Source organism: Carcharodon carcharias, chromosome 13 (assembly GCF_017639515.1).
Source record: "Carcharodon carcharias isolate sCarCar2 chromosome 13, sCarCar2.pri, whole genome shotgun sequence".
Classification (NCBI taxonomy): domain Eukaryota; kingdom Metazoa; phylum Chordata; class Chondrichthyes; order Lamniformes; family Lamnidae; genus Carcharodon; species Carcharodon carcharias.
Genome location: NC_054479.1, coordinates 102,459,145 through 102,747,502, shown reverse-complemented (window position 1 = coordinate 102,747,502; position 288,358 = coordinate 102,459,145). Strand labels below are relative to the sequence as shown.

General features: G+C 43.5%; 1 protein-coding gene across 1 annotated transcript; it reads left to right on the top strand.

Moving 5' to 3' along the window:
* The first annotated feature begins 55,393 nt into the window (after window positions 1-55,393).
* LOC121286123 (mucin-5AC-like) lies at window positions 55,394-236,546 on the top strand. Its single transcript, XM_041203111.1, has 67 exons — window positions 55,394-55,544; window positions 59,086-59,154; window positions 60,151-60,379; window positions 62,169-62,286; window positions 63,632-63,710; window positions 64,294-64,385; window positions 73,966-74,164; window positions 74,305-74,430; window positions 77,972-78,092; window positions 78,194-78,332; window positions 78,470-78,562; window positions 78,652-78,724; window positions 78,807-78,944; window positions 79,925-80,080; window positions 83,500-83,594; window positions 84,767-84,893; window positions 86,351-86,597; window positions 86,684-86,739; window positions 86,849-86,943; window positions 87,654-87,805; window positions 97,752-97,890; window positions 100,145-100,249; window positions 102,593-102,781; window positions 104,663-104,902; window positions 104,998-105,154; window positions 107,798-107,923; window positions 108,213-108,354; window positions 113,351-113,382; window positions 114,391-114,465; window positions 116,989-117,030; window positions 129,372-129,428; window positions 132,046-132,105; window positions 135,305-135,364; window positions 140,945-141,004; window positions 142,069-142,428; window positions 146,585-146,644; window positions 147,709-148,068; window positions 152,249-152,308; window positions 153,373-153,732; window positions 157,913-157,972; window positions 159,037-159,396; window positions 163,553-163,612; window positions 164,677-165,036; window positions 169,219-169,278; window positions 170,339-170,698; window positions 174,888-174,947; window positions 176,011-176,370; window positions 178,582-178,941; window positions 183,369-183,428; window positions 188,648-188,707; window positions 190,459-190,518; window positions 195,894-195,953; window positions 199,597-199,650; window positions 201,453-201,509; window positions 202,469-202,896; window positions 206,489-206,660; window positions 206,904-207,136; window positions 215,510-215,693; window positions 215,806-216,016; window positions 217,716-217,891; window positions 223,582-223,651; window positions 223,836-223,942; window positions 226,672-226,703; window positions 229,607-229,717; window positions 230,672-230,723; window positions 233,282-233,384; window positions 236,126-236,546. The coding sequence occupies exons 1-67, from the start codon at window positions 55,394-55,396 to the stop codon at window positions 236,289-236,291; spliced, it is 9,675 nt and encodes a 3,224-aa protein (XP_041059045.1). The 3' UTR covers window positions 236,292-236,546.
* Window positions 236,547-288,358: the final 51,812 nt, after the last annotated feature.

Sequence of the window (288,358 nt, the reverse complement as noted above, 5' to 3'; positions counted from 1 at the left end):
TATTGCACAATATTAGTACTACTATTAGTAGTACATTGACTTGGGACTCAGAGTACTGGGATAGGGTTTGAAGTGGAGGTCACAGGATTCCAGGAACACTAATGAGACAGGTTCTTGGAAGGTGCTCTGAAGCTCCTCAGTGATATCCCTGACCCTGGAGCTACAATTAAGTCCGGGATGGGAAGGCCCATGGATGGCCATCCTGCCCCACACTCAATGGGGCTTAAGTGGGCAATTAACATTCAGTTAAAGATGCCATTCCACCATCATTGGTATTAACCCAGCAGTGGGCGGAGGGCTCATTATGCAGGGACCACGACAAATAAATCCTGGCATGTTTGCTTGGGAATTTCAAGGTGGGGGCGGTCCCTCATTCAATGGCATCCAGTGCTTCATCTGGCACTGAGTGACCCAGCATTGGGAAGGGGGTTTCGCTGAGAGCTCCCCTTGCTGCCGACTCCTCTGTAGCCCCTTTCTGCTGTGACCCCACCCCATGAACTCCTTCCCGCCATCACTCACCTCTGGCCTGGGTCCTGGGTCTCAGGTGGTTGAGGTTCTTGCAGCAGCTGCTGCCTCTCTGATGGCGCTGCTGTTCAAAACTGCTGCCAACTTCCGATTGGCCAGCAACTCCTTTGACACCAACTTCCAAACTTGCAACCTCACCAAGCTAGAAGGATAAAGGCAGCAGATGCATGGGAACACCACCACCTGCAAGTTCCCCTCCAAGACACACATCATCCTGACTTGGAAATAGATCACTGTCGCTGGGTCAAAATCCTGGAACTCCCAAACAGCACTGTGGGTCTACCTATACCACATGGGCTGCAGCGGTTCAAGAAGGCAGCTCACTGTCACCTTCTTAAGGGAAATTAGGGATGGGCAATAAATGCTGGCCAAGCCAGCAATGCCCACATCACATGAAAGGGAAAAAAAATCAGATGCCACACTTCTGCCCTTGGTGTCCTGATCTCGGGAAAGGCCCCTTGCTGGCCTGCCAACTGCCTGATTGGCACATACTCCAGACGGGGTGGTTCTCCAGCCAGTGGCCGAAGCTCCTGTTGCCAATTCAAGATTCTTCCTGTGGTGTGCCTCTTGTTATTGAAGGGAGAGAATTGTTGAGTGGTGGGATGGGGTGTGGGTCAAAACCATGTTGAGTGGTTAAGAAATTAAAATGTGTACTTGCTCTTGTGAGGTCACGGAACCTTTACCTAAACTTAAGCCAGGTCCTGTGAGTGATGCTGGATACATTGACCCCTTCAGTTAGCTCTGCCCATGACCTGCTTCATCTTTGCTTTGGAGACATCCATGTGAATAATGGAAAGAGTTTCTCTTTCCTTCCACCAACTTTCTTAATTAAAGCCTCCAGGGAGGCTTCAGAAAATTTCTATTCTAGCCATGGGAGTGAAGCATGGGTCTTGATTTTTAGAGGCCACTGGGGCTGGGATCAGAGGTGCTTGGACACCTCCAGCTTGTGTGCCAGTTCCCTAGCTCCATCCTGTCCCTGGCCATTTTTGTGGATAAGGGTTGGGATGGTGGCAGGGCTACCTAATTGCCTGGCATTTGTGTGGCATAAATGTTATTTGCCACTTATTTTCCCAAAACTGAATGTTGTCCAGGTCTTGCTGCATTTGGGTACGGACTTCTTTAGTGTCTGAGGAGTTGCGCATGCTGCTGAACATTGTGCAATCATTAGCAAACGTCCCCGCATCTGACCTTATGGCAGAGAAGCATTGATGAAGCAGCTGAGGATGGAGGACCTAGGACACTACCCTGAGGAACTCTTGCAGTGATGTCCTGATTCCATAATCTCCCTCACCGCCATCATCTGACCCCCATTCCTTAGTTTCTCCCCCCATCCTCTGACTCCCATTCCCCAGCTTCCCATACCCATTCTCGGATCACTATTCCCCTATCTCTCTCTCCCTCCATTGCCCGACCCCCAGATTGTTCCTAACAAAGCAGTGGGTGTTGGCTGCCTGTGGCAGTGTGGGGGACACGTTATAGAGCTGAGGGTAGCTGCTATTGTCACGGAGCAGAGGATACTACAGCTGTTCCTGCTGTGGAGTGAAAATGAAAGCTAGGTTGTGATGCGCACAGCCCTTGGCAAATGTATGTATGGTAAGGCCATCCATTGTAAGTTGTGTATGCCAAGGTATCGGCATGGATGATATGCAATGAAAGAAGCGTAAGGTTGGCTGAGGGCTTTTATATCCATTTGCAGTAATGTACTCTGTATCAAAGTAATACTTACATGTCAAAAACAATCCTTCTAATTTTTCACTTTAAATTATACATTTATGCTCCTTAATTTCATTAGCTGATGGAAATAATCTTTCATTATTTATTCTCTTGAAATCTTATTGAACAATTCGTTTATAAACTTTTCATTCTCCACTCAAGCAAATATAATCACCTGAATGTTGCAGCAAGTGGCAAAGCACCAGCACTCGCCTCTGATCTCTAAGAAAGCTGTGCTGAAAGATCTGGTGATTTCTGTGGTGAGAACTTTACCTCTCTCAATGTGCATTTGATTGAACTGTAGTTTAATGGGGATCCCAAGTGTTGAGCTGCAGTGATGTCATCAAGCTGTCCAAGCAGCCAATCACATTAGAGAATTCTCACAGACATCCAACCAGGAAATGAAAATCACTAAAATCAAATCAAATTTTAAAAAATTTATAGAATATGAAATAAAGATTTGGCCATACACATGAGGTGAATGTAGAAGCTGAAATATCATAAACACACTTTAAAAAGAAATATAATTATCTAAAAAAAATCTAGCTAAAAAATTTAGAATTAATCATAATGGAAACATTTAACGACATTCCTTAACAAAGAGAAAGTTATGTTTTTAGGGCTAGATTAGTTGTTCAGCAGCTTTTATTATTCAGATTGCTTTAAAAAACCCAGTTACACCTGATTGAACAAGACAGGGGAGAATTTTTCCTATGATGGGTGGGCTGGGCGGGAGTGGGCGGGGGGTAGGTGCAGAGCCGATTGGGCAGGCCAATTAAGGCCTGCCCAGTGTAAAGCATGTCCAGTAGTGCTCAGTGCTACCTGTGCGGGTGGGGGGAGGTGGGAGAGTCGAGGCCTGCGCTCTTGTGCGTACGCGTGCAAAAGAGTGCAGCAATCTCCCAGAGGCATGGAGCTGCCTCGGGGAGATTGAATGGTTGTGAAAACTTTTTAATAAATAAGGTGAAAATTTATTTAAACATGTCCCCTCATGTGACAGTTTCAAATGAGCTGTGACATGTTTGTGAAGTAAAATTTATTTATTTTAAAATACCTTCAGGAAACTTTAGCCTGCCCATGGATGAGGTTTCCTGAAAAACGCGAAGGCCGCTTGGGCACTTCGCTAGCCCGCCAACCTTAAGGTTGGACGGGCAGCATTGTTAACAAGTTAAATTACTTTTTTAATGGCCTTAATAGGCTGTTGACAGTTAGGCGGGTGCGCAGCCGCCGAACAAAATATCGAAATGACGCGCAATGATGTCGGGTTGCACGCCCGACGTTATCATGTGTCATTTTACATGTCGGCGTGTCGGGCCTGCCCCCGCATGTCGACTAGAAGATTCAGCCCTAAATTTTTGATGGGGTTTCTAACAGTGATATGAGAACAGAAAATGGAAAATTTTTGCCAGATCAGTTAATTTTGCTTATTGCTGGCTTGGGACTAGGGTTTAGGTGGGATTCGGGTGTCCACAGCACAGCACTGAATGACAGACCTCAATTTAAGGATTCCCATGTTAATCTGCCCGTGTGCTAAAGCCTGAGTTTGTGGTCAGTTTCGGAGGGGTAATGACACTAAAGGCTGACAGTTCACTGCAAGTTCTTGCCAATGCTATAGCCTGATTTTGAAATAGGATGTAAAATCAGACTTGAGTTTGTATTGGGATGTACTTGAGATGTCAGAAGAGAGGAAAATTATACTGTGGAAATCAGAAAATAAAATAGAAATAGTTGGTGTGCACATTGGACTCGTAAACATTTGAAAGAGATGGGTGTCTTCATTTGAATTGAGACTTCATTGAAATACATTCCAACATATAGGAGTGCCAAGGTATTTTTCTTTACAATGCCTTTTGTAACAGAAATCTATATTTACACCAAGCCTTTCACAGATTGTACTTCACAATGTTTAAAAACTTTTGAATAAAAAGAAAAGGAATCTTATGGAGCTGGAAAGACCAGTCAGCCCCTCCCTCTAACATGGTTCAATGACATTTGTAAAGTAGTCAGTACAGAAAATGCGCTTCTGTTCTGAAGAGTTGACTTTGAAGAAACTTTGGGACCGATGTTAGGAGTAAGGTGAAATAAGGATTTGCATTTATGTAGCACCTTACAATCGCAACACATTTCAAAATGCTGAACGCAACAAATTACTTGTGAAATGCTCTGTTTTTTACACAGGCAAACCTGGCGTGTATTCTTCACTAGAAATATCCAACATGCAACAGGATGAACAACCAGTTAATATTTATCCACCCTTCTTTTTAAAGCTACATTGGCCTAGATTTTGCATTTGAATTGACAGGGAGGCTATCAGCACTCTCTGTTACTGTGCAGTTAAATGCAGGAGTTGCTGTATAAGTTGCACTGCTCCTGCAGAAGCTGTGTTTTGCTGGTATCTCAGCATTCACATACATGGAACAACATTTAATTGTACTTGCCAACTAGATACCCTTTAAATTCACCAGATGATGTTGGGCCTTGTCCTTTCAAGTTGAAGTGAATTTTACTGGTGTGATAAGTCATGATTACAATCAATCAACTCCTCTGCCATTTAAGATTTACATTTAAAAGTGTGGAGTTCATTCCATTAGATTTTAATTATTGTTGAAGATTTTTAAAAGATTATATGTTTTTTACACTTTCATTGTATTTTTTATCTTGCTTTCTCTTAATCCCGTCTTTCATTCCCCCTCTTTATTTTACTTTATGTACATTATTTGCCATTTAATTAAACATTTTAACTTATACTTTGTGGTTTTGACTCTATTAATGGCACAGTTGTCTGCAATTTTTCGTGGCCCGTCCAACCTCATGGTTGGCGGATGGGCGAATCGGCCAGGCGGCCTTTGCATTTTTCATCAAACCTCATCCAAGGGCGGGATGAAATCTTCATTAGGAAATAAAATAAAAATAAATACCTGGGGATAGCATTTTTATGAGGTATGCTTTTTATGAGGAGGATTGTGATGCATGGACATTTTATTTCAGCTTTTTACACCTTTATTTCATTACTTACAAGTCTCCCTGAGGCAACTCTCTGCCTTCAGGAAGCTCTCTCGAAGCACTCACCCGCGTCTGTGGTGATGTCATCGCCCGCCCTCTTCCAGTCTTCACCTTGGCAACTGAACTTTTCAGCACACGTTTCACGCTGGCTGACCGTTAATTGGCCAGCCAACGTGAAATCATGGCCGGGGGCTGACTGCGGTCAGTGATCCGTTTCCTGGCTGCTCCTGGACCCACCAATCACGCATGCCCACCAAGGTTAAAATTCAGGCCTATGTATCTCAGTAAGGATTTTTAAATCTGATTGGTTACAGAGGCACATTGTTACTTGCCTTTCACACTGGTCCAGATTCCCTGCAGAGGGTGTTGCACTGTTGTAGCTCTCTGCTTATGCAAGTTGCTGTGCATGCCCATAGAAAGTCTCTGGGCAAGTGAAAGTTTAATGAACAGGTACCACTGTTCGTTCACTGTTGATGTAAAATGCAGGCTATTATGAATTCACAATACAATTTCTGGTATGGCTTTCTTTATCATAGTTCCCTCTGTATAAAACAATTCTTTCATGCATCTCCATCAATTTGGTGATGGTCTTCAATTCATGCCCTCTTGTTGATGATTCACCAACTAGTGCAAATAGCTTTTTTCCATTTACCTCATCAAAACATAGGAGTCAGTTGAGACTATTCAGCCCCTTGAGCCTGTTCCACTGTTCAATTAGATCATGGCTGATTTGTACCTAAACTCCTTTTACCTGCCTTTGATCCATATGTTTTGAGATCCTTACTTGATGAAAAAACATCTGTCAATTTTAGTCTTAAAACTATCAGTTGACTCAGTGTCAACAGCCTTTTGGGGGAGAGAGTTCCACAGCTCCACCACCCTATGTGTGAAAAAGTAATTCCTGGTTTCACCCCTGGAGAGCCGAGCTTTAATTTTAAGACTTTTCTGCCCACTCAAGAAACGCAAAAGCTTGAAAGTGTCACCAAATGCTCCAGAACCATTCACCTCTCGGGCGCAGACTGCAAATTAATGTATGTTTTAGGAGGCTGCAGAACAATTGGGTGACTGGGCAAGTTGCAGAATCCTCTTGTGAAAGGTGGCCATGGGGCAGTCACTGTTGGAGATGCTCACAGCCCCTTGCAATGTCTTAATTAAGGTTTGGATTTGTACCTGTCATGGTCCAAGCTAACAGTGCAGCCCTGCAGTGTGAGTTAGGATAAAGCCTGCGCTTGAGCTGAGAGCACAACATGCAGGTGGGTGGCCGCATCTGCTGCCAATCGGCCAAGTGGAGTGGAGTAGAGATGGGTGGGGTTTTGGGCAGGCAATAAGCGCACTATACACTGGCCATCCAAGCGGTGACCAGTACTCTCTAGCATGTGCAAAGGGCCTTTGGGGTGCAACTGCAGCTGAGGACTTAACCAAGAGAGGTCCTTAGGACACATATTCTAATCCATGCATCTCTCTCTTTGATCCTGCATAGAGAACATCAGGATCATGGAGTCTGGTGATCTAGCAGTATGCCTCATAGCTTGCATGGAGTAGAGAAGAAGGAGAAGAATATGAAGGAAGTGCCTGGCCCGGCAAATGGAGGAGCACCACCCTCAAGATGAAGGTGCAGCAGGGCCTCCTGCACAGCAGCTGAAGATCCACAGTGAGGGGTCGCTATGGGGGTCTTGCTATGCCCAGGGGCTGTAGATGGCACCTGTCATTCCTGCAGATGACCGAGAACCAGTGTCGTTGAAGATTGCACGTCTAGGGAACTGATCAGTCACATGTGCCACCATCTGCAGGATTTGGTGCTACAGAGGCATGGAGGGCATCCACTGTTAGCGGCCGTGAAAGTGACCATGGATCCTTCCATGACTCCACAGGTGACCTGTGCAGGATCTTGCAAACCTCCACCCACAAGAGCATCCAGGAGGTCATGGATGCCATTTTCACGAAGGTACAGAGCTTTGTGCATTTCGACCAGGATCAGGCAAGCCAGGAAACGAGAGTTTCCTCCAAAAGGGCCATCTGTTACTTGTTCCATGTTGTTCTTTCACACAGTGATACTCTTGTTCTGCTATTATCACATTCTGCTTTCTTACCTTTACGCCAAAATCAGCAATATTTTTAGCCCTTACAATGACCATTAACACTCCCTTTGTTCTTTAGTTCATGACATCTTTGCCATTCTCTCCTTTGCCCTGACCTATCGCTGGCCTTCTATCCAGCTTCACCTGTTCCACCCCCCCTTTAAACAGTATAAATTTCATCACATTTCTACTTCTGTTTAGCTCTGATGAAGGGTCATACGGACTTGAAACATTAACTCTGTTTCTCTCTCCAGAGATGCTGCTAGACCTGCTGAGTTTTTCCAACGGCTTCTGTTTTTGTTTCAGGAAATAATAGCGCTGGGATTGCAGTGATCTCTGGTGTTCCACAGGTGCAAGATGCCATCGACTGCACTTATGTTCCACGTAGAACTCCATGGCAACAAGCAGTCACCTACATCAACAGAAAGGGCTTCCACTTACTGAATGTTCAGCTGGTCTGTGACCACCACAAATGCATCCTACAGGTCTGCGCATGATTCTCAGGGAGCATCTGCAAGTCCTACATCGTCAGCAGATCTCAGATCCCCGACATCTTCCAGTATCCACAGAGTCTGCGGGCTTGGCTTCTTGGGAACAAGGGCTACAAGCATAGCAATACAGCCCCCAGAGGCTATTACGCATCATCATAACTTGTTGCACGCCACACAATCTCATGCTGCAATGAGCGGGGGACCTGGCTAAGGAGGAGATGCATGTCTCCTCCAATGAGGAGGACGTTGAAGGGGAAGATGGTGATGAGATCCTCGATGGAGCGGATGCTGGCAATAAGGTCATTGCAGTGGCCAAGTGATGCAGATGCGCTCTTAAGGCCCTAATAACTGCAAGATTCATGGAGGATGATGATGACATGCAGTGAGGACATCCTATAGATCTTCACATTGCCTCTGTAAACATCTGACTCCTGTGTGGCTGATGGCAGCTTGCTTGCTCTCTGTGATTAGGATCATAACTTGGAGACATGGCTGTGAAACTTAAAGTGCACCTGAGGAGCACACAGAGGGAATGATGGAACTCTGTGATGCCTGCCCACGACATTCTGGCAGCAATGATAAGCACCACTGAGGTGCAGGCATCACTGATACATCCAGTGAGTGTGAAGCCAGAACATCACTTTTCTCTGAAGGTTACACATGGCACAGGGAAGAAGCCTGGACTGAGACACCTTTTTCTTGTGCAGGAACCAAGGCTTCACATCTGAATGACATGGATACTGCTTATCATAACAAAGAGACATTCTTGGGAGTTTATTTACCATAGTAAACATTATGTACAAGTGATTAACACTTGTGCCCATGCAGTGCAGCTTCATCTTCTTAACATTCCTAACCCTGCTGCTACGTCTTGGTGCTCCCCCGATATCCACAGTGGAGGTGGAGACAGCCTGCTGATTGCCATGCCCCATCTGTGATGACCTTAGCGGGCTTTGGGTATACTGCTGTGGGCCAGCAATCTGTGAAGTGCACCAGACATCCCTTCCTGATGTTCCTGTGATTGTCTTTGCAGCTCCAACAACTGATTGAGGACCAAGTCTGGAGTCTTATCATCTGACTCGGACTCAGCAGATTTCTTGCCTCCAGCAGTCCTCAGTACTAGCGACCTCAGAGGCCCCTGCCTGCACCTGCTGCGGGACAGACTATGTGCTGTGCTCACCAGATTGTGATCCTGAGGCTACTCCACACCTAAATCCCTCCAAGGTGTGTGTCACTGCTCTGATGGAGGGTGTGGTTGAGTGCAGTGACAGGTCTTGTATGGTGCTGCCCAAGGGTCCTCATCCGAGATACTCGTCGCTGGAATTGGGGTCAAGGTCACCTGAGGGCGACATGGCAGATGTGCCTAGGAGAGAAGATTATCAGTGCTTTGCAGTCGCATTACATACAGAACAATGGACTCAGAGTGGCATTGACAGAGGGATGATAGGGTGCAGGATCTTCACGTGGATGTTTTCTGCCAACTTCACCATCACCACAGGAACATTCCACGTCCTCTCTGGCCAGCTCCAACATGCAACTCTCGAATGGAATGAGGACCTTGAAGCGCGGCACTCCACCCTCTGGTCTAGGGCTTCTCCTGTGTGCCATCTTGTCCTGCGTAAAGATGGATGGAGAGATTGTGAGCAAGGCACATGCCAGGCTAAATGAGAAGAATACTAGATGTGCATGTTGTTATGACACAATGAGTTGTTTAAATCCCAGAGGGAAACTTTGCCAACTGTCATAACCTAAATTTTCAATTGGTATGTTTGAGATACAGCTCTGAATTTAGGAATAAAACCACCAAACTTCAAGGTTTTTTTATATAAAACTAAATTAAACATTTATTAATTTAACAACAATTAACGTATACACATGTCTACAAATTACTACCATAATAACTTTTAAACAAATCCCCAAACTAATCACTCCCAGGTAAATCTTCACCAAGGCAACAATAACCCATAGACTTTAAACAGGCACCAGGCAAAGCACATTTGACCATGCAAATTCAAAATGAGGTTCCTTTCAATTTGTTTCATTTGCAGATGCAGTTGTAGGCTTACAGGTTGGTTATATCTTAAAAGCCTCTGACTTACACACACAAACTCCTTTCTGTTTATATCTAGCTTCCCCTTTGAATGTAAATTTTCCATTGTATCCTAAGCTTTTAACGTCACATCTTCTAACAATAACATTTTTATCTCATTAGTTTTTAATATAGAAAATAAATAAACACATTGCTTGGCATCTCCCAGCTAGGTGAAAGATTTTACCCATTCTTTTGAATGGTTTATTCAAGAAATGCAAATTGCACTTTACCTTTTAACTTCCTTATGTTTATTTAATTAACATCTCAAACTAATATACATCAAAGCACCTAGCACAGTTGGATGATCAGCCATGATCATGATGAATGGCGGAGCAGGTTTGAAGGGCTGAATGGCCTACTCCTGTTCCTATTTTCTATGTTTCTATGTTTAGGCTAGCTGGCTTTAATTCAATCAAGCCAGACACATGAATACACATATAGACACAGACCCTACTACAATTCCAATTTAAAAATAATTTCCAATAACATTATAGATATTAATATCTCTTCATGACAGTGTGTACTGAGTGGAGCCATGGACAGGATGAGGAGATGATCTCCGGAGCAGATGAGGCCAGATGGACATGTGAGGGTGTGTGTGAGAGTGAGTGGTGATGTCCCTTGAGCTGGCAGTGAGTGAGATGCCAGTGAATGTGTGACGGACTTGTGAGTGTATGAGTTTAGAGTGATGAGATGGTTGACTTACCTTGACTTGGCAGCATGGATGAGATAATTTATCCGTTTCCTGCACTGGATGGCTAACCTCTTGTGTGCAGTATTGGCACTGACCAACTCTGCCACCGCCTTCCAAGTCGGAGTGGTGAGACTGATGGCCCTCCTGTGGTCAGAGTGGGGGTACAGGACATTGCGGCCGGCCTCCACGGCGTCCAAAACACATCCCAGGAATGCATAATTGAATCAGGGGGTTGCACTCTTCTTGACTTTTGGGGCTATCTCTTCACTGGAGCAGTCCTGGGCTGCAAGCATTGAGAAGTGTGCGCGCGGCTGCAGTTTAAATATGGCATCTGGAGTGAGGAAGCAGCGAGGGAAGGTGTGGCGGGCAAATTAGAGACGGCCTGCTAGCGAGACGGTGTGTCTCCTATGACTGCATAATTTATGAGGCGGGATTGGGATGATTCGGTGGGAAAATCTGCCATTTGGGCTGGGGGGTAAAACATTGTTTTTCACGCCCGCTACTGCACTTAGTGCAAATCTGGGACAATTCTGCCAAGAGTTAATGTTTCAATTCCATATCACTCTTCTTCAGAGTCATACAGACTCGAAATGTTACCTCTGTTAGACCTGCTGATTTTTTCCAGCATTTTCTGTTTCTATTACTCTCTGATCAAGGCTCTCTCCTTTGGATTCCAAACCCCTTAAGGTAAAGGATGACATTTCAATAGCTATTTTTATGATTACATTTTGTGTCAATGAACTAGTCTTTAATTATTCCTGTACCTATGTACTGAAATTGTTTGATCCTCTACAGTTTCTAGCTGTTCACCAATAAGGAAACATACCTACTTTAGTCTGACCTAGTTTAGTCAGACATTGCCCTTCACAAATCCACTTTAACTTTTTTGGATCAGCTCATGCTTGTTCAGTAATATTCAGTCACTCTGTCCATAATAACAGATTCCAGTAACTAGCCACACCTGACGTAAACTGACAGGCAGCACTTTTTTTTTGTTTTGGTTTCTCCCTTCCACCTATGTCAAACAATGGAGTGACATTCACGATTTTCCAATCTAAAGGCACAATTCCTGAATTTATAGAGGCTTTGGAAAATTGCAGCTAACACACCTGTATTTCCTTGAGCTGTTTATTTTAAAAGCCTTGAGTGGAAACCATCAATCCTTGGACATTTGTCGATTGTAAGCCCCAGTATTTTCTCCACTTCTATTTTGTAACATATTAAATCCAATGAGTTTCTCCCATGACTTATCTTTAATTTCCTTTGTCCGCTGGTACAGGCAACTCCTGTCATTCGTCGCAAATTCGTTTACCCGCGCCAATGTGTTTGTACACCCAATTGCGGTTCATGGCCCCAAAAATTTGCTTATCTGAGATTTAGAATATTAACCTCCCACCTTTCCCATGTGGAAAGCGTGCACTGTACACATGCCATCTCCGCTCATGCACAAGTTCACCATTTGCGATTTCACCCTTTGCGAGATTTTGAGGGCACAGAAGGACTTTACTATACTTTATCTTCTTCCTGAACTGTGAAATTAGTTTCAAAGTATTCATTAGCAAGTTTGCCATTTCTTTATTTTCCATTAAAGTCACACCTGCATCTGTCTTTAATGGGCCCACTTTTCCCTTTGACTTCATGTTTTAATAAAAACTTCTACAAAGCTTTAATATCTCCTGTCAGCTTTTGTTCATTTTCCCTCTTTACACCTCTCATTATTTTCTTTGTATCCCTTTGTTGTTTCTTATAGCTCATCCAGTCTGCCTGATTTCCACTTTTTCTTACATTTGTGTAACCCTTTTTCTTTCAGTGTATTACTGTCCCTTACCTTGTTTGTTGATCATGACTGCTATATCATATGCTTTATGTCCCACTATGAGGATTCCTATTGCTCTAAAAATGGATTAATAATCCTTAGCAAAATTTAGTTAAAAAGGACAAATCCATTTGCTGATGTTTGCCAAGATTATTAATAATAAATTTATGCAGCATTCTGGATGTTACAGTCCAAAAAGAAAAAGTGTCAGATCAGACCTACTGTAAATGGATTAACAAAAGGGAAGATTATAAAGATTGTCACTTGGTAGCACAGAACTTGAGTGTTGCTGAAAAAAGTGACATGTTGTCGATGCTTTTGTTTTGCACTCATTAGGACATATTCTCAAGAGTACCAAATTTCAACAGGAATAATAATTCATACTGCATGAGAAGAGGGTGCTGATTTGTTGGCAAGTGGACACTGGTTGGTTGCAGAGAATGGAAGCACGGGTTGGTTGAGTTCAGTCAGTATTTTGCCTGTTGCGAACAGCCGAAGAGATGTGCTGTTTGATGCTATCCACCTGTCATTAGGACATACAACCTACATATCTGGCATTACATTGGCACTGAAATTCACATACCATATTACTCATTTGTGTGGTAGTCAGAACGTCTTTTTGGCTTGATGGCAGCATTTTGTTATTGGAGAATACCAGTCTTGTTGCTATGTCTATTGCATTCGCTGCTCCCAATGTGGTCTCCTCTACATTGGAGAGACCATACGCAGACTGGGTGATGGCTTTGAGCAGCACCTTCGAACTGTCCGCAAGCATGACCCAGACCTTCCTGTCGCTTGCCTTTTCAACACACCACTCTGCTCTCATGCTCACATGTCCATCCTTGGCCTGCTGCAATGTTCCAGTGAAGGTCAACGCAAACTGGAGGAACAGCACCTCATCTTCTAACTAGGCACTTTACAGCCTTCCGGACTTCAGACCATGAACTCTGTCCTCCATCTTCACCCCTTTTTCAACCCTTTTTTCAAAATTCATTTTTATTTTTTATTTTTTATTCTCTTATTTTTACTTTTATTTATTTTCATTTTTATTCATTGTTATTTTATCCCCTTTTAATCTCCCTCTTTATCCCATTTTCGATCCTTTTCTCCCCACCACTGCCCCCTTTCCCCATCCCAACCCCACCAGGGCTACCTGTTACTTGTTCATGGGCAGAATTTTCAGTTTGACGTGCGGGGGTCAGACATGTAAAATGACGCGTGGTGATGTCGGGCGAGCGTCCCGATGTATTGCACGCTATCGTGATATTTCGCTGGGCAGCCACGCAATGAAGTCCGACGCACAGCCACCATTAATTAATGGGCCAGTTAAGGCCCTTTAGTCTTCAATCAACGGCGATTTTTAGGCGCCTGTGCGATCTTCGGGTCGGTGCAAGTGAGCAACGGGCAGGCGGGTAAGAGACTATTCTATGAACCTCATCCATGGTCAGGATAAGAGGGCTTATTGGGGTTGTCAATCTGCTTTGTGGAGTATTTATTGGAGAAAATATTTTAAACTTGCCTGTGTGATCTGCAGTAGTTCAGAACGCATTCCAGCAGCTTTCTGTGTGCTTTTAACCTTCAGCTCAGCACTCTGCAATCAGGAATATTTTGCAGGCCTGTAGCTTTCAAGAAGCCTGCACTTTGCCTGGGGATGGGATCTGACATGTCCATTGGAGGCAGCTCCTCTAAGGAGGAAGGGAGGGCTAGAAGGAGGAGGAGGCCAGGAGTCCTCAATCAGCCTCCAGGGAGCCACCTTTGGGAGGCTAGGCACAGGCACAAGGGGTGCTGGGCCAAGAGGTTGGAAAGGAGGAAGGGGCCGCAGAAGATGCCACTATCCTGCTGCCATGGTGTACAGGCGGCGAAGCAGTTACCTCAATATGTCTGAGGTGCAGTGCCGAAGGAGGCTCCAACTGTCAAGAAGACAGTGAACTATATCTGTCAGATGATTGGCCATAAGATCTCCCCTAACTGTGTGGGTGCACACCCCATGCCAGTGGCTCTGAAAGTCACAGCTGCCCTCAACTCCTAAGCCTCTGGCTCCTTCGAGGGCTCGGTGGATGATCTTTGCAGTGTCTCCCAATCAGCTGTCCACACTTGTATCAAGCAGGTCACAGACGCTCTGTTCAGAAGTGCATTGACCTTCATCCACTTTCACTGGGACCAGGCCAGCCAGACACAGCGAGCCAGAGGCTTCGCAGCCATTGCTGGCTTCCTCCACGTCCAGGGTGCAATAGACTGCACACACGTGGCCATCAAGGTGCCAGCAGGTGAGCCCGGTGCCTTTGTTAACAGGAAGGGCTTCCACTCCATGAACATGCAGATAGTGTGTGATCACTGGATGCAGATTCTGCAAGTCTGTGCAAAGTACCCAGGCAGCTCCCACAACACCTACATCCTCAGACACTCCCAGGTGCCAGGGCTCTTCACTGCTCCAGCACGGCTTGATGGCTGGCTGCTGGGTGACAAGGGCTATCCCCTCAGAAGGTGGCTCATGACGCCTCTCCCCCATCCAAGAACAGAAACTGAGCAGCGCTACAATAGGAGCCACAGCACCACAAGGGCTGTGATGGAGAAAGCCATCGGTCTTCTCAAGATGCGCTTCCGATGCCTGGACCGCCCAGGGGGCGCACTCCAGTACCCCCCAGATTGTGTCTCGGTGATAGTGGTTGTATGATGCGCTCTTCACAATCTTGCGCTGGAAAGGGGGGATGCAGTGGATGATGAAGACGTCAATGCAGTGTCTGCGGCTGCACACGATGTGTCCAGCACTAATTCTGAGGATGAGGAAGCACAGGGGAATGCTGAGGGGGTAAACGCTGACCCAGAACTACACCAAGGAGGCAGGCACACCTGGGAGGCTTTAATCCAATGGACCTTCAGCTAGCACAACACAAATCAGCAGGATCAGCCTTGCCTGGCACATCCATACTCAACACCGATGAGCAAAATCTGCCAGGTCATCAGCAGGAATTAAGGGCCTTGTACATAATTTTGAATGTCCAAACAAGCACTCATGACAGTTTTCTTAAACATACACATGCAGAGCAAATGAGCCACCCTCAGCCATTTTCAAATCACATATTCTCTCAATTGTAAAACAATACTGCAAGCAAGCAAAAAGAAATTATAAGGACCTAATCTCAGGCCAAAACAAAAGCACCAGTGAGAAACCCGTGGTGTGCCTAAGGTGCCTTATGCTTTCATTTACTGGTGCTACATCTTGGTGCTGCCCCATCGCTTGGAGTGGCATCTGAGACAGCCTGCTGACTCTGCTGTCCTGTTGGCCTCAATGATCTTGGCGGTCGTCTTCTGGCCTGTGCAGCCTGTACTGGCCCTGCCTGGGAAGGAGCTGCCAGTTCCACAGCTGGCATCTCCCCAGTCGTCGAAGCCTCACTGGATGATAAGGTCACTGGGAGAGGGGCGGAGGAGCTGGTGCCCTCAACCGGAGCGCCCTGAGAGGAGCCCGCAGAGACAACAGGCAGCTGCTGTGCCTCGGAACTCCCTGCTCACCGTGGATGGATGGATGGGCAATGAGCTGGGAAGCTTGATGCCCAGACCATCTCCCACACTGGCACTGAGCAGCTGTGGCGAATGCCACTGTGAGGGTTTGCAGGTCCGAGCGCAACTCCAGGAGGACCTGATTGTTCACCTGAAGCCTCTCCATGAGAGTCGTCACTCTCTCCATGGAGGAAGCAAGATACTCAGCCATGAGGCTCATTGCATCAGTGGTGCTCCATGTGGACTCCTCCAGCACGGACACCAAGCCAAGCATAGTCTCATGTATCACTCCCAGATGCTCCTGCACACCCGGCCGCATTTCCTGCAGCTGCTGCGTCGCGGACGGCTCCAGAGGCACAACATCACGCATTGACTGAGCAGGTGGCTGGTCCCCTGCATTCCTCCAACTGCTGGCGTCATGGGCACTCTCTGTCTCTGCCAGCTCCTCCAGCGAATATGAAGGGCCCTCTCCACTGTGCTCCGGGACACTAGCTGATGTTGTAATACCCACTAAGGTGCTAGTATCTGCACTGGTGTCTGCCTCACAGAGATGGTGTGACGCTGGTGAGACTTGATGGTCCTCAGGTGTGACAGGAGGCATCTGCTGCTCCTTCTCCCGACCATGCTCTGATGATGCTGAAGGGAACCATAAGGACAGTGGATCAGTTAGCATGCACACAGAGACATGTTTTATCCCTATCCCCCGGCTCATTATGCGCTCAACCTTCCGGAACCAATAGACACGAACATTGGTGGGGTGGCAAATAGTGAGGAGGATAGCCTTACATTACAGGTGGATATCGACGGGCTGGTCAGATGGGCTGATGAATGCCAAAAGAAATGTAATGTGGATAAGTGTGAGGTAATGCTCTTGGGCAGGACAAACAAGGCACGGGAATACATGATGAATGGTAGGACCATGGGAAGTAACGAGGATCAGAGGGACCTTGGTGTGCACGTCGACTGGTCCCTTAAGGTAGCGGGACAGGTGCATAAGGTGTTTAAAGTGGCACATACCATACTTGCCTTTATTAGCCAAGGCATAGATTATAGAAGCAGGGAAGTAATGTTCAAACTGTATAAAATGCTGCTTAGGCCACAGCTACCGTACTGCATGCAGTTCTGAAATGCGCATTATGGGAGGGATGTGATTGCAGTGGAGAGAGTGCAGAGGACGTTTTCAAGGATGTTGGCTGGCCTGGAGAGTTTTAGTTATGAGGAGAGAAAGTATAGACTGGGGTTATTTCCCCCAGAGCACAGGAGAATGAAGGGGGACATGACTGAGGTGTATAAACTTATGAAGGGCATAGATAGGGTAGACATAAAGGAACTTTTCCCCTTGGAGAAGGGATGAATAACCAGGGGGCATAGATTTAAGGTAAGGGGCAAGAGGTTTACAGGGGATGTGATGAGCAACTTTTGCACACAGAGGGTGTTGGGAATCTGGAATGCACTGCCTGAGAGGGTGGTAGACTCAGGAACCCTCATAACATGTAACAAGTATTTGGATGTGCACATGCGATGCCATGGCATTCAAGGGCTATGGGCCTAGTGCTGGGAAATGGGATTAGAATAGTTAGGTACATGTTTGACCAGTGCATCCTCACTGGGCCGACAGGCCTTTTTCTGTGCTGCACACCTCTGACTCTATCAGTCTATGACCGAACCATGCGGATCTCACTGTTGACCTCAAATACCTGGCCCTGCTACCCCAGCCTCAATGACACCAGTTGACGTGGGTGCATGCCGCCTCTCCAGCTCAAGGGCCTCCTGCTCGAATATGTTTTAGATGAGGAAGTACACTTGGCCGCCTCCAGTCCTCACATGCTCCAAGGCATTATGAGCATTTTTCTCCTGAGAAAGAGAGAACACCATTCATTACGGCAAAATGCGCATGGACTCTGCACGTGCACACTGCATCCCAACCACAGTGGACCAAATCAGGCCTCCAGTGCCTCCTTTCCCCACTACTGCTAATCACTCACTCAAAGATAGTATGCCTGTCCCCAACACCCCAAACACAATCTGCGTACATCACTTTAGGAACCACACAGTATTTGCTCCCATAACAAGAATGCGCAACTACTTGCAGCTTTGAGGGCAGCAGATGGTTCTTGGCCACCCTTGAGGCTCCCCTTCCACCATCTCATCATCCTGAATAGGACATGTGCTGGAGTTCTGAGTATGCGCCTAGCTGCATCTCCTGCAGGTTGCCCCCAAACTATTGATGTGCTACTAAGAGCAACACATGGTGCGGGGGAGAACTCATCTCCTCATGAACCATTCAGGCTGACCTAAGCATGGACACTATCTGCTTGCCCACCAAAGGAAAAATGCCCTATATGATTCAACGCAGTCACGATAGTAAGACCTGGGGTTGGGGGGGGGTGGGGGGTGCTCAAAGGCTAAGGCTACCTTTTGGGTTTAATGTCCAATGCCAACATGGTACTCACCCTGCCAGAGGGCAGCAAAACATTGAAGCGCTAATGGCATTGGGTCCAGGTGGGCTGCACCATGTTGTGGGAGCTCACCACTCCACCACCTCCTCCCAAGGACATTTGGGGGATCTCCTCCTCCCATCCTGGAAGACCAACACCTCCCACCGTGCTGCCACCTCCTCAAGGAGGGCAGCAAGGCATTCATCTGAAAAACGAGAAACGCATTGGCTCCCCCTTGGCCTACCCTGCAGCCTGACCTGCTCCTCTGCCCTTCCCTCCAGCTTGGCCTGCTCAGCCGACCCCTTGTGGTGCACCCTCGAACTGGCCATTGTCAGCAGCCTACAGGCCTTCCTTTAAACAGACTGCTGGTTCACCATTGGACCCAGTGGTCTGTGCACACCCGCCGCCACCTGCACACTCCCGCTATCACGGGAGTCGGCAAATACACTGGGTGGGCCTTTATTGGCTCACCCGCGTAAAATGGTGGTGCGGACCCGATCACAGGTGGCGATTGGGTCCGTGCCCACCCGCGCCAACACCTGCTCTCCACCCCTCACAACGGAAAATTCTGCCCCATGTTGTTCCTTTCAGAGTGCTTACCCTTGATCTGATATTATCACATTCTGCTTTCTTACCTTTATGCCACTATCAGCACATCCTTTAGCCCTTACCACTACCATTAACACTCCCTCTCTCCTCTTGTTCATGGCATATCTGTCAATCTCTCCTTTGCCCCCATATGTTGCCACCCTTCCATCAACCTTCATCTGCTCCACCACCCTTAAACTTCATCACATAAATTCCCTTAACATTCATAACTTTGCGTGATATACAATGACCAATGATCTGACTGGAGTAGCCATTATCCTGCAGGATATCTTAGATGTACCATATTTCAGCATCAAGCTTGCACAGTGAGCAATACTTCATGATACCCTATTTATGAGACGGCCGGTAAGGCCAATCTTATAGTATGTGGAACTGCAGGAATCCCAACACGTATATTGACCAGTGAAGGAGGACTTGCAGTAGACAGTAGTAGAGAACATATTGGCAGGTTTTTCAATTAGCACATCAAAGAAAGGGAGCTTGCTTGACTGCTCAGGGGACCCAGGTTTATGTGAGCCTACTATTACTTAAAGTCAGCCTGCCTCTCTTAAAAGGGAGGTGCGTTCTGGTAAAACATGTGCTGAAACTGTTTGTAGAAGAGAGTATGAGCAGGAAGAAAGGTGAATTATGCCACAACAAGGTAGATTACAGGCTCCAAGGTTTTCTGGCAATGCACTGGATGCCTTGGTGGGGGAGGTGGAGAGGAGAGATGTTATCTCCACAGAGGGCCGTCAGCCAAACGTTGTAGAGGCAGTGGGCGCAGTGGTGATCTATGCCAGAAGTCAAGCCTCAAGGACCCGGATGAATTGCCACAAAGTGTTCAATGACTTCACATGAGTGGTCAAGGTCAGTGAATGTACTTTCAAATGCCATATTCTAACATATGCACCACCAGCCTCACACATTGCTCGATGCCCCAAATCCCATCATGCTCCTATCAACAAAGCAATTATGGCCCATATTTAACATTCATGATTTCACCTCATCTTCACAATGAACACTGATGCAACTTACACATGCTGCTAGCCACATCACCCAAACATTTGGCACCACAGTCACTGACTCATTTTCCTTTCTCTTGCAGGACAAGGGGGCCGTAATGGAAGGTAGCAGGACTGAACTGGCAAGGGACAGGCAAGGTTGTATATCCTTATTCCAATGGAGGAGGTAGTGCTGGCTATCATCCTTTTAAGGATGACAGCATTCGTACTCCCTGCCAGTTCACCAGTCAGTCAGCCAACCCAGACTGCTGCTCGGTCACGACAAAATTGTGCCTTCTAGGACCAGGGCTGCTCAAAGTTAATCTGTAAGGCCTTCTGTAGTCTCCCCACCGAAAGTCCGCAACTTTCTACCAGCCATGTTGCAGCCACTGGGGTAGTTGCACTTTACTAGGACATGTAAAGGCACATGAAGGCACTAAAGGAATGCACAAGGGTGATTAGTTTTTCTTTGTAGGCAATATGGCATGACATGATCTAAAAATTTGGTCTGGATTGTTTAATTTATGTTGGCTTTTATTTTAACATTCTGGTCAACTGGAGGCTTCTGAAAGGCAATTAAGGATTGGCAATGAATGCTGGCCTAGCCAGCGATGCTTACATCCAATGAAAGAATTAAAAAAAGGCTGTGATGGTCAGTAACAGAGGGAAGGGAAGGTGTGGGATGGTTGAGCTATGGGGAATTGGGTGGTTGTGATTGCTGGTATCACACTCAGATGAATCATTCACGGAGATCCTGGCCAGAAAGGGGCTGAGTTCGTTGCCTCCTCCATTGCTCTTCCTTCTCCTCCCTTTGCTCCTTATCTGCTCACTGTGTAGCTGGTGGCAAGGATTCTTCCTTCATGAGGGCAAGGTCTTATAGCCTACAGCAGATCACCATGAATATTGACATCTACTTGGCCAAGTACTACAGGGCTCCTCCAGAATTGTCCAGGCAGCAGAAGCATTGTAGCAGCATGCCAATGGTCTGTTTTATCATATTTGGTGTGGGGACATGGCTCTCATTGTGGTAATGGTGCCCATAATCTGTGTAGGTTTTGCATGAGCCTTGTTGTTAGCAGATCGCCCTTGTTACCTAGTGAGCACTGTTTGGTTTTGTTGTGGTGGCTCAGATGCAGGTGGCAGAGCGGACTGCTATCAATGAAGGCATCATAACTGTTTCCTGCATAATTCTTTGTGTATGGTCACACTCCAGCTGAATGTTGAGAGAGAGGAATTCCTTTTGATTGGATATATCGCAGAGTTGACATGTGGCATCTGCAACACAATGTGTGTGCAGTCAATGGCACCCTGTGCAGTGGGCAATCCTTATGAAGTTGTGTGCTCACTTCACGAGAGAATGAAATGTGTTCACTCTCTTGGAGTGCAGAGAGTCAGTGCCCTTCTTATGTAACAGTGGAAGGCAAACTGTGAGCTATTGCAAATATCACCTGTTCCAGCCTGGAAGGAACAGAAGCATAAAGGCTCATGGCCACAGTCAACTTCAGAACCACTGGAGAATGGGCAGAGGTCACATAGAGCAGGATGAGCTGCTGAAAGAGGGAGAAATTCTCACCCTGCTCTGCGGCTACAGTTGTGGCTGCAGTAGGTGTAGATTTCAGGGATGATGTCCATGGTGAAACACAGGCATCTGACACATTGTTCCTTGCTCAGGGACAGGTGGGAACAACCTGGGTGGGTATGGCCTCCAGCTGGGAGCCCTCCATCCCCTCCTCTTCCTCCTCCTCCCTCTTTCAGCAGCTCATCCTGCTCTATGTGACCTCTGCCCATTCTCCTTGTCATGCCTAATTCAAAGGGAATGCCTGCTACTACACCCTTGTCTGGGAGTAAGCGATTTGTACAGAATCATTGAACCTACCTCTACCCCCTGTCGACTTTAGCAACTTTAAAGAGCTGTAGAAACCACCAAACACTTCTACAATTGCAGCAGGAGCCAATAGAATTCAATTAACAACTAACCTGAAAGTAATTGATGGTCCCTTTAAATAGCTCTGGTGGAGTGGTTCCTTCCTATTGCTGAATGTGTATTCAGCGATGCATGTTTAAGTGATGGTGTTTCCTGGAGCAATGAGCTCCAAAGTGACGGTGTGGCATCAAATCATTATTGTTCAATCTGCTGACTCTGCATATTTCTGGTGGACACCCCTGCACACATGCTAAAGCAGATACCAATATGGCTCTGATGTGGCTCACACCAGAATTGCTCCCATGTGCCGCCTCCCATTTTGGAGGCAAAACGACACTCATGGTGCCAAAAATATGGGCACTAAGGGGCAGCATTTTGCACTCTATTTCTCCCATTTTCTAAAAAAGAACATATGGCTCCAATTGCTTCAGAGCTTTGATCTAACAACAATCACATGGAAATTACAGCATTGCAGTTGAGAAGGATTTGCTAGGCTATGAGTATGGTCAAAATTATGTGCAGGTTAAATTTATGCACAGCAAAACTCTGCAGAATGTTTGAGTTTCTGAATTGTACATAGTTTATCTATGACAGGCAATGATAAGTGAACAAAGTAAAGAAAAATTCTTCTGCAAGTAGCTGTGCCCAAAAATATTTTGTGTTTTAGCCAAGATTGAAGGATGATTTGTGAACACAAAGGATATTTTAACCACACCTTTCATAGGCTATGCTAACATCTCATCAATGTTAGAAAACGTCAATAGTCTGCTTGTTTTGCAGAATTTAAATGCAAATAATTATGTTTTGCTGGAAGAACCAGTCAGATACATACCTACGACATGGCTCAATGTTATTTTTCAAATTTAATTGAAAAGCGCTGAGCGTAGAAAATAGGGCCCTACCCAAAGTAATTCATTTTTATAACCAAATTTCCCACTAGCCACTAACACAAACAAAATTTGAAAATAAGCTGGTGAGTAAAACAAGTAGTGAGGAGAAACAACTTCACAGTCACCCAGTCCATAGATTTGAGCGTAAAACTTAGGCTCATGCTTTAGTGTGGTACTGAGGGAGTGCTGCACTGTTGGAGGTGCTGACTTTTGGCTGAGACATTAAAATGAAAGCCCTTGATTAAACCTGTCTGCTTTCTCAGACGGAGGTAAAAAATCTCATGACACTATTATAAGTTGTTCTTGTTGTTGAGAAACAGGAGCTCCCTGGTGTCCTGGCCAATACATATCCCTCAACCAACTTCACTAAAACAGCTTATTTGTGGGATCTGTGTGCTAATTAACTGCTACATTTCCTAAATTATAACAATGACCACACTTCATTTGCTGTAAAGCACATTGCAACGTGGTTGATGTTGTGAAAGGCGCTATATAATACAAGCATTTCTTTCTTTACATGGTTACTTTGGTCCGAATTATCATAAAGCTGGAAGGGTTTTGTGCCCTGGCCTGTACCCAGCGCCCACCATTTTCGCTAGGGGATTGCGGAATGGGGGGAGAATGTATTTCACACAACTGTGATTCACAGAGGCGGTGGAACATTTAAGAATGCAGCTGGCTTCAAACAGAAGCAATTTTTGTCACCTAGGTTTCTGAAATGTGACTTGTGCACTATTGCAAATTTGATTGAAAGGTCTAATCCCACTGGAGTTATCTGGAGAGGTAATATAGCCTTTTGGAGATATCAGGTACCCCTTTCAGAGAGGTCAGGTATCATTTGGGAGAGGTCAGGATTGGAATGTTATGAATAGATAAGAATGTGCCTAAAACGTAGATAAAGGTCTATGGAACAGACAAACGGTCAAATATTTAAATCCCCTACTCTTTAAATTTACAAAAAAAGCAACTTTCAGTTGAAAAAAAAAATCGGTGATTGCAATTTCAATAGATGTTTGTTGACGTAAGCCTGAGGGCTATTATTATGGTATTATTTCTGCTTGACTGCTTCTACAACCTATCATTAGTACAGTGGGGTGGGGGGGGTTGTTGGGGAAGGGTCTGTAAGTTTTTTATTCTTTCACAGGATATGGGCATAGCTGGCTAGGTCAGCATTTATTGCCCATTCCTAATTGCACTTGAGAAGGTGGTGGTGAGCTGCTTCTTGAACCGCTGCAGTCCATGTGGTGTAGATATACCCAGAGTGCTGTTAGGAATGGAGTTCCAGGATTTAGACCCAGCATCAGGGAAGGAGTGACAATATGGTTTTAAGTCAGGATGGAGGGAAACATGCAGCTGGTGGTGATCCCATACATCTGCTGCCCTTGTCCTTCCAGTTGGGAGAGGTCGTGGATTTGGAGCCTTGGTACTTGCTGCAGTGCATCTTGTAGATTGTATACACTGTTACCAATGTGCATCAGCGGTGGATGGAGTGATTATTGAAGGTGGGGATGGGATGCTAATCAAGTGAACTGCATTGTCCTAGATGGTGTTGAGCTTCTTGAGTGTTGTTGGAGTTGTACTCTTCTAGGCAAGTGGAGAGTATTCCATCACACTCCTGACTTGTGCCTTGTAGATGGTGGACAGGCTTTGGGGAATCAGGAAATGAGTTAATCTCTGCCTAATTCCCAATCTCTGACCTGCTCTGGTAGCCACTGTATTTATATGGCTGGTCCAGTTCAGTTTCTGGTCATTGGTAACCTCCAGGATGTTTATAGTAGGGGATTCAGTGATGGTAATGCCATTGAATGTCAAGGGGAGATGGTTGGATTCTCTCTTGTTGGAGATGATCAATGCCTGGCACCTTTGTGGCATGAAAGTTACTTGCCACTTGTAAGCCCAAGCCTGGATATTGTCCAGGTCTTGCTGAATATGGGCACGGACTACTTCAGTAACAGAGTAGTCGCGAATATGCAATCATCAGTGAACTTCCCCAGTTCTGACCTTATGATGGAGGGAAGGCCATTGATGAAGCTGCTGAAGATGGTTGGGCCTAGGACACTACGCTATGGAACTCCTGCTGTGATGTCCTGGGACTGAAATGATTGACCTCCAACAACCACAACCATCTTCCTTTGTGCTAGGCATGACTCCAACCAACAGAAAGGTTTCCCCCTGATTCCCATTGTCTCCAGTTTTGCTAGAGCTCCTTGGGTGCCATATTCAGCCAAATGCTGTCTTGATGTCAAGGGCAGTCATTCTCACCTCACTTCTGGAGTTCAGCTCTTTTGTCCATGTTTGGACTAAGGCTATAGTGAGGCCAGGAGCTGAGTGGCCCAGACGGAACCCAAACTGAGTGTCAGTGAGCAGGTTATTGCTGAGTAAGTGCCACTTGGTAGCACTCTTGATGACACCTTCAATCACTTTGCTGATGTTTGAGAGTAGACTGATGAGGCGATAATTGGCCAGGTTGGATTTGTCCTGCATTTTGTGGACAGGACATACTTGGGCAGTTTTCCACATTGCTGAGTAGATGCCAGTGTTGTAGCTGTGATGGAACAGCTTGGCTAAGGGTGCAACTAGTTCTGGAGCTCCAGCCTTCAGAACAATTGCTGGAATGTTGCCAGGGCCCATAGTCTTTGCAGTACCCAGTGCCTTAAGCCATTTCTTGATAACAAATTGGCTGAAGACTGGCATCTGTGATGTTGGGGACCTCAAGAGAAGGTCCAGATGGATCATCCGCTCAGCACTTCTGGCTGAAGGTTGTTACAAATGTTTCAGCCTTACTTTTTGTACTGATGTGCTAGGCACCGCCATCATTGAGGATGGGGATATTTGTTGAGTCTCCTCCTCCAATGAGTTGGTTAATTTCCCATCACCATTCACGACTGGATGTGGCGGGACTGCTTAGGTCTGATCTGTTAGTTGTGGGATTGCTTAGCTCTGTCTGTCTCATGCTGTTTTTGCTGTTTTGCATGTAGAAGTCCTGTGTTGTAGCTTCATCAGTTCAACACCGCATTTTTAAATATGCCTGGTGCTGCTCCTGGCATGCCCTCATTGTATCAAGGTTGATCCCTGGCCTGATGGTAATGGTAGAGCGGGGGATATGTCGGGCCATGAGGTTACACATTGTGGTTGTATACAATTCTGCTGCTGCTGATGGCCCACAGAGCCTCATGGATGCACAGTTTTGAGTTGCTAGATCTGTCCAAAATTTATCCCATTTAGCATGATGGTTGTGCCATACAACACGATGGAGGGCATCCTTAATGTGAAGATGAGACTTTGTCTCCACAAGGACTGTGCGGCAGTCACTCCTATCAATACTAAAATGGCTAGATGCATCTGTGGCAGGTAGATTGGTGAGGATGAGGTCATGTAGGATTTTCCCTCTTGTTGGATCCCTCACCACCTGCCGCAGAGCCAGTCTAGCAGTTATGTCCTTTAGGACTTCGCCAACTCAGTCCATAGTGGTGCTATTGAGCTACTCTTGGTGATAGACATTGAAGTCCTCCACCCAGAGTACATTCTGCACCCTTTCTGCACTCAGTGCTTTGTCCAAGTGGTGTTCAACATGGAGGAGTACTGATTCATCAGCCGAGGGGGGGAGGGGGTTTGGTAGGTAGTATTCAGCAGGAGGTTTCTTTGCCCATGTTTGACCTGATGTCATAAGACTTCATGGGGTACAGAGTCAATGTTGAGGACCTCCAGGACAACTCCCTCCTGACTGTACACCACTGTGCTGCCACTTTTGGTGGGTCTGTCCTGTTGGCGGGACAGGACATACCCAGGGACGGTGATGGTGGCATTCGGGACATTGTCTACAAGGTATGATTCCATGTCAGGAAGTGCTGAAGAAGAGTCATATGGACTCAAAACATTAGCTCTGTTTCTCGGACCACAGATGATGGCAGACCTGCTGAGATTTTCCAGTAATTTTTGTTTTTATTTCAGATTTCAGCATCTGCAGTATTTTGCTTTCATCTTATGTCAGGCTGTTGCTTGACTGGTCTGTTGGACAGCTCTCCCAATTTTGGCACAAGCCCACAGATGTAAGTAAGGAGGATCTTGCAGGGTCAACAGGGCTGGATTTGCCATTGTCGATTCCGGTGCCTAGGTCAATGCCAGGTGATCCGTTCGGTTTCATAGCTTTTTGCAGATTTTGTAGTGGTTTTGATGCAACTGAGTGGCTTGCTAGGTCATTTCAGAGGGCATTTAGGAGTAAGCCACATTGCTGTGGTCTGGAGTCACAGACCAGGTAAGGAGGGCAGATTTCCTTCCCTAAAGAATATTAGTGAACCAGATGGGTTTTTATGACAATTGACAATGGTTTCATGGTCACTAATACCAAGACTAGCCTTTTAATTCTGGATTTATTAACTGAATTTAAATTCCACCAGCTGCCATGGTGAGATTCAAACACATTGTCCCCAGAGCATTAACCTGGGCCTCTGGATTACTGGTCCATTGACATTACCACTGTGCAACCGCCTCCCCTAAATGGACTGAATGTGCTTTTATCAATGTGAGTGTTTTTTCCCTACAGTGAAGTCTGCAATAGATACTTAGAACTTTATTTTATTTAATCTCAGCATGGCTCATGAGGTCTCCCCATGGTGGATACTGGGTGAGATGGCATGAAGGGTGTAAGGGTAAAAGTTGATGGGTGGGGGTTATCGGTTGGCATGAGTTGACACGAAATTGGCATGGGACTATAAAGTGCCATTGGAGGAGCCGAGGTTGGCCCTGAGTGAATGAGGGACCATGTCGAGTGGATGGTATGAGGTGGCATGGATGGGGCATGGGGAGTGTTGGATGGGGAGGTGAGAGGGTATAAGGGACGAGGGATAGGTACTGTTTTTTTGTTTTAATGTTTGTATTATGACCGGGATGAAGTCCCAGAGCACCAGGGCAGGCCTTTTCAACAGCCCACCTCTGCACTCGGCAGCCCATGTGGCTGCCTCTGCACTGTGTTATGAACCGATGCAGTTGGTAAAGCAGAGTTATTTAAAAACTCTCAGAGGGAAACTTTAAACTACTGCCAATACCAATAATTTTAAGTGTTATGTTTGAGATGCAACACTAAACTCAGGAATCAGACCACTAACTCTCAAGGTTTTACCTTAAACTAAATGAAACATTTTATTAATTTACATAGGTTAAAATATATTTACACATATCTACAAACTACTACTATCATAACTTTTAACAAATTCCCAAACTAATCTCCATTAAGGCAACAACAACCCATAGATTTAACCAAAACACCAGGCAAAGCATTTTCACCTTATGAATTCAAAATGTGGTTCCTTTCACTGTGGAGCCAGTTGGAGGCTTACAGCTGCCTTTTGATCGTACACTGCCTGCACACCTGAAAACTACTGAAGTTATACCTACCACCACTGATTGAATCAAATTCTCATTGTCTCACCTGCCTCTTTGAACTTCATCTTTTAACAATGAAACCCCTTACATTGTACCAATTTTATTAGTAATATAAACATATTGCTTGGTAGCTGCTAGAATGGCGTCAAGTTTTCACCCCACTTATTCTCTAGTCAGAAAATGCAAATGCACGCTATCTCTCTAACATATCAAAACTAGTACGTATCAAAGCAGCCAGACTATCTGGCTTTAATCCAATTAAGACATACCAATTAAGAATAAACTTTTATTTCAAAAGAAAAATATTTACAAAAATATTATATACATTAATAGCTTCATGACAACTGTTTCCCGTGGATCCAACTCCAGTTAGCACCCATGCCCCCCAACCATTCCCCCCACCCCCAAACCCACCTCCCCAACCGAAAACCTGGTTTGAGGAGACCGACTCAAACACGAAAATCCGGGCCTTTATATTTTGCTTCCATTATAAAATGATATAGTTCAAATCCTACTCCAGGACTTGCTGGCCACGGAAGGTGCATTCATAATTAGCCAAAAAGGTTAATTATCAACCGGCAAATTCTTTCCAATGTGTCAGAGCTGGGAGTCTCCTGGTCAGGTAGAACCATGTGGTTGCTGCGGTGCAATTGACTCCCCATATTAAAAGACACTGGCCACAATTTTCTGCTCTGTTGGCGGTGGGCGTCATGGCGGGCGTGAGGAGGCAATATAGTAAGAAGGACAAAAATCAGTTTCTTATTGTCATGAAACCAGTTTGCGATCATCTGCTCCACCTGTCAATGGCGGGCCATGTTTCCCACCACCACACGTCAGGAACCTAATTTCAATACTTCGGCTTCTCACTTTAAGCCCCGCTCGCCAGAATCATCCCCCCACACAGATCATCCAGATCACATTGACATGTTTCACAACTGTACATAAGCGACGTGCCTGGTGGGCTGCACTTCGCTCAGGACTTTGAGGGTTTGTTTGCCCACCTTGCTTCGGGCAGCACTCATGGTCATCAGCACCAGGCTTCACAGGCAGCACCACATCACATTTAGAGGGGCTCATAGGCAGGTCTCTACCTACAAGACCAGCCATAAAGCGGGGGTAGCTTTTCAACGGTTGCAGGGCTAGGGTTTGCATGGGGAAGGGGCAGAAGTGGCCTCAGGCAAGGGAATAGGCCATAGGGCGAGGGCTTAACTGAGGAAGGAGGATATCCCAGGGTGTGTGTGGGGGCAAATATTGATCTGTGCAAGTGGCCTCAAGATGATGAAAGCTGAGGAGATGATCTCCAGAGGAGATGAAACCAGATGGTGATGTGAGGGTGTGTATGGGAGAGTGAATGGTGATGTCCCTTGAACTGGCAGTGAGTGAGATGCCAGTGATTGTGTGATGGGCTTGTGAGTATGTGAGTTTAGAGTGATGAGATGGTTGCTTTACCCTAGTGGGACGGATGAGATAATTCTTCTTCTTTCTGCACTGGATGTCCAACGTCTTCTGTGCAGTGGTGGCACTGACCACCACGGCCACTGCCTCCCAAGTGATGAGATTTCTGGACCTCCTGTGGCCAAAGCAGGGGTAGAGGACATCATGGCGGGCCTCCAGAAGGCATTCCAGTGAAGTGTCACTGAACTCTTCTTGGCTTTCTGGGCAATGTCTTCATTGCAGCAGTCCTGGTCTGCAAGCATTAAGAACTGTGTGTGTTACTGCAGTTTAGATGTGGCAACTGGGGTGAGGAAATAGTGAGGTAATAGCATGGGGGCAGTTTAGAGGCCACTTGCCAGTGAGACAATGTGTTTCTTGTGGCTGCATAATTAATGAGGTGGAAAGTGGACAATACGACGTGAAATCCTTCCATTGCGGCTGACGGGTAAAATGTCTTTTTTCATGCCTGCTACCACACTTAGTGCAATTTTGGGATGATTTCACCTTCCATGCGCACAGGGTCTTGAATGGACTTTACTCCATGGCCAGCATCCTCCTTGCTTCGAGGGATTGAGAGGAAATGACATAGTGTTCTTCTGAGATTGGTTGTTCCAAGTTTAGAATCTACCTTGAATATTCTGTCAGGCACTATGGTGCTGGTAACCCCCCAGAAGTGTTTTGAGCATTTTGAGAGTCTTGCAAAGCCGTTGAATGATACATAATTATAAACATAAATCTCAGATCACCAGAAAAAAAACATCCTTTGGGTACAAATTGTACAAATAATACTGACAGCTGGCAACTACAGTGTTCTTTGAGGCCTAGTTTGAAGGATGAAGTGTGCGGGCAAGAAACAGTGAAGACTGGAGTGTCTGGTGTAATCAATCTGCCTCCAAATCAGGTCAATTTTTGACCAACAAAATAATCTAAATTTGTTGACTTCCATCTATTCCTCCCTACCCAGGGCTCAGTGAACACCAACAATGAGAGCCTTGCACACAATGTGAAATGATCAATAGAACTATCAACACAGCACTCAGCTGTATTAAAAATGATGAATAATATGTTAGGTTGTGTTGCTAAAAGGAAGGGCTATAAATGAAAAGGTGCAATTAAGAGAGATTTTCTTGGGTTTGCAACCAAATGCACTAGGGTTGTCTAGGTGTATCAAATATTGAAAAATTGAGGGGGTTGGAGAGCATGCCTGTAAACCTTTCCAATTATCCTTCTATTAATTTGTTTGGTTCTGTTCCTTTACAGGCATATGCCTCGACTTGCCAAATTATTCAGTATTTTCTGTGCACCCAGACACAGGTCCAGGGAAACCTCCAATGGTTTGAGCCTACTTAGATCTCAGAATGCAGTTCTGGTTATCTGGTCATAAACAGAATGTCATTATCAGGAGGAAAGAGAGGCAATGAAGATGATCCAAGCATGAAACATTTCAGTTATGGAGGATGTTGGTTTTTTTATTTATGAGAAAGAAACTTTGGCAGGAGACGTAATGATTCTGATGGGAACTGACAACACAAGGCTAATTGCAGAAGATTGTTCACTGAGATGAAAATTTCAAAGCAATGTAGCTTTGTTTCCATTGAAAAATTTTCAAGAAGATTGACAGATTTTTATTGTTTAGGGGTTTAAGGATATATATTAATGGTATATAAGTAGAGTTGAGCTACAAATCAGCCATGGTCAATTTGAATGGCAGAACAGGCTCGGGGGACCGAATGGCCTATACATGTTCCAATGTTCCTGAGCATTATGATGTTCTGCAATGTTGTGTAAAACCTCATGTATTCCTTATATGGGTGAAATCCAGACCATTTTTTTCAGACTTTTGGCTTCATGCTTCATGTTGCCATCATGAAGAATGTACGAAAGCTGTGGGGTAACTGACCCAATCTTGAATTTAACTGGGGTGTGTATTTGAACTCCAAGATCTATGTAATCACTCACTGATCCTATTTATCTTGAAAAATGAGTGGAGCAGAATTGTCCCCTATCATCTATATTATTCAATAGCTTCATCAATGGCATGTTGGATAGTACCATTATTGATGTCATTATTTATACCATGTTAGATGGCTAAGGAGAAGATCTTAAAGAAATTGGGCTAAAAATTGGTTTCAACCATTTTTGGGTATGGGGGTTGCAATTCACAGGGTGGAATCGTCCACGCCTGCTGGTGTTGGGTGTGTTCGGCGGCGTGAGTGGATAATATGGTGAGAAGGCCAAAATCGATTTCACTACATTGTGAAACCAATTTGCTATTGTCCACTCAGCCTGCCGATGGCGGGCCGGGTTCCCCGCCATTTGATGTCGGGAACCTCATTGTAATATTCAGCATATCATTATAAGGCCAACCCACCATACTCATTCACCCCCACTGGATCGTCTGCTCACATCAGCAGGAAAACACGCCGGTGCAGAACACGTCTTGACAACTCTGACGCGCAGAAGTCGGGACTTACTGCCAGGTCCTTGCTCACAGTACGGGCATCCGAGGAGCAGATGACGCTGAAGCCCGACAGCAATGGCACACTGGAGGAATGTTCATGGCATGCTGGGTGGATTCTCATGGACATGGCTCTGCTGCAAAGCAGCTCACGGAAGTTGGAAAATCACCGATGATCCTGACATCAGTTGATGGTCGGGGGATTGGGAGAGGAAGAGGTGTTGGGTGGCTGAGGTTGGGAGGGGTGAATGAAGGTGTTGGTGGGGTGAAGTTAGGAGGGGGGGAATGAAGATACTGGGGGTGAGGTCGGGAGGGGGGAATGAAGGTATTGGGGGTGAGGTGGGGGGGGATTGAAAGTGTCAGGTGTGAGTCTGTGAGGGGGGAATGAAGGTGTCAAGGAGTTGGGTTGGGAGGGTGAGAGAGTATGCAGGGAGGAGGGGGTAACGGGGAGAAGATAGCAACTCTGGAAGTAGGTGTAAGGAGGGGTGGAAGGTGTAAGGGAAGGAGTTCGGAGGGGAGAAGGATTGCAGGGGGAGGAAGGAGTGCGGAGAGATGAAAGAGTATGGGGGCGGAAGGAGTCTGGAGAGGGGAGGGATTAAAGGTGGAGGAAAGAGTCAGGAACGGGGGAGGAGTAATGCTGGAAGAAGAAGTGAGGGTGCCTGAGGGGGTCAGGAAGGGGGAATGAGTAAGTCTGGAGGAAGAAGTGAGGCTGGAGGAAGAGTTAAGGCTGGAGGAAGGAGTCAGGGGGAGAAGGACTAAAGGTGGTGGAAGAAGTAAGGGTGTCTGAGGGAGTCAGGGCTGGGGAGAGGTACAGCAGGGGGAGTCCAGTGGGGTGGGAGGACTAAAGTGGGGGGTTCCAGGGGGAAGGGGTTCCGGGAGTGTCGGGGGGGTTGGGGGTGGAAGGGATCCAGAGGGGGATGGGTTTCTGGGGGGAAGGGATCCAGAAAGGGGATGTCCAGGTGAACATGCAAGGGAGGGGTCTGCTGGGTCTATGACTGCCTCCTGGGGAGCAAACTGAGGGTGGGTGTGGTATGAGGGAATGGTGAGAATGACTGAGAGCAGAGTGAGGCTATAGGGTGAGAGGGTGAGGATTTGATGGTGGTGTTAGAAGGGATGGCGAGGGTGCTTGGTGGGGACTCGGAGGCAGGCACGGACCCTCGGGGTGTGAAGAAGGAGCTTGGGGAGGTTAATGTGGATGGGGGTGGGATTTTTGGGAAGGAAGAGAATGTGTATGTTCACCAGGACATCTCCGAAAGAAAAGAGTTGTGGCTGGTAGGTCATGGAGAGTGGCAAAAGGTGATGCTGGGGGACAATTGTGATGGCGGAAAGGAAATGGGTGACTAGGAGAGGGTAAAGGGACGGGGAGCGGAAGTAAAACCAAATTAGCACCATGCTGTCCAAATTGAGGTTGAAATGAGAGTCGTGGTGGGCGAGATTAGGTGCTGCATGGGAGTGTGATCAGTGGGTGGGTGTCGATGCAGGTCAGCTCAAATGGACAACTGAAAGAGAACCCCAACAGGCAGCATTGAAAATGTGCAGGACATTGAGATAACTGTGATACAGGAAGGATCCGTGTGTGTGGGATAATGCTTGCTTGAGGCTCCGAAAGGCCCTGCCACACATAGACTTCTCCCACTAGAATCACTCATGGGCTAGCTGCTCCCTCTGTGATAACAGAGGACGAGGTTGAGGGGATCACAGGCAAAGGAGACTCAGGGGGAGGGTCAGCCTCTGAGATTCCTGAGTGGATGATCCAGGGGTGTCCAGTTGCCGCTTCTCCTCCCTTTGGGTGCCTGCGGGCCCTGGCCTAACTTGTTGAGGGGAAGGAGCGCCTGGAAGAAGTTGAGATGTCCCTTTTCCCTCTCGTGTTGCCATTGCATGAACTCACCCATGGCTCCCATGATGGAGTGCGGGTCTGCATGCATCTTCACATTCTGCTGGCCCAGGGTCTCCAAGGCATTTGCCATCCTCCCCATGAATCCTTCATATGTGCACATGTGGGCACCACTTCATCAGAGGTCAGGTGGATACACTCCTCTGACTCGTGAGTCTCTCTGTGTGATGTTCCCCTGCCTTCTGCTGACTCTCCAGGATGAGTTGCAAGACCTAACCCAGAGATTCATCATCTGACTTGGACCTCACAGATGCCTCTTCCCTAGCAGTCCTCTGAATGCCAGGGAGCTTGGCTGAACCTGCCTCCTCCTGCTGCGGATATGTGTCTGTGTGGTAACAACCAGATTGTAAACCTGAACCTGCTCTGGATCTAGGTCCCACTGAAGTGTGTGTCTCTGCGCTTGTGGAGAGTGTGGGTAAGTGCAGTGACGTGTTTCCCAAGCTGCTTATTTCTAACTCTTCAATGGAGGAGGTGACCCCTTGGCTGGAGGTGAGGACCTGGATGCAGAGGGGTTGGCTAGCTGAGGATTTTGGTCGCTTGGCAGAGCTCCCTGTGAACCGAAGGAGAGATAGTTAGTGCATGGCAGCAGAGTCAAATGCAGGAGAGAGAGCACTCACAGTTGTGTTGAGAGAGGGACGATGTGGTGCAGGATCCTCATGTGGGTGTTCACCACCAACCTCACTGTCACCGCAGGCAGGGTTCATATCCTTGCCAGTCAGCATGATGGCACACTCTTCAAAGTGAGTGAGAGGACTAATGTGGGCCACCTCACCCACATGCTCCTTCTGTGATGACAGAGGACGCGGTTGAGGGGATCACTGACATGCCGATGTGAGCAGGCTTCTCCTGCATAGGAACAGATGGATGCGTGGCATTGTGTGGAATGTTTGTGTGGTGAGTAGAGCCCTGGATGGAATAAGGACACGAGATCGAGAGAGTATGAGCCTGACAGAGATGTGAGGGTGTGTGTGAGAGTTAGTGGTGTAGTCCCTTAAGGTGTGAGATCCCTGTGGAAGTGTGATGGGTTTGTGAGTGTGTGAGTTGAGAGTGATGAGAAGAGTGAGTTACCCTGGTGGAATGGATGAGACCATTCATCCTTTGGCGGCACTCGGTGGCAGTTCTCTTTTGCTAGGCCTTGGCCTTGACCATTGCTGCCACTGCTTCCCATGCTGGAGTGATGATGCCAATGCCCCTCCTGTAGCCAGAGTGGGGGCGGAGGACATCACAGGTGGCCTCCACGGTGTCCAAAGGCACTCAAGGGATGCATCACTAAACCTGGGGGCTGCAATCTTTTTTGCCTTTCGGGGCCATCTTGTCTTCAGTTCAGCAGTCATGGGCTGGAAGCACTGTGATGTGGTGTGCGTGGCTGGACTTTAAATATGGCGCCCAGTGTGATGAAACAAAGAGGTGATGGCATGGCAGGCGAATGAGAGACTGCCTGCCATGGAAATGGTGTGTTTCTCAGGACTGCATAACTGACGCGGTGGGTTTGGGATGATACGACATGAAATGCCGTCATTGCAGCTGGCGGGTAAAACATCGTTTTACCCACCCGCTACCACACTTAGTGTAAATCTGGAACAACTCCGTCCATAGTCTGCTTGTGCCTGGTTCAGTGACATTGGCAGCTTGCAAACTTGGTGCTATCTCCTCATTTCAATGATTTCTTAGTGCATCTGAGCTGGCTGGCTGGATGTACAACAGGGGGCCTAACAGTGTGTGAGGCTTCTGTGTTTTGCAGCTAGCCTCCAACTCTTCAAGACAGTCTATTCCTCTTAAAGTGAAGCTAACTGAGTCAAAGGAGGCTGCAGCTGGCTGTCAATATTGCAATTGGAGACTAGTCAAATGCAGCACCAGGGCAGAGAGAGAGCTCCACGGTTCATGACAAGGAGGTTGAATGGAGGGGAGATGTTATGTTTCCACAGAACACTAGGAATGCCCTTCCAACACAATGGGAGCAGATGTTAGCGGGTCAATGCAAGGAGTCTGGCACTGAGGATAGGGCAGTGTTATCTAGTTGAAGTTTAATAACCTCACCTGGGTGGTCAATGCATTTGCAATGCAATGAATGCATCTTCCATGGCATCTCAAGCCCACTTTAGTACCAACCTCTCATGCTGCTCAATGCACCGTACCCTTATCACTTGTCTCGAAATGGTCGCAGGTACTTGGGGCTGATGCCTAACCTTCAGGTATTCTACTTCACCCTCATGCTAAGAGTCTTGCACTTACCTATCAAGGCTTCTACATACTTCCAGCTATTCAGGCATGGCAAGCACATCATTCAAATACAATGCAACACAATCACTGACATTCTGCCTCTTGTTTTGTAGGACAAGATGCCCTATAATTGCAGAGAGCAGCTGACCACTGGGGGCTAGGCCCACCTTTATCCCCTGAGCCTGACAGAGGCGGTGGTACTCCTTAACATGGGGCCAGCTGTGAGTCAGAACACACTTGGTGCTGTAACTAGACAAGGGCCAAAGGAAAGTTTATGCTCTAGCTCACCAAAGGTCAGCCAGCCAGCCTAGACATCTGCCACCCATGCCAAGGTGCAGCCTGAAGTCAGACCTCAAAGCCCAGAGCTGCTGGCTGGCATCCTCCAAGACCATCTGTATCTGGCTCCCATTAACAGTCAGCAGCCTTCCACCAGCCAAACTGCAGCCACTGGGGTGGCACTTCATAGGTACACTAGAACAGGCAAAGGCACATGGAAGACAGGCACTGAGGGAATGCACAAGGGTGGATGGTTCTGTTTTGTTTGTTTAATTGGATCCCAGGAATAAAAATCAATTGCAACATGTCCAGTTTTCAATGGAAATTGGTACTGTTTCAAGTTGGCCAGTTCGAATGCCAGTCTCAGTTGACCAATTTGAACTGGTTCCAGTTGACCAGTTGAACTGTCTCTGTATTGTTGGATAAAGATGTTAAGGAAAAGATTTTTGTTGGTGGCTTTTATTGTCGGGTGTTGGCCAAGGGGATCCTGTGAATAGGTGTCTTTGATGGAAGTTATGATGGATCCATGATGACAATGGAATGTTCCCCTTAAGGGAAATGGAATTTGGCTAACCATCCAGAGTGACGGAGCCCAGGATGCAAGCTTGTTGCCTTCTCCTCCTAAAATGGCTTCTGGATTCTTGGTGGCAATGGTTGCACCCTCATGATGGTGATGCTGTGAAGGACGCAGCAGGCCACTGCAAGCTTGGACACGTGTGCCGGTGTGTACTGAAGAGCTCCCCGTTAGCAATTCAGGCATCAGAAGCATTGTTTCAACATGCTGATGATCTGCTCTGATATTCCTGGTGGCTCCGTGGCTCTCATTATACACACATTGTCCTCATGTGGCTGGGTGGTGGAGGGGAGTCATGAACCATATATGCAGGGGTAGCCTTTGTCCCTGAGCATCCACTCTCTGGATGTTCTTGGGGGCATAAAGAGGTCGGGAACTGCAGACTATCTCAGAATGAATTCATTGAGGCTGCAGCCAGGATAGTGGGCTATCACTGATATGATGTACTACACAAGGTGCTCCATCCACTGAACACTATTTGAGTGGTAGCTCTTACGTTTCCTATACCTCTCTCCACTGACCTGGGATGCCCACAGAACCACATGCGTGTAGCTTATGGTGCCCAGTACTATTGGGAATCCATCCTGGCAAAGCCACATACCTTAATTCTCATCCTGCTTCTCTCTTCTGAGGGGAAAATGTTGCTTTCATCTCAGCTGGCATGGATGGCCTTGTTACCTCCTGGATACATTGTTGAATGATGAACTGGAAAATGTTGCATATGTCATCCACTCCTGTCTGGAAAGATCTGGGCACAAAGAAGTTCAATGTGACTGTGACTTTTATGGCCACTGGCAGCACTGCCTTGAGGGCACTTATGGTTGGGTGTGACCTCTCAATCATTACAATTATAAGTGTAGTTGACTGAAATGTTCTTCCTTCTCTTCTCTTCCACCACTTATCATGATTTTTCCTTCTTTTCTGCTATCCCCCTGTTGCTGGGATGTAACGGGTAAGGAAGACATAAACTGTTCATACAATACTTGCGATTAAGAAAACAAAAACAGAATTACCTGGAAAAACTCAGCAGGTCTGGCAGCATCGGCGGAGAAGAAAAGAGTTGACGTTTCGAGTCCTCATGACCCTTCGACAGAACTGATTAAGAAGACAGAGAAGTGTTGGGAGATGGTCGCCAGATTATCTGGTGATTATCACATTTCTGTTTGTGGGAGCTTGCTGTGTGCAAATTTGTTGCTGTGTTTCCTACATGGCCAATGTGTAGATGTGCACCTACTAACTTGGCACCTGCATTCCCTTAGCAACTTCGCCATCTGCTGTGAGAAGAACAGTGCTCAGTAGTGTGAACAGTATTGTGTCAGCTGTGGCTCAGTTGGTAGTACCTTGTCTCTGAGTTAGAAGGTTGTGGGTTTGTCCCAATCCAGGACTTGAACACAAAATTTAGGTTAACATTCTAGTACAATACTGGAGGATTGCTCACTGTTGAATGTGCTGCCCTTTGAATGAGCCATTAAATTGAGGCCCCATTTGCTTTCTAGTAGCACACAGAACAGAGAATAGTCAACAGAAACACATAATCAAACACCAAACAGTTAAACAATTGAGTACTACGGAGGACACCAGAGGTAACAGTGCAGGAGTGGGAATAGAAGCCATTGCTGCTGTTTCTTAGGCTATGAATAAGAATGGAACGGAAGTAGGCAAATGCAGTCCTGACCAACTGGATGAAGCATTGGAGGGGGATTGTGTGGTCATCTCTGTGGAAGTCTGTAAACAGGTCAAGAAGCATGAGGGGTTGATAGTTTACCTTTGTCACAATCACATAAGCACAAAAAGTATGAAATTAATTCTGATGTTATTTAATGGATATAGTCTCCCGCCTGTTCCCGCCACCTCTATTTAAGGCTGGGAATTCTGTTTGGGGTCAGGACCCCGATATTGTGATCAAACGCAGGTGTCGACCCTGCACTGTGTTGGGAATAGTCACCCAATAATGATATTTGCAGGATTGACCAATTAATGGCCAAAGGGCATACTCACCATCCAATTAAGCATGGCAGGTGGGTCGTAAGACAATGACACATCTACAGCTCTGAGATGGGAGCAGTCAATTCCAAAATAGATAGAGAGGGCACCTCAGGATGGAGGCTGATCAAGTAATAAAATTTAAATTGAAAGAGGCCACAAAAAAAAGGCTTGGCTGTGATGGTGGAGGGGCACCGCTGGATGGCCAGCAGCCTCAGTTGTGTCCTCATTGACATGATGAGTACAAGGGATGTCTCTATTGGGTTGAAGCATGGTCTCCCACCACACCACTTCACTATTTCTGCCAGGATGCCACCTCATTTAACTGGCTGAGTTTTGGCTGCAGTGTAGAATTTGCTTGCTGACTGGAAAATTCAGCATGGTAAAGAGGCCTTATTGGTCCCTGAACTGGCCTAATTGTTTAACAGCAACTTGCAGGTGAATTGCCATCTTGCCTCTTACCTGGTTTTTTTAAAAAATGGCTCCAGGTCAGAACCATGCTGGCAAATTGCCACGACGGCTGGGGTACAGAAATTCCGTGCCCAACTCCCTCCAGTCTCGCCCCCGACGAACCTCAGAAATTCAGCCCTTAATATCAGTATGATAGTTAATAAAATTTGAGCCGTGGATGCAGTTTGGGGAAGGTTAATTCAGAAACCTCATATGAGTAACTACAGGTAATGCTGTGAATTGGACAATTGATAGAAAATAGTTCTGTGCCAATGTGTGGAAAGCAAATTGGAGTTGTGTAACTAAGATGCCATATTTTTAAACAAAACTTGGCAAGACATTATATTGCTCTTACTTCACCTTATAAAAAAGAACTGTGCAGAATTAAGTTGCTAAAAGGGTGTTTCAGAATCCAAAGGGTTAAATTCACCATCAAAGGGAAAATGCTCAGCAAATAACTGCTTAACTGCTTTCAACTTCCTTATTCTATTCAAATGAGCCTGAGGAGCAGAGCTATATAAATGGACTAGAGAAGAAGACTCTGTATTGGCGAGAATAATTCATGAGGATGACCATAGTGCCTACTCAAGTCCCAAGCTAATACAATGGAAAAGCTTGTATTAGTTGCCCTCTGGGCTGTGTCTTTGTGCAAAGGTAAGTACATCTCACACACTATAAAGTATCTATGATTTAGCAGTGATATAGCTTCTCTATGTTTTTTGATTTATGTCAACAGTTATTATGTGATATGAAATAAAATAATATTATCATAAAGATGTTATTCTTTAACAAGTTTGACAATTAATTTGAATAAAAAATTTGGGTCACTAGTGGAGAGTAGGAATTCCAGTGGGTGATTCCCATTGCACCAGCCCCAGTCCTTTCGTTTGGCAAACTACAAGGAGCTGACACAATAACTAACTGCCCTGACCCTCACAGGAGATACCAGCTTAAATCACAATGGACAGTATCATTGGGTCCTATGCCAATTCCTCCCACTGAAAGTTTTCACGCATCCCAAATCCTCCGGAAAGTTTATGGATTTTCTGGATCCACATCTGCAGTTGGGTCTCAGCACTCCTGGAGGCAGGAATGACCCAATTTACTTAAAGCGCTGGTACCAAAGTCAGGACTTTAGAATTTAAAACCCTCCTAAATAATTCATTTTCTTCAAGGTGAGTCCTTGCAATGAACTGTTGCACAATGAACTGTAGAAATTCTATGATGTTTAAGATGAATGATTCTTTAACTTGGGACTTTTGTTGAAAATGTGTAAAATCCCAGTGGCTTTCATTGTGCAGGTAAAGGGGGCTGAAAGCAAAAGCAGTATAATCTGTGGAAAAAAAATGACAGATTCTTCTTACTTTTGATTGCATGAGAGAAACTGTGTATGTTTCCTCCATTAAGGTAATGAATCCAATACCAGTGCGTTTTTAAGAATGCATAAATTGGGTGGAATCATCCCGGATTTGCACTAAGTGTGGTAGTGGGAGGGAAGAAAGTTGTTTTACCTGTTGGACGCAATGGCGAGTTTTCGCACCCTATCGTCTCCTTCCTGGTGTGTCCTCCCTCATTAATAACGCATTCACAGGAAATGTGCTGGATCGCTGGCGGGTGGGCTCGGATTTGCTCACCATGCTGTGACATCAGTGCTTCCTTGCTTTGGACGTCATATTTAAAGCGCACCAGAGTGCAGCCAACATCATGGGCTGAATTTTACATCCTGTGGGGTGGTCCACCCGATTGGGCGTAAAATTGTGCGAGAAAATGTCAGGCGAATATCCCCACGTCATCGTGCACTCGCACGATATTTCGCTTGGCGGGCGCGCACAAAAGTTGAAAGAAATTGTCTCTGACTTTTACATGGCCTATTCAACCTTATGGTTAGTGGATGGGAGACCCGGCCTGGCGGCCTATGCATTTTTCATCAAATCTCATTCAAGGGCGGGATGAAATTTCTGTTATGAAATAAAATTAAAATAAATATCTAAGTACAGAATTTTTATCAGCTATATTTTCAGGTGATTGAATGTGATGCATGGACATTTTTTTGCAGCTTTTAAAACCTTTATTTTAGCATTTTGAGGTCTGCAGCTCCCTGAGGCAGCTGTCTGCCTTCAGGGAGCTTTCTTGTAGCGCTCAACTGGGCCTGTGGAAACATCATCGCCCACCCTCTTCCCGCCCCCCCATGCCAGCAGCACCAAGCTCTTCAGCACACGTTTCATGCTGGTTAGCTGTTGAGTAGCCAGCTAGTGTGAAATCACGGTCGGGGACCGATTGTGGTCGAGGGCTCGTTGCCCACCAAAGGTAAAATTCAGGCCCATGTCTACTGACCAGGACAGCTCCAGGTGACAGATGGCCCCAAAAGCAAAGAAGACAGCAGCCCCCGTATTTAGTGACGCCTCTCTGCGGTGCCTGCCGGATGCAGGGAAGGCCACCACGATGTCCTCTACCCCTGCTCTGGCCGCTGGAGGTCTACCAGATTCAATAATCGAGCCTGGGAGGCGGTGGTAGTGGTGGTCAGCGCCACTGGAGCACAGAGGAGGTCAGCCATCCAGTGCAGGAAGAGGATGAACGATCTCATCTGTTCCACCAGGGTAAGTCAACCACTTCATCACACTCAACTCACACACTTCCAAACTCATCACACATCCACAGGGATCTCACACCTCAAGGGATAGCACTACTAACTCTCACACACACTCGCACATCTCCATTAGGATCTTTTGTCCTCTGGAGCTCCTGCCCTCATCTTGTCCATGGCTCCGCTCACCACACAAACATTCATGCAGTGCCATGCATCCTGCTCACACTCTCTCCATCTCTTTTCATGCAGGAGAAGCTGGCTCACAACAGCAGGGAGAGGTCCCAACAAGGGGTGGAGTGGCCCACATTAGGCCCCTCACTTACTTTGAGCGTGCCATCACGCTGACTGGTGAGGACGTGGACCCTGCCTGTGGCAATGGTGAGATCGGCAGTGAACATTCTCGTGAGGATCCTGCACCACATCATCCCCCTCTCAATGCAATTGTGAGTGCTCTCCCTCCTGTTTTTGATTCTGCTGCCATGCACTAATTATCTCTACTTTGGTTCACAGGGAGCTCAGCTGAGTTTCTGATGCCCTTAGCCAGCCAGTCCCTCGGCTCCATCTAGGTCCTCACTTCCAGCCAAGACGACACCTCCACCATTGAAGAGCTGGAAATAAGCAGCCTGGAACTCCCATCACAGTGCTTACCCACACCATCCACCAGCACAGAGATGCAGACTTGCCTAGATCTAGAGCAGGCTCGGGTTCACAATCTGGTGGTTACCGCACGAACACATGTCCACAGCAGGAGGAGGCAGGTTCAGCCGAGTTCCCCAGCACTCAGAGGACTGCTGGGCAAGAGGCATCTGTGAGATCTGAGTCAGATGACAAGCATCTGGATTTGTCCTTCCAACTCATCCTGGAGAATCAGCAAAAGTTGGGGTGATCATCATGCAGAGATGTTGGAAGCCCTCAACAGAGTGTGTTTGCCTGCTCTCTAATGAAGTGGTGCCCACATGTGCACGTATGGAGATCTCCATGTGAAGGGTGGCGGATGTCATGGAAACCCTGGTCCAGCAGAACGCAGAGATGCACGCAGATCTGCACTCCATCATGGAAGCAATGGATGAGTTCCTGCAGTGGCAATGTGAGAGGGAAATGGGGCACCTCAACACACCTCCAGGTGCTCCTTCCTCTCAAGGAGTCATGCTGAGGCCCTTGGGCACCCGAAGGGAGGACAACCTGCAGCTGGACACTCTTGTCATCCGCTCAGGAATCTCAGAGGCTGTTTGCTCCCTCCGAGTCCCCTTTGCCTGTGACTCCCTCAACCTCATCCAGTGTCACCAGAGGGAGCAGCTGGCCCATAGGAGGACAGCTAAAGCAAGCTGGGACTCTCAAGGCTTTGGTTCTCAAGAGGACACACGCCAAAGTTATTAAAGGCAAAAAGGCCAATCATTGCACAGGCTGTCTCCATCCCTGCTGTGGATGTGAGGGCAGCACCTACAAGAACTGGTAGGCTAGAAAAGTTAAGAAATGCTGATCACAAGTGGTCGCATGGGTGAACACTTTTTGTCACTTTACAATCTGAAAATATGTTCAGTTTCACTGCATGATGTGTAATGTTGTCTTTCAGCTTCATTGACAGGCTTCGTGAATCCTTCCACTGCATCCCTCCCCGCTAGCAGTTCAGCTGCACACAGCTGGACCATGAGTGATTCTGGAGGGAGAAGTGTGTTTGTAGCAGGGCCTCTTGGAGCCTCATGCAAGCACTCTCCCATGCATGCGAAGCCTTCATCCATCACACTCATCTCAATGTCCTGAGCATTTTCAATGCTGCCTGTTGGAGTTCCTTTTCAGTTGTCTATCTGAACTGACCTGCATCTTCGCCCACCCACTGACTGCACCTCCATGCAGCACCTGTGCCCAATCAACACAAGGCTCCACTCACTTTCAATTTTGACAACCAAGGTCATAGTGAAGTTTTGGATCAGATCCCCCTTCCTTTCCCCTCACCCAGTCACCCATGTCCTTTCCCCATCACTGTCACCCTCCGGCATTACTTTTCACCTCCTCACTGTTACCTACTAACCTGAAACCTTGTCCTTCCTGGAAGTCCAGGTGAACGTGTACATTCCCTACCTTCCTGAGAATTCCACCCCCATCCACATTGACCTCCCCAACTTTCTCCTTCCACCCTCAGGATCCGTGTCTGCCTCTGAGTTCCCACCAACCACTCTCGCCATCCCTTCTACTGTTGCCTTTGCACCCTCACCATCCCACCCTACTGGCTCCCTCTGCCCCTTCTCATACTCATCATCCTCTCCTACCATGCCCACCCTCAGTTCACTCCCAGGAGGCTGTCATTGATTCCACAGACCCCTCCCTGCACATTCACCTGGACATTTCACCTGTTCCTTACTCTCTCCTCCACCTTACTCCCTCCTGCACCCTTACTCCTTCCTCCCGCTAGACACAATCCCCCCTCTGAACCCTCTCCTATCTCTGGATACCTTCCCCCCTCCGAACCCTCTCTGAACGCCCTCCTATCCCAGGACACCTTCCCCCCTCTGAACTCCCTTTTCCCCCCGCATACATTCCTCCCTCCGAACTCCTTCCTTCTCCCATACTCCCTCTTCCCCTCACCAACGTCTCCAACCCCAACACCTTTGTTTCCCTCCCTCAACCTCACCAATTCCCTGACACCTTCATTCCCCCTGCCAAATTCACCCAACCCCGGTACACATTCCCCTCTCAGTCACATATAGGCCTTCTTCTCCCACAGTTACCTGCCCCCCCCCACCACCCCCACCTCCTCCCCAGTACACCTTCCTCTCCCACCACCCCTACCCTCGCCGATCATCTGTAGAAGCCTATGGCCAAGACCAAGATGTTCCAAAGCAGACCTGAAGCATCAATGGAGACCTCCCACCTTCCGAGAGCTGCTTCACGGCAGAGCCATGTCTATGAGAATCTACCTATCATGCGATACATATGTTCCTCCAGGGTCCGGTAGCTGTAGGGTTCCAGCATCACCTGCTTCTGAGATGTCTGCAATCTGAGCAAGACCCTATTTCTGCAAGTCTCTCTTGTCCAGGCACATTCTGGGCTGGTGTGTTTTCCCACCGACGTAGTGATGAATCAGGGATGCGTGGATGATTCAGGTCAGACCTTACTTCGCATCACATTGCCGGATGCAAATTGGGTTCACGTCGGCCTCCAGTGGGATTTGCTTTCCGCCATGGCAAACAGCATCGGATGATTCGGCTGTCTTTTCATGCTGGCGTGAAACCGATTTATGCCCTTTATGCCAAATTGTCCCCTCTGCCCACCATGGCACCTGCCACCAATGGGACTGGACGATTCCCCTTGTTGTCTTCAATGCCACCCAAGGATATACATTCCTTCAGTATAATGTACTTTTCATCTTAAGGTAAATTTGAGAATTAAACTCATACCTCAGTATGTTAGTACCATAGACCATAAGGCATTGACAGCACAGTTGGAACAATTCAACCTATTGTGAATGTGCTGGCACTTTGATAGAAGAACCCAAAGCTGCTCTCTGATGTTCTACCAATAATCCTGTAATCTCTGCTTCAAATATTTATCCAGTTTTTCTTTAAAGCATTGAATGGCATCTGCCTCAACCACTCCCTGTGGTAAAACATACCAGGATCCAAGAATACTGAAATTTCTCCTAATTTTTTTCTTCACTCTTTTATCATCTAATTAAATACAGTATCAAAAAATGACTTGAAAAATTAAAGCTTGTCTGTGAGCTATTTATGATGAAGCTATTCAAAGAAGCCTTTTTTGATAGGAGAGAGTGCCCAGAAGCATTATAGTTAAACTTTCTCGATTGGCATCTCAGACTAAAAATAGCCTACCATTTGTTAGTACACTGTCCAATTCTCATTTCATACATAGTTCATATAAGAGCAAAGTTATTTTGGATTGTATCAATCAGCTTATAAGCTGAACCTGAGGAGCCATGTGTTACTATTGCTATTGAAAGATGAAAATACATTCATCACAATCCAGTGCTGGTTTCCTCTGATAAAGCAGCATCTCTAAATCAATAGTTCACTTGGCACATTGAGGAAAGTTCATATGTTGGAATGGAATTTTGACTTAACAAATTTTGGCTGTAATTCAATTTTTTTTAACACTAGTGTGTGGTGGAATGTAATCTTCATCAATTACAGTAAGGCTTAGCTATCAAAATAACTACCTTTCCTAATTCCTTAATTGAGTATGAAATTTTACAGTTCAATAAAAGGAGCAACAGTCTGGAACAATACCTTGTTGAGCCTAATTGACAATTTATTTCAATTTACTATCAATCCCCTTGAAGCCTAACACCTGAGGCACTGGCTCCCATTTTCTCCGTTCTGACCCACCCTTTGATTTGTGTCCTGATAACAGATCCAGTAATGCTATGCAATTCTTGTAGTCATAGCTAAATATGTGATCATTACTTAAATGCCTGGATAGAATAGTAAGAATAGCAGTTTCTTTAACACATTTGTTTTCAATTTTTTTATCTTCTCTAAAAACATTCGATACTTGCTTTGCATCAAAGCGTTCTTCACTTCCTGATATCTGCAAGAGCAACTTGCATTTATATAGTGTCTTTAATATAGTAAAACACCCCAAAGCACTTCACAGGAGTGTTATCAAACAGAATTTGACACTGAGCCACATAAGGAGATTTTAGAACAGGTTGTCAAAGGTTTCACCAATGAGGTAGGTTTTAAGGAGTAAACTAAAGGAGCAGAAAGACGTAGAGACACTCCAGGATGGAATTCCAGAGCTTTGGGCCTTGGCAGCTGAAGGCAACTAATGGTGGACCAACGGAAATCAGGAATGAGCAAGAGGCCCAAATTGGAGGGCACAGGGTTCTTAGAGGGTTGTTGCACTGGAGGAACTTTCAGAGATAAGATATTGATATCATCCCTCTAAGTTTTAAGAAAAATATCTTCTTTTCATTTGCATATGCTGCAGAAAGTGCAGAAAGCCTATGCTTTTTCTAAAAAATTTGGAAGGCAGCCAAGCTGGCCAAAGATAATAAGCCAGCTTTTGGATTACGTTAAACAGCATGAATGATTACATAATATTTGTTAAATGTACATGAATGCATGAAACACAAAGGGGCACTCAGCCCATCAAGATTGTGCAATTCCCCCATGTGGGATGCTATTACTTACTTTGAAAAGGGATAGTTCTGTGTCAATTAATTAAGCAAGTTGCAAAATATCTATCCATTCCTCAATCCCACTCCCTTCTTGTTTCTGTTACAGCATCACTAGAGCATTTGTTAAAATTTGAGATTAATAGAATCAATGAAGTGGTAACCCAATGATAGTTCCTTAGAATTTGTTCGCCTGTAAAAAGGGACAACGCTCCACATTTATCTAGTAAAATGCATAAATAACTGCTGACTTTGCAAATCCCAGATTGTGTGGGCGGCGGTCCAGGGGGCCAGCATGCCATGCAGGCCTAGAGGCCCTCCCTGCCTGTGTAGGTGTAGTGGCAGGGGTTCTACTTTGCCCCCCACCAACCTCCACTCACACACCCCCCTGCCCCCACCAGTGGGGCCCAGATGCAAAGATCTTTTTAAAGTTAAACTTTGAAATCATTGGAAAGAGGGCACTACCATTGCTCCTGCTTTTGCTTCTGCTTTGGTTTTGTTGGCATCACAGATTAACATGCATTTTCCACCAATATTATATGGTTAGTGCTAGTTAACCAGACGTGACCTGTTGCTATGGTAGTCCCAATAATGAAAAAATAATAGATGGAAATAATCTAGAGAATTTCAAGTGACGGGGCTGTGACTATTTCCTTTGGCAGCTTGTTCCATTGTGGTATTGTCCTTGGGAAGAAAGATTGTTGATGGTTTTCAAATGAAAACAAATGGTTTTCAGCCTGTGTTTTGTCTTTGCTGGGGAACTTAATCTGGAGGGGAAATTTAACTCTGGAAAGCTGGCCTTTTAATGAGCATGCAAGACATGTTAATGCATGCAAAAGGCTACCTGACATTGTTTATCCTCCTGTTGGGAAACTGATTTTTGGACTCATGCCAAACTAAGTTTTCCCCACCCATTAAGCTTCATGCTGCAGGTGGGACCGGAAGTTTTCTTTTATTCATTCAGGGGATGTGGGCGTTGATGTCTAGGCCAGCATTTATTGCCCATCCCTAATTGCCCTTGAGAAGGTGGTGATGAGCTGGTGGTGAGGGAACAGCGATATATTTCCAAGTCAGGATGGGTTGTGGCTTGGAGGGGAACTTCCAGGTGGTGGTGTTCCTATCTATCTGCTGCCCTTGTCCTTTTAGATGGTAGTGGTCGTGGGTTTGGAAAGTGCTGTCTAAGGAGTTTTGGTGAGTTGCTGCAGTGCATCTTGTAGATGGTACACACTGCTGCCACTGTGCATCAACAGTGGAGGGAGTGAGCGTTTTTGGATGGGGTGCCAATCCAGTGGGCTGCATTCTCCTGGATGGTGTCGAGCTTCTTGAGTGTTGTTGGAGCTGCACTCATCCAGGCAAGTGGAGATTATTCCATTGTGCTCCTGACTTGTGCCTTGTAGGTGGTGGACAGGATTTGAGGAGTCAGGAAATGAGTTATTTGCTGCAGGATTCCTAGCCTCTGACCTGCTCTTGTAGCTACAGTATTTATATGGTTAGTCCAGTTCAGTTTCTGGTTAATAGTAACCCCCAGGATGTTGATAGTGGGGGATTCAGAAATGGTTATGCAATTGAATGTCAAGGGGCAATGGTTAGATTCTCTCTTATTGGAGATAGTCACTGCCTGGCACTTGTGTGGCATGTATGTTACTTGCCACTTGTCAGCCCAAGCCTGGATATGATTTAGGCCTTGTTGCATTTGGACCTGGACTGCTTCAGTGTCTGAGGAGTTGCAAATAGTGCTGAACATTGTGCAATCATCAGCCAACATCCCTACTTCTGACCTTCACGTAACCCAAACTGAGTGTCATTGAGCAGGTTATTGCTAAGCACCTGCATTTGATAGCACTGTTAATAACCCCTTCCATCAACAGTGGAAAGAATCCACATAATCTTTTGTTGCTTTGTTGAGAAATTTCTTTACTTTCATCTGGCAGGTTTTGAATTCCTTCCAGTCCTTCTTGTTCCCAGACATCTTAGCCTTGTTGTAAAGTTGCTGTTCCTTTCTGCATAGCTTATGGTGTTCTCTCTGGAACCATGGGAGGTTTCTTCTGTTGGATGAAAATTTGGAAGGTACATATTTATCCTTGGCTTCTGTCAAGGCATTTTGCAGTTGATCCCATTTTCCTTGCACTGACAATGAGGTTTAAAAAAAGGTAACAATTACTAAAATTCTGAAGATGAATTTTAATTTTTTCCTTGTCAGCTTTTTTTCTAATAAAGATTTTCCTCTCGGCCATTTCCTTATATTAATATGAGTGATGCAGCTCAGATACGATTACTGAGTGATCACTAATTCCTGGCTCCAAAGGCGTTTGTGAATAATCTTGTATTGTTCGTGAGCATGAGGCCCAGGAGATAATTCCCTCTTGTTGGTTCTTCAACCAGCTGTTTCACACCACTATCAACAATCATATCTAAAAGATCTTCATCAGTCTTTCCACAAGTGTAGTGATTTAGGATAGTGTCTCCTGCAATCCAGTTAACATTGGGTTGATTAAAGTCTTCTCTTATTATGATGTCAGCATTTGGAGTCTGACTTTGGTTCCTTTTCAATGTTTTGTTGAGCTCCTCAATTATACCTTTCTCATCATCTTTGAGTTTATAGATTGTTCCTATAATGACTGTACATCTCCCTTGGATTTCTAGTTGATTCCATAATATTCCACTACTCTCATTACTACTAAGATCCTTCTGCTCTGTTATGACAAGTAGATTTTGAAGTACCCTCTCACTTACCTGCCATGGCATACTGCTGCTGCTTTCAAACTGGAGGGCTACTGATTGGCCCTCCAGCTTTGGTAGCTTGCTTGCTGGCCATTAATTGACTGGTCTGTTTTCCAAACCATGTGAGCTTCTGATCCAAATTTGAACCTGATGACAAGGTTCAGGAGCCCACAGGGAAATCCTGCCCAACATTTTAGTTTGAAGATGTTTCATCAGAAATTGGGAACTGATGAAAGGTTATTGACCTGAAACATTGGGCTGGATTTTGTACTCACTGGCATATGAATGGCAGTACCTGTTCATTTCACTTAGACTTTCCCACAGAGTTTCTATAAGGTTTTGCATACTTAAAAGTAATTAGAGAGCCATTGCAGCATTGTGCCCTCTCCAGGGAATTTGGGATCTGTGTGAATAGGGCACAAAACTGGGTATCTCCCTAAGCAATTAGGTTGAAACATCCTTAATAAACAATGCAGAGTCCGATCTAGCATGTATCATGTAGAATTCAATGTCAAATCATGTACAGAATGTGAAATAATGAGCAGGAAAGAAAGATGGGATTAATAGAGGTAGATAAAACAGACAAAAAGAAAGGTTAAAAATCAAATAAATTTCAAACAATGATTAAAAGCAGAAGGAATAAAACTCCACATTGTAAAAATTATTGGTGCTAGAAACGTTGTTTGGCAATAAATAAGACATTTTGCATTATACTATGTTTAATCATACTGGAATGTTGGTCTTTATTGCAAAGGGAATTGAGTACATAAGTCAAGACATTTTGTTACACTTCTACAGGGCATTGGTGAGACCACATCCAGAATACAGTGTACGGTTTGTTATCTATGAAAGGATATAATTGCATTAGAAGCTTCACTCAGCTGATTCCTGAGATGAAAGAGTCATCTTATGTAGGGGCTCCCCTTATCCCTCAGGGACCTGCCCCACACTCAAGTTTGTGACACCAGATTCACAAGTGTATGGCTTGAACAGAATGACCAGCGAGACAAATTTCTTCTGATAATTCATAATTGCTTTACTGAATCACCCACAACCCCACAGTACAAAACCACAAAATTTAAAACAACCCATTCCCAGTACCTGACACAAAGTCACCATGACTTGGGCTTGAACTTACAAAAATGCTAACTCCGCACAAAGTCCCCACAACTCGCTTTAAACTTACAAAAACACAGGTAAAACACCACGTCTTGCCCTGAAACCATAAGAAAAAACCGTCAGACCAATATCACCAAGAAATGGCTGAAACACGTTACAAGTGTAAGGAACATATAATTTTATTTTTCTTTATTTTTGTGGGACTGTGGGTTTAAAAATTGGACTGTGGCTTTAAAACCTACCATGGCAACAGTTGAAAGGCATGTTCACTGGAACAGGATGAAGAATATATAATGTTGCTACCTCCTGGAACAGGGTGTGCCAGGTTGGACAAAATGGTGCCAGCAAGGGGTCCTGAACTAAGGGGTACTGCCTAGCAACAACATTTTAATTGGGTCCTGATCAGGTGACCAAGGTTTTGTGTATTAGCAATGAGCAGAGAGAACCTAGCCTACAAAGTGAGCACACCTAAAACCTCTCTCTTCTATGTGTGTAAGATTCTAGTAAATCTACAAGGCTAGCTAGCTGGCATTTTCTTCATGACCAGGATGTTTCTCTTGTCGGGTGGGCTTGGCGAGGGCGAATGGGGACAAAATAAGGCCCGCCCAGCATGAAAAGCGCGCTGCAGCACTCAGTACTGCCTGAGTGGGAGGGAGGAGGGCGAGTGTGTAAGTTTGTGTATGCATGCAGTTGTGTACAGCAAAAGCTGAAATGATGAAAATTTTAAAAAATAAAGAATTTTAAATTGTTACAAACACATCCCTTCATGTGACTCTATCACATGAGGGGGGACATGTTAGAAATTAGTTTGAAATTTTAAAAAAATTTTTCATGATAGAGGAAAACCTTATCCTACCCATGGATGAGGTTTCGTGAAAAATCCAAAGGCCAGTTGGCCTTTTTGCCTGCCGCCAACCATAAGGTTGGGTGGGCAGCGGAAAATTTAATTCAATTATATTTTTAATGGCCTTAATAGGACACTTGCCCAATGTCATCATGCATCCTTTTATGCTCGTTCGGGTCGGGTGCATGCCCAGTTGACGAGCAGAAATTTCTGCCCCATATCTCTGTAACTGCTCTCTATAAAAAAACCCCTGTAAAGAGGAAACGGAGAAAATCACCAGTACAGTCATTGAAAAGCAAGTTTTCAACCAGTGAACCACAGACTGAAAGTGCTGGAAGACCATCTCATGTCATTAACAACGAACTGCAAGGGATTTGGAAGACATCAATCAAAATCAACACATTTAATCTTGTACTCCGGATTGGTGCTTTGAAGTGTTTTATCTGACCTTAAAAATCAATGTTTTGTATGTCTTATGTGTGTGTGTGTGTGTGTTTGTGTATAGGGGTTAAGAGGGGTAGAGTTTAAGTTATAGAGTTAAAAGTTAGCAGTTTATATTTCTTTCTTTTGCCAGTTATTTACTTGTTAAGTTTACAAACCTGGTGCTCGTATTCTGCTAACCTAAATTAAACAATTAGGTAGAATTAGGCAATTTGGTGGTCTAATCAAACTTTTTACATTTGTCTCGGCTTGGGGAGCAGTGGGGCTTGATATTACAGTGCATTATCCCCAATGAATCATGACAAAGTTTGGGGGCTCGAGCCTGGGATATTTTGGAACAAAAGACAACGATAATTTGAGAGTAGATTTAATAAGTAATAAAAGCTAAAAGGAAGCACTAGGTTTGTACTATCAAAAATAAAATGGCACTGGAAACTGCTAAAACTTTCCTGCAAGTGGAAAAGATATCCCTGACAATTTTACAAGGGATCCCAAAAACCAGGCTAATTGAATTGGCAAGTAAATTAAGAGCAGGATTGTCTGCCAAAACTAGGAAGACAGAGATAATCCCAGAGAGAGCACAGCATTTAAAACCGGAAGGAATACCTGAGAGACCGAGTTCTCCATGGGTTGGTTCATTGGAATGAGCTCAAGTTCAGTTGCAAAGAAAAAAAATGGAATTAGAGGCAGCAGAAAAGGGAAGAGAAAAGGTATTCCAAAGGGGTGAGCCAGAAATGCAAGAGAGAGAAAGAAAACGAGAAATGGCAATGTGAAACTTGATCTCCAGAGGGAATTAGAAATGGCAAGGTTAGAAAAGGAGGAAAGAGATAAAGAGAGAGACAGTGAATTTCAGCTTAAAATGCTGGCAATTAAAAAAGAGACACCAGTAGATGAGGCAGGATTTATCTCCAGATTGTAATCGGTGTTTTGTATGTCTCATGTGTGGAGATGTTTAAATTTGTACAAGCTCTTCCAAAATTTGAAGAAAGAGATGTTGAAGCATTCTTTATTTCATTGAGAAGATAGCTAAATAGATGAATTGCCCATGCAGAGCAAATTGACAGTTAGAGCATAGGATATTTATGATTCACTGTCAAAGGAGGTTTCTAGGGATTATGATATAGTGAAAATGGACATTTTGTGTGCATATGAATTGGTCCCTAAAGCATACAGACAAAATTTCAAAATTTAAGGAAACAGCCTGGGCAAATTTACATTGAATTTGAAAGATTTAAAAAAAGTAGTTTTGACAGGGGGATATGAGAATTAAGAGTTCAACTACCTTTGAAGCTTACAGAGAGATCATTCTCTTAGAAGAGTTTAAAAACTCTCTACCTTCTGGAATAAGAATGCATGTGGAAGACCAAAGATTTGCAATTGCCAGACAGACAGCAGTAATGGCTGACAATTATGAGCTGATCCACAAAACCAAACCTTTTTTCTATCAACCCCATAAATTTGAATAGGATAGAAAGTGGGAGAGTGAAAGGAAGGCAAGTAGCCAGGGTAAAGAGTGGATAGCTGGGAATACTTTGAAGTTTCCTTCCCAGATCAGGAAGGAAGGTACTGTGAGTGGAGGTGAAACTGGAAGGCTGAAGTGTTACCACTAATAAAGTGGGACACATTCATTAAGAATGCTGGAAGTTGCGAGGGAAGCCAATGGGACTTATTGGAGCTCATAAGAGTGAGTCCAAAAAGGGAACTCAAAAAGAAAATGCTGTGGATCAAATTGTAGCTTTAACTACAAATAAGGGACTGGAGGTAACCACTGCTGTGAATGCAGGTGAAGTGAATAAGCTAGAGGAGAGATATAAAGGGTTTTTGTCTAAAGGGAAGATAACCCCTTTTTCATCAAATGATGCAGCTAAATCCATAACTATATTAAGGGAAACAGGAGCTACTCAAACTCATTTGTTGGAGATTTCCCTCCAGAGAATTCAATGAAAGCTAAAGTATTGGTCAATGGGATAAGTGGAGAGTATATCCCAGTTCCATTGTACAAAGTGCAATTGGAGTGTGATTTGTTGTCTGGATCGGTTGTAGGAGTGGTTAAGAAATTACCCGTGGATGAAGTGGATCTACTCCTGGGGAATGATTTGACAGGTGTGAAGGTTATAGCTTCTCTCATAATCAAGAAAGTCCAAAAGAGGGTAAAGAGACAGAGCAGTTACAAGAACAGGTTTCTGCTATTTTTCCATCGTGTGTGATGAACAGAGTAATTGCTAAACAAAGTCCATCACCAGAGGGCAACATAATATCACGAGCAGATGTTAGAGTAGCTGAAACTTTACTTAACGTGAGGATAATTAAAAGTAAATGTTTGGTATGTCTTGCTGCTCAGAAAGCAGATGCAGAATTAAACAAGTTAGCACAGTCAGCTTACACTGAAGTTGAGGCCGAAGGAGTTCCAGAGTGTTATTATCTTAAAAAGGGAGTTCTGATGAAGAACTAGAGACACCCTCACAGACCTGCAGATGAGAAATGGACTGTTGTTCATCAGATAGCGGTACCGCCCAAAGATCGTAAGTGAGTAGCACACGAGATTCCCATGGCAGGACATGTAGAAATACGGAAAACTCAAGCATTGATAAACAGGCACTTTACCTGGCCAAGACTTCATAAGGACGTAGACTTTTGTAAGACATATTGCCATGAATACCCAAAGGATTGGGACAAAGGATTAGATTTCTCACTATTTGCTACCAGAGATTCTCCAAATGAATCTATTGGATTTAGTCTGCCTGAACTGATCTATGGTCATGAAATAAGAGGCCCATTAAAATTGATTAAAGAAAAGTTCCTGAAGCCAAAAGATGAATCCTCTATGTTGGATGTTTCTAGAAAGACGCACAGGAGCATGAAAAGTAGCACAAAAGCAAACTAACGGAAAAGAGTCGGAGAAACAAGTCAAGTCAAAGTCCAGCACACATGATCCAGAGCAGAGTAATGGTAAAGAGGCAAAATCCATAAGTAGAGATCATAAACAGAGTAAAAGCAGAGAGCGGGGAAAAAGGGCCAAATCAAAATCTAGAAATCGAGATAGAGAACAGAGTAAAGACAAAGAAAGAGGGAAAAGGGACAAATCTAGAAGCAAAGGTAGGGCAAAAGGCAAAGTAAAGAAAGAAAAAAACATGCAACCTCAAGAAGCAGAGGCAGGGAACAAAAAACACAATGAAAACTGGAATAAATCCAGTAGTAATGATGCAGAACAGGGAAAGAATAAAGATCAAGAGAAAAAGAGTAAAATCCAGAAGCAAGGAAAGGGATGGAGAAGCCGGTGGGGTACTTTTCCAAGAAACTAAATCAGTATCAAAGGAAGTACTCTACAATAGAAAAAGAAACTTTCGCATTGTTGTTGTCTCTTCGACACTATAAAATTTAGGTCCAACACGATAACAAAGACGCACTAATCTATACTGACCATAATCCGCTGGCGTTCATTGAGAAGTTTAAAACTCAAAATGCAAGTTTGTTTAGATGGAGTCTATTGTTTCAACCATTTAATGTAAAGATTGTCCACATTACTGGTAAACAGAATGTGATTGCGGATGCATTGTCCTGGGTGTAAAATACTGAAGTAAGTTAAAGGGTTAGGAAATGCTTAAAATTGTATAAAGGGGAAGAAGAATGAATGAATGTAAGTCTCACATTTTGCTATCCATCTGTCGTAAAACTGGTGATGAAATATGTTTTTGAAATGGCGTTTCATCCCTTTTAAGGTGGAGGCATGTAAAGAACATATTTTATCATTTTTCTTTATTTCTGTGGGACTGTGGGCTTTAAAAACTACCATGGCTGCTGTTGAAAGACCTGTTTACTGGAACAGGATGAGCAATACACAATGTTGCTATCTCCTGGAACAGAGTGTGTCATATTGGAACAAATGGTGCTAGAAAGGGGCCCTAAACTAAGGGTCTCTGCCTAGCAACAATATTTTAATTGGGCCCTGATCAGGTAACCAAGGTTTTGTGTGATAGCAGTGAGCAGAGCGATCCTAGCCTGCAAAAAGAACACACCTAAAATCTTTCTCTCCTGTGTGTATAAGATTCCAGTGAATCTACAAGGCTAGCTAGCTGGCTTTTTCTTCATATCTCTGTAACCTACTCTCTTTGAAAATAACCCCTGTCAAGAGGAAAAGGGGAAAATCACCAGTAGAGACATTGAAAAGCAAGTTTTCAACCAGTGGTCTACAGACTGAAAGTGCTGGAAGACCATCTCATGTCATTAACAATGAACTGCAAGGGATTTGGAAGACATCAATCAAAATCAACCCATCTAATCTTATACGCCAGATTGGTGCTATTGAAGTGTTTTATCTCACCTTTAAAATCCATGTTCTGTATATGTGTGCGTGCGTGTTTGTGTATAGGGGTTAAGAAGGGGTAGAGTTTAAGTTATATGGTTATAAGTTAGCAGTTTATATTTCTTTATTTTGCCACTGGTTACAGACAACTTGTTAAGTTTACAAACCTGGTGCTCGTATTCTGTTAACCTAAATTAGACAGTTAGTTAGAATTGGGCAATTTGGTGGTCTAATCAAACTTTTTGCATTTGTTCTTGGCTCAGGGAGCAATGGGGCTTGATATTGCAGTGCACTAGCCCCATTGAGTTGTGAGACAAAATACTGGCAAAAAACACCATGTTTTTGCCCCAAACCTTCACAAAACCCTCAGACCAATATCAGTATGATTTGGCTGAAACTTACAATCCCCAACACAGCTGGTCTGTCCAGTGTTGACTGTAGGCCTGAGTCAAGGTGACCAAACTCGGCCTTTCTTCTGACTGCAGCCCAAAGCCTTCAGGCCACTATCACCACGATTTGGCTGAAAACACTTACAATCCCGAACTCGGCTGCTCTGTCCAACGTGGAATGTAGGCCTGAGTCAATGTGACCAACCTTGACCTCCTTCCAACTGTAGCCCAGATACTCAGATTTGCTCTTCTTTTATAATAATATAACTCATGCATGTCAAAACATGTTTCCTGTTGTTCCAATGTCCATTTTGTTGATTCTACATAAAATCCAGACAAATGTCATCAGCTTCTGCTGGTTGAAACTATACAGGGTTTTCCATGGAAGATATAGCCAGATGGATATTATTACTTCTCATTGTAAGAGCAAACCTCCTGCTGTTTGAGGTGGCACAGTAACAGCACAGCAACAGCACCTAGCTCCAAAGTTAAAGAGGGCTTGAATGACCCTATTCCAGTACTATTGTCTGTGGTGCAGACCTTAATTGCATAATTCCTTGAGTGTATTGTATTGATAATATGTTCTTTGTGCCATTGTATTGGGTAATCAGACTTCTTGATTGCATTAGTTGATGGCAGGTAATGGCATTTCCCTGGTACCATTGTTCCCTGATAGCAGCCAGTCAATGTCCAAACCCTTTGGATGAGTCACTGTTTTTTTAACCATATGTCTGAATTAACCCCATGCTGCCCAGCCTTGTACTGCTGACTGCAGCTTATCTTTTTGTAATTTATAGTTCTAATCATGAGGTCAAAACATGTCTGTGGATTTGAAATTATGTTTCATAAATTTCCCAGACGGAGGGGATTTTGATCCTATGCTTATGAGGAAATGTTGGGCCTGAAACCATTGGAGTGTGAAGATTAAGAGGTGATCTTATTGAAATACATAAGATCCTGAGTGGATGCCAAGAGAATGTTTCCCCTTGTGGGAGAGACTAGAACAAATGGACGCAGTTTAAAAATAAGGGGGTTCCCTTTCAAGACAGAGATGTGATTTTTTTCTTTCTTTCAGAGGGCCATTAGTATGAGGAATTCTCTGCCCAGAGACCAGTGGAGGCTGGATTGAATATTTTAAAACCTGAGTTAGTTCTTGATTAACAAGGGAGTTAGGGAGTATAGGGATACACAGGAAAGTAGAGTTGAGGCCACAGTCAGGTCAGCCATGATCTTATCAAATGGCACAGCATGCTCGAGGGGCCAAATAGCCTACTCCTGCTCCTAATTCATATCTTTGTATGTAATGGACAAACTCTAACTTTTTCTGGCTTGTTTAGTAATGGGATGTGAATCACTCTGGGTTTCCTGAAGAAGTGAAAGGTACTATATAAAAGCTAGTTGTTAATAGCAACATTGTTTGGATTGCTTTGATCTATTGCTGTTATTATCTCATTGGAGTGCATTTACAGTGCTGGGCCTGTTGAACAGTTAGTTTTATCAGCAGCCCGTTTCTCTTGCTGATTTTTTTTTAATGAGACCTGCATTATATTTAACCAGCCTCAGTGCATCCAAAATTGTTCTGAGGGACTAAGTTGCTGGAATGGCCTCACCAACTTGCATACCACTGCTCTGCATAATAATACAAGAGGATTAGGGAGCAGCGGTCTGACAGTGAGGTGCCATGAAGCTAGCATACATCTACTGTCTCTCAATTACCCATTTTGGTGGTATGGCATGTACAGTAGTTCTCATCAGTTTTTGTATTCAGGTGTAGGCAAATGAGCTCTGTGGGAATTTGGGCATAACTTCCCATCGCAAAGGTCGAAGCTGGTGTGAATTTCAGTGTAATATCAGTGTAACTGAGATAGCGGAAATTCTGGGGCCAGTTTTTTCTTCCATCTGACATATTTCTACAAGATTAGATTGCATCAGGATGTAATATACCTTTACTTATTGTCTTTCTTTTCTTGGCTCCTAACAGTTATCTGAAGGAACCAGTGGGGTGCTCCTCTGGGGTTTCCATGGCTCTTTTGCTGAAGTCACAGCAGCAAGTGGCAAAATGCAATGGAAAGTACCTGCATTACTTGTATATCTGAGCCTAATCTAATATAAATGTCTTCTTCTGAACCAGGTTTGGATAGCTCACCTGAAAAACATGTCCCCAGATCTTTGGAGGAAACAACATCGGGTAGCAGTAGTGGTAAGTATATATTTATCCTTTTATAGAGATGTGTGAACTTTTAAAATTGTAATTTAAAAAAATGCCTTTTAGACAGATGCCAGTGTTAAGAAATAAAAGGTTTTCCACTCTCCGCATCCATGTCAATTATAGGACACTCCCAAGTTTAATGTAGCACAGTCAGTTATGGTCAAATTCTTGCAATTTCAGAAAAGTACCCTAATGCACAGCAAGATATTCAGTTTTCCTCACAGGCTGCATTTAGAAGCATGGAAAGTCCATTTTGTGCCTAATACCCCAAATGCTGCTGGCCTTTATTTATGAGCTTTAACTACCTATACTCCTACTTTTAGTGAGTATGAACAAAGAACATTGGAAAACAAATCGGACAGCCAGCCCTCAAGCTTGCTCAACTTCCTGATTTCACTCTTGAATGGCCTATAGCTCTAATTTTTAAGACTGTGCACCCTTGTTTTGAATTTCTTTGCCGGGGAAATAATTTCTCTTTAATATTACCCTATTGAATTATTCTATTGTTTTAAGTACATCAGTCTGATCATTGATTATCATTTAAATCTTCGATTTCTCTATTCGTCCACTTCGTTGTGTGTACGGTCCCAAAATGTATTACCTCACTCTTCTCTACATTTATTTGCAACTGTTATCTATTTGCATATTTTGCACCACTGTCAGAGACAAATTTCTCCCCCTTTATATCTTCCCAATATCTTTTATAGTTCACCCCATTGTTTAATAAATTGAGGCTATTGAATCATAGGGATTATGGGATGATTTGATGGAGGTGTCCCATACTGTCTGGTGTAACTGTTAATAAAGTAATCTAACAGCACTTCTTACCTACCAACTCATTCAGTGTTGAGATACTGGATTCCTCAATAAGGAAGCAACAAATAAAAACAATATCTGGATTTTTGTGCAATGTGATTAGGTTACTGTGTGCAGATTACAGGCCACTTCCTTCCATCACCATCTGATTGTATTTCAACTGTTTTACAGGGCTCTGCAGCACATGGGGAAATGGAGCATTCAGAACATTTGATGACAAGTTTTACCATTTTACATCAACCTGCAACTATATTCTGAGTCGCCAGTGCACAAGTGGTGCAGAGGATTTCAACATCCAAATTCGCCGAGGGTCAGACGGTAATCTAGAACACATTTACATCCAGATAGAAGGTGTCAAAATTCTGGTGGCGAATGGGACAATTTCACTTCAAGATGTGATGTAAGTTTTGACTGTATATGCTTTTTAATTACAGACCTCTTCGTTGTTTGCTGTACTTTTGGTTCTGGCTACCAACATGTCACTGAATATTTCAATATAATTAATATTAGAATCTGGTATCAAAATGACTTTTATAGGAAATTGAAGCAACAGGGAATGATACAGCTCAAGAGCAGGCCATTTATTCCATTGTGCAGATGCTGGCTCTTTGATAGGGTTGTCCAATTAATCTCAATCCCCTGCACTTTCCCCGTAGCCTTACAAATATTTCCTTTTACTAATCCAATTCTCTTTTCAATGCTATTCCTGAATCTGCTTCCTCTGCCACTGCCCCCCACCCCCAATGCCCCCCGCACCCACCCCCCACTCCCCCACCACCCTTTATGGCAGTATATTCCAGATCACAAAAAACTGAAAAAATTGTTTCCTCATGTTGCCTCTGGCTCTTTTGATAATCATGTTGAATCAGCGTCCTCTGGTTACTGACCATAGTACCACACAAACAGATTCTCCTTATTTACATGATTAATACCATTCATGATATTTAACACCATTGCGCATCGGTGGTGGAAGGAGTGAATATTTAAGGTGGTGAAGGGGTGTTTATCAAGCGGAGTTCCTTTGTCTTGGATGGTGTCGAGTTTCTTGAGTGTTGTTGGAGCTGCACTCATCCAGGCAAGTGGAGAATATTCCATCACTTCTGACTTGTGTCCAGTAGATGATGGACAGGATTTTGGGAGCCAGGGAATGAGTTACTCACTGCAGAATTCCAGGACTTCGACCTGCTCTTGTAGCCACAGTATTTATATGGCTTGTTCAGTTAAGTTTATGGTCAATGGTAACCCGAGGTTGTTGATGATGGGGGATTCAGCAATGGTATTGTCATTGAATGTCACGTGAAGATGGTTACATCCTCCATTGTTGGAAATGGTCATTGGCTGGCACTTTTGTGGTACAACAGTTACTTGCCACTTATCATAACAAGTCTAAAGGTTGTCCAGGTTTTGCTGCATATGGGCACAGACTGCTTCAGTACCTTTGTTCAGTGCTGAACTCTGTGCAATCATCAATGAACATCCCCACTTCTGACCTTATGATGGAAGGGAGGTCATTGATGGAACAGCTGAAGATGATTGGGCCTAGGACAATACCCAAAGGAACTCCTGCAGCAATGTCCTGGGACTGAGATGATTGATCTCCAACAACCACAATTCTTTGTGCTAGCTATGACTCTAATCAGGAGAGTTTCCTCGCTCTTACAATTTTGCTAGTGCTTCTTCATGCCATATTTGGTTAAATGTTGTCTTGATGTAAGGGCAAATGCTGCTTGATGTCAAGGGCCGTCACTCTAACCTCGCCCTTTGAGTTCAGCTCTTTGGTCCATGATTGGGCCAAGACTGCAAAGAGGTAAGGAGCTGAGTGGCCCTGACAGAACCCGAACTGAGCATCCGTGAACAGGTTATTGATGTGTAAGTGCCGTTTGATAGCTCTGTCATCGAGCCCTTTCATCACTTTGCTAATGATAGAAAGTAGACTGATAGGCTGTTGCTATGAAGCATGTGAAAATTTTATAGTACTTTGTAGCGATATTATTTGACATCATCCTGCTCCAAATTCCAAATCTTCAAATGAATTTGAAAAAAAATCTTTACTTGCCCAAAGTTGAATCGTGTGATGTATATCACTTATATAAGATGACATTTTAATTGTTTCTTATTTTAGCTTAGAATGACAGTTTCATTCAACATTATCTTTGTGGTCTTATGGTCTTAATATATTTATTTTACAGAATAAGTCTTCCACATCATGACAAGGTAATTGGCATCCATAAAAGTGGAATTTACACAAAACTTTCAAACAGGAAGCATACTATATCTGTGAACTGGAACAGTGAAGATGCATTATGGGTAAGTTGGTTTTATTCAGTAGTTGCATATTCATTTTTAATACAGTTTTACATTTATTTATCCAGTGGAGTAAACAGATGCAAATAGCACATTGTAATTGTGATTTTTTTCAATGGAGAACAATGTGTGTTCTTTTATTAAGAAATATAAATCTTCAGGTATGTTAATAAATGTCTGATTCTCAGTGATTGGTTTACTATTGGTCAACAATTTTACCTGAAAAAACAGCTACAGTAAATAAATAACTAGAAATCAGGCAGAGGCAAAATCTCCAGCAGCATCTAAAAATAGGCTACACCTTTCAGTAGGAGACTGTACGTTTTCAAGGAAGGAAGAGCTAGGTAGATTGAATGGGCTTCCTCATTTATATTCATCCTGTGATTAATAGATTTGTGAGCTGATAAAAGATTTGGATAATACCTGAGTTACAAAAGTAAAGGTTTAACTCTATGTCACTTTCATCCAAACTTTGTTGCCTGGTTACAGCCTGGTAACTTGTGTAGATGTAGCTTTTGCTGCTTTATAAAAGGCATGCATTATTTAGGCAGGTTGAATATCTGGGAAAGGCAGAAGCAACATGTGTCAAAACTGCCACAATTACAAATAAGCTAATGATGCCTTTTGTGTTTTTGTGAAAATGTTCCTTAGCTTGAGTTACTTCTTAGAGCTGGAGATTAGAAAACCCTTTCATCGTGTGGGCTGAGGGTCAGCATCAAGTACTCCCAGCTTGGAAAAGGCATAGATCAGATTGAGAGTATAGTTTCTCCAGCTTCATCTGAACTTTAGAAGTCTGTCAGCATGAGATGATTTCCATATTAGTTAAGATAACCTTTTTAATTTTATTTTCATCCTTGGGATGTCTGTGTCATTTATTGCCTATCGCTAATTGTCCTTGAACAGAATGCCTTGCTAGGCAATTTCAGAGATCATTTAAGAGCCAACTACATAATTTGGGTCTGGAGTCACTTGTAGGCTAGACTTGGCAAGAACTTCTCTACTGAAGATTATTAGTGAGCTAGATGAGATTTTACTAGAATCTGGTTGTTTCATGATTGTTGTTTATGAAACTAGCATTTTATTCTAGATTAGTTAAGTGAATTTAAAATCTCCCAGATGCTGTGGTGAGATTTGAACTCATGTCACCAGAGCATTAGTCCTGGGCTCTGAAGTAATATTTCAGTAACATTATTACTTTGCTACAGTCCTCGGAGATTCAGTTTTGAAGAAATAATTTTGGTAGAGATAGAAGCCAATTGTTTCTTACATATTATATATGATTTGGAACTGCCAAGTGAAGCTCTTTCAAACACATATCTAAAACTTTGCATTTATGTTTTATTTGTAGGTAACTCTTGATGAACAATATCAAGGACAATTGTGTGGCCTTTGTGGAAAATTTGATAAAAACAGCAGCAGCACTTATGGTAAAAACAACAAAATAAAATATAGTATTTCTGAAAAAAAAATGCTTTTCATCTTGCACTCATCAAGACAGATGCAAGAATGCCAAATTTCAAAGGAAGCAACAATTTATACTGCATGAGAAAGGGGTGCTGATTTGCTGGCAAGTTGACTCTGATTGGTCGAGGCATTGCCATGGAGCATGCACCAGGAAACAATTGTCCCCCAAGCTTTTGTTTAATTCATAAAACACACAATGCCTGGAAATATTCATTTTGCCTGCAGAGGACAGGTCATTGTGTATGAATATATGTAGCTTTTAGCAAGCATACATGTCATTGCAAGCCCGACTAATAATCTAAAATTAGTTGTTAGTGTAATTCTTAGCACAATCAAGATTGTTCAGCAAGTGCTGTCCAATCATGAAATCACATTAAACATCTAAGAAAGTGATTATTTTCTTCCTATACGGAGTTAGGTTTCTAATGATATAATTGCTTTTTATGCTATCTGACAGTCTCAAGGTAATTGCTGACATGTGTATTATCATTCTGGTCGATAATATTCAATGAATTCATTGTCATGTCTCCATTTTATTTTTTACAGATTTAACTTTTATAAATACAAACAAGCTGGATGTTTTGGGCCACACATGTTACAGCAGCCCCCATTCAAGTCAATCATGTGAAACAAGCAGTGTAAGTTTACAACCAGAAATATATTTTGAAGTAACTACAGAAAAACAAGAGAGGAACTTTGACCTGATAGTCATGTCTTACCTGTAAAAATTACACTGTCGCTGACAATAGCAGACAAATGCTAAGGACATATATTTCTCATTTCTCTGTTGTCCATTCATACTGCCAACTCTAGTCACCTTTCCTACTATGTGCATCTCAGTTTATTTAAGGAAGTCAGGTTGGAAAATGTATGTTTTCCCTGCCAGACTCAGTATCTATTCCCCAATCCACAACTCCAAGGGGAAAATTTTATGGAAGTAACAGGGGTCTCTGCCACTAGCTGAAGAGCCAGCGAGAGACCCGCATTGCCTCCTATGGGGAAGACCTGTGGAATTATGAGCCAATCAGACAATTAACAGGCCTTCCATAAGATCAGGACACCAGGGACGGGAAATCCTACATGCCGAGAGCTGCAGCTAATCAGAGACTGGCAGCTCTTTTGCTCAGCAGCATCGCTGGGGAGGGGGTGGCTGCTGCCAGATTGACGTCCACTGGAGATCTTGGATCATGGAAGAACTCAGGTTGCAGGTAAGTGATGGCAAGAAGGGTTTCACGGGATGTGGGTTGCGGGACTAAGGGATGTATGAGGCAAGGCAGCAAGGGCAGCAGTGTGGTTCTGAGTGGCACCCCTCACCTTCCCAATGCTGCATCCCTTGATCAGCCACTGAATGCTTCGAACAAAGGAATCCCCTTGGGAGAACACAAGCAACCCGCAGAGGTTTGCTTGTCATGCTCCCTACTTGGCAACAGGCCATCCCGCTGTTGGGTTAATAGCAGCTGCAGTGGGAAGAGGCCCTTAATTGGGCTTTACAGGGAGCTGGACCATTACAGCGAGATGATGGTGCAGTGGTAATGTCAGTGGACTAGCAATCCCGAGGCCCAGACTGATGCCATAGTGACATGGGTTCAAATCCCACTGCAACAGCTGGTTGAATTTAAATTCAAGTAATTAATCTGGAATATAAAGTTAATCTCAGTAATGGTGACCATGAAATTAGCATTGTAACATGTGATTCACTAATGTTCTTTGGGGAACAAAATCTGACATCCTTACCTGGTCTGGCCTACATGTCGACTCCAGAGCCCAGCAATGTGGTTGACTCTTAACTGCCCTCTGAAATGGCCTAGCAAACCACCCAGTTCAAGGACAACGGGAAATAAGCCCAAAAAAACTGGCTCCGGCAATTTTCTGGATTGGCCTTTAACTGCTGGACAAGTGGAAGCAAAGAGCTTTGTAAATGCAGAAGGGTGCTAATTTTTGTATTGCCCTCCCACAACCCTTAAATAAGTCTACCTTTGGCAGACTTCAAAGAACATCCTTAATCTAGCACCATGCCATTGCTGTTCCCTTACTCTTCTGTTCTCATATTCTTTCTGGTTTCCTGTTTGGATTCCTGCTTTTCTATCAGAATGGATTCAACATTAATTCCTGTCTGCAGCATAATTAAATGCCCAACAACATGACAGAGATCATTTTTTGTTCTCCTTGTACCTCTCTACAGTTCCAATGACCTGAAGTTTTCCACTTCCACTCTTCCAACACTTTTGGAATAGAATATGACAGATTAGAGGTCTAATGTTGTGTCTGAGATGTAGAAAGCATAGAACCAAAGAGGGAACTTTTAAGGTGGCAATGGGCTGAGGGTGGAGCTGTGGGGTGTGAGACGGGATGGGGTAACATGTGGGAAATCCAGAAGTGAATGCAATGCATCTGTCAGTATCTTTTGAATTTAACTTCCGGGTTTCCTGACTAAATGCTGTGATGGAAACCCACATGAGTTGATTTCAGTTGGACTATTTAAAGGGAGACTACAAAGATGACAGTTGACGAATTGAGGAGGCGGGGAAACAAAGGTGGTAATTGGCATTACGGATTCTCAACATTGCAGGGTTACATCTTGCTTTGCAGATGCCTCTCTAGACCTGATATTGTGGTCTGGAAGGGCCTATAGGGAGATACTCTACCCTGCCAATAGGAGCAAGATGCCTGCAAAGAGAGCAAGAAGGTATGGCTAGGGATTGCTGAGGAAGTTGGCAGCAGGAGTGTGGTGCCATATTCCTGGATACAATGTGGGAAGCAGCTTAATGACCTAATCAGGGCAGGAAAGGTGAGAACGGTGACAAACTCACCTACACAATGTACACATCACCCCAACTCCCTCACTCTGCCCTCCCATGTCTATTTCAGCACATCATGCCTCACACCAACTTACTTTGCAGCCAATTCTTTCAATGCACTTCATCACAATGCCATCTGTCTACCCACGGCTGACTCTCAATTTCATCTTAATGCAAAATTGTGCCTCACCCACATATCCAGCCTTTTTCAAATGTTGTCCATCCATCTGTTCAATACTTTTCTTTTTAGTCCCTTGCAGGAGAAGAGAACACAGAAGGGCAGGGTGAGGTAGACAATTGGTGGTGACCCTCCGGCCATCTCCATACTGACAGTTGCAGGGAAGCAGGTGCTGGAGATATGTGTGATATGCCTGGCCACAGGGAGACTGTGGCCCCCCACAACTACCTGGTGACAGAATTAAACATTACACAGCCACATGGCATACAACACTCACTCATGTTGAGTTAATCTCAGCAGAAATATGATCATATGTATAATGTTCACTTAAAACGATCTTATTGTGACAGTTCTAATTCATGCCTTCAATCTGCCAGGACACATGAATTGGTCCACAGGAATTGGTCTAGGAGAATCATGAGGACCTCTCAGAGGAGTTCCTATACTCTTGAGGGATCCACTGTCAATGGTCTCCTGGAGTCTATGTACTAGCTCACATACCCACACTTTGGTAGAACTGGTTAGACATATATTTGGGTAGTCACCTGGTAGTCACACATCATAAAGTTAGCAAGATGGTGGAGACAGGGACTGCAGTGGAGAGCTCATGTTGGAGGCTGCAGAATGCTCCAAGCTTTCTCAGCTGGGCGCAGATACTGAAGCTCTGGGCAGTTGATGAAGAGGTACTTTTGGAGCAGCAGCAATGAATATGCAAGGTACTGGCAGACATTCCAGTCAAAATGTGCCTACTTGCAGGGAGATTGAAGGAGTCAGCCTCGAGCATGAATAACAGAATGGATGGAATTTTCTGTGCCCACTGATATTGGGCGTGCTCGGCGATGTGAGTGGACAATATGGCAAGAAGGACAAAAATCACTTTCACGACGTCGTGAAACCAGTTTGCGATTGTCCGCTCAGCCCGTCGACAGTGGGCCACGTTTCCTGCCATCGGACATCAGGAACTTCATTGTAATGCATCTGCATGTCATTATAAGGCTAGTCAGCTGGACTCATCCCTCCCCACACCAGATAATTCGCTCTTGTCGGCGGTATTGCACACCGTCGTGTTTCACAACTGCACATAAATCACGTGCACTTCACTCAGGAATTCGAGATTTATTTGCCAACCTTGCTCCGAGCAGCATTCTCAGTCATCAGCAACAAGCTTTGCAGACAGCACCACATCACTTTTAGGGGGGCTCATGGGCATGTCTCTACCTACTAGACCAGTCATAAGCAGGGATGGCTTTGTATGGCTGCAGGGCTAGAGCTTGCTTGCGGAAGGGAGAGAAGTGGCCTCAGGCAAAGTAAGAGGCTGCAGGGTGAGGGCTGCACTGAGGAAGGAAGGTATCTCAGGGTGTGTGTAGGGGTACAAGTTGATCTGTGCAAGGGGCCTCAAGATGGTGAGGGCTGAGGAGGCAGCCTCCAGAGGAAATGAGGCCAGATGGACATGTGAGGGTGTGTGGGGGAGAGTGAATGGTGATGTTCCTTGAGCTGGCAGTGAGTGAGATGCCAGTGAATATGTGATGGGTTTGAATGTGAGTTTAGAGTGATGATATGGTTGCTTTACCCTGATGACACAGATGTGATCATTCATCCTCTATCTGCGCAGTATTGGCACTGATCAACGCTGCCATCACCTACCAAGCCTGAGTGGTAATGTTGCCACCCCTCCTGTGGCCAGAGCGGAGGTAGAGGGCATCACAGTGGGCCTCCACAGCGTCAAAAAGGAACTTGAGAGATGCATCACTAAACCGGGGGCTGCAGTCTTCTTGCTTTTTGGGGCCATGTCTTACTAGCAGCAGTCCTGGGCTGGAAGCAGAGAGGTGTGTGTGCGGCTGTGCTTTAAAGGTGGCACCCAGTGTGACGAAGCGGCGAGGTGGGTGTGGCGGGCGAATCGGAGCTCACCCACCATGGAAATGGCACATTTCTCGGGAATGCATAATTAACGTGGCGGGTTTGGGATGATATGATGTGAGAAGCCGCCATTGTGACTGATGGATAAAATGTCATTTTGCCTGCCCACTACTGTACCTAGTGCAAATTTGGGACGATTCCGCCCAATGTCACACACCTTTGCGATGATGTCTTAATCCATTGAAAGAATGGCCGCCTGCAAGGAGCATTGGCAGTCCAACACAGGTCCTAACAGTGGCTGGCACACTCTGAATACCACCTTAAATAGGATCCAAGGAACCCTAGCATTGACCGTTCAGCACCTCACTGATCCACAGCAAAGTGCTCTCCAGCTCATTGCTTGCAGGGAAGTGTGGGTGGGCCATGTGAGTGTAGATGGAAAAGGGGGACATGGAACTGGGAAGTCTGCTCGAAACTTGTTTCCCCCCTACCCCACATACTGCCTTGTGTCCCGATGGCTGAGTCTGCCTCTACTCAGGCCCAGGTGAATTAATCTTTGGCAGGGCCCTCATGGTTTCCAAAACCCAGAGGATATTGGTCAAGAGCATCTCAGCAGTCCGAGCAGCTATCTGAGCAGCCTCAGCTGAAACCACAGGAGGTGCATGACGAAGGAGTAGCAGAAAAAGGAAGAGTAAAGATTTGTATTTGCACAAGGTTATGAACATGGGCGCACACTGTTAGGTTATTAAGTTTCTCTTTAATTTATGAGCAACATAAATATTTTATATCTCACTCTCCTGTCTTGCCCATATTTTCCTGCTGCCTGATAAGTGACCATCTCGCTTGTGATGAATGGTGAAACACGACTTAAAGCCTAGCAATGGGTATCATTGAAAGGAATGCTTTGTGGATTGTGGGGGTGGGGGCTGGGGCCAAATGTGGCTGTCAGAGGGATCCAGTAGTGCAATCTAACTGAGTTGCACCATTATGGGAGCAAACTGGGTGGCATTGTGCAGTACTGTTGGAGCACTGGCTGCATGATTTTTTTCTTTATTCTTTCAAAGGCTGGCAAGGCCAGCATCAGGGCAATGCCTTGACTAATCAGGGTCATGCTGCCTGGTTTAAATTTCAAATAATGCTTGACAGTTATGATATCCCTGAGGAGCCCAAGCAATGAGGCTCAAGAGAGCTACAGTCAAAGCCATATAATAATGAGATGTTTCGCTGAACAAGCAGCTGGCATAGTAAAGATATTCTTCTGATGAAGGGTCATGGGGACTCGAAACGTCAACTGTATCCCTCTCTGCAGATGCTGTCAGACCTGCTGAGTTTTTCCAGGTATTTTTGTTGTTGTTAATGCTTGACAGTTAATTGTCAGTCACCATCAGTGGTGCATTCTCCATGGCAATGCCACTTGCCAACCAATCAGTACTCTATTCACATATAGTATAAATTGTTGTCTTTCCCCTCATATTGATATTATTGTGTGTCCTCATGAGTGCAAGATGAAAAGCTTAGACATGTCTCTTTCTTCAGCAATTGAATTTAAAGTGACAATACCTCTAGCCACTGTTTCCCCATAAATGCATGATGTTCCATATCCTTCTCCTCCTCCTCCGAAGAGGATCTGAACTCTGCACCTCCTGACGGTCCAGTCCTCCCTGCTATACTACATTGTGCAGGGTGCAGGACACCATGACCATTCTGGAAATTCTAGCTGCGCATATTGAAGGACACCTCCAGATTTACCTGAAGAATATCTTTACTATGCCAATTGCTTATTCAGCGAAACATCCCATTATTATATGGCTTTGACTGTATCTCTCTTGGGCCTCATTGCTTGGGCTCCTTAGGGATATCATCAGTCATGGTTTAAGGGGGAAACACTTGTCTCTAAGCAGCCAGCCAATATGTTTATTCTGTTTATTCCAAGATGCAAGATGCTCAGTGAGGGTGAACTGGCTTATGATGAATTAATCATAGAAACTCCCTATGAACCATGTGCACACATGCATACTCATGTTTCTTTGTTTGCAGACCAGCTGACCAGATCGAATTGAAATCAGCAGATTTTTTAGTTTTATTGAATTGAAATCCTTATGGTTTACAAACATTCCTGGGTGATCAGGGAAGGGGGTGGGGTGGGGGGGGGGGGTGGGGGGTGGTTGCTTCGATTGCCACTTTTGTACAGTTGACAACACCTTGCACCTGAGGGAAGCCAACCAGAGATGCAAACATGAGCGGCCCCTCACTCTGACTGGCATCATTGGTGATTAAGTCCACATAATCGTCTGCCTTGGCAAACATGGCACAGGTCATCTGTGTGATGCATTTGTGGATGTCTGACAGACATTGGTAAAGCATGGCCCCAGGTTCTCTTGGCAGCAGGTCCTCTTCCTGTAAGGTATGAATGTCTGCCACCACCTGATGTGAGCCTCTTAGCCTCCTGAGGAATTGGTGTTTAGACATGTCCAGGGGGCTGATTCTCTGCCTGTACGCACCCTTTGTTGGGGATCTCACCTTCTGTTAGGTGTACCTCTCTTCCAATTCCTTCTATCGTGTGGAGTGGCAGGTCAGTGAGGAGAAGGCTGCTGCTGCTGCCCCATCTGATGCTGCTGGTGGTTGTCCAAATGCTCACCCCCCTCACTGCTGTTGTTCCTGTTGTAGCTGCTGATCTTGGTATTCATCTGAGAGCCAAGTTAAAACAGCACTAGGGGCATCCATGCTGATGTGATATACGATGTGAGATCAGATGCATAAACCTTCCAAATAGTGGAAAACAACTCTAAATTTGTTACCTGTAAATTGTGAACTTAGAACAAGTACTGAAATCAAAAGCCTTTCACACAATTAAGCATGGGATGTGAGGTCTCAATACTTAGTGGAATTTTGTCTGTCATTTCTTCAGCCCCCTCATTTGCCATTGTGCTTTCACCTTGCTTTCACAGGCGAGTTCCAGGAAGCATGGGAAATCTATGTATCCACAGTTAAAGTTGAAAGTCTCTGTTAAAAAAGCTCCTAACCACCCATTAACATATTAAATTATCAAACTGCCTCTCCCAAGGGAGTTTCTCACATGTAGTTGAACATGCTACAGTTAAAAGTAAAAGTTGGCATGTTGGAGCTGGCTTTCCGATATGCTGTCAACTCCAGCACTTTTAACCCCAATCGACTCCCACCCTCGGCAACCTGCTCCCAAACCCACTTACTCTTGGAAGTTAAAATTACACCACAAAATCCACAAAGCTCAATACAGTTGAATTCAAATCCATAGCCTGCATGAAATATTGTTCAATATTTAAAAAGGAAACAAAGGGACCTTATCTTGAACTTAACTGCGATCTTGAATTAATTACATTCGAATGCCAAACCATTTAGAAATAAAGAATGTGTGAACTATTGAAAATGCTCTTTGGGCCCTACCTCCGCTTTCATATTTGAGAACTCAAATTCTTTTAGGTCATAATAACCCTAACCTATCAGGAAATATTTCCAGGTGTCAAGTTCTCAAACTTGTACTGCTGTATTTTATACAGAGCCAATTGTGTAAAGATATGTCAGACCTTCGGGCTCAAATTATGATTGATGGGTTTATTTAGCTTCTGGTTACCTTACTCTATAACAGGCCCAACAGCAATCTTAGGCACCAATCCTCTTGGGATCAGCAGTGGCTCTTTGAGATGCCCTGGTTACATCACCACATCTTTAGGACTCTTTCCCCTGGCAACAGTGTTTCCTCCACAAGTTAATCCCCTCGACTATAGTACTGAAGAGTTGTGCTCCAGAACCAGCTGTGCCCTTAGCCAAGCTGTTGCAGCACAGCTACAATACTGGCATCTACCTGACAATGTGGAAGATTGCCCAGGTATGTCCTGTGCACAAAAAGCAGACAAAACCAGTCCAACCATTAACAGCTCCATCAGTTTACTCCCAATCGTTTGGGTTCTTCTAGGGCCTCTTGGTTCCCTGCTGGCCTAGAGGTTAGGATTTGTTGCTGTCATCGCCGTGGCCCAGGTTTGATTCCCAGCCAGGGAATGAAGCTTTATGGTTGTTGTGGGGGCAGTTCGCTCAGTTGGCTGGATGGCTAGAATGTGGCGCAGAATAATGCCAACAGTTTAGGTTCAATCCCTGTAATGGCTGTGGTAGTTCATGAAGGCTTGCCTCCTTACCTTGTGCCATGCTTGATGTGGAATGGTGCCCCTCAAGCTATATAATTAATTGTCCATCTGTAATGGACATGGTTGACTATGGTTAATTACCAACCTCTCAGTCCCAGACCTCATTGCAACCCTGTTAGTTGAACTGGAAGCCTTTAAGAAGAAGCTAGATAAATACATGAGGGAGAATGGAATAGAAGGATATGCAAGCAAAAATCTGCACAAAAATATTTAAATATACAATAAAATATAAAGGCCCCAAAATTCCATGGTTGACAATCTCGGCAGTTGTTCTGAGATGAAGGCCAGCAATGTCCTCTAAACATTCCTGTAATATGCAGGGTTACTGGGAGGGCACTTCATTTCCAGGATGGCAACAAGCACAAGTAGAATTTGGTGCACATCTTTGGCATCCACCTGCCCATGTCTGCAGAAATATGGACCATCCAATTGTGGAAGTTGCCCGGTTCTTCCTGCCTTCTATCCCAGAAATGCTCCATTTCTTTGAAGACATTGGAAACAAAGCTATTTGCCTGCTCTAGAGTTTACTGGTGGGGCCCACTTCTGGAAGGTGGTACACCTCAGCTCTCTTGAAGTAACAGTGATTCTGTAATGCTTTGCTACTGGTGAGAATCAAGAGCGAAGTTTGTATGCTAACCTATCATGTACCTTCTAAGGGATAGATAGAAGGTCCACCTCTTACAAGGCAATCAGGAAAGTCCTAGTCAAACCTATGGTTTCCACTGGTCTCCTGCTGAAGCTAAGGGGGAGACTGCTGAAACCCCCATGGAAATTTGGGACTATAAGTTTTGTCTAAATAAGCTTGTAATTTGGTTGGGTTTCGTTTTGCAGGTTACCAAGCTTCCATTTCGGGTGGGTTTCATACACTTCTAGAAGCTACCACCTTCCAGTTTGGCAGCCAGTACACTTCTGGGGTGAGAACAGGCATGAGAGATCTTGAGTTAAAAAATTGCCCCCATTTCCTTCATTTTAGACCTAACAACTGGGTAAAATGAAGATGAAGTTTTCTGGCTACCCCAGTCGGCCCCTGTACACCCAGCAAGTAATGCTGACCTAATTTCTGTATGGAGCTCATCAGCTGTTGATTGTGTAATATCGGTAAAAATGAATTCACTTGCTCACATTTAGAACAGATGGGTGCACACCTTTCTGGAGCTTATAAATAAATGGGACTCTAATTTCGCTTGTTATGAATTTTCATTCTCAGCAATGTGAAGCAATTTCACTTCTGTTCCTGTCATGTTTTGAAAACCGTATGATTGGACAATATTGGAGGATGTGTCGGGCAGATGTTTGCAGCTGTAAAGGATCAGGGTGTAAATGTGCTTCTTTTGCGGAAATTGCACGGCAATGTGATAAAGGCACCTTTCGTTTGTGGAAAAACTGGAGGACAGACACAGAGTGTCGTAAGTAGTTTTCTTCCTAAGAAGACAAAGAACTAACAACTTTTACTCTCAAATCAAACTTGATTTCATGTGTTTTTACTTTGTAATAGTAGCTGTTTAAATTTTTGATATGATAAAAATCAGCAACATTTCGTTCTCAGCACTGCCCACCTGTCCTGGGAATCAGAGTTACGAGGAGTGTGGCCCTGCCTGTATTCCAAGCTGCACTGATCCAAATCCTCAACGACAGAGCGATCAGTGTGTGAATACTTGCGTATGTCCAGAAGGTAACTAGATACAAAGATATTGGAAGTCCTGTTGTATTATTCATTATCTAATTTTACCCAATTCTTGTGATATTGTGAATTAACATGACATCTAAATTTATTCTGATTGAAGGAATATTGGGAAGGGGTAATAGTTGAAACAGAAGCAGAGGCAATCGATGGTGGAGATGTAGAAAGATTTTTGTGCAAAACCAGGGTATAAAATGCAAATATATGATTATAAAGGGAAGATGTTACTAATGAGACTTAAAGGCTACAAAACTGGGATCCGTAGCGTCAAAGGTAGAATAGTGCATGCCGCACTGCTGTCCACTTCTGGCACGGTTCACACTTTACCCCATGTTGGGAAATGGGCACTAGCACTTTATGCATGCCAGCGGCATCAGGAGAGGTCCAATAGTGACATCAGTCAGCCATTCTGGCTGATTTGACCCAATTGTTTGACTTGGATTGCACAAGTCCACTGAACATCTGTGCTAATCACTCACAGTATGTTCAGCTGCACAAGACTTCACCCACTAGTGCTATTTAAAACAAAAATCCAACTTTCAGGAGAAATGTTTCTGACTTACCTCTGCTGTTGAGAAGTTTGTGGATGTACTGTGGCTTGTTTTTGGAGGTCTGATGGTGAGCTGAAGCATCCATTCCTGGAGGGTAAAGGATTTGATTCCTTGGACCAAGTCTGCAACAGATATGTGGCTGTAGTTGCAGTGCCTCTGTATCTGCAGCATTACAGAGAAATGAAGCAGAGGTTGGGAAGGGGTTGGAGATGGATCCTCCACAGAAGGCCCTACCACATGCAGAGAGACCACTTCCCATACTTCCACCTCATGCAGGACCAATGCTTGAGGCAACTCAGATCCAACTCGGAGGTCATTCGGCGCAATGTTCTGTGCCATATTGGAGACGTGTCCCTCTACGCTCCTTGACAGTGACAAAAGGCTGTCTGGCAGACTAGCCAATGCACTAAGGAAATTATAGTTAGATGGATCATATCTTGGTTGAACTGAGTATCTTTTTTATTTATCATTCAGTATTATCTATTTGTATACCGCCAATTTCTTCCAGGTAACTGTGGTTATTTAAGATATCTTACAAAATAATTTTCCAAGCAGATCCTTGTTAGGTTTTGCATGAGATGGAAAGCAGGATTCTTCTGCCAGTGGCCACTTTCTGGCAGGGCAGAATAGTACTTCAAGTCCCTCTGACACTGGTTCCAATTTCTGCCTCCAAGAGGGAGACTCCTAGTACAAAACCCCAGCAGGATTGCCACTGCACTACCAGAAGAGGAGACTGAGCATTTTAGGTGGCCTAAAAGTTCTGAAGATCAGCAGAGACCAATGTTAATAGTTAATGAATTGATTGTTTAATTGTATTATTGTATTCAGATGGTTGGCATTATCAGGGGATTCCCTTTTTTTATTCATTCATGGGATGTGGATGTGGCTGTCTGGGCTAGCATTTATTGACCATCCCTAGTTGCCCTTGAGAAGGTGGTGGTAAGCTGCCTTATTGAACCGCTGCAGTCCATGTGGTATAGGTACACGTGCAGTACTGTTAGGAAGGGAGTTCCAGGATTTGACCCAGTGACAGTGAAGGAATGATGAAATATTTCCAAGACAGGATGGTGTGTGGCTTGGAGGGGAGTTTCCAGGTGGTAGTGTTCCCATGTGCATTTTCACTGAAAATCCAATACCAATGTTTCAAAACCCTCCTTTACAAATGCTGCCCTTGTACTTCTAGATGATAGTGGTTGTGGGTTTGTAAGGTGCTGTCGAAGGAGCCTTGGTGAGTTCCTGTAGTGCATCTTGTAGATGGTACACACTGCTGCTACTATGCATTGGTGGTGGAGGAAGTGAATGTTTGTGGATGGAGTGCCAATCAAGTGGGCTGCTTTGCACTGGATGTTGTCAAGCTTTTTGAGTGTTGTTGGAGCTGTGCTTATCCAGGCAAATGGAGAGTATTCCATCACACTCCTGACTTATATCTTGTAGTTGCTGGGCAGACTTTGGGGAGTCAGGAGGTGAGTTACTCACCACAGGGTTCCTAGCCTCTGACCTGCTCTTGTAGCCACAATATTTATATGGCTAGTTCAGTTCAGTTTTTGGTCAATGGTAACACCAGAATGTTGATTGTGGGGGATTCAGCAATGGTAATGCCATTGAATCTATCAAGGCGTGATAGTTAGATTCTCTCTTGTTGGAGATGGTCATTGCCTGGCATTTGTGTGGGGCGAATATTACTTGTCACTTGTCAGCCCAAGCCTGGATATTGTCCAGGTCTTGCTGCATTAGGACATGGACTGCTTACGTCCCTATATATAGGGGCAGATGAAAAATTAATTTGGAGTTGCATTTTCGTAGTGTGTGCCTCTGTAAATAGAAGCTTATAAGTGTGTCAAGATTATAGACTCCACTATCATTCACTACCTTGCTCATTATCACTGGGATCACTGGAAACTAGCAGTATCAAAAGCAGACACCAGGTAAACCTGCCATAGTTCTGGATCACAAGCTCTCCATCATTTGTTTACAGTTGGGAGGAAGGGGAAAGATGGAGATTGGAACTTTCATTGAGAGTGGGTCGGGGGCAGGAGTTGTGAGGTTGTGGGAAACCTTAGACTCATAGACATTTACAGTACAGAAGGAGGCCATTTGGCCCATTGTGTCCACGCGGGTCAAAGATCTGACTACACTAATCCCATTTTCCAGCCCTTGGCCCATAGTCCTGGAGGCTATGGCTCTGACCCAAATTTTGCTGATTTTTTTTTAGCATTTTTCATTCTTCATTTTGAGTGGAAGCGCAGAGAAAAATCCATCCAGTAAAATTAACCCAGGTCTGATAATTTTATCATGATCCATAGTGCAGAATTGCAGTTGTATTCTCAATTCAAGAGTGTTTGTTTCTTTCCTGAACTTTTAGAGAGATGTGCAAATTGGAAATTGGCAGCTTTGGCAAAGGGATGGATGAAAAATCAATGGGTGAAACAATTCAGTGCATTTTCACTGAAAATCCAATACCAATGTTTCAAAACCCTCCTTTACAAATGCGGACAGCAGACGCTTGCTCATTTGCAAGCACAGGAAATAATCAGGATGCAGAAGGAATCCAAAATGGGGAATATTAAGGAAATGGAGATGGAACCCCACCGCCTATAAATACTCCTCTTAAGTCACACATCATTCTGACTTGGAAACATTTAATTTTCCTTTATCATTGCTAGATCAAAATCCTGGAACTCCCTACTTAACAGTACTCTGGGTGTAGCTACACAACACAGAGTGCAGTGATTCAATATAACACTCATTACCACCCTCTCAAGGGCAGTTAGGGGCAGTCAAAAAATTGGATGTCTTTTTTTCTAAATGTAAACCGCAAACAGCAATATATGTATATTTTGTCTGACATTAAAAATTATGCACGCTATTATTGAAATAATGGCAGAATAAGAACACTGCAGCATGCTCTGCCTCTTTAAATAAAAGCCATGTACTTGGCCTTGTGAATTAATGTACTTACATATTCATTTCAATATTTTAAGGCAAAGTTCTTGATAACATAAGAGGCACCAACAGATGCATCACTAAAAGTGCTTGTCCTTGCGAATACAGTGGAACGATTTATCAATCTGGAGAGATCAGAAACACTTCATGTCAGTCATGGTAAGCTTTGCATATCATTCACTTTCTACCACCAGGAATTTTCTGGGTTTTTTTTTGTGGAAATACTGCTATTTTGTTGTTGATTTTTCTTTTCTTCACAGCATTTGCGAAAGAGGAAAATGGTCATGCTCTTATCGCAGCTGTCCCGGGAGGTGTACAATTGAAGAAGCAACCTATTTCACCACGTTCGACAACACCTACTACAGTATGATCGGAGATTGTTCATACTACGCTGTTTATGTACGTAAGGCATATTAGCTGTTTCAAATTAAATTTATTGCTATAAATTGACGAGCATAATCACTGTTTCAGTATTCCAATTTTTAAAATTCTAGTTTTTTTAAACTCTTCCCCCTTCCCCCCCACAACCAAACCAGACAGAAGACTGGAACATCAAGGTAGAGCTCCACCAGTGTCAAGCAGCATTTAAACAGCCGTGTTTGCAGCGTATTACCTTAACTAAGAATCAGGTGAGAATTTGTAAAGTCATTTGTTTTCATATTTTAGTTCTGTCAATATGTTCGTTAAAATGATATGTACGCACATTTTTCTTTTATAGACCAACATTGTGTTCAGCAATGATGGCAAAGTATATTTCGATGGAAATGAAGTTTTAATTCCTCTGAGAACAGGTAAAACATGTTTTGTTCTGTTTTAGGAGACAAAATAAACGGTTAAAATTGAGTTGAATCTCCACTCTTTCTCTTTAAACAGGTGAAATAATAATATTTCAGCAATCTTCAATGTACATTCAAGTGGCAACTACATTTGGCCTAAAAATGCAAGTGCAGATACTTCCTATTATGCAGCTTTACATCTCACTGTCTGAGGATGCAAAGGGAAGCACAAAAGGTATGGCTAATAAAAGTACACTTATGCAAAATGACTCAGCCTTTGGCACTTTATTCAAAGAGAATTGCCTTAGGTTTGAAGTGACTCCACTTGGTCAGCATTATGGTATTTGTTTAAAATTCCTTTGTCTCTGAATGAAGACAATATTCTGCTTCACATAAATAATGAGCTGAGAGCAAAGCACAAGCAGACACTGCAGAGCCCCCATTTCCAATTGCAACCTCACAAGGTCTATGGCTATGAAGGAAGGGTCCTAAATGCTTCAAGCTTTTTTGTTCAGGAGTAAGCCGTCAGAGTATAGAAATTTAACCATAAATAATAGAAAATCAATGTTTTATATAAGCTATAGATAGGAAATAAGGTATCTTATACAAGACGTAGATGCACAAGTAAGATGTTTCTTCTCACCTCTTTTCTCTATGCTATAAGTCGTAATGTTCTCAATAAGGACTTTGCTGTGCCTGTTCTCTCTCCCATCTCATTCCTCTGTGCTTTCAGCAGATTAGTGAGGTTGCAGTTTACTATCCCACTTTCACTCCCCTCCATTGATTCCCACTGATTCAGCCTCCACCTGGCTATGGCCCATTTTCCATTCTGTTGCTCTGGCTCCATTGTTTGCCGTGTCTGTAGCCTATTTTGTAAACGTTCCTACTGCTTCTACTGTCAATTCTGGTTTTACACTAGGCTTATGTAAAGGGGATTGGGAAGTTACAAAGGGATATATAATATCATAACTATAAATTACTTTTCAAATCAGATGCACAGTAACACTGTGCATATAATATATACAAATGCCTTAATGTATTGATATTTCTGAAAATTAGAATCAATAATATCACTCCACAAGGTGACATGAGCAAAACAAAGTCATGTCATAATTTCCTTATCTCCCAATTAAATATTGTATAATCTTCACATCAATAAGAATGGATATGTGGTAACTGTTCTCTTGTGGTGACATGTATTATTTCTTGCCCTAGGGTTATGTGGCACCTTCAATGATGATGCAGATGATGACTTCCTGTCTGCACAGGGCATCGTGGAGAGTACACCCATTACTTTTGCTAATTCCTGGAAGACTGAGGACCATTGCTCCGAATCAACAATACCTTCTCCTTGCATTAGTTCAGAAAATGGTAATAGGCCATTATAATGTTCATTGAACTAAAAGAGTAATAGGTTTATTTTGTAATTTTTTTTACTAAGTCATTAAAATGGATCCCCTGAGATTTATTTTTTATGGGGAGGTGGTGGCATAGTGGTATTGTCGCTAGACTGGATCCCAGAGAACCAGGGTAATGCTCCGGGGACCCTGGTTTGAATCCCACCATGGCAGATGGTGGAATTTGAATTCAATAAAAACCTGGAATTAAAAGTCTAATGATGACCATGAAAATCCATTGTTGTAATAAACCCATCTGGTTCACTAATACCCTTTAGAGAAGGAAATCTGCTGTCCTTACCTCTGACCCCAATGTGGTTGACTCTTAAAATGCCCTCTGAAAAATGGGTAATAAATGCAATGCCCACATCCCATGAATGAATTTTTAAAAAATCAAGTTTTAAAACATAATGGGCGGGATCTTCTGGTCCCACTGCAAGTAAATGGACTTCTGGCTGCAGTGCTGCCTTGCCCATGGTCCCACCTGTGATGGGGCTGGAAAATCCTGGCCTACAATCCTGGCGATCATACGATTCAGGAAACTGCCCTTTTAACTCCTCCATTGGGAATTCAACCTGGTTCAGCTGTATGGCATGAAAAGCTTTTCTCTTTGTTAACTACAAGGATTCTTTAATTTTGAGCCATTAAATGCAGTACCTGCAAGAAACAAATCCACAGCCATCAAACTGCTCACAATTTTTTATTCATTAACCAATGATGACTATAGAGGTTGGTTGATTTGAAAAATGGAAATATTCAAATTTGACCCTGTATTGTTTCCACTGATTATTGAATTGGTAGCAAGAAGGCATAAACTCAGGATTGTTATGAGAAGTATATTATGGGAAATTAGTTAGAATATTTTGGGCAAAGACTATGTAGGACGTGGAATACTCTATCATAAATGGGCGTATAAGCAGAGACAATCAGAGTAATTAAGAGAGATTTAGATAAACAGCTGAATAATTTAAAAAATCTAATGAGTACAGAAAAAGAGCATCCTAATATCTCTCAGTGTTCTGCAATGCATACCAACTGGGACTGGTGATATTTCTACTTCCGTTTTTCTATTTCATTTTGAAAAGTTGCCTACATTATTGGCTCTTGCATATCCTCTTTAAGTTCTCATTGGATAGGAATTTAGGCTACCTATTCCTCACTCAATCCCTGCACCTAAATGGTATGGCCCAAGGATCCCTTTATATTTGCTCTCAACCCTCATTTCCGTTAAGCCAGAAGGCTGTGAAGAGCCTGCTGAAGTGTGATGGAAGATTGGGTATTACAGCGTCCCAAAGGTAAGTGAAAGCTGGGTTGGGCTAGTCAAAGACTGTTGGCAGGTAGGATGTGGGGGTGCTGAAGTTCTGGAAATTGGTGTTTGGGGTGAGGGTGGTGTTGAGGTGAGATCGGAGGCTGGGTTTGCCAAGCCAGGGAATTTGGTGGATCAGAGATCAGGGGCACTGGAAGCTCCAGGGGTTGGTGGCAATTGAGGGATTGGGCAGGAGCATTCCTGTTCCTCTTGGTTCTACACTCTTGTAACTACATTTCAAAATCCTATCTTATTGGTCACAGATGACCCCAAGATCTGGTATTCCTGAGTGCAGCATAAACTGGCACTCTGCCTCAGGATAATCCAATCTTGCAGTATGGCCTCAGACAGGCGTTAAAACCCTTATTTACACATGTAAAGGACAGAACACCCAATTCAGCTGCAAGCACCAGATGCCAATTTTTTTGACTCTTCCCATATGGTGGGTGTCATAGCCCCGGCTGTTAATGTGCATGCTCTTCCTGTCTGCCATACTGAGTCTTCATAGGCTGGTTAGTGCCTGTGAAAGTGGCGGAATTTATAAGCCAAGTAGTTGTACTATCACCATTCTCCATAAGGAAACAGTCTTGTAGCTACAAAACAATTCTTCCAATGTTAACATGAGTAGCCAGTGCCAGGGTAAAGGCTTTTCTGATTGTTTTGCTGGCAGTGATGAGGCAAGTTGCCACATTTAATCACATTTTAGTGCAGCAAATATACCACGTCGGTGAGTATAATACTTATAGTCTGCCTGCATTAACTTATTGATAAGCCTGACAATACTTTCCAATATTCATGTCACTTTGAACCCAATCCCAATCCTGTACCTAGATTTACCGACTACAATGGAAGAAACCATCTTACAGTGTAAATGAAACACTCCAACTCCTTACCATAATGCCTTGATCTTATTTTACTACATAAAGTGTATCAAAACATCAAAGAGCACAACACATTAAGATTTTCAAAAGTAATTTAACAGATTCAATAAATAATGCAATTGAATTAGGGCCTGAATTTTTTGCTTGTCAGGCACATGTGATCCTGGGCCCAGAAGTGGACGGGAAACAGGTCCCCAACCATGACTGGCCCCCCACCGTGATTGGCCACTGACTGCGATTTCACACTGGCTGGCCAATTAACAGCCAGCCAGTGTGAAACACGCCCTGAGAAAGGCTCAGCACTGCCGGTGGGGGCGGGAAGAGGGCGGGTGCCGACGTCATTGTGGTGAGCTCCCTGAAGACAGGCAGCTGCCCCAGGGAGCTGCAGACCTCCACAGAATAAAAGAAACAACAAAATTGCTGCAAGTATGTCCATGCAGCACAGTCAAACACCTGAAAGCATACCTCATTAAAATCCAGTCCCCAGATATCTCTTTTCATTTTATTTCTCTGTGGAGATTTCATCCTGCCCTGGATCATGGTTTGAGCAAATGTAAAGGTTGACTGGCCGATTGGCCCGTCCACCAACCGTAAAAGTGGATGGGCCAAGAAAATCACTTTCAATTGCCTCCTTAACGGTCTTAATTATTGACGGGTGCATTTCTGACTCCTGTGCATGCCCGCTGAGCGAGATATCGCGTGAATGCATGATGACATCTGGATGCTCGCCCGATGTCATCTTACGCTATTTTGCGGCTGGACGGGTCGGGCGTGGGCCCAGCTGCTGGACATAAAATTCTGGCCTAAGACTTTTTTTTAGGTGTATGTGTTTCAATATTGCAGATGCCAAATCTCACCCTAGCTAATGAATTTATAAATCTCATGGCCCTTATTGGTGCATCTGGGGCATTTAAAAGACCACATGATAAAATCTAAGAATCAATTCCACACACTCATTTAAAAAGTGTATTTCTTAGCTCAACGTAGTCAGCAATTTTACAATTAATTCTATGTTATTATCAAGTGATAATCTGCATGCTTTTTCTCCTCACCAGTAAAAAATGGCATTTTTTTCTGTGGAATAGCTCTTTATGTGAACAAGAGATCCAAATGTCTTTAAATATGTGAATAAGTAAGATTTCATTTACATGTTAATGCTTGGATTCAACCATTAAAAAATAATCACACTTTGAAATTTCAATACAGAAAACTATGCCAAACAACATTGCTCCCATTTAAAAGATCCAGCAGGTGCTTTCTCCATTTGCCATTCTACAGTGGATTACATGAAATTCTATCAAGTAAGGATCCCATGTAAATTTTTAAAATTTTGTACATTGTTATAACTAAGTGGGAACAGTCCCACCTCTGAGTCATAAGGTTGTGGGTCCAAGTCCCACTCCAGAGACTCGAGTATATAATTCAGGCTGCTACATCAGTAATGAGGGAGCACTATGTTGTCAGAGGTGCTGTTCTTCAGATGAGACCTTAAAGTAAGGCCTCACTGGCTCTCACAGGTGGGCATTTCAAAGAAGAACATGGAATTCCTAGTGGTCCTGGCCAGCAGTTAGTCCTCCACCAACATCAATAAAACAAATGCCTGGTCATTTATGGCACTGTTTGTCAGACCCTGCAGTGTGGAAGTGGCTGGCACATTACAGCAGCGACTGTACTTCAAAAGCACTTAATAGGCTGTAAAATGCTTTTGGACATCCCAAGATTGTAAAAGGTGTTTTATGTTTTTCAAGTCTTTCTTTATAAATCAAAATGATGTATAATGTCTCCACAATTATCCTAATTGATGAACAATCAATCAGATAGACATGGGGGAAACTGTGACATAGTGGTAATGCCATTGAACTAATAATCCAGAGGCCCAAGCTAATGCTCTGTAGACAGGGTTCAGATCCCACCTCAACAGTTGATGGAATTTGAATTCAATTAATAAAAGTCTGGAATATAAAGCTGGTCTCAGTAACGGTGACCATGAAACTACCGTCAATTGTTGTAAAAATCCATCTGGTTCACTGATGCCCTTGAGGGAAGGAAATCTGCCATCCTTACCTGGTCTGGCCTACATGTGATTCTAGATCCACACAATGTGGTTGACTTTTTAACTGCCCTCTGAAATGGCCTAGCATCCCATTGAGTTCAAGGGCAAAAAGGGATGGGCAATAAATACTGGCCTTGTCAGTGGTGCCAACATACCATGAAAGAATAAAGAAAAAATGCTATTGTGCCATTTTTCCAAATTTTTTTCTGTTGAGGATTGATAAAGGATAATGAACAGTGGTTTACCACATAAATCATCTAGAAATATCATATCAAAACCTACAAAACTGTATTTTCTCAGTTTAGTTTTGTACTCTGTGATTTTAGCTTAAATATACATTGTGGACATAAATTAATAATAGAATTTTATGGCACAACACATGAAGTATTACATTTTTAAGTATTAGCTTTATTTATTTAGATGTGTGTAGCTGCCACCTGTGCCTGTGAGAACATCAAGGACTGTCTATGTGCTGGATTGGGAGCGTATGTTCATGAATGTGCTGCTCATGGTGTCATCGTGAGAAACTGGAGAAAAGACACCTGCAGTAAGTTATGATTTTGTTTATGTTTTTAGTAAAATAAAACAGGAAAATTAAGAATAGCGGGGTGAAGTTGGTCTTGGCAGGAATTCAGAGCAGGTGGAAATGCTTTTGTTGTCCGTTGTATAACATACCTGTGGTTAATAGAACTAAATGTCATGCAGAGCTTATAAGGTGATACTGACTGTCCAGTCCTCTAAGACTTTTAAAGATTTCAATGAAATCATCTCTGTCTAATAAGCTCTAGAGAATGCAGGCTCATTTTACTTAATCTCTCCACATAGGACAAATGCTAAGGTACCATTTGGCTTTTTAATTGCTTGTTGTACCTGCATATTAACTTCTTGTGCCTCATGTACAAGGAGTACTTGTAGTGGACAAGAGAGGACTCCCAAATTCCTCTGAACACTAATATTTATGAGTCTTTAATATTCTAAAAAAAAAATTCCACTTATCCATACTTCCTAGCAAAGTGGATAGTTTCACACTTCTCCACATTATAGTCCACCTGGCATCTTCTTGCCCAATCACTTAACCATTTGTATCCTCTTCACAGCTTACCTTCCCACCTAGCTTTGTATTATCAGCAAACTTGGATGCGATACATTTTATGCCTTCATATAAGTCATTAATATAGATTGTAAATAGTTGAGGCTCAGGCACTGACCCTTGTGGCTCTCCACTAGTTACATCCTGCCATTCCAAAAATGACCTATTTGTTCCTACTCTGTGTTTTCTATCTATTAGCCAATCCTCAATCCATGTCAATATATTAACACAATCCCATGAACCCTAAACTTATGTAACAAGCTTCTGTGTGACATCTTATTGAATGCCTTCTGAAGATCCAAATATATTACATACACTGCTGCCGCTTATCAACCCCCAAAAATCGCCAATAGATTTGTCAAACATGATTTTCCGTTCATAAAGCTATGTCAATTCTGCTTAATCATATTGTGATTTCCAAGTGCCCCTAATTAAAATTAGATTCTAGCATTTTCTCTAATACTGATGTCAGGCTAACTCGTCTACAGTTCCCTGTTTTCTCTCTCCCTCCCTTCATTGGGGTTATATTTGTTATTTTCCAATTCACAGACTCCAATCTAGAATCTAGGGAATTCTGGTGGATGTCAATCCATCCACTATCTCTACAGCCACCTCTTTTAAAACTCTAGGCTGTGATTCAGGAAAGTTGTCAGCCATTATTTTTTCCAGTACCTTCTCTTTATTAATATTAATTACTTTAAATTCCTCCCTCTCATTAGATCCTTGGTTCCCCACAGTTTATAGTATGTTCTTTGTATCCTCTGCTGTGAAGACAGACAAAAAAAAATGTTTAATGCCTCTACCATTGCCTTATACCTCATTATAATATCTCCTGTCTCCGGCTCCAAGGGACCCAGATTTACTTTCACTAACTTCTTCCCTTTTACTAATGAAAACATTATTTTTCTATCTAGATAAACCATGTGCCAACTCTCAGGTCTTTGAGAATAACATGAGGGCCTGTAACCGCACCTGTCGATCACTATCCCAGTACGATTACACCTGCGATGTTAGGGATGTTCCAGTTTATGGCTGTGGCTGTCCTGAGGGAAAGTACATGGACAATACTGGAGCTTGTATTGATAAATCAGACTGCTCGTGTTATATTGGAGAACTGGTTATCAAAAAAGGACAAAGCATTACTCTGAATGGTAGAATCTGGTAAGTATATTTTATCATATCCTGCCAACATTGAGCAAATGATTCATTAAATATGTTTAAAACTATAACTTTTTTTTAAAATTCAGCACTTGTGAAAATGGGAAACTTTCCTGTCCTATAGTTCCTACCACCACCAGACCAGGTGAGCTGTTATCTTTATTTCTTCCAGTATCATCAGTAAGAACTGACATTAAAAGGTAAATAAAAATTAATGTTTTATTTTTAACAAACATTGGGATTTTCTTTCTTAGGATGTCCAAATAGGAAAGTTTATAATGATTGTACCAATGTGATCGCAAGGAGAAAGAACAGTGCAAACACATGCAGAAGTCGAAGTTTGCCACATGTAAGTGATAACTGTGTATTCATTGATTTGTCATTTTGCAGGCTTCAAGTTATGCCAAAGGGACTGAATAATGATTGCATTATTTGTTTTATATCAATAGCTGTCTAACTCTACATTACCTTTGTGCCAGTGAGAGGTGGTTTTGGATGCACATCGATGTGAAAATGCACCTAGGAAGTCAGGCTGGTGATTTGCCTTCCTAGTTGACTGAAGCCTAGCACCTGAGGGCACCTCAGGAAATAGTCTCACATTACTTGAGTTTTATAATTAATCTAAGAAAGTTCACTGGACTGCAACGGAAACATCTAAAACTTGACTTTCAATGTTTGTGGAGAATCAGCTCTCATGTCTACACTCTCTTAAAGAGTGTGCCCTACACTCTGTGTCTGAACAAAGTGCAACTTGTCTCTAATGGTCATACATTGCACCCTACAGTGGCTGCAATATAAGATCAAAAATACAAATCCATTTTAATATATAACTAATTATTCTTAATTTTTGCTTTGTCCTATAAATTTAAACATACGCTGACAAACCTAATTAACTTCAATGCAGGATATAGATTATGTATTTTTCATTTTGCTTGGCTTGAGAATAATAATTTTGTAAAATTAGTAATCATGATGTATTGCAAATCCATATTGTTTGTTTCTCAATGAACTTAGCACACTAAACTAGAAAAAAATGATTTATTTTTTCTTTGCTAAAAGACTAATAGCCGCTGTGTCCCTGGCTGTGTCTGTCCTGATAATCTTGTGGAAGATGACAATGGAAGATGCATCGACCCTGAACAGTGTCCTTGTTTATATGGAGGAGAAAGTCATGCTACTGGAAAATCAATCCAAAGGGACTGCAATAGATGGTGAGTTTAAATAATTTAAAAAATAAAATAATATTTATACTACTCTTCTAGGGTTTTGGACCAGTCTGAATTTTGCAGATCTGAAGGAATGAGCCTATGTTCACATTCAGCCTGCTGAAGTACGAATGTCAACAATTTAAATAGGTTGTTTGTTGCTTCCCAATCTGCCTGTGATATCAATGAATGGTTATAATAATTTAAAAAGGCCAGGGAGCTGAAATGTAATTGTGGAAAAATGACTTGAAAAGTGGTCATTGAGATGGAGAAAATAAGATGAAGTAGGATATATATTTTGGCAAAAATTTAAAGAAGCCAAAATGCCTAAGACTAACTTGAAAAGAAGAACCAAGTGCCTTTACTTGATTGTTAGAAGCATAACAAAATATTGAAATGAGAGTGTATCAAGCCCTTCTCGCTGACAATTAAGAATGAATGACAAATGCTGGTCTTGCGACACTCAGATCCCTTTGAAAGAATGAAAAACAGTAAAGATCATACAACAGTGATTGGGGAAACATAGCTTTGTTCCAGGGACAGAAATTTTTGGCCCATGGGGCAGGCACACGCTTTACCTGAACAGGAGCAAAATAGTGCGTGATGACGTTGGGTGAGCATATTGATGTCATCACGCACTTGTGCGATGTTTAGCTTGGCGGACATGCGCGGATGCCAGACCGGCGTCCACCATTAATTATGCAGCCACTTAAGGCCCTTAACAGTCCAATTGACTGATTTTTCCTTGCCCATGTGATTTTCTGCTCGTCGCACAGGCAAAATGGGGAGGCGGCCAGCCAACATTTTCACAAACCTCAACCAAGGGCGAGATAAAAAGGGTTAGCAGCATTGCCAATGTGAGTCGTTAGAGTTTTGGAGATAGTTTGCAGCTGATTGCTTATTGGTACTTGACAGCTTCATCTCTGTTTGGGGCTTCATTCTTAGCATTTCCAGGCTTGATTTCAGGACTCATTGCTGTCTGCCAGGCCCCCAGAGGATTCAGACAGTGTGGACCCTTCGAGGTATCAGACAGCCTTCCCTTATCCGGGTAATGGGGATCGTGGTCTCTGCTGGAGACACCTCCTCTGAGGAGGAAGAGATGGGCAGAAGGGAGAGGAGGCCACGTGTCCCTATGCAGCTTCCAGGGGAGGGACCTGTGGGAGGAGAGGTACAGGCACAAGGGGTGCAGGGCCAGCAGGTACTCCAAGGAAGGGGCTGCAGAAGATGACACTATCCTGTTGCCAGGGTTTACAGATGGTGATGCAGCTACCTCAATATGTCCGAGGTGGAATGCCAAAGAAGGCTCCGCCTCTCGAGGGAGAGCATGACCTCCATTTGCCAGATGATTGGCCCTGAGATCAGCTCTGACTGTGCAGGTGGAGACTCCATGCCAGTGGCTCTGAAGGTCAGGGCCCTCAAACTCTATGCCTCGGGCTCTTTCCAGGGCTCAGTGGGGGATCTGTGTGGAGTCTCCCAATCAGCTGTCCATAGTTGCATCAAGCTGGTGACAGAAGCTCTATTCAGGCGAGTACTGACCTTTAATCTTTACCGTACGGATGAGGGCAGCCCGGCTCAGCGAGTCAGAGGCTTTGCAGCCATTGCTGGGTTCCCCCGCATCCAGGGTGCAATCGACTACACACATATGGCCATCGAGATGCCAGAGGGTCAGCTGGATACCTTCGTCAACAGGAAGGGATACCACTCCATAGACATGCAGATGGTGTGTGATCACAGGATGCATATTCTGCAAGTCTGTGCACGGTACCCCGGCAGCTCCCATGATGCTTACATCCTGAGACACTCCCAGGTGCCGAGGGTCTTCAGTGCTCCAGCCCGACTGGATGGATGGCTGCTGGGTGACAAGGGCTCTCCGTTGAAGAGGTGGCTCATGACGTTCTCTGCCACCCAAGAACAGAGGCAGAGAGGTATTACAATACGAGTCATGCCTCCACAAGGGCAGTGGTAGAGAGGACCATAGGTCTTCTCAAGATATGCTTCTAATGCCTGGACCGTTCAGGGAGTACACTACAACACATGTCAGAGCAGGTGTCACTGATAGTGGTTACATGCTGCACTCTCCACAATCTGGCACTGGCAATGGAGGACCCACTGGAGGAAAAGGATCTTAACGCAGCTGCACAGGCCACAGATGGTGAGTCCAGTAGTGAGTCAGAAGATGAGCACAGTGAGGAGAATGCTGAGGGCGTGGAGCCTGACCTCGGTAACCTGCAGGGAGGCAGGGACACCAGTGACGCCTTGATCCAACGCTCCTTCAGCTAGGCTACCAAAGATCAGCTTTAGCCACATGCCAGGGCTGCCGCCTTCATCCCAGATGTCTGAAAGGATACTTTCATTTGAACACAAAGAACACTCAGTGCCTGTGCAATGAAGTTCAGAGTCACTTAAGTACAGCATTATATACTGGCGTACCCTGCACCAATGAAATAAAAAGGTGAAGTATATTCGGGCCATGAGGACAAAAACAAAATTTATGTAATTCTGACAATTCAATAATCATTACAGAAACATTCCTGGTATTCAACATCGGACCAGCATACATAAAGTTAACATAAATGATCATATAATCACCCGTGTCCTGTTTCTCTTGTGCTCATGGCGCCTTTCACTTACGTTTGCGGGTGCTACATCTAGGTGCTCCCCCCTCTCTGGCACTGGCATTGGAGACAGCCTGCTGACACTGCTGTCCTGTTGACCTTGATGACCTTGGCGGTTGTCCTCTGGCCAGTGGAGCCTGTGCTGGCCCTGCCTGGGAGGGAGCAGCCAGTGGCACGGCTGACATCTCCTTAGATGCCGCAGCTTCATCAGTTGTCACAGTCACTGGTGGAGGGGCAGAGGAGCTACTGCCATCATCCAAAGGGCCCTGACAGGAGCCTGCAGAGACAATAGGCAGCTCGTGCACCAACGTCAGGCCGCTGTGGACTTTCCTGCATCTAGCTGGGATACTGGGTGCTTCATCCATCTTCCACACTGACACTGACCACCTGAAGTCAGTGCCTGTGTGAGGGCTTGCAGGTCTGAGCGCAACCCCAGGAACCCCTCATTCTTTCCCTGGAGCTGCCTCTCCAATGGAAGAGGCAGTGCACTTGGCCATGACAGCCAACGCAGCGCTGATACTCCACATGGACTCCTCCATCACTGAGGCCATGGCATGCAGACCGTCATGGATCTCCGCCAGATTCCCCCGCACATCTTGCTGGACATCCAGCATCTGTTGCCTAATGAACGACTCCAGAGGCTCATCATCAGCCTTTGACTGAGCATTGTCCTGGTCCCCAGCAGTCCTCCAATTGCTGTCACCCCGGGCACTCTCTGCCCCCGCCTGCACCTCAAGCAATTATGAAGTTCCCTCACCAATGTGCACTGATATACTAGCCGCCACTCTAATGCGCACCGGGGTGCTGGTATTTGCGCTAGTGTCTGCTTCAGAGAGCGGGTGTGACGCAGGTGCAAATGACACTTGGTGGTCCCCCGGTGTCAGGGGTGGACCTTCAGTGTCTGGAGATCGGATGCCTGCTGGTGAACCTAAAAGAGAGAAGAAGGACATGTCATTAGTTAAAGTTATTACACTGTCACTGTGCATGCCAGGCACCCTGGTGAGACAACGGAGATCTGCATCATGGTGCCCTCGTCTTTCCATTATCAATGGGGAATCCAGGTTTGAGGCTCACATCAATGAAAAGACTACACTAGAATGGTTGCACAAGCCAAAAGTCTCACATCTGTGCACTGCACTCTTACCTTCGTTTGGTATCTCTGCCTCTCCACACACAGTTGGCCGGCTCTCAAGCTTCAGGGGATCTTCCTCACACCTTCAAAGGATTAGGAGGCTCGTGGGGCATCTGCCATCTGCAACCTATGTTATTGTGGGCTGTCTTCTCCTGAAACAACAGAGGAGCATTGAGTAGTCCACGTTGTATCTGTAGTGCCATTGCAGCCTGGCCAACGCCAGCTGAGGAGCATTTGGCAGGGCACTTGCGAGTCGTGGCCCTCAGGCCGCAAGACACCCAGTCCAAGCAGCTAGGGCTCACCCCCTTGACCAGCTCCGGTGTGATTGGCAGTTGGCACTCAGACTCTACTACCTCTGAGGTCCACGCGGGGACCCCCACACCTTAACACACCTGCACACTGACCCATGCCAACATGGTACTCACCCTTGCTGAGCACAGCAGGGAATTGAAGCACTTCCAGCACTGCACCAAGGAGCATCACACCACATCACAGCTGCTGCCCAGCGCTGCCGTCTCCTCCCATGTCCTCTTGGTGAGGTGCGGTGGCCTCCTCCTCCCATCCCTGAGACAAGGGTGTCCCTCCTGGCAGCCACCTTCTCCAGGAGGACAACGAGGCACTCATCAGAGAAGCGGGGGGGGCGAGCGCCCACCCGGCCTGCCCTCCCCGCTTACTGTGTCCAGCTTCACTTGGGACAATCGAGCCGACTCAGGAAACGCCCTCTGTGGCAGCCTTCCAGGTGCTGCCTGGGCCACTTTTAAACCAGCCGCCGGGTCGCCAATGGACCCGGCAGCCGAGAGGCCCCCCGCCTCTGCTCAGCCCTTCCCAGCCAGTGCGGAGCTGCAGTTGGGGCCTGATCGGGGCCGGCGGTCAGTTTCGCAGCCACTCCCAGGCCCGCCTGCCGCATCCACCCAGCAAAGGGAAAATCCTGCGGCAGAGATAAATATGGAGAGGTACAACCTACTGAAGAAAAACTGATGGTAGATGGATGGTAGAAGGAGAGAAGGGGTAGCTTTATATTTATAGGATTATTTGAAGGTTGTGGTGCCTCACACGAGGATAACAAGGCAAGTAGATTTACACAATAGTCTTATGGATCTATTATGTAGAGATTGGAGAGTAACTGAAGTAAATTATTGTTACAACAGTTAGTGCTAAGGTGACATACTGGCATTACTAGGAATATAAGCAAACTCCATCATATTTATTGCATGTAATAGGTTTGTGGGGACGTTAGACTACTTTCTTACTTAATTTAGTTCATTGCTTTAAACATCAGAGTGTGCACTCAAGCCTTTGTAACAATTGGGTCAGATCTTAAATAAGACATCATACTACATAATTCCAGTGTGAGTTCCCCTCTGCAATGATCTGCTCACATTTAAAAAAAGACATTTTTACTTTGATCGTTATATTTTATGCTTATTAACCATACATTACAATGAAATAAAGATGCATGCAGGTGCCAGTATAAACCAACTAATTGTAGTGAAACCATGATACATAGTAGAACCAATTAAAGCACACAGCTTAAATACATTTTGTCCTTCTCAATTTCTTCCACATATCCTATTCTCTGGTTACATTCCCTAAAATAGTTCAGTAGCATTTCTCATCAGCATGACTGATCAAATAGGCATCTCTGGATCATTACAGACACTACTGTTTACTTTCAGACATTGCATCATTCCCTTTATTATTATTTTAACTCCTAGTATGCTGGTCGTAATTTAGCCTCCTGCATGCTGCCCAGGATGTTATATGTTCCTTTGGGGTGCCCTTGTCCATAATTTCTACCTTTACTCCAAACTGTACCCTTCAAGTCTTACAAACTTATTGGAGCATTGCTCAGGATTTTACTTTTTTTTGTTTCTTGGGTTTCATGTGGGTTGAATTTGTGCTTTACCCCTTTAAAATAGATAAATTAACCCCTTCCCTAGAACAACAGACTAAGGATTTTCATGCAAATTTGTTACTGTATTTGTTATTAATATTGCACAGCATAGCATGATTCACTTTGATAATTAAATCCTTACCTATGAACCGAAAAAGAACCAAACTCTTGGTTCATTTTGTTATTTCTGTCACCATTTGGCAACGCAGGCTTGGAAAAATGAGCAAAGCTTTAAAAATATTTGATACATATTGGCTGGAATAATCAGACGTCATGGCGGGTTGGGGGGTGAGGGGGAGACAATTTGGCGTGAAGGGCAGAAATCAGTTTCACGCTGGCTCAGCAGGATCATCCGATGGTGTCTGCCATGGCGGAACCTGGAGGCCAGCGTGAACCCGATTTGCATCCCGGTAATAGGATGCAAAGTAAGGCCCGAATGGAATCGTCCGCCCATGCCAGATTTTCCCTTATACCGGCAGGAAAACATGCCGGTCCAGAACATGTCTAGACAAGTGTGGCATGCAGAAGTCGGGACTTACCTTTAGGGTCTTGCTCAGGTCATGGACATCTGAGGAGAAGATGATGCTGGAACCCTACAATTAACGAACCCCAGAAAAACATGTGAATCGCATGCTGGGTGGATTCACGTGGACATGGCTGTATTGCAAAGCAGCTCTTGGAAGGTGGGAGGTCTCCATTGATGCTTTAGGTCTGGTTTGGAACATCGCGGTCTTGGCTGTGGGCTGCTACGGATCATCGACGAGCATGGGGAAAGGAAGGTCCAGCTGTGAGTGGGAGAGGGAGGTGTCGGGGGGGGATGTGTTTGGGAGGGGTGACGAGGGTGTCACAGGGGAGAATGCAGCAAGTGGGGAGGTAGGTGCAATGGGGCAGGAAAGTGTAAGATTGTGAGTTCAGAGTAGGGAAAGGTGTTCAGGGGATGAGGGAGTTCAGAAGGGGGAAGGAGCTCAGAGGGGGAAAGATGTCTGAGGGGAGGTGGGAGTTCGGGAGGGGGAAAAGGAGCTCAGAGAGGGAAAGCTGTCAGGGAGTAGGAGGGAGTTCGAAGGGGGGAAGGGGGGGGAAATGTCCAGGTGACATACAAGGGAGGAGTTGGTGGAGTTAATGGTTGCTTCGTGGAGAGCGAACTGAGGGTGGGCATGGGAGGAGGGAATGGTGAGTAGAAGATGGGGGCAGAGGGAGCCGGAAGGGTGGGAGGGTCAGGGTGCGTTAGTAGCGGTTGAAGGGATGGTGAAGGTGGTTGGTGGGGACTGAGAGGCAGACACAGAACCTGGGGATGGGATGGACGAGGTTGTGGAGGTCAATGTGGTTGGGGGTGGGATTGTCAGGAAGGTAGGGAATGTGCATGTTCACCTGGACTTCATGGAAAAACAAGGGTTCTGGCTGGTAGGTGACGGTGGGGAGGTGGAAGGTGATGCCGGGGGGGGGCCAAGTGATGGGGGAAAGGATGTGGGTGACTTGGGGAGGGGAACAGATTGGGTAGCTTACGAGAAGCTTGACTATGACTATGTTTTTCAAATCGAAAGTGAATGAAGCTTCAGTTGGATGGGCACAGGTGCTGCATGGGTGTGCAGTCAATGGGTGGACAGGGATGCGGGTCGGCTCAGATGGACAACCGAAAGAGAACCCCAGCAGGCAGCATTGAAAAAGCTCAGGACAGTGAGGTGAGTGTGATGGCTGAAGGCTCTGCGTGCGTGGGAGAGTGCTTGCACAAGGCTCCGAAAGGCCCTGCCACACACACACACATTTCTCCCTCCCAAATCACTCGTGGCCTGGCTACATGCAGTGAACTGTTAGTGAAGGGGATGGAGTGGGAGGACTCGTGAAGCCTGTCAATGAAGCCGACAGACAACATTACACATTGTTCAGTGAAAGTGAATATATTTTCAGATTATAAAGTGACAAAATGTGTTCACCTATGCAACCACTTGTGATCAGAATTTCTTAACTTTTCTAGGCCTCCCATTTCTTCCAGATGCTGCTCTGACACCGGAATCAGGGGTGGAGACAGCTTGTGCAATGGTTGGCCCTGTTGCCTCTGATGACTTCAGTGCAGGGCCTTTGGAAAGCCAAGGCCTTGAGGGCCCCAACTTGCTTTGGCTTGTGGGTCAGCTGTTTCCTCTGTGGTGACAGAGGACAAGGTTGAGGGGTTCACAGGCAAAGTGGACTTGGAGGGAGCAGACAGCCTCTGAGATTCCTGAGTGAATGACCCAGGGGTGCCCAGCTGCTGATCCTCCTCCATTTGTGTGCCTCAGGGCCCTAGCCTGACACCTTGAGGGGAAGGAATACCGGGAGGGCCATTGAGGTGCCTCGTTTCCCTCGTGTTGCCACTGCAGGAACTCACCAATGGCTATCACAATGGAGTGCAGTTCTATGCACATCTACAGGGCCTCCCTGGTTTCTGCCATCCTTCCCAAGGAGACCTCCATGAGCGCACATGATGGTACCGTTTCATCAGAGAGCAGACAGACGTACTCCTCTGACTTGCGAATCACTCTGAGGGCTTCCAACAGCTCTGTGTCATGTTCCTCCAACTTCTGCTGACTCTCCACGATGAGTTGGAAGGCCAAATCCAGAGACTTGTCATTTGACTCAGACCTCACAGGTGCCTCTTCCACAGATGTCCTCTGAGTGCAGGGGTTCTCGGAGGTGTGGGTCTGTGCTGGTGGAGGGTGTGGGTGAGCGCTATGATGGGCCTTCAGTTAGGGTGTCATCAGATTCTTCTTTTGTGGTGTCTTCTGGGCTTGAGTTGAGGAGCTGGCTTGGGAATGCCCTAGGCTGCCTCCCAGATGTACCTGTAAAGCAAGCAGACATAATTAGTGCATGGCAAGGGACTGTGGAACAGGGGAACTCACTCACAGAATGGCTCTGATGGATGTTGCACTGCTGGATCCTCACTTGGTTGAGCACTGCCGACCTTACTGTCAGCACAGGAATGGTTCAGATTATCACCAGCCAGCTGGATGGCTCTATTTTCAAAGCCTGTGAGAACCTTGAGGCTGGGCATTCTTCCACCGGTCTGTGACCTCTCCGTTTTGTTGTGTTAGCTTGTGCTGCATGAATGCAGTTGGAGAGAGTATAAGCAGGATGTCTGCCAGGCCAGATGAGAAGGATGTCAGGCATGTGTGGGTGCTGAGTGATGCTGTGGATAGGATGAGGACATGATCCACAGGGCAGATGAAGGTGTGTTTGAAAGAGTGAATGGTGATGTCCCTTGAACTGGCAGTGAGTGAGATCCCTGTGGATGTGTGATGGGTTTGAGAATGTGTGAGTTGAGAGTGATGAGAAGAGTAACTTATCCTGGCAGAATGGAGGAGACCATTCATATGTTTTCGGCGCTGGGGTGGCTGTCCTCTTTTGCAGGGCATTGGCGCTGACTACCTCTGCCACTGCCGCCCATGCTGCATTGTTGACCTTGCTTGCTGGTCTTCACCCAGAGCAGGGCTAGAGGATTTCACGGTAGCCCTCCACTGCATCCAGTAGGCACCGAGGGAGGTGTTATTAAATTTGGGAGAAGAATGTTTCCTCCCTTTAATAGCCATGACTTTCCAGCAGCTTCTGAGGCCTTGCAGAGTGCTAGCTCTGTGCAAGGGCGCCCCTTAAATATGGTGCCCGGATTACTGATGGCCTGAGGTGACGGCAGGGCTGGCGAATCCGAGGCTGCCCCACCAGTGATCCGGCATGTTGCCCAGGAATGCATTATTAATGAGTTGGGAATGGGACGATATTGTGTGAAAAGCCGCCATTGCAGCCGGCAGGTAAAACATCTTCTTTTCCCGCGCATTTAGTGTAAATCAGGGACGATTCCATCTATTGGATCAAATATCACTGCTGCGTACTGGATATTTGACAGGTTGAAAATTATGATTCCAAATAATGGGATTTTCAAAATATTGAAAGAAATCCAGAGCTTTGGGATGGAGCAGTCTTCAGACGTAAAGTAGACAGAAGGATTCTCTGGTTTAATAGCCAAGTCTAAAATAGCAATGTTTTTAACAAAATATTTTTCTTGCATCCTATTTTATGTCATATTTACCGCTTAAGCAGTATCTTTATCAGGGAGCTATTGAATATGAAAATAATTTAACTTGCAAGCAGAGTTTAAAGTGATTTTGCTCATAAGTAATTTGGCCTTCCTTCACTTAACCACAACAACAACCACAACTTGCATTTATATAGCACCTTTAACATCACAAGATGCTTCACAGGCGAGTTATTCGACAAAATTTGACGTGCCCTCCATATCCACATCTGAAAGGCATTATGGAACAATATGACTTTTTTAATATATTGCAGCACCTGCAGAGCCGGAAAATGGCATTGTACTACCAACCCATGTCCAAAGACCTGTCAGGTTCATGGAGATGGTCAATATGTAACCTTCGACGGAAAGAGATACATGTTTGATGGCAACTGCGAATATGTTTTTGCTGAGGTAACTGAATAAGAATAAATGGTGACCTAAAATGCTGTTCTCATAGGTAACTATATCCACTAAGGCTGTATTTACATAGCCTAAACTATGTTGACATAGATTTCGCATAAGATTGCCTGCAGGCTCCCATGTCTTACAAGCAGCAACATATTGCAGGTACACATAGATATCTCTAAGCTACAAATCCTAGTGGTGACAAATTGGATTACTTTTTATTCCTTCAAATTATTCTATCTCTTGGTTATATTTTCTCATCCTTCACATCATGTAGAACATTTTCCCTCTTTCCATTTTTGATTTTGGGGTATAGGAGAAGGATTGAACATGTGTAGGTTATTGATCCAAAAAGGAAGTTTACAAGATATCCTGTTATTCCGGTTTGTGCCAGCTCTTTGCCAGAACAATCAAAAATAAATGAAAATAATGTAATATGTATGGAATGAACTTGGATTGTGATAAAAGGGGTCTTTGTGTATTTTGTTGCTCCAATATTTCCTCCAAAACATTAATCCCTTCTTCTGCTCTTCTCTTCATTATCATCTATTTTACTTTTTTACTATAGCCATTTAATTACACTTTCATTGCCATCGATTTCCCTTTGCATCCCCCTTCATTTTCTACTGTTTACTTTCCTCTCACTGTCCACTGTCACTCTTTCACTGTCATCCACTCCATCCTCTCCTTTCCATCCACTTCCTCCTTCCAAATCCCCTTTGTTAGTTGATCTGCTTGCCTCCTCTTATTGTATTCTATCTTTTCCCTCCAATCTTCTTTGCTCTGCATTCCTTCTCATCTGTTTTATTCTGACCACTTCTATACTGGTGGCTAAGGCACTGGACAGGTCTCACTCCTCCCCTTTCTGCGATTCCAGTGACTGGAATTGCTGTCTCTCTTGATGGTAGGTGAGAATTCCTTTTTTCCATAAGAGTTAGTAGCAGCATGAAAAGGAGGAGAAACATATACACTCTATAAGCTCCACTCCTGCTCCTCTTCACCAGTAACGTCAGAAACCATCAACCCATCTTAAAACTTTTCTGTCTCAAGCTTTGGGCAACTAACAGTGTCAGAAAACAGTACCTTTATCAGCCTTCAATACCCATTCCAAATGATGTGATTGGTTTTGACAGCCTCCATTGTGTGAACCATTAACAAGCCAGGGGACAGTGTTTTGTGTTTACCAGTAATACCCACAGGGGATCAGTGCTTGGGGTTTACCTGTAATACCCCCAGGGGGCAGTGATTGCTGTTTACCTGTTATACCCCAGGGAGGCAGTGTTTGGGGTTTACCTGTTATACCCCAGGGAGGCAGTGTTCACCAGAGGGTGGTGGGAATCTGGAACTCACGGCCTGAAAGGGTGATAGAGGCAGAAACCCTCATAACATTTAAGAAGTATTTGGATGTGCACTTGTGATGCCATGGCATACCAGGCTATAGTCCTAGTGCTGGAAAATGGGATTAGAATAGTTAGGTACTTGTTTGACCAGTGCAGACTCAATGGGCTGAAGGGCCTTTTTCTGTACTGTAGACCTCTATGACTCTATGGGCAGAATTTTCTGCCTGTCGGGCAGGCGGGCCTGACCCAATCTCCGGCAGGCGGGAAGCCGATCCCCGCCAGAGAAGTGGGCGCCGCCGCCATTTTACGTGGGCGGGCCAATTGAGGCCCGCCCAGCGTGATGTTCCCCGTGAAGCGCTGTACGCTTCCTGTGCGGGTGGGGGGTGGGTGGGGTGGGGGGGGTGGGGGGGTGGTGGGGAATTCCCCAAATGCAAGAATGCGCTCTTTTGCACATGCGCACATCTCCCTGAGGCTAAGTGCTGCCTCAGGGAGATCGTTTACACTTGTTCCAACATTAAAAATAGAAAAATAAAAAAATTCTTAACATGCCCCCTCATGTGACAATGGATCTCCCGACATCACCGTGCCCCATTTAAATTTTCAGGAAGGCGGGGGCACAGCCAAATCAGCTGCAGGCCCGCCAACCTGTCAATGGCCAACTGAGGCCATTGACAGGGTCATTGAAACAATTAAAGGAACTGCCCGTCCAACCGCATCATTTTACGCATCGGCGAGCGGGCCCCACCACCTGCTCGCCGACGGCAAAATTCTGCCCTATGACTCTATGATATATAAGTGGAATAAGTGACTGCCAACATCAAAAGCTGAAGGTTTGCTTGTATGGGTGCATGATCAGAAGGAGTGAAAGCATTTTATGGTTCCGTAATTTCTTCCATTTTTGCTTTTAATTTTCTCTTTAGGATTATTGCAATCAAGGACATGGGACATTCCAAATATTAACAGAAAGTGTTCCGTGTTGTGAAAATGGTGTGACATGCTCAAGGAATATCAAAATTTTACTTGCGGTCTGTACTTTTAAAACTTTTGGTTTTTGAACCACTTCTATGTACTCTAACTGCATATCCATAGAGCATGGGTAAATGATGTCCCCACAGGTCCACCCAGCATAAAGCTTTCTAGCTGGCTTATATTTTAGAGAAGCTCAAGGACAGCTCACCTCACCCAACCGCATTATCTACATTGACTCAGTATTACTGCTGCAAAATATCCTGATCAGCTGAAATTAATACGAATTCCATTCATGTTCAAAGGTGAAAAGGTTTTAATCAGTAAAAAAGCAATAATAATCACATTTCTCAAACAAACCCCAATCACAGCTCTGAAAAATTTACTTTAACAGCCTGTTGCACCCCAACAGAACCAACTATTTCTGCAATCACACTGCTGAATAATCTCTGAAAGCTGCTTTTGTAACATAGGCATAGTAAAATAAATCCTCCAATTATACAAAAGAAAATAGCCATTAGAAATTCCTTCGAGAAATTTCCCATACATCATCCAGAACTCAACAGTGTCACTCTGGTTGTGCAATGTGGTGGACTAAAAGTGCCAGAATGCTGCTTAAGGCTGTTACATTGAGCTGGACAAGAGTTTCTGAACAGGTGGTGTAACTCTCTCTGTGAATGGCCAGCTTGCTGCCAAATTGATCCAGAATTTGATTTCAGATTTCCAGCATCCGTAGTATTTTGCTTATACTTATTTGATTTTTAAACCTTTTTATTGTTCCCAATTCATACAACACATTTGAGAGGGGTGAAGCATCAGGGTTTCTTATGATTTTCAGCAAAATAGGCCATACACAGAGCATGCCGTGACTTTCTGTAATCCCTTTGGAGTGGAGGAGTGGAGGAGTTCCCATGCTGCCTTATGAATTCCCCACTTCCTCCTAGGCTCCAGCCACCACCACCTGCTTTCTGCCAATTTGCGTCCTTCACTCTGTCTCCCACCCACACATAGGAATGTAGGCCCCTCGAGATTGCTCTGCCATTCAATTAGATCATGGTTGATCTTCTACCTCAATGCCATTTTCCTGCACTCTCCCCATATCCCCAGATGTCTTTATTATCTATAAATCATTGATCTCTGTCTTAAGCATACTCAACGACTGAGCCTTCATAGCCTTCTGGGGTAGAGAATTCCAAAAGATGTACCATCCTCTGAGTGAAGAAAATCCTCCTCACCTTGGTCCTATATGGCCCACCTCATATTCTGAGACTGTGTCCCCTGGTTCTGCCTTGGAAAAGGAGACCAAAACTGTATGCAATTCTCTGGGTGTTGTCTCACCAAGGCTCCATACAATTGCACCAAGACATCTTTACTCCTGTACTCAAATCCTCTTGCAATGAAGGCTGACATACAATTTGTCTTCCTAATTACTTGCTGCACCTACATGCTAACTTTCAGTGACTCATGAACAAGGACACCTAGGTTCCTTTGGACATCAACACTTCCCAATCGCTGACCATTTAAAAAGTACTCCACATTTCTGTTTGTCTTACCAAAGTTGATAACTTCACATTTTTTCATATTATATTCCATATGCCATGTTCTTGCCCACTCACTAAGCCTGTCTAAATCCCCTTGAAGTCTCTTTGCATCCTCCTCACAACTCACATTCCCACCTAGTTTTGTGTCATCAGCAAACCTGATAAAGATTGTGAATAGCTGAGGCCTAAGCACTGATCCTTGTCGTATCCCATTAGTCATAGCCTGCCAACTTGAGAATGATCTCTGTTTTCTGCTAGTTAACCATTTCTCAATCCATGCCAGTATATTATCCCCCAATCCTATTTGCTCTGATTTTATTTACTAACCTCTTGTGTGGGACCTTATCGAAGGCCTTCTGAAAATCCAAGTACACCGCATCCACTGGTTCCCCCTTATCCACTCTGCTAGTTAGATTCTCAAAAAAAAATGTTATAGAGGTTCAAAGATAGCTCTCCCTAGCTGGTCACATTTTATGCATCTATCTGTTGCCAATTGCTGCATGCTCTGGGCTTCAAAAATAGGTAAAAGCTACATGTCAATATACTTTCTTGAAATGTGATTAATTTAATCTGAACACATTTTTAAAAAAGCTATGTGGAGATGAAAGACAACAATGAGGCTGGCTAGAGAAGAAATGGCAGGAGAAATACTTGAAAATATATAGAAAGATTACAGAATGAATTAGACACTGAGATGGAGAGAAAGGCACCATTACAGGGAACGGCAGTTTTTATATCTGTATCAATAAGCATTATCATGGCAGATTAACCAGCAATATATTTTTAAAATGTCTGTTTGCAATGCCCAACTGAAATCATAGAACAAATATGATTAGAATACATGAAACTCTTTAATTTTAGGGTAAGGAATTCATTCTAACAGATGGCAGAGTGGTTCAATCTGCTAAATTCGGTCAAACCCAGTGCACAGATGATTCCTATTCACTTCACACTGTTGGACTCTATCTAATCCTTACATTTTCCAATGGGATCACTGTGATATGGGACAAACGCACAAGAGTTTCAATCACACTGGATCAAAGGTGGAAGGTAAGCATGATTTGAAGAACAGATGTTGATGCTTGTATTAATTTATTAATATGGGTAACAACTAGTAAATATGAATTAACCATTATTGGAAGCAAGGATTTAATAACTTTGAGAAATAAATAAATGTTACATTATTATGTACAATTATAAATGGATTAATGCCTTTGCTGAAGTAATAGATAAAAGAGTTTCATTAGAAAGGTGGTAAGCTTCTGTATATTAATATCAAGGTGAGCATTTGGGCTGTGTGTGTATGTGTGTGTGCATGCTTGCGTGTGTGTGTGTATATTTTTCTGTTATTGCTAATTACAGATATTTTTGATTTTATTGTGCAGTTAACACAGAAACAATTTACTTTCATTTTTTTTATTGGTTCGAAGTGTAATATATTGAAAGCAGCTGCAAGAATACCCCACTATCAACTTCCTGGGGGTTACCATTGACCAGAAACTGAACTGGACCAGCCATATAAATACTGTGGCCACAAGAACAGATCAGAGGCTGGGAATTCTTTGGCGAGTAACCTCCTTACTCCCCAAGGCCTGTCCACCATCTGTAAAGCACAAGTCAGCAGCTCCAACAACACTCAAGAAGCTTGACACCATCTAGGACAAAGCAGCTCCCTTGAGTGGCACCCCCTCCACCACCTTAAACATTCAGCCCCTCCACCACTGATGCACAGTAGCAGCAGTGTGTACCATCTACAAAATGCGCTGCAGCAACTCAACAAGGACCCCTTGACAGTATCTTCCAAACCCCCAAACTCTACCACCTAGAAGGACAAGGGCAACAGATGCAGTGGGAACACCACCGCCTGGAAATTCCCCTCCAAGCCACACACCATCCTGACTTGGAAATATTTCGCTATTCCTTTGCTGTCACTGGGTCAAAATCCTGGAACTCCCTTTCTAACAGCACTGTGGGTGGTACCTACACCACATGGACTACAGCGGTTCAAGAAGGTAGCTCATCACCACCTTCTCATGGGAAATTAGGGATGGGCAATAAATGCTAGCTCAATGCCAGCGAAGCCCAATAAACAAGAACATAAATAAAAAAGAATCCATTTGACTCACTTACATTGAAAAGAATATTTTAACCTCAAAGCCAATTAAATACAGGAACAATTTTTCTGGCAAGTTAGTGACTAATAAGGTGTTAACTACTGAACAGATTCTGAAGTGGAGTGGAATGAAACCAGCATCTCCAGGGTACCTCTTTGCTGTAGTGACGGATTAGGCCCTGAGTCTAGATTCTAGCTGTTTTAATGCTATGTCTGCAGAGTCAGTATGAAGGTCTTGCTAGTCAAAGTATGAAACAACCCTGGCAGAAAAATGTCCACAGCAGAGTGTAAAATTGAGCCATGCAGAACTGAAATAGTTTGTGTCTGTGCTGAATTAGCCAATTTCAGTTGGGTGATGGTAAGGGGACCACAGTTATTGTCCCGGAGAATGGAGCGAATCCACCAGATTTCTGGACAGATAATTGAAATTAGGAAATTTAGGGAGCAAAGAAGTAGAATTAGTTGGAACATAGGAGGTTCTTTGAAGTAAAGACTAAAGAGTTGGAAGAGGCAAAACTGAGGCAATACAGGGCTTTTTCATGAATTCATGTTGGAAGTGGTCTTTGGTGGGCATTGTAATTCCACAGAAGTTCTCCTGGTCTTCAATTCTAAATGCAATAGGTGGAACTCACAGGGGAATGGAAATGGAGTCTCCATCGTTCTCCGTGGGCATGGGGGTGGGGGGGTGGGGGGGGTGCGGGGGAGGGATGGTGGGGGTTTGTCAGTCTCCTGAGCTACAGCCAGAGAGCAGAACTCCCCTGTGGATTTTTAGGGCTGAGATTTTTTTCAATAATAAATAGATGCATTTTCTATTGCAGAAAAAAGTATGTGGTCTGTGTGGAAATTTCAATGATGATGTTGCAGATGATCTAACAACAAAAGGGAACTCTGTGGTGACTAATGCTGTAAGATTTGGAAGCAGCTGGAAATCATCGCTGTCTTGCTCTGATATTATGAATCAAACATTCCCTTGTGACAGAAACCCATATTGTTTAGCATGGGCTCAAAGAAAGTGTAGCATAATCAAGGATGCGGTGTTTCAAAAATGCCACAAAAAGGTGAGATAGCGTTCTTTTTGAAACAAATAAACTTAAATCATTTTAAAGCTGTTTGTAAAGTCACTTTCCAATCTTGTGGTGATATATTTTACCAGGTTGATCCTACACCTTTCCATGACGCTTGTGTCCAAGAAGCTTGTGCCTGTGACTTGGAAGGGAAATACCTGGGTTTCTGTACCGCCGTAGCAGTGTATGCAGAAGCTTGTAATAAAGCTGGCGTTTGTATTGACTGGAGAACCCCAGACCTGTGTCGTAAGCATTAAGACTGATTTTAATAATGGATAAATTGATTCAATAATCATTATAATTAGTTAAGCTAAAGAACAGATATATGTAGTTATGCAATGTTCATTACATATTATGTTCCAGAACATCCCTGAGGATTTACAATAATATTTAGAGTCACAAAAGAAATTTGTTCTCTGTTGTACTTGTTTTTACATTAATCTGTTATATATCCCATCCTACTTAAGGAGCGCATGCTACAAATGTCAGATTTGTTCTGGATATTCTCTCAGGTTCTGGATCTGGAGTTTATCTTCACTTTTCAGTATCTGGAGATGCAGTAGTGTTATCCAGGGTTGTAAAAATAAAGCCCCCTTGTTATATGAGTAGATGCTGAAAACTCTGAAAAATAGAATGATTCACACTGTGGTGAGATAATGCTGTACCTCAACTGTCCTTCCTTTCCCACTCCTTCCTGTCATCTCTTGATGCTCCCAATGTCCTAGCCTGACTGACTATTATCTTTCCCTTTTTCCTCATTGGTAACCTGCGCTGTATAAAAAAATCCTTTCTTTGAGTTCTCAACATTGACATGAGAAGTGACTTTAGTTTCTTTGAAGAGTGTACTGTGTTTTAACTTAGGTAATGACAATTAAATCCACTATAATGTCTTTTCAACACCGTTCTTTAACATCCATTACAGAGTTTCCAATCCCTAGGACTCCCCCATACAATACTTTTACTCCCAGCAACACCTTTCTCCAACATATTCAAGTTCTCCCACTAATTTCCCAGTATTCCCACCCCAACACCGCCCATCGCCATTTCCATACTACCAGTACACCACTAACTAGAGCTGCAACCCTGGAACCCTCCTTTCCATGAAATCCACACACAACCCCTTCATCCCAAACCATAACACTCCTCCACCCATAAATGTATACACTGATAACCTATCTTTCTTTATCATCTTCCTGTAGATCTTCAATATTTTTAAAGGCAAGAAACGAAATACAATCTAGCACTAAACATTTAATAATAATCAAGGGGACTGATTTACAATTTCCATGAAAATTTGAACCTGAAAATACTGCTAACACTGCCAAACAAAAGCAAAATTCAGTTATTCAGTCGCATTAAATCAGTGGCCGTGTGAGTATATTGTATATCAGATAGCATAAAACATTGGCCTGAATTTTGTGCAGTGGAGAATGAACAGAGCTAACCGTTCATTACATTTACACCTTTCCACAGATTTTTTATGGGTTTTTGCATTGTAAATTGTGCTAATTGGGCACCCATTTCAGTGCAGTGCCCTCTACAGAGCATCCAACACATTTGTAACAAGCAACTCTGTGGGCTGCATCTTCTGGTTGGTGAGGGGGTGGGGGGGGGTGGGAACTGCTCGCCGATGCATAAAATGACGCAGGGTGACATTGGGTGTGCGTCCAAATGTCACCCTGTGTCATTTAGATTTTCAGTTCGGTGGACTGCGTGCCTGCCAAACTGTCAAAGGCCTGTTAAGGCCATTAAAAAAGTAATTAAATTGATTAATGGACCTGCCCGTCCAATCTTAACGTTGGCGGGCAGGCAAAGAGCTCAGGCGGCCTTCAGAAAAAACATGAAACCTCATCCACGGTCAGGATGAGGTTTCATGAGGGATTTAAAATGTTTATAAAATGTTGAAATAAAAGAAATTGACAGTGTTACATGAGGGGACATGTCAGGAATTTTTTTTACTCATCTTTATTGACTGTTTGAAACCTGGGCCAATCTCCAAGGCAGCACTTTGCCTCAGGGAGATCTGTGCACTCTTTTTTATGCATACGCAAAAGAGCACACTCCCGGCTTAGGGAATCCCCCCCACCCGCCTGGGGAGCGCATAGCCTGGCGAATGTCACACTGGGTGGGCCTTAATTGGCCCGCCCACATAAAATGGTGGTGCGCCCCTGACCGGAGAAGCTGATCGGAAACCCGTCCACTCGCACCTGCTCCCACACAGCCCCCCCGACGGGGGGAAGATCCTGCCTTGTGTCACGTTAACCTGTTAGATTGAAGAAGCTGGCCTGAGCCACGGTCAAAACCAGCAAAAAAATGAGACAGGCAAAAAATGGAATTAAGAGAGGGAGATAAAAGAAATAGAAACAAGTTAAAACTTTCTACTTAAAAAACTCCAGCAATAATTAAATTGTGATGGAATGAGACTCCACATATGTAAAAGTTAATTTTCAATGTCAGAGAGATTTTTGGCAATAATTTAAAATTTACTTGCACTGAAATGGCTAATTCTTATTTTTCTCTGGTGAATTTAGTGGGTAACTAATGGGTAAATGCCACAACTTCATGCCCTTTGTGTGCTTCAATGCCATGCCTCTCAGCAAGATACTGTTAGAGCAAAGTTTCTAAAGCCATAGGGCATCTCCTGATTTCCACTTATAATTGCATCTGTGTGTATGCTGGAAGCTGTTGTCCAATTTACAATTTAATAATGGTAAGCACTGATAGCCTCACCATCGTTCTTCACACAAAATCTGGGCCAGTTCAGCCTTTGACTTGTCATTAACAACACCACAGGAAATACACTAATCGTGTACAATAAATGACATGGATTGATAAAGCTGAAACAAATCACTGATAGTTATAGATAACTATTTTCATATTACATTGCAGCTGTGTATTGTGATTATTATAACACTCCTGGTGAATGCAGCTGGCATTATCGGCCATGTGGTACATTAACAGCAAAAACGTGCTCGGACCATTATATTGGAAAGAAGTTCTCTGCAATACTTGAAGGTTTATTATTGCTCTTGCTTTCTTTATTAATTTTTTTGTGCATGCTAAGATTGATTTGTAAATGATGATCATGCCAACTTGGGTTTATCCAGTTTTATAAATATGAAATGTTTAGTAATTTATATAACAAAAACGGACATTTAAAAAAAATCCATGGGATTTGAGATATTTAAAAGGTTGTCATTTTTAATACTTGTGGAAAAATTAAGACCAAATAATATGAAATGTCTTCATGAAACATTCTAGTAAATTATGATATACTCATATTATCACCTTCTATTAAACATAGGTTGTTATGCAAAATGTCCAGAGAATGTTCCTTATCTGGATGAAAACACAATGAAATGTGTGAACTTATCTGAATGCAGTTGCTATTATAAGGGGAAAATACTGCAACCAGGTGAAAGAACAAGGAATGACTGTGAAGAATGGTATCTATGAAAATGAATTCAATTTTTGGTTCTTACTAGCTTTGAATGAAAATGTTTGATCTAATGAATACATTTTTCTATTAAAACAATCATCTGTAAAAATGATTAGAAGGGAATGTTTATTTAAATATACAATTAGATGATACCATAAAGAATTACCTAGTACTGGAGATCTGAAATTCAATTCAACTCTTATGAGGTTATTGGGGTTGGAGATGAGGCACCTTGTTGGGAGTTCCATTTCTCTGTGAAAAGCTAATTTCTTCAGGAAATTGAAGAAGGTCATTTCAGTTTCGAAACGTCAGGTTGGTTTGATAAACACGTTTCTTTAGAAGTTTTGACGTATTACCATTTTGACATGTTCATTTGATGCTGCAGATTTAAAGGGCAGAATTTTCCATTTGGCTGGGGCGGGGAGCGAGAGCGGGCATGGGCAGGCGCAGACCCGATTGCTGCCCGCGATCGGGTCTGTGGCGCCATTTTAAGTGGGCGGGCCAGTTAAAGCCTGCCTAGCGTATTTCCCAACTCCTGAGGATAGCGGGAGTGCACGGGCAACGGCGGGCATGCACAGACCCCCGGGTGCAATGAGGACCTGGCAGTCTGTTTAAAAGAAGGCCTGGCAGCCTTTTGTAGGCTGCTCACAATGGCCACTTCCAGGCTGCAGCAGAGGTGTTCGGGTGAGCAGGCCTGGCTGAAAGGTAGGCCAGTGGGGGGGGGGGCCAGTCTGCCCCTCGCTTTTCTGATGACTGCCTTGCTGCCCTCCTCAAGGAGGTGGCAGCATGGCGGGAGGTGTTGGTCCCCCAGGACGGGAGGAGGAGGCCCCCCCACATGACCAAACATGCCTGGGAGGAGGTGGCAGAGGTGGTGCGCTCCTGCGACGTGGTGCGATGCATCTGGATCCAGTGCTGTAAGCGTTTCAATGATTTGTTGAACTTTGGCAGGGTGAGTACCATGTTGGCAATGGGCATTTAACGCAGCAGGCGGCCTTACCCTCTGCGGCACCGCACCCCGCACCCCCCCACCCCACTCCAAGTCTTAGTCTTGTGACTACATTGAATCATTGAGGGCATTTTTCCTTTGCTGGGTGGGCAAGCAGATAGTGCCCATGCTGAGGTCAGCCTGAATGGGAGGAGATGAGTTTTCCCCCGAAGCATGTGTTGATCTGAGTCCCACATGACTGGTTTGGGAGCAACCTGGAGGAGCTGCACCCAGGAGCAGACTCACAGCTCCAGGACATGTCCTAGTCAGGGTGATGAGATGGTGGAAGGGGAGATTCAAGGTGGCAACGAACCATCTGCTGCCCTGTATGCTGCACGTGCTTGCGCCTCCTTGCTATGGGAGGAAATACCGTGTGTTTCCTAATGTGATGTACGCAGAATGTGTCCAAGGGGACAGTGGGGGAGGGGGGGAGGGTGGGGAGCAGGCCTAGCATCTTTGCCTGAGTGATCAGCAACAGTGGAGTGAGGAGGCACTGGAGGCCTGATATCTCCCACTCTGATTGGGGTGGGCCGTGCGCGAACAGAGTCCATGTGCAATTTGCCCTAATCAATGCTCTTCTCTCTTTTTCAGGAGAAGAATGCTCATAATGTGGCCAAGCATGTGAGGACTGGAGGCGGCCAGGCACAGCTCTCCATGCTAAGCCGTTTTGAGCAGGAAGCCCTTGAACTGGAGAGGCGCCATGCATCCAGGTCCACTGGTGTCTGTGAGGCTGGGGTGGCACGGCAAGGTATTTATGCCCAACAGTGAGGTCCGTATTGCCCTCCCAACAGCCAAAGCACTGATGATTGTTAAATTAGTTATTGTTGCAACATTGCTGGGCCGTTGGTTATGAAAGGTTGAGAGCATAATGAGCTGGGGGGAGAGATGAATTTTGTCATTGTCTGCACGCTAACTGATCAATTGTCATTGTTCTTTCTTTCAGCACCATCAGAGCACGGCTGGGAGGAGGAGCAGCTGATGCTCCCTCTCACATCTGAGGGGCCTGAAGTCTCACCAGCGTCACACCATTTCTGCGAGGCAGGCACCAGCGCAGATACTAGCACCTCGGTGGGAATTAGAACAACAGCTAGTGTCCCGGGGCACAACGATGAGGGCACTTCACACTTGCTGGAGGAGCTGGCAGAGACAGAGAGCCCATGGCACCAGCAGTCAGAGGACTGCAGGGGACCAGGCATATGCTCAGTCAGTGCCTGATGATGTTCCTCTGGAGTCGTCCATGACACAGCAAGAGCAGGAAATGTGGCTGGTGTGCGGGAGCATCTGGGGGAGATACATGAGGCTTGGCTTGGCTTGATCTCTGTGGTGGAGGAGTCCAAGCATACACTCGCCGAAGCAAAGAGCCACATGTCCGAGCGTCATGCATCCTCCATGGAGAGCGTGGCGACTTTCTTGCAGAGCCTACTCCATGAGACCGGCCAGGGCTTCCTGGGGATGTGCTTTGACCAGCAATGGCAATGACCTCAGCTGGTCTATATCAGTGTGGGAGATGGTGGGGGCACCGAGCTTCCCAGCTCGTTGCACATCCATCCACGGTGAGCAGGGAGGTCCAGGGCAGCAGCTGCCTGTCATCTCTGTGGGCTCCTCTCAGGGCGCTCTGGATGAGGGCACCAGCTCCTCCACCCCTCTCCCAGTGACCGTATCATCCAGTGAGGCTCCAACGACTGGGGAGATGCCAGCTGTGGAACTGGCAGCTCCTTCCCAGATGGGGCCAGCACAGGCTCCATGGGCCAGAGGATGCCCGCCAAAGTCATCAAGGCCAGCAGGACAGCAGAGTCAGCAGGCTGTCTCAGATGCTACTTCGAGCAATGGGGCAGCATCAAGATGTAACGCTCGTAAACAAAAGCATAAGACACATTTGGCACACCATGAGGTTTTCACAGGTGCTTTTGTATGAGCCCGAGATTAGGTCCTTATGAGTTCTTTTTGATTATCAACACTATTGGTTTCTCTTTGTGATAACTTCTTCTACTTCACACATTAAAGGCAGATGTGTGACCATGGCTGAGGGTGCCTCGTTTCTTCTGCATGTGTATATTTGAGAAAAGTGCAATGAGTGATTTGTTGGACATTCAACTTTACGTACAAGGCTCTTAGTTAGTGCTGCTGACCTGGCAGATTTTGCACTTAAGTGTCGAGTATCGAGGCGGCAGCCCAGGCTTGTCCTGGTGATCCATCTGTATTGTGCTAGCTGAAGGTCCATTGGATTAAAGCCTCCCAGGTGTCCCAGCCTCCCTGGAGTAGTCCTGGGTCAGCGTCTACCCCCTCAGCATTTCCCTGTGTGTGCTCATCCTCGGACTCACTGCTGGACTCATCGTGTGCAGCCGCAGACACTGCACCGATGTCTTCATTGTTCATTGTGTCCCCACCTTTCCAGCGCAAGATTGTGGAGAGCGCAGCATGGAGCCACTATCACCGAGACATGATCTGGGGGGTACTAGAATGCGCCCCTGAGCTGTCCAGGCACCGGAAGTGCATTTTGAGAAAACCAATGGCTCTCTCCGCCACAGCCCTTGTGAAGGCGTGTCTCCTATTGTAGCGCTGCTCAGCTTCTGTTCTTGGATGATGGAGAGGTGTCATGAGCCACTTTCTGTGGGGATAGCCCTTGTCACCCAGCAGCCAACCATCCAGCCGAGCCGGAGCACTGAAGAGCCCCGGCACCTGGGAGTGTCTGAGGATGTAGGCATCATGGGAGCTGCCTGGGTATCTTGCACAGACTTGTAGAATCTGCATCCTGTGATCACACACTATCTGCATGCTCATGGAGTGGAAGCCCTTCCTGTTGACAAAGGCACCGAGCTCACCTGCTGGCACCTCGATGGCCACATGTGTGCAGTTGATTGCACCCTGGACACGAGGGAAGCCAGCAATGTCCGCGAAGCCACTGGCTTGTTCTATCTGACTTGCCTGGTCCCAATGGAAGTGGATGAAGGTCAGTGCATGTCTGAATAGAGCGTCTGTAACCTGCTTGACACAAGTGTGGACAGCTGATTGGGAGACACCACAAAGATCACCCACCGAGCCCTGGCAGGAGCCAGAGGCATAGAAGTTGAGGGCAGCTGTGACCTTCAAAACCATTGGTATGGGGTGTCCGCTCACACAGTTAGGGGAGATCTCAGGCCCAATCATCTGACAGATATAGTTGACTGTCTCCCTTGAGAGACAGAGCCTCCTTCGGCACTGCACCTCAGACACATTGAGGTAGCTGCTTCGCCGCCTGTTTACCCTGGCAGCAGGATAGTGGCATCTTCTGTGGCTCCTCCTGCCTTGGACTACCTCTTGGCCCTGCGTCCCTTGTGCCTACACCTGTCCTCCCAAAGGTGGCTCCCCTGGAGGCTGAATTTGCACTCCTGGCCTCCTCCCCCTTCTAACCCTCCCTTCCTCCTCAGAGGAGCTGCCTCCAGTGGACAGATTGGCTCCCATACCCAGGCTAAGGGAAGGCTTCCTGAAACCTGCAGGCCCAGAAATGATTCCTCACTGCTGAGTGCTGACCTGAAGGGTAAGAGTCCAGAGAAAGCAGCTGGTATGCGTTCTGAAGTACTGCAAATTACACAGGCAAGTTTGAAAAACTTTCACCAATGAATATTTCACAGAGCAGATTCACGACCCCACTGAGCCGACCCAAAGATTACATGGGCGCCAAAAAATTGGCGTCGATTGAAGACTAAAGGGCCTTAACTGTCCCGTTAATTAATGGAGGGCGCGTATCAGACATCATCGTGTGCCTGCCCAGCGAAATATTGTGATGGCGCGTGGTGACGTTGGGACACTTGCCTGACATCACCGCGCGTCAGTCTACGTGCAAACGTGCGGGCCCCCCCACCATACATCAAATGGAAAACTCTGTCCTAATTCGTTTTTTATGATAACAACCATGGACAAGAATGTAATGAAACATCTGCTGAAGAAACATTTCTAGTGGTAATTAGCAGTTGAAAAAACAAGAACTTGTTTATCCAGTTGTTCCAATATCATAAATCTACTTTGCAATCTTTTCTAGTGAATGCAAGGATGGGAAAGTCACATGTATAGGTTAGTAAATTTTGAAATATTTAATGTGTAATAAAATGAATAGGTGCTATGCTGCACTTGTTACATTCCTACATAATGGTGTCATTAATGGTTTTCTGTGGTGTTTAGAGGATTATTGGCTTGGAAAGCATGCAGGCTAATGACCTCTGATGCTGCCAGAGTTGACAGAGTCAGAGGAGGTCAGCTCATTAAAATATCCCTTAAAGAGTTTCAGAGTTAGGCCTATTACTCTGCTAGGCAAGGGGCAAAGGGAGTGGGAAATTGGTCCATGTTGTGGCCATTTGCTAAACAGGGACTAAAAGAACTAGTTTACAGGTGCAATATACTATCCCTAAGGGCACCCAGACCTTTTGAATTATCATGCAGCGTAACCAGTGATATTTAAAAGTGGCCCCTCAAGTCTTCCAAGAGAAAAAATGTCTACCTGATTCTCACAAGCTTCACACCCCGGTGCAGCATTCTGCTGAGCAGAAGTTTCCTCCAATTCAACGTTGGGAAGACTGAAGCCATTATCTTTGCTCCCAACTCCAGACACTGCTTTCTAGTTTCTGAGTCAAACCCTCTCCCTGGCAATTCGATCAGATGAAACCAGTCTTTTCCTAACCTTGATGTTGTACCTGACCCCAGATACAGTATCAGTCTTTTACATTGATCTATATGTGGAGCTGGGGAGAGCAGGAGTACTCAATCCAGCTCCATTGCTTTGCTGTGGGCCAGTAGCAACCCATGTTTAAAATTTTTCAACTGACTTTATAATTGTGGAGTACAGAAAGCTTTTGTCTTAGCTTTCGATCTTCAAAGGATAAGGAAGTAGAAATTTGTCCCTCCTGTAGTGCGAAAAGGGTGGTATCAGATTAGCTGCTGTTTATACTCAGCATCTGGTATTTAATTCCATCGAAAGCAATTGAGCTATCAGGGGTTGTGTAAAACTGTTTTGTGCCACTGCCTGAGATGAATTTCTACACCAAGGATTGTAACTTATATAATATAATATATATTTTGAAATAGTAATAACTACAGAAAGCACAACGCCATTTTCAGAAACATCACCAATCGTAACTTCTTCTACAACAACCTTTGCAGGTAATGGTTTCCTCCTATGCAATTAAAAATAAGAGTTTAATTTTCTATAGTATTATGTTGCCCATTCTCTTGTTTTAATAAGTTATACGTAATTTCTTTTAGTTCCAAAAATATAATTTTATTGGAGAGATTTTTTTTCATATTCAGAACGGTGCTAAAGCACTGAACATTAGACCTGCCCACCCCAACTCACTGCTGGAGCTCACACAAGAAGAATGTTCTCTTGGACAAGGTTCTTGACAAGGGCTGTCCCTTGGATTGTACCCCACCTTCAGGAGAGGGGAAAAGATTGGCGGAGAAAGGAGAAAGCCCAGATCTTCCGGTCTACAAGACTCCTCGGAAGTCCCAATGCAAGCACTCTGCTCGAGTTGCCCAGGAAGTTTCAACTTCCATGGGCAATTCCCATGCTCCCTGGGACCCTTTGAAAAAGTCTCCAACTCTGAGTTACAAATGGAGACTTTGGAGGAGACTTTGGACAGTTCCGATTTTAGTTGCCTGGATTATCACCCAGGAAATATTACAAAGGAGAAAACTATGTCTAACTCCTGGGTGAGAGGAGAAAACTATAGAGGAGATGTGCAGGGCAAGTTTTTTACGCAGAGGGTAGAGAGTGTTTGGAATTCGCTGCCAGAGGAGGTGGTGGAAGCAGGTACGATAGGGGTGTTTAAGAGGCAGCTTGACAAATTCATGAATAGGATAGGTATAGAGAGATACGGACCCCGGAAGTGCAAATGTTTTAGTTGACGGGCAACATGATCGGCGCAGGCAAGGAGGGCCGAAGGGCCTATTCCTGCGCTGTACTTTTCTTTGTTCTTTGTTCTAAATATACAACTGACCCTCCGACCCTCCACTGACACCCCCCACTGCTCTGCTGACAACCTCCCCTAACCCTCCAACTTCCCCTGAACCCTTTCAACTCCCACCGAACCTCCTACTCTCCCTGACCTCTCGACCCTCCAGCACTCCTCGATGCTCCCCTGATGCTCCCCGATGGACTCAGGCCCTCTGATGCCACCGGACAGACCCCAAACCTCTGCCCCCGACCCTCTGACTCTTCCCCCTGGCCCCACCTGATCTGACCACACCACTCTACCATCCTGTTACCCTAAAACCCTACCCAGCTGGCACCCTACCCCCTTGCCACCCAGCACCCTGCACCCCAACATACCCCCTCAATCATTGACACACTGAAAAGCTATTTAAATGTCCCAACGCTTTTCAGGTTGTTAGTGAATGAAGACTTACCAAAATACAGCAGCAAGTGCTGTAAAAATGGTGGCAGGCTTGGCACCATGACTGCCACTCCTCGGAAGATTTGGCCATATAAGTTTCAATACTTTGAGAAATTAAGGAACTTTTCTATCTTAGTGGCCCTGCTAGGTACTGGAGGTGTGCTGCTCCCATGACAGGAATGGTCCTCACCATTTTGCTAACCCAGGCCACTTGTACGGCCCTGTCCAGGCCTGCAATCAGATAATCTGTTCACTTTAAAGGTACATGTACTTGCCATAAAATGTAATCAATACTTTAACTATTTTTGGATTTTTTTATTGCTGTTTAGCACCATCCAAAACAACAGTGATGACAACACCCATATCCACTACAACTTACAAAATTAGTAAATTAATACTAAGTTTTTCATTTAAAACAATTAAGATGCATTTACTATGAAATTATATTCCACCAGATGTTCATACTTTTGTATGTTCCTACTTATCAAATATTAAACTTTTTATTTCAGATATCTAATATCTTAATTTAATTAATGGAATTTAGGCCCACTCATTAACAATGTAGACTTCAAAGTTGTAAATACAATCTGTTCATTTAAGTCTGCAAGCTGTCACAGGAAGACAGTTTGTCAGGGCTACGTGATAACAGGTACAGACCTATCTTGGATGTTCTGGCCCAGAAATTCTCCAGACTCTTCATCAGAACAGATGCACAATGAAATGAACCTTCTTTCTGCTACTTGGGTCTTGACAGGACCAGGGATGGAGTCATTTGAATAATCAGGAGGATGACACATACCCGTAATGGCGCAACAGAGATACCTGCCCCATTGTGTTTCTGGAATATCAGTGCAGCACTTAGCTGGAGGAGCCCTAGGCCCTCATGAGCTGAAGGCTGAAATGCATATTCATCCCTTGCAGGGAGCGTTGACCAGCCAGTTAGAAATTTACGTGAGGAAATGTTATTTTTGGAGATAATAATAAAACTGCAGATGTGGGAAATCTGTAACAAAATCAGAAAATGTTGCAAACGTTCAGCACATCAAGCAGCAACTGTGGAAAGGAAAATGCTAACAGTTCAGAAATAACCTTTATTACAATGTCTGACAATGTTTTGAAACATTAACTTTTGAGAGTTTCCAACTTACATTCGTTAAAAAAATAAGGAAATCTAATTACTAGCAGAGGGGAGTACTGTCCTCATCATTTGTGCCTACAGGTGAAACTCTCAGCAGTGTAGTACTTCAAGTTGGACTGTAATAGTTCTAAGTGTTTTTTGTTTCTTCCTCAGAAGAAACAACTACAACAACAAAGTGGGAAATAACCACAACTGGTAAGTGATGTCTTCCTTCATAGAATAACACAGCACGTAGAAGGACATTCAACCCATCGGGCTGGATTGTATCTCCGGGGGTGGGAAACAGATGTCAGGACTGTTTCTGGGTTGTGAACCTATCCCCAGGTAGAAACAGTTACTCATCTCTGAATTTGCCCAAGATGGCCAATTCATGGCCAGAGGGCAGGTTCACTGTCCAGTTGAGGGTGGTGGGTGTGTTCTTGAAGCTGGAGGGCTGTAATGTAAGGTAAGAAGGAGGGTGCTTCAACAGCCCTCTCTTGAATTTTTTACATATTTAATTAAAAAAATAGGTTCAGCAGCCAGGCCACCACTGTGAAGGATAGGGGAAACCCTTCTATAGGGCAAATTGTGGCTGATCCTGCACCCACACAGACAAGGGAGGGCCTTTAGGTGAGTGTGGAACACTGGCCTCCGTGGCCTTCTGCTAGCTGTCTAATTCGAGACACTTAAACTGACCTGTCACAGGCAGGAACCTAGTCAGCCTCCTTTAATTGGCCTCCTTTAGCTGGGGACGGTGGTGGTCTAGTGGTAATGTCACTGGACTAGTAATCCAGAGGCCGTGGCTAATGTTCTGGGGACATGGCCGTAGGTGGAATTTAATTCCAATTAATAAAATCTGGAATTGCAATTTAGTCACGTAAAACTATGATTGATTGTTGTGAAAAACACCTGGTGCACTAATGTCCTTTAGGTAAGGAAACCTGCTGTCCTTACCCAGTCTGGCCTGGGACTCCAGAACCACAGCAATGCAGTCAATTCTTAATTTCCCTCTGTCATGGCCTGGTAATCCATTCAGTTCAAGGGCAAATAGAGATGGGTAATAAATGCTGGCTTTGCCAGTGATGCCCACATCCCATCAAAAAATAAAACAAGTTTCACTCTTGAGCCATATTGGTTACACACCATATACCGATGGGTAGGCTAGCTGGCTCCCAATCCCGCCTCTGAAAACTGGCCTGGAGGTGGAATGGGGTTAGGGAACTAGCAGGCAGGTGGGGTTGTTATTAACTACTCCCCAGCTCTGAAAATTCAACCCCTCCGGCAGAATTTTCCCTTCTGGAGACTAAGTGTGGTGGTGGGCAGGAAACGGAGTGATTCCTGCTGGGCAGTGGGAAGGATTCTGGCACCAGATCTTCCACTTTTCAGCTCATTATTTATGTATCAGCGAGGAGCTCATCGAATCTCGTGGCGAGGTGGGCAGGGATTTGTCTGCCAACCTGATCATGCCGGCCTGGGAGGAGGTCGCCAGAGAGGCCAGCACCTGTGCTATTCAAAAAAGGACCACCCTGCAGTGCAGGAAAATAATGAATGTGCTCTGCCAAGGTAAGTGAACCTTCTCCTCACTCCAAACTCACAATCTCATAAGGGCTTCAGGCAGTCTAAGGGTTATGATCAACAGGGATGTCACACACTACCAGCAGATGTCACACACTACCAGCAGATGGGACACCAGCACTGAATGTATGCTGGCCGCTTTGAGATCCCTATTTTGTGTAAGATCCTGCACAAGTGGCGTCTTAATCCCTTACTGGGGAGGGCTCAGCTTACATGACAGGCATGTGTGCTTCTGAGCAGCTGTTTCATCCGTGGTGCACACAATCAATCCATCTGTCTTAACGCAGAAGATGATTTCCCACAACAAAAGAGAGAGATCAATGACCAGACAGGGGATGCCGGAGTTGAAGGCACTGTCCCTCCATGAAGAGCAGACCGCGAAGCTGGTTGGAGAGGATAGGGATTGTTCCTGTGTGGAATGTGAGTTTGGTCTTCCCAACAAGCCAGTGAGGGTCCACCCATTATACAGTGGTAGTATGCAATAAATGACAGTGAGTGATCTGTAATGTAGGAGCCTGCCTAATCAATCACTAATGATCTCTTGTCTCTATTCCGGCCACCAGCAAGAAAACGTGGAGGGAGATTTCCAGCAAGTGCCTTGGCCTCAGGCTCCAAACCACCTCAGATGAAGATTCTGATGAAACATCCGAGGAAGGCCTGCCACTGCATTCACCTGCACCCTCCACCAGCAAAGATAAACACATCTTGGGTGATCCTACTTCTAGAGTATATTCAAGTTCACAATCTGATGATCACCTTACAGACATGGGTCCACAGCAGGCTGTGACAGCCAAGATCTCTGACACTTGGAGAATTTTTGGAGGCCAGCTCTTGCTGAGTCCGAGTCCTATGACAAGCCTCTGGAATTGGCCCTGAGAAAAATGTTGGAGGTGCAAAAACAGCAGGGGAACGTCAGGCAGAGTTGTCAGAGCTGTCGACAGACTGGAACGAAGGATGGAGAAGTCCGTCCATGTTCTGTCTGATCTGTCATCGCTCTGGTATTGAAGTCTCCATTGGAAGGGTGGCAGTCACCTTGGAGACCCAGGTCCAGCAGTTTCTGCTGGATTTGCCCTCGGACTTGCACACCATCACTCTAGCCATAGGTGCATTCCAGCAATGGCTGGGTGAGAGGGAGACAGGGCATCTTGACCTCCCTCCAGGTGCCCCCTCTCAAACAGACAGGGAGGGGCCCTCGGGCATCCAAAGGGAAGAGGAACATCAGCCAGACACCCTGAAGCCATCTACCCAGGAGTCTCCAAGGGTCCAGCCACTCCAAATCCCAACTGCCCATCAACTCCAGCAGATCAGGCTGAGAAGGGTGCACCTACCCCAGAGAAAGAGAGCTTTAGCAGGATGGGGACTCCAAGCCTTGGGCCACCAGAGGACACCCACCAAAGTCATCTTAGGCAACAGGGCATAGCAGTCAGTAGGATGCCTTCATTTCTGCTGTAGATGTTAGGGCTGCGCCTAGACATAGTGGTAAAGTTAAGAAAATTAAGAAGTTGTGAATGCACAATGGTGGCATGGGTGTTTAAACACTGTATACATTTCACTTCTGTAAATGTATTTTGCTTTTATCCCTCTCCAAGTCTCGGCTAGTGAATAGCTCATGAATGCGTTGTAATGTCCCATGTTCCTTCAAAGGTACCAAATGCAGCCCCTGCCACCCCCCCCTCAACAATTATCTCCCATCTTGTCCCTCAGTTCCATGAGGTCTCACTCAATTTCATCACAATCATCATCGCTTTTAGTTCAACATTAGCGACATGAACAAAGGCAGTTCCTAAATGAAAATGAAGGCTGGACAATGCTCATGTAAACCTTGCACCTGAGGCTCACCTTATGTGACCTCATGAGAATTGTTCATGGAAGGTTAGTGATTATCCTGATGCTACCATACTGAAATGTGTTCTTTGTGGATGTTATAAGTGTTTATCGCGACCTATATTGGAGGCTTTTCACCCAAGTGCACTTTGCTATGGTCTTTATTTTATGACTGCGATGTTTGGTAAAAGTATTAATCATCATCAAGCATCATAGCCTTTCATGCCACCCTGCAGCATTATTTTGTCTCTGCTTTTAAGGCTTGACATGACTACTTTATTAGTTCCCACTCTATCCAGCATGACGTCGAGCGATGCAAGTTTGTTCCATGTGGTGACATTTGAAATGTTTGCTAGATGGGCATGAGTGCATGCTTGTCAGAGGTGTGTGCTCATTCTGAAGAAGCCATTCAATAACCTGTGAGGATGTTACTTTGTTCATCAACAGCTGCCCAGCTTTGCTTGATGGAATCCCTCTTTGAAGTAATAGAATGTTAATCCACCTGGGGTTTGGTTATATGTCTGTGCAATGCTTGAGGGTTCATAGCAAGGATTGACCTTTGTGAAATGGACAATGTTGAGGACTGTAATGGTATGAAAGTGATGCTCCGGCACATCTCTTGAGTGCTCAGCAGCATCAATCAAGGGAATGAGTTAGCCTTGACTGCTGTGTCAAAACTGACTGGCCATGCCTCTCTCAGATGCCAAGGCAATGCAGGACATAAACTTGATAGGCTTCCAACAAGTGTAGATTCATGAGTGATTGACAATAATCACACAAGGGTCCTGCTGAACCACTCTGCGTACAATGCTAACATAACTCGCAGGTTTGCGTCCATGCTGTTGTGTTACAGATCACTGTGTCCTGATGTCCGATGGCATCTTGGGGCTCAGTATCAAGATATGGCCTCTGCATTAATCATTCATGAGGACTGGAGGCCAGAGAGATGGTGCTGTCCAGATGTAGCTCCATCTTCAGACGGTCAAGTGATAACCAATGGCAGACGTTCTTCCTCTTAGCCTTGTGAAGGTCGTGCCACACTGGCATGAGCACATCAATAGCATTTCTGCCTCCTGAAGGCTGCCATGGCCACTGATATTTGCAATCCATGGTTGAAAGGACTGCATTATGTGTAGTTGCTTAAGTATACCCACTAATGGAGTGCTTATCCCATTGTACAGCGGCCACAAGTTGCCTAGGCTACTGTGCCTTCCAAGGATGCCCACGTTGTTAGGGTTCAAGGTGACTTATGCTTCTTCCATTATCATTTCCAGATTGATGACCTTTTTTCAGATGTTGAAGATGACAATGAATGTTTTATTGTCTCCCCTACGTCAAAGCACAAAGAGAATTGCACTCATACCAACTTGTCTTCTCATTATTCTTCCTGGAAACTTGTACCTTTAAGGTTGACACAAGCATGTCTTCCACGTCGTTCTCGTGCAATGACATCCTTGTGGCTCATCTGAATCTTCACCCTCTGGAAATTCATTGCCTTCAGCATCCTTCTCATCTAAGGAGATGTGTAGCTCCTCCATGCCTCCCTCTGGCAATGCATCACTACTTTTTGCAGGGCACAGCAAACAACGATGATATGAGATACCCCCTGTGGTGAGTATTGGACAGCCCCACCTGATCGGTCCAAACATTTGAAATGCCTCTTTAAAAGGCCAATAGTCTGCTCTGATAAGGACTTCGTGGCTGAATGTGCAGCAATGTATCTCTCCTCAGACATGGGTGATGAATATGTGTCATTAGCCATCACTTTAGGTGTTACCTCTTATAAACAGTATGTTATCTCTACGTGATATCAAGAAATGGCTGAAGGCACTGGATAGTGCAAAGGCTATGGGCCCTGACAGTATTCTGGCAATAGTATTGAACTCTTGTGCTCCAGAATTTGCTGTGCTCCTGGCCAAGCTGTTCCAGTACAGCTACAACTCTGGCATCTACCCGGCTATGTGGAAAATTACCCAGGTATGTCCTTTACACAAAAAGCAGGACAAATTCAACCTGGCCAATTACCGCCCCATCAGTCTACTCTCGATTATCAGTAAAGTAATGGAAGGGGTCATCAACAGTGCTATCAAGCAGCACTTGCTTAGCAATAACTTGCTCACTGACGCCCAGTTTGGGTTCCGCCAGGGCTACTCAGCTCTTGACCTCATTATAGCCTTGGTTCAAACATGGACAAAGTAGCTGAGCTCCCAAGGTGAGGTGAGAGTGACCACCCTTGACACCAAGGCAGCATTTGACTGCGGTGGCATCAAGGAGCCCTAGCAAAACTAGAGTCAATGGGAATTGGGAAAAGCTTTCCACTGGTTGGAGTCACACCTAGCAAAAAGAAAGATGGTTGTGGTTGTTGGGGGTCAGTCATCTTAATTCTAGGACATCACTGCAGGAGTTCCTCAGGGTCGCGTTCTCAGCCAAACCATCTTCAGTTGCTTCATCAATGACCTTCCTTACATCATAAGGTCAGAAGTGGGAATGTTCGCTGATGATTGCACAACGTTCAGCACCATTAATGACTCCTCAGACACTGATGCAGTCTATGTCCAAATGCAGCAAGATCTTGACAATATCCATTCTTAGGCTGACAAGTGACAAGTAACATTCATACCATACAAGTGCCAAATGACTATCTCCAACAAGAGAGAATCTAACCATCACTCTTTGACGTTCAATGGCATTACCATCACTGATTCCCCGCTATCAACATCCTGGGGGTTACCATTGACCAGAAATTGAACTGGATTAGTCATATAAATACTGTGGCTACAAGAGCAAGTCAGAGGCTACGAATCCTGTGATGAGTAGCTGACCTCCTGACTCCCCAAAGCCATCTATAAGTCAGGAGTGTGATGGAATACTCCCCACTTGCCTGGATGAGTGCAGCTCCAACAGCATTCAAAAAATTCAACACCACCTAGGGCAAAGCAGCCAGCTTGATTGGCATCCCATCCACAAACATTCACTCCCTCCACCACTGATGCACAGTAACAGTGTGTACCAGCTACAAGACGTACTGCAGGAATTCACCAAAGGTCCTTAGACAGCATCATCCAAGCCCACAACCATTAACATCTAGAAGGACAAGGGCAATAGAATGAGGGAACACCATCACCTGGAAGTTCCCCTCCAAGTCACTTGCCATCCTGACTTGGAACTGTATCGCCATTCCTTCACTGTCACTGGGTCAAAATCCTGGAACTCCTTTCCTAACAGCACTGTGGGTGTACCTGCACCATATGGACTGCAGCAGTTCAAGAAGATTGCTCACCACCACCTTCTCAAGGGCAACTAGGGATGGGCAATAAATGCTAGCCCAGACAGCGATGCCCACATCCCATGAATGAATAAGAAAAGCCAACCCTCTATGTGCTGAGGGCCCTGGAAGATCTGCGCCACCTGTGAGTAACTCAAGATGTAAGAGTTGTGAGAGCTCCCTGGGAACCTAGCACAAATATGCAGGATCTGCTTTCTATGATCACAGATAAGCTGAACATTGAGAGAATGGAATCCTTTTCCAATAATGAATCTCAGAGACTGCTGCCATGTAGCTCTCAATGCCACATGTGTGCAGCCAGTGGCACCCTGCACTTGTAGGAAGCGTGACATCACTGTGAATCCCACAGCTCTGGCAGCTTGGTTAGCTTCATCCATGCAGAACTGAGCCTAATGGTGAGCTTTATTGAAAAGGGCATCAAGTCATGTCCCTTATGCATTTGTGCATCACCAATTGTGAGATTCCACAAAGATCCCCACTGAGTCTTTGGATCCTGAAAAGATCCGCTGGCAAAAGAGTTGAGTGCGGCGGTAACCTTCAATGCAACTAGCATTGGATGCCCTCCCCGTTCGCGTGGCATGAGATCCTCATGAAGAATGCGGAAAATATGAGCTACCACATCCCTAGACAAGTGAAGGCAGCAGTGGCACTGCCTTTCACTCATCTCCTTGTATGAGCAGCATGTTCTGTAGACTCTTGGTTATGCCAAATGTCTTCATGAATTTGGTTCCTCCTTGTCTTCTTGGGGCCCAGTTGGCTCTTGGTCCTCAGGGTGACAGCCTTCCCTGAGCTGACGGGCCCTTCTTCTCCTCATTCGCATCAAAGCATTGCCTGCAACCTAGGTTCTCAATTCCTCCTGGTTTCTGTGAACTGATGCAACTGAGTAATCAATTCCCATTGATTTGTGTTCCCCCATATACAAGGCAGCTATGCACTCTGCAGTTCTTGGCTTTCCCTTAGCCTGCACAGCACATACCAAGGCCACCCCTTGCAGGATGATACCATCCTGGAGGACGAGAGTGGACTGATCTTCCTCCTCAGACGTGAAGGTGCATTCACAACAAGGGTGTTCATTAGGGACCAAAGATGCAAGTCCTAGCATCAACACTAAGCCTTGTGTTGGTTGTCTTCCAGTAGCCTTTACAAAACGATGGATACCCAGTCCTTGCACTTCTGTTGTGACTGCAAGCATGGTGCCTTGAATGCCATGACCAATGTATCGGGAAGATGGATGTTTGTAGGGACCATGCTGTCTCTGTGCAGCGGGCTTGGCCATTGATTTTTGTAGTCTACAACCACTCTGACATGTCTCTGTAAGGATCAGATGCCAGTTAAGACCATATGCAGGCAGCACAACAAGTTAATGGATTGTTGCCTGAATGCGCACCATTAGGAAAGGAACCAAGTCCATTCATTGTGCATGAGACCCTCGAGTCCACCACTCAGCTGAATAATGCTCTCCATGATTTGAGCAAGCCAGGTATAGGGTGGTCCTTCAATTGGTCAAGATTTGCTGAATTCCTCAACATGCCCTGAGAAGCACCCCCCCCAAAGCATATTTTTCCAAGCTTTATTTTCAAACTGTATCATTTGAGGGTGAACTGAAAAATGGTGTTGTTTACATTCCTGTGGGAGACCTGCTTCCAACCACCCCATCACCCACCAAGTTCCTCCCATCCTCCTCCAACCTCACTGTCCCCTAATTCCCCTTCCTCCAATCACTATTCAGCCTCCCCTTGTTATTCTAGAGCTCATCGTCATACATGTAGATACTCCTATCCTCCTCCTGAACCCTTTAAGGTTGATGTCCCCATGCCCATTGTCGACCTGAACCCTCCACTTCTTGGAGCCTCATGCACCCTGACTTCCCAGGAGCCCCCACCATGACTTTTCAGCTCCTGACTTACAGGATGCAGATGCCTCCCCTGACTGTGACTATGCCATCTGCCTCACGGTACTATGCCTCTAACGTCTAGGACCAAGTTCCTTAAGTGGCTGACCACACCCTGCTCACCATACTTAGCACGACTGTCACTGCCCAGAGAGGTATTCCCTCGCCCAAGGCCGGGACCAAGACATTCTTGCCATGCAGAGCCCTCCTAACATGGCCCTGTGCGTCCCAGGACAGTCTTTTCAATATACCCGACAGTGTGGCTTCAGCCCAAGACAGTCTGTTCAATATGTGCCCGCTGGTGTGGTCTCAACCCTTGGACAATCTGTTCAATATGTCCCTGACAACATGGCCTCAGCCCCAGGATTGTCCATTCAATATGCCCCCGACAGCATGGCCCAAACCCCAGGACAATCTCTGTCTCCTCCTTAGTGTTATAACTCTTGACCCAATGTTCTCCACACTGTTCCTTGCCCCATCGCACACCCCCCTCAGGTCCTGCCTCTGTCTTCTTCATTCTCTCCAGTGTTCCACCACTCTCCCACCCTCATTCCTGCCTCCATCTTTCCCCTTCCCATTGGTCTTGTGAAACAAGCACCTGAGATCCCGCAGTAATGCTGTTAAAGGTAGGCGAAACAAGTGCCTACATACCTCAAAATCATTGATGAAGTGAAGCTTGCCAGGATGCACACCACTATTATATAGTCAGGAAACAGACCATTCCACTTATCCACTGGTGGGGCACTTAATTTGGAGGGAGAACCTAATTCTGTCAAGTTGTCCTTTATTGAGAATTAATGAGATGCAAATGTGGTCCCTGGCATAGATCAGAGGGAAAGTCGACCCTCCGTTAATCTGCGTCAAAGTTGGGAGGACAAAATTCCAAACTAATTTCCCTCTGGTGGGAAACTGACTTTTGCCGTTATGCTAAATTTTCTTCCCCTGCCAGCCACAATTCCTGCTGCTGATGGGAGCAGAAAATTCAGCCCATCATATTTGTGGCGGTTCTTTGAATGAGCTGTCCAATTCTTCCCAGTTCTCTGCTCTTTCCATATAGCCTCACAATTTGTTTTACTTCAAGGATTTCAACATTTTCCTATGAAAGCTACAACTGAACATGCTTTCACCATCTTTTCAGGCAGTGTATTCCAGATCGTAACTGCCCAATCCATGTACTTGCTTTTAATATAGATTAGAAAGTAATTTGACACAAGTATGCTTTTTTAAATTTGGCTTAGAATCTGCCTAGATGTACTTCTTGCTCATTTGAGCCTGTTCTACTGAAAGAGGGGTAAAAATCCCAGAGAAAAACCTTGGGTCAATTTTAGGAAAAGTCTGGGCAATCCTTACCCCAGATAGTTGATCTAACAAACCCCAGTTTTGCAGTCCATGTCCCACCTCAATGGCAATAAGTGCAGGGGAACTGCCGCCTCAGAACTTGAGTCAGCCGTGAGCAGGTCCTTGGCTTGCTGCATTGTTCTAGTGAAGCCCAATGCAAACTGGAGGAACAGCACCTCATCTTCCGACCAGGCACTTTACAGCCTTCTGGACTGAATATTGAATTCAACAATTTTAGATCTTGAACTCTCTCCTCCATCCCCACCCCCTTTCTGTTTCTTCCTCCTTCCTTTTGTTTTTTCCAATAATTTATATGGATTTTTCTTTTCCCACCTATTTCCATTATTTTAAAATCTTTTATGCCCCCCCACCCCCACTAGAGCTATACCTTGAGTGCTCTACCATCCATTCTTAATTAGCACATTCGTTTAGATAATATCACCAACTTCAACACCTCTGTGTTCTTTTATTCTTTTGTCTGTGACATCTTTTGATTATCTGCTCCTATCACTGCTTGCTTGTCCCTACAACCACACCACCCCCCTCCACTTCTCTCCCCCCACCCAACACCCTCGCGCGCCCCCCCCCCCGCCCCCCCCCCCCCACCTTAGACCAGCTTATATTTCACCCCTCTCCTTGGATTCACCCAGTTCTGCTGAAGGGTCATGAGGACTCGAAACGTCAACTCTTTTCTTCTCCGCCGATGCTGCCAGACCTGCTGAGTTTTTCCAGGTAGTTCTGTTTTTGTTCTAGTTAGCTTTTGTTGCCCTCCCTCTAGGGCAACTATGCTCTTTCTTAGGTAAAAAGACCAAAACTCCACTCAATACTCCAGATGTGGGGCCTCAATAATGCCCTACATAATTGTAGGAAGAGTTCTTTGTTTTTACACTCCAGCCTATTTGTAACAGAAGGTAACATACCACTTGCCATTCTAATCGCTTACTGTATTTGCATGTTACCTTTCTATAATTTATATACAAGAACATCCAAGTCCCTCTGAATGCAAACATTCTCCAGTCTCCCACCATTCAAAACATTCTTCATTACTTTTCCTATCAAAGTGGGTACCTTCACATTTTGCCACCTTGAATTCCATCTGCCATGTGTTCTGGCTCACTCACCCAGCCTCTCTGTGTCCTTCTCATTGCTTATTGTCCTGCCTGATTTTGTATTTTATCCTTGTAAGATACTTTTTTAGGCAACTGTGCTCCAAACATGGCAGTTAGCAGAATGGGAATGTATATCAGGATACTAAGGCCAAATGATTTATTTAGTGATCAGTATGAAATTCCACATCCACAATCCTGATACTTGCTCCCAGTTTCAAGCAAGAAAGCAGTTCTTTGTATATGTAGTACATATATTTTCAGTTATCAAACATATTTATCACGTAATGGCAACACAAGAGATTGTAAAAAAAAAAGCCAAGGAGTGAAATTCATGTAGCCGATCCATCTCACCCCATCATACAGATGCAGCTACAAAACCCTAGTGAAGTCCTCCTCACTGTTCAGAGTCCAAATATGTGGCTCACCAATTTTCATTTTGAAGCCCCTTCTGGCAGTTGCTGGCCAGCAGGCTGTTCTGTAGAATTTCATTTCCCCCACACTTCTTGTAGGCAACTGAACATCACTTCCTTTTTCTTTGAAATCTTGGGCAGAATTTAATGTAGGTGACGGGGGCCTCATCTGCTGGCTGGAGAGCCAGCGAGGGCCGCATGTCGCCTATTTTTTGGGAAGGCCTGCTGCATTAAGTGCCAATAATGCCAATCATGCACTTAACTGGGCAACAGCAGGCCAGCCCTGGGATCAAGGACCCTGGGAGCGGAAGTACTGTTCGTCGAGAGCTACCAGCAAATCAGAGGCTGGAGGCTCTTCATTACTTGGCAGTGCCACTGGGGTGATGATCGCTGTTGCTGGCAATGCACCCACACAAGGCCCACGGTTGCTTAGAGACCCAGGCCTCAGGTGAGTGATGGTCTCATGGAGGATCATGGAGTGGGGGGAGTGTTCGGAGGGCTAGCAGCAGGAAGGGCTTGGGGTTGGCTCTGAGCGGCCTACCTTCTCCTTTCCTGATGCTAGGAGCCTTGATTAGGTACTGAGTTAATCTGAATGAGGGACTCTTTCTCCACCGCCCACCACCTTGGAAGTCCACAAGCAACCTTGTCTGGGTTTGCTTTTCGGGCTTCCCACGTGGCAACTTACCTGCCTGCCGCTGGGTAAATACCAGCAGCAGTGGATGCAAGTGACTGAACTTGCATTCTCTGGTTCTTTTCATATAATTATCAAGGTTGCTGCAGTATCTTCAGATCTATTTACCTGGGTAACTTAGTTCAGTATAAACCTAATACTCTAAGAAGTTGCCACTGGCCATTGAAAACTAATATCTACAGGAACTCCATTAAATCCACTTGACAATTCCAGAAACTCTTACATTCAGTATAACATTTCTACAATATAAGGTCTACTAAATAGTTGTATTCTCTCTTCTCTGAAATAATTTTATTGAACAGACTGAAGTAGAAGAGAATAATTTCATTTTTGCAATTTTTGTGCTTGGCTACATTCAAAATGAAAGGAGTCTTTTTAGATCTGATACTGCTGAGTCTGTGTAAAAGGTTGAAATCTTTTTTCTGCACTATAGAAACAACACCACCACTGATACCTACTGCAGCTATAACTACAACCAGCTACATACCTGGTAAGAGACAGCATTTTTATACCTCGCACCGAGTCTTTCTTTTCAAGGTCATTAATTCCTGTGGCCTGTCAATGAGTAGGTAACAAAATATGTCTTTAGTTTAAACACAATTTTTCCTTTCTAAATGTTTGTTTTGAACATATTTGCATCTCTGCTCATTAAGTTGCAACTTTTAGGACAATGCTTAGGAAATTGCACTCCTCATAAAGTATTTAGTGGAACAGAAATTTATATAGAGAGTTGATGTGCAATTGCAGTGAGCATTAACTTCCATGTCCGTATCCCTCAAATATTAACCCAGCTTGCTAATCTCCAAGTGAGAAGGGTGTATTATGATATATATTCTTATTAAATAACATGTTTACAGTTATCAATTATATTTGTCACCCATTGTGAACACTCGAGTTTCTAAAACTAAATCAAGGAATGAGTGAAAGTCAGGCAGCCAATCCATCTCTATCAGTCATACAGGTTTAGCTGCAATGCCCGTTGGTCTGTTCCTTTTCTTTCCAAGTCTGCGTACACTGGTCACCAGAAGATCAGTCAGTCTCTGGGTCAAAGTTTCCTTCCTTCAACTTCATTTCACCAACCCTGATCTAGTAGGCAGCTGAAAATCACTCCCTTGATCTTTGAAATGAGTGGAATCCTAGTGTGACAAAGCCACCCTGACACTACAACGGTCATGCAGTCAAATGTTGTGCTGACTTGATATTTTTGCTTCATTGTAGTGAAATTGTTTAGTGAAATTGTGATGAAATGGGTTTAAATTTAGTAAAGTCGTGCTACCATTCTAGTCTTTGTATTTCTAATTAATTAAGTTGATTAAAGACAGATTCATTAAGCCTAGACTTCTTATTTTGCAGAGGAGGAATGCAATGGTGAATGGTCTGGTTGGTTCAATGAAAATACACCTTCTGTGATCAGCCCAGGCGATTCTGAATTATTGGATCCCATACGCGATGAACTGTGTCCTTCCTCTTCTGATGCAATTAATAAAATTCAGTGCCAATTTGCTGATTACCCTGAGCGGCCAATAAGTGAATCAACAGACAATGTGACCTGTGACATAGACACAGGACTTGTCTGTAAATTCACTGAAAGTGCTTTTTCGGACAGGAGATTTTGCTATGACTACCAAATTCGGGTTTGCTGTGAGCCACAAATAATAATAGAATGGACAACAACCCATCTGCCTGAAACTACCTCTACAACCACAATTCCTGGTAAATATACGCAAAGTGTATGTCTTTGAGTACAAGAGCACTTAGACCTAATCTGTGCCGATTTAGTGAAAATTTTACATCCAAAAGGATCAATAGATCAAGTAAATAAAGCAATAGTTAGAACTAAGGTTAGAAATGACTATCTGAGATAATAGCCCAAAAGACACAGATTTGTAATATAATCTTCTGTCTGCTATTTTAATCAAATCATTAATCCACATAAAGTAAATGGGCAAATAGTGAGGATGATAGTGATAAAATGATTAATATATCTTTGAATTCTTTGCCAGTTTCACCTATTATTTAAAACTTAACCACAATTTTCATGCCTTCAGCTCCTTCTGGACTAGCATTGTTGTTTTCTTCATCATAAGCCATTGTGTTATCCATGCGCACGTCAAAATAGTAACTGATGCATAGGTCAGCGTGGCTGTCAATCTAATCTCTTTTAGCACTGATTGGAAACAGCAATACGGCATAGGTCTGAATATAGTGGTACAGTTTCTTGGCACAGATATTTAACCAATAGGACATCCCACTGACCTTACATACTCTGAGCTGGTCAGCACTGGATGATCTGGGGAGGAGTGTTAATATTTATTCTTTGATGAGATGTGAGCATTGCCGGCAAGGCCAACATTTGTCGCCAATCCCTAACTGCTTTTGAACTGAATAGCTAACTAGGCCATTTCAGAGAGTAATTATCAGTCAACCACATTACTATGGGTCTGGAGTAACAAGTAAGCCAGACTGGGTGAGGATGGCAGATTTCCTTCCCTAAAGGACATTAGTGAACCAAATGGGTTTTTACAAAAATTGATGACAGCTGTCATTGTCAGCATTATTGAGAGTAGCTTTCAATTCCAGATTTTATTAATTGAATTTAAACTCCATCAGCTGCCATGGCAGGATTTGAACAAATGATCTCAGTACATTATCCTGGGTCTCTAGATTACTAGTGACATCACCACTATGCCATAATCTCCACATAGATCACTTCCCAGTGTGTCCTGTACAAATATCAGGATTGCTGCCCAAGTATCTTAAGAGCCACTGTTAATCTGGAAAAATGAGTCTAACTGTTGTACAAACTTTCCACTGCCCATTGGAATCAGATGTTTACTGGAGCTCCATTAACATCATGGTCAAATCTATGTGACAATTCCAGCAACACTCATACTTGCGAAAATGATGTTCTCAATGTAGAGTTCATTAGTAGTTGAACCAGCCCTCCACTAAAGAAATTTTATGAGTAGGCTAATCTACAAGTGTCTATATTTGAGTTCTGCAGCTTTTGTGCTTGGTTATATGCAGTAGAAAACGAAGTTTCTAAATTTGATTCAAAGGGCCTCAGTGTGCAATGTAACAGGCTGAACTATTTTCCTTCTCTATAGAAACTACTTCATTGATCGTGACAGCAACTTCAACCAGGTCTACCACCAGTTACATACCTGGTAAGTGAGAATGATTTTATATTTTACACTAAGTCTGTCTCGACAAGTGGATCCTTTTCTATCTCCAAGTGGTCCACCACTGAGTAGGTAACAAGATAAAGATTTCAATTGTGTACCTCAGATATCCCTTCCAAATTATTTGCTTTGAAAATGTTTGAATATCTAGCCATTATGTTGTAACTTCTAGGGCAGTTTTTAGAAAATTGTGTTCCAGACATGGTATTTTAAAGAGCTAGAATGAATATCAGGATACTAACATCAGTTGATTTATTTTAAGATGAGTATTAAATTCGACATCCACATTCCTGATATTTGCTTTTGGTTTCAAGTAAGGATATATATTTGTAATATATATAATTTCAGTATATATATGTGGTAAACCTAATTTCAGTATATATATGTATTAATCCATCAAATACTTAATTTCAGTACAGATCCGTAGTACATAGAATTTCAGTTACCAAGCACATTTGTCACACAATGGCAACACAGGAGTTGTAAAACAAAATGTCAAGGAATGAGAGAAATTCATGCTGCTGATCCACTTCATTCCATCATACAGATTTATACTTCGGTGGGGGGGGTCCCTCATTCAAAGGCACTCAGTGCCTCATGGAGGGGCCTGGTGTTGGGAAGAGAGAGAGCCATGCCCCTGACCTTGCTGCTGACAATCTTACCAACATACAGCCAGCTCTGTGAACTCCCTCCCACCATCATTCACCCATGGCCTGGATCGCTTGGTGCTTGTGTGGGTGCAATACCAGCAGCAGCCATCACCTCTCTGGTAACGCTGCTGAGCAATGAAGAACAACTAGATGCTGATTGGCCTGCAGCTCTTGGCGGGTGGGACTTAAGCCCTGGGATCTTTGATCCCGGGCAAAACTCATTGCAAAACTGATTGGGATTTAATGTACCATACCTTCCGAAAAGTGGCAAGAGGGGCTCTCGTTGGCTCCTCAGCAGTCAGGTGAGAACCCTGACGCCTATATTAAATTCCGCCCATCATTTCAATAGGGTTTTGATTTTTGAGCTATGCTGCATTGTTTAGAGCCCAGTTATAGGGCTCACCAGTTTTTCTTTTGAGGCCTCCAGGAAAATGTTTTCTGGCAACCGCTGGGAGCAGATTCTTTTGTAGAATTTCATTTCAATCCACCACCCGTTCCTCCTCTTGCAGCACCTGAACATCGTCCTCTCGATCTTTGAAAAACGTGTCCAGTCTGCCGAGAACTGCCAGCCATTTAGAGGCTGGCTCCTCTTCATTGCTCAGCAGTGATATTGGAGAGGTGGTGCTACTATTGGTAATGCACCCACCAAATGACTAGGGTTGCCACGGACCCCAGCCACAGGTGAATGATGGTGGAAGGGGGATCACGGAGTTGGTGGAGTATTGGGAAGTGCGTTAGCAGCAAGGGAAGGGGGTGGCACTCAGTAGGCAGCCCCTCCCCCCCACTTTCCAATGCCAGGGCCCACAATCAGGCACTGAGGGAATGAGGGCACCTTTGGAAATCGGCAAGCAACCCTGTCAGGATTTGGATTACGGGGGCAGAATTTTGCCCTTGGAGGGGGTGATCAGTGGAGGCGGGCTAGGGCATTCGGGAATCTGACCGCCACCCACGATCGGCACTGCAGCGCGATTTCACGCTGGTGGGCCAATTAAAGCCCACCCAGTGTGAAACACGAGTGGCCGTGCTATGCGCTGCTTGTGTGGGGGATGGGTGTGGGGGAGGGGAGTGCGAGCCAGCTGAGTGCGAACTTTGTGTGTGCGCGTGAGTGAGTGAGGCATGGAGCTGCCTCAGGGAGATGAACACTTATATAAATAAATAAAGAAATTAAGAATGTAATAAAATATGTCCCCTTATTTTATTAATGAAAAATTAAAGTTTTTATTTTTATTTGCTTTTGAAAACCTTATTCTACCCGTGGATGAGTTTTCCAAAAAAATTCGTTGCCCGCCAACTGTTAGGTTGGATGGGCAATGAAAAATTTATGTTAATTGATAACTTAATGGCCTTAACAGGTCTTTTAATTGTCGAAGGGCGCACTTCTCGCTCCGGCGCACGCCCGCCAACCAAACGATCCCATGACTGCGCGTTGACGTCGGCATGCTTGGCCAACGTTAATGTGCATCATTTCATGCTCGAGTGGGTTGCCTGCCCACCGATTGAAAACTTCTGCCCTGGGCTTCCTGCATGGTGAGTGTCCTTTCTGCCGCTTGATAAGTACCAACGGCAGCAGAATGATGCCTTTAAATGGACATTAATTGCTCACCTAAGGGCTTCAGTTGGCATTTGGCAGGAAGGCTGTCCGCAAGTCTTCCTGCCGCAGATTTAATTGATGCGGAGGCAGGCCCCCACCCTCCACTCTCCTGCCCGATTATATGCCCCTCAGCCACCAAACTCGCCATGGGAGAATGCATCGAATTCCGCTCAGTGAGTGGAATAAGAGTCTAAAAAAGAACCTGATGCTAGATCAGTCAAGCTATCATATGTTGTGCTGATTTAATATTCTATGCACCATAGTGGTGAAATTGTGTAATTGGAATGTGATAAAAGATCTCATAAGTCTGTGTGGAAATGTCATCAAACTTAGAGCACCCATTATGCATTCAACCCTTTTGAGACTTTTACATGGGCCTTCTGTGTTATAAACCAATCTGCTGATCACACACATCTGAACAAAATGATCGATGCATAGGTCAGCATCACTGGCAATTTAATCTCAATTACCGGTGAATAGCAACAGACGCTGTTGAACCCGAGGATTTCCCCCTCACTCTGCATTCTCTGGTCCAGGCTGTGCTGTAGGGCATAAGGAGATGTTCCCTTTGTATAATTATCAAGGTTGCTTCAGTATCTTCAGATCTATTTATCTGGGTAACTCAGTTCAGCATGCACCTGTCTACTGTGAGAAGTTCCCACTGGCGATTGAAAACTACCATTTACAGGAACTCCATTAAATCCACATGACAATTCCAGTAACACTTATATTGTAGGAATGTTATACTGAGTGTAAAGACTATTAAATAGTGTATTCTCTCTACACTAAAATAATGTTATTGAGCAGACTAAAATAGAAGAGAATTTCACTTTTGCAATTTTTATACTTGGTTACATGTAAAAAGAAAGCAGGTTTTTAGATCTGATGCTGATGAGCCTCTGGGTGCCGTGTAACAGGTTGAAATCTTCTTTCTGCTCTATAGGAACGACACCACTGACAGTGAGACCGACTACAACTACATCCGCCACCAGCTACATGCCTGGTAAGCGACAACGTTTTTACACCCCACACCAAGTCTTTCTTTACAAGGTCATTACTTTCTAATTCCATGTGGGCTGTCCTTGAGTAGGTAGCAAGAGATCGCTTTCATTTTCACACACAAATATTCCTTTCCAGTTGTTTGTTTTGAATGTTTGCATCTCTGCTCATTAAGTTGCAAACTTTAGGACAACACTTAGGAAATTGTGCTCCTTTTTATTTTTATTCATTTGCAGGATGAGATCAGCATTTATTGCCCATCTCTAATTGTCATAGAGAAGATGGTGGTGAGCCGCCTCCTTGAATCGTTGCAGTCCATATGGTGTAGGTATGCCCACAGTGTTGTTAGGGAAGTAGGTACAGAATTCTGACCGATCAGTAATGAAGGTGAACGGCAATATAGTTCCAAGTCAGGATGCGGTGTGTAGTATATGTTATATAAATTAGCAGAACAGGAAAGTATATTGAAAGCTGATGTGAAGTAAGGTGAATTTTGCAATGAGCATTAACCTCCACACCCATATCCTTCACATGTGATTCCAGCATGCTGAGCTGCAAGTGAGAGGGGTGTACTGTAATATATATTCTGATTTCCAACAGCTTCCCTGTTAACAAATATATTTGTCATCCGTTGTGAACGCTTGAATTTCTAAAACTATATCAAGGAATGAGTCAGGCAGCCAATCCATCTCTCTTAGTCATGCATGTTTAGCTGCAATACCCGTTGGTCTGTTCCTTTTCTTTCCAGTCAGCTTCTGGGTCAAAGTTTCCTTCCTTCAACTTCATTTCACCAACCCTGCTCTAGTAGGCAGCTGAAAATCATTCCGTTGATCTTTGAAATGAGTGGAATCCTAGTGTGACAAAACCAGCCTGACACTAGACCAATCTTGCAGTCAAATGTTGTGCTGACTTGATATTTTTGCTTCATCGTAGTGAAATTGTTTAGTGAAATTGTGATGAAATGGGATTAAATTTAGTAAAGTCGTGCTACCATTTTAGTCTTTGTATTTCTAGTTAATTAAGTTGATTAAAGGCAGATTCATTAAGCCTAGACTTCTTATTTTGCAGAGGAGGAATGCAATGGTGAATGGTCTGGTTGGTTCAATGAAAATACACCTTCTGTGATCAGCCCGGGCGATTCTGAATTATTGGATCCCATACGCGATGAACTGTGTCCTTCCTCTTCTGATGCAATTAATAAAATTCAGTGCCAATTTGCTGATTACCCTGAGCGGCCAATAAGTGAATCAACAGACAATGTGACCTGTGACATAGACACAGGACTTGTCTGTAAATTCACTGAAAGTGCTTTATCGGACAGGAGATTTTGCTATGACTACCAAATTCGGGTTTGCTGTGAGCCACAAATAATAATAGAATGGACAACAACCCGTCTGCCTGAAACTACCTCTACAACCACAATTCCTGGTAAATATACGCAAAGCGTATGTCTTTGAGTACAAAAGCACTTAGACCTAACCTGTGCCGATTTAGTGAAAATTTTACATCGAAAAGGATCAATAGATCAAGTAAATAAAGCAATAGTTAGAACTAAGGTTAGAAATGACTATCTGAGATAATAGCCCAAAAGACACAGATTTGTAATATAATCTTCTGTCTGCTATTTTAATCAAATCATTAATCCACATAAAGTAAATGGGCAAATAGTGAGGATGATAGTGATAAGATGATTAATATATCTTTGAATTCTTTGCCAAACAGTTTCACCTATTATTTAAAACTTAATCGCAATTTTCATGCCTTCAGCTCCTTCTGGACTAGCATTGTTGTTTTCTGCATCATAAGCCATTGTGTTGTCCACACTCATGTCAAAAAAGTAACTGATGCATAGGTCAGCGTGGCTGTCAATCTAATCTCTTTTAGCACTGATTGGAAACAGCAATATGACATAGGTCTGAATATAGTGGTACAGTTCCCTGGCACAGATATTTAACCAGTAGGACCTCCCACTGACCTTACATACTCTGAGCCAGTCAGCACTGGAGGATCTGGGGAGGAGCGTTAATATTTACTCTTTGATGAGATGTGGGCATCACCGGCAAGGCCAACATTTGTCGCCAATCCCTAACTGCTTTTGAACTGAATAGCTAACTAGGCCATTTCAGAGAGTAATTATCTGTCAACCACATGACTATGGGTCTGGAGTCACAAGTAGGCCAGACTGGGTGAGGATGGCAGATTTCCTTCCCTAAAGGACATTAGTGAACCAAATGGGTTTTTACAAAAATTGATGACAGCTGTCATTGTCAGCATTATTGAGAGTAGCTTTCAATTCCAGATTTTATTAATTGAATTTAAACTCCATCAGCTGCCATGGTAGGATTTGAACACATGATCTCAGTACATTATCCTGGGTCTCTTCATTACTAGTGACATCACCACTATGTCATAATCTCCATACAGATCACTTCCCAGTGTGTCCTGTACAAATATCAGGATTGCTGCCCAAGTATCTTAAGAGCCACTGTTAATCTGGACAAATGAGTCTAACTGTTGTACAAACTTTCCACTGCCCATTGGAATCAGACGTTTACTGGAGCTCCATTAACATCATGGTCAAATCTATGTGACAATTCCAGCAACACTCATACTTGTGGAAATGATGTTCTCAATGTAGAGTTCATTAGTAGTTGAACTAGCCCTCCACTAAAGAAATTTTATGAGTAGGCTAATCTACAAGTGTCTATATTTGAGTTCTGCAGCTTTTGTGCTTGGTTATATGCAGCAGTAGTATATCTAATTTCAGTATATATATGTATTAATCCATCAAATACTTAATTTCAGTACAGATCCGTAGTACATAGAATTTCAGTTACCAAGCACATTTGTCACACAATGGCAACACAGGAGTTGTAAAACAAAATGTCAAGGAATGAGAGAAATTCATGCTGCTGATCCACTTCATTCCATCATACAGATTTATACTTCGGTGGGGGGGGTCCGTCATTGAAAGGCACTCAGTGCCTCATTGAGGCTCCTGGTGTTGGGAAGAGAGAGAGCCATGCCCCTGCCCTTGCTGCTGACAACCTTACCAACCTACAGCCAGCTCTGTGAACTCCCTCCCACCATCATTCACCCATGGATCGCTTGGTGCTTGTGTGGGTGCAATACCAGCAGCAGCCACCACCTCTCTGGTAACGCTGCTGAGCAATGAAGAGCAACTAGATGCTGATTGGCCTGCAGCTCTCGGCGGGTAGGACCTAAGCCGTGGGATCTTTGATCCCAGGCAAAACTCATTGCTGCCCAGTTAAGTGCCTGACTGGCAATTAATGTACCATACCTTCCGAAAAGTGGCAAGAGGGGCTCTCGTTGGCTCCTCAGCAGTCAGGTGAGAACCCTGACACCTATATTAAATTCCACCCATCATTTCAATAGGGTTTTGATTTTTGAGCTATTCTGCATTGTTTAGAGCCCAGGTATAGGGCTCACCAGTTTTTCTTTTGAGGTCTCCAGGAAAATGTTTTCTGGCAACCGCTGGGAGCAGATTCTTTTGTAGAATTTCATTTCAATCCACCACCCGTTCCTCCTCTTGCAGCAGCTGAACATTGCCCTCTCAATCTTTGAAAAAATTGTCCAGTCTGCCGAGAACTGCCAGCCTCTTAGAGGCTGGCTCCTCTTCATTGCTCAGCAGTGATATTGGAGAGGTGGTGCTACTATTGGTAATGCAGGCACCAAATGACTAGGGTTGCCACGGACCCCAGCCACAGGTGAATGATGATGGAAGGGGGATCACGGAGTTTGCAGTGTATTGGGAAGTGTGTTGGCAGCAAGGGAAGGGGGTGGCACTCAGTAGGCAGACCCTCCCCTCCAATTTCCAATGCCAGGGCCCACAATCAGGCACTGAGGGAATGAGGGCACCTTTGGAAGTCCGCAAGCAACCCTGTCAGGATTTGGATTACGGGGGCAGAATTTTGCCCTTGGCGGGGGTGCTCAGTGGAGGCGGGCTAGGGCATTCGGGAAGCTGACCGCCACCCACGATCGGCACTGCACCGCGATTTCACGCTGGTGGGCCAATTAAATTTCACACCCAGTGTGAAACGCTGCTTGTGTGGGGGTTGGGTGTGGGGGAGGGGAGTGCGAGCGCGCTGAGTGCAAACCTTGTGCATGAGAGTGAGTGAGCGAGCGCAGCATAATCTCCCTGAGGCATGGAGCTGCCTCAGGGAGATGAAGACATATATAAAAATATAAAGAAATTAAGAATGTAATAAAATATGTCCCCTTATGTTATTAATGAAAAATTAAAGTTTTTATTTTTATTTGCTTTTGAAAACCTTATTCTACCCGTGGATGAGGTTTCCAAAAAAATTCGTTGCCCGCCAACTGTTAGGTTGGATGGGCAATGAAAAATTTATGTTAATTGATAACTTAATGGCCTTAACAGGCCTTTTAATTGTCGAAGGGCGCATTTCTCGCTCCGGCGCATGCCCGCCAATCAAACGATCCGATGACTGCGCGTTGACGTCGGCATGCTTGGCCAACGTTAATGTGCATCATTTCATGCTCGAGTGGGTTGCCTGCCCACCGATTGAAAACTTCTGCCCTGGGCTTCCTGCATGGTGAGTGTCCTTTCTGCCGCTTGATAAGTACCAACGGCAGCAGAATGATGCCTTTAAATGGACATTAATTGCTCACCTAAGGGCTTCAGTTGGCATTTGGCAGGAAGGCTGTCCGCAAGTCTTCCTGCCGCAGATTTAATTGATGCGGAGGCAGGCCCCCACCCTCCACTCTCCTGCCCGATTATATGCCCCTCAGCCACCAAACTCGCCATGGGAGAATGCATCGAATTCCGCTCAGTGAGTGGAATAAGAGTCTAAAAAAGAACCTGATTCTAGATCAGTCAAGCTATCATATGTTGTGCTGATTTAATATTCTATGCACCATAGTGGTGAAATTGTGTAATTGGAATGTGATAAAAGATCTCACAAGTCTGTGTGGAAATGTCATCAAACTTAGAGCACCTATTATGCATTCAACCCTTTTGAGACTTTTACATGGGCCTTCTGTGTTATAAACCAATCTGCTGATCACACACATCTGAACAAAATGATCGATGCATAGGTCGGCATCACTGGCAATTTAATCTCAATTACCGGTGAATAGCAACAGACGCTGTTGAACCCGAGGATTTCCCCCTCACCCTGCATTCTCTGGTCCAGGCTGTGCTGTAGGGCATAAGGAGATGTTCCCTTTGTATAATTATCAAGGTTGCTTCAGTATCTTCAGATCTATTTATCTGGGTAACTCAGTTCAGCATGCACCTGTCTACTGTGAGAAGTTCCCACTGGCAATTGAAAACTACCATTTACAGGAACTCCATTAAATCCACATGACAATTCCAGTAACACTTATATTGTAGGAATGTTATACTGAGTGTAAAGACTATTAAATAGTGTATTCTCTCTACACTAAAATAATGTTATTGAGCAGACTAAAATAGAAGAGAATTTCACTTTTGCAATTTTTATACTTGGTTACATGTAAAAAGAAAGCAGGTTTTTAAATCTGATGCTGATGAGCCTCTGGGTGCCGTGTAACAGGTTGAAATCTTCTTTCTGCTCTATAGGAACGACACCACTGACAGTGAGACCGACTACAACTACATCCGCCACCAGCTACATGCCTGGTAAGCGACAACGTTTTTACACCCCACACCAAGTCTTTCTTTACAAGGTCATTACTTTCTAATTCCATGTGGGCTGTCCTTGAGTAGGTAGCAAGAGATCGCTTTCATTTTCACACACAAATATTCCTTTCCAGTTGTTTGTTTTGAATGTTTGCATCTCTGCTCATTAAGTTGCAAACTTTAGGACAACACTTAGGAAATTGTGCTCCTTTTTATTTTTATTCATTTGCAGGATGAGATCAGCATTTATTGCCCATCCCTAATTGTCCTCGAGAAGGTGGTGGTGAGCCGCCTCCTTGAATCGTTGCAGTCCATATGGTGTAGGTATGCCCACAGTGTTGTTAGGGAAGTAGGTACAGAATTCTGACCGATCAGTAGTGAAGGTGAACGGCAATATAGTTCCAAGTCAGGATGCGGTGTGTAGTATATGTTATATAAATTAGCAGAACAGGAAAGTATATTGAAAGCTGATGTGAAGTAAGGTGAATTTTGCAATGAGCATTAACCTCCACACCCATATCCTTCACATGTGATTCCAGCATGCTGAGCTGCAAGTGAGAGGGGTGTACTGTAATATATATTCTGATTTCCAACAGCTTCCCTGTTAACAAATATATTTGTCATCCGTTGTGAACGCTTGAATTTCTAAAACTATATCAAGGAATGAGTCAGGCAGCCAATCCATCTCTCTTAGTCATGCATGTTTAGCTGCAATACCCGTTGGTCTGTTCCTTTTCTTTCCAGTCAGCTTCTGGGTCAAAGTTTCCTTCCTTCAACTTCATTTCACCAACCCTGCTCTAGTAGGCAGCTGAAAATCATTCCGTTGATCTTTGAAATGAGTGGAATCCTAGTGTGACAAAACCAGCCTGACACTAGACCAATCTTGCAGTCAAATGTTGTGCTGACTTGATATTTTTGCTTCATCGTAGTGAAATTGTTTAGTGAAATTGTGATGAAATGGGATTAAATTTAGTAAAGTCGTGCTACCATTTTAGTCTTTGTATTTCTAGTTAATTAAGTTGATTAAAGGCAGATTCATTAAGCCTAGACTTCTTATTTTGCAGAGGAGGAATGCAATGGTGAATGGTCTGGTTGGTTCAATGAAAATACACCTTCTGTGATCAGCCCGGGCGATTCTGAATTATTGGATCCCATACGCGATGAACTGTGTCCTTCCTCTTCTGATGCAATTAATAAAATTCAGTGCCAATTTGCTGATTACCCTGAGCGGCCAATAAGTGAATCAACAGACAATGTGACCTGTGACATAGACACAGGACTTGTCTGTAAATTCACTGAAAGTGCTTTATCGGACAGGAGATTTTGCTATGACTACCAAATTCGGGTTTGCTGTGAGCCACAAATAATAATAGAATGGACAACAACCCGTCTGCCTGAAACTACCTCTACAACCACAATTCCTGGTAAATATACGCAAAGCGTATGTCTTTGAGTACAAAAGCACTTAGACCTAACCTGTGCCGATTTAGTGAAAATTTTACATCGAAAAGGATCAATAGATCAAGTAAATAAAGCAATAGTTAGAACTAAGGTTAGAAATGACTATCTGAGATAATAGCCCAAAAGACACAGATTTGTAATATAATCTTCTGTCTGCTATTTTAATCAAATCATTAATCCACATAAAGTAAATGGGCAAATAGTGAGGATGATAGTGATAAGATGATTAATATATCTTTGAATTCTTTGCCAAACAGTTTCACCTATTATTTAAAACTTAATCGCAATTTTCATGCCTTCAGCTCCTTCTGGACTAGCATTGTTGTTTTCTGCATCATAAGCCATTGTGTTGTCCACACTCATGTCAAAAAAGTAACTGATGCATAGGTCAGCGTGGCTGTCAATCTAATCTCTTTTAGCACTGATTGGAAACAGCAATATGACATAGGTCTGAATATAGTGGTACAGTTCCCTGGCACAGATATTTAACCAGTAGGACCTCCCACTGACCTTACATACTCTGAGCCAGTCAGCACTGGAGGATCTGGGGAGGAGCGTTAATATTTACTCTTTGATGAGATGTGGGCATCACCGGCAAGGCCAACATTTGTCGCCAATCCCTAACTGCTTTTGAACTGAATAGCTAACTAGGCCATTTCAGAGAGTAATTATCTGTCAACCACATGACTATGGGTCTGGAGTCACAAGTAGGCCAGACTGGGTGAGGATGGCAGATTTCCTTCCCTAAAGGACATTAGTGAACCAAATGGGTTTTTACAAAAATTGATGACAGCTGTCATTGTCAGCATTATTGAGAGTAGCTTTCAATTCCAGATTTTATTAATTGAATTTAAACTCCATCAGCTGCCATGGTAGGATTTGAACACATGATCTCAGTACATTATCCTGGGTCTCTTCATTACTAGTGACATCACCACTATGTCATAATCTCCATACAGATCACTTCCCAGTGTGTCCTGTACAAATATCAGGATTGCTGCCCAAGTATCTTAAGAGCCACTGTTAATCTGGACAAATGAGTCTAACTGTTGTACAAACTTTCCACTGCCCATTGGAATCAGATGTTTACTGGAGCTCCATTAACATCATGGTCAAATCTATGTGACAATTCCAGCAACACTCATACTTGTGGAAATGATGTTCTCAATGTAGAGTTCATTAGTAGTTGAACTAGCCCTCCACTAAAGAAATTTTATGAGTAGGCTAATCTACAAGTGTCTATATTTGAGTTCTGCAGCTTTTGTGCTTGGTTATATGCAGCAGTAGTATATCTAATTTCAGTATATATATGTATTAATCCATCAAATACTTAATTTCAGTACAGATCCGTAGTACATAGAATTTCAGTTACCAAGCACATTTGTCACACAATGGCAACACAGGAGTTGTAAAACAAAATGTCAAGGAATGAGAGAAATTCATGCTGCTGATCCACTTCATTCCATCATACAGATTTATACTTCGGTGGGGGGGGTCCGTCATTGAAAGGCACTCAGTGCCTCATTGAGGCTCCTGGTGTTGGGAAGAGAGAGAGCCATGCCCCTGCCCTTGCTGCTGACAACCTTACCAACCTACAGCCAGCTCTGTGAACTCCCTCCCACCATCATTCACCCATGGATCGCTTGGTGCTTGTGTGGGTGCAATACCAGCAGCAGCCACCACCTCTCTGGTAACGCTGCTGAGCAATGAAGAGCAACTAGATGCTGATTGGCCTGCAGCTCTCGGCGGGTAGGACCTAAGCCGTGGGATCTTTGATCCCAGGCAAAACTCATTGCTGCCCAGTTAAGTGCCTGACTGGCAATTAATGTACCATACCTTCCGAAAAGTGGCAAGAGGGGCTCTCGTTGGCTCCTCAGCAGTCAGGTGAGAACCCTGACACCTATATTAAATTCCACCCATCATTTCAATAGGGTTTTGATTTTTGAGCTATTCTGCATTGTTTAGAGCCCAGGTATAGGGCTCACCAGTTTTTCTTTTGAGGTCTCCAGGAAAATGTTTTCTGGCAACCGCTGGGAGCAGATTCTTTTGTAGAATTTCATTTCAATCCACCACCCGTTACTCCTCTTGCAGCAGCTGAACATTGCCCTCTCAATCTTTGAAAAAATTGTCCAGTCTGCCGAGAACTGCCAGCCTCTTAGAGGCTGCCTCCTCTTCATTGCTCAGCAGTGATATTGGAGAGGTGGTGCTACTATTGGTAATGCAGGCACCAAATGACTAGGGTTGCCACGGACCCCAGCCACAGGTGAATGATGATGGAAGGGGGATCACGGAGTTTGCAGTGTATTGGGAAGTGTGTTGGCAGCAAGGGAAGGGGGTGGCACTCAGTAGGCAGACCCTCCCCTCCAATTTCCAATGCCAGGGCCCACAATCAGGCACTGAGGGAATGAGGGCACCTTTGGAAGTCCGCAAGCAACCCTGTCAGGATTTGGATTACGGGGGCAGAATTTTGCCCTTGGCGGGGGTGCTCAGTGGAGGCGGGCTAGGGCATTCGGGAAGCTGACCGCCACCCACGATCGGCACTGCACCGCGATTTCACGCTGGTGGGCCAATTAAATTTCACACCCAGTGTGAAACGCTGCTTGTGTGGGGGTTGGGTGTGGGGGAGGGGAGTGCGAGCGCGCTGAGTGCAAACCTTGTGCATGAGAGTGAGTGAGCGAGCGCAGCATAATCTCCCTGAGGCATGGAGCTGCCTCAGGGAGATGAAGACATATATAAAAATATAAAGAAATTAAGAATGTAATAAAATATGTCCCCTTATGTTATTAATGAAAAATTAAAGTTTTTATTTTTATTTGCTTTTGAAAACCTTATTCTACCCGTGGATGAGGTTTCCAAAAAAATTCGTTGCCCGCCAACTGTTAGGTTGGATGGGCAATGAAAAATTTATGTTAATTGATAACTTAATGGCCTTAACAGGCCTTTTAATTGTCGAAGGGCGCATTTCTCGCTCCGGCGCATGCCCGCCAATCAAACGATCCGATGACTGCGCGTTGACGTCGGCATGCTTGGCCAACGTTAATGTGCATCATTTCATGCTCGAGTGGGTTGCCTGCCCACCGATTGAAAACTTCTGCCCTGGGCTTCCTGCATGGTGAGTGTCCTTTCTGCCGCTTGATAAGTACCAACGGCAGCAGAATGATGCCTTTAAATGGACATTAATTGCTCACCTAAGGGCTTCAGTTGGCATTTGGCAGGAAGGCTGTCCGCAAGTCTTCCTGCCGCAGATTTAATTGATGCGGAGGCAGGCCCCCACCCTCCACTCTCCTGCCCGATTATATGCCCCTCAGCCACCAAACTCGCCATGGGAGAATGCATCGAATTCCGCTCAGTGAGTGGAATAAGAGTCTAAAAAAGAACCTGATTCTAGATCAGTCAAGCTATCATATGTTGTGCTGATTTAATATTCTATGCACCATAGTGGTGAAATTGTGTAATTGGAATGTGATAAAAGATCTCACAAGTCTGTGTGGAAATGTCATCAAACTTAGAGCACCTATTATGCATTCAACCCTTTTGAGACTTTTACATGGGCCTTCTGTGTTATAAACCAATCTGCTGATCACACACATCTGAACAAAATGATCGATGCATAGGTCAGCATCACTGGCAATTTAATCTCAATTACCGGTGAATAGCAACAGACGCTGTTGAACCCGAGGATTTCCCCCTCACCCTGCATTCTCTGGTCCAGGCTGTGCTGTAGGGCATAAGGAGATGTTCCCTTTGTATAATTATCAAGGTTGCTTCAGTATCTTCAGATCTATTTATCTGGGTAACTCAGTTCAGCATGCACCTGTCTACTGTGAGAAGTTCCCACTGGCGATTGAAAACTACCATTTACAGGAACTCCATTAAATCCACATGACAATTCCAGTAACACTTATATTGTAGGAATGTTATACTGAGTGTAAAGACTATTAAATAGTGTATTCTCTCTACACTAAAATAATGTTATTGAGCAGACTAAAATAGAAGAGAATTTCACTTTTGCAATTTTTATACTTGGTTACATGTAAAAAGAAAGCAGGTTTTTAGATCTGATGCTGATGAGCCTCTGGGTGCCGTGTAACAGGTTGAAATCTTCTTTCTGCTCTATAGGAACGACACCACTGACAGTGAGACCGACTACAACTACATCCGCCACCAGCTACATGCCTGGTAAGCGACAACGTTTTTACACCCCACACCAAGTCTTTCTTTACAAGGTCATTACTTTCTAATTCCATGTGGGCTGTCCTTGAGTAGGTAGCAAGAGATCGCTTTCATTTTCACACACAAATATTCCTTTCCAGTTGTTTGTTTTGAATGTTTGCATCTCTGCTCATTAAGTTGCAAACTTTAGGACAACACTTAGGAAATTGTGCTCCTTTTTATTTTTATTCATTTGCAGGATGAGATCAGCATTTATTGCCCATCCCTAATTGTCCTCGAGAAGGTGGTGGTGAGCCGCCTCCTTGAATCGTTGCAGTCCATATGGTGTAGGTATGCCCACAGTGTTGTTAGGGAAGTAGGTACAGAATTCTGACCGATCAGTAGTGAAGGTGAACGGCAATATAGTTCCAAGTCAGGATGCGGTGTGTAGTATATGTTATATAAATTAGCAGAACAGGAAAGTATATTGAAAGCTGATGTGAAGTAAGGTGAATTTTGCAATGAGCATTAACCTCCACACCCATATCCTTCACATGTGATTCCAGCATGCTGAGCTGCAAGTGAGAGGGGTGTATTGTAATATATATTCTGATTTCCAACAGCTTCCCTGTTAACAAATATATTTGTCATCCATTGTGAACGCTTGAATTTCTAAATCTATATCAAGGAATGAGTCAGGCAGCCAATCCATCTCTCTTAGTCATGCATGTTTAGCTGCAATACCCGTTGGTCTGTTCCTTTTCTTTCCAGTCAGCTTCTGGGTCAAAGTTTCCTTCCTTCAACTTCATTTCACCAACCCTGCTCTAGTAGGCAGCTGAAAATCATTCCGTTGATCTTTGAAATGAGTGGAATCCTAGTGTGACAAAACCAGCCTGACACTAGACCAATCTTGCAGTCAAATGTTGTGCTGACTTGATATTTTTGCTTCATCGTAGTGAAATTGTTTAGTGAAATTGTGATGAAATGGGATTAAATTTAGTAAAGTCGTGCTACCATTTTAGTCTTTGTATTTCTAGTTAATTAAGTTGATTAAAGGCAGATTCATTAAGCCTAGACTTCTTATTTTGCAGAGGAGGAATGCAATGGTGAATGGTCTGGTTGGTTCAATGAAAATACACCTTCTGTGATCAGCCCGGGCGATTCTGAATTATTGGATCCCATACGCGATGAACTGTGTCCTTCCTCTTCTGATGCAATTAATAAAATTCAGTGCCAATTTGCTGATTACCCTGAGCGGCCAATAAGTGAATCAACAGACAATGTGACCTGTGACATAGACACAGGACTTGTCTGTAAATTCACTGAAAGTGCTTTTTCGGACAGGAGATTTTGCTATGACTACCAAATTCGGGTTTGCTGTGAGCCACAAATAATAATAGAATGGACAACAACCCGTCTGCCTGAAACTACCTCTACAACCACAATTCCTGGTAAATATACGCAAAGCGTATGTCTTTGAGTACAAAAGCAGTTAGACCTAACCTGTGCCGATTTAGTGAAAATTTTACATCCAAAAGGATCAATAGATCAAGTAAATAAAGCAATAGTTAGAACTAAGGTTAGAAATGACTATCTGAGATAATAGCCCAAAAGACACAGATTTGTAATATAATCTTCTGTCTGCTATTTTAATCAAATCATTAATCCACATAAAGTAAATGGGCAAATAGTGAGGATGATAGTGATAAGATGATTAATATATCTTTGAATTCTTTGCCAAACAGTTTCACCTATTATTTAAAACTTAACCGCAATTTTCATGCCTTCAGCTCCTTCTGGACTAGCATTGTTGTTTTCTGCATCATAAGCCATTGTGTTGTCCACACTCATGTCAAAAAAGTAACTGATGCATAGGTCAGCGTGGCTGTCAATCTAATCTCTTTTAGCACTGATTGGAAACAGCAATATGACATAGGTCTGAATATAGTGGTACAGTTCCCTGGCACAGATATTTAACCAGTAGGACCTCCCACTGACCTTACATACTCTGAGCCGGTCAGCACTGGAGGATCTGGGGAGGAGCGTTAATATTTATTCTTTGATGAGATGTGGGCATCACCGGCAAGGCCAACATTTGTCGCCAATCCCTAACTGCTTTTGAACTGAATAGCTAACTAGGCCATTTCAGAGAGTAATTATCTGTCAACCACATGACTATGGGTCTGGAGTCACAGGTAGGCCAGACTGGGTGAGGATGGCAGATTTCCTTCCCTAAAGGACATTAGTGAACCAAATGGGTTTTTACAAAAAATTGACGACAGCTGTCATTGTCAGCATTATTGAGAGTAGCTTTCAATTCCAGATTTTATTAATTGAATTTAAACTCCATCAGCTGCCATGGTAGGATTTGAACACATGATCTCAGTACATTATCCTGGGTCTCTTCATTACTAGTGACATCACCACTATGTCATAATCTCCATACAGATCACTTCCCAGTGTGTCCTGTACAAATATCAGGATTGCTGCCCAAGTATCTTAAGAGCCACTGTTAATCTGGAAAAATGAGTCTAACTGTTGTACAAACTTTCCACTGCCCATTGGAATCAGACGTTTACTGGAGCTCCATTAACATCATGGTCAAATCTATGTGACAATTCCAGCAACACTCATACTTGCGGAAATGATGTTCTCAATGTAGAGTTCATTAGTAGTTGAACTAGCCCTCCACTAAAGAAATTTTATGAGTAGGCTAATCTACAAGTGTCTATATTTGAGTTCCGCAGCTTTTGTGCTTGGTTATATGCAGCAGTAGTATACCTAATTTCAGTATATATATGTATTAATCCATCAAATACTTAATTTCAGTACAGATCCGTAGTACATAGAATTTCAGTTACCAAGCACATTTGTCACACAATGGCAACACAGGAGTTGTAAAACAAAATGTCAAGGAATGAGATGCTCCTGATCCACTACATTCCATCATACAGATTTATACTTCAGTGGGGGGGTCCCTCATTCAAAGGCACTCAGTGCCTCATTGAGGATCCTGGTGTTGGGAAGAGAGAGAGCCTTGCCCCTGCCCTTGCTGCTGACAACCTTACCAACATAAAGCCAGCTCTGTGAACTCCCTCCCACCATTATTCACCCATGGCCTGGATTGCTTGGTGCTTGTGTGGGTGCAATACTAGCAGCAGCTACCACCTCTCTGGTAACGCTGCTGAGCAATGAAGAGCAACTAGATGCTGATTGGCCTGCTGTTCTCGGATGGTGGGACTTAAGCCCTGGGATCTTTGATCCCAGACAAAACTCATTGCTGCCCAGTTAAGTGCCTGATTGGCATTTAATGTACCATACCTTCCGAAAAGTGGCAAGAGGGGCTCTCGTTGGCTCCTCAGTGGTCAGGTGAGAACCCTGACACCTATATTAAATTCCACCCATCATTTCAATAGGGTTTTGATTTTTGAGCTATTCTGCATTGTTTAGAGCCCAGGTATAGGGCTCACCAGTTTTTCTTTTGAGGTCTCCAGGAAAATGTTTTCTGGCAACCGCTGGGAGCAGATTCTTTTGTAGAATTTCATTTCAATCCACCACCCGTTCCTCCTCTTGCAGCAGCTGAACATCGCCCTCTCGATCTTTGAAAAAATTGTCCAGTCTGCCGCGAACTGCCAGCCATTTAGAGGCTGGCTCCTCTTCATTGCTCAGCAGTGATATTGGAGAGGTGGTGCTACTATTGGTAATGCACCCACCAAATGACTAGGGTTGCCACGGACCCCGGCCACAGGTGAATGATGGTGGAAGGGGGATCACGGAGTTGGCAGTGTATTGGGAAGTGTGTTGGCAGCAAGGGAAGGGGGTGGCACTCAGTAGGCAGCCACTCCCCCCCACTTTCCAATGCCAGGGCTCACAATCAGGCACTGAGGGAATGAGGGCACCTTTGGAAGTCCGCAAGCAACCCTGTCAGGATTTGGATTATGGGGGCAGAATTTTGCCCTTGGCGGGGGTGCTCAGTGGAGGCGGGCTAGAGCATTCAGGAAGCTGACCGCCACCCACGATCGGCACTGCACCGCGATTTCACGCTGGTGGGCCAATTAAATTTCACACCCAGTGTCAAACGCGAGTGGCAGCGCTATGCACTGCTTGTGTGGGGGATGGGTGTGGGGGAGGGGAGTGCGAGCGCGCTGAGTGCAAATCTTGTGCATGAGTGTGAGTGAGCGAGCGCAGCATAATCTCCCTGAGGCATGGAGCTGCCTCAGGGAGATGAAGACATATATAAAAAAATAAAGAAATTAAGAATGTAATAAAATATGTCCCCTTATGTTATTAATGAAAAATTAAAGTTTTTATTTTTATTTGCTTTTGAAAACCTTATTCTACCCGTGGATGAGGTTTCCAAAAAAATTCGTTGCCCGCCAACTGTTAGGTTGGATGGGCAATGAAAAATTTATGTTAATTGATAACTTAATGGCCTTAACAGGTCTTTTAATTGTCGAAGGGCGCAATTCTCGCTCCGGCGCACGCCCGCCAACCAAACGATCCCATGACTGCGCGTTGACGTCGGCATGCTTGGCCAACGTTAATGTGCATCATTTCATGCTCGAGTGGGTTGGGCGCTTGCCTGCCCACCGATTGAAAACTTCTGCCCTGGGCTTCCTGCATGGTGAGTGTCCTTTCTGCCGCTTGATAAGTACCAACGGCAGCAGAATGATGCCTTTAAATGGACATTAATTGCTCACCTAAGGGCTTCAGTTGGCATTTGGCAGGAAGGCTGTCCGCAAGTCTTCCTGCCGCAGATTTAATTGGTGCGGAGGCAGGCCCCCACCCTCCACTCTCCTGCCCGATTATATGCCCCTCAGCCACCAAACTCGCCATGGGAGAATGCATCGAATTCCGCTCAGTGAGTGGAATAAGAGTCTAAAAAAGAACCTGATGCTAGATCAGTCAAGCTATCATATGTTGCGCTGATTTAATATTCTATGCACCATAGTGGTGAAATTGTGTAATTGGAATGTGATAAAAGATCTCACAAGTCTGTGTGGAAATGTCATCCAACTTAGAGCACCTATTATGCATTCAACCCTTTTGAGACTTTTACATGGGCTTTCTGTGTTATAAACCAATCTGCTGATCACACACATCTGAACAAAATGATCGATGCATAGGTCAGCATCACTGGCAATTTAATCTCAATTACCGGTGAATAGCAACAGACGCTGTTGAACCCGAGGATTTCCCCCTCACCCTGCATTCTCTGGTCCAGGCTGTGCTGTAGGGCATAAGGAGATGTTCCCTTTGTATAATTATCAAGGTTGCTTCAGTATCTTCAGATCTATTTATCTGGGTAACTCAGTTCAGCATGCACCTGTCTACTGTGAGAAGTTCCCACTGGCGATTGAAAACTACCATTTACAGGAACTCCATTAAATCCACATGACAATTCCAGTAACACTTATATTGTAGGAATGTTATACTGAGTGTAAAGACTATTAAATAGTGTATTCTCTCTACACTAAAATAATGTTATTGAGCAGACTAAAATAGAAGAGAATTTCACTTTTGCAATTTTTATACTTGGTTACATGCAAAAAGAAAGCAGGTTTTTAGATCTGATGCTGATGAGCCTCTGGGTGCCGTGTAACAGGTTGAAATCTTCTTTCTGCTCTATAGGAACGACACCACTGACAGTGAGACCGACTACAACTACATCCGCCACCAGCTACATGCCTGGTAAGCGACAACGTTTTTACACCCCACACCAAGTCTTTCTTTACAAGGTCATTACTTTCTAATTCCATGTGGGCTGTCCTTGAGTAGGTAGCAAGAGATCGCTTTCATTTTCACACACAAATATTCCTTTCCAGTTGTTTGTTTTGAATGTTTGCATCTCTGCTCATTAAGTTGCAAACTTTAGGACAACACTTAGGAAATTGTGCTCCTTTTTATTTTTATTCATTTGCAGGATGAGATCAGCATTTATTGCCCATCCCTAATTGTCCTCGAGAAGGTGGTGGTGAGCCGCCTCCTTGAATCGTTGCAGTCCATATGGTGTAGGTATGCCCACAGTGTTGTTAGGGAAGTAGGTACAGAATTCTGACCGATCAGTAGTGAAGGTGAACGGCAATATAGTTCCAAGTCAGGATGCGGTGTGTAGTATATGTTATATAAATTAGCAGAACAGGAAAGTATATTGAAAGCTGATGTGAAGTAAGGTGAATTTTGCAATGAGCATTAACCTCCACACCCATATCCTTCACATGTGATTCCAGCATGCTGAGCTGCAAGTGAGAGGGGTGTATTGTAATATATATTCTGATTTCCAACAGCTTCCCTGTTAACAAATATATTTGTCATCCATTGTGAACGCTTGAATTTCTAAATCTATATCAAGGAATGAGTCAGGCAGCCAATCCATCTCTCTTAGTCATGCATGTTTAGCTGCAATACCCGTTGGTCTGTTCCTTTTCTTTCCAGTCAGCTTCTGGGTCAAAGTTTCCTTCCTTCAACTTCATTTCACCAACCCTGCTCTAGTAGGCAGCTGAAAATCATTCCGTTGATCTTTGAAATGAGTGGAATCCTAGTGTGACAAAACCAGCCTGACACTAGACCAATCTTGCAGTCAAATGTTGTGCTGACTTGATATTTTTGCTTCATCGTAGTGAAATTGTTTAGTGAAATTGTGATGAAATGGGATTAAATTTAGTAAAGTCGTGCTACCATTTTAGTCTTTGTATTTCTAGTTAATTAAGTTGATTAAAGGCAGATTCATTAAGCCTAGACTTCTTATTTTGCAGAGGAGGAATGCAATGGTGAATGGTCTGGTTGGTTCAATGAAAATACACCTTCTGTGATCAGCCCGGGCGATTCTGAATTATTGGATCCCATACGCGATGAACTGTGTCCTTCCTCTTCTGATGCAATTAATAAAATTCAGTGCCAATTTGCTGATTACCCTGAGCGGCCAATAAGTGAATCAACAGACAATGTGACCTGTGACATAGACACAGGACTTGTCTGTAAATTCACTGAAAGTGCTTTTTCGGACAGGAGATTTTGCTATGACTACCAAATTCGGGTTTGCTGTGAGCCACAAATAATAATAGAATGGACAACAACCCGTCTGCCTGAAACTACCTCTACAACCACAATTCCTGGTAAATATACGCAAAGCGTATGTCTTTGAGTACAAAAGCAGTTAGACCTAACCTGTGCCGATTTAGTGAAAATTTTACATCCAAAAGGATCAATAGATCAAGTAAATAAAGCAATAGTTAGAACTAAGGTTAGAAATGACTATCTGAGATAATAGCCCAAAAGACACAGATTTGTAATATAATCTTCTGTCTGCTATTTTAATCAAATCATTAATCCACATAAAGTAAATGGGCAAATCGTGAGGATGATAGTGATAAGATGATTAATATATCTTTGAATTCTTTGCCAAACAGTTTCACCTATTATTTAAAACTTAACCGCAATTTTCATGCCTTCAGCTCCTTCTGGACTAGCATTGTTGTTTTCTGCATCATAAGCCATTGTGTTGTCCACACTCATGTCAAAAAAGTAACTGATGCATAGGTCAGCGTGGCTGTCAATCTAATCTCTTTTAGCACTGATTGGAAACAGCAATATGACATAGGTCTGAATATAGTGGTACAGTTCCCTGGCACAGATATTTAACCAGTAGGACCTCCCACTGACCTTACATACTCTGAGCCGGTCAGCACTGGAGGATCTGGGGAGGAGCGTTAATATTTATTCTTTGATGAGATGTGGGCATCACCGGCAAGGCCAACATTTGTCGCCAATCCCTAACTGCTTTTGAACTGAATAGCTAACTAGGCCATTTCAGAGAGTAATTATCTGTCAACCACATGACTATGGGTCTGGAGTCACAAGTAGGCCAGACTGGGTGAGGATGGCAGATTTCCTTCCCTAAAGGACATTAGTGAACCAAATGGGTTTTTACAAAAAATTGACGACAGCTGTCATTGTCAGCATTATTGAGAGTAGCTTTCAATTCCAGATTTTATTAATTGAATTTAAACTCCATCAGCTGCCATGGTAGGATTTGAACACATGATCTCAGTACATTATCCTGGGTCTCTTCATTACTAGTGACATCACCACTATGTCATAATCTCCATACAGATCACTTCCCAGTGTGTCCTGTACAAATATCAGGATTGCTGCCCAAGTATCTTAAGAGCCACTGTTAATCTGGACAAATGAGTCTAACTGTTGTACAAACTTTCCACTGCCCATTGGAATCAGATGTTTACTGGAGCTCCATTAACATCATGGTCAAATCTATGTGACAATTCCAGCAACACTCATACTTGCGGAAATGATGTTCTCAATGTAGAGTTCATTAGTAGTTGAACTAGCCCTCCACTAAAGAAATTTTATGAGTAGGCTAATCTACAAGTGTCTATATTTGAGTTCCGCAGCTTTTGTGCTTGGTTATATGCAGCAGTAGTATACCTAATTTCAGTATATATATGTATTAATCCATCAAATACTTAATTTCAGTACAGATCCGTAGTACATAGAATTTCAGTTACCAAGCACATTTGTCACACAATGGCAACACAGGAGTTGTAAAACAAAATGTCAAGGAATGAGATGCTCCTGATCCACTACATTCCATCATACAGATTTATACTTCAGTGGGGGGGTCCCTCATTCAAAGGCACTCAGTGCCTCATTGAGGATCCTGGTGTTGGGAAGAGAGAGAGCCATGCCCCTGCCCTTGCTGCTGACAACCTTACCAACATAAAGCCAGCTCTGTGAACTCCCTCCCACCATTATTCACCCATGGCCTGGATTGCTTGGTGCTTGTGTGGGTGCAATACTAGCAGCAGCTACCACCTCTCTGGTAACGCTGCTGAGCAATGAAGAGCAACTAGATGCTGATTGGCCTGCTGTTCTCGGATGGTGGGACTTAAGCCCTGGGATCTTTGATCCCAGACAAAACTCATTGCTGCCCAGTTAAGTGCCTGATTGGCATTTAATGTACCATACCTTCCGAAAAGTGGCAAGAGGGGCTCTCGTTGGCTCCTCAGTGGTCAGGTGAGAACCCTGACACCTATATTAAATTCCACCCATCATTTCAATAGGGTTTTGATTTTTGAGCTATTCTGCATTGTTTAGAGCCCAGGTATAGGGCTCACCAGTTTTTCTTTTGAGGTCTCCAGGAAAATGTTTTCTGGCAACCGCTGGGAGCAGATTCTTTTGTAGAATTTCATTTCAATCCACCACCCGTTCCTCCTCTTGCAGCAGCTGAACATCGCCCTCTCGATCTTTGAAAAAATTGTCCAGTCTGCCGCGAACTGCCAGCCATTTAGAGGCTGGCTCCTCTTCATTGCTCAGCAGTGATATTGGAGAGGTGGTGCTACTATTGGTAATGCACCCACCAAATGACTAGGGTTGCCACGGACCCCGGCCACAGGTGAATGATGGTGGAAGGGGGATCACGGAGTTGGCAGTGTATTGGGAAGTGTGTTGGCAGCAAGGGAAGGGGGTGGCACTCAGTAGGCAGCCACTCCCCCCCACTTTCCAATGCCAGGGCTCACAATCAGGCACTGAGGGAATGAGGGCACCTTTGGAAGTCCGCAAGCAACCCTGTCAGGATTTGGATTATGGGGGCAGAATTTTGCCCTTGGCGGGGGTGCTCAGTGGAGGCGGGCTAGAGCATTCAGGAAGCTGACCGCCACCCACGATCGGCACTGCACCGCGATTTCACGCTGGTGGGCCAATTAAATTTCACACCCAGTGTCAAACGCGAGTGGCAGCGCTATGCACTGCTTGTGTGGGGGATGGGTGTGGGGGAGGGGAGTGCGAGCGCGCTGAGTGCAAATCTTGTGCATGAGTGTGAGTGAGCGAGCGCAGCATAATCTCCCTGAGGCATGGAGCTGCCTCAGGGAGATGAAGACATATATAAAAAAATAAAGAAATTAAGAATGTAATAAAATATGTCCCCTTATGTTATTAATGAAAAATTAAAGTTTTTATTTTTATTTGCTTTTGAAAACCTTATTCTACCCGTGGATGAGGTTTCCAAAAAAATTCGTTGCCCGCCAACTGTTAGGTTGGATGGGCAATGAAAAATTTATGTTAATTGATAACTTAATGGCCTTAACAGGTCTTTTAATTGTCGAAGGGCGCAATTCTCGCTCCGGCGCACGCCCGCCAACCAAACGATCCCATGACTGCGCGTTGACGTCGGCATGCTTGGCCAACGTTAATGTGCATCATTTCATGCTCGAGTGGGTTGGGCGCTTGCCTGCCCACCGATTGAAAACTTCTGCCCTGGGCTTCCTGCATGGTGAGTGTCCTTTCTGCCGCTTGATAAGTACCAACGGCAGCAGAATGATGCCTTTAAATGGACATTAATTGCTCACCTAAGGGCTTCAGTTGGCATTTGGCAGGAAGGCTGTCCGCAAGTCTTCCTGCCGCAGATTTAATTGGTGCGGAGGCAGGCCCCCACCCTCCACTCTCCTGCCCGATTATATGCCCCTCAGCCACCAAACTCGCCATGGGAGAATGCATCGAATTCCGCTCAGTGAGTGGAATAAGAGTCTAAAAAAGAACCTGATGCTAGATCAGTCAAGCTATCATATGTTGTGCTGATTTAATATTCTATGCACCATAGTGGTGAAATTGTGTAATTGGAATGTGATAAAAGATCTCACAAGTCTGTGTGGAAATGTCATCCAACTTAGAGCACCTATTATGCATTCAACCCTTTTGAGACTTTTACATGGGCTTTCTGTGTTATAAACCAATCTGCTGATCACACACATCTGAACAAAATGATCGATGCATAGGTCAGCATCACTGGCAATTTAATCTCAATTACCGGTGAATAGCAACAGACGCTGTTGAACCCGAGGATTTCCCCCTCACCCTGCATTCTCTGGTCCAGGCTGTGCTGTAGGGCATAAGGAGATGTTCCCTTTGTATAATTATCAAGGTTGCTTCAGTATCTTCAGATCTATTTATCTGGGTAACTCAGTTCAGCATGCACCTGTCTACTGTGAGAAGTTCCCACTGGCGATTGAAAACTACCATTTACAGGAACTCCATTAAATCCACATGACAATTCCAGTAACACTTATATTGTAGGAATGTTATACTGAGTGTAAAGACTATTAAATAGTGTATTCTCTCTACACTAAAATAATGTTATTGAGCAGACTAAAATAGAAGAGAATTTCACTTTTGCAATTTTTATACTTGGTTACATGCAAAAAGAAAGCAGGTTTTTAGATCTGATGCTGATGAGCCTCTGGGTGCCGTGTAACAGGTTGAAATCTTCTTTCTGCTCTATAGGAACGACACCACTGACAGTGAGACCGACTACAACTACATCCGCCACCAGCTACATGCCTGGTAAGCGACAACGTTTTTACACCCCACACCAAGTCTTTCTTTACAAGGTCATTACTTTCTAATTCCATGTGGGCTGTCCTTGAGTAGGTAGCAAGAGATCGCTTTCATTTTCACACACAAATATTCCTTTCCAGTTGTTTGTTTTGAATGTTTGCATCTCTGCTCATTAAGTTGCAAACTTTAGGACAACACTTAGGAAATTGTGCTCCTTTTTATTTTTATTCATTTGCAGGATGAGATCAGCATTTATTGCCCATCCCTAATTGTCCTCGAGAAGGTGGTGGTGAGCCGCCTCCTTGAATCGTTGCAGTCCATATGGTGTAGGTATGCCCACAGTGTTGTTAGGGAAGTAGGTACAGAATTCTGACCGATCAGTAGTGAAGGTGAACGGCAATATAGTTCCAAGTCAGGATGCGGTGTGTAGTATATGTTATATAAATTAGCAGAACAGGAAAGTATATTGAAAGCTGATGTGAAGTAAGGTGAATTTTGCAATGAGCATTAACCTCCACACCCATATCCTTCACATGTGATTCCAGCATGCTGAGCTGCAAGTGAGAGGGGTGTATTGTAATATATATTCTGATTTCCAACAGCTTCCCTGTTAACAAATATATTTGTCATCCATTGTGAACGCTTGAATTTCTAAATCTATATCAAGGAATGAGTCAGGCAGCCAATCCATCTCTCTTAGTCATGCATGTTTAGCTGCAATACCCGTTGGTCTGTTCCTTTTCTTTCCAGTCAGCTTCTGGGTCAAAGTTTCCTTCCTTCAACTTCATTTCACCAACCCTGCTCTAGTAGGCAGCTGAAAATCATTCCGTTGATCTTTGAAATGAGTGGAATCCTAGTGTGACAAAACCAGCCTGACACTAGACCAATCTTGCAGTCAAATGTTGTGCTGACTTGATATTTTTGCTTCATCGTAGTGAAATTGTTTAGTGAAATTGTGATGAAATGGGATTAAATTTAGTAAAGTCGTGCTACCATTTTAGTCTTTGTATTTCTAGTTAATTAAGTTGATTAAAGGCAGATTCATTAAGCCTAGACTTCTTATTTTGCAGAGGAGGAATGCAATGGTGAATGGTCTGGTTGGTTCAATGAAAATACACCTTCTGTGATCAGCCCGGGCGATTCTGAATTATTGGATCCCATACGCGATGAACTGTGTCCTTCCTCTTCTGATGCAATTAATAAAATTCAGTGCCAATTTGCTGATTACCCTGAGCGGCCAATAAGTGAATCAACAGACAATGTGACCTGTGACATAGACACAGGACTTGTCTGTAAATTCACTGAAAGTGCTTTTTCGGACAGGAGATTTTGCTATGACTACCAAATTCGGGTTTGCTGTGAGCCACAAATAATAATAGAATGGACAACAACCCGTCTGCCTGAAACTACCTCTACAACCACAATTCCTGGTAAATATACGCAAAGCGTATGTCTTTGAGTACAAAAGCACTTAGACCTAACCTGTGCCGATTTAGTGAAAATTTTACATCGAAAAGGATCAATAGATCAAGTAAATAAAGCAATAGTTAGAACTAAGGTTAGAAATGACTATCTGAGATAATAGCCCAAAAGACACAGATTTGTAATATAATCTTCTGTCTGCTATTTTAATCAAATCATTAATCCACATAAAGTAAATGGGCAAATAGTGAGGATGATAGTGATAAGATGATTAATATATCTTTGAATTCTTTGCCAAACAGTTTCACCTATTATTTAAAACTTAATCGCAATTTTCATGCCTTCAGCTCCTTCTGGACTAGCATTGTTGTTTTCTGCATCATAAGCCATTGTGTTGTCCACACTCATGTCAAAAAAGTAACTGATGCATAGGTCAGCGTGGCTGTCAATCTAATCTCTTTTAGCACTGATTGGAAACAGCAATATGACATAGGTCTGAATATAGTGGTACAGTTCCCTGGCACAGATATTTAACCAGTAGGACCTCCCACTGACCTTACATACTCTGAGCCAGTCAGCACTGGAGGATCTGGGGAGGAGCGTTAATATTTACTCTTTGATGAGATGTGGGCATCACCGGCAAGGCCAACATTTGTCGCCAATCCCTAACTGCTTTTGAACTGAATAGCTAACTAGGCCATTTCAGAGAGTAATTATCTGTCAACCACATGACTATGGGTCTGGAGTCACAAGTAGGCCAGACTGGGTGAGGATGGCAGATTTCCTTCCCTAAAGGACATTAGTGAACCAAATGGGTTTTTACAAAAATTGATGACAGCTGTCATTGTCAGCATTATTGAGAGTAGCTTTCAATTCCAGATTTTATTAATTGAATTTAAACTCCATCAGCTGCCATGGTAGGATTTGAACACATGATCTCAGTACATTATCCTGGGTCTCTTCATTACTAGTGACATCACCACTATGTCATAATCTCCATACAGATCACTTCCCAGTGTGTCCTGTACAAATATCAGGATTGCTGCCCAAGTATCTTAAGAGCCACTGTTAATCTGGACAAATGAGTCTAACTGTTGTACAAACTTTCCACTGCCCATTGGAATCAGATGTTTACTGGAGCTCCATTAACATCATGGTCAAATCTATGTGACAATTCCAGCAACACTCATACTTGCGGAAATGATGTTCTCAATGTAGAGTTCATTAGTAGTTGAACTAGCCCTCCACTAAAGAAATTTTATGAGTAGGCTAATCTACAAGTGTCTATATTTGAGTTCTGCAGCTTTTGTGCTTGGTTATATGCAGCAGTAGTATATCTAATTTCAGTATATATATGTATTAATCCATCAAATACTTAATTTCAGTACAGATCCGTAGTACATAGAATTTCAGTTACCAAGCACATTTGTCACACAATGGCAACACAGGAGTTGTAAAACAAAATGTCAAGGAATGAGAGAAATTCATGCTGCTGATCCACTTCATTCCATCATACAGATTTATACTTCGGTGGGGGGGGTCCGTCATTGAAAGGCACTCAGTGCCTCATTGAGGCTCCTGGTGTTGGGAAGAGAGAGAGCCATGCCCCTGCCCTTGCTGCTGACAACCTTACCAACCTACAGCCAGCTCTGTGAACTCCCTCCCACCATCATTCACCCATGGATCGCTTGGTGCTTGTGTGGGTGCAATACCAGCAGCAGCCACCACCTCTCTGGTAACGCTGCTGAGCAATGAAGAGCAACTAGATGCTGATTGGCCTGCAGCTCTCGGCGGGTAGGACCTAAGCCGTGGGATCTTTGATCCCAGGCAAAACTCATTGCTGCCCAGTTAAGTGCCTGACTGGCAATTAATGTACCATACCTTCCGAAAAGTGGCAAGAGGGGCTCTCGTTGGCTCCTCAGCAGTCAGGTGAGAACCCTGACACCTATATTAAATTCCACCCATCATTTCAATAGGGTTTTGATTTTTGAGCTATTCTGCATTGTTTAGAGCCCAGGTATAGGGCTCACCAGTTTTTCTTTTGAGGTCTCCAGGAAAATGTTTTCTGGCAACCGCTGGGAGCAGATTCTTTTGTAGAATTTCATTTCAATCCACCACCCGTTACTCCTCTTGCAGCAGCTGAACATTGCCCTCTCAATCTTTGAAAAAATTGTCCAGTCTGCCGAGAACTGCCAGCCTCTTAGAGGCTGCCTCCTCTTCATTGCTCAGCAGTGATATTGGAGAGGTGGTGCTACTATTGGTAATGCAGGCACCAAATGACTAGGGTTGCCACGGACCCCAGCCACAGGTGAATGATGATGGAAGGGGGATCACGGAGTTTGCAGTGTATTGGGAAGTGTGTTGGCAGCAAGGGAAGGGGGTGGCACTCAGTAGGCAGACCCTCCCCTCCAATTTCCAATGCCAGGGCCCACAATCAGGCACTGAGGGAATGAGGGCACCTTTGGAAGTCCGCAAGCAACCCTGTCAGGATTTGGATTACGGGGGCAGAATTTTGCCCTTGGCGGGGGTGCTCAGTGGAGGCGGGCTAGGGCATTCGGGAAGCTGACCGCCACCCACGATCGGCACTGCACCGCGATTTCACGCTGGTGGGCCAATTAAATTTCACACCCAGTGTGAAACGCTGCTTGTGTGGGGGTTGGGTGTGGGGGAGGGGAGTGCGAGCGCGCTGAGTGCAAACCTTGTGCATGAGAGTGAGTGAGCGAGCGCAGCATAATCTCCCTGAGGCATGGAGCTGCCTCAGGGAGATGAAGACATATATAAAAATATAAAGAAATTAAGAATGTAATAAAATATGTCCCCTTATGTTATTAATGAAAAATTAAAGTTTTTATTTTTATTTGCTTTTGAAAACCTTATTCTACCCGTGGATGAGGTTTCCAAAAAAATTCGTTGCCCGCCAACTGTTAGGTTGGATGGGCAATGAAAAGTTTATGTTAATTGATAACTTAATGGCCTTAACAGGCCTTTTAATTGTCGAAGGGCGCATTTCTCGCTCCGGCGCATGCCCGCCAATCAAACGATCCGATGACTGCGCGTTGACGTCGGCATGCTTGGCCAACGTTAATGTGCATCATTTCATGCTCGAGTGGGTTGCCTGCCCACCGATTGAAAACTTCTGCCCTGGGCTTCCTGCATGGTGAGTGTCCTTTCTGCCGCTTGATAAGTACCAACGGCAGCAGAATGATGCCTTTAAATGGACATTAATTGCTCACCTAAGGGCTTCAGTTGGCATTTGGCAGGAAGGCTGTCCACAAGTCTTCCTGCCGCAGATTTAATTGATGCGGAGGCAGGCCCCCACCCTCCACTCTCCTGCCCGATTATATGCCCCTCAGCCACCAAACTCGCCATGGGAGAATGCATCGAATTCCGCTCAGTGAGTGGAATAAGAGTCTAAAAAAGAACCTGATTCTAGATCAGTCAAGCTATCATATGTTGTGCTGATTTAATATTCTATGCACCATAGTGGTGAAATTGTGTAATTGGAATGTGATAAAAGATCTCACAAGTCTGTGTGGAAATGTCATCCAACTTAGAGCACCTATTATGCATTCAACCCTTTTGAGACTTTTACATGGGCCTTCTGTGTTATAAACCAATCTGCTGATCACACACATCTGAACAAAATGATCGATGCATAGGTCAGCATCACTGGCAATTTAATCTCAATTACCGGTGAATAGCAACAGACGCTGTTGAACCCGAGGATTTCCCCCTCACCCTGCATTCTCTGGTCCAGGCTGTGCTGTAGGGCATAAGGAGATGTTCCCTTTGTATAATTATCAAGGTTGCTTCAGTATCTTCAGATCTATTTATCTGGGTAACTCAGTTCAGCATGCACCTGTCTACTGTGAGAAGTTCCCACTGGCAATTGAAAACTACCATTTACAGGAACTCCATTAAATCCACATGACAATTCCAGTAACACTTATATTGTAGGAATGTTATACTGAGTGTAAAGACTATTAAATAGTGTATTCTCTCTACACTAAAATAATGTTATTGAGCAGACTAAAATAGAAGAGAATTTCACTTTTGCAATTTTTATACTTGGTTACATGTAAAAAGAAAGCAGGTTTTTAAATCTGATGCTGATGAGCCTCTGGGTGCCGTGTAACAGGTTGAAATCTTCTTTCTGCTCTATAGGAACGACACCACTGACAGTGAGACCGACTACAACTACATCCGCCACCAGCTACATGCCTGGTAAGCGACAACGTTTTTACACCCCACACCAAGTCTTTCTTTACAAGGTCATTACTTTCTAATTCCATGTGGGCTGTCCTTGAGTAGGTAGCAAGAGATCGCTTTCATTTTCACACACAAATATTCCTTTCCAGTTGTTTGTTTTGAATGTTTGCATCTCTGCTCATTAAGTTGCAAACTTTAGGACAACACTTAGGAAATTGTGCTCCTTTTTATTTTTATTCATTTGCAGGATGAGATCAGCATTTATTGCCCATCCCTAATTGTCCTCGAGAAGGTGGTGGTGAGCCGCCTCCTTGAATCGTTGCAGTCCATATGGTGTAGGTATGCCCACAGTGTTGTTAGGGAAGTAGGTACAGAATTCTGACCGATCAGTAGTGAAGGTGAACGGCAATATAGTTCCAAGTCAGGATGCGGTGTGTAGTATATGTTATATAAATTAGCAGAACAGGAAAGTATATTGAAAGCTGATGTGAAGTAAGGTGAATTTTGCAATGAGCATTAACCTCCACACCCATATCCTTCACATGTGATTCCAGCATGCTGAGCTGCAAGTGAGAGGGGTGTATTGTAATATATATTCTGATTTCCAACAGCTTCCCTGTTAACAAATATATTTGTCATCCATTGTGAACGCTTGAATTTCTAAATCTATATCAAGGAATGAGTCAGGCAGCCAATCCATCTCTCTTAGTCATGCATGTTTAGCTGCAATACCCGTTGGTCTGTTCCTTTTCTTTCCAGTCAGCTTCTGGGTCAAAGTTTCCTTCCTTCAACTTCATTTCACCAACCCTGCTCTAGTAGGCAGCTGAAAATCATTCCGTTGATCTTTGAAATGAGTGGAATCCTAGTGTGACAAAACCAGCCTGACACTAGACCAATCTTGCAGTCAAATGTTGTGCTGACTTGATATTTTTGCTTCATCGTAGTGAAATTGTTTAGTGAAATTGTGATGAAATGGGATTAAATTTAGTAAAGTCGTGCTACCATTTTAGTCTTTGTATTTCTAGTTAATTAAGTTGATTAAAGGCAGATTCATTAAGCCTAGACTTCTTATTTTGCAGAGGAGGAATGCAATGGTGAATGGTCTGGTTGGTTCAATGAAAATACACCTTCTGTGATCAGCCCGGGCGATTCTGAATTATTGGATCCCATACGCGATGAACTGTGTCCTTCCTCTTCTGATGCAATTAATAAAATTCAGTGCCAATTTGCTGATTACCCTGAGCGGCCAATAAGTGAATCAACAGACAATGTGACCTGTGACATAGACACAGGACTTGTCTGTAAATTCACTGAAAGTGCTTTTTCGGACAGGAGATTTTGCTATGACTACCAAATTCGGGTTTGCTGTGAGCCACAAATAATAATAGAATGGACAACAACCCGTCTGCCTGAAACTACCTCTACAACCACAATTCCTGGTAAATATACGCAAAGCGTATGTCTTTGAGTACAAAAGCAGTTAGACCTAACCTGTGCCGATTTAGTGAAAATTTTACATCCAAAAGGATCAATAGATCAAGTAAATAAAGCAATAGTTAGAACTAAGGTTAGAAATGACTATCTGAGATAATAGCCCAAAAGACACAGATTTGTAATATAATCTTCTGTCTGCTATTTTAATCAAATCATTAATCCACATAAAGTAAATGGGCAAATCGTGAGGATGATAGTGATAAGATGATTAATATATCTTTGAATTCTTTGCCAAACAGTTTCACCTATTATTTAAAACTTAACCGCAATTTTCATGCCTTCAGCTCCTTCTGGACTAGCATTGTTGTTTTCTGCATCATAAGCCATTGTGTTGTCCACACTCATGTCAAAAAAGTAACTGATGCATAGGTCAGCGTGGCTGTCAATCTAATCTCTTTTAGCACTGATTGGAAACAGCAATATGACATAGGTCTGAATATAGTGGTACAGTTCCCTGGCACAGATATTTAACCAGTAGGACCTCCCACTGACCTTACATACTCTGAGCCGGTCAGCACTGGAGGATCTGGGGAGGAGCGTTAATATTTACTCTTTGATGAGATGTGGGCATCACCGGCAAGGCCAACATTTGTCGCCAATCCCTAACTGCTTTTGAACTGAATAGCTAACTAGGCCATTTCAGAGAGTAATTATCTGTCAACCACATGACTATGGGTCTGGAGTCACAAGTAGGCCAGACTGGGTGAGGATGGCAGATTTCCTTCCCTAAAGGACATTAGTGAACCAAATGGGTTTTTACAAAAATTGACGACAGCTGTCATTGTCAGCATTATTGAGAGTAGCTTTCAATTCCAGATTTTATTAATTGAATTTAAACTCCATCAGCTGCCATGGTAGGATTTGAACACATGATCTCAGTACATTATCCTGGGTCTCTTCATTACTAGTGACATCACCACTATGTCATAATCTCCATACAGATCACTTCCCAGTGTGTCCTGTACAAATATCAGGATTGCTGCCCAAGTATCTTAAGAGCCACTGTTAATCTGGAAAAATGAGTCTAACTGTTGTACAAACTTTCCACTGCCCATTGGAATCAGATGTTTACTGGAGCTCCATTAACATCATGGTCAAATCTATGTGACAATTCCAGCAACACTCATACTTGCGGAAATGATGTTCTCAATGTAGAGTTCATTAGTAGTTGAACTAGCCCTCCACTAAAGAAATTTTATGAGTAGGCTAATCTACAAGTGTCTATATTTGAGTTCTGCAGCTTTTGTGCTTGGTTATATGCAGCAGTAGTATATCTAATTTCAGTATATATATGTATTAATCCATCAAATACTTAATTTCAGTACAGATCCGTAGTACATAGAATTTCAGTTACCAAGCACATTTGTCACACAATGGCAACACAGGAGTTGTAAAACAAAATGTCAAGGAATGAGAATGCTCCTGATCCACTTCATTCCATCATACAGATTTATACTTCAGTGGGGGGGGTCCGTCATTGAAAGGCACTCAGTGCCTCATTGAGGCTCCTGGTGTTGGGAAGAGAGAGAGCCATGCCCCTGCCCTTGCTGCTGACAACCTTACCAACATAAAGCCAGCTCTGTGAACTCCCTCCCACCATTATTCACCCATGGCCTGGATCGCTTGGTGCTTGTGTGGGTGCAATACCAGCAGCAGCTACCACCTCTCTGGTAACGCTGCTGAGCAATGAAGAGCAACTAGATGCTGATTGGCCTGCTGCTCTCGGAGGGTGGGACCTAAGCCCTGGGATCTTTGATCCCAGACAAAACTCATTGCTGCCCAGTTAAGTGCCTGATTGGCATTTAATGTACCATACCTTCCGAAAAGTGGCAAGAGGGGCTCTCGTTGGCTCCTCAGTGGTCAGGTGAGAACCCTGACACCTATATTAAATTCCACCCATCATTTCAATAGGGTTTTGATTTTTGAGCTATTCTGCATTGTTTAGAGCCCAGGTATAGGGCTCACCAGTTTTTCTTTTGAGGTCTCCAGGAAAATGTTTTCTGGCAACCGCTGGGAGCAGATTCTTTTGTAGAATTTCATTTCAATCCACCACCCGTTCCTCCTCTTGCAGCAGCTGAACATCGCCCTCTCGATCTTTGAAAAAATTGTCCAGTCTGCCGCGAACTGCCAGCCTCTTAGAGGCTGCCTCCTCTTCATTGCTCAGCAGTGATATTGGAGAGGTGGTGCTACTATTGGTAATGCAGCCACCAAATGACTAGGGTTGCCACGGACCCCAGCCACAGGTGAATGATGGTGGAAGGGGGATCACGGAGTTTGCAGTGTATTGGGAAGTGTGTTGGCAGCAAGGGAAGGGGGTGGCACTCAGTAGGCAGACCCTCCCCTCCACTTTCCAATGCCAGGGCTCACAATCAGGCACTGAGGGAATGAGGGCACCTTTGGAAGTCCGCAAGCAACCCTGTCAGGATTTGGATTACGGGGGCAGAATTTTGCCCTTGGCGGGGGTGCTCAGTGGAGGCGGGCTAGAGCATTCAGGGAAGCTGACCGCCACCCACGATCGGCACTGCACCGCGATTTCACGCTGGTGGGCCAATTAAATTTCACACCCAGTGTCAAACGCGAGTGGCAGCGCTATGCACTGCTTGTGTGGGGGATGGGTGTGGGGGAGGGGAGTGCGAGCGCGCTGAGTGCAAATCTTGTGCATGAGTGTGAGTGAGCGAGCGCAGCATAATCTCCCTGAGGCATGGAGCTGCCTCAGGGAGATGAAGACATATATAAAAATATAAAGAAATTAAGAATGTAATAAAATATGTCCCCTTATGTTATTAATGAAAAATTAAAGTTTTTATTTTTATTTGCTTTTGAAAACCTTATTCTACCCGTGGATGAGGTTTCCAAAAAAATTCGTTGCCCGCCAACTGTTAGGTTGGATGGGCAATGAAAAATTTATGTTAATTGATAACTTAATGGCCTTAACAGGCCTTTTAATTGTCGAAGGGCGCACTTTCTCGCTCCGGCGCACGCCCGCCAACCAAACGATCCGATGACTGCGCGTTGACGTCGGCATGCTTGGCCAACGTTAATGTGCATCATTTCATGCTCGAGTGGGTTGGCGCTTGCCTGCCCACCGATTGAAAACTTCTGCCCTGGGCTTCCTGCATGGTGAGTGTCCTTTCTGCCGCTTGATAAGTACCAACGGCAGCAGAATGATGCCTTTAAATGGACATTAATTGCTCACCTAAGGGCTTCAGTTGGCATTTGGCAGGAAGGCTGTCCGCAAGTCTTCCTGCCGCAGATTTAATTGATGCGGAGGCAGGCCCCCACCCTCCACTCTCCTGCCCGATTATATGCCCCTCAGCCACCAAACTCGCCATGGGAGAATGCATCGAATTCCGCTCAGTGAGTGGAATAAGAGTCTAAAAAAGAACCTGATTCTAGATCAGTCAAGCTATCATATGTTGTGCTGATTTAATATTCTATGCACCATAGTGGTGAAATTGTGTAATTGGAATGTGATAAAAGATCTCACAAGTCTGTGTGGAAATGTCATCCAACTTAGAGCACCTATTATGCATTCAACCCTTTTGAGACTTTTACATGGGCCTTCTGTGTTATAAACCAATCTGCTGATCACACACATCTGAACAAAATGATCGATGCATAGGTCAGCATCACTGGCAATTTAATCTCAATTACCGGTGAATAGCAACAGACGCTGTTGAACCCGAGGATTTCCCCCTCACCCTGCATTCTCTGGTCCAGGCTGTGCTGTAGGGCATAAGGAGATGTTCCCTTTGTATAATTATCAAGGTTGCTTCAGTATCTTCAGATCTATTTATCTGGGTAACTCAGTTCAGCATGCACCTGTCTACTGTGAGAAGTTCCCACTGGCGATTGAAAACTACCATTTACAGGAACTCCATTAAATCCACATGACAATTCCAGTAACACTTATATTGTAGGAATGTTATACTGAGTGTAAAGACTATTAAATAGTGTATTCTCTCTACACTAAAATAATGTTATTGAGCAGACTAAAATAGAAGAGAATTTCACTTTTGCAATTTTTATACTTGGTTACATGTAAAAAGAAAGCAGGTTTTTAGATCTGATGCTGATGAGCCTCTGGGTGCCGTGTAACAGGTTGAAATCTTCTTTCTGCTCTATAGGAACGACACCACTGACAGTGAGACCGACTACAACTACATCCGCCACCAGCTACATGCCTGGTAAGCGACAACGTTTTTACACCCCACACCAAGTCTTTCTTTACAAGGTCATTACTTTCTAATTCCATGTGGGCTGTCCTTGAGTAGGTAGCAAGAGATCGCTTTCATTTTCACACACAAATATTCCTTTCCAGTTGTTTGTTTTGAATGTTTGCATCTCTGCTCATTAAGTTGCAAACTTTAGGACAACACTTAGGAAATTGTGCTCCTTTTTATTTTTATTCATTTGCAGGATGAGATCAGCATTTATTGCCCATCCCTAATTGTCCTCGAGAAGGTGGTGGTGAGCCGCCTCCTTGAATCGTTGCAGTCCATATGGTGTAGGTATGCCCACAGTGTTGTTAGGGAAGTAGGTACAGAATTCTGACCGATCAGTAGTGAAGGTGAACGGCAATATAGTTCCAAGTCAGGATGCGGTGTGTAGTATATGTTATATAAATTAGCAGAACAGGAAAGTATATTGAAAGCTGATGTGAAGTAAGGTGAATTTTGCAATGAGCATTAACCTCCACACCCATATCCTTCACATGTGATTCCAGCATGCTGAGCTGCAAGTGAGAGGGGTGTATTGTAATATATATTCTGATTTCCAACAGCTTCCCTGTTAACAAATATATTTGTCATCCATTGTGAACGCTTGAATTTCTAAATCTATATCAAGGAATGAGTCAGGCAGCCAATCCATCTTAGTCATGCATGTTTAGCTGCAATACCCGTTGGTCTGTTCCTTTTCTTTCCAGTCAGCTTCTGGGTCAAAGTTTCCTTCCTTCAACTTCATTTCACCAACCCTGCTCTAGTAGGCAGCTGAAAATCATTCCGTTGATCTTTGAAATGAGTGGAATCCTAGTGTGACAAAACCAGCCTGACACTAGACCAATCTTGCAGTCAAATGTTGTGCTGACTTGATATTTTTGCTTCATCGTAGTGAAATTGTTTAGTGAAATTGTAATGAAATGGGATTAAATTTAGTAAAGTCGTGCTACCATTTTAGTCTTTGTATTTCTAGTTAATTAAGTTGATTAAAGGCAGATTCATTAAGCCTAGACTTCTTATTTTGCAGAGGAGGAATGCAATGGTGAATGGTCTGGTTGGTTCAATGAAAATACACCTTCTGTGATCAGCCCGGGCGATTCTGAATTATTGGATCCCATACGCGATGAACTGTGTCCTTCCTCTTCTGATGCAATTAATAAAATTCAGTGCCAATTTGCTGATTACCCTGAGCGGCCAATAAGTGAATCAACAGACAATGTGACCTGTGACATAGACACAGGACTTGTCTGTAAATTCACTGAAAGTGCTTTTTCGGACAGGAGATTTTGCTATGACTACCAAATTCGGGTTTGCTGTGAGCCACAAATAATAATAGAATGGACAACAACCCGTCTGCCTGAAACTACCTCTACAACCACAATTCCTGGTAAATATACGCAAAGCGTATGTCTTTGAGTACAAAAGCAGTTAGACCTAACCTGTGCCGATTTAGTGAAAATTTTACATCCAAAAGGATCAATAGATCAAGTAAATAAAGCAATAGTTAGAACTAAGGTTAGAAATGACTATCTGAGATAATAGCCCAAAAGACACAGATTTGTAATATAATCTTCTGTCTGCTATTTTAATCAAATCATTAATCCACATAAAGTAAATGGGCAAATCGTGAGGATGATAGTGATAAGATGATTAATATATCTTTGAATTCTTTGCCAAACAGTTTCACCTATTATTTAAAACTTAACCGCAATTTTCATGCCTTCAGCTCCTTCTGGACTAGCATTGTTGTTTTCTGCATCATAAGCCATTGTGTTGTCCACACTCATGTCAAAAAAGTAACTGATGCATAGGTCAGCGTGGCTGTCAATCTAATCTCTTTTAGCACTGATTGGAAACAGCAATATGACATAGGTCTGAATATAGTGGTACAGTTCCCTGGCACAGATATTTAACCAGTAGGACCTCCCACTGACCTTACATACTCTGAGCCGGTCAGCACTGGAGGATCTGGGGAGGAGCGTTAATATTTATTCTTTGATGAGATGTGGGCATCACCGGCAAGGCCAACATTTGTCGCCAATCCCTAACTGCTTTTGAACTGAATAGCTAACTAGGCCATTTCAGTGAGTAATTATCTGTCAACCACATGACTATGGGTCTGGAGTCACAAGTAGGCCAGACTGGGTGAGGATGGCAGATTTCCTTCCCTAAAGGACATTAGTGAACCAAATGGGTTTTTACAAAAAATTGACGACAGCTGTCATTGTCAGCATTATTGAGAGTAGCTTTCAATTCCAGATTTTATTAATTGAATTTAAACTCCATCAGCTGCCATGGTAGGATTTGAACACATGATCTCAGTACATTATCCTGGGTCTCTTCATTACTAGTGACATCACCACTATGTCATAATCTCCATACAGATCACTTCCCAGTGTGTCCTGTACAAATATCAGGATTGCTGCCCAAGTATCTTAAGAGCCACTGTTAATCTGGAAAAATGAGTCTAACTGTTGTACAAACTTTCCACTGCCCATTGGAATCAGATGTTTACTGGAGCTCCATTAACATCATGGTCAAATCTATGTGACAATTCCAGCAACACTCATACTTGCGGAAATGATGTTCTCAATGTAGAGTTCATTAGTAGTTGAACTAGCCCTCCACTAAAGAAATTTTATGAGTAGGCTAATCTACAAGTGTCTATATTTGAGTTCTGCAGCTTTTGTGCTTGGTTATATGCAGCAGTAGTATATCTAATTTCAGTATATATATGTATTAATCCATCAAATACTTAATTTCAGTACAGATCCGTAGTACATAGAATTTCAGTTACCAAGCACATTTGTCACACAATGGCAACACAGGAGTTGTAAAACAAAATGTCAAGGAATGAGAGAAATTCATGCTGCTGATCCACTTCATTCCATCATACAGATTTATACTTCGGTGGGGGGGGTCCGTCATTGAAAGGCACTCAGTGCCTCATTGAGGGTCCTGGTGTTGGGAAGAGAGAGAGCCATGCCCCTGCCCTTGCTGCTGACAACCTTACCAACATAAAGCCAGCTCTGTGAACTCCCTCCCACCATTATTCACCCATGGCCTGGATTGCTTGGTGCTTGTGTGGGTGCAATACTAGCAGCAGCTACCACCTCTCTGGTAACGCTGCTGAGCAATGAAGAGCAACTAGATGCTGATTGGCCTGCTGTTCTCGGATGGTGGGACTTAAGCCCTGGGATCTTTGATCCCAGACAAAACTCATTGCTGCCCAGTTAAGTGCCTGATTGGCATTTAATGTACCATACCTTCCGAAAAGTGGCAAGAGGGGCTCTCGTTGGCTCCTCAGTGGTCAGGTGAGAACCCTGACACCTATATTAAATTCCACCCATCATTTCAATAGGGTTTTGATTTTTGAGCTATTCTGCATTGTTTAGAGCCCAGGTATAGGGCTCACCAGTTTTTCTTTTGAGGTCTCCAGGAAAATGTTTTCTGGCAACCGCTGGGAGCAGATTCTTTTGTAGAATTTCATTTCAATCCACCACCCGTTCCTCCTCTTGCAGCAGCTGAACATCGCCCTCTCGATCTTTGAAAAAATTGTCCAGTCTGCCGCGAACTGCCAGCCATTTAGAGGCTGGCTCCTCTTCATTGCTCAGCAGTGATATTGGAGAGGTGGTGCTACTATTGGTAATGCACCCACCAAATGACTAGGGTTGCCACGGACCCCGGCCACAGGTGAATGATGGTGGAAGGGGGATCACGGAGTTGGCAGTGTATTGGGAAGTGTGTTGGCAGCAAGGGAAGGGGGTGGCACTCAGTAGGCAGCCCCTCCCCCCCACTTTCCAATGCCAGGGCTCACAATCAGGCACTGAGGGAATGAGGGCACCTTTGGAAGTCCGCAAGCAACCCTGTCAGGATTTGGATTATGGGGGCAGAATTTTGCCCTTGGCGGGGGTGCTCAGTGGAGGCGGGCTAGAGCATTCAGGAAGCTGACCGCCACCCACGATCGGCACTGCACCGCGATTTCACGCTGGTGGGCCAATTAAATTTCACACCCAGTGTCAAACGCGAGTGGCAGCGCTATGCACTGCTTGTGTGGGGGATGGGTGTGGGGGAGGGGAGTGCGAGCGCGCTGAGTGCAAATCTTGTGCATGAGTGTGAGTGAGCGAGCGCAGCATAATCTCCCTGAGGCATGGAGCTGCCTCAGGGAGATGAAGACATATATAAAAAAATAAAGAAATTAAGAATGTAATAAAATATGTCCCCTTATGTTATTAATGAAAAATTAAAGTTTTTATTTTTATTTGCTTTTGAAAACCTTATTCTACCCGTGGATGAGGTTTCCAAAAAAATTCGTTGCCCGCCAACTGTTAGGTTGGATGGGCAATGAAAAATTTATGTTAATTGATAACTTAATGGCCTTAACAGGTCTTTTAATTGTCGAAGGGCGCACTTCTCGCTCCGGCGCACGCCCGCCAACCAAACGATCCCATGACTGCGCGTTGACGTCGGCATGCTTGGCCAACGTTAATGTGCATCATTTCATGCTCGAGTGGGTTGGGCGCTTGCCTGCCCACCGATTGAAAACTTCTGCCCTGGGCTTCCTGCATGGTGAGTGTCCTTTCTGCCGCTTGATAAGTACCAACGGCAGCAGAATGATGCCTTTAAATGGACATTAATTGCTCACCTAAGGGCTTCAGTTGGCATTTGGCAGGAAGGCTGTCCGCAAGTCTTCCTGCCGCAGATTTAATTGGTGCGGAGGCAGGCCCCCACCCTCCACTCTCCTGCCCGATTATATGCCCCTCAGCCACCAAACTCGCCATGGGAGAATGCATCGAATTCCGCTCAGTGAGTGGAATAAGAGTCTAAAAAAGAACCTGATGCTAGATCAGTCAAGCTATCATATGTTGTGCTGATTTAATATTCTATGCACCATAGTGGTGAAATTGTGTAATTGGAATGTGATAAAAGATCTCACAAGTCTGTGTGGAAATGTCATCCAACTTAGAGCACCTATTATGCATTCAACCCTTTTGAGACTTTTACATGGGCCTTCTGTGTTATAAACCAATCTGCTGATCACACACATCTGAACAAAATGATCGATGCATAGGTCAGCATCACTGGCAATTTAATCTCAATTACCGGTGAATAGCAACAGACGCTGTTGAACCCGAGGATTTCCCCCTCACCCTGCATTCTCTGGTCCAGGCTGTGCTGTAGGGCATAAGGAGATGTTCCCTTTGTATAATTATCAAGGTTGCTTCAGTATCTTCAGATCTATTTATCTGGGTAACTCAGTTCAGCATGCACCTGTCTACTGTGAGAAGTTCCCACTGGCGATTGAAAACTACCATTTACAGGAACTCCATTAAATCCACATGACAATTCCAGTAACACTTATATTGTAGGAATGTTATACTGAGTGTAAAGACTATTAAATAGTGTATTCTCTCTACACTAAAATAATGTTATTGAGCAGACTAAAATAGAAGAGAATTTCACTTTTGCAATTTTTATACTTGGTTACATGCAAAAAGAAAGCAGGTTTTTAGATCTGATGCTGATGAGCCTCTGGGTGCCATGTAACAGGTTGAAATCTTCTTTCTGCTCTATAGGAACGACACCACTGACAGTGAGACCGACTACAACTACATCCGCCACCAGCTACATGCCTGGTAAGCGACAACGTTTTTACACCCCACACCAAGTCTTTCTTTACAAGGTCATTACTTTCTAATTCCATGTGGGCTGTCTTGAGTAGGTAGCAAGAGATCGCTTTCATTTTCAAACACAAATATTCCTTTCCAGTTGTTTGTTTTGAATGTTTGCATCTCTGCTCATTAAGTTGCAAACTTTAGGACAACACTTAGGAAATTGTGCTCCTTTTTATTTTTATTCATTTGCAGGATGAGATCAGCATTTATTGCCCATCCCTAATTGTCCTCGAGAAGGTGGTGGTGAGCCGCCTCCTTGAATCGTTGCAGTCCATATGGTGTAGGTATGCCCACAGTGTTGTTAGGGAAGTAGGTACAGAATTCTGACCGATCAGTAGTGAAGGTGAACGGCAATATAGTTCCAAGTCAGGATGCGGTGTGTAGTATATGTTATATAAATTAGCAGAACAGGAAAGTATATTGAAAGCTGATGTGAAGTAAGGTGAATTTTGCAATGAGCATTAACCTCCACACCCATATCCTTCACATGTGATTCCAGCATGCTGAGCTGCAAGTGAGAGGGGTGTATTGTAATATATATTCTGATTTCCAACAGCTTCCCTGTTAACAAATATATTTGTCATCCATTGTGAACGCTTGAATTTCTAAAACTATATCAAGGAATGAGTCAGGCAGCCAATCCATCTCTCTTAGTCATGCATGTTTAGCTGCAATACCCGTTGGTCTGTTCCTTTTCTTTCCAGTCAGCTTCTGGGTCAAAGTTTCCTTCCTTCAACTTCATTTCACCAACCCTGCTCTAGTAGGCAGCTGAAAATCATTCCGTTGATCTTTGAAATGAGTGGAATCCTAGTGTGACAAAACCAGCCTGACACTAGACCAATCTTGCAGTCAAATGTTGTGCTGACTTGATATTTTTGCTTCATCGTAGTGAAATTGTTTAGTGAAATTGTGATGAAATGGGATTAAATTTAGTAAAGTCGTGCTACCATTTTAGTCTTTGTATTTCTAGTTAATTAAGTTGATTAAAGGCAGATTCATTAAGCCTAGACTTCTTATTTTGCAGAGGAGGAATGCAATGGTGAATGGTCTGGTTGGTTCAATGAAAATACACCTTCTGTGATCAGCCCGGGCGATTCTGAATTATTGGATCCCATACGCGATGAACTGTGTCCTTCCTCTTCTGATGCAATTAATAAAATTCAGTGCCAATTTGCTGATTACCCTGAGCGGCCAATAAGTGAATCAACAGACAATGTGACCTGTGACATAGACACAGGACTTGTCTGTAAATTCACTGAAAGTGCTTTATCGGACAGGAGATTTTGCTATGACTACCAAATTCGGGTTTGCTGTGAGCCACAAATAATAATAGAATGGACAACAACCCGTCTGCCTGAAACTACCTCTACAACCACAATTCCTGGTAAATATACGCAAAGCGTATGTCTTTGAGTACAAAAGCACTTAGACCTAACCTGTGCCGATTTAGTGAAAATTTTACATCGAAAAGGATCAATAGATCAAGTAAATAAAGCAATAGTTAGAACTAAGGTTAGAAATGACTATCTGAGATAATAGCCCAAAAGACACAGATTTGTAATATAATCTTCTGTCTGCTATTTTAATCAAATCATTAATCCACATAAAGTAAATGGGCAAATAGTGAGGATGATAGTGATAAGATGATTAATATATCTTTGAATTCTTTGCCAAACAGTTTCACCTATTATTTAAAACTTAACAGCAATTTTCATGCCTTCAGCTCCTTCTGGACTAGCATTGTTGTTTTCTGCATCATAAGCCATTGTGTTGTCCACACTCATGTCAAAAAAGTAACTGATGCATAGGTCAGCGTGGCTGTCAATCTAATCTCTTTTAGCACTGATTGGAAACAGCAATATGACATAGGTCTGAATATAGTGGTACAGTTCCCTGGCACAGATATTTAACCAGTAGGACCTCCCACTGACCTTACATACTCTGAGCCGGCCAGCACTGGAGGATCTGGGGAGGAGCGTTAATATTTATTCTTTGATGAGATGTGGGCACCACCGGCAAGGCCAACATTTGTCGCCAATCCCTAACTGCTTTTGAACTGAATAGCTAACTAGGCCATTTCAGAGAGTAATTATCTGTCAACCATATGACTATGGGTCTGGAGTCTGGAGTCACAAGTAGGCCAGTTTGGGTGAGGATGGCAGATTTCCTTCCCTAAAAGACATCAATGAACCAAATGGGTTTTTACAAAAATTGATGATAGCTGTCATTGTCAGCATTATTGAGAGTAGCTTTCAATTCCAGATTTTATTAATTGAATTTAAACTCCATCAGCTGCCATGGTAGGATTTGAACAAATGATCTCAGTACATTATCCTGGGTCTCTAGATTACTAATGACATCACCACTATGCCATAATCTCCATATAAATCACTTCCCAGTGTGTCCTGTACAAATATCAGAGTTGCTGCCCAAGTATCTTAAGAGCCACTGTTTATCTGGACAGGTGATGTCAAATGAGTCTAACTTTTGTTCGAACTTTCCACTGCCCATTGGAATCAGACGTTTACTGGAGCTCCATTAACATCATGGTCAAATCTATGTGGCAATTCCAGCAACACTCATACTTGCGGAAATGATGTTCTCAATGTAGACTTCATTAGTAGTTGAACTAGCCCTCCACTAAAGAAATTTTATGAGTAGGCTAACCTACAAGTGTCTATATTTGAGTTCTGCAGCTTTTGTGCTTGGTTATATGCAGCAGTAGTATACCTAATTTCAGTATATACATGTATTAATCCATCAAATACTTAATTTCAGTACAGATCCGTAGTACATAGAATTTCAGTTACCAAGCACATTTGTCACACAATGGCAACACAGGAGTTTTAAAACAAAATGTCATGGAATGAGAGAAATTCATGCTGCTGATCCACTTCATTCCATCATACAGATTTATACTTCGGTGTGGGGGTCCCTCATTCAAAGGCACTCAGTGACTCATTGAGGGTCCTGGTGTTGGGAATGGAGAGAGCCATGCCCCTGCCCTTGCTGCTGACAACCTTACCAACACACAGCCAGCTCTGTGAACACCCTCCCACCATCATTCACCCATGGCCTGGATCGCTTGGTGCTTGTGTGGGTGCAATACCAGCAGCAGCCACCACCTCTCTGGTAACGCTGCTGAGCAATGAAGAGCAACTAGATGCTGATTGGCCCACAATCCATCTCTCTTAGTCATGCAGGTTTAGCTGCAATGCCCGTTGGTCTTTTCCTTTTCTTTCCAAGTCTGTGTATACTGGTCACCAGAAAATCAGTCAGCCTCTGGGTCAAAGTTTCCTTCCTTCAACTTCATTTCACCAACCCTGCTCTGGTAGGCAGCTGAAAGTTATTCCATTGATCTTTGAAATGAGTGGAATCCTAGTGTGACAAAGCCAGCCTGACACTAGACCAGTCATGCAGTCAAATGTTGTGCTGACTTGATATTTTTCTTTCATTGTAGTGAAATTGTTTAGTGAAATTGTGATGAAATGGGATTAAATTTAGTAAAGTTGTGCTACCATTTTAGTCTTTGTATTTCTAGTTAATTAAGTTGATTAAAGGCAGATTCATTAAATCTAGACTTCTTATTTTGCAGAGGCGGAATGCAATGGTGAATGGTCTGGTTGGTTCAATGAAAATACACCTTCTGTGATCAGCCCGGGCGATTCTGAATTATTGGATCCCAAACGCGATGAACTGTGTCCTTCCTCTTCTGATGCAATTAATAAAATTCAGTGCCAATTTGCTGATTACCCTGAGCGGCCAATCAGTGAATCAACAGACAATGTGACCTGTGACATAGACACAGGACTTGTCTGTAAATTCACTGAAAGTGCTTTTTCGGACAGGAGATTTTGCTATGACTACCAAATTCGGGTTTGCTGTGAGCCACAAATAATAATAGAATGGACAACAACCCGTCTGCCTGAAACTACCTCTACAACCACAATTCCTGGTAAATATGATATATATCAGCAGATAATATGTTTTTTTATTCATTCATGGGATGTTGTCTTTGCTTGCTGGGCCAGCATTTATTGCCCATACTTAGCTGCCCTTCAGATGGTGGTGGTAAGCTGTCTTCTTAAACCACCGCAGTCCATGTGGTGTAGGCACAACCACAGTGCTGTTAGGGAAGGAGTTCCAGGACTTTGACCCACTGACAGTGAAGGAATGGCGATATACTTCCAAATCAGGATGGTGAGTGACTAGGAGGGGAACTTTCAGCTGGTGATGTTTCCCTCTATCTGCTGCCCTTCTCCTTCTAGATTGTAGTGGTCGTGGTTTTGGAAGGTGCTGTCGAAAGAGCCTTGGTAGATTCCTGCAGTGCACCTTGTAGTTGGTACACACTGCTGCTACTGTGCATCACTGATGGAGGGAGTGAATGTTTGTGGATTTGGTGCCAATCAAGCGGGCTGCTTTGTTCTGGATGGTGTCAAGCTTCTTGAGTGTTGTTGGAGCTACACTCATCCAGGCAAGTGGGGAACCTTCCATCACACTCCTGACTTGTGTTTCGTAGATGGTGGGTAGTTTTTGGGGAATCAGTAGGTGGGTTACTCATTGCAGGATTCCGAGCCTCTGACCTGCTCTCATAGCCACATTATTTGTATGGTTAGTCCAATTCTTCTGGTCAATGGTTACCCCCAGGATGTTGATAGTAGGGGATTCAGTGATGGTAATGCCATTGAACATCAAGGGGTGATGGCTGGATTCTCTCTTGTTAGAGGTAGTCATTGCCTGACATTTGTGTAGCGTGAATGTTACTTGTCAGCCCAAGCCTGGATTTTGTTCAGGTCTTGTTGCATTTAGACAAGGACTGCTTCAGTATCTGAGGAATCACGAATGGTGCTGAACATTGTGCAATCATCAGCGAACATCCCCATTTCTGACCTTACGATGGAAGAATGGTCATTGATGAAGCAGCTGAAGATGTTTGGGCCGAGGACACTACCCTGAGAAACTCCTGCGGTGATGTCCTGGAGCTGAGATGACTGACCTCCAACAACCACAACCATCTTCCTTTGTGCTGGGTAGGACTCCAACCAGCGGAGAGCTTTCCCCCTGATTCCTATTGACTCCAGTTTTGCTACAGTTCCTTGATGCCACACTCTGTCAAATGCAGCCTTGATGTCAAGGGCAGTCACTCTCACCTCACCTCGGGAGTTCAGCTCTTTTGCCCATGTTTGAACCAAGGCTGTAATGAGGTCAGGAGCTCAGTGGCCCTGACGGAACCCAAACTGGGCATCAGTGAGCAAGTTATTGCTGAGCAAGTTATTGCTGAGCAAGTTCTGCTTGATAGCACTGTGATGATCCCTTCCATTAATCTACTGATGATTGAGACTATACTGATGGGGCAGTAATTAGCTGGGTTGGATTCATCCTGCTTTTTGTGTTCTGGACATACTGGGCAATTTTCCACATAGTCAGGTAGATGCCAGTGTTGTGGAACAGTTTACTGGAACAGCTTGGGCATGGCAAGTTCTGGTGCACAAGTCTTCAGTACTATTGCTGGAATATTGTCAGGGCCCATAGCCTTTGCAGTATCCAGTGCCTTCAGCCATTTCTTGATATCATGTGGAGTGAATCGAATTGGCTGAAGGCTGGCATCTATGATGCTGGGGACCTCCAGAGGAGGCTGAGATAGATCATCCACTCGGCACTTCTGGGTGAAAATTGTAGCAAATGCTTCAGCCTTATCCATTGCACTGATGTGCTGGGCTCCTCCATCAATGAGGATGGGGATATTTGTGGAGCCTCCTCCTCCAGTAAGTTGTTTAAATGTCCACCGTTGTCATTCAGGACTGGATGAGGTGGGACTGCAGATCTTAGATCTGATACGTTGGTTGTGCGATCACTTAGCTCTGTCTATCACTTGCTGCATATGCTATTTGGCATGCAAATAATTCTGTGTTATAGCTTCACCAGGTTGAGTATTCATTTTTAGATATGCCTGATGCTGCTCCTGGCGTGCCCTCCTGCACTCTTCATTGAACCAGGTACCCTAGTTTGATAGTAATGGTAGAATGGGGCAGATGACAGGTGGTGAGGTTACAGATTGTGCTTGAGTACAATTCTGCTGCTGCTGATGGCCCACAGCACCTCATGGATGCCCAGCCTTGAGTCGCTCGATCTATTCAAAATCTATCCCATTTAGCACAGTGGTGGTGCCACACAACAGGGTGGAGGGTACCCTCAATGTGAAGCTGGGACTTTGTCTCCACATTGACTGTGCGGTGGTCACTCCTACCGATACTGTCATGGACAGATGCATCTGTGGTAGGCAGGTTAGTGAAGATGAGGCCAAGTATGTTTTTCCCTCTTGTTGGTTCCTTCACTACCAGCCGCAAACGCAGTCTAGCAGCTATGTCATTTAGGACTCGGCCAGCTTGGTCAGTAGTGGTGCTACCAAGCCACTTTTGGTGATGGACATTGAAGTCCCCCACTCAGAGTACATTCTGCGCCCTTGCCACCCTCAGTGTTCCCTCCAAGTGGTGTTCAACATGGAGGAGCATTGATTCATCACTGAGGGATTATCACGTGATAATCAGCAGGAGGTTTCCTTGCCCATGTTTGATCTGATGCCATAAGACTTCATGGGGCAGAAATTTACCCCCGTTGGGAGAGTTGTGCGGAGGTGGGCAGGGACGGGCATGAACCCAATCGGCGCCCCCGAACAGGGACGTGCCGCCATTTTACTAGGGCGGGCCAGTTAAGGCCTGCCCAGCATGACACTCGCCCAGAAGTGCTGAGTGCTCCCTGTGCGGGTGGGGGGGATTCCCTGAGTCGTTCCCTGTGCTCTTTCACGCATGCGTGCAAAAAAGCACAGAGATCTCTGAGGTACGGAGGTGCCTCAGGGAGATCAGTTTGACATGTGTAAATTTAAATAAAGGGAAATAAAAACTTTTAAAACATGTCCCCTGAGTTGGAACATGTGAAAGAATTATTTATAAAATTTTTAAGGATTTTTAAAACACTTCATGCAACCTCATTCCGCCGGTGGATGAGGTTTCATGAGACATGCAAAGGCCGCCTGGGCTCTTCGCCTGCCTGCCAACCTGATGGTTGGACGGGCAGTTCAGCTAATTAAATGAATTACTATTTAAATGGCCTTAATAGGCCTCTGACAGTTCGGCAGGCGCACAGCTGAGTCGGGTGCATGCCAGCTGAGCTGAAAATCTAAAAGACGCAAGGTGACATTGGGACGCCCATCTGATGTCACCGCGCATCATTTTACATGTCGACGAGTGGGCCCTACCCCCGCTCGCCGACCAGAGAATTCTGCCCATGGGGTCCAGGGTCGATGTTGAGGACTCCCAGAGCAACTCCCTCCTGACTGTATGTCACTGTGCTGCCACCTCTGCTGGTCTGTTCTGCCGGTGGGACAGGACATGTCCAGGGATGGTGATGGTGGTGTCTGGGACATTATGTCTTTGAGTGCAACAGCACTTTGAACAAACCTATCCTGTTTTAGTCAAGTTTTACATCCAACATGGATCAGTGAATAAAGCAATAAGTAGATCTAAGATTAAGAGTTATTGCGAGTGATTTTAAAAAAAAGTAACTCTATAGCTGTACAGATTCTTTTGACTATCATTTCTGTTCACGAAAAAGAAATGGGCTCATGTTTCCATAGAAAAGTGAATAGTAACAAGGTGCTTAATATTTATTTAAATTTTTGCTTAATATTGTTTCATCCATCATTTATCTGTTGCATTAATTTTCATGCCTGCACCTCCTTTTGGACTAGCATAGCAATTTTCTGCACTATAAGCCATGGTGGTGTCCTCACACATATTAAGAAGATGACTAATCTCATTGATTAAGAGTGAGTGGATTTTCTATTCATACTGAGTAGAAACAGCATCATGGTATACATCTAAATTTGGTTGTGCAGGTTGTTGACATAAATATTTCGTTGACAGGACCCGTCTCTGACCTTAAATATACCTGGCAGCTCAGCATTGGAGGGTCATTGGAGGAGTGAGTCCTGTATAATTGCCAGGATTGCTGCCCAAGTGTTTTCAGAAGTGCTGTTTATCTGGGCAGCTGAGATCAATATGGATCAGTCTGTTGTAAAAAGTTTTCAATGGTTTTCAAATTAATATTGGCAGGAATGCCATTAATAGCATGATCAAATCTACATGATAATTCCAGCAACTTTTGTGGAAATTATAGCCTGCATATAAGGGTCAATAAAAGTTGTATTCTATCATTGTTAAAATAATTTAATTAAACAGACCAAGATGAAGGTGTCTAGATTTAAGTTTTGCAATTTTTGTACTTGACACTGTGTAGCAGAAAAGCATGGTTTAAAATTTTGGTACCGACTCATAAAGCCTGATTGTGCAGCGTAACAGGTTGACATGTTTGCCTTCTCTATAGAAACTACGTCACCGATTGTAACAACGACTTCAACTGCATCTACCACCAGCTACGTACCTGGTAAGTGACAGCAGTTTTACATCTTGCACTGTCTGTCTCCACAAGTGGATTTTTTTCTGACTCCAAGTGGTCTGCTACTGCAGGTAACAAGATGCACCTTGCATATTTACTCAAGTTTTCATTTCTAATTGTTTGATTTGAAAGGAATTATATCTTTCTTTATTATGTTGTAACTTATCGAGGAGCATTTAAGAAATTGTACACCTCACATAACATTTAGCGGAATGGGAATATTATAGAGTCATGGAATCATTTAGGGCAGAGAAGGAGGCCTATTGATACCATGCCAGCTCTCCACAGCACAAACCTATCAGTCCATTCCTTCAGTCAATCCCGGTTGCCTTGCAAGCTTATTTCCTTCAAGAGTCCACCAATTTCCTTTTGAAATTATTGATTGTTTCTGCTCCCACCAGATCATTGTTCTCCTTGGACCATCAGATAATGGGATGAGTTTTTTCCTGTCTATCAAATCTAAGCCTGTCATAATCTTGTACACCTCTGTCAAATCTCCCCTCAAAATCTCCTTTGTTCCAAGGAGAACAACTTCAGGCTTTACAACCTAACCTTGTTGCTAAAGCCCCCCATTCCCTGCCATCATTCTGGTAAATCTCCTCTGCATTTTCTCAAGCTCCTTTACATCTTTCTTAAATTGTGGTGTGCAGAACTGGATGCAATATTCTAATTGGGGTCTAACCAGGGCTTTATAAAGATAAACTTCTCTGCTTTTGTACTCAATGCCTCCATTTATGAAGCCCAGGATCCCATATGTTTTGCTCACCACTCTCTCAGTATGTCCTGCCAACTTCAAAGATCCATGGACCCCCCCCACCCCCACCACCAACTTGGTCTCACTATTCCCACACACTATTTAGAATTGTGCTATTAAGTATATTTTGCATCCCCTATCATTTCATTAAACCTTATATTTCTCTGTATTGAATTCCATCTTCCACTTATCTGCCCATTCTACTCACCTATCCATGTCCTTTTACAGGTGATTTGTATTGTTCTTACTGTTTGCCACTCATCTAAGTTTGGTATCATCAGCAAATTTTGTATTCCACATCCAAGTCTTTTATATATGGCCAAAAAATCAGCAATCCTAGCACTGACCTCTGGGGAATATCACTGTCTACTACCAAAAAAAAAAGTCCAAAAAACCACTTCTACCACGACTTGCTGCTTCCATCCTTCAACCGATTTTTTATCCTTCTGGGTTCCAACCTTCCTATTCCATAAGCTTCAGTTTTTTTAACCAGCCTTTTATGCAGTACTGTGCCAAACAATTTATTAAAATCCATTTAGACAACATCTACCATGTTCCCTTCATCAACCTTCTCTGTTACTTCATCAAAAGAATCAATGAGATTAGTCAGGCAAGATCTTCCTTTTACTTTTCCATGTTGGCTCTCCTTAATTAACTCAAACTGCTCGGGGTGCTTATTGATTTCCCCCTGATTATGGATTCTAAAATCTAACCCACTGCTCAAAGAACTAACTGGCCTGTAGTTGCTAGGACTGTCCTTAGAGCCCTTTATGAGCAAGAGCGTCACATTTGCCATTCCCTAATCGTCCAGTACCTCCCCCATAACTAGGAAAGATTGGAAGATTAGGGCAAGCCCTTTCGCTATCTCTCCCTTCCTTTAGCAAACTGCAGTGCAAGCCATTCAGACAAGCTTCTCATCTACTCTAAGCATAGCCAGCCTTCCCATACCTCCTCCCTCTCAATTCTCACACTATCCATTGCCTCCACTATCTCAGCTTCTATCAATATTTTGTCAAAATCGTCTTCCTTAGTAAACACTGATACAAAGAACTCATTAAGTATACTCGACCTGCCCTCCATCTCCAAGTATATATCACCCTCTTTGTCTCTAATAGGACCCACTCCATATCTTACTAGCCACTTAGTATTTACATACTGGTGGAAGCTTTTTGAGGTTCCTTGTATGCTGACTATCATTCTATTCTCATACTCTCTCTTTGCCAGTCTTATTTTCCATCATACATCCTCCTTTATTGTTTCATCATAATATCTATTCCTTATCCTCCAAGGAGCTCTGTTTTTTGCTCCCTTTCATTTTGCCCTTATTGGAATGTACCAAGCTTGTTCCTGTATCTTTCTTAAAGATCACCCATTATTCTGTTTTTCCTATCAATCTCTGGTTCCATTTTTTTCTCACTAGATCTTATCTCATTGCATTGAATTTAGCCCTTCCAATTCAGAAGTGCTTGTCTCCATTACTAAGGTAAACCATTTGAGATGATGATCACCATTACCCAGATATTCCCTACAGAAACTTGTCCCCCTGGCACACCTAATTTCCCAGCACCAGATCCAATAATGCCTCCTATTTTGTTGGGCTGAGAACATGCTGATCAAGGAAGTTCTCCTACATACATTTTAGAAATTCCTCCCTTTCCATACACTTTAACATTATCCCAATTGATATTTGGGTAATTAAATTCTCCCAGAATCACCACTCTATAGTTCTTGCACATCTTTGTGATTCCCTGGAGATTAGTTCCTCTATCTCACTCTCACTTTTTGGAGGCCTATAGAATACTTCATGTATTTGAAGAAACTGATGACAATTGACAATTGTATAGTGGTGGGCATTAACTTTTACTCGCATGTTCCTGCTATGTGCCCCCAGGATGTAAAACTCCAGTCGAGTAGGGTGTATTATAATATATAATCTTACTTAAGAACATTTTTTTAATTATCTAAAATAATTGTCACATTGTCAACACTGAGGATGTAAAACAATATGAAAACAGAGAAAGTCATATAGCTGATGCTTCTTACTCCATTACACACGTTCAGCTGAAAGACCCCATCGGACCATTGCTCAATGCTCAGAGTCCAGGCACAGGACTCACCAGATTTGGTTTCAATGCTTTCTAGATAATCTAGTCAGGCAGCCACCAGGTTCATTTGTAGAAATGCATTTCCCTACAACCATTCACCCTCCTCTTGTCAGCAGCCACACACAAATCAAGAATGTGATAGATGCATTTGTCAACATGGTCAGCAATTTAATCTCTATTCCTATTGAATAGAAATAGCAGCATGTCTGAAAATGATGGTGCATGTTCCTACAATAAATATTTTAATGTCATGAACTCCTACGGTTTACATACTCTGGTCAGCACAGAGCTGGAGGGCCCTCGGAGGTGTTACTCTGCTATAATTTCCAGGATAACTGCTGAACAATCTGGATCCACCTATTGTAAAATGTTTCCACTTCACATTGAAAGTTAATGTTTCAGCAATTCCTTTAACAGCACCATCAAATCTATGGGACAGTTCCAACAACACTTATATTTGAGGAATTGATTGTTTGAACTCAAGGGTCACTCCACTAAATTGCCTTATTCTCTTTCCGCTGAGATGTTACAGAGTAGACAAAAATCGAAATGTATAAATTAGTTTTTCAAACATTTTCATCAGCAACATGTATCAGAAAAATAAGCCCTTCCACCTCGAAGAGCCTCAGCATGTAACAGGTTGAAATATTTTTCCTGCTCTATAGAAAGTACGCCACCAATAGTGATACAGACTACAACTGAATCTACCACCAGCTACACAACAGGTACATTTTATTCCATGCACCAAATATTTATTTACAAGGGCATTGATTTTTAATTCCATGGATGGAATTTTATGCCTCCCTCCCCCTGCCGGGGGAAAATGAAGATGTGAAACCATAACAAGGAATGAGATGTAAGTGTCTAGATTTTTGCAATTTTTGTGCTTGGCTGCACGCAGCAGAAAAGTAAATTTTCAAACCTGATGCAGGCAAGCCTCAGTGCACAGTGCAGCAAGTTGAAATATTTTTTTCCTGCGATATAGAAACTACATCACCAATATGGACAACGACTTCAACTAAATCGACCACCAGCTACATATCTGGTGACAGTAGTTTTATATTGCACCAAATTTGTATACATAAATGGATTATTTTCTAACTAAATGTGGTTTGTCACTGAGTTGGTAACAACATATTGCTTTCACTTTTCTGTCACAGATCTTTCTAATTATTTGCTTTGGAAAGTTTGTATTATTTTCCTTATATTGTTATTTTCGGGCATGCAAAAAAGATATATTATAATATATATCCTTATTAAGTATTACTTCTTCAATTATCAAGTTTATTTGGCATAATGTCACCACTGAAGATATTGATATAAAATTTAGGAGGAAGTCATGCAGCCTATCCATCTAATACATTATGCAGGTCAATCAGCAAAACCCGCTCTAGCTTCCCTTCACGGTCTGAGCCCAGGTACAGGACTCACTAATTTCTGTTTCAATAATCGAGTCTGGTGGCTTCTGGGCATTAAGTTCTTCTCTGGAATTTCACTTTGCTCCTCTGCTGCTCTTGTTGGCAGCTGAGAGTCAATCCTCTGATCTTTGAAATGTGGAGTGGAATACTAGTATGAAAAACAAATGAGTATTGGATCAGTTATGAAATCAAATGTTGTGCTGGTTGATATTCTTTACACCATAGAGGTGAAACTGTGCAATTGGAATGTGATCAAGTGTCTCTCAAAGTCTTTATGGAAATGCTATCAAACTTAGAATAGCTGTTATCTCCTTTCAGGCTAGCATAGGGGTCTTCTGCATTTTAAGCCAATAAGTTGTCCACAACATATGAAAAAATTGACTGATGCACTGGTCAGGATGACAAGTTGCTTAATCTTTATTTGTACTGACTAGAAAAAGCATTAAGGCACATATCTGATTAACGTGATGCATGTTCCCCGCACAAACATTTGAACAACATGACCTCCCACTGTCCTTATATATATTGGTCAGGTCAGTGCTATAAGGCTCTGGGAGATGTGACTCTGGTATGATTGCTAGGATAGCTGCTCAGTTATTTTCAGAGCCACTGTTTATCTAGATGGCTGAAGCCACGATGGACCTGTCTGTTTTAAGACGTTTCCACTGGCCATTGAAAACTATTAGCAACACAATCAAATTTATGAGACAATTTCAGTGATTCATATACTTGTGGAAATGGTGAACTGAATATGGATCTTTAAATAGTTGTATTCCCTCTCCGCTATTGAGTGTACTTAGATAGAAGGGAACAGGTGTAATTTTCAGATTTTTTTATCGCTACATGCAGCAGAAAAGTAAGTTTATAAATCTGATACAGCTGAGCCTCAGTGTGCAGTGTAACAGATTGAAATATTTTTCTCCTCTGTAGAAACTATGCCACCGATTGTGACAACAACTTCAACTACGTCCACCACCAGCTCCATACCTGGTAAGTGAGAGGGGTTTTATACCTTGCACCAGGTCTGTCTCCGCAAGTAGATTATTTTCTAACTCAATGTGACCTGTCACTATGTAGGTAACAAAATACAGCTTTCAAGTTTTGACCTGAAATTTCCCTTTCTAATCACCTTTAAAAATGTTTGTATCTTTGGTCATTATTTTGTAACTGATGGGGCAGCTTTTAGATAATTGTTCTCCTGACGTAATGTTTACTGGCACTGGGCACAAATCATGCTTGATGAATTATTTTGTGCTGTGAATATTCAAGGCCATATACCTGAAATGTGCCCTGGCTTATGCAGTTCCAAGCGAGAAGGGTGTAGTATAACGTGGACTCCTATTAACTAACACCTTTTCACTTACCAAACATATTTGTCACACTCTGTCAAGCAGTATCAATGAATGAGAGAAAGTTGTGCAGCTGATCTGTTTCATTCCATTATACAAGATCAACTACAAAACCCTCTTGGACACATTCCTGACGGTTCAGGTATAGACTTGGCAGTTCCTGTTTCGATACCCACTAGAAACTTGAGTCTGGTGGCCTGTGAGTAATAAGTTCGCCTCTGGGATTTCACTTTCCCCCTCAGTTGCTCCTGTAGGCAGCTGAGAATTGCCCTCTGATCTTTGAAATGACAAATGGAATACTAGTATGAAAAACAAGTTGGTGCTATTTGAACAAGATGATTTCCCGCTAACCTGACATACTTTAGCATGTTCAATGCTGTAGGGTGCTGGAAGCTTTGACCAAAGCTCCCACTAAGCATTGTGGCCACACACCCACACAGCAAATCAAAAGTTCCTGCACAGCCCGCGCACGCTAATGTGTGTGCGCAGCCATGCAAAAAGCTTTAAAGGGGCCATACATAAGCCATAAGAAATAGAATCAGGAATTGATCATATGGTGTGACAAAACTGTTCCGCCATTCAATCTGATCATGGCTGATCTCAGCGTCAGCTCCACATTCCCGTCCACCTCCCATATCTCTTGATTCCCTGAGAGACCAAAAATCTGTCTATCTTAGCCTTAAACATATTCAATGATGGAGTATCCACAACCCTTTGGGGTAGAGAATTCAAAGATTCACAACCCTTTGAGTGGAGAAATTTCTCTTCATCTCAGTTCTAAATGATCGGCTCCTTATCCTTAGACTCTGACCCCCATGTTTTAGATTCCCCAGCCAATGGAGACAACCTCTCGATGTCTACCCTGTCAAGGCCCTTCAGAATCTTGTATGCTTCAATGTGATCTCACCTCTCATTCTTCAAAACTTCAGAAAATATAGACTCAATTTACTCAGCAAATCGCCTGTGTACACCAAAACAAAAATTAGCGGTTACATTGGGTGTGACCTAGGTATAATTGCTGGCACAGTATTTTCAGAGCCGCTGTTTATCTGGGAAGATGAGGTCAGTACGGATCAGTGTGTTGTAAGATGTTTCCACTGACGATTGAAAGCTTAAATTTGCAGGAACTCCATTAACAGAATGATCACATCTATTTGTCAATTCCACCATCTCTTACGCTTGTGGAATTGATGTGTTGAATGTCAGGATTATTAAATAGTTGTATTCTTTGTCCATTAAAAATAATTTTATTGAACAAACTGAAATAGAAATTATTAGATTTTTGCAGGGTTTGTGCTTGCCGACATGCAGCAGAAAATTAATTTTTAAACCTGATGTAGACAAGCGTCTGCATGTAACGTAACAGATTGAAGTATTTTTCTTGCTCCATAGAAACAACGCCATTGGTACGGACAACAACTTCAACTAAATCTACCACCGGCTACATACCTGGTAAGTGACAGCAGTTTCATAAATTGCATCAACACTGCCTCCGCAAATAGATTATTTTCTAACTTCATGTGGTCCGTCACTGAGTCAGGTAACAAAATACGGCTTTCACTTTTCTATCACAAATATTTCTAATTATTTGCTTTGAAAATATTTGTATTATTTTTTGTTTCACTGTAACTTTCAGGCAACTTTTAGGAGATGGTGCTCCTAATTTATTGTTTAGTGCAACATTAGGAATGTTTCACCTATTGAGGCAAAATCCTGCAATGTGCATTCACTTGCACAAACTTATACATGTCCCCAGTGTTGAAGCTCCAAACACGAAGTATGTGTTATAAAATGTATTCTTACTAAATAACACTTCTTCACTTGGCAAGTTTATTTGGCATATTGTGTCACCACTGAGGATGTAGATGCAAAATAATAAGAGGAAGTCATGCAGCTGAACTATCTCACACATTATACAGATTAATCAGCAAAACACGATCTGACTATTTTTCAGTCTGAGCCCAGGTTCAGGACTCAGTAATTTTTGTTTCAATACCTGCTAGAAAATAAAGTCTAACGGTCTCTGGGCAGTAAATTACTCCCTGGAATTTCACTTCCCTCCTCTGCCACTCTTATTGGCAACTGAGAATCTACCTTCTGATCTTTGAATTGTGGATAAAGCACTTAAGTGAAAAACAAGCTAGTGTTAGATTGGACATGCAGGCAAATGTTGTGCAGGATTGATATTCTTTAACATCAAAGAGGTCCAAGTGTGAACTGATCAGGTATCTCATAAGTCTTTATGGAAATGCCACCAAACTTGAAATAGCTGTTACCTCCTTTCAGGCTGGCATTGGGGTCTTCTGCATTTTAAGCCAATAAGCTGTCTGCACGCATGAAGGAAATGACTGGTGCACTGGTCGGTTTCGCAATCTGCTACTCACACTAAGTAGTATAAGCAATAAGGCACATGTCTGAATAAGGCAGTACAGGTTCCAAGCACAAATATTTGAACAACATGACCTCCCACTGTCCTTATATATATTGGTCAGGTCAGTGCTATAAGTCTCTAGAAGATGTGACTCTGGTATAATTGTCAGGATAGCTGCCCTGTTATTTTCAGAGCCACTGTTTATCTGGACGCTGAAGCCACTGTTGACCTGTCTGTTTTAAGAAGTTTCCTCTGGCCATTGAAAATTAATATATGCAAAAACTCTATTAGTAACACAATCATTCTATGTGACAATTCTAGCAACTCTTATGCTTGTGGAAAAAGTGTACAGAATGTGGGTCTTTAAATAGATGTATTCTCTTCAACAAATAATTTTGTTGAGCAAACTAAGATAGAAATGAATAGATGTGATTGTCAGAATTTTTGTACTTAGCTACATGCAGCAGTAAAGTTTGTGATAAAAACAAAAAAACTGCAGATGCTGGAAATCCAAAACAAAAACAGAATTACCTGGAAAAACTCAGCAGGTCTGGCAGCATCGGCGGAGAAGAAAAGAGTTGACGTTTCGAGTCCTCATGACTCTTCAACAGAACTAGTGGATTCTTTTTTAACTTCAAGTCTGTCACTGCCACTATTTGACAAAATACATCTTTGAATTTTCTACCTCAGATTTCCCTTTCCAGTTGTTTGCTTTAAAAATGATTGTACCTCTGGTCATTATTTTGTAACTTCTCAGTTTTTGGGAAATGGTGCTCCTGATATAATGTTTAGCGGAACAGGTTAAAAATCAGGGTTGACAAATTATTTTACATTGGGCTTTACGACCATACCCATGCCCATATTCCTGATGTGCGCTCCGGCATGTGCAACCCAAGCAAGAAGGGGGCATTGTAACACATATTCATGTTAAGTAACACTTTTTCAGTAACCAAACATAATTGTCACACCCTGTCAACACTGAGGCCATCAAACAATATCAAAGAGTAAGAGAAAGTTGTGCAGCCGATCAATCTCATTCCATCATATAGATTCAATTGCAAAGCCTTCTCGGGCTATTCCTGACCATTCTGAGTCCAGCTAGAGGATCCAGCAGTTCCTGTTTTAATACCCACTAGAAAATTGACGTTGGCAGCCTCTAGGCAATAAATTCTTTCCTGGAATTTCATTTCCCTGCTCTATTGCTCTAGTAGGCAGCTGAAAATCAGCCCACTGATCTTTGAAATAAGGCATGGAATATTAATATGAAAAATAACCTCGTGCCAGAATGAGTCAGATTTCTTGTCAGATCACCTCAGTCAGATCATCCTGTTTCAGATTTCCAGCATCTGCAGTATTTTGCTTTTAGCTAGATGGGTCACATTATGCTGGATTGATTGTCTTTGCACCATAGTGATGAAATTGTGTAGCTGGAATGTAATAGGTTATTTGAAAAGTCGGTATAGAAATGATATCAAACTTAGAGTGGCAGTTATGCTATCATCTTTCAGGCTAGAGTCATCTCCATTAAATCCAATATGGTCTGCACATAAATATCAAGGAAATGGGCAGTAATTTAATCTCTATTCCCAGTAAATAGCAACAGCACATGGCACATGTCTGAATCAGTAAAGTAATGGAAGGTGTCGACAGTGCCATCAAGTGGCACTTACTCAGCAATAACCTGCTCACTGACGCTCATTATAGTTCAGGTTCAGCCAGGGCCACTTCGCTCCTGACCTCATTACAGCCTTGGTCAAACATGGACAAAAAAGCTGAACTCAAGAGCTGAGGTGAGAGTGACACTGAGGCAGCATTTGACTGAGTGTGGCATCAGGGAGCACTAGCAAAATTGGAGTCAATGGGAATCAGAGGGAAAACTCTCCACTGGTTGGAATCGTACCTAGCACGATGACCGGTGGTTGTGGTTATTGGAGGTAAATCATCTCAATCCCAAGAAATCACTGCAGGAGTTCCTTAGGGTAGTGCCCTAGGCCCAACCATCTTCAGCTGCTTCATCAATGACCTTCCTTCCATCATAAGGTCTGAACTGGGGATGTTTGCTGATGATCGCGCAATGTTAATCACCATTCGCGACTCCTCAGATACTGAAGTAGTTTGTGCCCATGTACAGCAAGACCTAGACAAGATTCAGGCTTGGGTTGATAAGCGCCAAGTAACATTTGTGCCACACAAGTGCCAGGCAATGACCATCTCCAATAAGAGAGAATCCAACCATCTCCCCTTGATATTCACTGGCACTACCATTGCTGGATTCTCCACTATCAATATCCTGGAGGTTGACATTGACCAGAAACTGAACTGGACAAATCATATAAATACTGTGGCTACAAGAGCAGGGCAGAATCTGGGATTTCTGTGGAGAGTGCCTCACATCTTGATTGCCCAAAGCCTGTGCACCATTGACAAGACACAAGTCATGAGTGTGATGGAACACTCTTCACTTGCCCAGATGCGTGCAGCTCCAACAACACTCCAGAAGCTCAAAACCATCCAGGACAAAGCAGTCCACTGGATTGGCACCCCATCCACCACCTTAAACATCCACCACCGATGCACAGTGGCAACAGTGTGCACCATCTACAAGATGCAGTGAAGCAAACTCACCAAGGCTCTTTTGACAGCACCTTCCAAACCCACAGCCACTACCATCTAGAAGGAGAAGGGCAGCAGATAGATGGGAACACCACCACCTGGAAGTTCCCCTCCAAGTGACTCACCATCCTGGAAATATATAGCCGTTCCTTCACTGTCGCTGGGTCAAAATCCTGGAACTCCCTCCCTAACAGCACTGTGGGTGTACCTACACCACGTGGACTGCAGTGGTTCAAGAAGGCAGCTCACCATTACCTTCTCAAAGGTAACTAGGATGAGCAATAAATGCTGGCCCAGCATGTGAAGCCCACATCCCATGAATGAATTAAAAAAAATTGCCAGAAATTTGCCCACTCATTTAACATATCTATATCCCTTTGTAGCCTCCTTATATCCTCTTTACAATTTACTTTCTTTTCCATCTTTGTATCATCAGCAAATTTAGCACCAAACTTTTTGTCTGTTCATCCAAGTATTTATATGAATTGTAAAAAAGTTGAGGCCTCAGCACTAATCCTTGTGGCTTACCACTTGTTACATCTTGCCAACCAGAAAATGACCCATTTATGCCTATTCTATGTTTCCTGTTAGCTAGCCAATTTTCTATCCATGCCAAAATGTTACCCCCTAAACCAGGAGCTTTTATTATCAATAGTTACCTTTGATGTGACACCTTATCAAATGCCTTCTGAAAATCTAATTACCGTACATCAACCAGTTCCTTTGTGACCCTTGTATAATTGCTGCTTGAGTATTTTCAAAGCCACTGTTTATATTGACAGATGAGGTGACTATAGATCAGTCCATTGTAAGATGCTCCACTTTCCACTAAAAGCAAATGTTTACATTATCTCATGATCAAGCCTGCATGACAATTCCAGCATCGCTTATAATTATGGAATTGATGTGCTTCATGTAAGGATCATTAAATAGTCGTATTGCCTCTCTGCTAAAATAATATTGAAAAGACTAAGATAGAAGTGCATAAATTTTTACAATTTTTGTGTCTAGCTACATGCAATGGGCAAGTATGTGTTTATAAAACAAAAACAGAATTACCTGGAAAAACTCAGCAGGTCTGGCAGCATCGGCGGAGAAGAAAAGAGTTGACGTTTCGAGTCCTCATGACCCTTCGACAGAACTTGAGTTCGAGTCCAGGAAAGAACTGAAATATAAGCTGGTTTAAGGTGTGTGTGTGGGGGGCGGAGAGATAGAGAGACAGAGAGGTGGAGGGGGGGGGGGTGTGGTTGTAGGACAAACAAGCAGTGATAGAAGCAGATCATCACTGCTTGTTTGTCCCTACAACCACAACCCCCCTCCACCTCTCTGTCTCTCTATCTCTCCGCCCCCCACACACACACCTTAAACCAGCTTATATTTCAGTTCTTTCCTGGACTCGAACTCAAGTTCTGTCGAAGGGTCATGAGGACTCGAAACGTCAACTCTTTTCTTCTCCGCCGATGCTGCCAGACCTGCTGAGTTTTTCCAGGTAATTCTGTTTTTGTTTTATAAACACATACTTGCCCATTGCATGTAGCTAGACACAAAAATTGTAAAAATTTATGCACTTCTATCTTAGTCTTTTCAATATAAACCAGCTTATATTTCAGCTCTTTCCTGGTCTCGAACTCAAGTTCTGTCGAAGGGTCATGAGGACTTGAAACGTCAAATTTTTTCTTCTCCGCCGATGCTGCCAGACCTGCTGAGTTTTTCCAGGTAATTCTGTTTTTGTTTTGGATTTCCAGCATCCGCAGTTTTTTTGTTTTTAAGTATGTGTTTATACCTAATACAGACGAGCTTCGGTGTGCAATGTAACAGATTGAAATCTTTTTCTGCTCCATAGAAACTACACCAGCAATACAGACAACGACTATAACTACATCCGCCACTAGTTACACACCTGGTAAGTGCCAACGGTTTTACAAATTGCATGTCCCTATCTAACTATTTCTCATTGCTTTTTTTTCTTCATTTATTGGATGTGGGCATCACTGGCTAGGCTAGCATTTATTGTCCATCCATAATTGCTCTTGAGAAGGTGGTGTTGAGCTGTCTTCTTGAACTGCTGCAGTCCCTGTGGTGTAGGTATATTCACAATGCGGTTGGAGAGGGGGTTCTGGGATTTTGACCCAGCAACAGTGAAGGAATGGCCATATATTTCCAAGTCAGGATGGTGAATGACTTGGAGGGGAACTTACAGGTGGTGGTGTTCCCATGTACCTGCTGCCCTTGTCCTTCTAGATGGTAGTGGTTGTGGGTTTGGAAGGTGCTGTCTAAGGAGCCTTGGTGAGTTTCTGCTGTGCATCTTGTAGATAGTACACACTGTTGCCACTTTTAGTCGGTGGTGGAGGGAGTGAATGTTTGTGGAAGGGGTGCCAATCAAGTGGGCTGCTTTGTCCTGGATGGTGTAGAGCTACCTGAGTGTCGTTGGAACCGCACTCATCCAGGCAAGCGGGGAGTATTCCATTACACCCCTGAGTTGTGCTTTGTAGATGGTGGACAGGTTTTGGGGAGTCAGGGGGTGAGTTACTCGTCACAGGATTCCTAGCTTCTGACCTGCTCTTGTAGCTACAGTATTTATATGGCTACTCCAGTTAAGTTCTGGTCAATGGTAACGCCAGGATGTTGATAGTGGGGGATTCAGCGATGGTAATGCCATTGAATGTCAAGGGGTGAAGGTTGGATTCCCTCTTGTTGGAGATGGTCATTGCCTGGCACTTGTGTGGCACAAATGTTACTTGCAACTTATCAGCCCAATACTGGATATTGTCCAGGTCTTGCTGCATTTGGATTTGGACTGCTTCAGTATATGAGTAGTCATGAACGGTGCTGAACATTGTGCAATCATCAGCAAACATCCCCACTTCTGACCTTATGATGGAAGGTCATTGATGAAGCAGCTGAAGTTGGTTGGGCCTAGGACACTACCCTGAGGAACTCCTGCAGTGATGTCCTGGAACTGAGATGATTGATCTCCAACAATCACCATCATTGGTCATGGTGCTAGGTATGACTCAAACTATTGGAGAGTTTCCCCCCTGATTCCCATTGACTCCAGTTTTGCTTGATGTCACCCTTGGTCAAATGCTGCCTTAATGTCAAGGGCAGTCACTCTCAGCTCACCTCTGGAGTTCAGCTCTTTTGTCTATGTTAAATGAAGACTGTAATGTGGTCAGGAGCTGAATGGCCCTGGTGGAACACAAACTGAGCATCAATGAGCAGGTTCTTGCTAAACAAGTGCCGCTTGATAGCAGTGTTGATGACCCCTTCCATTACTTTACTGATGCTCGAGAGAAGACTGATGGGGCAGTAATTGGCCATGTTGGATTTGTCCTGCTGTTTATGTACAGGGCACACATGGGCAATTTTCCACATAGCCAGATAGATGCCAGTGTTGTAGCTGTACTGGAACAGTTTGACTAGGGGCGCAGTAAATTCTGGAGCACAAGCCTTCAGTATGATTGCCGGAATATTGTCAGCACCCAAAGCCTTTGCAGTATCCGGTGCCTTTAGTCGTTTCCTTGTATTATGTGGAGTGAATTGAATTGGCACTTTTGGCTGAAGATTGTAGCAAATGCTTCAGCCTTATCTTTTGCATTGATGCGCTGGGCTCCTCCATCATTGAGGATGGGGATATTTGTGGAGTCGCCTCCTCCAGTGAGTTGTTTAAATGTCCACCAACATTCATAACTGGATGTGGCAGGACTGCAGAGCTAAGATCTGATCCATTGGTTGTGGAATCACTTAGCTCTGTCTATCGCTTGCTGCTTGGCACGCAAGTAGTCCTGTATCACCAGGTTGACACCCCATTTTTAGGTGTGCCTGGTGCTGCTCCTGCACTCTTCATTGAACCAGGGTTGATCCCCTGGCTTGACGGTAATGGTAGAATGGGGTATGTGCTGGCCATGAGGTTACAGATTATGGTTGAGTACAATTCTGGCCCACAGTGCCTTGAGTTGCTAGATATGTTCAAAATTTATGCCATTTAACATGGTGGTGGTGTCGCACAACACGATGGAGGGTATCCTCAATGTGAAGATGGGACTTCTTCTCCACAAGGACTGTGCTGTGGTCACTGCTACCAATACTGCCATGGACAGGCAGGCAGGTTGGTGAGGATGAGTTCAAGTACGTTTTTCTCTCTTGTTGGTTCCCTCATCACCTGCTACAGACCCAGTCTAGCTGCTATGTCATTTAGGGCTTGGTCAGTGGTGTTGTTACCGAGCCACTGTTGGTGATGGACAATGAAGTCCCCCAACCAGAGTACATTCTGTGCCCTTGCTACCCTTAGGGCTTCCTCCAAGTTGTGTTCAACATGGAGGAGCACTGATTCATCAACTGAGGGGAGGCAGTGGCAACCAGCAGGAGGTTTCCTTGCCCATGTTTGACCTGATGCCATGAGACTTCATGGGGTCTGGAGTTAATGTTGAGAACTACCAGGGCAACTCCCTTCTGACTGGATACCATTGTGCCGCCACCCTTCGCTGGGCCTGTCTTGCCAGTGGGACACGACAAACCCAGGGATGGTGATGGTAGTGTCTGGGACTTGGTCTGTAAGATATGATTCTGTGAGTATGATTACGATAGGCTGTTGCTTGATTTGTCTGTGAGGCAGCTTTCCCAATTTTGGCACAAGTTCCCAGATGTTAGTAAGGGTGACTTTCAGGGTCAACAGGGCTGATTTTGCCATTGTCCTTTCCGGTTGGTCTGCCGGTTTCATTTCTTTTTATTGGCTTTTTAGCTGTTTGATACAGCTGAGTGGCTTGCTGACCATTTCAGAGGGCATTAAGAGTCAACTACATTGCTGTGGGTCTGGAGTCACATGTAGACCAGACCAGGTAAGGATCGTCAGATTTTTATTCAATTGAAATTTCATCATCTGGTGGGATTCGAACCCGGATCTCCAGAGCATTACCCTGGGTCTCAGGATTACTAGGCCAGTGACAATCCCACTATGTCACCACCTCCCTTGTTCTGAGCTCAGGTGTAGTTCTTATCGTTTTTTTGTTGAGTATCTGCACCTGGGCTAAGAACAGTGAAAAACAGTCAGACTGGGTTTTAAAATGACCTGAATTTTCATTAAATGAGGCTGGATTGCACTATGGCCAATTAGGTGAGTGTTTCCACCACCACCACCCCGCCCCCCCCCCCCCCCCCCCCCCCCGCCCCCCCACTCCCCCACTAACAACCAACCTTTTAAATTTGGCATCATGATATGGAAGATGGATGTGGCAGTAGCTGCAGAATGTGGCTGATTGAGTAACACGGGGTTTTCACTGGCTGTTGAGTCAGTCAGTGAGACCCCTATTGCCTGGATTAAATACAGCCCCAAGTTGATGCTTAAAGTCTCACAAAGTCTGTGGGCAGCTGTTAACTTGATCAATGATGAGCGCTGTTCATTCATCACTTACCCAAAATACAGGTTAATGTTTTCTTTTAGAGCTTGCTTGAGTACAGGCTTTGCCAATCATGCAAATAAATTCATGGTTTCCTTCTGGATTATTTGTATTTGTTATTCTAATTTCAGTGTTTCCACTCTTACACAGAATCCACCACAAAGGCTGTGACAATACCCGCAACTGAACCTTTCACCACACCTGGTAAATAATGGCTTTTTATATGAAACATTTTTGACTGAAAGTTCACTAGGTATTGGTTTCTTTAATTCTTCTATGATGTACTCTGGGTACATAAAATACAGTTTTCCTCATTGAAATAATATCCCATATTGTTGGAACAATTGGTCACCTTGTTCAGACATTTCAGTAGCAATTTTTTGATTCAATTAGAAACATCTTTTTTGGCTTTGTTGCAAAATATATTTCATTGGCTGTTTTCAAAATGTATGTGTTTTGGCAATTTAAAAAGAAGCACATAACCAGGGCAGAGATGGGAAGGCAGTGGGGCTTCCAAGCATTATCCTCCCACCCAATTAAATCACCCCCACCATCAAACTCACCTCGGGGAAGGGTTTTAAATTCTGCCCAATGACTTTGCTTTGCCCCATGTTCAATTTGAAGAAATCTATTGAGGAGCTGGAGAATGGCAGTTTTGAAGTAGAGGGACCGTGCCTGAGCAGAGGCAGCCATTTACAATATCAGAGGCCATAAAGGCCAGGAACAGTCAATGAGTGGCCAAGTATTAAGTAGAAATGGAATCAAGGGAAGAAGAAATAAATTAACAAGGAAGAGATCAACTTGGCAAGAGTGAAGGTTAATGGAAGAGAAACTGCAATGTTGATGAACTAGCACTCTGGTCATAGTCATTTTCTGTGAAGTTAGTTCAAATGTTAGGTTCTGTCTATAGTCTTGATGAAGATACTGGCTGGATAGAGATGCTAAGAAAGACAAAAAAAAATGCTATTAATTTATAGTTTAGCAGAGTTAGTTGTAAAGTATTCAAGTACTGCAAAAATTGCTACTGTTATTATCTCCCTATTTAGTAAGTTTGGCAGCTAAGTCGATGTCAAATTGTAGTGTCATGTCATTCTTCTGTCTTCGGACGATTAGTTCAGTAGCTAAAGAGGTTTTTTCTTTCTTGAAAATGCTGCAAAGTCACTTAGATTTCTGAGCAAGTGAAAACCTGCTCTTTCAATATCGGAAGATAATCTCACATATGAGATATTTTGAGTAAAAAGCTACATCTGTTTTGGGTAATAAATTATTGCTTTTACAAGTTTCCTTTCATTTTCAGATATCCCTGTAAAATTCTTTCCTTTGAATTTATGTGCAATTGGCAATAAACATTATGGTGCTGTGATGTTCTGCGGGCCATCTGTTTCAGATTGGAAGCTTGAGAGTTTGTTAAAAGTTTTCATTTGATTAACTTTTCTAAGCATTTCGATGAGGTTGAAGTTCCCTAATGCCGAGATGTCAATTAGAATCAGGTATCATAAAGACCTTCTGTGAGCCCAGCTGAGAACTAGTGGCTGAATGATGTATAGATTTTCATACGAGCATAAATCAGGCGGATGGTGGGCAAAGGCTTTCTGAGCACCCCCTTAGAGGAGTCGATAGGAGACACAATGCATTTAGAGTCAGACCCCTGATAAAAAGTGAAATGATGGTCTACATGCATGAAAACAGGTAGGTTGACTGAATTTGAAGGGTCTGTAGTATCAGACTCTACTTAAAGGGGAAGGGTTGAAGTGAAAAGAAAATCTGATTACAGTAGCAAGCAGTTTGAAGGATCTACAGAAAGGAAGACATGCAATATGAAGCTTTTAAGGGTTCAAATACAGAAGTAAATGCAATAAAATGTGTTTATTTTTTCACCTCATATGGCATTTCAGTGAAGTTTTTGGTAAGTTTTATCATGTGCATTAAGCCACAGATTTGAATGCTTGATTTTCCTTTGTTATGCCCACAGCATTGGTCATTTAATTCTTTTGCATTTTATTTAGGAAGATATACAACAGTGACAACAACCACAAGCTGGCCTATCCGGGCCACCACTACAGGTAACAATTAATATGTCATGTATGACCAGAACTTTCACTGAAATTTGAGTCATTAGCCAATTAAATATGGTCAGCTTAAGTAAAATTGCATTAGCATACGAGAAAACTGGTGTTGTGCCTCTTTCCCATGCCAACACTTAAAGTGATGATGTCTCTTTAAATTTCATCGACAGCGCCATTTTCTGATTGATAACTGCCCTTATCAACTTGTGATTACACTCTGCAAAAGCCAAAGTTTCACAAGGTGCTATGAATAATAATGAAAATGAGCTGACCACAAAAATACTAAGTCCAATGGAATGGGCAGGCAGATCGGTCCGTTTTAAAGGAGGGGTCAGTTCCTCCTCATTCCAGGCAGGAAGTGAATCAGAAGTATATCAATGAAACTTTGGGGTTAACATAACCTGGGTCTCATTCTGTAACTGGTGAGTGAGTTTACAAACTCAGCACACCACCCATCTGTTCAAAATCCAATCAGAATTAAATTCAGGGATTTAGTTTTTTTTGACAGGAAGTATTCCCAGATTGAAGATAGGAGAGATAGATGCAGAGTAAATTACCCTCCACTCCACTCTAGCAAAGTGCCAGTATTCTAGTCTAAGAGGAGTACCATCTGCATTAGCAATTTGAAGCTTCTGCTTCCTGCATATATTATTCTCATGGCATGTCTGAATATGATTGCCAGTTTATTATCAGTTCGTATGAACAGTTTTGTACTGTGAACTTACACCCATTAAGAACTACGTTGATTATACCCACGCTCATTAACATAGGATCCTTACTGACATAGAGGAATGAGGCCTTCTTCCACCTCGGTATAGCCAAATTCAAAAACAGGCTCTAGACATGAAAGTCCAGCGTTCTATCTCATTGTGTCACCCAACATCTATCTGAATTTTTGTTCAAATGTTTACTTGTTTATGACTAAGTTAAAATGCTTGGCTCCTTTTATTTCACAGAACTATTTTGCAATGGTGTATGGTCAGCCTGGTTTAATGAAAATACACCATCCATTCAGAACAAAGGAGATTCTGAGTTATTGGAGCCAATTCGCTATAAACTGTGTCCTTACTCCCCGTATCAAATAAGTGACATTGATTGTGAAGCTGTCAAGTTCCCACAACGACCAATAAGTGAAACAAAGGATAATGTGACTTGTGATATTGACAAAGGGTTGATTTGCGATTATAATGAACAGTCGCCTGAGAAGCACCTCATGTGTTTGGACTATAGAATTAGAGTGTGCTGTGAGCCAAAACTAACAACACAAATTACATCCACAACCGCTATACCTACAGTAAAGTCTACGATCTATGAGCCCCCAATAATTCCTGTCACAGGGAGACCTCTAAAATCATGTCACTGCCTTACAAATCCACCAAAGAAGGTAAGCAAATTTGATTCAATTCTTATAACATTAATAATGTATTGAATGAACATGAGTTATTCACATGGTTCAGCAGCTTTCATCATTTTGGTCACCTAGAATATTTCAAAGAGCTTACAGGTTTTTAATTGGGAAATTATCTAATGGCAATGGAATTTCTCTACAGAAAATAGTCACAATTAATTAAATGAAAGTTTCTGATAAGATAATGTGTTATAAGGCTCACCTGTTGGAAGCACACATTAGAAATGTCAGTGTGTATTCTTAATCATTGCACATAATTAAACCATGAATGTTGGAATGTCTGATATACGCTCAAGGATCCTTACCAAGAATGGCACCTGTAAATGATGTCCAGATTGTCAGTATTACTGCATCCATGAGACACCAACTAAATACAGCACAGGGCAATTCAATGGATTTTGTTCAGTTTGGTCATATGGAAGCTTCACCTGTGATACAGTAGCAGAAACCAAAATTTATCCCATAATATTCCCTTTAAAATATTTGTGTGATTTTATAAATTCTACTTTCATACTTAGTGGTATAATAAATATGTGCATTGCTAATTCCTTATTTCCACATTACCAGTTTACCACAATGTAGCATAAGATCACCAACTAACTCTTGTACCAAATCAGAGCAAAGCAAAGATATTAAACATTACAAAAAGTCAAATAAGAAAAGGCAAATAAATAAGAACCATTAAAATTATATTTTATTTCTAACCTTTTTTCTCTCCCAACTTACTCCTTTTTTGTCTCTAAATCTGCACCTTTCTATTGGAGATCGTTCTTTTCTGTCTCATGTTGTATATTTAATTTCTAATATTTCTTCCTGTCTAATTGCGTCTACTTTCCCACAATTTCATGGGTGGAATTTTATCAATGGTCTCTGCTGGAATGATGGGATCTCAGTATCCACCCCCTCTGTCCTGTGGAGCGGATTGCAGCTGAGGAAAAGGCAGCTGGAGAAGATGCCATTGCTGGTTTTGCTCCTGCTACTGCTGGTGTTGTTGGCGGTGGTGTGGCTTCTGTGTTTGTCCCAAATCAGAGATACATAATGCAGCTGCATAAGCTGCTTCAATGCTGTGGTGAAGGCTGACAGCAAGGAAGTGCAGCTGAAGCTGAATGAAGTGCTAGACGGAGGAGGTGTCTTCCAAGAAGTTGGTAATCATTTACCAAGCAGTAATAATACTCTTTGTAAGAAGTGCTTTGGACAGCAGTATCTCAATGGCCATGGCTGAAACTCTTCAATTTCACTGATTAAAGGCTCTCCAGTTTTACTGAAGAAGCTTTCCCTACTGTGCACTCACCTCAGTGACTCTAACAGTTGCTAACAGGTCGGGAAATGGGTGCCCTGGTTGCTAAATCCAAAGTTGAAGGTTAAAACAATTCTTGGTCAGCTTTTTAAGTATCTTAATTACCTTATCTGACAGATCCAAGGAGATTTCCCACTCACCTTCAATCCCAGTGAAATCTGGATCCCAACCCAGCATCAATTCTTCAGGGTATTTAACTCCCTGGCTGTGCCCAAACCTGCCTCCCCATGCCAGTTAAAATTCTGCTCACATTTCTGCATGCTTTGAAGCCTTGCTTTCCTCTTCTGTCAGTGTTGTGAGTAGTGGCTTAGTTGGTACTATTGATAGGGTTGATCCGCAGACACCTCTATGGTGGAAACTTTACATTTATTTATAAGATACTCAGCAACTACTACGTGTGTGCTTTCAACTCCAACTCTATCTCTATATCACTAACTACTGAGGTAGCCTGCACTGCACTCCTATTGGTGACTATAGATCATGTGATCTTCCTTAACAAGCATTATTCTTAAAGGTACATTACACACTAAATAAAACCATAATTGCTACACTCAGTTTCCTTTCCTGAACAACTATTGAGTTTATATCTGTGCCACATGATTTTTTTCCTCCACCAGTGTGACATGTAGCCATGCACTTTGGAAGGAAAGATGAAAATGAGCAATAAAAGTTAAATGGTGTTAAAAAGGTACAGGAACAGAAAGGCCCTGGAGGTTCACATATACAAATCTTTGAAGGTGACAGGACACGTTGATAAGGCTGTTTAAAAAAAAGCACAGAGGACTCTTGGCCTTATAAATGGAGGCATTGAGTACATAAGCAAGCAAGTTATTATTTAAAAGCACTGGTTAGACTGCAGCTAGAGTATTGTGGATTCGATATTTTAGGAAGGATGTCTAAGCCTTTGAGAAGGTGCAGAGAAGATTTACCAGAATGGTACAAGGTCTGAGGGTCTCTGTTTTGTAGAGAGACTGGAGAAGCTGCCTACAAAGAGCAGAAAAGATTAAGGGAAGACTTAATAAAGATGTTCAAAATTATGAGGGGTGCTGATAGGCTAAATATGCAGTAACTGCTTCTATTGGCAGGAGGGTCAGTAGCCAATGGACACAGATTTAAGACAATTGACAAATCATCCAGCAGGGAAATGAGAATTTCTTTATTTACTAAAGCGAGCTGTTTATGATCTAGAATGCACTGCCTGAAAAGGTGAAAGCAGATTTAGTAGCAATTTTCAATTAGGAATTGGTTTTGTACTTGAAAAGAGATATTTGCTGGGCAATGGGGAAAAAACATGGGGGAAGGGACTAATTAGCTAGCTTTTTTAAGGACCTGGCATAGCTATGATGGCCTCCTTCTCTAATGTAACATTCTTTTCACTCTGGGCAGAATTTTGCCCTAGGTTGGTGGGCGGGCCGCACTGGCTCGGCAGCGGGCAGGCAGCCAAACTCCGCTGTCGAAGTGGGGCCCCGCCGCCATTTTAAGTGGGCAGAAGAATTAAGGCCTGCCCAGTGGCCTGCCCAACGGGAAGCGCTATGTGCTTCTTGTGCGGGGAAAGGGGAGGAGGGATTCCCCATCTGTCAAAGAAAGAGTGCACTGTTCCCTGAGACTAAGTGCTGCCTCAGGGAGATCAGTGAAAGTTTTACAAACTTAAAAATAGAAAAATAAAAAAATTATTAACATGGCCCCCTCATGTGACAATGTCACACGAGATGGGACATGTTAATAAATATCACATAAAAGTTATTAAACATTTTTAAAGCGGACATGAAACCTCATCCCGCCAGTGGATGATTAATTGGTCGGTGGGTGGACAGCTGGTTTCACTGTCTGCCCACCTTCCTCAATATATAAATGGACCAGGATGACGTCGGGGGTTCCTCCTGATGTCATCCCGCGTCATTTTCCCGTCGGCAAACGGGCCCTATCTCCAAATCGCGGATGGGAAAATTCAGGCTTCTATGTTAGTTTTACATTGTTACATTTTTGGGTTGTTACTCAGGTTCAGCAATATGTTGTTCCAGTAAAACTGCACATGTTGATTGATATAGGAAAAACAAATAATTTAAATATAGGTACCTGCGACTTTCTGGAAACCTAATACATTTACAGATTCAGAGAAGCTACTTCAATTTTCATGAAATGATGATTGACTTTTAATTGCCAGCATTTAAATACTAATTACCTTTATGTTCATAAACTTGCCTGATTAAACAGGTCAAAATTTTAACAGATTTATTTATTGAATGCATTTATTTTTGATTCTTTTCCCAGTGCGGTGAAACATGGAAGGAAAACTGCACTACGTTTACTTGTATCAAAGGAAACATGTTTAAAATGAATCCCATTGTCTGTCCAGCATTGATTAAACCAACATGTAACAACAACATCGAGCCTGTGAAAATTCGCACTGCAAATGGATGTTGTGAGAAATGGGAATGTGACTGTTAGTATCACTGACCTGTTCAAATGTCACATTGATATTGTTTGAAATGATGAAGACAATTTTCAACTTTGTCTGGGTTATGAAACAGGCAATAGTGGATTGATTTTTTTATGATACATCCTAGACAATTTTCCTTTCAATTGAAATCAGTAGATATGAAAAATAGATAGGGTAGATCATGGGCAGCAATGCCACCCAATAGCACTGATAGTTATCTGAAGTTCTGTTTTGATGTAATTTTAGGTGAATGTGAAATATGGGGAGACCCACACTATCGCACATTTGATGGTCTATGGTATGACTTCTTTGAGAACTGCACCTACACCCTTTTGGAAGAACGAGTTCCAAGATACCATTTCTCAGTTCTGGTAGATAACTATTTTTGCTTCCCCTTCGTAAAGAAGTCTTGTCCAAAAGGCCTAATTATTTCTTACAATGGAACTGTTGTACGTATTTTAACTGGAGAAACATATGTGGTAAGTACTTTTATATATGTTGTTTATATTGTAAAACTTGATTGAGAATTTATCATTATTAATAATAACCAGTGTCACCAATCAATATAAAGTTTAAATAAGAATGACACATCCAGTGTCACAAATTAATTTACTCATTGCCTATCAGTGACAAATCATGTGAAACCATACTGTATTCCAGCTCCTCTACACAGTTCACCATTCCATCTTCCATATTCTTATGACTCCTTTCACCCTCAGCTACCGCCTGTTTATTCTTATTAAAATCACAGAGGCTGATGTTAACATAAAAATTATCCATCCTTGCAAAATCTCTGTCCTAATCCATGATTGGAGGTATGGCTGTCCTCTTGATGATCACCTTGCCTACAGTGTGGACCTCTGAAATTTTACCCTTCAAAATATTGGTGATTCTTTTGTTATTACATTGGACATGTTTTGCCAGTTTCTCAGATTACATTCAAACAAATTGCCATTTTATGGTCTTCCACATGCTTCTTTTGATTAAGAAGGAAGGATTTTCCATTTACATAACACTTCTCACACCCACAGGACATCTTAAAGCACTTCACAGCTAATGAATACTTTTAAAATGTTATCACTGTTATGTAGACAAACTCTGCATTCAAATTGCGCTCAACAAGGTGTCCCAAACAACAATGAGCTAAATGACCAGTTGATCTGTTTTTTTTTTGGGTGGAAGTTCTTGAGGAATTATTGTTGGCCAGTGTCGTTTTTGTAGAACATGTAAGCACTACTTAGTGGCATGGGATCTTTGGCATTCATCGAGGCTCGGTTTAACATTTCATCTGAAAGGTGTCAACTCCCTCAGTACTGCACTGAAGTGTCAGCCTGGGTTACGTGCTGAAGTGAAAATGGAAAATGATGGAAAAATTCAGCAGGCATGGCAACCTTAAGGACAGATATGTCAGAGTGGAAATAAGATGGAGAACTAAAATGTCAGGGTAGAATGTGCTGAAAGCCTGAATAGGCAGTGATGATAATTTAATGCTAATTTGTATTTTGAGAAGTTCTGTGCTGGGAACTTGTTGACCCTGGAGGAAATACTGAAAATCAAGGTTGTACCACAAGATTATCCAAGCCCCTTTAGTGTGGCATCCTCCAAATGGCGGTGGACAGATTTGGAAGTTTGGCCAAATTCAGCTGTTGTACTGACCCAGAAGCTCTGAGTTGAAGTCCCACCCCAGGACTTGATGGCCAAGGAAGTTGCATTCATAATGCTGGCAAGCAGGTTGAGTAGCAACCTAAAAATCCTTCCAACATATGCCAATAGTAGGCAATAAGAGTGGGAGAGATTCCTGGTCAGCCATGTGATGGAAAGAATATTGGAGCCTCGACCATCACTATCCATAGCTCCAGACAATCTAGCTCCCAGGTGGGGACATGGTGGTATAGTGGTAATATCTCTGAACTAGTAATCCAGGCCCAGGCTCATACTCTGGGGACACAGGTTCAAATCCCACCATGGCAGCTAATGTAATTTAGAAAATTCAGTTATGGTGACTGTGAAACTATGATTGATTGTTAGGAAAAACCCATCTGGTTCACAAATATCCTTTAGGGAAGGAAATCTGCCATCCTTATCTGGTCTGGCCTACATGTGACTCCAGACCCACAATAATGTGGTTGACTCTGAAATGGCCTAGCAAGTCACTCAGTTCAAGGGCAATAAGGGATGGGCAACCTACTGACCTTGCCAGTGATGCCCACATCCCATGAAAGGATAAAGAAAACTACATCATGCATGTAAAAGTGCATGTTTCCACAGCAACTTGGACTCCCTGAGTGAATTGTAAGACATCATCTTCACAATGCTGCTATTATGGCTGTTACCTATTGTTATGGACTTGGGAGGAGAGATAAACTGGAATGCCCAATTCCCTTCCGGTCTATCTGTAATCAGTGCGGTTGATTTTTGAAAAGGTATGTGTGCTCCCAAGCCCTCATTAATGTGGTCAAAGTCACCAGTAGCAGTCCTTTGTGGGTTTAAACAAAGAAGATTATTTATTTGCACATTTCCCTCCCCAAAAAATCTACATGCTACGTCAGTCACACATCACTCACTCAAGAAAGCTACAATGAAAGGATGTAGTGCACTTTATAAGTATTAAACCAACAGAATAGTTAACAGTTCATGTATGTTTGAAAGGAACAGAGGGTTTCCCCACTCTGGAATTGTAGTTCATATAAATTTAGATGGCTGGGTCAGACTGGATTAGCTTCAGGGTTCCTACAAAGTGAAGACTGTTCAACAGGTCATGTAGATAGGTATTTATGGCTGTTATACCTGGAAGTCTAAGTTCTGTACAGGTGAGCTCGGAGCTTTTTTAATCAGGTTGGGGATGCTTTTAAAAAGACTTGTAAGCCTTGCGTTTCTTGAAAGACAAAGGTGCCATAGCCTTTCTCTGTAGTTGTGGTCTTGTTCATGTTATTCTGCAACTGGCACGGGTTTATCTGGATTTTGAGACAAAAGGATTTTAGTATTGAAGAATGGCTGTCACATGATTTAGAGCCATTGATGCACAATAGAAGAAGTCTTTCCCACTGAACTTGTCGATAACTGCCCTTGTCAGCTCCACTTTGTTATATTTCAAACCTGGAGACATGAGCTGGAATTTTCCACTCCTGTTTGCGGTGGTGTGTTTGACAGCATGAGCTGAAAGTATCGTGAGATGGCCCTAGTCGCGTTGCTCACTGTAAATCTAAGATGCGATTGCCCCCTCCCCCTGTCAATGGCGGGCCGTGTTTCTCACCGTCCAATGTCGGGAACTAAACTTTAATGCACTTGCATCTCATTATTGTGCCCGCATGCCAGAATCATGCCCCCACGTCTGCAGCTAAGGCTGCTCAGCAACAGCTCCATTGACATGCTTGGAGTCGGGCCTCTGAAGCATTTCTGCCCACTCAAGCAACCAAAAGCATGAAAGTGCCACCAAATGCTCCAGAACTTTTCACCGCTTTGGTGCAGACTGCAAATTAATGTGCATTTTAGCGGGCTGCAGAACAATTGGACGACTGGGCAAGTTGTAGAATCCCCTTGCGAAAGCTAGAAATGGAACAGTCACTGATGGAGGTGCTCACAGCCCCTTACAATGTATTTATTTAGGTTTGGACCATTACCCACATGGTTCAAGGTATCAGCTCAGCCTTACATTGCGGGTTAGGATAAAGACTGTGCCTGAACTGAGAGTACAGCATGTAGTCGAGTGGTTGTAGCAGCCACCAATCAGTCAGGTGAAGTGGGGCAGAGGTGGAGTTTCGGACAGCCATGAAGCGCACTACACACTGGCTTTCTAAATGGTGGCCAGCACTCTCCAGCATGTGTGAAGGGACCTTGAGTTGCAGCCAGAGCCAGAGACTTAACCAAAAGAGGTCCTTAGGAGACATATGCTAACCCATGCATCTCTATCTCTTTGATCCTGCAGGAGGAGAACATCAGGATCATGGAGCTTGACAATCTAGCTATATGCTTCATGGCTTGAAGGGAGCAGAGAAGAAGATTGCAACAGAGGCACCTGGCTTGGCAAAGGGAGGAGCACCACCTTCAAGATGAAGGGCAGAGGGCCTTCTCCGGATGCAGCTGAAGATCCACAGCGAGCCGTCACTTGTGGATGCCTTGCTAGACCCAGTGATAATAGATGGCATTTGTCATTCTTGCAGATGATTGAGAACCAGTGTCAGCAAAGATTGCACAAGTCTAGGAAACTGGTCACTCACACATAAGCCACCTTCTGCAGGATTTGGCGCCACAGGGACTTGGAGGCCATCTACTGCCAGTGGCAATTAAGGTGACCATGGTGCTCAATTTTTACACCAGTGGCTCTCCACAGGTGACCTGTGTGGGATCCCACTAGCCTCTACCCACAAGCGCATCCAGGAGATCATGGACGCCATCTTCGCAAAGGCACAGAACTTTGTGCATTTCAACCGGGATCAGGCAAGCCAGGAAGCAAGAGCACTGGGATTTGCGGTGACTCTGGTTTTTCACAGCTACAAGGTTCCATTGACTGCACTCACGTGGTGCTCAGATCTCCATGGCAACAAGCAGTCCAGTATGTGAACTGCAAGGCCTTCCATTTGCTGAATGTTCAGCTGGTCTTCAACCTGAACAAATGCATCATGCAGGTCTGCACACAATACCCCAGGAGCATCCGCGACTCCTATATCCTCAACAGGTCTCAGATCCCTGACATCTTTCAGGGTCCACAGCGGCTGCAGGGTTGGTTCCTCAGGGACAAGGGCTACCCAAAGACGGGTGTGGCTGGTAACACCTGTGCAGCGACCTAAGACTGCTGCAGAGAGATGGTACAACAAGGCTCATGCCGTAACCTGGACTTTGGTGGAGCACAGGATGGCATCTTAAAAATGAGGTTCCGGTGCCTCGACAAGTCTGGTGGAGCATTGCAGTGCAGACCCTGGAGGTGTCATGCATTATCGTAGCTTGCTGCACGCTACATAACCTGATGCTGCAACGTGGGGAGGACTTGGCTGAGGATAAGATGCAAGAGCTGCACGTCTCCTCCAATGAGGAGGATGTCAAAGGGGATGAGGGTGATGAGGCCCTCGAAGTCAAGGATGCCGGTGATGAGGCCATCACAGTGGCCAGACGAGGCCGGCGTGTGCGTGAAGCCCTGATAGCCACAAGATTTGTGAAGGATGATGACAAGATTCAATGAACACATGCCTGACATTTTCACATTGCATCTGTGAAAGCCTGACACCTGTCTGACTGATGGCAGTGCACATACCGCCTGTGATCAGGCTCATGTCATGGACACTCAGTGCAGACCCTAATAGATGCAAGATTCCAGGAGGATGATGACAACATGCAGTGAGGACATTCCATAGATCTTCACATTACCTATGTGAACATCAGGGTGATGGCAGATTGCTTGTCCTCTGTGAACAGGGTCATATCATCGAGATCATCGTGGTGATACTTTAACAGCACCTGATCCTCTTGCAGCCTTCATCACCTGTCCCCTTCAGGAGCACAGCGTTACCAGATCCACAGATGCTGAAGAGATGGGGGGGTCAGCCCCGCCTCAAAAGTGCTGAAAGCACACAGAGAAACTCATGGAACTGTGAACGCCTGCCCAGGCATCATTGATGTGTCGAGTGACTGTGAAGTTGGACCATCACTTTGCTCTGAAGGTTACACACTGCACAGGGAAGAAGCCCTGGACTGAGACACTTGCCTTCAGATTGTGCAGGAACAAAGGTTTTACATATGAATGACATGAACATTGCTCATCATAAGAAGGAGCCATAGATAAGGAGGCATTCTTGGGAGTTTATTTACAATCGTGAATTATGTAAAAGTGATTAGCACCTGCGCCCACACTATGCAATTACATTTTCTTAACCTTCCTAACACAGACACTATGCATCGGTGCTCTCCCCACATCCACAGTGGAGGTGGAGGTAGCCAGCTGACTGCTACGCCCTGTCTGTGATGACCTTGGTGGGCAACCTCCAGAGGGCAGAGACTTGGAGGGCCCGGCCAGCTTTCAGGGTACTGCAGTGTGGCAGTGGCACCTTCCTCGGCCTGCAGCCTTGATGCTGTGGGGATCACAGGAAGAGGGGAATCGGATGGGCCGGACATTCCCGGGGTCACCTCGGTGGATGTCCCTGGGTGTGCACCTGCTGATTCTCCACCCCTTGGGTCCAAGAGGGCTGCTGCCTGACTCCTTGAGAGGAAGGGGCAGCTGGAATTAGCTCGAGATGCCCCACACCCCTCTCACGTTGATATTGATGGATGCCTCCAAGTGATTGAGTGCAGCTCCTGCAGCAGTGTCCTGAACTCTGGTCTCCATGGCGGCAGCCATCATACCATTGTTGGCCTCAGCGCGTTGGCATGCCAAGGGCTATCATCTCAGACTGAAGTCGGATGAACTCCTCCATTGTGCCTTACAATTTGAGAAGTGCAGCAGACAGCCCTTCCTGATGTTCCCAAGCTTGTCTTTGCAGCTCCAGCAGCAGAGGTAAAACCAAGTCCAAAGGCTCATCATCTGACATGAACTCAGCAGATTCCTGACATCCAGCAGTCTGGCACCCTTGGATTTCCCTGCCCCTGTCTGCTGTAGATCAGACAGAATAGTGACCCCAAGGTTAATCGAGAACTAGGTCCCAGTGAGGTGTGCGTCTCTGCGCTGGTAGAGAGTGTGGCTAAGCGTTGTGACAGTTCTTCTATTGGTGTGTCTGCAGATTCCTCTTCTGAGGTGTCCTGGGGGCTGGAATCCATGACCTGGCTCATGGCCATCTTTGGCTGCTTCTCGGACATGCCTGCAATAGAAAAGAAAGATTTGTGCATGGCAGGGGACTGTGAAACAGGAGACATCACTCACAGCATGGTTGTCTGATGGATATTGCAGTGCAGAATCCTCACTTGGTTGAGCACTGTGGACCTCACCGTCTGCACACGAACAGTCCTTATCCTCGCCAGCCAGCTGGATGGCTCTATTTTCAAAGGCCCTTTGGACCTTGATGTCGGACATTCCTCCACCAACCTGAGACATTGTGCTGTTATTGTGGGCTAGCTTATCCTGCATGGAGACAGAGGGGAGAGTGTAAACAATATGTCGAGAAGGATGCCTGGCATGTGCGGACTGTTAGTGGTGCCATGAACTGCATAAGGACATGATGGGTAGGGGGGATAAGGGTGTTTGTGAGCCATTAAGTAGTGATGTCCCTTGAGCTGGCAGTGAGTATGAACCCTGTGTGATGGGTTTGTGAGTGTATGGGTTGAAAGTGATGAGAAGAATGACTTACTCTGGGGGAATGGAGATCATTCATCCTCTTGCGGCGCTGGGTGGCTGTCCTCTTTTGAAAGGCATTGGCTGTCACTGCCACTGCCTCCCATGCTGGATTGGTGAGCTTGGTGGCTGGTCGTTGCCCAAAGCGGATGTAGAGGGGATCACGGTGGGCTTCCACTCCATCCAGCAGGCGTCCCAGAGAGGCATCACTAAATTTGGGGGCTGCCGACATCTTTGTTTTCAAGGCCATTGTTGCCTGGTCCTCTGGTCGGAAGACATGAAGTAGCTGGGCTCTGGTGTGTTTTAAATATGGCACCTGGAACGAGGAAGAACTGAAGTCATGGCGTGTGGGCAAATCTGAACCCGCCCTCCAGCGATCCGGTGTGTTTCCCATACATGCATCATTAATGAGGCTGGATGTGCCAGGAAGCGGACAATTATGGTGCAAAAACCCACCATTGTGGCCAGCAGGAAAAATGTCTTTTTTCACACCCACCACCGCACTTTGGGTAGAATTTTCCCTGAATTGCACTTAGAGTCTAGACATCCATTGTCTTTGTGTTTTGGAATAAGCCTTGTAGAATTTCGCACCTGCTATTGTCAAAGGAGTGTTGTTGAGGCATGTTCATTCAAGGGGGAAACCCCTGCCCATTATAATTTAATTCTGAATTTTCCAGAGTTGGATTGTCTGTATTAAAGTTGCATTGGACAGCTGACCCCTTAGCAGGCATCTTAACTGTTCATTTGTGTCCATTTTAAAAAGAACACAGTTTTAAAATTTGTAATGTCTTCATGTCTATACTGGCATGACACTATATAGGTCTTATTTTCTTCACTGATTTCACTTGATTGTGGCAAGCACAGGCTGTTGTAGTAATCTTCTGAAATGTATTAATAACAGTATAATATCCAGTCTACACTTCAAAATATTTCCAGTGAGCATTACTGGACAGCTTAAGTTTTTTTCCATTCATGAAAGTATTTCAAATTAGATATGGCCCAGATCTTCTGGTCTCCAGATCATCAGAGATTGGATATATGGAATCCCTTGGAAGTCCCAACACACTGGTTCTGTGGGAATTGCCTGGAAAGCTTGAACTTCTAATGAGCAATTACCTTGCGGTCCAGGACCTTCTGAAAATGTCTCCACCTCTGAGTTGGAGTTTGAGACTTCAGACAGTCCTGACTTACTTACCTGGATAGTTACCCAGAAAATGTTAGACAGAAAAATCATAGGCTGGGATTTTCCAGCTCCACTCATCACTGGGATCTTCCAGTCCTGCAGAAAGTTAATGTACTTTTGGCTGGGCCCCCACATCCCCCCTTGCCAGCCCCATCACAGTAGGGCCAGAAAATCCTGGCTGTAGCCTAGCTCCTGGGTAATTATACAACTGACCCCTCCACAGCTCTCCTCTCAACCCCCCAACTCTCCTTCTGACACCCCTAACTCCTCCCCGACTCCCTGACTCCTTCCCTGGACCCAATCTGATGGCGATTGATGCTCTTCGAAAGAGTCAGGCCATTAATTACAACATGTACATTGAGTTCTTTGTAGTTTGGGTCAGTTTTCAAAATATTCTATATTTTTCTTTCACAGTTAACTATCAATGGAGCTGATGTGAGTCTTCCCTATAGTGCAAACGGATTTAAAATGACTAAACTGGGCATCAGCACATATATTTCCATTCCTGATATTCGAACAAGCATTACTGCTTTCCGTAATGCCTTCAAGATCAGAGTGCCAGAAAAATACTTCCTTAATAATACCCGAGGCCAATGCGGTACGTGCTCTGTGACCATGTACAGTTGTATAAAATCCATATTTTATTGATAATTTTGCAAGATAAACTTCGTTTGGTACATAACACACTGCATCATTTCTTCTGATCTTAGGATCTTGCTCCCACTCCCCACCCCAATGCATAAGAAAGAGTGGAAAAGTTGAGCCATCCGATTGTTGTCACAAAACTGCATATGATTGGAGAGTTGATGATCCCAATAAACCTTATTGTCAATCAGCTTCTACTAATGAGCCTTGTACCCCAGTTCCCCCTCCGCCAACATGCAAACCTGAGGAAACAATCTGTAATGTCATTCAAAGAAAGTAAGTAAATTCATTCTTCACATCTAATTTGTTTTCAAAGTAAATAACTGAAAAAATGATTTACAAATGTATTAACTCTAGCTACACTTTTTAAAATATTCATTCATGGGATGTGAGTGTTGGTGGTATGCTAGCATTTGTTGCCCAACCCTAAATGCCCTTGAAAAGGTGGTGAACCATTGCAATCTCTTTGGGAAGGCACACCCACAGCACTGTAGGGGAGGGTGTTCCAGGATAGTGACCCACTGCCTTCCATGTCATGTCAGCCATTGCTCAGTGAATCACCTCTAAAAATGCTCAATGCTCACCTATGAGCCAGAAAATCTAGGTTGATATTCCAGTGCAGTACTGAGGGACTGTTGCACTGTCGAAAACGTCATCTTTCAGATGAGGTGCACCACTAATTTTGTTCCCTCTAATATTGGCAACCTTGCTTTCAGCTGCCTGGGCCCTAAGCTTTGGAATTCCCTCCCTGAACCCATCAACCTCTTTCTCCTCCTTTAAGGAGTTTCTTAATGCAAACCTCTTTGACCAATCTTTTAGTCACCTACCCTAAAATCTTACGTGGTTTGGTGTCAAATTTTGTTTGATAAGATTCCAGTGAAACATCTGAAATGTTTTACTATTTGAATGCAGGTTGTTGTTATAGTTTGCTTGAAACAGACATTAAGTGCATTGCCTATGCAAATTGGAGTCCTTACCCCTACTTCAGGCCGCTATGCCAAACTGGTTTCCAAATGAGTAAGTTTACTCAATGAATGCTACAATCAGTTTGCACAAAACCATTGCAGCCAAACCAATGGCTCTTAGAAAGGAAAACTAGAGGCTATCACTCAAAATGTAAGTACAAAGACTCATATGTGGCGCCAGGAAAAAGAAGCGTGCTGCTCCTGACTTTAAATTTAAACTGTGGGTCACTACTGAAGTGCACTTGATCATCTCCTGGATAATCTGGCTCTTCCTCTGGACTTATCTGCTAATCTTGGATAGTGTTCCAGCCGTTGATCTAGCACCATGCCAGCCCCACACCCCATCCCCGCACCCCAACACCCCCACCCCACGATCTGCAAGCTGCCTCTGGGGCCGCAGTTGCTGCCTACAGATAACTGGCAATAAACAAGTGAGACTTTGGATCAATTTGCCTCAGTCCTGGTATTGCTTCTTCAGGTATTTGTAGCATTTGTTGTACCTGAACCACATCATCTCCAGCGGGAGCCAATTTTTGACTAAAGTTTTCGAAAATCAGCTGTAAAGGCAGTTGCAATGTAGTGTGAAACAAATTAATGAGTTAATGGTCAGGAACAGTAAAAAATATGTTGATGTGACTTATAAATAGCTTATCAATAGCAATTTAAATCTGGACTAAATCATAGAATGGTTAAAGAAGGAGGCCATTTGGTTCATCATGTCCATGCCTGCTGTCTGCAAGAGCAACACAGCTAGTCCCACTTCCCACTTTTTCCCTGTAGCCCTCAATATGTTTTCTCTTCAGATGTTGGAAAACAGAAAATCTGGAAAGATCTGATTGTGGCAAGCTCAAGGCCAATAACTGAGAAGAAACATTTTCACAAGAATTAAATCACAGTAGGAATTAATAGCATGTAAAAGCCTCTATATATTAGGATGATTTGAGATATGAGATGATACTATGATGAATCACTTCAATTTCATTTCAAGTAATCTGTTTTGCATTATTTAGGCCATTTGAACAATGCAGAAGGAAGATCAACCTTGATAAGTACATCAACACTTGTGTCTTTGACCATTGCCAGCTAAATTCCACCGTTGACTGCAGTAGCTTGGAATCTGCTGCTTTGGCTTGTGCAAGCGTTGGCATATGTGTTGACTGGAGGCCTTTCACAAATGGAGTGTGCAGTAAGTATTATAAATCTGGATGATGATCAAGTCCATTAGAAATGAAAAAAGAATTACTTCTATGCACAGAAACTGTAAGACCTGGTCAAATAGTTCTTGTCTATACTCTGTATTCAATGACACACAACAACTTGAATGAGGTTCTACCAAAGGTGATGCACCTTTGTTAAACCACTAAGTAATAGTACATACAATAATACTGATTGCTTAGCTTCTCTGTGCGTGAAGTCCATCTCAATGGTCAATCTGATGATCAATCCTCCATGCACTTTTGAGTGACTGACCAAATCACTCTAATGCACTGCAGGAAAGATGTTTCTGTGGACTCTTTCTTTATACATTTCTTTGTTATGACCTTGTGCCATATAAGGTAAAGCCTCCTTTTAATTCATTTAATTGTTTTTTAATTACATCACTGTTTACCTCCATGCTTTCTCCAGATTTCTCCTGGTTAGGCCCCCTTTGAAGGTCACACTTGAGGTACCATTGCCAGCTTGGCTCTGCTTTGTTATCGCTTACACTGTTCTCAATCCCCAGGCTGGTACACATCTTTATTACCTTTAAAGAGCACAAAAGGGGTCTATCTTTCTCACAGTTTGAGACCAGTTCTCCTGCACAGTTTAATTCATTTTGCAGACCGTGCTAATTCTCACAAGGCTGTGCCTTGACCAAAATGTCCATCCACCTTTGCACCCACAATGCAGTTCAGTACAGTTCTTCTGGTATCTTCGGTCTGGGTTCTTCTCTCACCTCAAGGTTCCATGTTACCACCATGAGACAGATTCCAGACAAAGGGCCACCAAGCAACCAGTCTACATTCATTAATATAGAAGGAATAAGTAAATATTTAAATGGTAAAAAAGTAATTAATACATTAAAGAAATTAAATAATACATTGGCTTACAGAACTATTCAACAAGTTACAAAAAACAAACAATTGCTTCTAACCAAACTGCTTTATAACTGAAATGGTGACAGTGTGATTGTACCTCAGGATTTCTTTCGTATTTGATTTCCATACACAATAAAAGTCCCTTAATGGAAACAACTCTGTGATAATTGGAGTATTTCCTGTACTATATAAAATCATAACAAATAGGAGGAAGTGTAGGCCTTTTGGCCCATCGAGCATGCTCCACCGTTAAATAAGATCATGGCTGATCTGATTGTGGTCTTAACTCCACTTTCCTGCCTTCCCCCGCTAACCCTTGACTCCCTTGTGGATCAGTGCTCTGTCCAAAAGTCACTACAAATAAAACATTTCCATGTTAAGTTGCTTGGAAATGGGGGATTCTTCAGTGCTCAGATTTAATGCCCAATGTCGAATAGCTTTTCTGATGACATTATTGTAGCCCCATATTTAGGAGGAACTTAGAAACACAATATTCTGGATTGCTGATTAGGATGTGACAATAATAACAGTCCATATATGGCTGTCACATTCAGCAATGCAGTTTTGGTAGCAAGGCTAATTTATTTGACAGTACTGTTGAATGACTCATTTGATCCAAATTTCCTGGATCTTTTAAATAGAGAATGAAGCTGAAACAGGTTGAATGTCTGCTTTACTCCCTGACTGCTTTGTGACCGGGATCACTTTTTTTTGTGCCCAATAAACCCCATTGCAGGTTCAAATTCAACATGGCCTTAGGAAATCAGTCTTGAGGATTATATTATCCCTGTTACACAATCACTTAAATGTATGAGGCATGGATAAACAATGGTTCCTTGTGAATTAACACTCTGAATATCAGATTCCTTAAGTGCCACGAAGAAATTGGACCTAACTTGTACTGCATGTTTATGATTCTGCTGCGAATTAATTAATGCAAATTACTATTATGCATCATTCAATGGCACTACCATCACTGAAACCCTCACTATCTACACCATGAGGGTTACCATTGACCAGAAACTGAACTGGACTGGCCATATAAATACTGTGGCTACCAGAGCAGGTCAGAGGCTAGGAATCTTGTGGTGAGTAACTCACCTCCTGACTTCCCAAAGCCTGTCCAGTATCTTCAAAGTACAAGTCAGGAGTGTGATGGAATACTCTCCATTTGCCTGGATGAGTGCAGCTTCAACAACACTCAAGAAGTATGACACCATCCAGGACAAAACAACCTGCTTGATTGGCACTTCATCCACAAACATTCACTCCCTCCAACACCAATGCACAGAGGCATCAGTGTGTACCATCAACAAGATGCACCACAGGAACTCACCAAACCTCCTTAGACAGCACCTTCCAAACCCATGACCACTACCATCTAGAAGGACAAGGGCAGCAGAGACATGGGAACACCACCACCTGGAGGTTCCCCTCCAAGCCACTCACCATCCTGACTTCGAAATATATCACCATTCCTTCACTGCCGCTGGGTCAAAATCCTGGAACTCCCTCCCTAACAGCACTGTGGGTTTACCTACACCACATGGACTGCAGTGGTTCAAGAAGGCAGCTCACCACCAACTTCTCAAGGGCAATTAGAGATGAGCAATAAATGCTTGCCTAGCCAGTGATGCCAGCATCCCATGAATGAATTTAAAAAGAATTCCTATAGTTCACAACATGCCGAACCATAATGACCCTAGTCACCTTCTCTGGACCAGTGGATGTAGTTGATATCTGGTCAAATGACATCTTTAATAGTGAATGAGTTAAACATTATACAATGTGTGATGATAAACATATGTGTAGTTGAACTTCTGTTTCTGACCTTGATTCTGTCATTAACATAGCAGAAAACATGCTGATTTCACAATCGAGATGCCAAAGTGTCCCTAATCTGTGTCTATCCAAGGCATCTGTACATGATTAGTCTTTTGAGAGAAGATGGATAACAAAGATACATTGTAGCAAAAATAAAAGACTTCTGCCAGATGCTGCAGTGAAGCTGCAGGCATTTTTCTTGTCATAAATATCTTGGGCAGAATTTTTAGCCCCCGTCAGGGCTGGAAACGGAAATGGGCAGGTGCAGAATTTCATGCTGCTGGTCTGCGTGCCAGTACCCCGGCTCCACCCACTCCCCAGACCATTTTTACGGAGGCGGGATGGGTGTGGTGGTGGCATTCAGCAGGTAGCCTATTGAATTAATTAAAGACCTATTGAGGTCCATTGAAGGAGGCCAACTAAAATTTTCCAGTCAGTCTCCAAGTTACTACAGGACAATTTAGCTGCCTGGAGACGGCCTACTGGTGGCAGACTCTGGGGGAGGGGCTTGGTGGATGGGGACGTGGTTCAGTCCTCCACGCAGGTCTAGAGGCCCACCTTGCCTGCCTAGATTTCACAGCAGCTACAGGGTCTAAGCCAACCTGTGGAGGGGTTACTGCCAACCACCCCCACCCCCACCCCCCCCCAGAGCAGTGATCATACTACAAAGGACATTTTTTAATTTTAAATTTTAAAAAATTGGAAAGAAAGCTTTGAGAGCCCACATCCTTAGTTGTTTTACCAATACATTAATGCTAAAAGGCTAGTTAAGGAAAAAGTGGGACCTATCAGAGATGAAGATGGAAACTTGTGTGTAGATGCAGAGGCTGTGGGAAGGGTTTTGAATGAATATTTTGTCTCCGTGTTTACAAAGGAAAGGGAGGATGTAGATATAGTAGTCCAGGAGGAACACTGTGAGATATTGGATGGGATAGTCATAAAGAGAGACTCGAAGGTTGAAATCCTTGAAAGTTGATAAGTCACCAGGGTCAGATGGATTGGTTCTAAGGCTGCTGAAGGAAGTCAGGGAGGAGATAGTAGATGCTCTGAGGATGATTTTCCAATCTTCACTAGATACAGGGGAGGTACCGGAGGACTGGAGAAATGCAAACGTAGTTTCATTGTTTAAAAAGGGATCAAAGGAAATGCCAAACAATTATAGGCCAGTTAGTCTTACATCGGTGGTGAGCAAATTAGCAGAATCAATCCTGAGAGATAAGATTAACTGTCATGTGGAAAAGCATGGACCATTCAGGGATGGTCAGCATGGATTTGTTAAAGGAAGGTCTTGCCTCACAAATTTGATTGAATTCTTTGAGGAAGTGACAAGAAGGGTTGATGAAGGTAATGCAGTGGATGTTGTGTGCATGGATTTTAGCAAGGCATTTGACAAGGTCCCACATGGCAGGTTGGTCAGGAAAGTAAAAGCCCATGGGATTCAGGATAATGTGGCAAACTGGATAAAAGGTTGGCTTTGTAACAGGAAACAAAGGGTAATGGTCAATGGATGCCCTTGCGAATGGGAAGTTGTCTCAAATGGTGTTCCACAGGGCTCGGTTTTGGGACCCTTGCTGTTTGTGTTATATATTAACGATTTGGACGTGAACATGGGGGGCACAATTGGGAAATTTGCAGATGACACAAAGATTGGCCGAGTAGTGGACAGTGTAGAGGATAGCCATAATCTCCAAAACAATATAGATGGGTTGGTGGAGTGGGTGGTAAAGTGGCAGATAGATTTTAACATAGAGAAGTGTGAGGTCATACATTTAGGAAGGTCAAACAGTTACAGGGATTACAAAATAAATGAAAATATACTAAGAGGGATAAATGAAGTGAGAGATCTTGGCGTACAAGTACACAGGTCCCTGAAGGCAGCAGTTCAAGTAGACAAGGTTGTAAAGTAGGCATATGGAATGCTTTTCTTCATTGGCAGAGGTATAGAGTATAAAAGTAAGGATATAATGTTGGAATTGTATAAAACACTGGTGAGGCCACAAATGGAGTATTGTGTGCAGTTCCGGTCACCACATTACAGGAAGGACGTAATAGCTCTGGAGAGAGTGCAGAGTAGGTTTACAAGAATGTTGCCAGGTTAGAGAAGTGTAGCTATGAGGAAGAATTGGATAGGTTGGGGTTATTTTCCTTAGAACAAAGAAGGCTGAGAGGTGACTTGATTGATGTGTACAAAATTATGAGGGGAATAGATAGGGTGGACAGGATAAAATTGTTTCCCTTGTTGGAGAATTCTAGAACCAGGAGAGATAGATTCAAGATAAGTGGCAGAAGATGTAGGGGGGACATGAGGAAGAACTTTTTTACGCAGGAGGTAGTGGGTGTCTGGAATTTGCTGCCCAAGTTGGTGGTAGGGGCAGAAACTTTAAACTCTTTTAAAAAATACCTGGATTTGCACCTAAGGTGCTGTAAGCTGCAGGGTTATGGGCCAGTGCAGGAAGGTGGGATTAGAGGGTGTCCTCGGGCTGGCATGGACAAGATGGGCCAAATGGCCTCCTTCTGTGCTGTAACTTTTCTTTGGTTCTATGGATGGCGAGCCTACCCTCTGGCCATTAACTGACCAACCCAGGGGCTGGGGTGGGTAGGAGTGGCAGGACGGGGGAAATACAGGTGAGTGACTGTTGTCCACACAGTGTGAACTTACGACCTCCATTTGAGCCTCACAGCAGGGTTCTGAGGTCCACAGGAAAATCCAGCCCAAACTTGTGTCTGTTATATATTCTAAGTTGTCAGGAAACCTGTTTCGTAACTTTGCTTAGGATAAACCTGCAATTTATTTCTGAGCTTGGTGTTCTATCTTAGCAAAATCATTCATGGTGGAAGGTGGATCCTGCCAGACAAGTTAGGCTATTGCAAACAGTTGCTGTGCTTTGTTCAATAATACCATGTTTAAAGTGATTGCTTTTGTAGTTAGATATTTTGCCCATATTTGTACCTAACACATCATTTTATACTGAAGATTATACCTGCGATCAAGGTTTAGTGTACAAGCCATGTCAAAGCAAGAAAGACAATCAATGCAAAAATGAGTAAGTATATTATCTTGTGTATTTGAACACAAAATTCAACTCTCAGCTATTTTAATGCACCCATTATTTTTATGATATGATTAAGGGACTTATGAGATTTCAAACATAACTTAGATCAAAATAATTTTCAATTAAATCTGTGATTCTGATTTTGATAAGTAAATCAAAGCTACTGTTTCTTCAGTTCGGTGATAGCTGGGGAGATATTAGTTCCTGCTGAGGAAGGTTGTTTTTGTCTGGATGGAATGATCCTATCTGAAGAGAAATCCAAATGTGTTGCTTCCTGTCAAGGTAAGTTACTCTATTTTTATTTTCAAATGGGCATTATTCATCTATTTTCATTTGTGACTCCACAATATACAACATAAATTTACTCACAGTACCATTTACTGTGGCTCCAATAGAGTACATAACTCAAGTCAACAGGAATACATAACACTTAAGCTTAGAAAGATATATCCAAATGCATAAAAGCAAAATACTGCGGATGCTGGAAATCTGAAACAAGAACAGAAAATGCTAGAAAAACTCAGCAGGTCTAACAGCGTTTGTGGAGAGAAAGACAGAGTTAATGTTTCAAGTCCGTATGGCTCTTCTTCAGATACAAATGCAGTCAGCCACTTCCTACCACATTCTTCTCTCCACAGTCTTGCTGAGCCAGCAGCTGTCTCATGAAGACTACTTGCAGAAATATTTCAAAGTGCCACCTAATCAAAACAAAGGCCAGGATTTTACAGACCTGCCATGGTGGATGCGGCGAGACATTTAAATCTCCATTTAGTTCAGCAGAACCGTAATATCCCACCCGGAGAGAGGGGCCGTAAAATCCTGGCCAGAGTTTTGCTTCTCTACACACTGTTGCCAGATCTGTTCAGCCAATTTCACAAACAAGCAATAAGTCTTTGAGAACTAAAACAAAAATACCTGGAAAAAATCAGCAGGTCTGACAGCATCTGTGGAGAGGGATACAGTTAGCGTTTCGAGTCTGAATGACTCTTCATCGGAACTAAGGAAAAATAGAAAAGAGATGAAATATAAGCTGGTTGAAGGGGGGTGGGACAGGTAGAGCTGGATAGAGGGCCAGTGATAGGTGGAGATTGCCAAAAGATATCATAGACAAAAGGACAAAGAGGTGTTGACAGTGGTAATATTAGCTAAGAAATGTGCTAATGGGGACATTAAGGGTAGAAAGCAGGATGAGCAAGGGACAGATAGCCCTAGTGGGGGTGGGGTGGGGGTTATTGAAATAGGCTAAAAGGTAGAGATAAAACATTGGATGGAAATACATTTAAAAATAATGGAAATAGGTGGGAAAAGAAAAATCTAAATTATTGGAAAAAGGGGGATCGGAGTGGGGGTGGGGATGGAAGAGAGAGTTCATGATCTAAAGATGTTGAACTCAATATTCAGTCTGGAAGGCTGTAAAGTACCTAGTCGGAAGATGAGGTGCTGTTCCTCCAGTCTTTGAGGCCTGTGGCAGCACACATTCTGTCCTCCCTTTGGACATACCCCCAATCTTAGAGGCTGCAGAGATCATATCTCTGCAAACTACAAGTGACTTGAACTTGGAACTATGGCATAGTTCAGGTCTGGGAGAGTTGGTGGCATTTAGCAACTGTGCTTGGGTGGCAGGAAGAGGAATATTGTTTTCATCCTACTTATAAAAACATACAAATTAGAATTTAAAAATTAATTCATTTTATGACATCGCAGGGGATGTTTTTCTGGGTTTATGCTTCAAAGCACTGATCACCTGGTTATAGTGGATATCAGAATCTCAGGCAAGTCAGAACACACACCGATAAAGTAACTTGCCTAATATCATTCTGCATTGGCAATCCAGCAACTCAGGAACATCTCCCCTCATCAGTGCGTGACACAAACATGGGGCAGCGTTTTCCGTGCACAGTGAAGATGCACATAAAGTAGGGCGGCTGCCTGCCCCACCACCTTCCTGACCACCCCCAACCTCATCCCCATAACATGGGGAGGTGGATGGGTGCTGAAATCCGCAGCTCACTTGCAATATTTCATAGATAATCGAGGGTCAATTAGGCTTGCTACCAAGCCAATTGACCCTAATAATACACTGTCCCAGCCACAAGACATTTGGCGTGGATAGCCCGGTGAGAGTAGGTAGCCTGTTTTGTTTTTTTGAAAATAATTTCTTCAAAGAGCAGGAAGTGGGGTGCAGGCTCTGATCTTCAGGGGCTGCCATTTGCAGATCGGGGGTGGTTCCCCTAAGATGGAAGCCCCCTCCCCTTCATACCACTCTCATCCCTGCTCTGCCGCCTTAGGCCCAATCTCCCCACCCCCTTCCCTGACCTGCCAAAACCATCCCTGCCCAAGACCCTGGACTTAATGGCATCGGGGATCAATAGGCCTTCCTGCTCCTCTACTTGCAGTCCTGGAAGCCACGACAAACACACTCTTGGTGCTGCTGGGAGGAGCTGCTAGCCATTTGGATTGGCTGGCAGCTCCAGAGGGTGGTACCCCCTCCCCAGTGAGTGGCGGAATCCCTACTTGGCCCTTGTTAAGCCTGCCTGCAGCAAGTTATGGTTGTGGCGCAGGCTGGTGTGGAGCGGGTCGACCTGTGCTGACTTTGTTCTGGGGGGATGGGCTAGCCATCCACAACCCCCTCTCCCGCTGCCCCCTCACTGTATTACTCAGCCCAGGGTCTCGACAATGAAACAGCTTTGCAGCTAACAGCCAATTATTTAAATAAGCATGTCAAACTATAGTATATGGAAATCTTTGAGTTGGTAACACTAACGTCCCAATACACAAGTCAATGAGTCATATTGTAAAACATTTGTGTTCTTACTTGTTTCAGCGGTGGCACTATAATAAGCTCCCTCAGCCTTTTTCAAGAAACCCAATTAAAAGACACAACCCTCCTTTTTCATTAATTCAGCAAGGCCATAGGAGGATCACTAGTTTACCAATGGATCAAACTGGTTGTGTGCATGTTAACAAGAAAACAAATAAATTGTTAAATAACACTTCTGGTTTTTCTGTAGTTTGCCGTGACCAATTAGGACAGCCAAGAAAGGTGAGTATTCAAAAACTCTGACAGTCGTTTTACAAAAAGATCTGTAAACTAAATCAGGTATTCATGAACTGCCTTTTGAGACAAATCAACACCTCATTAGGCTAAACATATTATATGTTAAACATCTCTTTCCTGATGGGAATCCTATTGAAAATGACATTGATGGAGGAAAGGGTTCGGGAGGACCCAAGTTTGAAAATAAATTGGATTTAATCTAAAATTATCTGGGAGAACTTAATTAAGAGGCAACAAGCACATGGGAGGGCCGGAATAAAAATGCTACAGGGATTAAAAGAAGAACTGGAGAACTTTGCAGGAATGAAGAGAGCTGAAGATCAGATCTACCTTAGTTGAAGTATATACAGAGAATAATTGCAAGCTGGGGTATTTAACCTAGAAGAGTAGAATTGTTATTCCTTGAAATGGTGGAAACCGATTTAATAGCAACATTCAAAAGAGAATTCAATAAATACTTGAAGGGAAAAAAATTCCAGGGCTGTGGGAAAACAGCAGGGAAATAGGATTAATTGTATACTTCTACTGAGAGCCAGCACAGACACGATGGGCTGAATGGCCTCCTTCTGTGCATGATTTTTCTATGATTCCATTTCTATATAGGTAATTGATAAAACTTGAGAATCTTTTAATTTTTGCAATGAACTAATACATTGTGGCAAATAGGATTCAAATAACCAATCTGAGAAATGTGAAAAGTTAGATCTTAAAAAATACAGGAAGTCATCAGTCCAAAAGCTGTAGATTCAAATAACAATTGCGATCTTTTTGGACTGAAATCATGCTGTGTAATATTGGTAAATAAGGAACACACAAACTCTCCTTGCAATTTGTGTTTAGCTTTTTTTTGTGAGTCAAAACTTTCATTGAAATAGACGATTAAGGAAAGGAAGAGAATCATTCATATCACCATAGTACAATTTCAACCCACCCACAATAAAAATGCTGAAATTTCCAAAAAAAGGAATGAAAAGAGAATGGAAAGTGTAGGCATTCCCTTAAACTGTTCATTTTGAAAAAGATCAATTTTATTGCTGTTATTGATGCCATTAAGCAGAGTTTCTCTCTATGCTAGGTCACCTGGGAAGTGCTCAACTTCTGGAAACCATGGCCAGGATTTTCCCCTTGGCAATTGGGGGTGGGACCCGCTCGCCGAAGGGAAAATAACGTGGGATGACGTCGGGAGGAACCCCCGACGTCATCCTGGTCCCTTTAAATATTCACGAAGGCGGGCGGACAGCTGATTTCGCTGTCCGCCCGCCGACCTGTCAATGGCCAATTAAAGCCATTGACAGGCTAATTAAGATCATTAAAGACCCTGCCCATCCAACCTTAAGGCTGGCGGGCAGGCCAGGAGCCCCAGCAGGCTGCAGATTATTAATGAAACTTCATCCACTGGCGGGAAGAAGTTTCATGTACGGTTTTTAAAAATGTAATAAATTTTATGTGTTTATTATTAACATGTCCCATCTCATGTGACATTGTCACCTGAGGGGGACATGTTAATAATTTTAATATGTCTCTATTTTTAGAGTTTACTTACCTTTCACTAAACTTCCTGAGACAGGACTTTGCCTCAGTGCGCGAAAGAGCGCAATCTGACAGTTGGGGATTCCTTCCCCCCCCACCCCCCCGAAAAAGAAAGCGCTTCCTGTCAGGCAGGCTGCTGGGCGGGCCTTAATTGACCCGCCTACTCAAAATGGCGGTAGGCCCCGATTTGGCGGCAGTTTTCGGCTGCTAGCCAAGGGCTAAATTCTGTCCCATGTGATAGGCTGGAATATCCACCCTACACTACACTCTCCTGGGGGAGAGCAGCAATCAAGTAGCTTTGAACCTGTGACAACAATTATTTACAAAGGTATGGTTCACACATTTACAGTGATATTTCATGTAATGATGGCACTGTAGCATAATAATAGGGAGGGAGACCCTACTGTGGACTATTAGATTATTTCTTAAAAAGATTGAGCAAAATGATGGTTGCTTTTTGTTTCTATAAGAAGAGGAAATACGCTTGAACAAATATGCTCCCCCAGATATTCCTTCTGTTTAATGTAAGGCTACAATGATGGGAAACGTGATAGAAAGCCAAAAATAATCTTTGTGCATTTCAGCCTTTATTAGTTTTATTAAATCTTTTTAGGCAAAATAAAACACAGCCTTAAATGATTGGAGCAAATATTATCCAATTCATTCAGTCTGGGTTTATTCCCAATCCTTCCACCTCATTTTCATCCTAAAATGACTAAGGGGCACTCATTCCTGTAGCACCCAGGAAACTGGTCCTGGGCATTGTGCTCAGGCCCTTCCTCAAATCAGAAGGCCTGATGGGGGGCCTAGTGGTAGGATGATCAGGACCCTCTGGTTAAGTTTGAAATTTCCTTTTCAGGTACCCTAATAGATATTTGAATCTTGGGCTTGGCAACCAGCAGCCCTAAGGCCTGAGGTAGGCAGTTTAGGGCTTCCAGCTGCAAGCCTCAATCTGTCATCAATTCTTGAAACAAAAATGTGACAGGACTGACCTGCTTTCGGTATGCGCCAAGTCATGCCGATGACCCAGCATCCGAAAGTTGGCCATTTGGCAGCCTGGAGCAGTGAAGCATTCTTCCAAAATGCTCTGCCTGACCTCTGCCTAGGCAAGGGTTGGTGAATAATATCAAGGTCATATTATTTTTACCTTGTGCACATTATAAATTTTGTGTAGTAAATATGCTGTTGTAAAAAATACAAAGTGTTGCATTGAGATTGTAGCAGATTCATGGTAAAAAAAAATAGAAACTTCCTGTGCCATTACTAGCACAAAACAGGATCAAGTTGATTGACAAAATTAGGCCTGGAAATGGAATATCTCATATGTCGTTATTTTATCTGTGTGCTTTTGTTTGTAGGAGGGTGATACATGGGTGGATGCTAATAATCCATGCCTCTCATATGAATGTACTGAGTATGGAGTTGTAATCACAAATAAATCCTGCAATCAGGATGAAAGCTGCCCCAAGGTACACGGTGATCATTTTATTATTAGTTTCATCACATTTATGTACTTTTTAGAAATCTGAATCATGTTCATAATTGAGAAAACCCTTCTCTAATTCAGCAAATGCCTTAGTGTTTATAAACAGCCTGAGCATTTTAACATTTAGAATTTAATTATTCTATTCAAAAAATTACCAGTTAGTGGCAGCAGCTGTCACTTGGCACTCTCAGAATCTCATTGACACATGAAAAATATTTTAAATTGGTCTATGCCAACAATAGGAGATAGGCATGTAGCAAATCGGCAGTCTTTTTTTTTTATGGTGCCTGATCTTTCCATTGAAGTTCACAGAACAATAATTCAAAATCTTTTTGGAGACTGGTTTGAAGTTAAAAATCTTGGCAATATTTTCTAAGTCAATGGAAAATAAAAACTGGCACCTTGAAAGATCAGCTGATGATTCACCACAAACCTGTTTAGTTGGCTTAGACCAGTTTCATACCTATTAAACAAACTAACTTGTGATCACACAGTAGATTATAATTAGGTTTCACATTTTGATTGAATAGATTATTACTGCTCTTTCATTCCTTCAATAAAGTTTTCTATCCTTTATCAACTCAAAAATACTTTTCAATCATTGTCACTACAATATATACAAGTCATTTAAACATATTATTAAAGCTTTTCAGTCCAAAGAACTTTATTTAAGAATGAATAAAATATTAACTCAGAGATGATATCAAATCTACAGTAAAGTGTATTCCATGCCTATCAGTATGTTATAGCATTAAAAAATATTTTTGGGATTTAATTTATCCAATTTAAAGAAGAATGCATAATATTTAAATAGCATGATTGTAAGTACAAACATGACAATGCCTCCAATAGGAGCTTGTTTTCATTATAAGCTGTTTATATTTAAGGAACAACATATCCTGTACTGATGATTCAATAAGTTATTGATTATTTTTAGCCTTACAGAGTTTATATCGATCGTTGCTGTTTTACATGCAGACCAGCTCAAGGTATCCATTTAATGTGTTTACTTAAATATTAATTGTTCTTTGCCACAGTATTTAAGTTAGTTTTAATATTGACATGTAAAAATGGAACAGCTAAATGCCTCTGCACAAACAATGGTGACTTAAACAAGCGACAAACCACCTTCTAGAAATTGTTGTAAGGAATTTTTTCTTGATCAGCCACTATAACTTTGGCAAAAAATTTATGCCAATCTTCTGCTGAAGTTATGGTATCCAATCAGGAGAATCATGATAAATTCATGCCACGCGTTTCTATTTTTTTTTAAAGAAAAGGTTGCATTTCTTTCTATCTGTTGCAAGTTGATCCCCGTTCTCAACATTTTGTTCAAGCAGGACGCTTAAGTTTTACAACTCCCTTTCACTGCGGACGTGTTATTTCCTTTGAGGTTTGGGCCCAGGGGCACTGCTCTTCTGTTAATATTTTATCGAATTAGCAGTATTTCATATTGTGAGTCTACATAACACATTTCAATAGGCTGATGGATGCATGTGCAGTTGACCTCCAGACACACATAGGCACATAACAGAAGTCATCAACTTTGATACGTCCTTTGCACATCTGCCAGTTTTTCTCTTATGAAAAAAACGTCAGACACTTGGATATATTAAAGAAACAAATGGTGCACTTGTTCAATGAATTTTTGATGTCACTTTAGCAATTTGAGTATCATAAAATTGACCCTATTGCATGTGAAATATGCCAGACTACTCAGTCTTCCCCTAATTGAAGAAGTACCATTGGTTATAAAAACAAAAAAACTGCGGATGCTGGAAATCCAAAACAAAAACAAAAACAAAATTACCTGGAAAAACTCAGCAGGTCTGGCAGCATCGGCGGAGAAGAAAAGAGTTGACGTTTCGAGTCCTCGTGACCCTTTGACTCAAGTACCATTGATTAGTGATTGTAGGGTGTTCAGGATGTTTGCTACCTGTGTTTCTAATTAACCAAGATGTACCTTGCTGTAGCCACTGTGAGCTCAATACATTCAGGGGCAGTGCCTACTGAAATTGGGCAGGTTCATGTGATGGCATAGACTGTTATTGACATGATTGCCAACAGGTTGCTTCTGTTCTCTTCCATGCAGTCCAATTTTGGAAGACATTGTTATCTTGATGCTCAGTGGTCTAAGTTAGTTTAAAACAATGGGTCTTAAGACCCTGTATTCCAATGTCTTTCATAAATTAGGTATACTATGGTCTATATATCCATACAACTTAGAATGTTGGTCCTGCATCCTGCACCACATGGGCTTAAATCAAATGAAAGAACTGCTGTCTCTTCTTTGACAGTGCATAGTGCTTCCTCCCTGATAGGATCTTTTCCCATTGTGTGTGTATCTGGAATACTGTCAGGTTGAGTGCAAGTGATGACGGTGACCATATGTACTTATAAAATCTTTTAAGCCATCACAGTGTCTGCTGACATCAAATACATAAAGCTAAGTAAGTACTTCATTCCATTATCAACCTGAACCTGACAGCTCTTCCCCATCTCCCATAGACTCCCTGGAGTGTTTGCCCAGGAGTTTGAGTTTCACCTTCATGCCTCTTCAAAGGCATGCTACTTGCTCTTCCCCCACCCATTGCAGTCCTTTGCTTCGGATTATGTGCATGTTTGTCCTTTGCAAAGAAAGCAAAGTTTTAGACATGCTACAAGAAAATTTACAATGTTGTTTACCTAGGAGTGTGCAAGCCATGCAGAAATCTCTTTATTTCTCACTCATACATTGCATGAAATGTGAAATAAAATGGTGGAATGGTAGGACAGGAGGTGCACCCAGAGGGCAATGGTGTGGATTTCTTATGTGTCCTAAGGTACGCAATTCTGAATACTGTGGAATTGCATCATGCTCCTAGCAGTACCTTAGCACCTTAATGAATACTTTGTGACTTCATTTACTTGGCTGTTTCAGCTGTATCAACCATTTAACTGCTATCCCTGAGTTCCTGCCATTACATTGGGATTGCCACTCCAATTCTGCTCTGTATATAAAATTAGTGACCCCATCCCCACCCAGGAAAACATGGAACCACTAATCGGCAAAAGTTTGACCTAGCTATGTCTAATATCCAAAAAGAACAACATTAAGCAAGTTCTCCACTCTGGTTTAAAACAAAAGCCATGTCCTAGATATAATTTATGGTAAATAAAAACTCTTCTGAAGCTACCAAACACAAAAATGATTCTATTGAAGGTATGGGCTTTTGATGATTGACAAGCATTCACCCAATTAAGGAGGAATCACTGCAACTCTGCCACCTCTTGGACCTTTTGAAAATCTAATGAAACCAAAGGATCCAGTTACTCCTGTAACAAACTTACAGCCTTATCTATTGCCATGAAATGCACCATGATGCATCACTACATAGTATTAACTCAGAGCTTCCTTGCATAATGCATGCAGGGCCTAGCTGTGGCATGTGAAAAAGAAATGTTTACTAATTTAGCAGGAAATAAAAGGAGCCAAATTTGGTGAGGTGGATTAAATAATTTTCCTTAGTTCTAATTTGTGCTGTATTTTTACTTTTCCCTATGTTAGGATTATGCAAAGTTAATAAATTCAATGAAACAATCAGGAGGGGACAGTGTGAAACTATTTTTGAAGCAACACAATGTCAAGGGCATTGTTCATCAGCAACGCGGTAAGTAGGGTTTTGAAATCTTAAAACAGTGGACTTTAAGTACTATAATGCATTAGAAAGCTGTATTTTACATCTGAATTCTGAGTTCAAATCCAACTTGGACTGGTAGAATTAAATTATTTCCCTTCAGTGAAAGTGAAAATCAACTCAATAATATATACCTTTATTCGCTCAATGATATGATACTTTTCTATTTGGCGAAGCCAAACTTGTGTATCTGTCGTTATGTCTGACCATGACTAGATATAATTTTCGTTTCCCAGTTCTCATAGAAATTTGAATTAATACATAACAAATGAATGCTTTGAAGGGAATTTTATCTCCCACCATCCAGCAAAATGTGGCATGAGGGCCATTAAAATGGAGTAGATAAAATATTCACTCCATTTCTGATTTTACAATGTCTGATACATGTTTGCAAATCAGGGCCCTGGCACCATTTTAGTCCTCATCAGAGCAAGACGCCCTCAGTAGCTGCACCACCAGACCAAAGTTGTCACTCAGGTGATTTGAAAACTTTCTTCTGTGAGCCTAAGATAAGCAAGACAGTTTGTCCAGGCTCTACAATGAAAGCGTCAGGCTCCCCTGCCAGAACGATCTCTTTTTAGTGATCCACAGAGGACGTTGGAAACTCCTACCCCACCCTAGCAACCTCCTTTGCCCATCTCATCTCTCCCCTCCACATAGTTCTCACATTTGCTTTGTGCCTCGCAGGGGGAAGTTCAGCCAACTTTCCAATGCTTTCTCCTGACCTCCTTTCTGTATTGGGTGTAAAATCGGGTGCTGGTTCATTGATGAAGTCCAGCTGTTAAAATTGTTCTGGCGCCCCAATAGCTCACTCAGATAGGCCTGCTGCTCACGAGGCATTTTTCACCTCGGAGTTAACACTCCCACCTTTAACTTCTTTATCAGTAAATTTCTTAAATTTCACTTTTTTCTCTAATGCCTTCTTAGTGCTTAGAAGATGTTGCTGAAACACTTACTCTAGTTAATCTTCCATAACATTCTGTTTTAGTCAAGCCTTTCTGAACTCCAGTAATTTCTTTCTCTCAAAAAACCATTTGATTCGGTGTCAAAATCTGTTTTGCTGTCAATTCCAATGCTTGACCAGTCAAAATGACTCATTATATTGCAAGGATTCAGCTTAGTTGTTCATCTGCTAATAATGTATAATGAGGGAAAATAAAATTACGTTTTTTGTTGACTGGGAAAACTTATTTCCTTAGCCTTAAATAGTGGCAACGAGATGATACAGGAATGGATTACTCTCCTTAAGGTTAAGATTATCTCAAGTATTCATTATCTTGATTTAACAACACTTGGGAGATTTTGATTCCCAACACTGGATAGAAATGGGGAGGTGTCAGGATTAACATGGAAGTGGTGGAATTGCTGTACTGTACCCACTCCACTGCTGTTTTGTCCAGGGCTTTCCGCAGGGCAGCTAGTGCTTGCCTGAATCAGGTGGGAGCCCACATACTGGTTGGAACGGCTGCCATGAGCACTTTGCTCAGTAAAACATGGGGTACATCAGTAAAGCCTGAAGTGGTAAGTGTTGAAATTATTTTTGTCGGACAAAAGGGAGCAGGAGTGCCCATCTGAGTTCCACAAGAATAATGTGGGTCCCTGCTTCCAGACTACCCTCCACCCTGATCACAACCCTCCTTATCAGTTGGATCAGTTTCTGGGATGCCGCATTGGCTGGGCTCTGGCAAGTGGCAGGAGGGCTGCTATATGACAACCACAGCTCGCCAGTGGAATGGTAACAAAGGTAGAAAAAGTTTTCATTTTACAAATAAGGGAATAGAATTACAGTACTGGTGCAATTATCAATATTCAATAAAGACTCTACAGCAACAGGGCTTCCATTTGTATTGCCCCTTTAATGTAGCAAAAAATGTCCCAAGCTGCTTCAACAGGAGTGTTATCAAACAAGATTTGATACCGAGTCATGTAAAGGGATATTAGGACAGGTGACCAAAAGTTTGGTTAAAAAGATAAGCTTCAAGGAGCAACTTCAAGGAGAGAGAAGCAAAATGGCAGAGAGGTGGAATTCCAGAGCTTAGGGACTACTCAGCTGAATGATGGAGTTATGGAGATCAAGGATGCGCAAGAAGCCAGAATAGGAAGAGAGCAGAGATCTCAGAGCGTAATATGGCTGGAAGAGGTTACTGAGATAAGAGGGAGTGAGGCCACAGGAAGAGCTGAACACAATGATGAGAATTTTAAAATTGAGGTGTTGTCCGATCTGGAGTCAATATGGGTCAACGAGTACAGGGATGATGGGTGAGCAGGGCATGTGGTAGGTTAGGATACTGGCAGCAATATTCTGTATATAACAATTGAACAAGTGGCAATTCTTTCTTGGAATGTGTTGCTGGCAAAGCCAGCATTTGTTGCTCATTTTTAATTGTCCTTGAAAAGGTGGTGGTGAGCTGCCTTCTTAAACTATTGCAATCCATCTGGTGTAGGTACATCTACAATGCTGATGGAGAGGGAGTTCCAGGATTTTGACTCAACGACAGTGAATGAATGGCAATAGGGTTCCAAGTCGGAATGTTGTGTGGCTTGGAGGGGAACTTGCAGATGGTGGTGTTCCCATACATCTGCTTCACTTGACTTTCTAGGCGGTAGAGATCATAGGTTTGGAAGGTGATATTGAAGGAGCCTTGGTGACTAAACATTGTATTGATAAGATACAGGACAAATTTAATAACTTATGTAATGATTATTTTTTTTAGATACGACTTCAAAAGAAATCGCATGAACCATTATTGCCAGTGCTGCCATGAATATAAGACTGAAAAAGTGTCAGTGAATCTACATTGTAAAAATGGGAAGAGCAAGACAGTCAAGTATATGAACATCAAGTCTTGCATATGCAAAGATTGTGAAAATGGGGACTAACAGCTGGTACACATGTACATCTACTGAACTAAACATCATGATTTCGGCAACTTAATTTTCCAATGTGCTTTTAAATTTATCTTTACCAATTGATTACTTTTAATTAAATGTCACAATATGAAAAGCTATTTCTTAAAATCTTGTTTCTGATAAAGGCTACGGTTTTGTGGTGGGAGGTAGTGAAGTAGTTACAGCTCCTGTACTGTACACGTTGGATACTTTTTATATGAATAAAAATGATAATCAACAAACAAATCTGCAGATGACTGAATTGTTTCATTCAAGTACTTACAAATAAAATATTTCAGATTTCTAATAGTCAGCAGCTACCAAGCTCAAATAATTATATGGAGAACAATTCTTACTCCACTTGTTTTGCAATTTACAAAGAAACACAACGTTTCCACTGTGGTACCAAGTGCAAAGTTGGCCTTAGCCCCTCTAGCTTAGGAAGGGAATATTCAGCCAAGATTGCTGCTCCTGCTGTTCATTCCCCAAGTTGTGAGGAATGCTGCACATGTGAAAGTTTGATGAAGAAAAGATGGCACTTGCACAATTGCAAGGAAAACAACACATAGCATTGTCAACACTATGTCAAGAACCACATATTAACAATATCCACTTGTGTGAAGCCCCAGAGGGTGAACAATGCATTTTGAAGTGCATCCTAGCAGCAAGGCAATGGCTTGAGGAGGAAGGAAAATTATGTAGACAGGCAGATCATATACACAACACACACACACACACACACACAACATCCTTGCTTTGGTTTTCAACCTTACCATCAATGCCAAATGGCACCAAATACTGAACACACCTTAAGCATGAGCCCATGAAACCTGGAAAAAGAGTTAGATATTTGGATGCTTTGAATTCCATCCAGTATGGTCCTGGAGTAAAGCTTAGACAATCAAAACTACACATTAACGCCAAGTTGTTTAGTTGGAGATAAAGAAGTGTGAAAGAGGAATGACAAATGGTGAGAGCTGCTGGGGGAGAAATTCACTAGTTGGCTACCAGTTTTGTGCCTGAAAAATGGACAGGCAAGCAGCTGAAAATTGGCTGCTCCATTAACAGCCAATATCCGCCTGAGGCAAGATTCAGATGGGCCTCTATATGACAAGCAGTCCATCCATCCAAAACAGAAGTAAAGCTACTAAATGTGAAAATTGAGGTCCTATGACATTTGTCACACTCTGATTGCAAAATTCTGGCACAAATGGGCGGCAGTTGTGCCAGGCACATTCCACCTAGTTGTATTGGGTATGGAAGATGAAGTAGCCCCAATATGGTAAATGAAAAATTATTAATGTGGGGACGGAAGGAGTGAGGATTCCTCTGGGCCATACGAGAGTAACGTCGGTGGCTACAGCCCGCAGGCTCCCACCTCCCTGTGACCATTTCCCAACCCCTTCTCTTCACCTCCTCTCCTTGCTGGAAACTGGCTCGGCAATTGGGCTATTGGATGTACTATATATGAGGCTATCATAAATTCATGTGTCATTGCAGAGCAAAAGGATTAAGAACACCTAGGACATGGCCTGGACTGGGGATCGGTCAGCCTGCCTGAGGCCCATAACCTCAGTGGAGCAGATGGCCATGGACATTGACAAGCTGCCTGAGCAGCTGTCTATTGGTGATGGCGAACTGCTAGTAGCAGGTGATAAAGGCGGTGTTGAGATCACCTTGGCACAAGATGTTAATGGTGGAGATCATGGTGGAGATCACTTAGCTGAGCACAAGGGGACATTGGCATGAGAGAAATTGCAACAATGGGATTACATTATATGGGCAGCACAAGCATGGTTAAGGCAATGGTGGGCATCAGAATGTGCTTTCACTATGAGAAGGGATATACCTAAATATCTATTTTTTTGTTTCACACAGGTCCCAGCTCTGCTTGCCCTCCAGAACCACACCCTTCCTGGCCCTTCACCTCCCCACCACGGGGCCAGATCATCCCTTGGACATTAGGAAAAGGAAAAGATGTCCAACGAAATGTGTCACATCAGCCCAGCCCACACTCCACCAACTCAGATACCAGCACACCAGAGATGTAGCAAGTGTTTAGAGTCAGTGGCACTGGGTGAGGGACACCACACCAGATTGCAGGGGGAGGCACAGATCCCCTCAGAGGAGGGAAGAAAGCCATAATGATGCTCCAGTGGGTAGGAAGTGTAGCCTCAGGAATCATCTTTTGGAGCACAGTACTTATCCAATCAGGACAAGGTATGTGGACATCTGGTGGAGTTCCCTGAGGCAGTGGGAACACTTGGACTATGATTAAAGGAGTCCATCACCATCATGAGATCCACGTTGTCATGGGGCTCAACCACATGAGCTCCAAACATGAGAGATTGGCCAATCTTGTGGAGGGATGCTTGCAGCAACACTTGGAGTGGATGCAAAAGCAATGTCTAGGCCAGGAAAGGGTGCAAGCCTCTCTCAGCAGCCTGGATCAGTCCACTTATACGGATGAACTTGACATCCATGGAATACATGAGAACTGTGTACCTTTAACGGGACAGTCGCACTGTTGGGCCAGTGGGTGCTGGACTGGTTGACAGCTACACTCCAGCAGCCAGCCCCATCAACCCTACCTGAATGCTAACCTAGGGACTGTGGAGGTCTCATCCTCTTCTACCTCACCAGCCTCTCTGCCAGAACCCTGTTCTGTTCCACAAGCGCCAGCGACTATGGATGCCCAGATAGAGCCTAGGAAAATTGTGAAAGAAAATTGTGAAAGGAAAATCGTGTTTAACTAATCTGTTAGAGTTTTTTGATGAAGTAACAGTCAAGGTGGATAAAGGGGAACTGGTAGATGTGGTGTACTTGGATTTCCAAAAGACATTTAATACCACATCAAAAGTTACTACACAAGAGCACATGTTGTATGGAGTAACATATCAGCATGGATAAATGATTGGTTGGTTAACAGGAAACAGAAAATAGGGAAAATGGGTCTTTTTTGGACTGGCAAGCTGTAATAGTGGGGTACCACAGGGATCAGTGCCAGGCCCTCAACTATTTGCAATCTACATCAATGACTTGGAAGAAGGCAGTGAATGTATAGTAGCTAAATTAGCCGATGACATCAAGGTAGGCAGGAAAGTAAGTTGTCAAGAGGAGGTAGAGAGTCTGCAAAAGGATACATAGGTTAAGCGAGTGGGGAAAAAAATTGACAGATGGAGTATAACATGAGTAAATGTGAACTTTTTCACTTTGAAAGGAAGAATAGAAAAGCACAATACTATTTAGATGGAGAAAGATTACAGAGCTCAGTGGTGCAGAGGGATCTGGGTGTCCTGGTACATGAATCACATAAAATTTGTATGCAAGTGATTAGGAAGCCAAATGGAACGTTGGTGTTTATTGCAAGAGGAATGGAATATAAAAGTAAGGAAGTTCTACTACAGCTGTACAGGGTGTTTGTGAGACCACATTTGGAGTAGTGTGCAGTTTTAGTCTCCTTATTTTAAAAAAAAACATATAATTACTTTAGAAGCAGTTCATAGAAGGTTCACTAGACTCATTCCTATGATGAAGGGGTTGTCTATGAAGGAAGATGGAACAGTTTAGGCCTATACCCATTGGAGTTTAGGAGAATAAGAAGTGATCTTGTTGAAACATATAAGATCCTGAGGGGATTTGTTAGGGTGGATACCGGAGGATGCTTTCTCTTATGCCGGAGACTAAATTATGGAACACAGTTTAAAAATAAGAGGTCTCCCTTTTAAGACAGATATGAAGAGAAACTTTTTTCTCCCAAAGGGTTGTTGGTGTATGGAATTTTGTTCCCTAGGAAGTAGTGGAGGTTGAGTCTTTGAATTAATTTAAGGCAGAGTTGGACAGATTTTTATTAGGAAAGGGATTTGGCGGGCAGACAGGATGGTGGAGCTGAGATCACAACCAGATCAGCCATGGTCTTATGGACTGGTGGAGTAGGCATGAAGGGCCAAATGACCTACTCCTGCTCCTGTGCTCCTGAGTTATTGGTCTGTACAGCCTCCCAACAGGGTGGAACCTGGTTGTCTTCCCTCTTCTCCTCCTCCTTCCTGCTGCTCATGCTGCAGCCTCTTCTTCCTGACTTTTGCTCTCTCTTTGGGCTCTGGCTGCTCATTTTGACTGGCTTCTACAGCCACCATTTGACAGTGTGCCATGCTCATCTTCGGTGCTTCCTCTGGTGAAGCGCAATGTGCACTTCTAAAACATAAATTTCTTCCTTGCATCTGGGTACAACAGTCAGTGGGGCCACAAAAAATTGCCCTGGAAGACCAGCAGGCCCACTCTCCCACTTCCTTGGGTTACGAGAAGACAGTGAGAGTTAAGTTCTTGACATTTCTGGGCCTGTAAGTGCAAACTTATAGATAACTCTACAGGGATACCTCACCTCTCCAAAGGGGTACCCCTGGCTATCCACACCAAATGCACAAAGAACAGACCCATTCTGATCTGTGCACATTTCAGGTTCCAGACAACAGAGATGCCAAAATCTGATTTCAGTGGGGGCAGCTGAAGATTTAACTGGCCACCTGCCTTTGCAAACCACTCGTGTAAAACTCGGCCAGCCTTCAATCCATGAAAGTAAGAAATGCCATATTCGGGGGTAGGACTTAGAGTTGCCAAAGACTTCAGCTATTTTTGCCACATCAGAGAGGCTCTCTGTTGTGGCAAAAACTTGGGCTCATGTCGGCACAAATGGCGGATGATGTTGCCAAAATACAGACTTGGTGTTCCTTGCGGGCAGAAGTCAAATTTCTCTGCCATTGTCACAGAACAATTAAAAGAAAGGAAAACATTAGAATGTCAAGTATAAGCAAGAGGAGGCTATTCTGCTAATAAAACTTGTTCCTTCCATAAGATGACGTATAACTTGGGCTAATGAATTCTGCCTAACGCACTTCGTCTTTGAGGAAACTAAGTTCCCATGAGTTAAACTTCCCAAAAATGACTTTTTGTGTAGTTTCAAGAGTAAATCCATCATGGCAATATAACATTGGAGTCTAATGAAAAAGAATAGCTGCCATCTGTACCTATCTTAGTGTTCTCCTTGTGTTATCATGAACAGGAAGAAAGCATTGCTCAGTGTTTTTTTATTCATTCATGGGATATGAGCATTGCTGACAAGGCCAGCCTTTGTAGCGCATCCCTAATTGCCCTTGAGAAGATTGTGGTGAGCCGCTTTCTTGAACTGCTGCAATCCATGTGGTGTAGGAACACCCATAGGACTGTTTGTAAGAGAATTCCAGGTTTATAACCCACCGACAGTGAAGGAACAGTGATGTAGTTCCAAGTCAGGATGGTTTTGTTGGGGGATTTCTCAATTACAATTCTTGGGGTCAGTTAATTTGCTGAGGGTTTCCTGTCAAATTAGTGTGGCCTAGAGAAAACAAGAGAAAGCCACGAGATCGTGGCTGGAGGTGAAGACACAGTTGATTTTATTATCGTTGCAACGAGAGATGTGGATTACACCAGAGTCACATCTAACGAATACAAACATGTATCCAGTTTTTATAGAAGACAGTTTCATTCATTGCTATGGCTTACAATACAGCGGAGATAGCAAACAATATGCGGAGATTGCTTCCCATTTCATATTAAAGATTGTACACCATCAAGTTCATGTTACAATGCAGCCGGAGGTAAACTCTGATAAGTATTGATAACCTGTTAACGATCTGAGGTGAACTCCGATGAATATTGATAGTCTACTATTGTCTACATAGATCCATCTCTCTTTAACTGCCCTTCCGTAACAAGGTTATGGGTGTTCACAATGCCCAGACGATTCCGATTATTTTAAACACACAAAATACACATACAACCCACGTCAACGTCTGTCCCTATCTTACACAGATTTATATTATTAACTAACTCAGCCTATTACTTTTGTTCTCAACTAACCCAGGTTGGCTCACGAGCAGCAAAGGTCTGAGCACCGGCATCAAGGAGTTGTCCCTACTTACCTCTTCGTCTAGCTGTGTGGGGAACCACCACACAGCCGAGGAAACATGTTCCCTGACTGAAAATTCCCCACAACAGTATGTGGCTTGGAGGGGAACTTGCAGGTGGTGGTGTTCTCAGAGGTCTGCTGCCCTGACCTTCTAGGTGGTAAATATCATGGGTTTGGAAGGTGCTGTTGAAGGAGCCTTGATGACTTACTGGAGAGTATCTTGTAGATGGTATACACTGCTGATGGAGGGAGTGGATATTGAATATGGTGGATTGGGTGTCAATCAAGTGGGCAGCTTTGTCCAGGATGGTGTCAAGTTTCTTGAGTGTTGTTGGAGCTGCACTCATCCAGGCAAGTGGAGAGTATTCCATCACACTCCTGACTTATATCTTATAAATGGTGGCCAGGCTTTGGGGAGTCAGGAGGTGAGTTACTTGCTGCAGAATTCCCAGCCTCTGACCTGGTCTTGTAGGCACAATGTTTCTATAGCTGGTCCAGTTAAGTTTCTGGTCACTGGTAACCCCAGGATGCTGAATGTGATGGGGTGGCAGAATTCAGCGTTGGTAATGCTATTGAATGTTATGAAGAGATGGTTACATTCTCTCTTGTTGGCAATGATAATTGCCTGACACTTGTGTGGTGCGATTGTTACTTGCCACTTTTCAACCGAAGCCTGAATGTTGTCCAGATCTTACTGCATGCAGCCATGGACTGTTTCAGTATCTGAGGTATTATCAATGGTATGGAACACTGTGCAATCATCAGTGAACATCTCCACTTCTGACTTTATGATGAAGAGACAGTCATTGATGAAGCAGCTGAAGATATTTGTGCCTAGGGCACTACCCTGAGGTACTCCTGCAGTGATGGCCTGGCGTTGAGATATTTGGCCTCCAACAACTACAACCATCTTGATTTTTTAAATTATTTTGTGCGATCTGAGCATTGTTGGCAAGGCCAGCATTTGTTTCTCTTCCCTAGCTGCCTTTGAGATGGTGGTGTTGAGCCACCATTTTGAACCACTGAAGACCATTGGGTGTAGATACAACTACAATGCTGTCAGGGAGTTCCAGGAAGGTGCTGTCGAGGCAAGCTTGGTAAATTGCTGCAATACTGCCCTTGTCCTTCGAGGTGATAGAATTTGTAGATTTGACAGGTGCTGTTGAAGGAGACTTAGTGAGTTGCTAGGTATGACACTATAGTTGAGGTTTTTCCCCTGATTCCCATCATCTTTAATTTTATGGTGTCCTGATGCCACACCATCAAATGCTGCCTTGATGTCAAGGGCAGTTATTCTCATCTCACCTCTTGAACTCAGCTCTTTTGTCCGTACTTGGACAAAGACTGTAATGAAATCTATAGGAGTGTGGCCTTTGCAGCACCCAACCTGTGCATTGGTGAGCAGATTATTGCTGATTAAGTGCTGCTTGATAGCACCGTCGACGACATCTTCCATCATTTTCTAGATGATTGAGAAGAGATTGATGGGCTGGATTAAATTTGCAATGCATTTTGTGGACAGGACGTATCTGGGCAATTATCCACATTGTTGAATAGATGCTTGGGTGGTATGTGCACTGGAACAGCTTTGCTAGGGACGTGGCTAGTTCTGGAGCACAAGTTATCAGTAGTGTGGCCGGGATGTTGTCAGGGCCCATAACCTAACCTGATGCCTTCAGCCATTTCCTGATATCATATGGAGTGAACCGAATTGGCTGAAGACTAGCATCTGGGACACTAGGGACCTCAGGAGGTATACAATCTTTTATCCTCCCCTCACAGGGCATCTGTCACTTGTTTCTATGTTGTGTTTTCACAGAGCACTGACCCTTGTTCTGCTATTAACACATTCGGCTATCCTACCTTTATGCCACGATTAGCACCTTTAGTCTTTAACACTATCATTAACACTCCCTTTGTCTTGAGACCATGACATCATTGTCAATCTCTCCTGAGTCCCCGCCTTAAACAGTATAATATCCATCTGATTTCTACTTCTCTTTAGCTCTGAAGAAGTCATGCAGGCTTGAAACTTTAACTCTAGTTTCTCAATGCACAGATGCTGCCAAACCTCCTGAGTTTTTCCCAGCATTTTCTGTTTTTATTTCAGATGTCCAGCGTCCGCAGTATGTTGCTTTTATCTTGCTCTAATCCACAAGCGTTGTGCAGACATGGTGAGGGTTTATTTTTGACAAAGAGCTGTGTATGGCGTCGGACGATTCTGTGTGAATGGAATCCAAACTCACAGCAAAACGCTACTATCCTGGCGCTGATACCTTGGGTGGGGGGGATAATATGATGTCACAATGCGGTGCATAAGGTGATTCGTCGGTGACCGGTGTTTTGGTCACGGAGGATGACGTAGCACGAGCTGGTGCTGGCTTGTGATTGGTCCGCTGCAGGCAGCGCGAGTCCCGGGAGTCGAGGTGAAGTGAAGTGAGGTGAGGTGCACGCGGCGGGAGGGGGGGCCAGTGGGAGCATTTGGAGTGAAGGAGCTAGTTGGATTCCCCAGTCCTGGCTGGCACGGGTGCCAGCCAGGAAAGTTGTAATAGCGCCAGAGCGAATCACAGACCTTCCAAGGTATCGGTCTTAACCCTGTGGCGAGCAGCTTCTCCTTCCAAACTCACTCAGATAAAAGGATATGCCTGGAGGTTCCAATTTAATTTAGCCTGACTGCATTTATATTCCCCCTGCGTTTGGTGAGTATTTCGCAGAATTGAGAGAGTTGTTTGTAAGGTAGAGATTTTTTTAACATACTAAATCGATTATTTTGATTCAAATTAAACTACTCACCTTCATATAGAGATTGCATTTTCGCAATGATAATTGCTCGTTGTTCCATAGCTCCACATTCCAGTTGGCAAAAACAGAGAATTGAGGTACACGTTGCTGTAATCCTTATAATGTGGAGGATTTATTTTAATCCCTATACATATTGAGGGCTTATTTTTGGAGCTGATAATTTTCTGCTGTACACTGTCAATCAGCTTCTCTGCTCCCTGGAAAATTGTTCTTGGTGATTTATCCAAATATATTTGAGCACAGACTGAAAAGTTTACTAAGATAGCAGAGTTAACATTTGAGCATGGTGAAGTATTTGGTCAAAAGATACACTTTTAAGAATGGATAGGTTTGGTCTACATATCCTTCTGCACCATGTTTCAAGGATTGCATTTAACTGAAAAGTATTGACAATATCTGTACAGAATCATCGTTCAGTATTGCACTTTTCACTTTCAACACTAGATAAACTTATGAACCAATTTATCTTTACAGACATTTGTAGAGTCATCTGAAGAACTGAATCATTGAATTACATACAAACATGGTGGAAAATACCAGCAATATCTGGGTGGCTTTGATCAAAGCATTTATTTCAGTACATAGACCAAATTCAAAAATTGTGAAATTATATTTGTTTGGAGCAATCTTGACACTTCTTACAGTCTTCCTGGCAGTAATAGAGATGGTGCACTCGACACTGCAACCTGTAGTTAAAGATGATGACTTGGAAACAATGAGTGGCAAATTTGTCAGACCGTCAAGATCCACAGCAAGTTATTTTGTGATTGAAAGGAACAACCCATGCAGATTGCACGCCTCTTGATGAAACAGAATTTCAGTTACACATCTAAAAGCATGAATAATTATTGTATTCTGTTTCTGCGCTAGAAAAAGGAATTTGGCATTTGGAAATTTGCAAATGCAACAAATTTGCAGTGTGATGATCCAGTCTAGAGAAACCAATAAGGCACAGGTAACCAGTCAGACAATATTTCTTAAATATTATTATAGAAGATATACCTTTCGCGCCAAAGCACTGAAATAGAACTGGTACTTTGTACTAATTTACAAAAAACTATTTTTAAAAAGAAAAATCTGCTAGACTTGATGTGATTTGTTATATACTCTGGCTAGTTTAACAATTTCTGTAAACTTAGTTCATAAAATTGCTGTTAAGTATTCATGATAGTTAAATATGTTAATAAATTTGAATATTCATGTATTAACTGTACATATATACAGTTGGCCATAGGTCTCTGCTGTGGTTCTAAAAACAAGCACCAAAGATCTTGGTGCAGAATAAATAGAATAAACACACCTGATTAACAACCTTTTGTTATAAGTGATTTTATTTCTGGGGGTGCCTGAGGCACCTTTTCAATATTCTTAAACATATTCACACTAAAGGTTGATGCACTTTCCATACTTAGATTTATTATGAGCTCTTTGTTGAAAATTTGTTTATTTTTGCTTTCCCTTTTCCCTATCAATTTGAGCTCTGATATTATTTTCAGATGTTGCTTTAATTTGATAAGTTAAGTTAACATCAGTTAAGTTAGTACTTAAGGGAGGAGGCGGTGTCGTAGTAGTATTGTCACCAGAAACGACAACGGCAAACTCAGCCCTGTTGACTTTGCAAAGTCCTCCTCACTAACAGCTGGGAGCTCGTGCCAAAATTGAGAAAGCTGCCTCACAGACAAATCATGCAGGAGCCTGACATATTCATACTCACAGAATCATATCTTACAGATCATGCCCCAGACACCACAATCACCATCTCTGGCTATGACCTGTCCCACCAGCAGGACAGATTCAGCACAGATAGCAGCACAGTGGTATACAGTCGGGAGGGAGTTGCACTGAGAATCCTCAATATCGATCCTGGACCCCATGAAGTCTCATGGCATCAGGTCAAACAGGGGCAAGGAAACCTCCTGTTGATTACCATGTATCACCCTCCCTCAGCTGATGAATCAATGCTCTTCCATGTTGAACTTGGAGGAAGCACTGAGAGTGGCAAGAGTGCAGAATATACTCTGGGTGGTGGACTTCAATGTCCATCACTAAAATTGGCTCTGCAACATCACTACACACACAGCTGGCTGAGTCCAAAAGGGCATAGCAGGTGGTGAGGGAAAAACATACTTGAACTCAGCCTCACCAACCTGCCTGCTGCAGATGTATCTGTCCATGACAGTATCGGTAGGAGTGACCACCACACAGCCCTTGTGGAGACACTCCATCATGTGTGGCACTGCAACTGCTAATTGGGATAGAGTTTGAACAGATCTGGCAATTCAAGACAGGGCATCCATGAGCTGCTGTGGGCCATCAGCAGCAGCAGGGTTGTAATCAACCACAATCTGTAACCTCATAGCCTGGCATATCCCCCACTCTACCATTACCACAAAGCCAGGGGATTAACCCTGGTAAATTGAAGATTGCAGGACGATATGTCAGGAGAAGCACCAGGCATACCCAAAAAATGAGGTATCAATCTCGTGAAGCTATTACACAGCATAAGCATAAGCAGCAAGTGATAGACAGAGCTAAGCAATTCCACAACCAACGGATGAGAAATAAGCTCTGTAGTCCTGCCACATCCAGTTGTGAATAGTGGTAGATAATTAAACAACTCACTGCAGGTGGAGATTCCACAAATATCCCCATTCTGAATGATGGGGGACCCCAGCACATAAGCGCAAAAGATAAGGTTGAAGTATTTGCAACAATCTTCAACCAAAAGTGCCGAGTGTATGATCCATCTCGGCCTCCTGCGGACATCCCCAGCATCATAGGTGCCATTCTTCAGCCAATTCGATTCACTCCACATGATATCAAGAAAAAGGCTTAAAGCACTGGGTACTGCAAAGACTATGGGCCCTGACAATATTTCAGCAATAGCACTGAAGACTTGTGCTCCAAAATTTGCCGTGCCCCTAAACAAGCTGTTCCAGTATAGCTACAACACTGGCATCTATCGGGTAATGTGGAAAATTGCCCAGGTATATCCTGTACACAAGAAGCAGGACAAATCCAACCTTGCCAATTGCTCCCCCATCAGTCTACTCTCGATCATCAGTAGAGTGATGGAAGGGCTATCAAGTGGCACTTGCTTAGCAATAACTTGCTGACAGTTAGTTTGGGTTCCGCCAGGGCCACTCAGCTCCTGACCTCGTTACTTGGTTCAAACCTGGACAAAAGGGCTGAACTCCCGAGGCAAGGTGAGAGTAACTGCTCTTGACATAAAGGCAGCATTTGACCGAGTGTGGCATCAGGGAGCCCTAGCAAAGCTGGAGTCAATGTGAATCAGGGAAAATTCTCCACTGGTTGGAATCATACCTAGCACAATGGAAGATGGTTGTGGTTGTTGGAATTCAATCCTTTCAGTTCCAGGACATCACTGCAGGTGTTCTTCAGGGTAGCGTCCTAGGCCCAACCGTTTTCAGCTTCATCATCAATGACCTTATGTCCATCATAAGATCAGAAGTGGGGATGTTCGCTGATGATTGCACAATGTTCAGCACCATTTGCAACTCCTCATACTGAAGCAGTCCATGTCTAAATACAGCACGACCTGGACAATACCCAGGCTTGGGCTGACAAGTGGCAAGTAACATTTGCACGTACATAAGTGCCAGGCAATGATTGTCTCCAACAAAAAAGAATCTAACCATCCCCCCTTGACATTCAATGGCACTACCATCGCTGAATCCTCCACGATCAACATCCTGGGGGTTACCATCGTAGGATTGAAATCCCCTCCAACTGAGAAATTTATGTAACATAATTTCAAACCCACAGACATGACTCAACCTCATGATTGTGTTATGACGCAGCAGCTTTTAAAGGCTGAGTTATTTAAAATCCCAGAGGGAAACTAAACAAATATCATAACATATTTTCAATTGCTATGTTTTGAGTTGCAACTCTAAATTCAGGAATAAGACCACCAGTTCTCGAGAGGATTTTATATCAAACTAAATGAGGCATTTATTAATTTACAACAAGGTATTAAACACATACATGTCGCTACAAATTACTACTATCATAACTTTTAACAAATTCCCAAATTAATATCCACTAAGGCAACAACAACCCATAGACTTCAAGCAGACACCAGGCAAAGCATTTTCACCTTACAAATTCAAAATTAGGTTCCTTTCGATTTGGTTCCTTTGTAGACAGTTGTAGGCTTACAGGCTTTGATCTTACATGCCTCTGCCTTTCACAAACTCCTCTCAGGTTATACCCAACCTGCCCTTTGAATATAAATTCTCATTGTATCACCAGGCCCTTTGAACTCCACCTCTTCTAACAATAAAATCTTTTTCATTGCATTAATTTTATTAGTAATACAAACATTGCTTCATGTGTCCTAGCTAGGTGCAATATTTCCCTCCCCTTCTTGAATGGTCTATTCAGCAAAATGCAAATGTACTCTTTACCGCTCTGTTTACATCTCAGAACTACTATACATCAAAGCACCAATTAACACACACAGACTAAACCTCTATTTAAAAAAATTCCAATAACATTGTACACATTAATAGCTTCAAGACAATAAGCTGCAGTCAGCAGCACAGGGCTAGGCAGGAAGGGGTTAATTTGGAAATTTAGTGAAAACAGTGATTCATCAAAAGGTCTAACAACAAATGTGGAGAAAAAAAATAGTTAACTTTTCGAGTCCATATGACTCTTCTTCAGAGCTCTGAAGAAGAGTTATACAGATTCAAAACGTTAACTCTGTTTTCCTTTTCCACAAATGCTGTTAGACCTGTTGAATTTTTCCAGCTTTTTCTGTTTTTGTTTCAGATTTCCAGCATCTGCAGTACTTTGCTTTTAGACTCATCAAAAGGGTTTGAACATTGACTAACATGATCAAGAAGTCTGATTACCCAATAAATGGCACAAAGGACATATCATCAATACAATATACTCAAGGAATTACTTAGCCACCACAGACAATAGTATTGAAATAGGGTCATTCAAACCCTCATTAACTTTGGAGCCAGGTGCTGTTACTGTGCCACCTCAAACAGCAGGAGAATTGCTCATACAATGGGAACTGATAATATTCGCCTGGATACATCTTCCATGGAAAACCCTGTATTGTTTCAACCAGCAGAAGCTGATGACATTTGTCTGGACTTTGCATGGAATCAACTAAATGGAGATTAGAACAACAGGAAATATGTTTTGACATGTCTGAGTTAAATTATTATAAAAGAATAGCAGATCTGAGGTTCTGTGCTACAGCTGGAAGAAGCGTCGAGTCTGGTCACCTTGACTCAGGCCTACAGTCAACGTCGGACAGACCAGCTGTGTTGGGGATTGTAGGTGCTTTCAGCCATACCGTGGTGATACTGGTCTAAAGGTTTTGGCCTGCAGTAGGAAGAAGGGTCAAGTTTGGTCACCTTGACTCAGGCCTACAGTCAACACCATACAGACCAGCCGTGTTGGGGATTGTAAGTTTCTGCCAAATCATAGTATTGGTCTGACGGTTTTGTGAAGATGTGGGGCGAAACCTTGGTGTTTTTTTTGCCGTTACCTTGTAACTTGTTTCAGCCATATCTTGGTGATATTGGTCTGAGGGTTTTTTTCTTAAGGTTTCTGGGCAGGATGTGGTGTTTTGCCTGTGTTCTTTTGCACTATATCGGTGTTATTACAAAAAGCGCTAACTGTGGCCATCTTGAGGTGTGGCATGTTACCAAACCTTACAATACTGGCACCTGCCTTCTCCACTTTTTAAGAAAGACATAAAGAATTACTTAAACAAGTTTTTGACTACTGCTTCTTGAAACAATTATCGAAAGCATTCCTTTCTAATCAGACTAACTACTGATAGAACCTAAAATCACAAATCTATGCCAATGGTTTGTCAGTATTTTCTGAAATGTTGGTATCAAATCTGTACTTAGAAGATGATTCATCTATGTTAAGTCTGTGCACTTTTTATTTGTTTGTGGGATGTGTGTATCACTGACAAGGGTAGTATGTATCATCCATCCCTAATAGTCCTTGGGGTGGTGGTGAGCAGCCACCTTGAACTGCTTCTGTCCTTGTGCAGGTACACCCACAGTGCTGCTAGTGGGGGAGGCGGGTTCCAGATCTTTAACCCAACAATAGTGAAGGAACGAAAATATAGTTTCAAGACAGGATGCTGTGTGATTTGAAGGGGTACTTGTAGGTCATGGTGCTCCTATGTGGTTGCTGCCCTTGTGCTTCTAGGTGATAGGAGAGGTTGCAGGTTTGAAAGGTGCTGTTGAAGGAGACTTCTGTAAGTTTTTGCAGTGCATTTTGTAGAGGATACACACTGCTGCCACCCTGCTCTGGTGGTGAAAGGAGTGAATGTTTAATGTCGCAAATGGGATGCTAATCAAGCAGGCTACTTTGACCTGGACGGTGTCGAGGTTCTTGAGTGCTGTTGGATCTGCACTCATCCAGGCAAATGGGGAGTATTCCGTCACAGTCATGTCTTGTTGATAGTGGGTGGGTTCTGGGGAGTCAGGAGGTAATTCCCACCGTCTGATTTGCTCTTGTAGCCACAGTATGTCACAGACCCAGTTAAGTTTTGAGTCAACAGTAACCCCCAAGGTGTTGATGGTAGGGAATTCAGCAAGGGTTAAATTCTCTCTTGCTGGGGATGACCATCCTCCAGCACTTGTGGAGCTTGAATATTACTTGCCACTTATCAACCCGAGCCTGAATGTTGTCCAGGACTTTCTGCATTTGGGTATCCTCAGGATGGTAGTTATTGATTGTTATAAGTTTGCACTTTTTTAGTTGTTTATTTATTTCTTATTGTATTTAACTTCTTAAAAATTTTGGTATAACTTTTCCCCTGCCCCTTTCGGTTTTTGAGTACTGCTGCTGGTCAGTCACCAGAATATATATGCATATCTGGATTAGAAGCAACCCATTGTAAGACTTAAAACCTTTTTTCAAGGGAATCTGTGTAAATTGTCAGGAAGCTATGCACTTAATAGTTACTATGGTACAAAATGATTAAAAACTGGGCGCAGCTGAATCTATCTCCCGATGTCCTGGACAGCATTTATTTTTCAACCGACATCACTAAAACAGATTATCTGGTTGTTTATTTCATTGTTCTTTGTGGAGCCTTCCTTTGTGGAACAGGCTTCTCTGTCTCTCCAACATTACAACAGAGACTACAGCCGGGATTTTCCGGCCTCGTTTCGGGTGGGACCTGTCGTGGGCGAGGCAGCGCCCCAGCCAGAAGTCCATTGATTTGCGGCGGGACTGGAAGATCCCGACGGCGGGTGGGTGCAGAAAATCCTGCCCTGCATTTCAAAAAATAATGAAATGGCTGTGCAGTGCTTTGAAACTTGTTCTATAAATACAAGTTCTTTCTTGGTAAACAGCTGTTTTGCTGGCACCTGGACAGTTTTTTTCAAATGTCCAAAGTACAATTATCAGACTAACTTATACCATTTTTCCTCCTTGGGCTAAGATTTTAGGACTTGGCTTACTGTGTTTCTTTGTTATTTACGTAAAAGATGTCAAAACAATGCTATGCCACAGGTAATTAATCGACTAGCATTAAATTACAATAAGAACATAAGAAATAGGAACAGGAGTTGACCATTCGACCCCTCGAGCCTGCATCGCCTTTCAATAAGATCATGGCTGATCAGTTTATGTTTTGAATTCCACATACCTATTTACCCCCAATTACCTTTGATTTCCTTGCCAAACAAGAGCCTATCTACCTCTGCCTTAAAAATATTCAATGACCCCACCTCCACCACCTTCTGAGGCAGCGAGTTCCAAAGTTGGACAACGCTTTGAGAGAAAAAATTTCCCCTCATCTCTGATCTAAAAGGGTGACCCCTAATTCTTGACTCACCCACAAGAGGGAACATCCTTTCTGCATCCATTATGTCAAGGCCATTCGAGATCTTGTAAACTGCAATCAAATCACCCTTCACTCTTCTAAACTCCAGTGGAAACAAGCCCAGTCTGTCCAACCTTTCCTCAAAAGACAACACACTCATTCCAGGTATCAGTCTAGTAAACCTCCTCTGAACCGCCTCTGACGCATTTACATCCTTCCTTAAATAAGGAAGCCAAAACTGCAAACAATATTCGAGGTGCAGTCTCACCAGTGCCCTGTATAACTGAAGCAAAACATCCTTACTCTTATGTTCAATTCCTCTCATAATAAAGGATAGCATTCCATTAGCTGCCTTAATTACTTGCTCTAGCTACATACTAATGTTTTGTGACTCATGTACTAGAATACTCAGATCTCTCCACCTCATAATTATGCAGCCATTCTCTACTTAAGTAATTTTTTGTTCTTTTTTTGTCCTTCCTGCCAAGGTGAACAATTTCACATTTTACCACATTAAACTCCATTTGCCAGATCTTAGCCCACTCACTCGACCTATCTATACCCATTCTCAATCCCCTCATGTCCTCTTCACAACATACTTTCCTACCTAACTTTGTGTCATCTGCAAATTTAGCTACCATGCCTTCACTCTCCACATCTAAGTCATTGATGTAAATTGTAAAAAGTTAAGGCCCCAGACAGACCCCTTTGGGACTCCATTCGTCACATCCTGCCAATCCATGTATGCATACTCTCTTCTTTCTGCCAGCCAGCCAATCTTCTATTCATGCCAATATTTTACCCCCCACACCATGCTCTTTTATTTTCCGTGATAACCATTGATGTGGCACTTAATCAAATGCCTTCTGGAAATCCAAGTACAATATGTCTTCAGGCTTTCCTTTATCCACAGTGCATGTTACTCCTTCAAAAAACTCCAGTAAGTTGGTTAATCATGATTTTCCTTTCACAAAACCATGCTGACTTTTCCCTATTGCCTTGAGCTCTTCCAAGTGCCCAGCTATAATCTCCTTAATGATCGATTCTAACAACTTCCCCCCGACAGCTGTCAAGCTGACTGGCCAATAGTTTCCTCTTTTCTGCCTCCCTTCCTTCTTGAATAGAGGGGTTATATTTGCTACTTTTCAGTCTGATGGAACCTTTCCAGAATCTAGTGAATTTTAGAAAATTAACACCAGCGCTTCGACTACCTCATTAGCCACCTCTTTTAAGACCCTAGCATGTAGTCCATCGGGACCCAGAGACTTGCCAGCCCGCAGCTCCAGCAGTTTGCTCAGTACCAGTTCCCTAGTAATTTCAATTTCATCAAGTTCCTCTCTCCCGTTCACCTGATTTGTAGCTATTTCTGGAACAATTTTTGTATCCTCTATAATGAACACAGAAGCAAAGTATTCATTTATTTCGCCATTGTTTTATTATCTACTATTAACTCCCCACTGTCACTCTCTAGAGGACCAACACTCACTTTACTTAGTCTTTTTTCCGTTTAACGTATCTGTCGAAACTCTTGCTATCCGTTTTTACATTTCTAGCTAGCTTCCTCTCATACTCTAATTTCTTTCTCCTGGTTAACCTTTCAGCCATTCTCCCATGTTTTGTATATTCTGACCAATAATGTTGGAATTCGAACGAACAGGCTCTGAAAGAAGAAGGTAAATAGCTTGTGAACATTGTCGGAATGATATGATTGAATTTATGTCTGTTTGTCAGTGCTCTTTATTCTTATTCCATTTTTTTGCTTTTACTGTCATGTAATGAATATAATGTGGTGATGATCAGTCATATTTAAAGTGGTTAGAGGAATGTCCAATACAGTTGCAAGAAGATAATTCATTACTTCAAGGTTACTGTTTACTTAATCTGTGTAAAGTACTTCCACCTTATTAAGAGGTAATGGATAATTAAGAATGAAACAAGTACATCAAGTTACACCACTATGAAACTTCAGTATTCAACCACCTTACTAAAATAAACCATGAATGTTACAGTTAGAAATGTGTGCTGCAATGAGAATTAGATATTCAGAAATATATATATGCTACTCTAATGATATTGTAATGAGAATGAGCTCTTTGCGTTGCAGTTGGAAGGTCACTTTGCTGAGCCTAGTCATTGTTGCTGGAATTAGGCCCAGGCCAAAGGGAATGACCAGTTGTACAGGGTGCATGTCGGTGAAAGATTTGACATAGGAAAACCCTGTGCAACACTAAACTAACAACTACAATCAGAACCAGAAGCCAACAGTGAGGGGAAAACGTGTTTTCTAGTGATTGAAATAATACAGAAAAAGAGCTTTGAGGAGTAAATTGTTTGCATCTTAAGCAAATCCTGGGATGGAAAGAACAAATATATAATTTATAATGTAAAAGCCAAAAGTTTTGTAGCAGGCAGTGGTTACTTATATCTTAAACTGGTGTTGTAAAATGATGGACTAATGATAGCACATTCTATCTGTCAGGCTTGTTTCTTTTAATAAAGTGCATCAATAATGCAGTCCAGAAAGCAGCCCAAGTCCAGCACTGCCTCTGAGGAGGGCCAAAGGAAATCTACTGTTCTGTATTAACAGCATTAATTAGTTGATTATTAAAGTCAGTAATCTGATGCATACAGTAGATGTTGCTAATTCACACACAAGTCTGTGTTGGAACGTCTGGACTATGTATGACCTGAGCTAGGTGATGGTGATTATCTCTTTATGGCTTCAGTGTCACAGGAGAGATGAGATCCTCCTCATTCACATGCTGTATTAGTGCAGTAACAACAAGCCAATGCACAGTTTTATGTCATGGGTAACTTTTACAAAGAATTATTAATGATTACAACAACTTCAGGGGGACGTTAAATAGGGCTTGGACAGGTGCTATCTAAATGAAGGATGATGCCTTAACCAAACCTATTTTCAAACACCTGGAAATCATCCCAAAAGAAGTGGAGGACAAATCCCATCTCTCTTGTAACTTCTTGTTTGAAATTAATCATGGGAAGCAAAATGAACTACAATATCATAACTAAATACATATATTTTTTGCCAGTCATGTTATAGATTAGAAAATATTGCTGCTGCCCTATTTTGCACGTCACAGGCGCTTGCTTATTCCTCCCAGCTGCTGACAATAAATTGAGCTCATTATTTAAAACATTTTTAAAAAACAGTGATTCTTATGGATAATATTTGTTCAGAGAGCAATAGACACATTGCGAAATCTAAAGCTTCTACAGCAGACTCCATTTCTCTGCCAGCCATTACAGCAACAGCATGTTGATAATGCAACCCATGTCCTAGTGAAGCTTTTCAGTCACGTTGTTATTCCTCTACTATATAAGTAACATACCATTTGTTGGAGCGCTATATACGTTATTCCTTTCTAACTTGTCGGTCAAAAGTTAATCTTGTTCTATGAAGTTACATTAATTATAAGCAAACTAAAAAGTTTCATAATTTAAATAACAGAAGTGCTGTATTCCTGGTGAGTATTTACCTTGCCAAAGTATTATTGATAATGTCTAGACAGATTAACAAGGTTCTGTAATTTTAATATATTATTTAATATATTTAATTAATATATACATTAATATATATTACCATATAACCTGTATGATTTATTTTAGCCAGCCATTTGCTACTACAGACCAAATAGCTTCATGATTTTCTTCAATTTATTTCTCTAAACTGAAATGAAATGGTGGCACCTCTGCTTTCTTTTGTGGAAAGCATTTTCACTAATCTGAGGTCAAATGTAGTTCTTCAAAGTTGGCTTCCTCTCCAAGGTCACAATTCCAGACAGGCAAATTCACTTGCAAATAGCTAAACAGTTTGTTTGCTTTGCTCCATCCCTCCTGCTGGCCTCCCATTTGGGTTCAACAAAACTGCACACAACATTGGCACCCTGTTCAACTCAGAGTTGTGTTTCAAGCCCAATATTCTCCCATGAGCCAGACTGCATATTTCTGGCTCTTGCCCCGCTTGTCCTTCATTCCCAGCCTCAGACCCACATTGACTCCCTTCCAGTTTATTGAACTTTAAATCCTTACCCTTGCTTAATCTCCTTCATGGTTTTCCCCTAGTCTACATCAGCAGCCTCGTCCTGAACCACTCGCATTTCCCACAGTCTGGGTTTTGGGCTCCTCTACATTCCATCATTAGTGGCAGAACTTGCAGTTACCTTACGCCCTTTTCTTTGAACTCCCATGAGATTTTCACACCACTTACTTCTCCTTTAAAGAATCTTCTCAAATTGCATCTTTATTCTCAAACTTTCAATCACCACTTCTAAACTATATTCCTGAATTAGTGGGCAGAATTTAATGCCTCCCCCTCCCCCCGTAACTGCCTTGGTGAGTTTGGTGGTGGGAAGGGCATTTAATCAGGTGTGAGGGTGGTGGGACCCTGCCACCTTCCTCCCCTGATTAAGTCTTTGGCTGCAAGGGCTGTGGTTGGCCTTCCTGCCCCGTTGCCAATTGAAGAGCTTGTGGGGCAATTAAAGCCCACTTAAGAGTCCCATTCCAATGTTGCTGGTATTAACCCAAAGTTGGGTGGTGGGGGTGGGAGGGGGGCTCTCCTTTCAAGGAGCAAGGCAAGCAAATCCCTGTGGGAGTTGCTTGGGGGCTTCGGGGTGGGGGCGTCCCTTGTTCAAAGGCATTCGATGTGTGACCGAGAGACCCGGAATCAAGAAGAGGGAGAGCCGCTGAGAGTCACCCCCTGCCCTTGCTGTCAATCCCCATCCTGCCATCACTCACCTGTGCCCTGGGTACGTGCATGATACTAGGCCCTGGTGGGGCTGCCATTCAATAGAGCTGCAGGTCTTGATTGGTGGCAGCTTTCGGCAGGCAAGATATCCACCCTCGGGGTTTTTGATCCCGGCAAAGGCCCGCTGCTGGCCTGTTAAATGCCACGGGGTATCTCATTCAGCGGGCCTTCCTGAAAAGAGACAACACAGAATTGATTCCCATTGCCTCCATTAAATACCGTCCAGTGTTTCTGTTCCTCTCACAACTTTTCATTTAAAATGCTTTGGAATGTTTATACTTTAAAGATGTAATATGAATGAAGTTGTTGCCTAAAAAGCCACAATTCCCAAACTAATAAACTTACTCTATAATTCAGTCTTTTGTAAATGGAACTACATAGGTGAGTTAGAAAGAGATTGGTGCAACAAAAAGTGATATATTAACTAAGGGTGATCAATAATGACATATAAAGGGTAAATTATAGCTAGCAAATAATAGTGGAACTCTCTGGAAATAGTGTACTAATAGAGGGACTGCCCTGCATGTTGTATGTATGAATTTTCAAAAGTGGACATGTTAAGATGCTCCACAAGAGCTGTGGTGATTAAGGCACATCATTGAAGAGAGTGGGCAGGATTTTACCAGTCCCAAGTGGCGAGATGTGGAGGGGCTGCCTGCCGTATGAAGATGGGCAGCCAGTCTAAATAATTTAAGGGCGATTTTTTTTCCCTGGACATCCAGCATTTTGACAGTGGTGGGGCAGTCCCTGCTGCATGGCGAGGCTGACAGCTTTTAAAAAATATCTGTTTACGAGTTTGCTTTATTGACATGAATCAAATGTGTAAAATCTCTTGCATATTGTCTTGCAAACTCTGCAGACACACTGTTAAATGAACTTATTGGGGCCCAGTTCCAGAGGAGCCATAATCAATGAGGCAAATAGTGTTGGGTTGTATGGCTAAATCAACAGAATACAAGACAAAGATCTCCTGCTGAAGATGTCCAATGCTCTGGTCAGATTGTCCTGATTTTGACACAGGAAATGCCGGTGCATCAAAGAGTTGTGAGGCTGATGTCCAGTGGCACATCATTTAATTATGAAAGGGCTAGAAAGGCTTAGCCTTTAAAACCTTGATAGGTGATTGCAAGGGGGCCTCAAAGAGGTGTAAAGGTACATTTACACTGCAAGTACAGAAGGGTTTTAGTTTTGCATCAGTGCTGACCTCACATAGCATAAATGAGATGTTACGGTGTGACTCTGGAACAAAATTTTCCTCAGGTGTCTTGCTGCCGTTCATTCTGGTGTCTGATTATGGTCTGACTCTGGATTCAGGCAGCATTTACATTATAATTGTAACACTGGCACCATGTGTGCTGACACAGTTACAGTATGAATACATCTTTCGATATAAACAGTATGTGAAAACAAAATCTGGAGACCTACGTCAAGGAGTGTCATGAGGCACAAGTTGAAATTGGGGAAAGACAAATTAATCACCAATGTTGGGAACTTCTTCAAGCAAAGTGTGATTAACAGAACAAATTGCCTAGACAAATAATGAAGGCAAAGCCTGGACACTGGTTGTGCCTTTTTCAGATGGATGGCTGAATGACTTTCCTCACCCAGTGTGAACCTTTCCCCAACTAAAGCTTACAGATGAAGCCTGGGATAGTTGGGATAGCCCTGAATCTTGTTGCTGGAGAAAAACAGCACTCTAACGATGAACACACCTACTCCTTTCCTACCTCTTCTAGTTACTGCTAATGTGTATGCCAGCACCAAAGTTCTGGGGTCTGGAAGAGCATACATGCGTACATTGATGTGGGGAACAAGTGAACATGATGGTCATGGCTGCTCCTGCAGGCTGGTAGGCGGTGAGTTAAGTCTACTAACTTCAGAATTTACTATTGGGCAGCATAGATCCAGTTGTCTGGAACCAAGGTTTCCTCATGGGAGCTTGCATCATGCTGTAAAGCTACTTTCATATCCTCTTTTTCATGGAGTCCCAGAAAATAATAGCAGGAATTAGAAGACACTCCCACACTGAATGCTTGGAGCACAGCTTGCATCTCACTGAAGGACATTAGTGAACCAGATGGGTTTTTATGCAATGGTTTCATGGTCATTATACTTTTATTTCCAGCTTTTTATTGAATTCAAATTCCAACATCTGCTGTGGTGGGATTTGAACCCAGGTCCCCAGAGTATTACCCTGGGTCTCTGCATAATTAGTCCAGTGACCATCAGCAGGGGATGGTGGCGTAGTGGTATTGCCACTGGACTAGTAATTCAGAGACCCAGGATAATGCTCTAAAGACCCGGGTTCGAATGTGTTCTGCTGATTTGGGGGGCGGGATGTGCGTGGAACAGGACATACCTAGCAGAGGTGGCGGCACAGTGGTATATATTCGGGAGGGTGGTGCCCTGTCAGTTCACTCTCCACTATGGTACAGCAACATTTTCTGAGACATATGCTGTGAGCAGTTTGAAGAGACAGGGACAGGCATCAATAAAATCTGCAAGCTGCTCCATTAAGATTGGTATATAAAGATTGGAGTCTGTAAAATGTTTCAGGGTGGCCTGTGGCCACGAAAGGTACAATATAAATGCAAGTCTTTCTTTACATCATATACAGTTAGACTATTAACTAAACCTGACTTATTACTCATTATTAAATCCAATATGGCCTGCCCCACTGACTCATAATAGAATTGCAAGCTAGGCAAGGAATAATAGATATACATATTTGGCAGTCATATGTCTGACAGACAAAAAGCCACCACTATGTTTAAGAATTTCTAAGCCAAATTTTATACTCGAGGGATACTTTGAGCACTAACTGTTGTTTTCTAGTTGTAAAATTCGAAGAGTAACCTGCTTGTGGTGGGGTAAGAAGTTTAATATTTGTTGTCATTTTACTTTTGAAAACTGCATTGATTCCCCCCGCCATGTTTTTGATAGATTTTTAAATTTTAAGTTTGCCTGTGGGAACACAACCTTGCTGAATCTAATTTTCTAACTGGAGATGAAATTGTCCCATTGCTATGATACACAATATTGCCATAAACCACAAGTAATAAAGTAATGATGAACATCACATCATGCCAGAGTTGTGTCAGACAAGTGTTTATCACAAATTGGAAAATTGTGTGCATCCAAGAATCAGATCCATCCATCTTACTATGATGTCGAGAGCTTTGTTGGAATTTTCAATGTTGTGTTGCTTTCTGTGCTTGGAAAATGCAGTCTTTTTATATTTCCTTAATTGGTTTATTTGACAATGGGGGAGAGAGTGTAAACATCATATACTAGAGGGTTGAGTTTCAATGAGCTGATGCCCTGTATTTTTTTTAAATAAATCACATTTCAAAATAAATGACTTCACAGGAGAATTAATTGAATGCATTTATTGATTTTAGGTTCTGACGGCTTTATAACACATGATCAAAAACATTGCAAAATCCCACTATTCCTTAATAAAATGCAATTATGTAACTTATTCTTGCTGAGGCTTTGCTTTTAGACAAGTGTTACATAATGACAATCATTACAAAGATAATTGAAATTTGATTTAATTTTAGTTTGCAGGATCACTAGACTGTAGATATGGTGCTTAATTGAGCAGGTACATTGGTTATAACCAATGTTTCTTCTAAGCCACAAGCCCACGCAGCAACCCAAAAGTTCCCATGCAGCCTGAGTACAAGTCAGCCCCCTTAAGTTACCACATATTTGTAGCCACACAAAAAAAATTTAGAGGACTTGCATACTTAGATGAGTAGACTACACACACCAAAAAAAAAATTAGAGGGATTATTGGTTATAACAGGTGCTACCAATGCACTTGCACGATGTAATGTAAGGATAGGTGTACGACACTCTGCCTCCATTTCCACAATCAAGTTCCACTGTCCTATTTTCAGTGGTTACAGGTTGGCAGCAGCCACACTCATTTATCATGGTGTTTGTAACAGTGTCAAACCTGGAAAATAAGAGGTCAACAGTAAATTCAGTCCAAATGTTTCAAATCAACAGGGACCACATGTAATTGTGTTAATGATCTTAGATGTCAGTGAGCAGGGTACATTGAATCAGCAATGCACATTGAGGACATGATCAGAAGAATTAAATATTGTAACAAATCTAACTACAACCTGGATTTTACTATAATAATGAAACTGTCAGCATTCACCATCTTTTACTCCTCAAAAACTGATATCAACTTCTGGAGTCCGCATGTGTGTAGTTAAACTCAGAAGTTTCTGTCAGTGATTCCACACTTTTTTAGAGGTACACTGTTGAGATTCTCCCTCAATGTAATCAATTAGAATTCATTGAACTCATGAGCGCTTCCACTTTTATGCTCGCTATTTCGCTGTAAAAACCCTTGAAGAACATACACTTTGTTGAATATGGTGTAACTGGGTTTTCAACAGTATGCAAAGTTCATAATTACTGCTGACAGCCTCACTGGCCCTAAAAGCGTAATTCCATATTTATTGAACGTCAAATTTCTCCATTGTGATCAGAAATTATATATATTTTTTAAAATAAAAAATAGACTTCTACCTTAATCCCATGTCTATGTCCCAATCATCTATTTCATTTTCTATAAAACTTAAATATTAAAATGGAAAGGATTTAGTGGTTTCTAATTTCCTGTTTTGCTGCCTGTGAGAATGTTTCATTATGATTGGCTGTTTACCCTGCTTGATGAAATTACTACAGTTGGATGCCTGGAGACCCTTTCAACTTGGGTCCAGATTCAAACTAACATTAGAAGAGGGGATGTCCACAGTACAGGGATCATTAGATCTTTGTGGGTAACATGCTTCAATGTCAATGGCCAGCACAATCACATCACTACTGATGGCAAAATCCAACCCTGTATCTCTGGGACATTTGGTGACTACTTTCCTTAATCACTGCACTATTGTAGTGGTTTGATTCAGGTTTGTACATTGGCCATTTTTAGGTGCATTGTGGTATATAATTCCATATTTAATTTGCAGCCAAACATTATTTTGGACACTGAGGAGATTCCAACAGTCCAGAAACTGGGAAATTTTGTTCCATATTCAAAGTGTGATGCAGCTATACTTGATAACTAAAGATCCAGTTACTCTGATTGGAATAATTGGAAAACTAATGGAATTTATCATCAGAAACAAAATGTAAGTGCACCTTTTTAAAAAAAAACAATAACAGCCCGCATTGAGTTGGAAGGTTATATCTTGCTTGACCAACGTCATAAATCATATTGTGGTGGGGGGGGTGGATAGGGGCAGTGCGGGGGTGGGGGGGGCAGGTGTAGTTGGTGGGAGAACCACATTATATAATGCTTCTTTGTTTCCTAAGGGACTTTTGGAGTGACTTTCATATAAAGAAGCGTTAACAGAGGAAGAATAATGGAAAGCAGGGAGAATATTGGAGTAATTGTGCCTTGAAATAACAAAAGCGTGGATAAGATTTTCTTTGTGGTTGTGGTGTGTAGTGGGAATGAGGCAGTCACTGCTACGGAGGTGAAAGTACATGATCTTGATGATAGCAAGGACATGAAATACGAAGCTCAGCTGAAGTTCAGATATGACATTAAATTGGTGCCGTGAACAAAGCACACACTAGACAGGGTTTTGTTGCTACATGAACTGAGTTCAAATACCTAGAGGCCAAGCTGAAAGTTTCCAGAGCCCCAGTCATAGAAATCCTGGAGCACTGTGTACAGTTCTACTTGCTAAAACACAATTGAGGCCATGCAGGCAGAGGACAGTATGAGGGAAATCCCTGCTGTAAGAAAGAAAACTTTTGAGGGATAACTCGATAGGGCTCTTCAGCATCAAAAAGATACTCCTGAGCAGTTTTGCAGAGAAATATAGGATACTTTACTGGATTGAGGGGGTAAATCAAGAACAGTGCTTCCAGGTACATTGAGATGATAAGCTGAAAGGACGAAGGTTCAGGAGTGTGATGGACATATTTAGAACAGCGCTGAAAATTAAACTGTTGCCGAGATGCGTGTTATAGGCCAAGAGACTCGAGGTATATAACAGCAGCTAGTAACTTTAAGAAAAAATAGTGAAGCTGGTGTTCTGGAAGAACGAGATTGGGTGGAGTGATCTTCTCCATTCATATCAATCTTCATTTTGTGAATTTCAGTAAATTCTTAATCTCGATTATTACTTCATTGGTCTATATTATTTATTAGACACAGATAATATTTCATGGTTCTTAATTATAATGAACGTATTACAGGAAAGCACTTACTCAGACCATCCGGGACAGCTCCCTTCGCATCTCGCCATCATAACTTCTGCTGAACAGCTTGAATTTTTCATTGTGACATTTTTGGAAATAGACAACATATTACAGTGGCCTGTGGGGGAAAAAGCAAATGATAGCAACTAAATTAAAAACTAAAACTCAGAACAATTCAAGTGAAATATTCCTACTTGCAATAAAACAGCTACTATTTTGAATAGTGAACCTATCTTTTAGAATTTGCTTTGAGAAGATGGTAGATTATTCAGGATCCATGTCCTAGGGTCACTGAGCAGATCTATCTCTATTGATTGTGTTAAGTCGTATTCAGTGTTTACCCTATAAGGCATGTTTGCAGATAGTATCCTAAGGTCAAATAGGTCCTGGTTAAAAAACAAAGTTGACCTCAAAAGGTTTTTATGAATTTAGCAATTCCAAAGAAATATGTTCATACAGATCGCGGTGAGTGAATAAAAGCAAATACTCCGGATGTTGGAGATCTGAAATAAAAATAGAAAGTGTTGGAAAAGCTCTGCAGGTCTGGCAACATCTGTGGTGAGAGAAACAGAGGTCGGAATTTTCTCTGAATTTTACTAGTGCGGTAGCAGACGTGAAAATCAGCCCTTTTCTAGCTGGCCATAATGGTGGGTTTTCACGCCGTATTGTCCACTTCCTGCATCATTAATTATGCACGCATGGGAAATATGCTGTATTACTGGCGGCGGCCTCTGATTCACCCTCCATGCCATTACTTCACCACTTCCTCACTCCGGGCATCATATCTTACTGGTAGCTGCGCATACAGCTCTCAATGCTTGCAGCCCAGGACTACGCCGGTGAAAACGTGGTCCCGAAAGCCAATAAGAGTGGAGCCCACCCCCTCCCCCCGATTCAGTGACGCATCCCCGGAACGGCTTTTGTATGCTGCTCAACCAGGTGAGGATCCAGCAGTGCAACATCCATCAGACAACCATGGTGTGAGTGAGGTCCCCTGTTCTGCAGTCATGTACTAATTATCTTTCATTGTTTTTGCAGCCAAGGAGGTCCACAAGTCAGTCCCCGATTCCAGCCCCAAGGACACTAAAGAAGAGGAATCTGCAGACACCGACATTGAAGACCTGTCACAGCGCTCACCCACACCCTCCACCAATGCAGAGACACACACCTCGGTGGGACCTAGTTCTAGAGCAGTCTCGGGGTCACAATCTGGAGAGCACATTCTCAGTTATCTGACCATCAGAGGACTGCTGAAGGCCAGAAATCTACTGGGACCAAGTCAGATGACGAGCTTCTGGACTCTGTCATACCTCAGTTGCTGGAGCTGCAAACAAAGCTTGAGAACATCAGGAACGGATGCCTGCTGTACTCCTCAGATTGCAAAGCATGATGTCTGTCCGCCTTCAGTCTGAAGTGATAACGCTGGCATGCCAACGCACCAAGGTAGAATGGCGGCCGCCATGGAGACCTTTGTCCAGGACATTGCTCCTACACTGCTGCTGGAGTTGCACTCCATTGCTGAGGCAATTGCAGGTGTCCATCAGTGTCAACGTGAGGGTGGGGGGGGGGCAGGGATCTCGAGCTTACTCCAGCTGCCCCTTCCTCTCAAGGTGTTAGCCAATGGCCCTCAGGCATCCATTGGAAGGAGGATCAGCGGGCCATCCACCCAGGTGACTCCAGGTGTCTCTGGCCCATCTGAATCTCCTCATCCTCTGACCACGGCAGCTCCAGCTTCATAAGCTGAGGCAGGTGCCAACTGCCGCACAGCAGGACCCAGAAGGCAGGCCAGGGCCCTCCAGGTCTCAGCTCTCCATAGGACGCCCACCAACGTCATCAGAGACAATAGGGTGTAGCAGTCAGGTTGCCTCCATCTCCACTATGGATGTCGGTGGGGGAGTGGTGTGGCACCAAGGCAGGATTAGAAAAGTCAAGAAGATTTAGTTGTACAATGCGGACACAGGTGTTCACCACTTGTACTTAATGTTGACCATTGTAAATACACTCCCAAGAATGTTTCCTTGTTTATGGCTTCTTGTTATGTTGAGCGTGTTCGTGTCAATCAGATGGGAAACTTTGTTTAATGCACAAAACAAAGGCTACTGTCGCAGTCCCGGGCCTTTCCCCTGTGTGGAGTGTAAACTTCTGATCATAGTGATTGTCTGGCTTCAAAATCACTCCCAAGATCAGTGATGTGTGGCTTGTGTTTGTTGCAGGAATCTTGTGCCCAAATGTCATTGGGCTCTGTGATGCTCTGTCTGTGCTCCTAGAACCTTTGAAGCAGGGCTGCCCCACCCCCATCTCAACACCATTCCTGACAGTTGAAGGTGTGCTGCTGAAGGGAACGGGTGATGAAACCTGCCACAGGATCAAGTTGTCTTAAAGTTCATGTGGCTGCTGTTTCTCAGCACCGTTTCGATGATATGAACCTCCTCACAGAGCATTATGTGTGCTGCCCTCGGTCAGACAGATGTCAGATGTTCTAAGATGCAATGTGAAGATCTCAGGAGTGTCCTTGCTGCATCTGATCATTATTCTCCTGGGATCTTGCGGCAATGAGGGCCTCATGACTACGCCTGCCTCGTCTGGCCAGTGCAATGGACTCATTGCCTGCACCCTTGCCTTCTAGCACCTCATCACCCTCATCCCCTTCAACTTCCTCCTCATCGAAGGAAATGTGCAGCTCTTGCATCTCCTCATCATCCTGGTCCTCCTGCCTTTACACCACCAAGTTGTGTAGCATGTAGCATGCCACTATGATGTATGACACCCTCTGGGGAATGGACTGCAGTGCTCCACCAGATCTGTCCAGGTGCCGGAACCTCATTTTTAGGACACTAATGTTGTGCTCAACCAAACTCCACTTTGCACCATGAGCCTTGTTGTATCTCTCTCACCAGGACTCTGAGGCAGCTGCACGTGGGTCATCAGCCACATCCTTTGTGGGTATCCCTTGTCCCTGAGGAGCCAACGCTGCATCCTGTGTGGTCCCTGGAAGACGTCAGGGATCTGAGACCTGCTGCAGGTGTACGAGTTGTGGACGCTTCTGGGGTATCTAGCATACACTTGCGTGATCCATTTGTTATGGTCACAGACCAACTGAACATTGAGAGAGTGAGAGCATTCACGGTTCACATACTGGAGTATTTGTTGCTAGAGAGATTCAAGAGCCACGAGGATGCAGTCAATGGCACCTTGCACCTGTGGAATCCGGAAATCTCAGCAAATCCCAGTGCTTTTGTGTCCTGGCTCACCTGATCCCTGTTGAAATTGACAAAGGTGCCTTGGCAAAATAGGCTCCTGTGACCTCCTGGATACATTTGTGGTTGGAGGCTTGCGAGATCTCACAAAGGTCCCCAGTGGAGTCCTGGAAATAGCAACTGCTGTAGAAATTGAGCACAGCAGTAACTTTAACTGCCAATGGCAGTGGATGCCCTCGAGCCCCCGTGGTGCCAAATCCTGCAGAAGGTGGTGAGGGAACCAACCTCAGGGAAAAACACACTTAACCGCATCCTTACCAACCTGCCTGCCACAGATGCATCTGTCCATGACAGTATCAGTAGGAGTAACTACTGCACAGACATTGTGGAGACGAAGTCCCGCCTTCACATTGAGGATATCCTCCAACGTGTTGAGTGATACTACCACCATGCTAAATGGGTTAGATTTTGAACAGATCTAGCAACTCAAGACTGGGCATTCATGAGGCACTGTGGGCCATTAGCAGCAGCAGAATTGTACTGGAACACACTCTGTAACCTCATGGCCCAGCATATCCCCCATTCTACCATTACCATCAAGCCAGGTTAAATGAAGAGTGCAGGAGGGCATGCCAGGAGCAGCACCAGACATACTGAAAAATGAGGTGTCAACCTGGTGAAGCTATAACGCAGGATTACTTGCATGCCAAACAGCATAAGCAGCAAGTGATAGACAGAGCTAAGCGATCCCACAACCAATGGATCAGATCTAAGCTCTGCAGTCCTGCCACATCCAGTCGTGAATGATGGTGGACAATCAAACAACCCACTGGAGGATGAGGCTCCACACATATCCCCATCCTCAATGATGGAGAAGCTCTGCAGATAAATGCAAAAGATAAGGCTGAAGCATTTGCTATAATCTTCAGCCAGATGTGCCAAATGGATGATCTATCTCCACCTCCTCCGGAGGTCCCCAGCATCACAGATGCCAGTCTTCAGCCAGTTCGATTCACTCCACATGGTATCAATAAACAGGTGAAGGCACTGGATACTGCAAAGACCATGGGCCCTGAAAATATTCCGGCAATAATACTGAAAACTTGTGCTCCAGAACTTGCCATGCCCCTAGCCAAGCTGTTCCAGTACAGCTACAACACTGGCATCTACCTGGCTTTATGGAAAATTCCCCAGGTATGTCCTGTACACAAAAAACAGGACAAATCCAACCTGGCCAACTACCACCCTTTCAGTCTACTTGCAATCATCAGTAAAGTAATGGAAGGGGTCATCAACAGTGCTATCAAGCGGCAATTGCTTAGCAATAACCTGCTCACTGACGCCTATTTTGGTTTCCGCCAGGACCACAAGTCTTCTCACCTCATTACAGCCTTGGTTCAAACATGGACAAAAGAGCTGAACTCCCAAGGTGAGGTGAATGTGACTGCCCTTGACATCAGGCAGCATTTGACCAAGTGTAGCATCAAAGAGCCCTAGCAAAAGTGGAGTCAATGTGAATCAGGGGGAAAACTCTCCACTGGTTGAAGTCATACCTAGCACAAAGGAAGATGGTTGTGGTTCTTGGAGGTCAGTAATCTCAGTTCCAGGACATCACTGCAAGAGTTCCCCAAGGTAGTGTCCTAGGCCCAACCATCTTCAGCTGCTTCAGTAATGACCTTCCTTCCATCATAAGGTCAGAAGTGGGGATGTTCACTGATGATTGCACAATGTCCAGCACCATTCACGACTCCTCAGATACTGAAGCAGTCCATGTCCAAATGCAGCAAGACCTGGACAATATCCAGGCTTGGGGTGACAAGTGGCAAGTAACATTCGTGCCACACAAGTATCAGGGAATGACCATCTCCAACAAGAAAGAATCCAACAATCACCCCTTGACATTCAATGGCATTACCATCACTGAATCCCCCACGATCAACTTCCTGGTTGTCAGCATCGACCAGAAACTGAACTGGATTAGCCATATAAATACTATGGCTACAAGAGCAGATCAGAGGCTAGGAATTGTGAGACGAGTAACTCAACTCCTGACTCCCCAAAGCCTGTCCATCATCCACAAGGCACAAATCAGGAGTGTGATGGAATACTGCCCACTTGCCTGGATTAGTGCAGCTCCCACAACACTCAAGAAGCTTGACACTGTTCAGGACAAAGTAGCCCACTTGATTGGCACCACATCCACAAATATTCACTCCCTCCATCACTGATGCACAGCAGCAGTAGTGTGCACCATCTACAAGATGCACTGCAGGAATTCATCAAGGCTACTTCAACAGCACCTTCCAAACCCATGACCGCTACCATCTAGAAGGACAAGAACAGCAGATAGATGGGAACACCACCACCTGGAAGTTCCTCTCCAAGTCACTCACCATCCTAAATTGGAAATATATCGCCATTCCTTCACTGTCACTGGGTCAAAATCCTGGAACTCCCTTCCCAATAGCACTGTGGGTGTACCTATACTACGTGCACTGCAGTGTTTCAAGAAAGCAGCTCGCCACCACCTTCTCAAGGGTAACTAGGGATGGGCAATAAATGCCAGCTCAGCCAGTCAAGCCCGCATCCCGTGAATGAATTTAAAAAAATGTGACCAGTTCCCTTGACATGTGCAGGCGTCGGCGACACTAGTTCTCACTCATCAACAAGTCGCACATGCACTGTCTATAGACCCTAGGTTTAACGATGTGCCTATGAACAATGGCTCTCTGGGGTTCATCCTCTGCGTGCGGTGGAGGCCATGCCGCCCCTTGTTTTTCAGGTTTTGCTCCCCCCTTTGGTGAGCCAGGTGGCTCCGTCGCATTCTTCTCCTTCTTTTCTCCTGCCAATAAGCAATCAGGCAGATAGCAAGATCACCAGACCCCATCTTCCTGATGGTCTCCTCACCACAGTATCAAAGAGAGAGTGGCAAGAATCAGCAATTGTCTCCTAATGACAACTCTTTGTCAAGTCATCGCCTGCAGCTGCTTCTCAAGGTCTCTTTATACATGCCGGAGAGTCCAAGCCACCACAAGGATGCCCAGCATTTAGTGGGCAAGATGGCTCACCATGCCCACACCCAGCACCGCCCCACATCACATGACTGAGTGGCAGCAGCTTCGGTCACTCAAATTCATCCTGAACTCTCATCTCAGGCATAGGCATTTTCCTAACCTGGACTCCAAGGCATTGTGGATTCCTTGTACCATGAGGGTGACTTTTCAATGTCAACTGAAACATAATGCAAGGGCCTAGGAGTCCATCCCTCTGTCAGTGTTTGATGAACACCTTTCCCAACATGATCCTCAGGCTTTCCAAATCACGCAGTGCTTCTGCAGCACCGTAGCGCTCATTTGAGTTTGACATATGCACGCGAGGGGTTAACAGTAGAGGAGTAATCATTGGTACGGTGACAATTAGTGCTGCTTGAGTGGGCAAAGTTGCTTGACTAGCCTGACTCTGAACATATCAGTTGGGCTCAAGTTAAATGCTCTGAGCTGTGGTGGAGTGTTCATCTTTGATATGTTTTGCCATTAGCCCGGCTGCTTTCTACCCCCAACCCACCCCCTACATGTGTTTGTGCTCAAACTTCAGTCGGTACTATCCTGACCCCCCAAGCACCGTCGCCATTGCCCCAAGATTGCCTTCTCATCCTTCCCCCTTTGCGCTGTTGCCCTTCCCCCAGCACCACAAGCCAGTTATGAAGAAGCCGCTGCAGAAACTTGCCTTTGTCCCCCCTGAATCCATGGAGCAGCTGGGAATATCGTGAGTGTGGCGCAAAGTTTTGTGCACTCACTTCTGAGTTCCCCTTGAAGTTGTCATTAATAATTGTACCCAAATTTATTACAATTAAGTTCCCGACATTTGATGGTGGGAAATGTAGCCCACAATTGATGGAGGTAGGAGATAATCACGTCCTGGATTTATGCCGTCAGGAAACGCAACTAGGGCATTCTCGCAAGACTCTCCGATCTCACCTCAGAACACACCCTCTATGAATGGGGGCTGAAAATCCCCACCAGAATCACAGAATTCCAATAGACCCTGCTTGAGGGGCTTATGGAGGCCCCAAACATTTACGAGGGAAAAATGATCCATCCCAGATGTGAGTTGAAAGATTTGAAAGGAGGTGAGTGAAGGCGGGATGGAGTTGCTGGATGAGAGTTGCTGGACGGGAGCTTGTTTGTGGGGGTGGAATCGGAGGCAAGGGGAGGGCTTTGGCTTTCAGTGACCCCCTCCTTCCTACATGATGTCGAGTCTCTCGATCATGTACTTTGAACAAGGGTCCACCGCTTAGGAACACACAAGTTTAATTCTCGGGCTCCCCTACCTGGCAACTCCCCATTTAAGGGCCTCAATTAGAGTCCAGGCAGGAAGGCTTTCTATGAGCCTTTCCATCTCGGACTTGATCAGCCAGAGGCTGGAAGCATCCCCATTCCCCGCCTGATTAAATGTCCCCACCTCCAAACTTGTGCCGGGGGATATTGGGTGGAATCAACCCAGATTTGCACTAAATGCGGTAGCGGGCAGAAGAAAGAACATTTTATCCGCTGGCTGCAGTGGCGGCTTTTCGACCCTATCATTCCAATCCGCCCTCATTAACCATGCATTCCTGGGAAACACATTGGGTCGCTAGCAGGACATTCTCTCATTCGTCTGTCCCACCCTCACCTCAGGCCTTCAGTAAACTGGGTGCCATATTTAAAGGCTAGCACTCTTCAAGGGACAGAAAGCTGCTGTGAACTGATGGCTGCCAAAGGGAGGAAATGTGCTGCCCCCAGATTTAGGGAATCCTCCCTTGAGCACCCACTGGCCGCAGGCCCACTGCAAAGACCTCTATCCCTGCTCTGGGTGAAGGCCAGCAAGCAAGGTCACCAATCCAGCATGGGAGGCGGTGGCAGCAGTGGTTAGTGCCGACACCCTGAAAAGGAGGACAACCACCCAGTGCTGAAAGGATGAATGATCTCATCACTCTCAATTCATACACTCCCAAACCTATCACACATCCACAGGGATCTCACACCGCAAGGGGCAACATCAGTAACTCTCACACACCCTCACATCTCCATCAGGCTCATATCCTCTGGAGCTCGCGTCCTCATCCTGTCCATGGCTGCACTCACCACACAAACATTCCACCCAGTACCATGCGTCCTGCTTACACTCTCTCCATCTGTTTTCATGCTGGAGAAGCCTGCTCACATCAGCAGGGAGAGGTCCCAGACCGAGGGTGGAGTGGCCCACATTAGGCCCCTCACTCCCTTTGAGGAGCGTGCCATCACGCTGACTGGTGAGGACACGGACTATGCCTGTGGCGGCGGTGAACACCCAAGTGAGGATCTTGCGCCAGATCATCCTTCTTTCAAAGCAATTGTGAGTGTTTTCTCTCCTGTTTTGGACTCTGCTGCCCTGCACTCATTATCTCTACTTTGGTTCACAGGGAGCTCAGCTGAGCGACTGACGCCCTCAGCCAGCCAGTCCCTCAACTCCATCCAGGTCCTCACCCCCAGCCAAGAGGACACCTTCTCCATTGAAGAGCTGGAAATAAATAGCCTGGAAGACTAGTCATAGCGCTTACCCAAACCCTCCACCAGTGCAGAGACACACACCTTGGTGGGACCTAGATCTAGAGCAGGCTTCAGTTCACAATCTGGTGGTCACTGCACAGATAGCTGTCCGCAGCAGGAGGAGACAGGTTCAGCTAAGCCCCCGGCATTCAGAGGACTGCTGGGGAAGAGTCATCTGTGAGGTCTGAGTCAGATGACCAGCCTTTAGATTCAGTCTTCCAACTCATCGTGGAGAATCAGCAGAAGATGGGGGACCATCACGCAGAGCTATTGGAAACCCTCAACAAAGTGGCACGCGAGTCAGAGGAGTGCGACCACCTGCTCTCTGATGAAGTGCTCACATGTTAGTGTATGAAGGTCTCCATGGGAAGGATGACAGACATAATGGAGACCCTGGTGCAGCAGAACATGGAGATGTGCGCAGGCCTGCACTCCATTGCAGTAGCCATGTGTGAGTTCCTGCAGTGGCAAATTGAGAGGGAAACAGGGCACCTCAACATCCCTCCAGGTGCTCCTTCCCCACAAGGAGTCAGGCCGGGGTCAATCGGCACCCAAAGGGAGGAGGAACGGCAGCTGAACACCGCTGGGTCATCCCTTTAGGAACCTCAGAGGCTGTCCTCTCCCTCTGAGTCCCCTTTGCCTGTGACCCCCTCAACCTTATCCTCTGTCACCACAGAGGGAACAGCTAGCTCACGGGAAGGCAGCCAATACAAGGCCTCGGCTCTCCAGGGGGCACATGCTGATGTCATCAGAGGCAACAGGGCCAACCATTGCATTCTTGCCGTGGATGTCAGGGCAGCACTTAGAAGTGGTAGGCCAAGAAAAGTTAAGAAATTCTGATCACAAGTGGTTTTATTGTGGAACACATTTTGTCACTTTATCATCTGAAAATATATTCACTTTCACTGAATAATGCGTAATGGTGTCTTTCAGCTTCATTTACAGGCTTCGCAAGTCCTCCCCCACACCTCCTCCCTGCTACCAGTTCAGCAGCACGCAGCTGGTCCACAAGTGATTCTGGAGGGAGAAGTGTGTATGAGGCAGGGCCTTTTGGAGCCTTGTGCAAGCACTCTCCCACGCACATGGATCCTTCCTCCATCACGCTCATCTCAATGCCCTGAATATTTTCAATGTTGCCTGCTGGGGTTCTCTTTCATTTGTCCATCTGAGCTGACTTGCCATCTCTGCCCACCCACTGATCGCACTCCCATACAGCACCTCTGACCGCCCAACATGAGGCTCCTTTCAATTTCGATTTTAGGAGCATGGTACTGGTGAAGTTTGTCTTTAGCTCCCCCCGCCCTTTCCCCTCCCCAAGTCAATCATGTTCTTTCTCCCATCACTGTTGACTCCCCTGGCATCACCTGCCACCCCTCCAATGTCACCCACCAGCCAGAACCCTTTTCTTTCCAGGATGTCCAGGTGAACATGCATGTCCCCTTACTTCCTGAGAATCCAACTCACATCCACATTGACTTCCCCGACCTCCTTCTTCCTACCCCCAGGATCCGTGTCTGCCTCCAAGACCCTACGAATCACCCTCGCCGTCTCTTCTACCAATCGCACCCTCACCCTCCCACCCTACTGGCTCACTCTGCCCTCTATCATTCTCACCATTGCTTCCTACCATGTTCATCCTCATTTTGCTCCCCAGGAGGCAGCCATCAATTCCACAGACCCCTCACTTGCACATTTATCTGGATATCCTCCACCCTTACTCCTTCCTCCACCCTTACTCCTTCCTTCCATTGAACTACTCCCTGCCTCTGAACGCCTTCCTCCCCCTGGACTCCTACACCCCTCCAAACTCCTTCCCTTACACCTTCCTTCCCCCTTACACATACATCCCCAGTTGCCACATTCTTCTTCATTACATCCGCCATCCCCCGTACACTCTTCCCCCTCAATCTCAACCTCCCTGACACCATCGTTTCCCCCCACCCAATCTCTCCCCCCCTGACACCATGGTTCACCCTCATAACCTCAGCTCCCCCTCCAACTCCCTGGTGCAACTTCCTCTCCCAGTCAAGCCCAGACCTTCTTCTCCCATCCCCAACCCAGTACACTTTCCTCACCCATCAATCCTACATCTTCCTCTCCACCCCCTCAATGGTCATCCATAGCAGACCATGGCCAAGATACTAATATCCAGAAGCTGGTACTCAACGGTGACCTTCCACCTTCCTTGAACTGCTTTGCAGTGGAGCCATGCCCATGAGAATCCACCCAGCATGCAATGCATGTTCCTTCAGGTTCCGATAGCTGTCGGGGTCCAGCATCTTCTTCTCCTCGGATGTCTATGATGTAGACAAGGCCTTGATGGCAACTCCAGACTTCTGTACGTCACCCCTTGTCAAGACGTGTTTTGCACTGGCGTGTTTTCCTGCTAACATGGGCTGTAAATTTGAAGTGGGTGAATGATTCCGGCGGGCAGGGCTTATAATGATATGCAGATGAAAGAAACCAAAGTTCCGGATGTGTGGCGGCGGGAAACACGGCCTGTCATTGATGGGCGGAGTGGACCATTGCAAACTGGTTTCACGATGGCATGAAACCGATTTTTGGCCTTCCTGCCGTATCACCTGCCATGACGTCTGATGCTAACGGGCACAGAAAATTCCACCTATTAAATTATGCTCTGTGTGTCTGTGCCATAGTGGATAGTACAGAGAGCCACCAAGCAAATCCAGAGCTCCACTTCTCAATTTCTTTTTATAATGTTGTTAACAATATTGATTTGAACACAAAGTGGGAAGGAATGACTGATAAGAGATCAGGATTGTAAAGTCAGTGATTACCATATTGTTTGCGGCACCAGTTGGAGCAGTTATCAGTGTCCCAGTACCTTCCAGCCTAAACAAGCAAAATTAATGTTATATAGTTAAAGTGTAAAGGTTATCTTAATATGAGTGACAGAAAAATCACACAAAGTCCAAGGAAAATTCATATGTGCCTTGCGATTATTAATTTTCTGCTGAAATACGAAAATTTTCCTTAGAAAATTGACTCTGTTTTTCCTCCATTTCCTGGATAATGTATTTTTCCTGACTGGAAAAATCAATTCAATTCTGACTCCTGTAACAATATACAAGCGATTTCACATAGATATCAAAACCCTTTTAATTACGTCCTATTTAGTGGACAACAAATTACATGCAACTAGACTTTGCAACAAACAAGTCATAAGCCAAAATCTAAATGGCATTAGGTACATAACTGATGGCTTTTTGTTTACTACATCATCAAAATAGAATTCTTTTAAGCACCGAAACCATTGTGTGCCTTCACCAGATTCATCTTCTCCCATTGTTTTCCTTACCGGCTGACTTCCACATTCTACAAATGCCAAATTGTGCAAATTTGCCACCCATATCCTGTTCCAAGCACCATCACCCCTCGCCTCCCTGACCTACAAAGGTTCCTCATCCCCCAACCAACTATGAAATTTGAGGTCCTCATCTGTATCATTTTAGCTCCACCTTGTCCTGCCCTTGCTCTGTAATCTTCAGCCACCTGGGTCCTCTCTAAGCTCTCTGTCTCTCCACCTTTCAGTCCTTTAAAAACATTCTCAACCAATCAAGTCTTTGGTCAGCCCTCCTAATCTTTCCCTTCCTGGCTTTTTGTTGGTTTTCCTGCCTTTGGGCGATCTTAAATGAAAGATGAGCTCATGTAAGATAGAAAACCTTCCTTTACTTCAGATCCTTTTGCATTTTATATGTTTCCAACTATCATTTTCATTGATCAAGTAATCATGTCTATAATAATTTATTTTAAATATTTTTATTGAGCTATTGTTCTGTGCTGGTTAACATCCCTCAAGATTAAGAGACATCTGATAAATGTTAACAAAATGCTATACCAACCTTACAAGGGCATGTAACTTCTGAAGTTATCACTTGAGATTTATTGCACTCGTAGAAAATACATGGGTTGGTGGGATGAGACCATGTTTCTCCCTCCTAGGAAGGAAACGTGAAGAGTAATAAATTATAAAACAACCTTTTCCCACACATCAAAATTAAATCCCTATTTTGCATCATAGGCAAGATTTAGAGTCATGGAATCATAGAGTTATACAGCACAGAAACAGGCTTTTCGGCCCATTGTGCCCGTGCCAGCCATCAAGCATATATCTATTCTAATCCCATTTTCCAGCACTTGGCCTGTAGCCCTGTATGCTATGGTATTTCAAGTGCTCATCTAAATACTTCTTAAATGTTGTGAGGGTTCCTGCCTCCACCACCCCCTCAGGCAGTGTGTTCCATATTCCAACCACCCTTTGGGTGAAATAATTTTTCCTCATATTCCCTCTAAACCTCCTGCCCCTTATCTTCAGCGGGATTTTCCGCACCCACCTGCTGCTGCGATCTTCTAGTCCCACTGCAAGTCAATGGACTTTTGGCTGTGGTGCCACCTTGCCCGTGGTGGGTCCCCCTCACCGGACAGGGCTGGAAATTCCCGCCCCTTAAGTCTATGTCCCCTGATTACTGACACCTCCGCTAATGGGAAAAGTTTCTTCCTATCTACCCTATCTATGCCCCTTATAATTTTGAATACCTCTATCAGGTCCCCCCTCAGCCTTCTCTGCTCGAAGGAAAACAACCTTAGCCTATCAGTCTCTCTTCATAGCTGAAATGCTGCAGCCCAGGCAACATCCTGGTGAACCTCTTCTGCACCCTTTCCAGTGCGATCACATCCTTCCTATAGCTTGGCGACCAGAACTGCACACAGTACTTCAGCTGTGGCCTCTAGCATTTTACACCAGCTAATTTCTTGAGTTCACACTTAGGGATTACATGAGTGCAGAGAATTTCTGAAAACCAACAGTTTCCTTTACAATTGGGTACTCTCACCCTCCCGATTGCCTAATATTTAGTACTTCCAGGAGATCCAGGGGAACTGATTGCAGTTCCTGGAAAATTGCCCCAGAATGAATTCTTCTGGTAAGCTGACACAATCATTAATTTCATAAAAATTCTTAAAAATAATAAGATGTGTGCATGTTAGACAACTATCACCAATGATTTAAAGTACTTATAAGTCTTGAAGGGCACTCTCCTATAACTGACAGTTTAGTGGCAGGGTCTTTATTTGGCTTTACTATGCGTGGAAAGGTTCTATGCTTGGTTTAACTCAGCCTTGCTCTCAAAAGCTCAATAAGGCAGCTAGCAGGTTTAACCAATGCACAAAATTAATTTTTGTAAAAAAAGCTACCAAAAAAAAGAGGCATCCTGTGATTCTCGTGGAGAATTTTAAGCTTTGGGTGATATCCTTGAATGGTTTAGCTTATGTCTGACCATTTGGTTGAAGGTTATTGCTTTGAAGGTGAACTGTGAGGTATTTGCAAAAAGTCAAATTTGTTAATCCTGTGCAGTTGTAATGATAACAGTTTTGTTAATCCTGTGCAGTTGTAATGACACAATCATTAATTTCAGTTTTGTTAATCCTGTGCAGTTGTAATGATAACAGCTTTGTTAATCCTGTGCAGTTGTAATGATAACAGCATTGTTAATCCTGTGCAGTTGTAATGATAACAGTTTTGTTAATCCTGTGCAGTTGCAATGATAACAGCTTTGTTTGACAGTGCAAACAAGAGTCAGGTTACTTGATAATGAACAGCCAAGTGAATTATCTGACCCTTTTAATGGATTAGAAGTACTTGTATATAATATATAACAACCTCTCTTCATAACTTAAATGTTTCATCCCAGGTAACATCCTGGTGAATCTCCTCTGCAGCCCCTCCAGTGCAATCACATCCTTCCTATAATGTGGCGACCAGAACTGCACACACTACTCCAGCTGTGGCCTCACCAAGATTCTATACACGCCAACAGATCTCCCTACTTTTGAAATCTATGCCTCGATTGATAAAGGCATGTGTCCCATACACCTTTTTCACCACTCCACTAACATGCCCCTCCACCTTCAGAGATCTATGGACACACACGCCAAGGTCCCGTTGTTCCTCAGAACTTCTTAGTATCATGCCGCTCATTGAATACTTCCTTGTCAAATTACTCCTTCCAAAGTGTATCACCTCACACTTTTCAGGGTTAAATCCCATTTGCCACTTATCTGCCCATCTGCCCATCCCGTCTATATCTTCCTGTAGCTCAAAACACTCATACGCACTGTTAACCACCCCGCCAATCTTTGTGTCATCCGCAAACTTACTAATCCTACCCCCCACATAGTCATCTATGCCATTTATATAAATGACGAATAATAGGGGACCCAGCACAGATCCCTGTGGTTCGCCACTTGGCACTGGCTTCCAATCACTAAAGCATCCTTCTGTCATCACCCTCTGTCTCCCACAACTAAGCCAATTTTGAATCCACCTTATCAAATTACCCTGTATCCCATGTGCATGTGCCTTCTTTATAAGTCTCCCATGTGGGACCTTGTCAAAGGCTTTGCTGAAATCCATTTAAACTACATAAACTGCACTACCCTCATCTAAACACCTGGTCACGTCCTCAAAAAATTCAATCAAATTTGTTAGGCATGACCTCCCTCTGACAAAACTATGCTGACTATCCCTAAACAAACCTTGCCTCTCCAAGTGGAGATAGATTCTGTCCTTCAGAATTTTCTCCAATAGTTTCCCTACCACTGGCGTGAGACTCACTGGTCTGTAATTCCCTAGCTTATCTCTATAACCCTTCTTAAATAGCAGAACCACATTAGCTGTTCTCCACTCCTCTGGCACCTCCCCTGTGGCCAGAGAGGAATTAAAAATTTGGGTCAGAGCCCCTGCGATCTCCTCCCTTGTCTCCCTCAGCAGTCTGGGACAAAAGTCATCTGGACCTGGAGATTTGTCCACATTTAAGACTGCTAACACCTCCAATACCTTGTCACTCCCTATATCAATTTGCTCAAGAACCTCACAGTCTCTCTACCTGAGTTCGATACCTTCATCCTCATTCTCTTGGGTGAAGGTGGATATGAAGTATTCATTCAAAACTCTACCGATGTCCTCTGGCTCCACCCATAGATTGGTCCCTAATGGGCCCTACTCTTTACCTGGTTATCCTCTTCTCATTGATATACTTATACTTATCTTGGAATTTTCCCTACTTTTACCAGCCAGAGTTTTCTCATATCCCCTCTTTGCTCTCCTAATTGCTTCCTTAAGCTCCACCCTGCACTTTCTTTACTCCACTAATGCCTCCATTGATTTGCTTTCCTTGTACCTGCTAAAAGCCTCTTTTCCTTCTCATCGTATCCTGAATATCTCTGGTCATCCATGGTTCTCTGGGCTTGTTACTCCTTCCTATCATCCTAGAGGGAACATGTTGAGCCTGTACACTCCCCATTTCCTTTTTGAACACCCCCCACTGCTCCTCTGTAGATTTCCCCACAAGTAGCTGTTCCCAGTCTACCTTGGCCAGATCCTATCTTATTTTACTAAAATCCGCTCTTCCCCCAATCCAAAACATTTTTTTGAAACTTGTCTATTTCTTTGTCCATAACAAGCTTAAATTGTATCAGGTTGTGGTCGCTATCACTAAAATGCTCCCCCACCACCACCTCATCCACCTGTCTGGCTTCATTCCCCAGAATTAGGTCCAGCACTGCACTGCTCCTTGTTGGACCCTCTACATATTGATCTAAAAAGTTCTTCTGTACACATTTCAAGAAATCCACTCCATCTAAGCCCTTAACACTATGTCTATCCCAATTAAAGTTGGGAAAGTTGAAATCATCTAATATAATTACCCTATTGTTATTGTTTTTACACACTTCCACAAATTGTGCACATATTTGCTCCTCAATTTCCCGCTGACTATCTGGGGGTCTATAATAAACACCTAACAATGTGGCTGCCCCTTTTTTGTTCCTAAGCTCTACCCACAAAGCTTCATTCAATGCCCCCTCCAAGATATCATCTCTCCTTTCTGCAGTAACTGACTCCTTAACTAATAATGCAATGCCCCCTCCTCTTTTACCCCCTCCCTTGTCTCGCCTGAAGATTCTATATCCCGGAATGTTGAGCTGCCAATCCTGCCCCTCCCTCAACCACGTCTCAGTGATGGCTACTATATCACAATTCCACGTGTCAATCCTCACCCTTAACTCATCCGTTTTACCTGTAATACTCCTGGCATTAAAGTGGAGGCCATTCAGACTTGCCTTATTCCCTTGAAACTTAATGCAGCTGTACTCCCTCTGACTTGATTGTTTTACTGTATAAGTTCACTGTGCTGTTGTGGTTCCTTGTGTATTACATGGCTGGCAGAAGACAGACTTATCTCAAAATTATAACACATTCATTCATAAATCATTCAGTTGATGGGCCATTTGGATGCAGCACATTTGTTGATTAACATCCTCATAATTGTATTTGACAAAATAACTACAGATCATAAATTCAATGCAATAAAAAAGATATGAGAATCTTTTAAAATGTAGTAGTCTAAAATCTATTAAGTTTCTGGCATCATCAATCTAACAATTTGGAAGTGATGTACATGTATAAGTAAATGAACACTTACATTTCTGGGAGTTCCTGAATTATCTATGCAACCTGTAAAAATAAGGGATATAACCTTACTATCAGTACATTATATTTCCACAAGTGACAAACTAAATAAATTTTTAATGATATATGTGTTGCTTTAACTAAAGGCTTCCTATTTAACAAGTAGTTCACACTGTATTTAACTTAAAATAACTTACATGAGCGAACACATGTGGTCTTGTTTTCAGAAAGCATCATTCCTTTTGGACAAAAGCAGCCTTCTGACAAAGGATATAATTTCTCGCTGTGGATCAGCATGCTGAAAGTCAAGTTTATTTTTTAAAAATGAAACCAACACATCAAAATCCTATTAGCAGATCTCCAATAGCATTGCTCATGTTGTGGGGACTTGTGTTCTGCTGGTGAGTTGTATTCAAGGAAGGTGCACTCCACCACTGACAATATTGGGGAGAAAACCGGAGAACTACAGGCCAGTCAGTCTATCCTCAATGGTGGGGGAACTATTGGAAGCAATTCTGAGGGACAGAATTAATCTACACTTGGAGAGGCAGGGATTAATAAAGGACAGTCAGCATGGTTTGTTAAGGGGAGGTCATGTCTGACCAATTTGATTGAATTTTTTGAAGAGGTGACCAGGTGTGTAGATGAAGGCAATGCATTTGACGTAATCTATTTGGACATCAGCAAGGCTTTTGATAAGGTCCCACATGGGAGACTGATAATGAAGGTTAATGCCCATGGGATCCAAGCCAATTTGGCAAATTGGATCCAGAATTGGCTGAATGGCAGGAAGCAGAGTCATAATCGAGGAGTGTTTGTGTGACTGGATGCCTGTTTCTAGGAATTGGTTTGGATGCCTGTTTCTAGGAATTGGTTTTGGGTCCCTTGCTGTTTGTGGTATGTATAAATGGTTTATACTTGAATGTGGGAGGGTTGATCAGTAAGTTCGCGGATGACACAAAAATTGGTGGGGTGGTAAATAGTGAGGAGGATAGCCTTAGATTACAGGAGGATGTAGATGGGCTAGTCAGATGGGCTAGTCAGATGGGCTGATCAGTGGCAAATAGAATTTAACCTGGATAAGTGTGAGGTGATGCACTTAGGTAGGGCAAACAAGGCATGGGAATACACGATGAATGGTAGGACCCAGGGAAATACCGAGGATCAGAGGGACCTTGGTGTACATGTCCCTTAACGTAGCGGGACAGGTAGATAAGGTGGCTAAGAAGGCATATGGGATACTTGCCTTTGTTAGCAGAGGCGCATAATATAAGAGCAGGGAGGTTATGCTGGAACTGGTTATGCCACAGCTATATAGAGTATTGTGTGTAGTTCTGGAATCTGCAATATAGGAAGGAGGTAATTGCACTGGAGAGAGTGCAGAGGAGATTTACCGGGATGTTGCCTGGCCTGGAGAGTTTTAGTATGAGGAGAGATTGGATAGAATGGGGTTATTTTCCCTGGAGCAGAGGAGATTGAGGGGGGCATGATTGAGGGACATAGATAGGGTAGACAGGAAGGAACTTTTCCCCTTGGTGGAGGGATCAATAACCAGGGGGCATAGACTTAAGATAAGGGGCAGGAGGTTTAGAGGGGATGTGAGGAGGAATTTTTTCACCCAGGGGGTGATAGGAACCTGGAACTCACTGCCTGAAAGGGTGGTAGAGACAAAAACCCTCATAACATTTATGAAGTATATGGATGTACACTTGCGATGCCATGGCATACAAGGCTATGGGTCTAGTGCTGGAAAATTGGATTAGAATAGTTAGGTACTTGTTTGACCTGTGCAGACTCGATGGGCGGAAAGGCCTTTTTCTGTACTGTAGACCTCTATAAAAGTGGTGACAAGCTCAGATAGTTCCATAAGTTCGCCATTGGGTCTTTGAAAACACATAAAGAATGTTTCTTTTCTCAATGTAGGAATATATGCATTGCCCTCGCATGCCATAGTTACATAACCAAAGTCTATACTGGTTTCACAGGGATCAGCTCTTCACCCAGAGTATCAAATATGTAACCTGTTTCATTTTACTGCCTCTAAAATATTTTAATAAAAGTCACATTTGCAAGTTGGATACATCACTGATATATTTCTTCACTGAACACAAATGGTGGCTTAAAGTGTAACCAAATCTGCAGCATTTACTCTGCATTTCAGTTTTCCCAAGTTAAATGAAAAAAAACCACCAATTTCTTTTTTAAATGATTTTCTGAGAAATAATTAACTGCAATTCCAAAACTGTGGCATACGTTTGTATTTTTTCAAAACGCATTTGAAGCAATTTTTTCAATCCAGATGTTTTCAAAAAAAAAACCTTTACAATGCCTGAGTGCCATCAACTGTTGATCTTTGTTTTGTCAGGCAGTATCTCAGTACATCCCTGACAGGTGAAAATACTTACTTATCTTCACAACGATCATTGTCCTGATGTTCACAAGGCTTATAAATGAACCTTTCCGGGCATGTATAATCTTGAAAAGCAAACAAAAATATGTGGTGTAGGAATGTATGTTACCAAGGTATTCCTATAAATATCCACTAGAAAATAACAAATGACGAAACAAAAACAGAATTATCTGGAAAAACTCAGCATGTCTGGCAGCATCGGCGGAAAAGAAAAGTGTTGACGTTTCGAGTCCTCATGACCCTTCAACAGAACTGAGTGAATCTTAGGAAAGGGGTGAAATATAAGCTGGTTTAAGGTGGGGCCAGACCTGCTGAGTTTTTTCCAGGTAATTCTGTTTTTGTTTTGGATTTCCAGCATCCGCAGTTTTTTGTTTTTATCTTATTAATAACAAATGAGGGCTTGTTAACAAATAGTCATGAATAAATTCGGAAACACTGTAGTGATATTTCTAAACTTTAATTGAAATTTGTGAATAGTAATAATCAAAGAACATTCTATCCTGTCATATGGATGTTTTATTTGTTAAATATTTAATGATTTTACAGGTACTCCTTCCTGGACAACTTAGCACAATAACATCTTGAGTTTTTCTGGAATTTTCCCCTAAAGCTCTCCACTTCTCTACCTCTCTATTTGCCTTTATTATACTCTTTAAAATCTACCTCTTTGACCAAGTTTTGCCCATCTGCTCTTCTCTCCTTTCATGGTTTAAAGTCTAATTTTGTTTCATAATGCTCCTACAAAGGTCTTTGGACATTTTATTATGTTAAATGGCTGGATTTTACATGGAGGCAGTGGACCCGCCCTTGGCAGCTGGGTCGCCCTGAGCTGATTTAACATCTGTTCAAATGTTCACTGGCTCCGGATGAGGCTCTGGCCCCCATTTGGGAGGAAGTCCTACCTTTGAAGACTGCTGGTTAACCAGATGGCGAGCAACTCTTTCGTCCCAAAAGTGCCACTCTGAGTGGTGGCCACTGGGGGAGCTGCAGGCTGTCCCCAAAGCCAAGGAGCTATAGAGTTGGATGAGAAACTGAGTAGGGGAGGTTTCACCATCTGGCAGGCTTCTGTGAGGGAGGCAGAGAACTGGGTTTGGTAGTGCGGGGGAGCACATGGGCAGGGGTACTGTGGTGTGAGACTTTCACTGGGCACAGGGTACCTGAAGAGGAGGGACCCCCTTGTTCCACATAAAGGCTACCAGTCATGTGGCTTGTGCCCCGTGTAGCTGCTCGGAGGAGACTCATGTGGCCATTATATGGGCATTTAAGGGCCTCAATTAGCCTAAGGGTATACAGGCTATCCAACAGCTCCCCTGCCACTGGTAAGGTACTAACAGAAGAGAGTAGATAACATTCATGGCTCCGCTGCCAAGGCCCACAATGGGCAAGGGCGCGGGGGACCAGGAGTAAAATTCCACATGAAGGCATTATATAAATACAGGCTTTTTAAAATCTCTGGTGGAAGACCTTAACCTGAAGCACAGAACTTTGTGCACATCAGAAATTCAGGCACACACACACCATGATTTTCCATTGCATAAAATGAATTGCTGGAAAACTGTGGGAGGTGCATGACCAAGTCCAATATGCACTATAGACTCCTTGTGCGCAAATTTGTGTGTTGGCAGTACAAAAGATGATAGTTTATCCTGTGGTGCAACGAGGTGTTAAGTGATATTGCCAGCAATATAAACTTAATCACGATAAAGCAGATCTGAAGTGCTCAGTTCCCAACCACTGCAATGATGGCAATTCTGGAATGTTCTCAGATGTATGAAATACTGATAGAAAATGAGGTCTGTGTTTTCTTTTGAAACCTAAATACTGTGGACACCTGCTCCATTTAACAGTCTGGAATTTAAAGAACATTAAATGTCTCTGCTATTGGCCCTTTATTTTGATCTCCTTCACAAGTGGAAACATCTTCGCTACATCTACTCCATCAAACCCTTTATATTCTAAAAGACCACTTGTTGGGTCATCCTTCATGGGAAAGAGCCACAGTATTTTCAGTCGTTCCAGAAAGGTATAATCTCTCAGTTCTAGAATATAGATAAACAATACTTACTGCAGTATCCATTTGTAAAGTTTCTCCAGTCTACACAAATGCCTCTATCTTTACAAGCAATGGCAGAAGCTTGTAGGCTGGAACAATCAAATTTTGTCGAGTTTGTATGGCAATGGTCAAAGAGGCAAGAGTTGTAATAGCGATAAAAGTCTTCTTCATTTTGCTTCCTGCAATCTTCAAATTCTCTACATGATGGAAAATAAATAAAATATTAAGTTGCAATTAAAGTACAAGGACATTTATTCTTTAAACTATATAACATTGCAGGTTAAATTTTGCCTTTGGTCATTGGCAAATATGCCTATGAATTGTCAGGTGCATTTCAAATGGTTGCGGGTAACCGCCCCAGCTTAAAATAATCAATGACTAGTGTTCCACTAACCTCTAGATCACACAATATGTCATCTGCTAGTAATAAGGAAAGGTGTGATTTAAAAACCTAAGAATGTTGTTCATGGCTGTTGTCTTGGTTCTCTGTGTGAAGTACTATTTAAATATATATCTGGAAGCTTACAGGTCAGAACAAGATTCCAGTCATGTTTCTGCTTTAGCAATTTTTTCCTCCCATTGTAGGCATTGATGATGGCTAAAGGTATGGTTTATCAGGTGCCAACCATGGAGCAACACCACATTCAAATGGGAAATCTCTGGCATGAATCTAGCTAGAGAGAGGGATTTTATCTTGGAGACATCACAACCAAATGCAGTTCTCTCATCGTGTGATGTTCACATGCGCACTAACTTGTAGGAGTCGCCCTGATATGAATGGAAGCAAGGGCCTTAGTTGGACTTTTCCTCTCTAGTCAAGGGAATCCGAGGCCAAATACAGGACCCCTCCTAGCAGTTCAACTGAGGTCAACTCCCTTAGCATAGGTGGTAAAATGAAGCTAAGACTTTCTAATTTAAATGGCTCAGTAAAATGCTATCTTTACCAGTTGATGTCTTAGGGGAGCCAAGTGTATGTTTGAATGGAGGTGTATCTTTTTCTAATCACTGCTAACATTAAAAAAAAGGATAATTTGACTATTAACTGTGTTCTGTCCCTTCAGCAGAAATATAATAACATTACAATAATGTTATCAGCTGCCAAATATTTTTTAACCCACTGGTCATTATCACCACCTGATGAAAAGAAGATCAAGAAATTGGGCATCATAGTGACGACCAAATGGGTTATCTTACATTTATGAAAATTATGGCATGGTAAGAAGTAAAAAGATCTAATGTCTATATTTTATCTGACTCAAATTCTATCCAAATAATAATTTGTGTCTATAATAGTCAAATGTTATTTCACATCTTAAACTCTTTATTAATCCTGACCCTGACAATGAACAGGAAATTGAAATTAAGGAACCTATGCGAACAAGATGATGAAACTTAACATGATCTAGAATTCAGATATATTAAAGATCAGGAATCTGAGATGTTCCTTAAAAGGGGGTAAATTTCTGCTTTTGCTTCTGCTTTAGTTGTTCAGCATCACAGACTAATATCCATATACCGCCAGCATTTAAATAAAAGCAAAAAAACTGCGGATGCTGGAAATCCAAAACAAAAATAAAAATACCTGGAAAAACTCAGCAGGTCTGACAGCATCTGTGGAGAGGAACACAGTTAACTTTTCGAGTCTGTTGAAGATCATACGGACATGAAACGTTAACTGTGTTCCTCTCCGCAGATGCTGTCAGACCTGCTGAGTTTTTCCAGGTATTTTTATTTTTGTACCGCCAACATTTATATGGGTAGTGCTAGCTAAACCGGGCATGAGCTGCTGAGATGGTAGTCTGATAATGAAAACTTTTTTAAGTTGCAATAATCTAAAGATGAGTCTTGAAGATTTCAAGTGATGGGGCTTTTACTATTTCCTTTGGCAGCTTTTTCCATATTGGGATTGACCTTGGGACAAAGATTGTTGGTACATTGTCTTGGGAACAAATGGTCTTTATTGTTTGTGTGGATGGCTACCTTGTGTTTTGTCATGGCCAGAGGGCACCAGGTGCTTGTTTCTGTCAATTTCCACCCAATCCATTCCATATATAGAACATGGTCAGTTTTTCTCCCTCCTTTGCTTTGGTGATTCCCATTCCAAATCTTTGATCAGGGATGTGATACTGGTGTATTTCCCATACTGATTGATGCAGAATCATGCAGCACATCTTTGGATTACTTCAATCTTATCTCTTGTCATATAAGGATCACACACACAACTTGTATACTCCAGGATTGGACGAACAAATGTTTGGTAAGCTATACCTCTGATATTTTTGTTGCAATACCAATAAATTCCACCTCAGAAATCCAAAAACCCTGTTTGCTTTGCATGTTACCTGCTAAATGTGGATTGAAGATTGTTTTTAAGATGAACCCCTAAGTATGGCTGTGTATTTAACAAAATGAGGAGACAACTAAGCAAGTGAATTGAGAAAGGATGCTTAAGAATACTTCAACAGAAACCCTAGTGCAAAAGTACTAGCATCAGCCAGGAGAAACTTATTAGCTGATCTCTTCTGGTGCAATACAGGTTGTCCAGCTCAGTTCCCTCACAGTAACTGGAAGCATCAAAAGAGATTTTAACATAAAACTCCAACTTGAGCACCAGGATCAGCTGAAATATGCTTAAGTTTGGAGCAATGAGTGCTCTAGTGAATACTCCAACTCATCAAGTATATGAGTTTGACAATTCATCAATTGTGTGTGTCATGAAAATTTAGTGCATGAAAATTTCACAAATTTGCAC

Bases quoted from the DNA above. Each gene is read 5' to 3' on its own strand.
- LOC121286123 (XM_041203111.1), top strand. From the start codon at position 55,394: ATGCAACCTCAAGAAGCAGAGGCAGGGAACAAAAAACACAATGAAAAC. The intron at 78,563-78,651 runs GTGAGAATTTGT...TTTCTTTTATAG, and splicing joins TTACCTTAACTAAGAATCAG to ACCAACATTGTGTTCAGCAA. The intron at 78,945-79,924 runs GTATGGCTAATA...TTCTTGCCCTAG, and splicing joins TGCAAAGGGAAGCACAAAAG to GGTTATGTGGCACCTTCAAT.